This window comes from Eutrigla gurnardus, assembly GCF_963514095.1.
Source record: "Eutrigla gurnardus genome assembly, chromosome: 16".
Classification (NCBI taxonomy): Eukaryota; Metazoa; Chordata; class Actinopteri; order Perciformes; family Triglidae; genus Eutrigla; species Eutrigla gurnardus.
In genome coordinates this window covers 16,690,523-16,911,153 of record NC_139927.1, presented here as the reverse complement: position 1 = coordinate 16,911,153, position 220,631 = coordinate 16,690,523, and the positions used below count along the sequence as shown (strand labels likewise).

Here is a 220,631-nt window from a genome sequence, read left to right as displayed (position 1 = left end):
TGTTTTTCAGACCTGTTTGCTGGTCTGTGAAATGCGTGTGGTAGGCTAATCAGAGTGTTATGGTGGTATTTTATCAGTAACAACAGCAAAAGAAATAACTATTTCATAATTTTTCACATTTCAGTTGGCCGGAATTTACATCCCATCAGGTCATCATACATTCAAACATGTCCGTGACTCTGAAAGATAAGTTCTTTTGCCACAGAAGTACAAAATTACTGATGACTCTAGCACCTCATCTAATTGCTCTTTGCATGAAAAAAGAGATAAGGTTATATAAAAGGTTATATAATTCATGATTCATATTCTAAAAGTATGTTCTACCTTAAAACTGATGGAAAGGGAGACCAAAGCAGAGGTTCTTCAATGAGAATAAAACATAATATATCTAGCCAAACTAGTTTGAGCAGATAGGTAGAGAGTGACATACCTGTTAATATAAGCTAATGTTACAAAATAAATGTATTTAGATCTAAAGAGTATGTGTGCAAATCCAACTGCTTGAATCTGTGGCCCTTTGCTCGAAAATTATCTGCAAATATGGATTTTGTTAGAAGTATTTTAATACTGGACTTTTAATGGATCTTGAGTTTGAGTAACGTTTTAAAGTAATCATTTTATTCCCATGTCCTTTCCCTTAACCAAATCAGATGGAAGTTCTGAGACATTGTTATGTTTTCTTTCTGTGATGCTCCTACTTTCAGTGGTTTTGTCTGTGTTGAAGGTCAGTCTGAGACCACAACAACACTTCGCACAGGAGATGGGAGCGAGAAGTGTGGGTTCTGTGGCGTCCAAGGTTCGCTACTCGATCAATACCCCACTAACATGTGAAGAACAGCTGCTTTCTTTTGTGCGATCAAAAGAATCAATTTTACTTAATTTTTGTACTCGGTATATTACAGCTGGATGTGTTGAAATGTGTTTCTTTTTCCACTTTTACCGCCTATACCTGAATTGTTTGTGTACTTATGCCATTTTTGCCAGAAGTCCCTTGAAAAACAGTATCTTGATGTCCAGGATTTGTTTAAAGAAGTGTAAAAACAACTCATTATGTACAATTAATTGTAGTAATAAAGACTGCAGAATTATTAAACAGTGACTACGTATAAATACCCCACTATGCTTTTATTCATCAGTGGAATGAAGATCATTTGTATTGTATTCACTTCTGTCCTGCTTATTGGCAGAAATGGAAAATACATAAAAAAATCAGTCAAAGCATTTTACATTGGAATTTAGTGTGGAGGTGTGGAAAATAAGGCTAGCATGACAGATTGAAACCTTGTATTTTAAAAAGAAGTGGGATAATAGCAGAAAAAATAATCCGCCAAGGCCGCCAAATGTCCTATGAAGTCACAATAAGTCTTAACTGCAATTGAACACTGTCACATCTCACCTACGTCTCTACTGCTAAAACAAATTAGGAGAAGTTAATGATCGAGTTAATGATATGAATGCTCCATTTACAGTGCACAGTGCAGCATGTATAGATGTAACACATGTGTTTAGTGTGTGTAAAGACAATGAGGAGCAACAATACATATCGTCATACCTTTGCAACGAGCATGGACTGGAGATCCATGACCTTTGGAGCACATATCTTTGATGAAATCATCCAAAGCGATCATCATAACCCATAATACACAAAAGCTCAGTGTGATGTCACTCGTTGGATTTGTGGACTGTGGTTTCGAAGTCTCGAGTTTGGCAGAAGAAATGAAACTATGGCGATTGATAGGAACTCATCTGATAAAGCACTCATTCTTGAGATAAGGGACAAAACATGTCCCACATCAAAATGTTGCAATTTGTCTTAAAAAACAATTAATTATTATAAATAATTATATAATTAATAATAATTATTATAATTATAATAATTAATAATAAATTAAAGGCTTTAAAAGTTGGATTTGAAAGACTTTTGTATGTGTACACCCTTAGTTTTGTATATATTTATATTATTTCATAGTAATTTGATAAAATACCGGCACTGTACTATGAAAGCCCATGCAAATGAACTCGTCCTCTGTAGAGGTTACAGTATCAAACTGCCGAAAATAAGTGTTTTAAAATGCCCAAAATGTCCAAATATTAATATGAGGTTAATTGTATAGCTTAATAAAATACCACAAAACATTTAAAGTGGACATTACATTATTTTATACATTTACCACAGCCTCTCAAAGTTTGTCCTTAATTCATGTCAACTCCGTAAGATATTTTTCAAATTCTAAATAAATCAGGCATATTTTGGTCAGCCTTAACCCTGACGACCCCCTTTGACTCCTTCCTGCTGATGGATGCAGCAGTCCAACACGTGGTCTCTTAAGTTTTACATTTTTAAAAATATTCAGCAAACAAGTTGAAATCTCTGTGGTCACAGCTAGTGTGTGTCAACACTGTCTTCAAATTAGGGGTGATTTCAATCAATAATTTTGAAATAAAAGTTGGTATTTAGGTTTAGTTTAGTGGCAGCTGACAACTGAGAAAAATCAAAATGGCTACCATTCCGTCAGACGTCAACTCTGTCAGATATTTCGTCTGACGGTGTTGACATGTGAGCTGACGGAGTGGAAAAGTGCTCCCAAATCCTTATTAATTAATGCATAACAACTACATAACATGATAATATAATCTAAGTATACATTTTGATTGAATTAAAGGTGACATATGATGACAAAACCCACTTTTTCTGGGATTTGGGGTGTTGTTTGGGGTCTTTGGTGCTGCGACACACATTCAAACTGTGAAATAAGGCCGTGCATGCTTTTTTGAGTGAGAAACAGATTTCTGAAAATACTTTTTTTTTCACATGAGCCTGTCAATTTTGGCGCTTACTCTGATGTAGGAATAAGGCACATTTGAATATTCCCACCCATTCTAGGTCAGTGCCCACGACCCACCTCCCCATCCTCTGCTCATTAGAACATTCATAATGTCTTCTTGGGGATCCGCCCAGTATGTCTGCCCAGTATTTGTAAGCAGAAACACCAAAATCATATCAAATCGTTCGGGAAGTCCTTACAGCGATGATGCCCAAATGTGAGACCAGCGCAGAAGCAGAAAATGGCTCTTTTTCTCCACGTTTCTGTCTCCCTCAGCCTGGTGGGGACTTCAAGTTGCCACGGTAACCCTTTAACTGAGCCTCAGGCCACAGCTACAGTTAAAGGGATAGTTCACCGCCACGCAGGTGGTCTAGTGGTTAGAGCGCATGCCATGTACGCATGTACGCATATGCAGCCGACCCTGGTTCGAATCCTGACCGGAGGTCCTTTGCTGCATGTCACATCCCCCTCTCTCTCCCATGTTTCCTCTCTGACCACTGCTAAATAAAAGGCGTCTATGCCAGAAGAAAAATCTTAACAAAACAAAGGGACAGTTCAACATTTTGGCAAATTGGCCCATTGCCATAATCCCTATATTCACAGCAGTAGGTTCGTTACCTTTATTTGTCGGTGTAAACTATTTTTAGCTGCCCAGAGCTTTGCTACAGAGGCTAATGGGATTTCCTGGTTTCCCTCATCAAACTCATCAAATACACAATCCAACAACTCCAAAATGCTTTCGTGGACAAGTTGTGACCTGCACATTCACCACACTATGTGATGAAAATGTAACATTATGAGACGGAGCCGTTTTTGAGGTAAATTCATGTTTTTCAGCAAGCATTCTCTGTATTTGCCTCTAAAACACCTCTGTCTCGTTTGAAATCTCTGAAGAATCTCATCATAATGTACACACTCCGGCAGTAGCCCCTGTGGTCCGTTCAAAATTTCCCCAGGAACATTTTGACATTTTCATGTGTGCCTTAAAGATCCTGTGACCAGGTACTCCTTGTTTGAAGTTTGATACCCTTTCCCTTGATAGTCTCTCCCTTTGCCATGTTCAGAACATGCTACATATCCTTAATCAGTTTAAATGTCCATTAATTTGTCAACACCGTCAAATGTGTGTGGAGGTTTTTCATGTTTATACAAAAATGCATATTTCTGTTGTGCAATTGACTGGGTTCATACATTAAAACACCAACTTATTTACATGCATCAGTGTCTTTTGTGCACAAAACCAATGATTGTATATATAAAAATGAAAAAAATACTCAACGAAATGAAGGTAATTTATACAACGGCGTATTAGGGCCACTGTCGAAAAAAAAAAAAAAACAGAGCCGAGAGAGGTGGGCAATATTCTGAGATGAAAAGTCACAAATTTGCTAGTTTTAAAGTGGCAAATTTGCTAACAACCTGCATTTATGCTAGCTAACTTCGCTTCCGAATGTCACTTTTATCTTTCTAATTAATTCATCCCAACGTGTGACGCTTTGCTAAGGCCCTTAAGATAATGGCTGTTGATGGTTATTGTTGGTTAATTTTATATGGGCCAAATTGTCATCTTATTTGTGTTTATTGAGCAGGTAGTTTGCCTAAGCTAGCAGTAGCTTTCACTTGTTGTCATAGCAACGGCAAACATCCGGGTCAAGCTACGTGATTACTTCCTCTATGACCGCTAGCTTAGCCAAACCACCCGATCAACAAACACACATACCGTAAGATGACAATTTGGCCCATATAAAATTAACCAACACTAACCATCAAGAGCCATCACCCTAAGGACCTTAGCAAAGCATTGACACACAGGATGGATTAATTAGAAAGATAAAAGCTACATTCATGGGAAGTTAGCTAGCATAAATGCCGGTTGTTAGCATCGTAATAAACTAGCAAATTTGCCACTTTAAAACTCGCAAATTTGCTAGTTTTAAAGTCGCAAATTTGCCACTTTAAAACTAGCAAATTTGTGACTTTTAATCTCAGAATATTGCCCACCTCTCTCGGCTCCGTTTAAAAAAAAAAAAATTTGACAGTGGCCCTAATATGCCGTCGTAAATTTAAATTGGCTCATTTCAAAACAATGGAAAATAATATTAAAAGTGTATATAATGCAATTTATCACTTAAGCTCGTTAAGGCACACCATTTCTACACACTTAAAGATTTCACAGTGTTGGTGAATTGATCAAACACACAAAAAACATATTTTCATGTGTCAGATGGAGTTGACAAATGTCAAGTTACTCACTGAGTAAATGGCAATTTTTTATAAAAATTGGTTAAATAAATTGCCTGTTCCTTTTCATGGTAGATAGATGAGACCTGTGTTTATGAAGATATCCAATTCAAATTAATGTGGCATTGATTTTTTGTTTGTCACCTTTCAAAAGTAGTGCTTTTGTCCCTAATCTCAATAATCAGTGAAAGTCATGTGCACTATATTGCGTAGACTGGAGTATCTTCTCCAGAATAGCCTGCATCGCCTGTAGCCTCGCTTGATTGAAATAATGTAGATTCTGTTGAAACATCATCTCTCAGGGAGAAGCATCTGCTTTACATATCTACACCACTCATCGTCATCAAATGTAAACCTACATGCATCCATCTGTCACAACTAATAGAAAAACTGTCTTTCAAACATCTTCGACACATGGTGGACGTATTTGTCAGTTTTTAGTTTCTCTTGGAGAAGTCTGGATGTTTATGGTGTTGGATACATCTCTCTTTCTTTTTTATTTGCTTTTTTCACTTATTTGAAGGTTTTCATAATGCCCATGTGATGTCAAACTGGTAATGATCTTGCTTAATCTTTATTCATCGTCTCGCGCTTGTGTTTTCTTAAGTTGTGATGTGGCGGCTGCGTAATCACATTGAGTCTTTCTTCTGACCAACAACCCGATAAAATCCCAGAAAACGTGTCATGGTCATTTTGTATTATGGACAAAAAAAGAAAAAAATCACATTTATTTCTCACTCAGAATGTCAGCTCTTTGTGTGTTTTCAATTACGTGCTCATTGGGGAATGAGGTCCTGGCAGATGGACGCAAAATGATGGTACATGAGAGCCGGCTATAGTTAATCGTGCAAAACGTTTTTTAAAAATATTGTTCCTTAAATTGAATGCATTTTTTCTTTGATTAAAGCATTGCTTAAGTGACTTGCCCTTGACTGGACTGGACCATTCTATTGGTCTGGTTTTGAAGAATATGTGATTAAACACATGCCTCTAAAACCGCACACAGTATAGGTATTTTACCTTCTGTGTGCCCATGGACTTTTAAAACTGTTGCACGTGGATGTGTAAAAATATATGTGAAACCGTGTTTTCAATTCTCCACATCCCGCAGCCAGTTCGCGTATTCACTGCTTTGTCTGCTGGATGAAAAAAGTGGAAATGAATAAGTGAAAATGCTGAGCAGGTCAACATCATTGTGTCAAACTTACTTGTGTTATTACCAGATAAAATAGGCACTTAGTCCTCTTGATGGAGACAGAAACTATTTCCTCTTTGGGTGAGTGCTCGTTATACAAACTTCTTTGTCCGCCTTTGTCATTGCTTTGAACATCATGTCAGAGACGTACGAGACAAAATTACAGTTAAAAGGGAGCAGATTGATCTAAACCGATGTTCACCAAGGTTTTAGGCAAGGCAAGTTTATTGGCACAATATCTTCCAACAACAAGGAGAATTAAAGTGCTTTACGCAAGATGATATGAAAAACACTCTGTGTTTGGGATTTAAGAAAGTGTAAAACAAAAATAGAAGCTAAAAAAAATACTCAGAAGTTGAACTTTTTTATTTTCACGCATCAATGAGCATCAATCTATATACATTCATGGGTGGAGCTGGTAAAGTGTTCATACTGTTAGCCTAGTAAACGCTAAGTTACCAGCTAGCTCTAGCTAGGTTAGAAAGGTTCATCCGTAAATCACATTAACTGTGATATTAAAAGCTGCTTAAATTTTGGCTAGCGAAAAACAGGATTGTAACGTAAAAAACTAAGCAAAACTCTTATAGACTAATAAGTGCTAATGTAGATATAAAATCATACCATAATTTCACTCACCAAAAAAGTGGAGCACATACTTTGGATGGTCTGTTAGAACAGAATAATTGTAGCAAGCCGTATTATTTGTATGTATGTAATCAATTCATTAACACACAAGAAGCCAGTGCAAACATATCAGAACGGGACTCATGTGGTCTCTCCTCGTCTTAGTGAGCACTCTAGCAACACCGTTATGAATCAGATGCAGACGTTGTCTACATGTTGAACAGAAGAGGTCCCAGAATGGAGCCTTGGGGAACTCCAATTTATGTTTGTTTGCTCAGATGTGAAAATGTCGATCAACCATGTCGAACACACCACTGAGATCTAAGAATACCACGACCAAAACTTGTCTATGCCGTTGCTTCATATCCTCTTGTTGTTTCAGGAAGAACACAATGCATCTCCTTATAGACGAGCATGTATATATGGTGATGCACAAATATGCACACATGCACACACAGAGTCCAGTGTACACAGGCCAGCTGTCTCTGTCGCTGCCATTGCTGTAAGAGAATACCCCCGTCCGGCACTCTAACCCACTCCATCAATCTCTCTCTGTTTGACAGAAACTATGCCCACCTGTTCTCCCACAGGCCGAGACTCCGAGGCTGAAGATCTACGCTCTACTCCAGGCTTCAGGTTTGGGTTGATAGAGACAGAATGTGGTCAGTGTATTGTGTTCACCTACATGGCAAATAATTGTCATACTGTCGTCAGTGATTAAACCATCGACTGCAGGGTTTCAAGTCTTTTTTTACTTTAAACAGTAATTATGTTGTACTACTTTACATGGGTTTTTCAGTTGGAAGAACTTTATACTACTCCTCTTCTACTCTACATTCCTGGAGGAAAATATACTTTCCTGTTACGACTCCATATCTGACTTTTAAAGATTTTAATCCATTCATTCAATAGATATTTTACATTAAATATGGGACTAACATGGTTGTTGTGAGGTACAAATCTTTTCAGGGGCACTAAAGAAAGTTTTGTTTGAACTTGGTGATACAGTTCAATCCTTTAATTCTTTAGTTAGTCTTTAGTCTTTAGTTCTTCAACTTTGAGAAACTATTTTAAACAAAACATGTGTTTTTACTATTCATAACTGAGGTACATTTACTGCTACATTGTTAACATGAAGTTATGTGTCATAATATTATAATGTTATCAAAAATGTGTAGGTTTTGCATGCTTATCTGATATGTTAGCCACTTGGGGGCAGCATAAACAAGCTGTAAACTACATTTACACATTGTCCCTTTGTAAAGTGGATTTTGGAAACACGTTTGCAGCATTTAGGCATTTTGAATTGTCATAATAGGAGAAGCACATACTGTTTACCCAAAATGCCTCTGTTCTGGTTGTGAAAGTGAGCCAGCATGCACAACACCAGAACCCCAAAACTGAAGTAGCTAAATAAAACTCAAACAGTGTTCATATTAATATTTATCCTACAACTGCAGCCATTGTAGGTAAAACATAAATAAATGTATAAAAGATATTTACGGAGCCTAGATGGGGGTTGTCATATATGTATGGTTTTATACTTTCCCAAATGTGTGTGGTTTCTATCTTGTACATTTGCTACTTCAATCTCAGAGAATATAGTATAACCTTTATCAGGGAATATTTCCTCCTCTGACTTTTTAATACTTTATTGTTATTTATTTTATTTTTTTTACCTGCAAACAATTATTTGCTATCTAAAGATATAGTGGAGTAATGTCTACCTGAGCAGAGAATGAAGTCACCCTCCCTCTTTGTGTGTTGTAATCAGAGATTCTCTGTACTTGTTTATGCAGTCGGACCATGTTAGTGCATGTGAGTCCCTGTGAGCGTCCCCCACTGGCCAGCTCGTGCCTGCTGCTCTGCACTGCTGCAATATGATGTTTGCAGCTGATAATGGTACAGCATCGAGAGTGTATCAGCCACCCTCCAGTTCCCCCTCAGGTAAACACTGTCATCCCTGTCAGCACGGTTGCGGTTGTTCGTACTTTGTAAATTTTAAAATAACTTCTTAAAAAAGAAAAATGTATTCCCATAAGTGTAATGTGAATGTGAGCCGGGATTTAACCCTGATGATATGAGAGTAAAGATAACAGAGGAATAGATGGATAGGACAAGGTGGATCTAATGATTATTCAATAGCATTTGAAATGCATTACATCATATCAGTCACCACAAAAGACAAAAGGCTGAAACACTTTTTTCCCAATCTTCCTTCTTCTGCCCTGATGCAATACAACCTGGACTAGATCACCTTAAAACCTAGCATTTCCACAGCTGTCACTTCTTTTAAGATTATAGGTTTTTAATTCCTAACTCAAACATTCCTCACAGGTTGTGGGATTTGCAGGATTTGAACCGATGATCCTCTGATCTCCAACCTTTAGGCTACTGCTGCCCCCAGCGTCTACATTAAAAACACTTCAGACAAAAGAGAGGCCGAATACTTTTAAACTCCTTCTTTTACTAAACTTTTTTTTACTAAACCTTGTGACCCGAGATCACCTGTCCAACCAGATTTGCTCGTATTCACACCTCACCAATCACTCTTCATCCCCTCCTCTCTCCCCTCTCCTCCTGTTCTCTACCTGTTCGGTCCTCGGGTCCATCAGGAACACCCTGAGGCCCCATGGTGGTGCTTGCTAATGCTTGTGGGACTCAGGCAGGAAATGGTGTGGTGGTTGGTGGGGGAGGAGGGTTACGAAGGAAGGGGGTTCAAGGTAGGTCTCCTCTCAGGTTACCTGTCCAGGTAAGTCTGTGTTTGTTTAGTGCTACCTCCCAGTAGTTCGGAGGTCCAGGCTGAGACAAAGAGAGCTCTCTCTTCAAGTGTGTGCGGGGTTTTATTGTGCAAGGCAGTGTTGACGTTTGAAAGAAGTGATACTTAATCCGACTATTATGGGAGACTCTAGATCTCCCCCCCCTCTCTCTCTCTCTCTCTCTCTCTCTCTCTCTCTCTCTCTCTCTCCCTCTCCCTCTCACACATATGCAGCAGCAGTATGTCTTGTATCTATTATATCAGCTCAGAAAGACAGGACATCTTTCTTCTTAAGATCTCAAAATTATAGCAATTGATGGGATCCATCATCCCAGATGAGACAAGGCAGCGTTGCATCACAACAAATGAGTGTTTATGTGTGTTTTTTTTTGGTAATAAAAAGAGTAACTGGGATTAATGATGGGTCTGACATGACAAGATCCCTCAAAATACCAGTTTCTAAACTCAACTCAACTCAACTCAACTTTATTTATATAGCACTTTAAAACAACCATAGTTGAAAACAAAGTGCTGTACAGAGACATAAAATAATTAAAACACTAAAATAAATAAAACACAGTAAAACAGGTATTTCATTGTTTTTAAAAGCAATTAGAAACAATAAAACAATAAATCAAAGCAGGGCCATAAAAACACTAAAACAAGAGTAAAGTCTCATGTGGAGTTGAAAGCCAGGGAGTAAAAATGGGTTTTAAGACTGGTTTTAAAAATGGACAGTGGTAAACAACAACAAAAATCCAAATTCAATCCAAAAAAAGATGTTGCAGTCCACTTTGGCCTTTTATCCAGAGTATGTCCTTCATTCCTATAACGAGGTATAACACAGTGTGAAATTAAACTACATTGTACAGGGACAAAAACATCGGTTGAAGAACAGAAATGTCAGAAATCACCACTGCCTTTTCTGTTTAGTTTACAGATGTTTCTTTCAGCTCTATTAACAGCATGTCCTCTGCATACATTTACTGTAAATGGAGTGTAGCATTCAAATACACATTAAAAAATGATTCTATCAAACTTTCCTTAGAGTCTGCAAAATATTCCTGGCATATCTGGTAACGTAAACAGTGACACAGGTTGACAAAAGATGACTCTAACCAATTAAAACGATACTGAGCTAACGTTAACTCCTTCAACATAAATCATTTTAGATACACTTTTATTTATTATTTATTTTTTTACCACAGATGAGCAAGATTTCCAAAGATGGCCGCTGCCTCTGGCAACTTCTTTTTCAACGTGTGATTAAAAATATGAGTGAAACACGTGAAAAATCGACCCAGAAAAATTCCTTTGTGTGAAAGTGGTACATTGACCCATATTTTGTTTTTACAAACTTTTCTCAGAATATAATGCGTTACAGCACTACACTTTTTGTCCACAAGGATCTATTTTGGCATTTGTGAGTCTATCCACACGGTTACAGTTTCCACTTCTCCTACAGTTGAAATCGATGGAAATCAAGCATATGGGAGGTAAACAAACCTCAATAAATGTCAGTCAGTGTGTGTGTGCTGCACCAGGATTTGTTTTACCCCACAGCTGACAGTTCTGGCAGTCAGAGCCTGGATAACAAGAACCACAGCTGTGTTTCCACTCCACGCTGGCCCCTTCCACTTGAGTGGAGAACACATTCGGTCAGTTCATTGTGGGCTCATGACAAGCACATTGGTCGTTTGAAATGAGTTTTTAATGCAGCACATCGCCGTGTTTGTTGACGCGAGGTGTTTGTTTTGTCATCCGACATCCTGAGACTGAAAAAGACAAACTGAATGTCACTGACATTTGCTTAGTTTTGCGCCATAACGGCATTCCTACATGCACACAATCAAAACAAATGAATGCTGGTGTTGGACTGATGTATTGGATGTTTGACGGCTGATATATATTTGGAGTAAAGCTGCTGATGGATGAAGTTTTGCAATTTCCCTTAGTGTGAGTGTTTTCCCTCGAATTTTCCTCCGACTGTATTTTGTTGGGAAAATCTCTCAAAACTGTATTTGGACTTAAGTTAAATGATGTGTCAAATACACAGTCAAATCGGATCAATGGTCGCTAAATGAGATCTTCTTTTTAAAAGTCAGTTTTAACTTCATTCATCAAATTTTATTAAGTGTTTCTACAATATCAGTTAAAATAAAAATAAAAAAAACATTCTTGTAAACATCTGTTGCCATCTGTGGATTTAATGTGAACTCAATGTGCAGACACACAGTACACTCTCGCTGCTACTGGGGATTATCCTCATGACTGACAGTGTTTGAGAATACAGTGAAGGATGTATCCAATAATCGGTCACTGCTCTGTGCGAGTTGGAAGAAGAGCAATAATGTTTTTTTTTAATTGAGAATTCGATTTTTTGGCATCTAAAGCCAATGAAATCATCAAAAAGCCTGTGATATGAAATGATATGCCTCTAAGAAATTAGCAAAACAAAATCCAGCCATACCAAAGTCCCCAAATTTTTCCTGCTTTTTTTTAGCATTATAAGAATAGCACCAACAGTGCCGTCATACAAAATTAACAATGTAAACCCTGTTATTAATAATTATAATAATAATAATAATAACGTATAAAATGACAATGTGAAAGAGAATTTCAACCATAATCTGCAGCTTCACAGTGAGGTCATTGTTGATCTGTCCGGACCACAACTTTACTGTTTTGGTTCACTCTCACGGCTCTCGTCGCCTCCTTTTTTGCTGCAGCTGTTTTCACTGTTCAGTATATTCACAAGTGAGTAGCTGGTGAACATAGTAGCACATTTAGCAACTAAAGAGCCAGACATTTCCCTCAGGAGTTGGTAGAGACCAAAAACAGAGCAAACAGACAGAGAACATTGTACTTTCATCGAGTGGGCACAAACAGGACTCCAAACGGATCCTAAAGTTGCACCGTAATGGCTTGTTGTGTTCAAATGTGTGCCAACAAGCTCGCCGTATCTAATTATAAAGCGAGATATCTTGAGAACCGTCCATCTGCTCTGCCTCACACTTGGTGGGTGTATTCCTCGAGACCCGGTGTTGAAGGTGTTGCAATATGGGCATACGACATGTTCAATATTAACCAACTATGTAATGAAAAAGTGAAAGTGCTCTGTGTAGCCATGGTGGCAGCAGGGCTCTGTGGACTCAGTTGAGCACTGTCTGCAGCAGAGCCTTATAGGCTGCGGCTCATTGAGCTGACTTTTGCTGATGGATGCTGGATATGCTATGTAATATATGTTCAATAAAAAAAATTTCGAGCAATGAGCGGCTCTCGGCAACGCTGCAACGTCTTTGAGGGCCAAGACATCGTGGGCACTACAGTAGTCAACTTTAAAGGTCACGATATGTAATGTTTTGTTCATAACTTGCTACCAAGTGGCCAAAAACAATCTGTTACTGCTGGACCTGCTGCAAATTTGGCCAAAAGCTATTACTTTACTTGCAACTTTGAGATGGTAAGAAAACATAGTTTTACTGCTTGTCAAAAGTTTGATGGTGTAAATGGTCTCCACTCTCAGCGTGTCATGCTCTCTGCCTCCCTCTTTCCATGAGTTGTTTGCAACAAAATGTTCATCAGTCTTTCCCTCGCGTCTTTCTTCTTGTCTTCTTGCCACAAGAACTGTAGCAAAGACCCAAGGTAGAAATGTGGGGAATGTTGCAGAACAGAGCAGGAGGATTCACTCTGCATTGTTAAAGGGCTGTTCCGCTCCGTCTCTCCTGTAAACATTCGTCAAGGAAGGAGAAACCTGATAGCTTCACTTAGCTGTGATCTGCTCTAACGACAGAGATCATAGACCAAAGGATGGAGGGAGAGAGGTACAGGGTTAAACTGAAAAGCTTTTACCTTGAAGAGATGTTAGAGTTTATGTTATCCTGTTAATGCAAAATTAATGTCAGGCACATACCAGAAGTAGGCAACATATACTTTAAGTGCTCTGTAATAATGCAATACTGCACTTATACCCGTATGTTCAATACATTTCATACTATAGGCCTTCGTCCTTCATTTTCTTGAATAAAGTAGGAAGTGGAGGTGGAAGTGAGATCATCAACAGATGAAGAGTTTACTGGGATCAAATCTTTTTTTTTTTTATGAACAACTGTTTTTATTGGCATCATTTTCATATATCAAGGTCAAATATTATCAACAGTACAAACATTTTAATGGGATCAAATCTTGACAGTGGACTCCAGACTTTAATTTAATCCTTAAAAACGCTCTTTATGTCTTTCTCTCATACATTTTGACACTAGGAATATTGTTTTGTTTTATCTTAATGTAATAGCCTTGTAGTCATTTAAACCCATACAATTATTCTCTAACAAATGTTTATTACCAGCCAGTGATGATCAAAACATGTATCATGTCCTGATGAAACGTTGTAATTAGATTTTTTGGTATCCACTTTCCCTCCTCAGAAGTGACCACTGAACAAGCCTGAACTTGTTGCGTTGATCCACGTGGTTTTAACTACTAGAGCTGCTGCTGAAAACCGCTGCCTGCTGCTGGAAACACAGTTGGTGAGAGTGACGAGAGTTATATTATGAAGTAAATGAGGTGGTGTAAAACCAAAACAAGGAGCTAAAAGAAGCTTTGAAATGAAGAGCTGCAGGGTCGGTGACTGCTCTTGGCGGATCCGTCACTACGAGTGACCCTTTTCATGTTGCATGTAGTCATCTGATTGTTTATATGAAGACGTTGATTAATGCAGCTTCAAAATCCCAGAATTCCGCCTAATACACATTTCGTTTTGAAGCTATTCATACCAGTTGCAACACTTTTTTCAAAAAAAGGTTTGAATAGAACAGAGCTAGAGGATCAATTTCTGTGATCCTATTCTGTCGGAGCTAAATTGTTGTATAACCTAAGCTAATGTGAGCTATTCCATTGAGTTTGCGTCGAGCAAAATGCTCCGAGTGGATTTTAATTCATTCTGGTAAACAGTTACAAAGCGTATACGTCTAGGCCTTTCATTGTGAAAGGTAAGGACAAACGGAGTGGATCTGGTATGCATTTCAAGGTTGAGAGGAATAAAATGTTGATGATGACTCTGGACCCTTAAAGTTGTTGTAAAATATAGTGTATTTATTGGATATTCGTTCCACACAACTTGATTGGTTGATGCCTTTATTTGCAGTGCAAAAGCTCAGAAAAATGAACCTTGAAAAAATAAATGCAGCTGTTATGGGGTAATATTCGTGAAAATGTGAAAATTCTCTGGCTGGGGCGTTTTTTTGTCCATCTTGCCTTCTACTAATGGTAGAAAGTAACAATTCCTTTCTGTTTGCCAACATTGCTGAGGACATGGTTATCTTATTTGAATAGACTTTCCTGGACTTGTCAATAGTATAATCGATCGTTGGTTTGGTGTTTACATTCAAAAGAGCTATTGACCGATTTTATTTATTTATATTTCTTTAGTAGCTAACAATTTTGCTACATTAAAGACATAACGGGTGTGAACCTTTCGCAGAGTGGACTTGCTGTGTCTTTGTACAACTGGCTACAACAACAACGCACAAATGGCGTAGGGTTGTATAAGTCACAGGCAAAACTTTCATTTTGGGATTGTTTTCTTCTTTTATAATTTCCCTATCATTCAATCTGCTATTTCAATCTCTCTACCCAGCTTTTATTAAAGGACGCAGGTGACGGGGTGACGGGTAACAATAAATAATAATAGAAACCTTCAGAACTAAACAGTCAATGTTCTCTCTGGCAGTTAATTTATCAATTTTAGTTATTTCCAGTAGTTTTATTTCCTGTAGGTTCCTGTAGTAGTTTATTTCCCAAAAAATATAGATACTTTATGACCAATTTTTGTATAAAAGGCCTGCACACACTTGCAAAAAATAAAAATAGAAGACTGGCATATTTTTACGTATGTAGTGCGGATTTCCTTGGCTCTTCATGCTTAATTGATTAAAGTGGAAGCATATTGCACAGCGAATGGTCCACATACTGTACATTACATGTTCAATACAGCCTGCATGTAATGGTAAAAAAAAAAACTGTGAGCCCCTGCTTCAAAGTCAAGCATTCAGGTAATCTCCATTAAACATCCAAAATATCTGCATTGTTTTATTAACTCAGAACAAAACTCCAAACTCAGGCTTTTATAATATTTGTTGATGAAAAAAGAGCAATAAAATGAATAGTGAGTGATTATTTTAGGGTTTATGGTTGTGTGAAAATGCTCCAGAAACAGTAAAGGTAGTTAAGAAATAATAACAAAATGAATTAAGAATTAAAATACATTTAAAAAACAGTTGTTTACTCAGTTCTTTTGGATTGATCATAGTTGAAACAGCCACTGATTCCTGATTCCTCGAGGTAAAAACACCAAAATGCACAAAGACCAGTGCACTTCATGTATTAACATGTAACACTTTATTTTAGGAACAATTGACCAAAATATCTATCCTCTCTGTGCTATGATTAAAGGGCAGCTCTTGTCCATAACCTTGGCCTTGTGTTTCACACAATTAGCAGCTCCACGCCATCCTATTCTGCTGGAAAGCTGAATGAACTCTCACGTCTTTGTGAAAAGAGACATTTGTTGTTTTATTTTAATCCCTCCGGAGAGCTAAAAGAGAAAAGAAAGATTAGAAAGAAAAAGAAAAACTAAAAGGGTGTGTTTGTGAATATTGACAGCTATAGAGAGACAGCACTTCTCCATACTTCTCTTTTCTGTCATCACTCAAGTCAGAAGTTGATATTAATTTCACAGCTGTCTCGCTCTCAGCTGAAACAAATTCAAACACACGCCTTCAGCTTCTGAGAAACGGAACATATGGCTGAAATTGCGGCCTTTTGTTTGACTGTATCTCAAAGAAATGCTCTCTTAGCACCTTCTTTCCTTCCCCTTCCATCTATTCATCTATCTAATGATAAAAGGAACAATGAATCAGGTTGAAGCCTCGTGTTAGCTTTGTATAACGTTTTGAATACATTTTGGCACAAAGACTTGTGATTGCAAGGAAAACCATAATATCCATGTGGATAGGAGACACACATAAGTAATTGGCTAATTTTGATAACAAGCAAGACACTCAGCATCTCAGCCTTTCATTGTGTTTGTTGTGTGCTGATCCTCTCAAACGCACCTTCTCTCAGCTTCTGCACAATAGTCGTGTTTTCAAGAATTTTTTTTAGCAAACTTTTGAAATCTTGGAAAAAAGACTACTAATTTGGCCTGTTTCCACTCGACTACAGTTTCGTTTCATCAGAATTTTAAGGTAAGGCTACCCATGGCTGTAATCCACCAGTAAACACAGTAGAAAAAGAGGTTGTCAATTGGAATGCCATGGCCGACGTACCCACAATAGAATACATGGCGGGAAAAACAATAGAAACATAGAGAGAGGTCTTTAGGAGGAAAACAATTGATACAGCTGATCAGACATGGGAGTTAAATATTCACTAAATCTCCAATGGTACTTTCATAATTCATTTAGCACATTGATTATTTTTCTACAAAGGAAAAACACCTCTGGTGAGTGATTGTTTTTTTTTTTTATTGCACAGTTAAGGAAGTTTTATCGATAATTTGCATTTCTATACTGCTTTCCTAATGCACTACTTCAAAATGCACATAAAATTATGTGCACTGGAAACGTGGCTAACATTTGCAAAGTTTGTATTAGTCAAGTGTCACAGATTTAATCTGTCAAGAGGGGAAGGATTTATTTAATACTGCAAATATATTCAGTCCTTGTGTGCAGGGTTTTATTATAACTCACATAATCATTAAAAGTCTGTCCGTTAACAAGCAGCATTAATGTCAGTGACATACCCATGTATTTGCCTTGTGTAAGGAGAATGATCAAAAAAGGACCATGAGAGTGAAAAGTGATAATCTCTAGAGGGAAAAGGGCAAGTAGATGACTATCACTCAAAAGCCAAAGTGTCATGAATTCAAAAATCATCTACCAAATACAGGTCCTGTGGATGGTGTGCACGAGATGAGGAGAAACTAGAGTTTCACAAAGCGATAAAAACATACATGACCTCTAACGTTCACTGAATACTTTTTCTGCACAGGGTCAAAAGCTGTCAGACATCTGCCGTTAGACCTCGTGTATTATGAGGAATATGAATCTGACACTTGAACCTGAGGATGTTATACCTTGGATTCAATGCAACATCCATCCAACTGAAACTATTTTATCATGCCAAGGACAACCATTTAGGAGATTTGGGGCAAAACACTTTTTCCAAGACCATTTTGCAAGCTCTGCTCATGCCTGCTCATCAAGAACAATTTGAGGTTTGGTGTCTTGATTGAGGACACTTCCACATTCAGAAAGAAATGAACAGGACATAAACCAATCAACCTGCAAAATAATGAACAGCCTATTTTCTAATTTCAGCAGCACTATTTTATACCCTCATATCGGAGTTTGAACACACTCTGGACAGTAACAACAGCAGTGTAGCAGTGAGGGCATTACGAGTTAATTACCACCAGCTCCAAATTAAAGGGGCAATTATTATATATGTCCTTGTCTGGTTTTCCAGACTTGATTGAGGGCAAATTACCATAGTACTTTTATATCAGATATTAGATATTTTCTTCGAAACATGCATGGTATTATTGGCTGCCAGGGTTTCACATGCCTAACCCAAACCGTAAATAAATCTTTCTCATTTGAAATTTAAAATTATATCTGAAACTGAATGCAGAGTTGCCCTCGGATGGACACCAACAGGGAGGCGAAATAGGGGCTGACGTGGTGAAGAAAGGTTGGTGCTGATCTGAAGGTGATGAGTCTCTCATTGGACCCGGCCAAAGCTATGGCCGAAAGGCATAAGAAGATTGTTGAGGCCTTATGTCCAACCTCAGTTGAAGAGGATTTAATAAGCAAGTAAAGTAAAATTTAGTATGAAGTATCTGCTTTGTCTTCAGAAGTAGGAGCTGGACTCTGAAGAGGTTGAGGCCCCGTACACACGAAGCAAAACAAACTTTTTTTCTCCGTTTTGCCTCGGCGTCGTTTCAAGAAAATCCGCGTCCAGACGAATCCACTGAAAACGACTCAGCGTGCTGTAGTACATATTCCAGGCCTATATGTGGCGCTGTTTCTGCAACAAAAAACGCAGAAGAAGAGACGGAGCGTGACCGGATGTTTGCCGTTGCTGTGGCAACACGTGAGAGCTACGGCTAAATATCCACCCGATCAATAAACACCCATAAGATGACAATTTGGCCCGTATAAATAAAACCAACTATAAGCACCAACAGCAGTCACCCTAAGGTCCTTGACGAGGCGTTGTCACACGTTGGGATGGATTAATTAGACAAATAAATGCCTACATTCATGGGAAGTTAGCTAGCGGTTGTTTGTTAGCATCGTAATAAAGTAGCTTTTTCCCTGGAATATTGCCCCCCTCTCTCGGCTCCGTTTTTTTTTCATACAGTGGCCCTGATACGCCGACGTACAGATGAGCAGAATATCTGCTACGAGCACGGAGGCCGCCGTTGTTGTTGTTGTTAGGAGACGTAGCGGGGGAAGAAGTCAGGGTCGAGGGGCGGGCCGGTGACGTCAGCGTATTCGTTTTTGCCGTCTACACGAAAACGATCACGAAACGGAGGGGTGCTGTTTTTTTCTTTTCCAGCCTGAGAGCTGGTTTAAAAAAAGTGCGTTTTCACACAGCGAAAACGCCGGATTCGTATGGACGGCAGGGCGAAACGCACAAGATTTCTGCGTTTACGCACTGAAAACGTTTTCGTGTGGACAGGCCCTGAAACTCCAGCAACACTTGTAGTACAATACCTTAATTGAAAGGCCATCAGCGTCTGCCGGCCAGCTCATGGCTGTGAAAGTGAAAGTGCAGAGGTGTTCTGAGAAGACTTTGATGTTGTGAAGTTTTCTTGCCAGAGTGTTGTGACATGGAACATTAGCACTGTGGAAAACATGTATAGAAAGTCAAGTTCTCATCTTTCATAGACTGCAAAGGTGGGCAGAGTCGGCAAATACTGAAACCTAATATATATCATGGTAGGAAAAGCAAATCTCTCATCATTTGGTATTAGTGTATGACTGTGATATGTCCGTTTTTCTACTGTGGAAGAACCAGACATTACGAATCAAAAGACCTCCACTGAATGACCGTCGGTCGAGACAACAGGTAAACTCCTCTTCTGTCTGCTTATTTTTGTTTCCCTCCATTTGCTCCTGTGTAGTAACGAGAACTGTCATGTCTCTTGCTGTTTTTCTTTTCTTGAAGGGTCCTCCAAAGAGGCCAAATAGGGTTTTTGGTGCCAGTCAAAGATTCAGGTATGAGCATACCCTTGTTGCAGGAGCACTGTGATTTGGTATATGAGTGTAATCTGTCAGTATTGGATAATGGTGAGGTGACATGTTCTTTTTAGTACTGAAGAATAACCTGATATTATCTAAGAATAAAGCATGGAATCTCTGTCTGTGGGTATATCGTTCGCATATCTCACAAAATGCATCTGATCTACTTCACACTTTGGCGGATGTATTGCCAGGGTTGGGTCCCTGTGTTGAAATTCGAATACAAAAAATATTAATAAACTTTCACTCAGCTCACATTTGCTGCTGGATGCTGGACATACTAACGTGTTTATCTCCTGTACTGCCTAAATTACAGATATAAATAAACATAAGCATATGAGAAAAGACTAGAGGTGCCCAAGCCCATCTGGCAATGGATCTGTATCAGCTATAAAGCTCGATCCTTTCTACAATGTATTTTGTTTAATTAACACGGATTGCATCATTACAAGTATCACCTGCCAGTATTTGATTTACAGGATATTTGAATCAATGTGATGAAGTGCAGTGATTTGTTAAGTATCAATTTGATAATTCAGTCAGTAAATGGTTGCTTAATTGAATGTATCACTACCATGATGTATTTTTTTATTAAGCGATAGAATTGTGGAGAATAGATGAATAGACTCAGAATGTCAGGGTAATTCACAACACATTACAGGAAGGATAATTAGATTAATAGTTGCTCAGTTTTATAAAGATATTGCCTTTTTACAGCAGGTGTGTCAACCTCAAAGCTGCATCCATGTGCTTCAAAAATAAAATGATATCCACGTTACATGTAACTACATGGATTTCCAAAGGCGACGATGTGGCCTTTTATATTTGTAATTTATGTTTTGGGTATGGATCCACAATTGATCAGCCTAAAATTAAAGTCATAACGAACCACTCTGCAAAGATTTCCTGGTAGAGGACTATGCCTTGAGGCACTTGAAGCAGAAACCAGCACTCAGCGTCCATCATTGGAGAGATCTTGAAAACCAAGTCTACAGTTCTGTCATGTCATAGAAGAATACCGTTTATTTCCATGTATTATTATAATGAGGAAGTAGTGTGTTGTATAACTGTTTAAGGAAGTCCTTGATCCAACTTTAGTAGTTTGCAGTAATATAAACCAAAATCTCAAGGAACAAAATGTTCATGCATTGGTTCTTGTTATAACTGCAAGTGGATCCCCTGGCTGGACTGTTGAAAGCTGGCCTACTAAATTGTTGCATTTGATTGTACATGTATATCTAATAAAGTAGCAGCTTGAGTGTATTTTGTATTAGAACGGCTAAATAAATAGCGTTTGGTCAATTTAAGGCCCTGAGCAGAGCGCATGCTTTACAAGAGGAAAACACAAAGTGTACAGCACTGCCTTTTTGTTGCCAAGACATTTTTGCAATTGTTGCTAGGCAATTACCAAATGAGTGCTAATGTTACCTAAACACAAACCATGAACTGTACGCTATCTAATATTTAATGGTGATTAAAGGAAAAAAACTTACCAGAAATCTTAAGTACTGCTCAAATTTGCCTCTTGCCTTTTTTGTTCAGACCATGGTTACTATTGTTGCAAAGTCCTATAGGCCTGGGTATCCAACAAAGTCATTAAAATGAAAAAAAAAAGAAAAGAAAAACAACGAATGACGTAAGGCGGGTTGATTTTTTTTTTTTTTTCAACTCAAGGCGATCAGGGCAGAGTGGAAAAATTAATGCTTCACTTTAACTTGGTCCTTAGTAGTTGACAGTAACAAATATACAAGGTAATCTTTTTAGATGTCAAGCCCCTTAATACTCTTAATTAATTAGCTTGATTGCTTTATTTAATGCATGTTTGCACTTGTCTTGTTGAGGGCTGTCAATGCATTTGCTGTTAAGACAAAAGCAGCAACAAGCTGTTGTTAACATTTGCCTTTTAATTCTTGCCTGAAAAACATGCTTCCATGCTACTCATAAATTAATTCTAGCATTACCTCATGTGTTAAGTCTTATGACATTAATAAATACTTGTTTGTGTTTGAGGCAGTGTACAAGAAAGTCTTGAATTGATTTACAATGTATGGTGTTAAGAGGGTGGCTAAATTTGGATTCTTAATACACTTTTTTTTTTTTTTAAAGTGAATGTTAAGTTTATTGAACTTGCCAAACAATATATTTGATCTTGGTGGTATTAGGTGATAAAGCGTCGTGGGAGATTGAAATCGTAGTATTTTCAATGCAGTGTTTCAAAAAGAATGTCCTCAAATTAAAATACTTAAATTCAAAAGCCCCAAAGTTGCACTTGAGTTCAGCGAGCACACTTTCAAACATAATTGTTATGTTTATATTTTAACACATTGAAACTTTAATCATATCATATGCAAATAATATCAACACAGAAACGTGAGTTTAAAACTGGAGAAATAAAATGCAAAGAGCTCCCATCAACACTGTTTGATGCTGAGCCGGTTGGAGTTAACTGGAACTGATCCATTGTTTGATAGAGAAACCTAAAAAAAGAACCAAATCTGCCTAGCAACAGGGAACAGGGACAATGATTTTTTTAAATTTTTATTCTAGCTCTAGTGGAAGCAGTGGCCCTCACAAAGAACTCAAAGATCGTGGTCCTCACTAACGCATAAGGATGGGCGCGTGTGTGTGCATACGTGTTCACTGAGTTGAAGAGCAGTTGTCGTTGACAGCTGCATGGGAGCAGGGGAGAGAAAGAGTCAAGTGGCTTCAAATAGCCGTCGTTCTCCCCATTCATCAGACGACCCTTCCCCTCTTTCTCTCGCTCAGCTTCACTGGTGTGAGGTTTACATTTCTTTTGTTGACACGGTCATCGTGACGTTTTTTTAATCTCAGCTTTCGCTGTAAAATAAATGTCCAGTGTAGATGTAAGGGTGTTTGCTCCCATCAGTGTTGTTGTCAATCAAAACATCCATCAATTTTACATTGGATAGAAGAAGGAAATAGTCTTCAGCTGCTGCAGTGTTTTACAAATGTGCACAAAATCCAACCGCATACCGTTCTTAAAGCCTGAGATTATCTTAGATAGCCATCTTCATCTCATTTGTGACTCGAACTGCAAAAATAAGCAGATGTCACTATTTAGCAGTAAGCATGTTTGAATAACATTTAAATAAGGGCTGCCTGTAATCATAATTTTCATGATCTGTTCATCGATCCGTTATTTTTAAAGTGACACATTTTTAGTGTTTACACTGTAAAAGAAAAGGGGGGGAATGTCCTTAAATTGCTTGTTTTGTATCATCAACAGTGCAAACGTTTTAATCAAATGAAACAGAGAAAAGCAGCAGATCCTCCCGTTTGAGAAGCAAACAGAAACTTTGAGCAGCAAATGTCTGGTGTCTGATAATGAACTAAAATTAACTGATTAACAATTACTTTTCTTGCTATTTGACTTGCAAATCAACACTACTATACTAACATTATAGTCATTGTAGTGGTAAACAGTATCTGCATGCTCTACTCTATTGTGTATACAAATGAGTACACTGTGAAATAAGCGTACGAGAAATCACATTACTTAACTGTACTAACAAGAATGGAAGCAGTGTGCTCCAGTGGATGTTCGTCAAGCTGTGACTTTGCTAATTAACTCATACAAAAAGAAAAACAAAGATGTAATAATTGTTTTTATAAGATCTTCCCAGAGCTTTCTCGCGCTTGGATTACTTTTTTTTTCATCAGCAGCCCGCCTGTCTCCTTTGTGCATTGCATTGCATTGCAGGACAATAGTGTACATCACCTTCACACTTTAAACCAATCATTTTCTACGTAATTTCATATGCATACTGGATTTTTTGAGAAAACTCTGTTGTTACAACATGCGCAAAATTTGCTTCCAGTTCGTACACAGAATGTAATCGGGACGCAGCTTCAGTTGTTTGCAGCTGTTGCTTGAAACACTTTGTGAAATCATTCCTTAAATATCTTTTGTAATCAGTCAAAACTGTTTAATTAACTTAACGTTTACAGTTCCATAAAATACTGAGTGTTTTTTTTTTTAATTGACATTGAACCAATACTCCACGTAAACCAAGGTTTTTAGGACTCCTGCCTTCGCCAAATTCTTGCTCTGCGGCCTCCTCAACACCAACACAGCCTTTCCTCCAGCCACAACACTCCCAGTCTCTGCTGCCCAGTTGTCCCAGTGAGGCAAGTCCTGCCAAGTCTTCACGCGGTTGTCTTTGGAGTTTGACAACACATGTCTCCGTCCGTCTGTCCTCAGACTTTTCCAGTTTAGGAATGTTGTCCCTGCCTGTTACAGAAGCACAAAGAGTCTTGTCTTTATCCACATCCGTCAAGATCAGATTCTCTCTCTCTCTCTCTCTTCCACGAGTCCAATTTTGTTTCCACGCGTGTTTTGTATCCACACTGTCGGCATTCAGCTCAGCAGGGCTGCGCTGCTGCTGCTGCACAGTCCTCCGTAGCACCGAGCTGCAAGTAGACCAGAAGCGGTTACAGAACAAAACTGCCGTCTAACGGATTCTTTCAGTTTCTCTTGTCAGTCATCCCATAACAGCAGCAGAGCAACAGCGGGAGTGAAGGAAAGAGGCTAAAGCTGATGTAGGAGTGAAGTGGGAGAGTCTCAGCAGAGTCTAAAACCAATACAAATCCTTGCTCTTATCCTGTGCCTGCAGACCTGAGAGATGAGGAAAGAAAGGAGGAAAAGAAAAGGCAGTGGAAGAAAAGAAAAGCAAGAAAAGGGAGATTAGAAAAAGAAGCGCAAATGTCTTGTAGATAAAAGCGGGAGGAATTGCCCGAGGCAGAGAGGGGATGAAAGCAAGACAGCAACAGAAAAGGAAGTTGACAGCTCGTGTTAAGGTGCTGATTGACAGTCAGTTTGTTGGTTCAAACCACTTGTGGTAAGTTGATCTGAGGCAGGGGGGGAAAATGTTCATTTAAATCTGGTTTTAATGCTTTCAAGTTGTTACTTTGCTGCAGGGTCATACTGGATGTCGGTAATGCTGCTTTCATTTCAACACTTGAACAATGAGTTCTCTGAATGGTTTTGCGGTTAACAGACAGGTGCAGGACATTTTCAGTTCATCACAACGGAATCCTTCAAATGCAATAATGTTATCATTATTGACAGATGTCAGCTTGACGTCGATGTCGCTATTTACAAAGCGTTTGGCTGGTTTTAGTTGTGGTTTTCACATCTGTTGAAAATGAAAAGACCACACACGCTCCAATCATTTTAATATTTGACCACATTGGTTCGTTCTACCGAGAATGTACATTTTTGTTATTTTGTGTCACCACGCCACTCTTTTTGGTTTTGGTATCTAGCGACGGTTCAAGTGTGTGAAATATAACCAGTGTTGTGAAAAGTTTGCACCTTACACACGGATTAAAGCGAACTAGTTTACGTCCATTTCTTTCACTTTTTTAAAAAACAGCATTTTCATCAGCACAAAAATCCTTAGGTGCTAGAACATAAACTGTGCTTACGCTCATTAGTTGTAAAAAGATACTTTCATTTCACCCTTCACGGAAAACATGGTCGCATTCAAGACTGTGTATAACTACAATAAAATAGATTTTTAAATTTAACAACCTGGCAAAAGTGAGCCAGTACTTGAAAATACATAAAATCACTTGCTTTTTGTTCAACCTTTTGTCCAAAGCAAATCCAGTTGTTTCCAATAACATTCTTGTGGACGACAATTAATACATATTTTCAGTGGAATTGATCTCACCTGACCGAATTAAATAGACTACAACAGCAAATCCACAGTGATATTCACACACACAATTCTGTTAAACTGCTCCAAATGTTCTGTATGACCCCGAACACCATGAATAATTGGAAAGTGTTGCTAAAGGACATCGGCTTGGTGATTGTGGTGGATTTCATGGTCGAGAATAACTGAGAATGAAACTTTCTCAACTTGTTGGGCTTGTAACCCTTTAAAACAGAGGTCTTCACCGTTTTCAGGCCAAGGACCCCCTCGCTTACAGTGACACGGTGGAGGGACCAACTAATCGTATAAAATTGTGTTGCTTATTAAACCGATTCTATATTGGCATTTCTACATCACAATTCCACAACATAACATTTAACAAATAGGAAGATTTATATTGGCTTACTATAGGTTGTATTCATGTTAATGTGTATTTTTGGACATATTTAAATTTTGGAAGAAAATAAGTTTGGGATCAAATCATTTCGGGAACCCCCTGGACTAACTCTGAGGACCCCATAGGGGTCTCGGACCCCGTGTTGAAGATCTCTCCTTTAAAAGACTGTCAACTTGTTAACCCTTTGTAAATAGTTCCAGTACATGCTGAGCCAACCCTGTCTCCAAGAAATTAAATTTATATGTAAATAATTGGCCACTACATTTTGAAGAGAATATAATACTGACCAGTTGACGTTTTCTACATAACATAGACAGGAGAATAAATATGCATGGCAAGTTGCAAAAAATATACTTTTACGGTTATGTTCAGGCATTAACAGCAGTTTGTTAAGGTTGGGCAAAGATCATAGTCTCGTTAAATACAAAATAAGTTCACAGTGACTTAATTCATAAAAATAACATTTAACCGAAATCATAATTTTTCCTAACGTAGTTAGAGTGCGTTTGTTGCCTGAACCTTACCACACAGGGGACTGGATGTGAACTCCAGACTCTGGAATCATAGTCCTACAGTTTGTACGTTCGGTCTCCACATAGACCACCTCCCAGTGATCATGTTTGACAGCAGAACGTAATAGGAAAAACTATTTAGTTCTTTATAAATGTCATTTGTAGAAGACCGGGTAGGCTGAGTCGAGCAGAGAGCACTGTATAATTTCTCTACTAGTTTACCAACAAAACAAAAAAGAAGCATATAACCTCACTAAATTAGCAAAATAAGGTAAGGAATCACTGTCCTAGATCAACTTACAGTTCAAACATTTGGGTTTTAGGTTTTTGATTAGAACTGGCAGATGGCTTGTTAGCCCCCGACAGAGGACCACTCGATGTTTTGTCATACGTTGATGACAGATGGTGTCATTCTGCAACAATTTTAACATTTCTGTCTATTGCATCGATGTCCCACTGTTGATCATCCTGGAGTTTCCTTCATGTTTTACAATTCCTTATTTCATATTTCTTCAGATTGTAAATAACTTTGATTTAGATTTTCAGTTATGCTTGTGGTGAAACGTTGACAATACCTGTGTCCATGTTGAGTCCGATCTCTGCTCCAGGTCCGGTGAAGGTGCCGCTCCATGCTGAACCCGTCCCCGACTCCCCCTTCCCTCCCAGGTCACAGGGCGAGGCGCTGGGCCCCGGCACAGAGCTGCCGGACGTCAAGCGGTGATGTGGCCTCACTGATGGCACCAGCAGAGAGCCGTAACGTGGGTCGAACGCTGTGCCGTACATCTCATGAACCCCCGGACGTGGATATGCTGAGCCCTGGCTGCCTATAGCGCCCCCTAGTGAGTATGGATGGTGGTGGTGATGGTGGTGGTGACTGGATGGGTGCCAGGAGTCTGGGCTGGGCTGGTGGAAGTGGCTGTGCAGGGAGGCAGAGGAGTACGGGTCCCCAGTGAAAGAGAGCTCTGTGTGGGGAGCTGACAGAGCGCTGCCCAGCGTGGAGGAGACCGACGGCTGGTAGGAGCTGTTCCAGAAGGACGGAGGGAAACTTCTCTGGCTCATAGGGAATGATCCGTCTGGTGAGAAAGAAATCCAGACAGGTGTGTTATAAAGGAAGCTCATTTACCCAGGCGGAAGCTTCACTGACTTCAGAAATAGATTGACAAGTTATTCCAAGGTCCACTTTCAGCATATATTTTTGCCACAAAAGCTCATTTTAAAACTATTCCTCTTTAAATGTGCCTTTTGTTCATATCTTATTCAGCTCTTACTTTACACAATTGATAAGAGCTGAAATGATTAATCAACTGAAAAAAATAACTGATTGATAATTGATTTGAGTCACTTTCAAAGGAAAAATATGAGTGACAACTAAATGTGACTGCTTTGCTCTGTTATATTATTGTTAATTGATCATCTTTGGGAATTTCTGTTAAAAAAAAAGCTATTGTGAAAATTGTGATGGGCATGGACATTTTATAGACAAAACACTTAACCAAGAAAATAATCAATACATTCATTGTTTAGGAAAATAATTTTAAATGTTTGATGTCTGTAATTCCCACCATCTCACTATTTGATTTAATTCAAACACAAAGTGACAAACTGGCAACTGCATATCAGCCAGTATAATAAACAAAAGAGACAGTTTTATAGCAAATTTCTCTGGTTTCAGGGAATATTTAGTGTCCGAAAATATTCTGAAAGCCATTTATTTCAAGGTGAAATTAAATCGGACTGAATGTGAGAGTAAAACTCTGGATCAAATATGCAACGGCCATCAAAAGCCAACATCAGTGCAAATCTACACAGCAGGAAAATTAAGGTTTTGTAGTTGAGCAAAGAAAAACATCACCGGACAAAAGTTATCCTTCATCTTAGCATGACAATTGTTAATCAGATGTTACCGGCTGGAAATCCACGAGAATCCAAAACAAAGTGACTAAATCCTGAGAAATAATATCGGCTTTTAACAGCCTCAGTGCCACGACATAAAAAAACACAGCAGGAATCAAGTTTACATCACAAACACACCAAAAAACATAAAAGCATTTCAACAGTGAGTGTCCTGATGACACACACACACATGCACACACACACACACACACACACACACCTCTGACGGCCTTGTGGCTGCTTGCTGCAGGGTACACAGTTGTGTGGCTGAGGGCTCGGCTGAAGTGTTCGTCCACCACGGCACTGATGTCTCCCTGGAAGTAAGTGAAGAGGACGCAGCGGGAGCTCAGGTACTCGGCTCCCGGCGGGAGCTCCTTGTCCTCCTCTTTGATGGCCGGGGGCCCCGGGGGGCCGAGCCGGCTGCCGCTGTCCTGGGGGTCTTGCATTTTGGTATACAAGGCCAGTTTCTAAGAAGGACATGCAGATTTATATATGTGTGTGTTACCAAAGGTTTTGACCTCTTAATCTCATAAAGTGCCTTTTCTTTTTTCAAAATCCTCCACAAACTGACACAAATGATGATAAACTGACATGTTAACCGGAGGGTGTGAACAAATAATAGATTCATGTTGATATTGGTGGCTTTTAAAGAGTGCTTATTACACCCAGCAGTCCAACTGGCTTTTAATTTACCGCTGTAGCACACAGATTTACTATCACGTAAAATGCTATCAATAATACGTTTGCAACTCGTTGTTTCTGCACTGACTGAAAAACTCTTTTTCATAGTATTATTTTTGCTACTTAATTTGAAAAATAGAACAAAATAAAGTACAGCTTATGGTACAAAATCTATCTGCATATGAAATTATTTTTTTTAAGTACAGTAAGACATGGAACTTTTTAAAATAATGATAATATTACATGACAATAATTATTATTATTAAAAGCACAGTTAATAATAAATATAAATATTCAATAATACACGACAAATGTATTAGACAAACTAGACAAAATAACTGATAATTAAAATCTTAGCTAATAAACAGTGAACAAAATAAATCTATTTTAGAACTGTGATGTACACTGGCTGATCCTGAGTCTGTTTAAGTGGGACAAAGTGAGTTTTTGTAAAATATGCCTGGATGTTGACAGAGATTTTAAACGGTCTGGAAGGCCTCACAAAAAGCTGCTGCACTCAGTAAGTCTGCTTACAGAAACAAATGTGACATGAAAAAGAATTATACTGTGCCGCAAAAAATAAAAAAAAATAAAAAAAATAAAGGTATCAACAGGCAACACGTTATGACATATTCATTTTAATCGTATATTACGGGCTTTGCTCATTCAACATTGTAACATTTGGAAGGGGATCAGACTTAATTAGTTAGTCAATTAATGTGTTCGACTAATGGCCTCAAACCAAGAGCCAAGTTTGGATCTAAAATGTCTTTACGCAAAAACTCCACCAAACTATTTTATAACTTGTTAGGGAACTATATGATTCAGCTTGGACTTCAATAAAGTTATTTATTATTATTATTTTTAAAGTAGCAATTCAAAAAAAGATTTTGAAGTTTTTCTTTCTACCTTTTGCTCATTGAAATCAGAAAAGAAAAGCAACAAACAATCTGTCAACAAACTGCTGACCCGAAAGAAAGTTTAATATTTCGCTTCAAATGTGAAGCTTTGCGCAGTAGACCATGCCTCGCATTTCAGTGTTTCTACGCGCTGTTTAGCAATATTTACTAGCTATAATGTTACGTTAATGACCGTATAGAAGTTTGAATGGCTGCGGGTTTAAAATGTTCTCCGGGGTCGATATTTTAATCTCCTATATTTGCACGCAATTACAGTTTAATTGGCGGACTTCAAACCCTAAATATTAAAGTTGTCTGCACCCTACACTATAAACACATTTAAAGATAATTAGAGCTCTTTGAAACTGTATCTGATTATTACCTGGTGGTGATAGGGGCTGTAGGAGGAGAAGTAAGGCTGAGGACCAAACACTTTGTACATCACATCCAGGCAGCTCATGGCGAAGAAATCACGGAGAAGAACCAAGCTTCATTTAGAGAGCAGCTCTGCTCAGGCGGAGAGGAAATGGTAATCCCGGTGGCGGAGGACACGGTGGGCAGGGGAGAGGGTCTCTCTCTCTCTCTCTCTCTCTCTCTCTCTCTCTCTCTCTCTCTCTCTCTCTCTCTCTCTCTCTTTCTCTCTCTCTCTTTCTCTCTCTCTCGCTCTCTCTCTCTCTCTGCCTCGCTGCTGCTGCCGCGCTGCTCTGCGCTCTTTACGCACTGGACCGCGGCCGGGCGCACCGGGTGGGAAACCCCTCCGCCCTCCTCCCTCCCTCCATTCACCCAGCCCGACGCCTCCCTCCTGCCAATCAGAGGCCAGAGCTCCACCTCTGCCTTAATGGGCTTGTAATTACGGGAAACCGAAATCATGGCTTCTATAAAGCTATTTTAACTCAAAGATGTACAATGGTTGCTCCCGCAGCCTAAAATATTAAAGAAAATAATGTAACACACTTTACATTCACAGTTCTATGTAATTTCACATAAATGTTGCACATTTCATATTTCTGAGGTGGTGCAACCTGACAGTTATTATCCACATATGAATTAAATTTAAGTGTTGGTGTAAGCTTTATATAATCAAATCTGGGCTTTATTCATTTTATCGATATCTTATTCCTTTTCAGTGTCCTGAAACTAGTGCTGTCAATCGATAAAAAAAAAATTCACTAATTAATCGCACAATTTCCCGTAATTAATCGCAATTAATCGCTTTCTTTCTTCTTAAGAATAAAGTATGTTATAATGGATATTTACAGTTTTTCTCAGTCGCTTTGGTGCTTTTCTCAGATCAGAATGAAAATTATCATAACTATTAGTTCAACCTCCACAACATTTAGTCATTTGTGCACATCATAGTAGCAATTTCTCCTTCCTCTGAACACATGCAAATGCTTTTGGACATGTATCATTTGCTTTCATACAATTCTCTGCTGTTTTATAACATTATCATTTGCTTATGTCATGTCAGTCAAAATGAACTATACTTATGGATGCTGAATAGTCGTTCCCAATAAAACTAATAGTCTTCATTTCATTGCTTGAGTCATTACTCAAGCAATGAAATGTCTCAAATTGTTGAACTAGTTATCAAATTCATCGCGACCCTGAATACAGGATAAGTGGTAGACGATGGATGGATGGATGGAAAGTTATCAAAGCAAATTTTATACCTTTCTTTATCATTTTTTCCTGTAAATGTCTTCTAAATTGAACAATTGCTCTCAGGTGAACTTCAGCTTTCACTCACTCCAGGAGATACTTTCCTCGTTGCATTGCAAGGGATGATATCCGTTGTGATGTAGATGAAAATAAGTTCAAATGGCTGTACCAGTAGTGTATACTGCTGTCTTGAGCATTTTCAGGTCGTGTCACCGAGTTCTGACCTTTTTTTGCACTGAGAGAATAAACTGTCATAACGAAAACATGACAAAGCCATTTGACTATTTTGTTCATAAACGATGGTGTCAAGACTTCTCATTTTGATGACACTGGCAGTTTCATTGACATGAATACTTGCTTTGGAGGAATGGACTATCCATTTTGAGCAAGTGACGTGCTTTTGCAGGTTATCCACTAGGTTTTGCAGTTTGCACTAATTGTTTTGAGAAATGCACTCACTGCTGTGCAAATGTTAATAGAGATGTGAGAAAAGCAAACCAAAACCAAAGCGACTGAGAAAAACTGTAAATGTAAAATGATGGAATTTATGTAGAATCAACACAAAGGAAGTATTTAAATTCAAATACTATTGTTAAATAGCAGCTTTTTTATCTTTAACACAGATTCTCTCATGTGAACTACAGATTTCCAAAGAAACCATCAAGGCCATCAAAATTAACTGTCAGCTTGAAAAAGGCAGATTTCTTATATGCACTAACAGAACATTTCAAAAAGGTCCACAATAGAACATGCAAATATGGAAAAAAGGACAAGGAAATATTCTGCTGTAAAGTCAGAATGATAAATCCTTTTCACTCCATAGAACAAGTCAGCTTAGTCCTCCTTTACATTCAGCCCTACTGAGACAGACCAGTCTGTTTACATTGTCAGAGGACAAAGCAGCACACGCCACATCTAGTGTTTCTCACGCAGACAAATTACCGGGATAATTTTAAAAAACTGCTCGGCGATCGCTCGCCACAACCCCCTCCATGCCCCCCCCCCCCCACCCCCCCCCGCCGACGCCGCAGCCTCAGCCAAAATCTTACGCTGACCTCCGTTAAAAACGAATGGCTAACGGCTTTGCGGCACACGTCGTCATTCTTACGTCAGCCGCCACGGGAAGTAAACAAAACACAGCTGCGTTAATTTCGTTAAAAAAATTAACACGTTAAATATTTCATAATTAACGACTGACAGGTGTAGGAAAACTAGGCACTGGGGAGGAAACACATCATAGCTTACATGAACCGGAGCGGCGATGTAACTGGAGCACAGAGAAGCTCAAGGATCACAACATACATGACCCCTTCAGAAACATGGCCGCCAGAGGACCAGCTCCATAAGTAGCTCATTCTCAAGTGACGGAAACAGACATTATTATTATCATGTGACTAAATACTTGAAAAAACACACTTAATAATGCTGTTGATTTTGGCAGATACATCCCCTTAATGCTACACACTGTTCCTTTAATGCCCTGATATACTGTCAAATACAGACACTTTAAATTTAGCTTGAAAGAAATTAAGCTTCTCAGTTCGTTGTAGTCCTTTGTTCAAGGACGACATGTTATCTTACATCGCATTTAGGGCATTTAGCAGATGATGTTCACAATAAATGTTACAACCGGTTCAAAATTGTGATTTCCTGTAATACTTTTCTCTCACGTTTGAACCCAGAAATATTCATAGAATTTATACAGAATATATAGAAAATAGAATTTCACAACTGCCACTTACTGCTAATTGAAGTGAGTAAACAAATCAAGCCGACCAATGATTGGAATGTAATGCTATGAAGTCCCTCGATCCCTCAGTGGCCCCCCAAATTATGGCAGGGTCAAAGGTCAAATAGTTTGCTGCCAGTTTGGTGCTGTAACTAGAGGTCAGAGGTCTATCTATCTATCTAGCTGTAACTGGAGGTCAGAGGTCTATCTATCTATCTATCTATCTATCTATCTATCTATCTATCTATCTATCTATCTATCTATCTATCTATCTATCTATCTATCTATCTATCTATCTATCTATCTATCCATCCATCCATCCATCCATCCATCCATCAACTCTGTTGTCGAATATTGAGACGAGGTTTCTGTGAAACATTTTCACCTTTTGATGTCATGTTTGCGATTGTCGGTTGCTGACAGATCATTGTAATTTCTGACTGGGACTGAGCAAAAGTAGCTAATTTCACTTTCAAAATGATCCATTAAATAATCAATGTCACATTCTTAATGAGATCAAAATACATTACATTTTTACAGTTTTTCTCAGTCGCTTTGGTGCTTTTCTCACATCACTATTAAAATTTTCACAGCAGTGAGTGCATTTCTCAAAACAATTAGTGCAAACTGCAAAACCTAGTGGATAACCTGCAAAAGCACATCACTTGCTCAAAATGGATAGTCCATTCCTCAAAAGCAAGTATTCATGTCAATGAAACTGCCAGTGTCATCAAAATGAGAAGTCTTACACCATCGTTTATGAACAAGATATTCAAATGGCTTTGTCATGTTTTCATTATGAAAGTTTATTCTCTCAGATTTTTCCAATGCAAAAAAAAAGGTCAGAACTCGGTGACACTACCTGAAAATGCTTAAGACAGCAGTACACACTACTGGTACAGCCATTTGAAAACTACAGTAAAGTTACACATTGCTGCAGTTAGAGGAGTACGTGAGTACAAGCCATACGTTTCACATTTTTACTGTAGAATGCTCTTTGCAATTCTAGAGCATTGTGCAAAAGAAAAATACACTTCAGTCATTTATTTAGAACAAACATAAGAAACACCCTTTCGGTAGAGCTTCAATTCACAGTGGTTGTTCCAACATTTGGTTTACCCTCCAACCAGCCTCAGCCATCTTGAGGCCGTGACTGACAACATGGTCCACAACTGTAGCCCTAATTTCATTAGGAATCTGCCTATGTATTTGGCCTCTTCTCCCTCTTCCTCTGTTTTGTAGAAATGGTCCACACTATGTCCTGCTCGATTCATATACGCTTGCCAAGTGAGGGTTCATGGGATTCATCCCTGAGTGACTGTGAACTTGAAGTGGCTTGTCATTGGTTACAACTAATACTTCACACACCTGTGAGTGAAGCTGAAGTTCACCTGAGAGCAATTGTTCAATTTAGGAGACATACAAAAATTAATTAAATTTAAAAAATAAAATTTGCTTGACAGAATTTGATAACTATAGTTCAACAATTTTGTATGTAATGACTCAAGCAATGAAATGAAGACTATTAGTTTTATTGGGAACGACTATTCAGCATCCATAAGTATAGTTCATTTTGACTGACATGACATAAGCAAATGATAATGTTATAAAACAGCAGAGAATTGTATGAAAGCAACTGATACATGTCCAAAAGCATTTGCAATTTGTTCAAAGGAAGGAGACATTGCTACCCTAATGTGCACAAATGACTAAATGTTGTGGAGGTTGAACTTTTCTGAGAATTTTCCTTCTGATCTGAGAAAAGCACCAAAGCGACTGAGAAAAACAGTAATGCCACAGCATGGCTTCCTCAGTCTTTTGAGCTTATATGTGTTATTTTAATTGACTAATTTAATTTGCCTGCGCAGAAACAAAATGAGACGTGAGCATTCAGGTTAAATGCTGTCGAAACTTTTAATCAGTAATTACTTGTTACGGTGTGAGGAACTGCTGTAAAAGAGCAGTCAACCTGTTTTTCTTTTTAATAAACACTGAAAAAATAAGGTATTTGGACATTATTTTAACCATGGATTTTGCCCTTTTGTATTAATTCTAGCACTTGACCGTCCTTTTGGCTGATCCCTCCAACAACCAGCGCACCTTTTTCCCAACTACAATTGTGCAGGGAAGCTATTAAAACAAAAAATATCTCCCATTGAAGTGCAGTTTGCAGTTTCAAGTCACTTTCGAGTCTTTCACCTCTAAATGCTGATGATTACAATTATCAGGAATTATATTATTTCATATTAAACAAAACATAATATAAAAACCTGTTTCTACTCCCACCTCGTCAAATACAGATGCTTGGTCAGTGCCCCGTCTGCAGCAGTATTAGTCGGTCAGAGTAATGGACATAGGAAGATTGGATGGGTAAAACCAAACACAGGACTTTCACCCGTGAGATTGATGTTCGTGTCTTGTGTAAAACCAAGTCAACAGTTGATTTACTTTTCCAGATACATAACAAACTTATTTCAGGCAACAAACTTACTTATTTGAACCCAAACTGCAATATTTTCTCTAAATGTAAGCAAGCAGTTTTGTTGTAAACCTAAAAACAAAATAAAGCTACATTGAAAGTCTATTTTGAAAAGAGGCCGTATGCATGTAACGAGTGGAAACCGTAATGCTTGAGGGGGAATTTGTTGGTATTTAACAGGTTGGGAGTGAGAATGTACAAACAAGTCCTCCAAAATAAACCAAAAAAAAGCGTTGTTTGTCCATGACCATTTAAGGTCTAAACACACTGGGGCATTCATTCTCATTAAATATATGTCTTGAGTTTTTATTGTGGAAGGTAAGAATGGAAAGAGTGGATCTGGTCTGTGCTGCCTGCGTCAAGGTTGAAAGGATGATGATATTTGCCAGTTGAGCGTCCACATAATTGTTGCATAAATATGGGCGCAGCTCAACTTGTTCAGCACAGCTTGTTTGGTTGATGCTTTTATTTGCTGTGTGAAAGCTCAGAAAAATCAACCTTGTTCTGAAAAAAAAAAACACGTCACCCCATAACATTCCTGTTCGGTGTGAAAGTGACAAAATCAAGTGACATGAAACAGCATGTTGCTCTATAATACCACCGCCGAACTTCCTTTTTTGCCCCATGTAATAATGTCTTCGGCCTCTAGAGGGCTTTGCCATTTGAATTTAGTCAGATGTTTTTTTTAAAGGTTGTTGGGACCTCACCATTAGGACTACACAATGCGGCCTACAAACGCCCTCACATGCGGTCAGAACAAAGGAACAAAGGAGATAAAAAACTACAACCACCATTTTACACCTAGGTGCGAAGTGCAACGTCACACAACTGGTGCCCTATTGGCTGACAACCACAGGTACCCCAGGGGCTCCCCGGAGCAGCCGTGAGCTATATAAACCGGCGCCGCCTTAAGAACACGCTCTTCCATCGCAACACCACGTCGCAACAGGAGGCGAGTCCTCCACCACAACACACCGCTGCAACAGGAGGCCCACTTATAACGTCTGCAGCGTTTCCTTTGTCCTAGGCCACAGTCTTCTCCCCGATCTCGCTGGACGAGCGACAGACTGTTTTTCCCCGTTTTCCGCGACTCACCCCTTTTTCTTTTACTCGTTTTTGGATCCTGAGAAATCGCCACAACCGCGCAATTCTCCATGTTCGCCTGCAGAAGAGGAACAAAACCGGTTCCTGCATTCCAGCTACCAGCTCCTGTCTGAAGTCAGCTGACCAAATCGCCAAGCCGCGATTATATTGTTGCCCGCAGTAGGAAGAAACACGAACTGTTTTCTTTATTCAAGCTTGATCAACGAGAGGAAAACCGCCCCGCTCTCGTTTGGACTTAGCCGACTCATCTCGTCCCCCGCTGCCGCCGGGATCAAAAACTACCACCGCCGCCTGCCATCGCCGGGATGGACTCGCAGCCTACGCAACGACACCAGTAAGAGGCTATCAGTCTTGGCAGACACATAAGTTTGATAGTGTAGGATATGCTTGGAATTCTTGTTAACGTGTTTTAAGTTTTGATCACGGACCGCCGAGTCCGTTGCTTTCTGTGTTGTATTTGAATGCTGATGGTGTACCCACGCCGCTGGGTTTCATTTCGGTAACAATGCGTGTCCAACCACATTCACGAGCTCAGTAAGTGATCTACCATCAGTTAAAAGACCGGGGTCCCGCCGAACGAACGCCAGTTCATTCACAGGCTCCCGTGTGATGGTAATAGCTTACTGATCCTTTGTGTATTACGTGCGCATTCTCTCTCTCTTTGTTCTGACTAACACACATGTGCACACGCATACACCGCCCCCACACGTATCCTACGCCAGCTGTTTCCGTCTCCGGACGCTGTGAGGAATAGCTCCATCTCGTGGTCGCGCCCGACCATCTCTCTCTCTCTCTCTCTCCACACACACACGCACGCATACACACACACACACGCACGCACACACTCCCACACACACACACACACACACACACACACACACACACACACACTCCACGTGTGCCTCTTTCTTTGTTAGCTTAGCTTTGTGTGTTAGGTAGTTAGATAGTAAGGCTTTGTTATTTGCAGTGTTATTGATTGTGATCATTATTACTGATTTTAATCAATCTTATTATATTATAACTAGCGGTCTCTTGTGCTTGTTGTGTATATGTCACTGGATAACAGCAGGGGTCCGTTTCACAAAGCAGGTTTAGTGAAAACCTTGAGTTAGTTAACCCTGAGATGAGGGAAACTCTGGTTTTTCGGTTTCACAAAGCCAGTTCAGCATGAATCTGAGTCAGTTACCCGGGTAACATACTCCTTGAACCTAACCTGCTCGCTAGCAGGTTTGCTTCAACAAACCCTGAGTTTCTCCCTACATGTCTCCGCCTTTTTCCGGAATCTGAACCAACTCTGAAAATTGACAAATTATATTTACTGTTTAATATGTGAAATATGATTAAAATCATATGCCTTAGTCAACGTATTTGCGCAATATTCTTCTGCTTTCAACTGACACCACTTTCTTTCTGGGCATGGGGGGATTGCACCCAATGAAAATGATAATTCATTCAGTGCTCTACTTTGTGAACTACGGAACCCTGATCCCCTGCACCGTGGGCAGCGTTGCTAACCATTACACCACAGTGTCGCTCTGCAAGGCTGAAAATAAAGACTTATTACCTTTAGATCAATAGACTGTTTCATTCAGTTATACACATTACATCGGGCCGTAATTGTCTGCCACGCCAACTATCGCTACTTTGCCGCAGTTATGTTGCTCCACTTTCTAAGGATGAGCTCGTTTTCTACATAAACACTCAGTAATATCTAATAACGCTCTCCGAGTTGCCATGGTGAATCGTAGTATCGGAGCTCCATTGATGATGGCTTTGTAGAGTCGGCAGGCACGCACGTAACTCAGAGTTTACATACTCAGAGGTGACTGAACTAATTCAAAACCGTTGTTCTGAAACCGAAAACTCAGAGTTGCCCATCCCAGAGTTGGTCAACTCAGAGTTCAGGGTTAGGTTCAGAGTTTGTTGAACCTGCTTTGTGAAACGGGCCCCAGGTTGTGAAGGCTAGTGCTCGAATTTCACGCCTTTTTAATTGTTCAATTGTTTTTATGCTTCTATGCCAATGATCACGATGATTGGCATGCGAGTATAAGACCTTTATATTGAGACTGAATACAGTTTTTGGTTATCTTTTCCCTGATCCCAGGGTGGTGCCCTGTTTATTCATGATTATATCATGATAATATATTAAATACAATTATTAATATCGATATTCATATTGACATTAATAATTAGCTGTTGATAACCAAATCTGCTCCTGCTACTACCCCAACAAGGTCATATTGATAACATTTTTATGTAAACTAATAATTAAAAAAAATAATATACATCCACAGAGCTTTTAGAAAGGTGAAGGATCAAAAGTATCACTTCTCGTGAAAACATTTTTTTGATTGTGAATTAATAATTTAAAAAAATGTTGTCAGTCCATAATTAATGTTTTGTTTACCTCTGTGTAGATGTGTGACGTGTGGCTGAGGCTTCTAGCAAGGCTTGTGAGCCAATGGACAACGTTGGTATCACGTGGTATCTCTATGTAGTCAGGGGTCAAGAGTCTTTGGGGTTGCCAGTTAGTGAGGAAAAATACCAATGGAATAATGACTGAGTTTAACGGTAAGCGGGCAGCATTTCGGTTCCAGTCCCAAGTGCTAAGTGACAAAAGGAGGAGCAAGACCAGAGTGAACGTTGGTTCAGGGTTTGATCGTTGGAGTCAGCTGAAGGAGGTGGCCACTAACCCTAACCCAAGGTGGCCACTTTTCTTCTTGACTGGTAAGATATTGTTAAATCTAGCTTTTAGCTAACACGAACACTGGTAACCCATTGAGGGCGCATGCACTTTGAGCAACAGCTGTGTTGTGACGTGAATGCAATGGAAGGGGGAGTGCAAGGGGGACATCTAGCTGGCAGTTATCAATGTTGTCAATAGCACCTTTAATATAATATTAATTCATTTTGGACTCTCCCTTCCCTCAAAGTTCAGCAATGTTGGAACGGTTCTCTATTGATCAACAGCACAAATACCAGGTAAAAGTTTCTAAAAGTTGAACTTGATCTATCATAATAATAGTGTGGATTTTCTTCATCCTCCCCTCCACTGATCACAGCAGAAATGAACTGATTTTGCTGTTATTTAAATTTGTCCATCTCTTCTTCAAATTCACAGATTTCAGAGAAGATCGCCTCTGACCGCCTCAATAGAGCAGAAACCAGTGGAAGTTTGGGGGTAAAGTAAGTCAAGTCAAGACTCTTTATGTCCGATTCTGATCCAAGACGCAACTACAGGACCCTCATATATCGCATATACAGCGTAGACGCCACTTCCATGTTTACCTAGCCGATGCCGTGATGCGAGTTTCACGTGAGAGTATGAAAAAGTTTAGCTGAATTTTTTATAAATGCTTGTATTATCAGCTCAACACATTTGTATACATGCTTGTATTATCAGGTTAACAAGTGTTGACCTGATAATACAAGCATTTATAAAAATTCAGCGAAACTTTTTCATACTCTCGCGTGAATCTCGCGTCACGGCATCGGCTGGGTAAACACAGAAGTAGCGTCTACGCTGCGGTAGCGTTAGTAGCCGAGGATAGAAGCTATCAGGCAAGTGTTCTTTTAAATAAACTCCTGGTGTACTTACAAACTTTCAAATGCCTCGTTTTGTGAGTACAGACCCTATGTGTACTACTGCAGAAGTTTGGTAACATTCCATGCATTATTAGTGGGGTAATTTACGAGATAATCAAGATGTACCATCGCGCTAGTACTAAGCCATTCGGCTGATAGCCCTATCTTGACCAATGCTGACCATCGCTAAAAATGTGGCTGGATGTCTTGGTGGAAATGACCTAGGGTGCATTTTACTCCGAACCATTACTTTAAACAATCTCAACATCCACATATGTTTCGTATTGTTTTTATTAAAAATTACTCATACATGTAGCCTAGTTGGTGTCAAAATCTATAAAAGACTGTGTCAAGTATTTGAAAACGTAACATGGCTCATCTTGCATTACTGGAAGATTTAGTAAACAAAGTGTGTTTTCAGAGCGTTGATCTGTTTGGTGAGAGAAAAGAGTGGCTTCTGGGTAGGAACCGCTTCCCCAAACAGATACTGCTAGATGTATGCTGTGATTTGGGACCGATGTTAGCGAGAAAACGAAACAAACGAAAGCCATTCCTGTGCACATCCAAGTCCGGTCCATGCGCTTTTGGCCACTGGCACGTTCCAGCGCATCAATCCACCTCAAATACCCGAGATAGAAATTTCCCTGGAACCGAACTACTTCCAGTTCCCTTCTACGAACCCAAAATAGAGATCAAACAGGGATTTTACGCTGGATTTCCAAATATAATAGGAGCAATAGACTGCAACCACATAGCGATAAATACACCGTCACACAACGAATGTAATAATGTCAACAGAAAGGGGTTTCATTCCATCCATGTACTAATAATAACTAATAATACACATGCACCAAGTGAACTGTATAGCAGCACCTCCATTTCTGTTGCAGAAATGTTTCTTTTAGGGCCGGGACTCGATTAAAAAAATGTATCTAATTAATGCCATTAAGCCCTGGGCCCTCATTTATAAAACTGTGCGTAAGATCCTTACTAAAAGTGTACGCACGCCAAAACTTCAGCGAGACACAATTGCCGCCATCAACAACGTTGCAGATGAGCTACGGCAAACGCGCACTGTGATTAATAAAATAATACGTTTACAATGAACATTGATTGTTGTCTTCCTTATCTTACAAACGCATAAGATCCTCACGGATTCTTGCGCCCTGTTGATACCCCTCCAGTCGGGCAGGGGGCCGTGGCTCGGGGTCATCATGCTGGGGTCTCTACCACCTTTGCCGGGTGGAGTCTGCCTCCTGAAGTTCGGTAAAGTTGCGCTCTGGTGGTTTAAAAACGAGGATAAGTGTAACAAGTATACGATGGCTTAATGGCTGTATGTATGTGTGTTGATGATATATGCACATAAATAAGGAGAACATGTAGTTATTCCCGCTGTGTTCTGCAGTGATCTAATGGAAGGTATTTATTGTATACTGCATTACATGCATTTGGGCCGTCTCCTCCTCCTGCGGTGACAGCGCTGATTCAATATTTCAAAATGATTTTGATTTAAGATACAAGTCAGATTTTAAAAGAAGGTGTTAACATGAAAAAACTATCACTCATTAAAAGCGTCAAAAACATTGCTGGAGTTCATCATGATAACGCAGATCTAACGTATGATATGTAGTGTAATTAAATGTGTGCGAGTCATCAAAAATATTTAGTTCTTCTCACATTTACTGCTGATTCCCTTCCAGTCTCCAGAATGTGCGTACCGGTACGCATGCCTCAGAGTTTGCTTACGGGTACACACACTTTCCCGTCAAGTTTGGTTTTTATAGATCACAACATTTGCGTGGAAAGTGGCGTACGCACGTTTCCAGCCCCGTTTTGTGCGTACGCAAGCTTTATAAATGAGGCCCCTGGTCTGCTGTGACAGTGGGTCATGATAATTCCTTCCCGAAGAGTTAAAGAAAGATGCTTAAATTCACCTTCAGATATTCCTTTTTGCTGAGTTTAATCTTAGTTCAAAATAACAAGGTGTTAAATGTTCTGCTGCAGTATCATAAAATGGATCGTTGCGATGATTTGGCTGAGCCGCGTTCGAACCTGTCGTAAAAATCCAAACGGCTAAGGTTAGCCGCTGTAAAATCACTGAAAATCACAGCCTCTCAAGGCTTTTTGCTTTAATTAGCCCACAGTTTGGATGGCAAACCTGTTTTTAACTTTCCAGAAGGATTGACAAACTTAAAGCAGAGACGCTTTGTGCAGCCAAATTAACCTCACCAGCTGTTCCCCATACCATTCACGATCACCAACATGTCCTACACACACACACGCCGACACATCAGCGCTCTTTAGCACACAATTAACAGCTCGAGCATGAGTGGAATACTGACTCCGGTGTGCCTGAGACTTAACAAATGTGCAAAGACTCCACACACAGTGGTCATATTGGAGTGTGTCCAGATCCACATGCTTGTGGCTGATCCTCATGTTATGTCTACCCCAAAGAAAGACGGAGTACTGTTTCATTTTCCTCAACACAAGAGAGGGAAAAGCTTCTGTGACGCCTTTTTTCTGTCCAACAGAGAGTTATCTTAACAAGACTGAATGACTAAAGTCATTTGAACAGCCCCGTGAGGTTGTAATGTTATTTACATGACAGAGACAAATGTAGGATGGATGAAAAATGGACAAAGAACTTCTTAGATCCTTACCACCAGGGGCACCACCAGAAAAGCTATGTGAGTCAGGCTTGACCCAACTTTGGTTAGTCTCAGTTGTAATTTGTCAGCCTTAAGCTTTAAGCTTAATGCTGCTTTGAGTGCGTATGGTGCTGATTCTTTACTTGTGCATTTGCAGTGTGACGGTGCTTTAGCAGTGGTTGTAAGCGAGAACATCTACTTCAATCCTGAATATAATTAATTATCATATTAAATATTATTTCATTTTCATGGTCTTTTCTGCTATTGCTTCGGTAAATTTATCAATTTAAAAATACTGTGCTTTTTTATTCCACTACATTCATGTGAAAACTGCAGGTCTTTTCATACAGCCTTGTTTAGTTTGGTTGAACCAAATCCTGGAGCATTTCTGGCACCATTCATACCAATCATGGGAAGCGTACCATTTATGTGTCATTTTGTTGGTTAAATAAATGTTTTTAGTCTTGACTGTTGACTGGTGAACCCGTGGCCTATTTGCTGCCACCAAATTTGAATTAGCTGTTTATCGGATCACTAATGAGACGACCCCTCCGCTTCATCCCCCGACTATTGGATTGTTGGAGTTTTGTATTTGTGGGCACAAAGCAGAACAGTTGGGAATTAATACAATATAGTGTATCATCTACACATTGGTTGGATTTAAGAAACTGGAACTTTAGGTGTGTAAGATAATGATGATTATAGACCTATGATGAGCTGTAAATATGATTCGCTGGTAGCCTATAGTTTAAACCAGGGGTGTCCAATCTCATCCAAGAAGGGCCGGTGTGGGTGCAGGTTGCAATTACAGTGCATGAATAATCAATGCCTCTGGATTTTGACTAAAGTAAGAGTATTTTTACATTACCTGCACTCAAATAAAAAAGCCAGAATATTTATTCAACCACTGCACATTGGGGGAACACGTTCAGGTGATTAACACCTGTGCTCTTTTAGAACAAAAGTTACATACCTGTTTGAACAAAATGTAGATTCTGCATTTGCATTTATTGCTTACTTTTTTATATTAGATTCCATTCTCCTTGTCACGCAGAGTCCACAACATCTCAGGAACCAGTGGGATGTCTTTGGATGTTTGGTTTTGTGCAGACCAGCTGTCCAAAATAGAATAAATTAGGTTTAAAATAGGAATAAAAACAACACATCTTCACACAAAAGAAGCAAAAACCAGAGCAAGAATTCTTCCCTCGACATGACCTAAATGATTACCAAGTGTGATGTTGATTAATTATCTACCCATTGCTTGAACTCTAATACAATATGAAGTCTAAAGATTTGTATTATATGCTGAAGGCATACGTGTTGGAGAGGCTGAGCATGTGTGTGTGTGTGTGTGTGTGGTAGTTAGAGTGCATCCTGTTCCAGCTCATTCATCCTTCACCGTTTGCTCCCCATGGAGGAGTGTGCAGGTTTTGTTTGGCCGCATGATGAGGAAGACCTGAACATGACCCTCCATTTCCCACTAGTATACCAATGGCCCATCAAGGACAACACACTCTCTCTCTCTCTCTCTCTCTCTCTCTCTCTCTCTCTCTCTCTCTCTCTCTCTCTCTCTCTCTCTCTCTCTGTGTGTGTGTGTGTGTGTGTGCACCTGTTCATGTATACCTGTGAGCAACCAAATGCTAAGTGTGTACGTTTATGTGTAGGTGCGTATACAGGATGTGTGAGCGTTCACTTGTGTGTAGTTTCATAGTATTATTAATTACACACACACACCCACACACACACACACACCCACACACACACACACTAAATACAAACAAAAATGACATTTGGTTAAATGCTTTTAGATTTGTAATAATATGGATATTAAGGCAGCATATGTTGGTATCTACAGAAAAAACCTAATATAGTGATATTGAAAATGGAAACGTTTGTATAGGAAATAGAAAATACATTTGAAAAAAGCTAATTAAGTGACAATTCCTGCAATTGTGCGATGCTAAACTGCACCATTTATGTGAGCATGAGTTTATTTTTATTGCATAACATCTGTGTTTCTGTATTTCTGGTCACTGTGCGTAGTTTAAGCCGAGTCCACTTGTACACGTGTATTTTTGTAAACAGGTTTTTTTTTTAAATCTCAGTCCTGATAAAAACGCAAAAAACAATAATGTAAGTGCTGTCAAGGCCAGTGGGCAGGTTGGGACACACACACACACACACACACACATATGCACACACATACGCACACACAGTGACCTCTTCATATATCATGACACCTCTGCTCTAATGGTTGACTAATTACCATCATTGTCATATTAAGTATCATGTCCAACTTTCTGAACTGCACTACATTTACATTTACATTTACATTTAGGTAATTTAGCAGACGCTTTTGTCCAAAGCGACTTACAATAAGTACATTTGTCAAAAGAAGGAAACAAAGAAACCACAACGTATCATTGCTGATAAAGTAAGAGCTAAAAATAGAACAAGTGTTAGGTCCTCATCTGAGTAAACTAGTACTTGCACTATACTGAAACTTTTTCACACCAGCAGCTCTGAAACACAACTGTTGCATAGTGGTGTGACAAACACACATGCACACAAACACGCACGCACGCACACACACACACACACACACACACACACACCTGTCACACATATCAAGAAACAATGAGTGTGTGTGTGTGTGTGTGTGTGTGTGTGTGTGTGTGTGTGTGTGTGTGTGTGTGTGTGTGTGTGTGTGTGTGTGTGTGTGTGTGTGTGTGTGTGTGTGTGTGTGCGTGCGTGTGTGGACTCCATACTATTTCTTTACACTACTCCATTCATCCAACATGTCAGCTCTTTGGACACGCTTCACAGGATTTATTGGGAAAAAAAACACCAACATAAGTATGTTGCATTGTTTCTCTACATCTACATACTGTAGGTATAGATATCCTAAAATGTTCTACTCTATTACAAATAAACATATAAACAAACCATACCCTTTGATGTTAGTGTTATAATGTAGCAGCTCTAAAATACCCCCAAATGAGTTTGAATGAATCTAAAACTGTTTCTGTAATGTCCTTCTCCTTATATATGTAAATGATGATTAGGAATCATCCTAGACCAGCAAGTTAAGAGACGAGAAGACAATACAAGTGTGCGTTGGTTCTCAACCCTTTGGTGCAGGACACTGGGAACTCCCAACACCCCACTGCAAACTTATTAATCACGAGTGGAAATCGTGACACAAACCGGTAGATGCGCTGTGTGCTGGCAAGCAGCTTAATGGTTTTTGGTGTCTAAACATTTTGGCATATGATTACTGTAAGCCCCATGGCTATGGAAGGAGGTGTTTGTGCTGTGAAATGGCTAAAAGGGCTTGTATTGTTGTGGCGCTGTCCGTTGTACTTAACTTGAGCTGATGAAATCAATAGAAAGAGCATGTCACGGTTCCTTAGCCCGCTTTCTTATTGTGTGTATAAGTACAACTTCATTGAACAAGAAAAACAAAATCAAAGAAAAAAAGCAGGAAAAAGAATGTGAACAACATTGGGAGCAAAGAAGCACATGAACATGAAGAACACAAGCGAAAACTAAAAAAAAAAGAAACAAGAGGAGGAACAAGAGCAAAGAACACAAGGAAAACCACGAGCAAGAACAAGAGCAACGAAGCACATAAACATGAAGAACACCCGAAAAAAAGACAAAACAAAGCAAATAAAGAACAAATCAGAATAGGAACATGAGCACCAACAACAAAAATATGGTGCCATCAAAAACAAAGAAGATCATAAACAAGAAGTAGAACGTAAACAAAACATGAGCAGAGAACAAGAGGTGCATCACAAAATAAATCTTGTACAGTTATTTTGAACAAATCACTCAAGAGTTTAAAAGTTTACTGCAGACCTCCTCCTATTTTGGCATTTCATGTCTGAAAAATGTAATTTCATTCCACCATTTCAAAAAAAGTCAGAACACAAAGATATATATATATAAAAAAAAAAAAAATTTAATCAACTACCCCGATATTCATATTTATTAATTGATCAAAAATAAATTAAATACTGATTAAAATAGCTTATTTGCTAGATTTTGACACATGCACACACACACACACACACACACACACACAAAGAAAACATTTGCGGAACCATCCAAATAGTCTATTTTTAATTTTAGTACCACACAAAAGACTGGACAAAATCAATGGGTGACTATTTTTTTCACCTTTCACAATTTATAAGCATTTCATTTTGAATTAGTTTAAATTTAATATGACACTGGGTATAGCAAGGGCAATGTTTTGAAAGTGTGTCTGAATATCCAATTATTATCTTTTTTTTAATTCATCATGTGGTGGTTTTGAAAGAATAACTTCTGTGATGGCCTCCAAACAAAAAGCTTAGAAGGTTCAGGGTTTACATGCTTTTGTGTTTGTCATGGGGATAAAAATCCACTGGCTGAATTTATATTTAAGGTAAGTGCAGGAAATTTTATTTTAACATCCCAGTGAGCTGGAATATAGAGATATTTTTCCAAATATAAATTTGCAAATACATCAGACTTTTGTGTTTGCAAAGAAAGATGATGAAAAGATTAATGACTTAATCAAAGAAAGACAATATCAAAATGTATTCAACTTCCTAGGATGAGTTAAAATTCTGTGTTTCAGTAGAAGTATTTGTTTCCACATAACACAATATCAAAACAAAATAGTGTTTTGCACGTTTAAACAATTTACTAAAGTGTATACTTAACATTATATTCCAGCCAAACTTTTTCCATGATTGGATTTTGATTTGTGTCTGTAAGAGAATAAAAACAAAATAGTGCAACTTAGGAATCAGGAAATGAGAAGAATCCTTGGATGCACTGGCATATGTCTTAAAAAGTGGAATATCTTCCAGCAATTTTATTATTTTGTAGGCTTGTGAGCCATATGTGATGTGGAAAGTTTTGGGATCCTAAATATGATAATCGGTCTATTCTGATAGGCTGATCCATGATAAAGAATTTATTTGTGTTGAGTGGTTAACAAAGGGTCGTTTGCTCTGGCTGACACAGGCGTGTAAATGTGTTTTTAGAAATGTAGGGTTGCAGACAGAAAACCGAGGCACTCGTGAGGGTACGACCAATTAAAATGCCTTTATTGGTACATGGCTAATCTATTAAAAGCGAGTCAACGCGTTTCAGCCAAACTGGCCTTCGTCAGGACAAAAGTGAAATGTTTGTCAGTCTCAGTTCACAGTTAAGTAGGTAATTGCAGACAGCTGCTCAGTGTGAGCAGGTAGGAGGTCACATGACCTGAACAGCAAGACCTGCAAATGACAAGCAGACTCTGTACAAAAAGAAAAAAATAATAAAATCACAGAGTCAATAAATCAGCATTGCACATTACATAATCAATTAAACAAATCAGAAATGCATACAATATTAGTATTGAGCCTAATAAGAGACTGAGGAAGCGTCATCAGAGTCAATCTTAAAGGACAACAAAACACACCAATAGTCACAAAATACACTCACAGAAAAGGAGAAAAATCGAGTTCTCCATTCAACCCTGGATACTGAGTGGCCTTTAATGTATAAATCCAGAATGACTCTCTTTGCAGGAGTATTTTGAGTCTATCTCCTCCCCTGATAGAGTCTTTAATATGTTCTATGCCTGATATCTTTAAAGAGTCGCAACTACCATGACTTACATCTTTGTAATGGACAGTCATATGATATAGTCATTGTTGAATTCAACTTTTTGTGGCATTTTTTAAATTCACGTCCCTTCTATTGAATCTATTGAATCTTAATAAAGGGGATTTTGCATCACATTGTGTGTATGTTTGGGAATGAAACTGGTTCTGAATAAAAGCAGCATGTGAATGTTCATGTGTGTCTTTGAAGGTGTGATGTGTAAGATGAACATGAACCAACATTATCAGCAGAATGTGAGGATTAACAACATTGACGTTATGTGTTGCGTTGCAGAGATATCTACTAAACAACTGTTTCTTATTTAGGCTACCACTTGGTTCAACAATGGATGTCAATAATACATCCGTGGTCCTTGTGGGTTTTGATTCATTTGTTTAGTGGCAAAACGACAAAATGGCTTGTGTTTTCGTTTCATTGGTAAGTTACTTCAGCAGGAGGAGAGAAGGCAGCAGCAAGCAGTTAGCAGTTAGCTTAAATTCAGCTGCCGCAAACCTCAGCACCGTGGGGGTCTGATCCCGGATCAGCTGCTATGGCTGCTAACTGAACCTCCGCCAAACGTGAAGATTTTAAGTGTTATTTTGACCAAATTGTATGGACCCATTTAAAGAGGTGGGAGTGTTGAGCTGTATTTATTTGGAGAATGTGGCAAGGAATTACACATTGCACTTAAAGCATTATGTGAAGCCCAATTGACTTTAGAGTTAAATTCTGGAGGCAGCCAGAAATCTGTCCTGTGTGGCTTCAACGGTAGGATTGAATTGAGAGATAGCTAAGAGTTTGAGCTGACCATATTTATCTTTTTGCACATTGGTCATAAACGTAAGGACATGTAAATCACATTCTCCTCTGTCTGCTCTGTCTATATATATATATATATGTATATATGTATATGTATAAATTATCGGTAGAACAAAGATACAAATATATAAATGGAAAGTGTTAAGAAAATGAATGCAATTCAACATTATATGGGTTTGTGGGGTTTCACAATAAAAGCACCAGAGGCCACCGCCACACCCACTAAGATAAAATAATACATCTAAAAAAAAGGGAAACTACAAGAGTCTGGATGAAGTGAGTGGAAAAACTTCCACCAATCTTAAAGACAAAATTCTTTGAGGGACTTTTGACCCAGGTAGATCATGGCCGTCCTTGCTCCACTTGTAACCACTCTAAACTGTCCAGTGTTGCTTACTTCAACATGTCCTCTACGCGAAACCATTAGCAGCAACACAGTAACAGACACATACCTCAGCAGATCACGACTTGCATTTGTCTCTTTCTCTCCCGTACTTTTCTTTATTTTTCCCCTTTGTTCCTCACCTTTCCATTTAGTATCGCGTCTGCTCCTCGCTCTCCCCTTTACGTCTTTACAACTCAGTGCAGTTAACACTCAATAAAACTTTTAAAAAACACTTACTGAACCTTAAGGAGGGGAGAGAAAAACATCCTTCATAGAAACCATTATCAGCCATGAAAAAAAGAGCTCTCTCTTATCAATGTCATTTTGTTTATGATGCTTACAATATTGAATAACGACTTTTGTTTTCTTATATATAAGAAGCCTTGTCCTTGTTACTCCACCAAAAAGGATGCCGACAATTTTCATAGAGACCATGTCCTTGGCAATAATGCAAGAATGTTGTTTCATTTACCTCCATTTTAGCAGGGGGGGGGGGGGGGGGGGGGGTAATCTGTTTTGTTTGTATTTTGGGTGTGATGACCCTTTATTGATTTATTTATTCATATCAATACCATAAAAATATATTGTATTTTCTGATGTATTTCTTATCAATAATTAAAAATATATATATATTGATTCCCCCCAAAGATGAATACAGCTCATCTTATATCAACCACTCTCTGCATGTCTCCTTATGCTGGGGGTCCTCTCGCTCTGCTCCTTTGCCTCCTCGTCGGGCCCCTGGGTGCTTGCTGCTCCTGTTCTGGGTGCTGACAGGCCCAGCTGTCTCCTCTTTTTTGCCCTTGGCTGTCGCTCATTAATTTCCACCAAAGGCCCCTAAGCGACAGCTCTGCTTCATAGTGACCATACTTGGAAAAGAGGTGCTCAGCGGACAAACAGACGCACATGCATACCACACACACAAGTTTACACACACACACACGGAAAATAAGGGAACATATCAGTACTGCGGTTACAAATGGATACACAACATGTGCACACAGATGCAATTAAAATGAAGAAAACCTAGAAACAAAAGTAATTTTCTGTTGCTGCTCTAGTACGCATAAATTACTTATTTATGTCCGTTATTCGGACATAAACAATACCTGTATGCTGCACTTGCAGCACTGTTTTATGCTGCAGTACAAGATTTACCTTTGTGCACACATGTGGGACAAATTGTAAATGTACTGCTCAAAGTTTGCAGCTGTAAATTCCAGAAATAATGTTGTTAAGCTATCCGTAGAATTATGTGCTCGCAAAAGTCTTGAGGTCAGTAGTAGAAAGCGAGAGTATTGAGTCTTTCCAAATTATGGTTTCAAACTACTGTGTGTGTGTGTGTGTGTGTGTGTGTGTGTGTGCGTGTGCGTGTGCGTGTGTGTGTGTGTGTGTGTGTGTGTGTGTGTGTGTGTGTGTCTGTGTGTGTGTGTGTGTGTGTGTGTGTGTGTGTTGGTGTGTTGGTGTTAATCACTGACCCTCAGCGAAGCCACGCGCCCCCTTGACTGCCTCTCCCAGCAATGTAAATTAGATCTGTTAATGAATGTTTTCTTTCATCACATACAAGTGCAACGTAACTATGCCATCTATGCCCACCTTGCCTCTCCGTTTACCGCCCCAGTGTGCCAAGCATTCAGACTAAATGAAAATATACACAGGCACAACCATGCCTGGCATCCCCTCTTAACAAGCTGCAGAAACACTGCGAAGCATGACTGCTATGCTGCAAGGAATCTTGAGAATCCTCAAGCTCAGAGCGGGAAGCTTTTCTCCCAGCTTTCACTGTTATCACGCTGATCACCGGGTTTCTATCTGGCAGCAATTTAAGTAGAATGTCGGGGGGAAATCTGAAGTAAATTTCCTTTCCTATCAGCTTAATGAACAACAACATTTCTGAAATGATGATCATACAAATGTAAGAGCAACTTGAGACAATATTTCAAATTATGCAAAGAATATTCATGCATTGTTGCTCAGTTACAGTTTTCAGCACCGAACTGAGCAACATTTATTCCATAAATCTGTTTATGCGAAACAGTTTGTATTTGACAGGTAGCATTTTCATACATTGTTACACGAATTTAAATTTCCAAATCAGATACAAACAAAGTTTAAATCCCTGGAAATAAGTAATGTGGTTGATAACACAGCCAATGGGAACACTACAGTATTAGATTCAGGAGATTTTACATTGAGAAGAAGAGCAAACCTCCCCGGTGAACGCAGAAGCTTATATGTGTGTGTGTGTGTGTGTGTGTGTGTGTGTGTGTGTGTGTGTGTGTGTGTGTGTGTGTGTGTGTGTGTGTGTGTGTGTGTGTGTGTGTGTGTGTGTGCGTGTGTGTGTGTGTTTAAAGATAGGCTTATAATCATTTAAACATTATTGTTTTAAACAAAACCCCCAAAATTTGGATTCATTTTTTTTTAATTTTAGAAATTTACAACAATCATACAACAATATTTTGTTGTTTTATTTTTTGTACAATAACACAAAAATGAAAAAGAAAGCAGTCTTGTAATTGACTCACGTGACATTGTTATTATAGTTGATTAATATAATCCAGGTAATAAGTACAAACAGGACAATATAAAAACAATTAACAAAAAACAATACAAAAATGAAAATTACCAAATAATACAATAAAATAAAAATGAAAAAAAACAGCCAATAGTCTGACCCAAAGATCCTTATAACATAATGGATTAGAATTTAACATTTCTAATCAAGATGAGGCAGATGACACCAACACAAGTTAGCTTAGCTATAATATAGCTATAATAGCTACAATATATATAAATGTGTGTGTGTGTGTGTGTGTGTGTGTGTGTGTGTGTGTGTGTGTGTGTGTGTGTGTGTGTGTGTGTGTGTGTGTGTGTGTGTGTGTGTGTGTGTGTATAAAATCAGGAAAGACATAAATGCAAAAAAAGTGCTTGAAGGCCACACATTTAGCATGACATCAATGCAACATAAGGTGCTTATTTGCACTCGATTGTTGTCCTTAGTTGTCGTTTTGAAGCTTGCTGTTGTGTGCCGTCTCTCTCCCCTCAGCCTCTCACAGTCACACAGCGCGTCTATAACTGACACTGCGACGGCTTAACGTTGACTTAACAGCAGTTGGTGTAAACTGAATGTAACAGAATGCAGACGAGCCTGGAGACCGGAGACCAGAAACCCTAGCGGCGGTGTTAAAACTGTGCCGCATTCGTTGGATCGTGTCCTGCGTGACACAGATTCCTGAAACAAATCCTCCGTTGGTGTCTCCATAAAAAAAAAGAGAGGAAAAAAAAAGTGAACAGCGCAGGCATTCTGGTGTTGCACCGAGCGGGAGGAATTCACAGCTTGTCACAGTTCATTTCGGCAACGAGAATATGAGACACTGAATCCTCCACGCTCGCTTGTTCCAGATCAGTTTGATTGTGTGGAGAGATGCAGCAATTCTGTGTAAATACTCCCCCCTTGTACACGGATGAACTCTGTCAGCCGAGAATATTTGTATTACCTCATTATTGGCTACATCTTATGTTATTATGTTACTGCTTATTTAATACTGTCATTTATGCGTATGTTTTTCCTTATTTGAGTCTAGCAACAGTCTGATTTACTGATCAAAATTATTTTATTGTAATTAAGTTGTAATACAAACCATGAGATATAGGTAGTAAGTATATAAACAATACATCATATATACACATTTTAAATGCAAGCGGTGGGCAGTAACATACAAAACTAGCATGAGGTCAACTCAAGCTAGAAGTCCTGATGTATTTTGCAATAGCTAATATTAAGGGCTACTTCCTGTGTTCATTTAAGTATGTTGACTTAAATCCAAGTTAAATTGAGTCGAGTTAGTCACGTCTACCTTGTATAGAGCCCGAATGAATAAAAGGAAGAAAGTAAATGTTATATTTACCTTTGTTTTTATTTCAGCTAGTTTCTCTCCTCTCCTGTGTTTCACTGAGGGCGGAGCTTTGAACGCACCACGTGTTTGAGAAGCAGTGAGACGTTTACTAACAGTCGGCAGTCCTCTCACTCGTTGCCCCTCGCTAGCCTCGTTAGCTGTTCTGTTTCAAGAAAGTGAGCCTAAAAAAACGTACATGCAGGCTCATTTTTGCAGAGCTGTTACATTTCTACACTCCAGTTGTAGTTTTGCTGCGTAATGAGATTCTAGTCCTCCGCTTTGCTTTTAACAGTGATGTCCAGCATGATGTCATTTCATCATGTTCGTAATGTTTTAGAATCTTAAGAAATGTATGCTTTTATAACAAAAATCAGCCAGCATGATACCAATATCTGCAGTAGGCTAATATCGGCCGATTAAATCGGGCTCTACAGATGAAGGTGAACTAAATTTCTTTAAGTGTAAGTAAGTAGTTTTATCAATGTTAAATTGAGTTAGGTTTATTGGCCTTTAATTGAGTTAGGTTTATTGGCCTTTAATTGAGTTAGGTTTATTGGCCGTTAAGTTTACTTAGGTTGTCTACCATAAATTTAATGACGTTAACTGAGTTAAGTAAATTAAGTTAAGTAAATTAAGTTGAGTTAGATTTATTTAAGTCAAGTTCAATTGAGATGAGTTATTTATTTGTAAAGCAACTTCAAACACAGAAACCCATTTAAATAGCTTAACATAAAGCACAAAAACACACTTAACACACTAGTAAAAATGAATTCAAGTTGAAGACGAATTTACAAACATTACACATCATTCAGGAACCTGAACTTTGGGGGTCACCTGTCTCTGAACCGAGGGCTGCAGGATCCTCACGGCACCTTCTATTATTACCAACAGCCTCGTTTGTTGATGCGACCCAACCTCCAGCTCATCAAGACCAACAGCTTATAAATAATCTCCTCAACCACAGAATCCTGCAGAGACACAATCCCTCTGATGCTCTGGCATGCTTACAAAATCAAAGCGTAACAATGTAATCATTTTCTTCGATTTGCTTGTTTCCATTTCTTATAAAGCTGTTATTCCGTGTGTCTGCAGCGGTGAAAGCTGTCATGGCAAAAAGAAGCACCTATGGGCGCTGATGGGTGGAAATGGTGGCAACAGAGAAAACAGAGGAGGCATCCATCAGCAGGACAAGTCATAACTTATAATATGATAGTGTAGCTTCGCCAGCTTGATCAGGTTTCAACTCACTATTTAGATGAGACCTTCTACAACTGTGTGTGCGTGTGTGTGTGTGTGTGTGTGTGTGTGTGGTGTGTTGTGTGTTGTGTGTTGTGAGTGTGTGTGTGTATAAAGTTTAGGTCCTGTGACTGGCAACAAGTCTCTCCTGCCAGCCATCCGACCACCATCTTGCAGTGTTTAGGGATGAGGTCAGACTCCCTTTTTCTCTGTTTCAGTGTGTGCGTGCATGCTTGTGAGGGTGTGTGTGTGTGTGTGTGTGAGAGAGAGAGAGAGAGAGAGAGAGAGAGAGAGAGAGAGAGAGAGAGAGAGAGAGAGAGAGAGAGAGAGAGAGAGAGACACCTGCCTCCATGTGACAGCTCTATGAGCGTCCTCATGATTCACGAGTCATGTGGCTGCCCTCATCTCATGTAGCCGAGTTAGAAATGTCCCTGAAATCTGGCCCTGTGTGTGTGTGTGTGTGTGTGTGTGTGTGTGTGTGTGCGCGCACGTGCGTGTGTGTTAGAATGATAGTGCCTGTCTCCCTTTCTGTCTCTAAGTTAGAAGCATGACTGAAATCTTAGTAGGGCAGCCGAGGAACATGGGAGGAACAAGGAAGTGGAGGTTGAACGACTTGTGTTTTTGTGTGTGTGTGTGTGTGTGTGTGTGTGTGTGTGTGTGTGTGTGCGTGTGTGTGTGTGTGTGTGTGTGTGTGTGTGTGTGTGCGTGTGAAAATAGCTAAAATAAATCTACAGTATCTACACTTGGTGCATGCAAGAAAAATATCCTGAGGGACTGTGCAGATTCTGTATGTTCGTCCCCTGTACTGTACATCAGAGGTCTTCAAGGCTTTTCAGGACGAGGAGCCCTTGGTTTATAATGACAGTGGAGGGACCCCTTATTACATATCATACAATTGTGTTGCTTATTAAACTGGACAAAAAACAGTAGTAGTGCAGCCTATAGTGCCAAGTACTTTATTTATTTATTTATTTATTTATTTGTTTATTTCAGGCATGTCACTTTGTAATGATGTATGTATACAATGCTAGGCCATTAAAATAATACTTGTTGACTGATTCATATATTTATAGAACATATTTTAATTCTATATCCGCATATCTGCATGACATTTTCACATAACATAACATTGAACAAAAAGGAAGATTTATATTTGCTTATTAAAGGTTGTATTCATGTTAATGTGTATTTAAATGTTTTGGGGGGGAAAGTAACCCATCCTAAACTTGAAAAATGCCAGATAAAATTACTCACATTCCAAGCTGATGTTGTCACATCGCTCGTTTTATTTTGATATTGTGTTTGCTATCATTCACCACAAAGAGCTGCATGGAATTGTGACATTTGAGAAGCTGGAACCGGAGAATGTTTTGCTTGAGACAAAAAAAGCTGATGAGAATTGTTGTGGATTAATTCCCTGTCGATGGAATCATCTTTACAGCTCTAATTAAAACAGAGAATTAGTTGAGGTTTGCGGTACGGCTGCTGACTTGGCTGGACAAGACCATTCTTTTGAGTCATGGCCATGAAAACGGCTTGGTTGTTTGGGGATTATTTTCCTGCTTCCTTTCCTAAAAACACGCTACAGTAGACCTCGCAGTCGTTGCTTCTCTTGTCACTTTTAAGACTATATTATATACCAGACTATGTTTTAATCTTTCTTTTTTATTTCTTGAATTAATCTTCAGGTACAGCAAGAAGGAGACCAAATAAGACACTGTGAATACATTAACCAAACCAGGCTAATTAGGATGCTCTTTTTTTCCTGTAGATTCCTGATTGCATCAATGTTAAGTATTCATCCTGCTCTACAGTACCCCCCGTCTTTTCTTGCTTTCATACCTCTTCTACCTGTCGTTGGTAAGCTGAATGTGTCTCGAGGATAAAGGCAGAAGGGCCAGCAGCTACATTCTTGTTACCAGGTGCCGGGCTCTGGGGCTTTGGCGGGAGAAGAAACAGGCTCTGCACGTGTTGGGGGGGGGGGGGATATATTCCATCACCCAGGAGTCCAGCTCTGGCAGCCGGCGCTGAGAAATCACCCAGACCATTCAAACGACCCAAAAATATTTGTGATTATGCAAAGCATTTGTTGAACATTTCTCAGATTTTGGATGCTAAACTGAAAGCATTTTTTCTTTTTGTTTCTGTCGAGTCTCGTTTCTCAGCATTACCTTGTCACCTCCCAGGATGGCGTTAATTAGAACTGCCTTGTTGGCTATATCTGCCCCGCTCCCTTAATTAAGAAGAATCATCTTCACCCTCTTTTCATTGTCCAGCTTTGAAGAAAAGGATTGTTGCCTTTCTTGTCATTTACTCCTTTTTTTCCCCCTCGATGATAAGGGAAGGGTTTTTTTTCCTTCTCTCTTGAAGGTTTTCTTTGAATTGGCAGATAAAGAGTGAGAGGAAAAGAGGGAGAGGCTGGGTAATGAAAAGACCCACGTTCACCAAGGACCTAGGAGCCACCTGATAAATTGGCTTGTTAAGAGGAGAAAGATCACAATGTGGCATATTCCTCCCATTCACTCCCAGCAACACAGGTGCAAAACAGACAACAGACAAATGGGAATCAATCAAAACGCGTTCTAGCTGGTGTATTGGTTTGTAAGCGCTGACTCGGCTGGGGGTGGGGGGTGATGATCAATTAAATTTTTCGTTGTATAGAATCAATTTGAGTGATTGTTGGATGTGCATAAACACATGTAGGCAGAGGGCAGATGGTAGAAATCAAATGTTTTATAGGGCAATACGGCCTGACTCGCATCCATCCCAAGGCCGATGTCTCGCAGCGTGTGAATGAGAGAGTGGGGACAATGAAAAGCTGTGAATAAAGAGTGTGTGTATGTGTGCACACCCTATTACCCAGACACCACCAACATTGTATGGGAGAATGACTCGGTGCTGGGAATACGAGAGGATAGTGAGAGCATGTTTGATATCGGTAGGGAAAGATGGAAATAAAAAGGGACGGACAGACAGGAGGGGGTAGAGGGTTTGAGAAATGGAGGTAAATAGGGGTGAGGGATGATGGATGCATGGACAGGGGGGTAGATATAAAGGGTCGGATGGCGCTTCTTTTCTGTCAGTCTCCAAGCAACTCACAATAGAAGGTCAGAGAAGAAGGAGAGAAGGGAGACGACAATACGGAAATACAGAATACTGCTTTATTCAGCCGCAGACAGACGGGTAGGCACAACACGTACAGAAGGTGTGTGTGTGTGTGTGTGTGTGTGTCTGTGTGTGTGTGTGTCTGTGTGTATGTGTCTGTGTGTGTGTGTGTGTGTGCGTGCGTGCATTAGACTAGGCCTGGCATTACACAAAAAGTTAAATATAATATCCCGCAGTAGAAATGCGCATCCAGGATCTATACTTGTGTTTCTGTCCGTGAACATTTCACAAGACTGACACATACAGTAACAGTAACATACAGTTACCTTTAATAAAGAAAATAAGAAGAATGAACCTTCCAAGAAAAGAGAAGTAAAAACAATGTGATTCTGTCAAACCCCTTTAAAAGTATGCAACAACAAATTAGGCGTTCTTTTCACAGTAAATGCAAATTCACCGCCCTCGGTGGCGCTTGGTTTGATTCAGTTGGTCTGACTGGTTGGTAAGAAGATGCTGTGGGTCTTGAGATCCGCTGCATTTACCTTAAAGTCAACCTGAACTGAAAAACACCTTTTTAACCCTTTTAGATCACATCGCATTCATCAATATGTGCCAAAGTAAAGAAAAAGCTAATTATGTCCCACCTTCCTATCCTGTTTCATTAAGAAATGCAAAAGCTAGATACTCTTAAAACGCTGTTTTAGCTTGACGTTAAGTGCTGCACACATTTACTTTTCAATCTATGATTGATAACAAAAATAACATGCATGAAGGTTTCACACTCCTTTATAAGTCAAGCTGTATTATTTCATTTGTTCGCAGCAAACAGGGGGCGTTTAGTCAGTTTTAAGTGAAGCAGCTTTGAATTTTGTTTCCCAAAGAAGGTGACATTCATAAAGGACATTCATTAAAAAGACAAAATCTTTTCAAGTATTTCAAATGTGTAATTATGGAGATCAAGGAACCTTGAGCTTCTTTGGAAGAGGCTGAATAATGGTATTTGTAGAAATCTGGAATGAGCGTATTCAAAAATCAATTTAGACAGCGATATGGATTGACCAAAATACAGGTACATATATTTTATGTTCACTCAAGAATATTATGAATAGACGCTAATAAACACCCACTCAACAAAGTAATTAAAACAATGATAATCTTTAAAATCAAATCAGGGGTGTACAGTGGTGGAATGTCACTATACATTAACTTAAGTACTGTACATACATGCATGGTGGTGTAGTGGGTAGCACTGTCGCCTCACAGCGAGAGCAGTGGCGGCTCCAGAGATTTTCTGTTGCAGGTGCTATGGGGATGCTCAACACTTAAGAGAAGGTGCTTTGAATTTCGGGGCATTTCATTATGGCGGTCGCATCGGACCACCCTTGGTATATATAGCTACACACGCGTACACGCCCGCATTAACTATACTCGTTCCGCAACTATAAGCATATATGTAAAAGTATTCAACACAAGGGCTATAGATACAACATACATAAGCTTGCCAATGTAAACCTCTGAAAATAATATTAAAAAAATTACAGACATTTCTTGGGGATGCTGGGCAGGTGCTATGGCTATTATAGGGGGAGCTACAGCACCACCTAGCTCCTCCCTGTTGCCGCCACTGAGCGAGAGGGTTCCGGGTTCCTTCTCTGTGGAGTTTGCATGTTCTCTCCGGGTTCTCCGACTTCCTCCCACAGTCTGTCTCTACATGTTAGCCCCATGATCCTGTCCAGGGTGTGGACTGAACACAAAGGTTGTATATGATTCTAATTTTAATTCAGAGCATTAAAATGCTAGCAAAATCTGTTAAGATATCATGATCATAGAATGAGCATGAAGTCACTTTCCCTCTGTGTGTGTTGTGATCCGAGCTTCTCTGTGGTTGGTTGGTTTGTTTACCAGTGAACATGCCTTTTAGTGCATGTGAGTCTCTTTGTTGTGCCCCACTGGTTCACTCTGCACTGTACTCATGTGGCGGCTACAGCTTATTACGCACCTACCATAGACTGTTTATAAGAAGTGGACGTAGTCATTGGTCACCTGCTGGTTTGTGAACTACGGTTTTGAAACCTCGAGTTCGCCATCTTGAAATAAATCAAGTGAGAATTAAGGTAATTTTCTCATAGACTTCGATGCAATCGGACTTCTTTTTTGCAACCCCCTGGTGGCTAGTAGAGGCAATGCAAGTTTAAGGCACTTCGGTTTTACTTTACTATACAGTCGCTAAAAGTGCAGCTGAACTCTGAGTAGTTGACACACAGTGATTCCCTGGTTAAATTGTCGCTGTGAAGCAGACTTCTTTTTCTTTTCTTTTTTTTACATTAAAGCATTTAAACATGTGAATACAAGTACTGAAAATTAGCATATGCCCCTTTTTAGTATACATTTGAGGTACTTTCTTTACTTACTTTTACTTAACTGCACTACATTTCAGGGGAAATATTGTACATTTTACTTTGCATACCTGGGAGCTTTAGTTAATTTACTAATTATTAATATTATTATTTTTTGTTTGTTATAAATTAATCTACCTAATAGTGTGCACAAGAACAAGGAAGCATTTATCATTGATTCAAACATAGTTAATTGACAGAACATTTTATTTACAGCTGTTTTCAGTAATTTTTCTCGTAAAAGCATTTCATGGTTACAGCTTCACAAATGTAAAGATTTGCTGCTGAGCAGAACATATTTCATTTTTCTTATTGACTTCTTTTTAATCGAAATGATGGTTTTATAATACCATTATGCACTTGTCCCTGCTGCGACTGCAAAGCTGGTGGTTTTCAAATGTTTCTTCACTGAAAGCCCATGCTTCTTCCTTTAAGTGTCTGGTAACAAGTGCCCTTTCCTCTCCTCGGAGACACGAAGAAAAACATGGCTGTTGTTTGCTCAAGGACAAATGATGAAAAAAATAATAAGAAATCATATTTTCCCCCCTGGGTGACTGTGTTGTGTAAAAGGGAATCCTTTCTATGGTGGTATAGGTTTTTGTAAAAGTTACATTTTTCTAATTTTCAGCCAGTTCAATGTCCATTAGCAGGGCAAAGCTGAAATGTATTTCTAATGCATTTAGTGGCATTCAGAAATTGAAACAATTTGCTCAAGGTTCAAGGGACAAGGTTTCACAAAAAGGATTGTCTGCCATTCATGCGAAAGCCTAGTAAATAACAGGATCCTCTGTGCCCTTGACTGAATATTCACTTAAGTGAATTCACTCTCATTTTTCATTCTTTCATTCATATGATCATAGTGTTGTATAGTAAGTGTCACGTCCATCCTTCAGTTGCTTGTAGCTTTTGTGGTGGATCATCTTTAAAGAAAAACTATAATTTTCAGAGCCTGGCCCGGTTGACCTACCTGTTAGGTGATGTACGAAGCGAGACCCTTAATTCAAGTGGATTATAAAGAGGTCTTAAATGTATTTTATTTATTTTATTTGAAAATATGAACCAAATTTCAATGTATAAATCTTACACCACCTGTGACCACATGATCTTATCAAGCAACTGAGAAAATGAGAAGCTGCGTTCATCGTCCATTTTTTCAACGTTTTTTGTTGTTGAAATTAGGTTTGTTGCTTAAAGCTCTTGATTAATGTTTCAGTTTTGTTTAAATAAAAAACAACGTTGACTTGAAGCATAGTACAAGACATTCTTATTCCATGCTCATTTAAATGCTTTTGTATATAAGCATTTAAGTGCTTTTGTACATAAGCATTTAAGTGGTTTTGTATATAAGCATTTTAATGCTTTTGTATATAAGCATTTAAGTGCTTTTTTATATTAGCATTTCAGTGATTTTGTATATAATATTTTAGTGATTTTGTATATAAGCATTCAAGTGCTTTTTTATATTAGCATTTCAGTGATTTTGCATATAAGCATTTAAGTGATTTTGTATATAATTATTTAGGTGATTTTGTATACAAGCATTTAAATGATTTTAAGAATTTAAGTGCTTTTTTATATTAGCATTTCAGTGATTTTGTATATAAGCATTTAAGTGATTTTGTATATAAGCATTTAAATGATTTTAAATATTTAAGTGCTTTTTTATATTAGCATTTCAGTGATTTTGTATATAAGCATTTAAAGAGACAGTGTGTAGGAATTACTCCCATCTAGTGGTGAAATTGTATTTTGCATTCAAACGAATAGTGCTCTCTAGCGCGTTGCTTTGTTGCAACTACGGTAGCTGTTATGTACCAAGAAGCTATGACAACATGTCATCCAATACCACTTCACCAGTAAGTAATTACTTCTGGAGCAAGATAGTGATTTATGTTGCCATGTTGATATTGGTTTAGTTTTGGTAGCCTTCCATTAGTAGCCTATAGCAGAGGTTCCCAAACTGTGAGGCGCGCCTCCCCTGGGGGGCGCCAAATAATTTGAGGGGAGGCGCGGAAGGTTGATTCAAAAAAGAAGGAAAAACGTTTATTTCATTTTTATTTTCATTTATTTCACCAAACACTTTGGTTTCCCGGACGCTGCCCGGCGGGTCATGGGAATAACGCTGCCGGATCGCTAGTTGGCATCGTTTATGGTCGGAACTACGACGGTATCTGATCGACTTTGAACCTCCGACTTTCGTCCTTGATTAATGAAAACATTCTTGGCAAATGCTTTCACTTTCGTCCGTCTTGCGCCGGTCCAAGAATTTCACCTCTAGCGGCACAATACGAATGCCCCTGGCCGTCCCTCTTAATCATGGCCCCAGTTCAGAGAGAAAACCCACAAAATAGAACCGGAGTTCTATTCCATTATTCCTAGCTGCGGTATTCAGGCGACCGGGCCTGCTTTGAACAAAGTAAACGCTTCGGACCCCGCGGGACACTCAGTTATGAGCATCGAGGGGGCGCCGAGAGGCAGGGGCTGGGACAGACGGTAGCTCGCCTCGTGGCGGACCGTCAGCTCGATCCCGAGATCCAACTACGAGCTTTTTAACTGCAGCAACTTTAAGATACGCTATTGGAGCTGGAATTGCCACGGCTGCTGGCACCAGACTTGCCCTCCAATTGTGTGGAATATTTACATATCAATAAGTGCCAGATAAAGTGCTTCTTCTGAATGGATTCCGTTTTGCCGTCATTTTTATTGATAACTCATTGCATTGCATAGTATAGCACCGATTTAAGTGGCTTAACTGAAGTGAATATCATTATTTGAAAATGATTGTCATGGCGCGGAGGTGTCACTGTTTTCAGAGGGGAGGCCCACATTGATAGTTTGGGAAACCATGGCCTATAGCATCGGCTAACAACTAATCACACAACAAACACAAACAAATGTAACTAAAGCTCTTATATTGCTCTACAACACTGACTGTTAAAGGCAAGAGGTCGTCCACCACGGGCGAAAAACAAAGCTCGGTAAAAGTCGCTCTCTGGGAGCTCCAGGGGGAACAGCGGGACGTGGGTGCGGCAGTATCCGAGATCTGTACCCCACAGGCGAAAAAAAAAAGTCAGTCAAAGTCACTGTCCACTCCTGGAGGGGGAGAGCCGGTCCTGCGCACACACCCTACGTGTCTGGAAGCGCCTCTCGCTGTCGCTGATGTGATCTCCTTTTCATGTATTTTGTCCCTCTCCGGCGGTTATAGTCTTCAAAAACGACATGGAAGCCTGCTGAGGACTTACCCGTCCAATGTAAATACAAATAAGAAATTCTTTGTTTACGAGGATAAATCAAATTACGGTATTGGCAGAGGTAATTATACACTTATGAGGACCAGTGTTGGGCAAGTTACTTCAAAAGCGTAATGCATTATTTATTACTTGTTACTGTCATTTCAAAGTAATTAGTTACATTACAATATTACTGTCTTTGAATTGTAAGGCATTACACTACTTTTGCATTACTTTTCGCCAAAATAAAAGGAAATATGGATCCTGTGTTCTCAATAGATCTTCTTGTGTTCAATGCAGCTCATTACACAGAATGTGATGTTTTTGCTTCAAAATAAAAGAACGAAAAATGGAAAATGACTCGTAGCCTATCCCGTTATTCGTTTTAAAATCGGAAAACGAGAAACAGAAAATGACTTGTTAAAGGAGTCATCACCAGGAAATCGCAATTTCTCTTGTTAAAACATGCATATCTGTGTTTGACCTCAGTTGAAACTTGCCTGAAAGGCTGGAGTTTGAAAGTGGCGCCGTTTTTTCGCTTCTGCTCTTTTTCCGAACAGGAATAGCACACAAGGGTGTGCATTCCTAAAGCACGAGATTTTGATTCTGCGCCTTCGGTGACGTCACCGTGGCGGCTACTTGCATAAGCCCACCCCTCTTTCACCACCCAACCCCGCCCCGTCCGCTACCTGAAATCGCCGAAGCGCCGCCATTATGTTTTGGAGTCTGCATGCAGGCAAGCCCCCCCGGCTCTGTCCTTCCTGCGGCGAATCAACGCGCGCCTCATTACATATTATACAATGCACATCCGGACCAGTCAAAACCTCGCGCGTAATCTCGCGTGATTTTTTTTTTCTAATAAGTTTTACGAATTGATCCAAAGCGATCCAAGGGGGGCTGGATACGTATAAAACCAGGTGATGACTCCTTTAACTGATATTAGATATTGTGTTCATGAATGGGATTCGGGGATGAAATAACAGGGCCATTTTTCATTCCAGATTTGCCGTTTGTCTTTTTTAATGACCCGGAAGGTGCTGTGTTATGCTGCGAAATTACCTGAAAGCCTACCTGAGACATTTAGGGGGAGCTCTAAAACACTGTTCATAAACGCTCTGACAGCGTCTGACGCTCGCGTTTTGAAGTAAACCTACTGTTTTAAACACGCACCAAAAGCGTTATGACGCGGACATAAAATCGGTCCAAAACCGACGGGGAGAATCGGAGCCTCCGCCTCCTCGCCGCCGCCTCCTCGCCGCCGCCCCTCAGCTGTTGATCCTCGGTGTGACCGGCTTTCACACTTTTCCAAAAGTGGAGCGTATGCCCATCTCGCGATCGCGAATGTAGAGTGCTGCTGCCGTCATCTTCTCCTCAATCACTAGCAGTAAGAGGAAGTAAACATTTGCGCGGATTTATTTCTCCTCTGTGGATCTCGCAGTGATGGCGAATTTGTATAAAAATAACACACCAATTGATTTCGGGTTTAAAATGCATTGTAACGCGCGTTACTGAGATTTGTACCGAGTAAAATATTACCAATTTTTTTTTTGTAATGCCTTACATTACCGCGTTACAGCAAAACGTAATGCATTACAGTAATGCATTACAGTAATGCATTACTTTTGTAACGCGTTACTCCCAACACTGATGAGGACCTATTTATGAATGAAGATATTGATTTTAGCTAATAAATTACTTAAAATGTTACACACTGTCCCTTTAAGTGCTTTTGTATTTAAGCATTTAATTGCTTTTTTTATATTAGCATTTCAGTGATTTTGTATATAAGCATTTAAATAATTTTGTATATAAGCCTTTAAATGATTTTAAGCATTTAAGTGCTTTTGTATTTAAGCATTTAATTGCTTCTTTATATTAGCATTTCAGTGATTTTGTATATAAGCATTTAAGTGATTTTTTTATATAAGCATTTAAGTGATTTTGTATATAAGCATTTAAATGATTTTAAGCATTTAAGTGCTTTTGTATTTAAGCATTTAAGTGCTTTTGTATATAAGCATTTAAGTGATTTTGTATATAAGTATTTAAATGATTTTAAGCATTTAAGTGATTTTGTATTTAAGCATTTAAGTGCTTTTGTATATAAGCATTTAAGTGCTTTTGTATATAAGCATTTAAGTGATTTTGTATATAAGTATTTAAATGATTTTAAGCATTTAAGTGCTTTTGTATTTAAGCATTTAAGTGCTTTTGCCGCGTTATTAACCACCTTGGTGTATTATTGTCCTTTTCGCTGTTTAATTACCAAAATTTAATTTTAAATTTCTCTCTCCTTCCATTCAAGGAGACCTCAGAGCGCCATGACCTCAGAGCGCCATGACTGCAGCAGCGTAATTGGCATCAGCCTCTAAATGTTCATTAAAAGACAGGCAACTCCTTCACGGAGGAAAGAAGGGAAAAAATGCGTAAACTTGAAAGTGCCCGTGCATGAAAAGCGAAATGGTTGGGAATGTGCATGCTTAATGTACACGTTATGTCGCCACATCAAGGTTGTGAAGCACACAACAGCTGAATAGCTCGTGATTTGAAATTCCTCTCGTTCAATTCCACACCGAGTGTAAATAAAAAGGAGGACAAACTAGACAGGAAGCCAAACACATTTATACCACTTCAACTCAAAGCATAAACATGGCTGGTTGTTTTTAATTGCAGCGGAGGAATTTACTCTTGTGATGTATTAACGCCGACTCCACCGAGTTCCAGTTGAATGATTCACATGGCAGCGTTGTGAACTTTATCGGTTAAAAAGTCACCAATGACCAACCTTGTTAATTTGTCCGTCCCACACGAAAGAGGTAATTTTACGTGTTTCTGTGAGACCAGCTTGTCCTGTCCTCTCCCAGTCTATCCATCCTCCACCTCTGCCACCACCGTTCCATCAATAACCAGCTTCTTTAGCTGGACTTTTTCTTCATTGCAGTTTTGCATTTCATGTCGCCAGTTTCCATCCGGGTGCTTTGAACACTTGTGTTCGGGTCTCGTAAGTCCTTCAACATGTCGTCCGTTTGTTTCTAGAATACAGTATGATTTGAAGAAAACATGTAAAGCTCTTCTCTTGTTGTCGAATCATCTCATCCCTAGTACTTATTAAGTGAAGAAGCGTTAGCATTTAATGAAACTGAACTCTCAGGGCCACCGTAGAATTCACTGGCGTATCATATCAGATCTTGCCAGAGAAGTCAGACTTTCAGCCAGTAGTTTTGTGGTGTTTTATGTGAAGAGCTTTGCAACGTGGACACTTACTGACCCATGACCACACTGGTGGAACAAAGTTCTGGCAGATGCAGCAAAGACTTCCAGTGTCATTCAGGCGATGGAAGAAAAGATGCAGTTAAGTCCACAAAGAAAAGATGAAGTTTTTACCGAGGTTGTTTTGAGGGCTGAATACACACGGTGTCAATGGCACAAATAATAACTATTTTTCCTCTCTTTCTGTAACTTTGATTTTTCACCGTCTAAAAAAGTGTATTTTTTTTTTTTTTTTTACCTCAAGGTGGTAGGCTATTCATGTCCTTTTGTTAATGCCTTTTTTTGTTAATGTGAGAAAATGAAGACATCTACTCACATAAGAAAATTAATTAAACGAAGGACAAACTGTTGCAGTATTATATCTCTCCTGTCGGCTGCTTTGTGTCTGTACGGCACAATGTCTACGCTGTTTTAAAGTTTACAAGAACACCTCACTTCAACCGCAATTTAACGTCTTGTTGAGTAATAATATGCACACAGCTTCATCAATGGCAGTCATAAAGAAAGCGCTGATGCGCCACACACTTGAGAAAGCTGACAGACGCTTGTGGAAAAACAAAAAAAAATGACAAGGCCACAACCGAGAAATCAGAGTCCCACAATTTCATCTCGTAAACTTGAATTCAACTTGGATGTGATGAAGCAGCTATTCAGGTGCAGCTAAGAACCCAATTAGGCGTCTGTTGGTCTTGCCAAGGTGAGCCAATTCAGGCAAGAATCTTTTAATAGCAGAAGCCACTAAAGTCTTTTATGTAGCCTATTCTTTTCTATGAGGGACGGGCTTGACTCTGGTGAATATTTTGTTTCTTTTATACGCATCTCTCTCTCTCTCTATCTCTCCCTCTCTCTCTCTCTCTCTTTCAGACACAAGCCTTCATTACTTTCACTCAAACTGTGAAAATGTTTGTCAGACTGTTTGAGTGACAAGTTCCTTCATTAAACACACCATCTTTCTGCCCCCAAATACTCGCTAGAGCACCAAATGTGGATTAATCCATCTTTTAATAAACAAAGCCAAATGCAAAATTCAAAGGAAATCACAATTCCTCAAGAATGAAATTCAAATAGTAAGTATAAATAAACATAAATCCTTGTCTGAATGACATTTACATTTAAATTGTGTGCTATTACATATTTAATAAAAAAAAATAAGATATACATTTCTCAAATGTGGCAACACATGTTTTCTTTTTCTTTTGGAAAATCACTTGACTTTGCAATCAAAAGAAAAGCTTGTTGTTAACTATCAAGTGGCCACCATCGCATCAAAATGTGAGTAAAAAGCTTGTCTAAAAAACTTTTCAGTGGTGTTGCCCATGCTTTTTTTTTATTTTAAAGTGTGTTTTCATGAATGGGTGAAACCCGCCATTATGAAGAGATGCATGTTTGATAAAAGTTTTATGTGTGCTATTGAAAACACATACATGTGTTAATTACTTCATAAATGTCATCAAATGCTTTCAGATGGAACTAAGAGGTTGTCATTGTTTTTAATAATTTACACTAGCCTTTTCTATTAGGTTCGATGTTATAAGCAGGTTATAATTATCAGAACAATAAAATATTAAGGCCCCCTCGTGTGGCTCAAATGTGTACTGCAGATATAAATGTTTAATAAAAGTCTGTGGAAGAAATTCTACATATTTATGATGACCCTAATAAAATCTCCTGCGTCTTTGGGAATAACTGCTCTTGTGCAAATGGCAACGCACACTTTGGAGACACACAAACACGCACACACGCACACACACACACACACACACACATGCGTGACGAAGGTCCTCATATTTGTACAAAGTGAAGCACAGTTTTAAAAATTCAACAGTGTTAAATGGATCAGCGAAGGGTAAATATTCTGTTATTCTGTATTTTGTGTTAATCTGACAATACTCTCCAACCTCCCTGTTCTGTCTGCTTCTTATTCTTCGGAGAAAACGAACGGACAAGTGCTGCACTTAACCTCAATCAATGCTGCATTCTGGGAGATTATTTTACTGCGCTAAACTGTATCTCAACAACTCGCTTTGGGAATTTAAAGAAAAAGTTTAAATAGAGCTTTAATATCAGTGGTTACAATGCAGAGCATCCAAAATTACAGCGACATACAGAGAGGAGATGGCTAACTGATACTTCACTGCAATTTTTTGATTGCTTCTCATACACTGTTCATAGCTGTACCTATAAAAAATAATGCACCATAATTCATTACAGTTGAGGTGGCTCGGGCATCTGTATCGGATGCCCCCTGGACGCCTCCCTCGGGAGGTGTTCCAGGCATGCCCCACCGGGAGGAGACCCCGAGGAAGACCCAGGACATGCTGGAGTGACTATGTCACCCGGCTGGCCTGGGAACGCCTTGGGGTCCTTGCATAATCCGCAACCAGATTCTTTGCGGAGCTAGCGTTTTTGCGAACGGGAGATTTATGAAATGTTTAAGTAGGCCTACATTTCTGTGTTGAAATACCTGCTTATATTTACTGTTTAATATGTGAAATATGATTAAAATCATATGCCTTAGTTAACGTATTTGCGCAATATTCTTATGCTTAATTTTCAACTGACGCCATTTTCTTTCTGTGCCTGGGGGGATTACACCCAATGAAAATGATAATTAATTCAGTGCGCTAATTTGTGAACTACGGGAGCTGAACCCCTGTCGCCTGCGCCGTGCGCAGCGTTGCTAACCATTACCCCACAGTGTCGCTCTGCAAGGCTGAAAATAAAGACTTATTACCTTTAGATCAATAGACTGTTTCATTCAGTTATACACATTAGATCGGGCCGTAATTGTCTGCCACGCCCACTATCGCTACTTTGCTGCAGTTACGTTGCTCCGCTTTCTCAGGATGAGCTCATTTTCTACATAAACACTCGGTAATATCTAATGACGCTCTCCCCGTTGCCATGGTGAATCGTAGTATCGGAGCTCCATTGATGATGGCTTTGTAGAGTCGGCAGGCACGCGCGTAACTCAGAGTTTACATACTCAGAGTTGACTGAACTAATTCAAAACTGCTGTTCTGAAACCGAAAACTCAGAGTTGCCCATCTCAGAGTTGGTCAACTCAGAGTTCAGGGTTAGGTTCAGAGTTTGTTGAACCTGCTTTGTGAAACGGGCCCCAGATCCACCATCTTTTTTTTCTTGTGATGAAGACCTTGGATTTTCTACAATGAAAGACATTTCAGAGCCTTTTCTTAAAAGCAAATCAATGAACTTTTGTTTGAATCTGCTGCTCCCTCTTTCTCTACTGAGCAAACACTGGGCGTACTATGTGAGTTTGTTGCCCTCTATTGGACATTTGCAGAACTGCATTAATGCAATCACAGTAAAAAAAAAAAGAGAGCGAGAGAGACTGGAACCTCTTGTGTTGCATCAGTTAAATGAGCTAATCTTTTTTTCTTTATATATATATATATATATATATATATATATATATATATATATATATATAAACCATGTCTGTATATAATGTTAATTGTGTGGAGGTGTGAGACTTTAAAGAGGGGTTGGTTTGGCGGTTATAAATTTATAAATTTTAATGTTTTATGTGACAGAATTACACTAGAAGATGATACAAACACTTTATATACTACTTAAACCTAGTTTTTTTTTTAAATAATGCATCTATTGTTTTACATGTTAAATATTATTCCTGAACTCCTGAATGTTGTTAGTGTTATTACTGTATTCTGTTTTCATGAACCTGGGCATGCTGTGTTCACTGTAAATACAACACTGTTTATGAGTTTGTATCTTTGTATAACGTTTGATCACAATAAAATAAATAAAATGAATACAATACTGTCCGTTTATAGTAATGTTATAATAATAATAATAATAATAATAATAATAATAAGAAGAAGAAGAAGAAGAAGAAGAAGAAGAAGAAGAAGAAGAAGAAGAAGAAGAAGAAGAAGAAGAAGAAGAAGATATTTCTAATATAATTCTAATAGTGGTAATGTATTCAACCAAACAATTAATTTGTCCTAATGTTCAAATGTTAAAGCATTTAGTTTCCAAGATTTAATTTGCAAAAGAGACTTGTTCATTTGAGGCAAATAAAAATCTAACAAAACAAATCATAGTTTAAATATATAGAATTAATTTAATGTCACATGAGTCTCTTGGAACAGGAAAATGAAAAAATATTTTTGATTATACTTTTATTTCATTTATATTTTATTTTAATAGGATGGTCATAACATAAGAAATAATGTTATTTTTCATAGTAGATACAATCTGTAAGGAGCTTTTAGCTGCACCACGGTCTGTGTGAGAGAGACACACATAGGCTGTCTGGATCGGCTCTAATGCAAAGTTCTGGTTAAACATTGGCCCAAAGTTTGCCTTCTGCCTTCTGTTGTTTTTACACTAAAGGTCCAGCAATTGTTGCAGCCATTATTGACTTAGTAATTAAAGTATTTTAACGTGGGGATTCTGTAATCATTACATATGCCACCATCTGTCCCTGCGCCGCTGCATGAGCACCTGAAATGGATTTTTCCTCCTGAGTAGATAACGTATAAAAACCAATCAAGAAGGGAGGAGGGAGGGCGGCTGCATCACTGCCATTCATCTAAAACTGCCTGACTCATGCCAGTGTACATTTGTGTTTATCAAGTTTTTATTAAATATTCAACAGTGGGCTGTCAGTTTTCTCCCTGAACACACTAATATGTTAGTAAATATAATATCTTGCATTTTCTTATTTTGTATTTTCACTTTTGTATTTTAACAAAAAGTGTTTAAGTTTAAGTGGAAGTTTTAATAACTTCTTTTGTAAATGGGATAACATGACGCATAATTACTCTGCATATAACGGCGTCCAGCTGTTATTATTTATTTATTTATTTATTAAATAACCTATTTTTCAGGGCATGATATAACATAAAATACAAAGTGCATTTAACTTTCTATTTCTTTTAGATAACTGGTGAAACAATAAAGGTGGGGAACAAAGAGAGTAATGGAAAGTGAACAATGTATTTATTATTTTAATGGGTTTAAATTGAGCTTTTTGTTCAAGGAAATCCACATTTGCACTTAATATTAAATTACATTATTCTTTCCGCGAAACTTGTGAGGAAATTCCAGCCCCATTAAACAAAATGTTACCAAATCGGGTTTTCAGATGTTTAAATGGAACCTTTAAGTAACTAAATATACATTTTAAGTCAGTTTATTGGTCTGAATCATCATATTTTCACTGTCTTCAAACAGTTTAGTTCAATAACATTTCTTCTCCATTTAGTGACTTAGGTTATTCTGTTCAAAATAATTTTGTTCCAACCCGTCTTGTTTCAGCCTCCTTTGATCTCGTGGCTTTATGATGTCCCATCTGCTCCTAACACACGAGGAGACATGTTTCCATGTTTTCCTGAGGTCACCATGGTGTGACATTAACAGCTTTACTCTCATCCACTAGCCCTCCCCCCCTCCCCCTCTCTCTGTGTTGGTTCTTGTAACATTTTGGTAAACACTTTTATCTGACTCCTATCTCCCCTCTATTGTGCCGCAGTGAAAGGCAAATAATTACAAATAAAAAAGCTCCCAACTTTGATCCGCAGTCCCCAATTGTGATTCCATCCTGTAATCTCAGAGTTCGGCCATTAAAGAGTCGTGTGTTTGTGGCTTTGACACATGGTCTTTGAATCAGGGGAGATAAGGACTCTATTGGGGTCTATTATTGACTGGAAGTCAATCTGCTACGCATGCAGACAAAAGCAAGAAACCAGACTGTTCCCTGGTCCGTTCTTTTCAGTATCTGGACAAACATGAAGCAACGCGGTGATATTTCATGTGATCAGTAGAACTGCAGCTGTTCGTGGTGTCCGGATTGAAACATCTCAGCCATTTTTAATGGATTGTGTTGAAAGTCTTGTACTGACTTTGCTGACCCTCTGACTTTACTTCTAGCCCCACCTTGAGGTTTCTTGACTTTCCATCAAGCTGTAACACCACTGGGCAAATTTTAAAGGTGCATCAAGTATTTGTTTGTTGGTGGCTCCGCACGTAACTCCCATCCTGCAAGCAGCCTTTGATCCGCAGCCAAAGCACTGAATTTACCAATAATAATTTCCCTGCCTGCTCTGCCCTTGTAGCCAGAAGTTAACGCAGATAGGTGCCCACTTCGCCACATACAAGACACAACATTTTGCAATCTAAATTCAACTCCATAATAACAAAGAGAAACCTGTACTCACCCATTAGAAGTTCAATACGGGCCTTGCATTCAGCATTTAAACCCCGCTCAGTAACCACGTCCTCTTTTCTGTCAGCATTTTTTTTTGTTTTGAGATTTTGTCACACGCCCAGCTGTTGCTTTCTATTTCAGTGGATTGAGGAATGGCTTATTCATGAAGTTGAAAAAGAGGTTATCTCGACGATAACTCATTTCACTTCAAAAACCTAAATCATGTGGCAGCCAGTTGAAGAGTGATCGCCAGGGAGCTGAAAGTGTCTTACTTGCTGTTGGCTTTATTGTATAATTTCAAGTAAATTACACAATTTAAAACACGTGTTTTCTCATAATAAAAATAAAAAATATAATAAAAAGAACAGACGCCAGAAGATAATTGGTAAAATCTATATGTCAACGTGGAACAACCGTCTCTCCACAGAGGAGGAGGTTAAAGACCGAACCTATCAGCCACATGCAATACAGTCCTCAGCAACCATCTACAGTCGGACTCATGTGACCCTAATGTGATGGTGGCAGGACAGGACCCATCCAACACCCATTCACACCCACGTGAATAGTTCACTTGATGGCTCGGACATGCTTACCCCACCAAAGGGACAACTAGTCAAGTTTCACCTAAGGGCTGGTTTGGTCCACGAGTCACATGACTCTCACAGAATTAACGACCCTACAAGAGGTTTTTAAATACCTAAACTCACCATTAGTCAGTTAGAACTGAAGAAGCCTCTTGAGAGGAGAAACGTCTTCAACAAATACATTTTTTAAATTAAGTACACTTGCTGACGATAAAGCTTTCAAAGATTACCATGACCTGGATGACTGAATCTTCACAGAAATATTATCTTTTAGATATTAATTCAAGGCAGAGTTTCTAGAAGCCCTCAAAAATAAATATAAAAATATAAAAATATTTTAAACTGTTGTTTCAGATGCTCGAGCAAATCAGGAATTTGTATCTCTCTAAATAGATTATGATCTGATCTGAAACTGCTGTATTAAAAAACATTCAGCAGATATCCTGAACCATCAAATATCATCGCATAAAATAGCTGTGTCGCGTTCACTAAGAAATATAGAACACCATTTCTTGACTAATGATTTATTTACAACAATTTACACACTGACGAAGTGGAAGCCCTCAGGCGTCATTTAGCTGGGAACAAAAAAATGTAATTATGTCCAAGCTGGAAAAGAAATTACTGACACAGTTGTGTATAAGTATCTGTATTGGAGTGACTGTAGACGTATAATACTCCAAATCTTTCATGTCAGGTATATATTACATTAAAAATAATTGGCAGGTTTCATGTTGGACTTCTCACTCTTTCTATACAGTCTATATCTTTATGGGGAATCGGCTCCATGTTCATACTGTACCTTACACTTTGGATATTCTGGGTTGGTTTTTTTCCTGGGTGCTCTCATCACGTCACTTGATTCTATCCAAATCACCTCATGGCATTAGTGCACGTATTGATTCTGGATCTGGGCTGCTCTGGTAGACGCTGGACTCCAAACATCAGGACATTTCTCCAGTAGCAGTTTGTGTTTGTGTTTTTGTTTTGCATCATTGTACTCCTCCTCCTCCTCCTCCTCCTCCCATGAACACAGTGTTGATGGGGGGCAGCGAAGACACCAGGTCCTGCACCTCCGACGTCGACGGCACCCGCTGCTGAGAGAGCAGTGCATCCTGGGAAGCGAACGAAGAGGGAACTCCAAACATGCAGGGGGCAGATCCTGAAGAGGGGAGGGAATGATCTGAGGAGGAAACAACAGAAATGTATGAGATTTTTATTGGAATTTACATCCCTGGTCCTCTTAAGAACTTCTTACTCTTGCTCTTATTTATATGCTGAGAAATTTAAACTTGACCTGCTCCAGTTTCTGCCCCTGTGAAATACGCTCCTGTTGTTTTCCTTCCTGGTTCGTCCAGGATGTTGAGCGGATCGTGGACTTCAGAGTACGTTGAAGGGAACGGGCGCAGGCTGCCGATGGTGCTGATGACGGACACGTGCTGGTCAACCAGTGATGTCATGCGCTGACTGTCCAGGTAACTGCTGTTGCCATAGTAACCTGCCAAAGGAGGACATTTTGGCATTTTTTCCCATTAACTGTGTTAATAAGTTGGTGCCATTTGGTTAGAGCTCATAGTAACTTGAAGTTTCTGTAAAAAAAAAAAATGTCCAATCCCTAACACAACAAAACATAGAGTAACAATTCTGGTTCTTCTAACATCTCCCTGAGGCTACATGACAATAACACCTAATAAAATATTACTAAGACAACTTGGTGAAACTTTAACATCAAATGGAAATATTCACCCAATTTAACATTTACTTTCCTGTAATGAGGAAGTAGTGGGATCCACTAGACGAGCCACATGAATGCCAGAGAGAAAGTCGTCCTTACCGCTGTGTCCTGCAGCAGAGTACGTCTGTCCGTGGCAACCACCGCTGCTGGAGTTCAGTCCAGCCCCCGCAAAGCCAAAACCCTCCCCCGAGTCCAGAATCTGAGCTGCCGTCTGAGCATCTAGTCCCTGTTCAGTCTGGACTGGATCCGAGCCTGAAGTGTAGCTGGATGCAGGTCTGACTACGGAGCCGTAAGGTGTCAGGGAGCAGCTGGTGCTGTTAGACGGGTGATGGTGGCTGTAGAAGACGTCTTTAGTCAGGTGTTGGTCATTGAAGGAGGGGTACCGAGAGAGATGGTAGGCCAGCGATGAAGCCTGAGACTGAACAGAAGCCAGACACTGACTCTGAGGCCTGAAACACAGATTAAACTTTTTTTTAGCAACACACAATTTTTAATACTTTGCATTCCATGGTTGTAGTTTTCTCAGGCCAAATTCAGAAGACTCTAGGTTTTGTATAAATTGAGACTTCAGGCCTTTAAAAATGATTAAAGATTTTACATTTTATTTTAATGCCACCACGGTGTGAGGATAATAGTTTAATAAAACATAACAGCCCTGAATTGTCAGTAAGACACACTGTAGATGCACACTACTAAATTAAGCCGACCTGAGTGCAGACTGGTAGTTTGAGGCCGAGGAGCCGCCGGCAGGTGGGAAGTAACTTGCGCTGGTCTGAGGTAAGCAGTGGTACAGGGTCTCCGGGTATGAAGAGCAGGGGCTGGGCTGGGTCATGCCGCTGAGAGAGGACAGGCAGGAGGAAGAGGAGGGGGAGCAGGTGGAGGAAGAAGAAGTAGTTAAGGGTCTCCCCGTCATGGGCCCCTGGTTGATGACGGAGCCTCGGTGCACTAACGCCGCTGGAGAGATAGGGGGCGTCATGAGGGGGCCGCTGACCTGAGAAAAGTCCATCTGGCCACCTGTGAAGAGCGTAAACACACAGGGACAGGAAGTGTTCACATTTAAAGCTGCACTAATCCATATTCTCTGCCGCTCTACAGAACATATTTCTGCTCATTGTTTTGATTTCAAGGCCTGCAACTTAACTGCTTCTGTCCACGCTCAGCAGCCTCTTTAATATCGTAGGACAAAGCGTTAAATCTCTTAAGCTTGTGTTAACCATGGGACTTATTTCAGGCATCTACCAAAAAACATTCAGAAAAAACTGTTGACTTTGAGACGAGGGAGCAGGGATTGGAAAATACTGACTCATTTTCAGGTCTCATGCCTGCAGCACTCGATGTAACAGCTAAAGATTTCCCTCTGCAGTCGGTGGAGACCAAAAACAGAGCTTAAAGAGAGTGAATAACGTACTTACATTCGTTCACCTGTGTTGGTGTTTTAAGCTTGTTTTGCCGCAACCAAATAGCCAAAAACCAAAAAAAGGAAATTATTCAGCTGTTTTAAAAATGTTAAATAAGACTGTGCACCCACAAAAATGAAAGCATTAGTTGTTAATGTTTTTGTATATGGTGTTGTTTACTTTGAGGAACTTATTGGACCATCAGCTCTTCTTGACAACATGTCAAACTGCCAAATGTGTAAAGTTGCCCGGAGCTGTGTATAATGGCAATAATGAGACATAGCCTACCAAGCAGACTATTCATCTCTATGATGTCAAAACATTTTGATAAAATACCCACATCTAAGATGGCAACTGTGAGCCAGTTACCATGAGATGTTTTACCATCAGTTATCATATTCACATAGTTTAAATTAAATACATGACACAGTGCTTTACTTTTACCTGACACTGTGAACCCAGCAGACTCTGTCCCCTGGTAGATGGCAGTACTTGTTTCCAGACTTTGCTGCTGATTGGTGGACAGAGACATGTAGGCGTGTTCCCCCAGAGACTCATTCTTCACTGATTGGTCGATGGCAGCGCTGGCCTTGTTGCGATTGGCGAGGAAGCAGGAACTGGGTGAGGCCATCATCGCTGATTTACTCGCATCTAAAAGTAAGAAAATTATACATCTGGTGGATCTCAGTAAACCAGAGATTTTTTAAACATTTCCGTTCGATGTTTCTATAGTTTGTATTCAATGTGATGGCTAATTACAACTGTATTGTTAAAAAAAGATTGCTATTTCATCATTTTTATAATATGATATGTATTATAATTTATTGTTTTCCCCTTCCCACTGTGTTTTTAAATTATGTTTAAATTTTTTTGTGGTATTTGCTTTTTCCACAATACAGCATCTGCCCCGTATATAGTAATAACAAGACAAAAATATTTTTTTTACAATGTAAAAGAAGAATTTACATTCCTAAAAATGTTTATATTTTCTTGTATTACTATTTGATTTATAACTCATTTAATGATTTCTGGTCTTTTTGTAAAGCAGATTATGACATTTTGTCAAATTTAAAAGTGCTGTAAAAATATAATTTTTATCATCCTACAACCTTTGGTACATATTTAAACTAGTGTTTTCGTGGGTGTTACCAGGTCACTGATAACAAAAGAAAGATCTTAAACTGTAGACCTGCTGCTGACTTGAGTTCGTGCATGTCAGCAGCTGAACCACGGTGTCTGTTTAGATGCTTGATACCTGCATTTTTCATGTATTTGTCCAGCAGGTTCTGCAGGTCCTGCTCCTTGTCGTTGTTGAACTGAGTCTCCAGGGCCAAAAGGATGTATTCGTCTAACAGCATCCTGATCAGATGGAAGGAACCTGTCAATGTCAAAAATGCAAATGGAGAAAAAAAACAGAGAATTATGCCTAAAAATGTAATGGACTTTATTGTCACTATACGAGTACATATAGCGAAATTGTAAAAATAGGAGGTGACATTGAGTTAATCCACATATAAAATTTCCACATTTGAGTAGCATGATCTCTTTGTCTCCAGTTTGACCTTTAGGATCAAGCTGCTCTTTGTTTGACCTGCAGGGTCGCGACATTAAACCTCCGATGTGTGTTTGAGCTCCACTGGGACTCTACGGACCAAATGGTAAGTGTTTATTCACGTCCACGTAGACAGTGTGTGTGTGTGTGTGTGTGTGTGTGTGTGTGTGTGTGTGTGTGTGTGTGTGTGTGTGTGTGTGTGTGTGTGCATGTGTTTGAACAGAGAGCACGCAACCCGCAGATAAGACTTTGTTTAATCAAGGCGAGTCTGGCCATTACAATTTATGGCGCTATTGTAGCAATCTGCTCTGAGCTGGCTTGTACTGTATTAGCCGTGTGTGTGTGTGTGTGTGTGTGTGTGTGTGTGCGTGTGTGTGTGTGTGTGTGCGTGTGTGTGCGTGTGCGTGTGCTCGTGTTTGTGGATGGAATAAAGGAGAAGAAAGGAACACAAAATGAATAAGATGAGTGACAGTTAATAATTTAACAAACAACAATCACCATGTTGTCATGTTCATGCGTTGCTTTTATGAATTGCATCTTGATTAACAGTTTTGTTATCACTGGCACGACAACAAACTCTGTTGCTTCCTGTTGTCCAGTCTGGTCTCTTTAAGTTGTTGCACATTATTTCTTGATATTATGATTAGTCAGTTTTACTTCTGTATGCTCTGAACTCACACTTTTCTCTGTTTTGTGTTAACCAACCTCAGCCGATTGCTTTGAATCTGACCTGATCGCAATCAAGATGAAATACAAAAGAAAATGTTTGATCCCATCGGTCTTCTCAGTGATGGTCAATCTAGTTAGGTAACAGCAGTTATATTTTATAATGATAACAAACAAGGTAAATGTTAATTTGGTGGCGGAGGAAGTATATTCTTTACTTAAAAAGTAAAAGCAGTACCACCACACTGTGAACTAACTCCTCTACGAAGTCCTGCATATAAAATGTAAAGTAAAAGTACCTGAGTATTATCAACAAAATAAACATGCGATTTGGTAGTAGCTATAAGGAAATTTGTCACACTGTCATGTTATGGTAATTAAACATGAATAACTTTGTCCTTACTGCACTTTTCCACTGCTTCTTTTAACGATGATGCTGGTTAGTTTAATATATAACAATGTATTAAATTGTCATCGTGTCTTTTTATGACCAATCTTGGGAGTACCATCAGCATTTTGCATTGTATTGAATGTGTCTTGAAATCCATTAAATCAACAGGAGTAGCAGTTAGAGCCTCGTGTGTGGGGATCATATCACAACAGAGATGCCCTTGAGCAAGGCACTTATCCCCATCCGCTCCAGTGGGAGCTGCCTGCTGGCCAACAGATTAGACTCTCGACAACCTCTAGGCAGTGGTGGATACTACAATTAGCGCTGTGCTGAGGTACAATTTTGAGGTACTTTACTTTAATTGACTATGAATATATGTATTTTGTAGAACTTTCTAACTTTATACTGCTGTAGATTTAATCCAACAGTATATACTGTAAAGTAGTTAAAATGTGCTCCACCTCCACCAGATTTAGCATTAAAATGCTGCTCACGTGTTAAGGCATCAGATATATTATTGCAATAATTTGATATAAATAATAATATTACTCTCTGAGAGGGACCATTCTGCCAACAAGTACTTTTTCTTTAATACTTTAAAGCACATTCTGCGGTTAATACTTTTGTAGTTTTACTTCAATGAAAGCTTGAATGCACTGTTACGGTAAGCTAGATTAGACTTTTACATGCAGCAGAGTATTTTTAAACAGCAGTAGTTTTACTTTTACTTTAGTAAAAGGGTATTTCTTTCGCTACTCCTGCTTTTAATGATTTGTCACTTTTTAAATGTTCTTACCAAAGCTGGAGGCATTGTTGAGCGTGAGGTTGTGCATCACTCTGGCGCCAAAGAAGCTCCACCTGAGGAGGAAATCCTGAGCTCGCTTCTTCACTGATCGACCGCTCTGCTTACCAGGCTGATCGGAGATGACGAAGACACAAAAGAAAAGATTAGTTGGTTGCACAAAAGGTCATTTTACAGGACGTATACGAGTCCACGCAGCGCCAGGTGGAGCAGCTTTTACCTTGATGACTTTATGCTCCACGACAGAGTCCAGCCACTCGATGAAGGACTCCACTGTGGCGTTCTTTCTCAGCAGCTCCTTCAGCTCCTGGAAGACGGTGATAGAGTCATCTAGAAAAAACAAACAGGAAGAGTTGCTTCATTATCAATAGAACGGATTCTCATTTGTAAATTATTATTATTATCACTATTCTTATACTTTAATTAGAAATCTAATATAGATCAGATGATCAGCAGTGAAATGCAAAAAGCATATTTCCCCAAGTACAGTAATTGAGCACTGGAATTGGAAGCCAATATAAAACATTTTACTCCACTATGTTTATCTGACAGCATTACTGACTATTTTTTTTTTATTAATACAAAATATAAATGTATTATATCAATGTGGATGTATCTTTATGGATGAAGATAACCAGCAGTGAATAAAACATAAAAAAAACTCCACATTTACCAGCTACAACATTAAAGTGACAAACACATTAATACATCAATATTTATATACCAATAATATATTATACAGGATTCTAAAATGGACCATTCTGCATAATGAGATTTTTTGGTACATTAAGTATATCTTTTAATATTGTACTAACATTTTGAATGCAGGACTTCTACTTTAAGGTCTGAGTACTTCCTGCAACGCTTCTTCTTACACTCAGAGTAGATGTCTGGGTCCTGGTCCCCAGCCGAGTTTATGCTGAGCAGAGGCTGCGAGCTGATGCTGCTGAGATCCACGTTGTCGATATCCAGCACCATGCTGGTCACCACCTCCTGGTCGAACAGCGCCGGGCGGGCTATCTGGGGAACAAAACAAGACCTCAGAAATCATTATCATGTTCATGTTGATACACATGATGTTCTTTATTCTGTCCTCCAGTAAACGCTGTACCTGTGCCAGGTGTAAGAACGACGTCTGTCTGTTCAGGGAGGAAACAAAGTGCCTTGCTATGGGGAGCTTCTTGGCTGCCAGGCATTCTGGGAGGTTCTCTAGGGAGGAGGCTAACCAGTGCTCCCAGTGTTTGGCAAAGTTGCGGATATCTGCCAACAGACTGATGGACAACATTAATGAATGCATCGTTCAAGGTGAAGATTTGCTGTTTCTGATCATGGGTTAGTCAGGACGTTTAAAAACAACATCGTAAACGCTACAGTAAAGAAACAGGGTTAATTTGTAAAATGCACGATGGGAATCACAGCGAAAACGCCAACATTTAGATCCAGGCATCGTCAATTGGGCTAAAGCTTCTTGTGAAATCCTTCCAACATGCTTCTCTCATTCTCGGACAGGGACGGGTTTTATAGCTGTAACTTTAAAGCACTTTTGGGGTCATCTCAGCAACGTGGACAACTAATCTGACAATAACACATGAAAATAAAGTTACAAACCTTTCGGGCATTTCCTGCATTGTAGCAGGAATCAGAACATCTGTCAAAACCTGAGACAATAAGAAAAACATTATTAGAGTATACACCTTGAATTGAACCACGTATTAGGGCCACTGTAGGAAAAAGAAAAAAAATGGAGCCGAGAGACTCGGGCAATATTCTGAGAAAAAAAAAAGTATGCAAAATTGTGTTACTTTATAAAGTCGCAGATTTGCTAATTTATTATAGAGGTCATAGAGGAAATAAGCACGTTGCTTGATCTGATGTTTGCCATTGCTATGACAACAAGTGAAAGCTACCGCTAGCATCTTAGCCCAACCACTCGATCAATAGACACCCATAAGATGGCAAAAAAAACAACAATAACCATCAATAGCCATCACACTATAAGGACCTTAACGAGGCGTTGTCACACATTGTAATTTATTAATTAGAACAATAAATGTGACATTCATGGCAAGTTAGCTAGCATGTTGTTAGCATCGTAATAAAGTAGCAAATTTATTTAAATTAAGAAGCAAATTTAGCAAATTTGCTACATTATAAAGTAGCAAATTTACGCCTTTTTTTTTTCTCTGAATATTGCCCACCTCTCTCAGCTCCGTTTTAGCCCTACTATCCTGATTCATAATTTCATATATCAAAGCTGGAGCAGCAGTGTTTCAGCAGGGTAATACTCTCATTGACTGGTTACATTTAGGTGTATCATTGCCTGCCTAATGTAAGAGATTACAGAAGTTTGTGTGCTGGCAGGAATCATTTTTCTATATCTGTATATCTGTAATTTTAACGCCTTTGGGCTTAACAAAACAGGAACTCATGAGATAAAAGCCTGAGGAATTTTTTTTTTTGCTGTAGAAATTAAAATCCAATATTCCATAACTACCTTGTAGAGGATTGAGTCGCAGACGCAGAAGATGTCGACTATAATAGGGTTTTCCAGCAGCGGCAGCAAGTGGTCGGGCATTCCCTGCCAGAAATGGAGCAGAAAATTCTGGATCTGAAACAAAACATTGTCAGAGTTATATCTGGTTTCAGTGGATGGTAAACTGTTCGGGTTTTATTCCCTTCAGGGCTTTAAGAACAGTAAAAGGCTCTCGTGCGACAGTAATTATCACCTCCTCAAAGTTGACATTGATGGCATTGTCCAGGATGCACTGGCAATGTGTTTTATACATCATGATCAGAGTGTCCACCTGTTAAGAGACAGTGAAGATCTGACTTTAAATTAATGAAAAATAAAAAAACAATTATGAAACCAGTAACAGCCAGCCAGCCCATTAAACAATCACATTCAATGTCATATTGTTAGGTTTAAAATATTTTATATATGTCAGAATCAACAATACATGTTTACATTGGTTTAAATATGTATTTTTTTCACCATCTGTTCTCTTATGGATTTTTTTGGTTTGTTAACAGTGAAAATGAAATATGCTGTATATGTCAAAATACATGAAATTCTTCTGATTGACTAACCCTTTCCCTGGAGATGTTTCCCTGCAGCAGAAGATGCTGAGCGCTGGGGAAGTCGGGGAGCAACGTTCCAGTTTTAGAGCTCAAAGAATATTTCCTGGTGAAACCTCCCTGTAAAACAACATCAGGCCACATTTTCCTTTAGTTGATCTTCACACTATTGATTTTATTTAAAGATCAACTTAGCAACCACACAAAATCTTGTTTATGCTGTCCTCCAGTAGCTTAAATCACTGCAATGTAATAACTTCTTATGTAAAAACTCACTGCATTATGGGTGACAAAACACCTGCATTTTGTAATAATCTGCTGCAGTAAACAGTCTGAATGCAATATTTAATACATTCCCCACATTTTATAATACATTAATAAGTAAGTAAGTTACAAATCATGCATCAAGATGAAGAATTTGTTTATATGAAAATGTAATAATCAACCAAAATAGATGTCTTGAAAGATAAAGATAATTAAAGATAATCTACTAATCTATTGAATTATGTTTTAAATTTAAGTTATATGATTCATGTTTGAATGCATTAAATAAATGTGAAATTGTTTTTATGAATGAAGACACACATTTTTGGTTTGTTACATAATGCATTAATTATTATATTTTCATTAAAAAGTTGTAACGGCCACATTTTGTAATAACCACTGAAATATGTTATAATTCATTATAAAATGTAGCTAAATGTATTACATGTTGCATTCAGGCTGTTTATTACATAATGTGCTGTTACTGGCAGTGACATCACTCTTGGGGGTAATTACAGGTATATGTAATTACAGCATATTTATGAAACACCTAATATTATTTTGTGTAAAAGCATATTTTACAGCAGATCTATTATTTGGGAAAGATGTGTTAAAAAGATAGCATTTTCACAAACCTCATTCTTGAGTTTGCTTCCTGAAAATCTGCAATAGAGAAACAGATTTGATCTTTCAAATACAAATATGTCATGTTTTGACAGTGAAATGTTTAAACAGAACAGAACATGTGTTTAGATTATCAATATTATAGCAAACAGTGATAACAATACACATTCATTATAGAGAAAATGTTCATGTTAATATATGTCTAAACATGTGGGTTATACTCTCCAGATTTATTACAGATGGAATCAACAGGGAAAACAGAGCTTTTAACATTAGTTGTCAAACCTAAACTGCAAAGACTGCAACAAAAGAGAAAAAGGACATCCACTGTCTACTAATGGTAGCCACTCAAACAATTCAAACAATACCACATAATGATAAACAAGAAAAAAATCATGTTAAATGGTTTGTTACCTGGTCAAACCCTTCCCAGAATACACAGAGTGATAGTAGGCACTGCTCTCTTTGATGCCAATTCCATAGTAATGATATCTGCAAAGTGTCAAGATATTAATATCAAATACGTAAGGCAACATTTTTCCTGAGGTTACATGACAACTTTTTATTGTAAAAGTTCAAAACATGTTTGCATTTACTTGGAATGTCCTCTGGTGCCCAGTCTTCTTGTTGTTAGAAGAGGAAACTTCTGTCGAATCGTCTGATGAAGAAAAAGTGGTATAAAGGTGGTTCTGGTTCGATCAGTGGATCAATATTAGGAATCTACAGTACCCTCATAATGAGCAATATGTAATGTTTACAAAACAATTTTAAATAGAAAGAATAAAACTTTTTGAGACCACCGGAAATAAACTTTCATATTAATTTTAAGAAAGCACTGTATCCTTAACTGTGCAAGACAAGAAATTAGTAGGTCATGTTGTACGTTTGTCATACATTATTTTATTTAAGAGAATAAGAAGTCTGTGGATTTACACACGTTTCTGATTTTATTGAAGACATTTTCTGACTTTCTATTCAAGCACATTTCCGTTCACCTTTCCAAATGTAGCAGCACATGCCGGCTCTAGTTTCTCCTTCCTGCAGAAGTCCAGGTAGTGAGCGTAGAGGATACACCGAGGCAGACACACTCCTTCACACACAATATAATTCTCCTCGAGCCTGTTGAGGCATGTCAGCGAGAAAAACACGAATAAATGCAGTAAATATACTCACAATAAAGATAAAACTAATGGACGGACTCGCACACCAATAGATAATAATAATAATAATAATAATAATAATAATAATAATAATAATAATAATAATAATAATAGTAATAGTTAATTATTATTATTATTATTTTAATTATCATATTTACATAGTACTTATCAAAAGAAAGTGCTCAATATAAAAACACAGCAATAAGAAAATAATATTATTAAAAGTACAATCGAACTTACGTTGAATTTACTATTAAAATAATCAGACCCATAAAGCTGAATAAAAACTAGAAGCAGGTAAATCAGAGAAGGCAAAGCGGAAGTTTTGAGCTTAGATGTAAAAGAAGCCACAGACTCAGATGCACTGAAAAGACAATAATTCATGTTTTTGCCATGAATTGACAACAATCCTTAACATGTTTGCGACTAGAGCAGTCTAGAAGTGTGTTGATGTGAATTATCTGCAGGTTTTGTCAGACATTTTTATTTTTATGTCATAATGCATCCAAAAGTTGGAAGGTTTCTTTGATGCAAAACAATGCTGACAAGTCCATAAATATGGGTATTATAAGTAGCACATCTTGCAGTGGTCTTACCACTGCAGAGTGAGTAGTGTCTGTTTCTTCTTGTCCTTGATGATCTGACTGATGGTCTTCCGGGAGGACGAGATGCTCTGTTTGATGGTCAGGTCCGGGTTAAAGTCCACCAGGTCCTGGTCTTCCTCAGAGGACGGTGTCTCATTACTGTCCTCTGCTTCTGAGGAAACACACAGACAAATATATTACATACAGCTCACAAGAGAGGTTTTTTTTTCCAGTCCGTCAAGTATGTTTGACGTTGCCTTCTTCTCTGGCCTATTTTCAGCTAATACCTTCTTCTTTCTGCAATGCAGTGATCTTTCCTTACCCTTATGAATGGAACATTTTAGGCTTTAAATTTAACATTTATTTCAGTTACAGTACTTCAGTGTCTTTGCCTCCGCCGACTCCAGCAACCATCACATGCCTCAAGGGTAAGAAGATGGACAGCATGGAAGATCTGCAGCTTTAATGTTTTGATCCTAATATTACAGAGGAACTAGTTTGCATTTTGCACTTGCATTTAAACTTGTTTTCTCTACTTGATGAGCTTCCTGTGTTTGTGAGTAACTTTGAGAAAGTGATTCTAGCTTTCTTTGCTGGTCTGCACGCACAGTAAACAATAAAGTACACGATGAGAGAGAATGATAGATACGCTACTCAAAGTCATGTACTGTGTTTAAATTGTATTGTGTTGATAGAGAAACATGTATTCTCTTAATTTATATTTTTTTTGTGTCAAAAACGACAAACTAGAATAGGACACTCCACAGCAAGAAGTGAGAGAAACCTTAACATTAATGCAGTAATAAAAACTAAGAAAATTATAATGATCAAGCAGGCCAAATTAATTCGAATAAATTATTCATTAATAAATCATTTAAATAAGCACAGAAACACAAAGGTTATTATTGATATGGTAACATTTTGTGTTCAAGAGCTCATATGGATGATCGTCAGAATAATCTAAAATACAGCCACAGAAACCATGAATTAGTAGATGTGTGATTTAAAACTACAAACAAACTACAAAATAATGTGAGAATCAGGTGAGCTCGACAACAATCTTGTACAATTTTTGCATGTTGATTTCTCATGTTGTGAGAGAATTTCCAAATGTATCAGCATTAGGGGATTTTTAACAAACAATGAAAGATATCGTGTTTATAAAATGAGCACTTTGTGATAATCTTAAATTTAGCATATGATATTACAGGAGATGCTTGGACTGATTCAGATGAGATGATATTTTGTATATCATATATTTGTACATATGATATTCAATGACTTTAACATTTAGTATGTTGACTGTCTGATTGTGAAAACCAGAAGAAAAGTTCTTATTTGTTCTGTAAAAGCTTTTTTAAAAAATGTACAAAATAAATAAAAGACTTGCATAAAACTGAAAATAGTGCAAAACTGTTGATATAAGGTTAAATGTTGAGCTACAAAATATATGAAAAAAAAAAAACAGGTATCTATCTGAATGTAAAGTTACATTTCATAATACCACCATAATACTATCTGACTAAATTTCTTAATTTGTAGTTTGTAGTAATTTGTATCACATCCCTACTTAGTTCAGTTCTGTGTCTTCATCATCTTCCTTATTCTAATGTGTGGGGCCCAAAAAAGTTTGTGAAGAAAATGAATGGGATCCTGTTGTTGTAGCACCACCGTGTGGTCAGATTGTGTCACTTTCTTTCTTTTTTTTCTTTTTTTTTACCTGAGCAGAGTTGTAATGTAACCACAGAAAAACATTCAGATTTTAGATTGAGTGAAGATTTTTTTCAAGAAAAAGGAGATGATTATGATGATGATGATGAAGACATAAGAAGGATCTTAATATAAAACAGTTACATTTCAGTCTTATTGATCTGAACTCCCAGCTGTAATTATTGATAGAGAATGCTAATTGTTCATTACCTGATTTAATCCCAGAATCATCCTCCTGGTGAAAAGGTGTCTGTCCGTTAAAGTCACTTGTGCATGTTTCCTCTGGTGAGCTGCACAAAGTCTTGGTTAGAGAGTGAATAAGAAACACTCCATCTCTGGCTGAACTCTCACTGCTGCGTTTCATCGGCATAGTCACATAAATTATACGTTGAAAAACAAATCAACCAGAGGAAAAGAAGAAGAAAACTGAAGTCAACCTGCTTTGGAAAGAAGACAAAAACAGTCCACTGCAGCTCATTTGTCCTCAAGACTGAATATTTAGACGCTGTTTGTCAATCCCGTCTTCACACAAGTCCAGGAAAAGTTAAAAAAGATCACAAACACCATGTTCAGCATTTTTTGTCCAACCAACGGATCTGAAGATGGAAACAACTGCACTCTTGATAAACCTGATAGAGCAAGCTCAGACTAATAACGCTGTGCTGTGGGAAGGCAGAGCTAATGAAGCTGTGGATGCATTCATCATATTTACAGAAGACTGGGGCTAATCCAGGTTATTAATGATTAACAGAAAAACCCTCATCCATCTGTCCATCCATCCATTCATCCCTCCTCCAACACTCAGATGACCTTTTATACAAATATATATATATATATATGTATATATATTTGTTTGTACTGTTTATTGTTTTTTTCAGCCATTATTCACCAACTGCAACTAATGATTTTTTTAAAAACATTTTGGGGCAGTTTCGGGCATTTAGCAGATGGAGTTGTTTTTTCCAAAGCGATTTACAATAAGAACATTTGTTGGAAGATAGACAGTATATTGCTATCAGTATCCAATCATGTTATTGGATTCTAATTATTGATCAGTAAATGTCCTATCATCATTTTAATTTGAACTTAAATTGTATGAATATGCTTGTATCTATATGATGATTTATTGCAATACAGTGTAAGTGTATTTTACATTATTCAAAATTCTAAATTTCATCATAAGCAACATTTAAGGGGAATAGGACTTTAAATGGGCTAATCATAGAACTTGAGGAGAAGCCGGAAGTGGGATCGGCAGTATCGTGGAGGTTGACAAGTCGCAAGTCGCACACCTGAGGCCCGTATAAAAGGTAGGAAACAGTCACGAAGGTGATTAGGGTGACTTTGGTCAAAAATGTGTTGGCGTTAACAGTCACCGGAGGTCATTAAAAGTTAAAAAACGACCAAAGACGAAGGCTAACTGTTAGGCCGAAGTATGAAGTTAGCTGGAATAGCGTTTTGTATTAGCATAGCAATGTTAGCGCTTTGCTAGTTTTACCGCGGCGCTACCTGCTGAATGTAATTTTACATCACCATGAAAACCCCTGAGTCACTTTTGGTTAGTACAGACATCCCTGTGGATTTGATGAAATGTGAATGTGCCATGTTCTTACATTTTAAACTTGTATTTTCGTCTCTGCAACATTATTAAAATGAAGATAGCTATGTTAGCCACTAACGTTAGATTCCTCAAACCGAATAACGAAGCAGCAGCCCCGCACGTTGTTTTGCGGTGCGCGTATACAGTAGGCATTGCGGTAAGAGCGCCACTGAATAATGATTGGCGCTGCTGCATGGGGTCAGTTCAGTCTCATTAATAATGAATGCACAGAGAAGGATTCACAAATATATTTTGTGATTTATATATAAATGACTCTTCTCACAAATACATTTCGTTTTAAATAAATGTAATATAAATTTATAAATATATGAATTAAAAATATATTTGCAATTTACATCAAAAATGTATTTGTATGTTGTTACATTTATATACAAACTGTTAAACTTGAATTTACAAGATGCTTTTCATTTGTGAACTTGTTTGCATTTATTCGTGAACTGGTCTGCATTTATTTGTGGATTTTTGAGACTCTCATGTGATTGGCTGAAAACGAGGGAGACATCTGATTGGCTACAGAGAGTTCCAGAAAAAAATGCATTTGTGAATCCAGCCACATCAGGAGACTCTCAAAAATCCACAAATAAATGCAGACCAGTTCACGAATGAATGCAAACAAGTTCACAAATGAAAAGCGTCTTGTAAATTCAAGTTTAACAGTTTGTATATAAATGTAACAACATACAAATACATTTTTGATGAAAATTGCAAATATTTTTTTAATTCATATATTTATGGATTTATATTACATTTATTTAAAACGAAATGTATTTGTGAGAAGAGTCATTTATATATAAATCACAAAATACATTTGTGAATCCTTCTCTGTGCATTCATTATTAATGAGACTGAACTGACCCCATACTGCTGCTTCAGAATTTTATGAAATATCATTAAGTCGCAATTCCAAAACTCTGCGGGGACAGTGAAGACTTATTGACGGAGCTCTGGAATATTTGGGCAGCAGTCAAAACATAAAAGACAGTTCCGCACGTGTTGATGAAGTCTTATTTTGCTGTTACTACTAATAAAATGGGGTATTGTATGTTTTTAACGGCATGGTATCACAATACTTTTCTATATATCGTGCAACACTAATCAATAACTTCAATGGTGGATGTTCTTATAAACTATAAAATCTATCTAACTTAATGTTAGCTTGTTAAAACTACCTTTCTCTCGCTGTCATCCTCCAAACTCCCCTCTCCCCTGTCTCTCCTTAGGTGCGTGTTGGCCAAATATTCTAGAGCTCCTTCGATGTGTCTTCACTGTCGTGGCAAATTAAAAACATTTCACGAAGTTCTGAAGCAGCGGCGCCAGTCATTATTCAGCAGCGGGCCCTGACATACCACCTCAGATTGCCTCTCAAAGATATTTCAAAAGTAAAGCCGTTTAAAGTGTTATATATGAGTATCATATCTGTTAATTCTGATTAATATGAAAAGGAAATGTTTATTGCCATTCAAAGTTTTTTTTTTTTAACCTTACCTATTAATTTTGTTTTATTTACCTATTAAAACAAGTTTTCTGAGATGGAGTATATAATATGCTGGTTTCTTTCTTGTGTGTTTTTTAAATGATAGTGAGCAAATGTAGTTATCATCAACATTTATCTTTCAGGTTCACTTTAGGATGTGACCGTTGATGCTGCAGCCATGCAGTCAGCGCTGGACTCTGAACATCAAAAGTAAGTATATCACTGTGGCAAAAATATTGTGGTGCTGACAACTTCCTTCTTATGGTATAATTAAGTAATTCCCAAAGACTGGGTTGGGGTCCACAGGAGGGTCGCAGGAGATTTTATTAGGGTCACCATATATTTGCAGAATTTCTTCCAGACTTTTATTAAAGATTTCTATCTGCAGTACACTTCGAGCCACATGAGGGAGCCTGAATGTTTGTATTTTTCTGATAATTCTAACCTGCTTATAACTAGGAATGCCCTGATACCACTTTTTTCAGACCAAGTTCAAGTACTTACATTTGGGTACTTGCTGATACCGAGTACCGATATGAGAGAGAAAGAGAGCCCAACATTAGCAACAGAGAGTGTGTGACACATTACAGCTGTTATGATTACAAGTACACATGAACAAGGCTAGTCTACATTCTGTTTAAAAAAACAACAACCTCAACCTAAAAGCATTTATTTGATCTAATTAAGGTTGCACGGTATACTGGTACTAATTTGGTACCGGGGTACTGAGGCATTTAAAACGGTACTATATTGCATTTGGACAGGACCGGTACTTGCAGCGCCGCCGGCAGCGCCCGCAACAGCGCTGCGAACTCGCCACGTGACGTCACCGCGTTGTAACTACAGCTGAGAGGACGAGGAGCGAGCTGCAGCTTGGGGAAATAAAAACAAAAAGCAAGCAAGCCGGAGGAAACCGCTAGCAAGTTAGCGAGCAGCGTGGACTGGAGCAACAAATGGAGCAGGAGGAAAGCTTGGAGAGAGCGCGAGCGAGAGAAGCACGGAGAGGAGAATGACTGCTGCAACCGTCACCACGCCGCAACTTGCGGACAAACCAGTGCTGCGAAGTGCGATATGGCCGTACTTTAGCTAAAAACAAATGCGCAAAGCGAGGCAGTTAACGTCGATGCACCACTGTGTAAACGGTGTTTAAAACATGCATGGCTAACGGCGGAAACACCTCCGACTTAGCCAAACACTTAAAGGACAAGCCCCCAGACCTGCACACTGAGCTCAGGGAACGACAGGTCATTTACTCAGGAAGAAAAGCCACATTCAGTGCTAAAAGCAAGCGCCACCGCCCTTCACTCTTAACAAAAGTAGCTCTGGAAGAAAAAAAAAAGAGCTGGTTTATTTATATTATTATATTTTATATTATATTATTGTATTTATATTTTAAAATTTTTAAAATTGTGTGCATTAGAGAAGCTTGTCTTTGTGGTATTTTATTTTATTTGCTGATTAATATGTTATTGTTCTAAGATTTTCTATTAAAATAAAGTCAGTAATGACATTTTTTGCGTTCACTTTTTATTTGAAAAAGTATCGAAAAGTACCGAAACACATGTTGGTACCGGTTGAGATTTATGAAATGTATATCTCCAAATATAAGATTGGTCAGGAACATACATTTATAAACTCCTCAAAAAAAGTTTGGAAACGTTATTCCGGTCGATTATTCAATACCAATTGGTATTGCATTTTATATCGTTGGAAAGCCTGATTAGTCACCTTTGACAACGAGGTACAACTTCTAAGTATCATATTCATGGAATGAGCAACACGGCTAACCGTGTGGGTAGTGGCCCAAAAAATGTGTCAAAATCCCCTGCAATATTCTTCTGTACTCTCATTTAGAGCTTCAAGTGCTGGCAGGTGTATACCAGTCACGGGTGTGTGACTGGTACCTGATTGGCACCGAATTGACAGACAGCACTTGTGTGCATGGGTCCTGCAACTTATAACAGTACTTCCCACCAGTAAGATGGCAACATGCAACACAGGGCTCTCACACACGCATTTCAACCTGTTCACACGCCACATCTAGTATTTCTCAAGCAGACAAATTACCGGGATCATTAAAAAAAAACCTCTTATTTTACGAAAATAGTTCACCGAAAGGTGTTTCTGAGAACATTTTATGCGAGAAATAAGCTATGCTTTGCTGAATCTGTCTTTATTTTAGATCGAAAACTGTCAGTTTAAAAGATTTTCGAGAGCTTGCGGGAGGTGGCGCCGTTTCTCGAAACTCGCCGCATTGCACGGCTTCTTACATAGACAATGAGTGTGAAACGTAGGGATGGGTAAAAATATTGATTCAGCAATGCATTGCGATTCTTTTCCCCGCAATTCAATATCGATTCAGCAATCTTCTGAATCGATTCAAGCCCCTGGCCAGTGGGGGCGTTGTGACCAACACCCTCGTGTGATTCGCGCTGTACGGACGGGGGCCGCACTAGACCAAACCATAACAATATGGCGACCGGAGTGAGTAGCAGCAGCAGCGTTAAGCCACCGCCTTCAAACCTGAAAGCAGACGTGTGGATTAATTTTGTATTCCCATGTAAACCTGGAACACAGGAAAGAGATAAAAGTAAGGTGTTGTGCAAACTTTGCCAGGCGGTTCTTAAATACTGTAGCAACACGACAAACCTGCAAAACCACCTGAGCCGACACCATGCAGACGTTCTGCAGCAACCCATGGCTAAATCCGCGGATTCAAAACAAACGCAACTCGACAGATCCCTTATGTGCAAACTGGCACTAGTTTGTAACCAGTAATTAAGGCACCTGGGTCTTATGTGTTATTGTTTAAGGATGTCATGTGAGCTCAGAAGAAAGAAATGCTGTACATGATTTAAGTATAAATACATTACATTTAATACAGCACTGTCATATAAATATATATATATATTTTACTTTTGTATACCATACTGGTATTATTGTGCTGATGTTATATTTTCAGTTGTTTTTAACCAAAATGCTATGAGTTATTTATTTAGTTTCCAAGCGGAAAGAAATACATAATTTAAGTTACTTGCACTTTAGTTCAGTGTTAATACAGCACTGTCATTTTTTTTATACTTTTGTATGCACCATGTACTAGTATTATTGAACTGATGTTTTATTACTCAAAATGTTGTTATTTTACATATTTTATCATGCTATGAGTTATACCACGGCTGTTCATAAGGGAATGAAAATAAATAAATTATTTGAAAAAATGATCTGGTACTCTTACTTGTGTATTTCTACTTGATACTGAATCGATATCGAAGCATTTCAATCGATATCGAATCGATATCGAATCGTGAGATTCTTAACAATACCCAGCCCTAGTGAAGCGTGGAAATAACGATGCCTGTGGACACATACCTTCAGCCAAAATCTCACGCTGAACTAAGTTAAAATCTTGAGAGCCCTGTGCATGCATATGCAAAGACTCAATTTCGAGGGGTGGCACGAGTTTCGCAAATTTGCACTACTGTTTTATACTGTTCTATTTAAAAATAAATGGCTTCCATTTGCTGTATTCATTCATGTTTTACAAAGGGTTTAACCTGAGCCAGGCCTCACCACAATGATAATCATATCACAGTCATGCAGGCGTAGTATGATCTTTTTTTTTTCTTTTCTTTTTTTAAACACTGGTATCGGTACTCGGTATCGGTCGATACCCACAGCATGAGTATAGGAATCGGTATCGGGAGGGGGAAAATGGTATTGGAACATCTCTAATTACCTTGTCTTAAACAAAGTGATATCAGTGCATCCCTACAAAATATCCATTTTTGAAATCAATAATCATTTGCAGGAGCCTCTGCAAGGTTTCCCTTATTTTTATGCAATAAATGCATAAGCTTAATAAGTCACCCTCTCCTCCATGTTTAGTTTGCTTCAAGTCATTTATAAAAATTTGAATGCAAATATACATTGACTGCCTGCTGCGCCTCTGAATGAAGCTGACCGTGGCAATAAGCCATCGTAAGTTGGATGCACTGATACCACTTTTGTACATGCATACATTTCTGTATTTCCAGATACTGAGTACTTAATAATACCGTTACAGTTCTAACATTAACTTTTCATCAGATAATCCCTTTCTGACTGTAACATATTAAAAAAACAACATGATGCTGTTGCTGAAATTTTAACATTCAACTTGTTTTCCTGATGCAAGCAGAGTTTGCAGTAGGGATGTTAATAAAACATTTACATTAACCGGTTTACCACAGTGTATTGCTGGGCAGTTTATTAGGCTCCAATGGCGGGATGTTAATGTCATGTTGCCTTCGTGGTATCAGTTGTGGTTGTATCGGAGTAGTTTTAGGAGTACGAGTGAGTACATGAGTAGCCTATCGGACCTGATACTGATATCGCCGCATCACTAATATTTGGTTATTTGGGTAGTTTAAACATTTTGGTTTGGCCTTGCTTGGCCTGGTGGGGGGTTCCATTGAAAATGCCTATAATGAATTAGTTATTAGTTACCAAATGATTCACTCTTTTAAAAAGGTTAATAATACAAGTCACTTCATTTTGCAGGTCTGGCCCATCTGCACCATGTGCCCTTTGGCCAGTAGACATCAAGTTAACTCACTTGGACTGGAACCCAGAAGCAAGTCTTATACACTTCCAAGGACAGTACCTTTCCATATGTGATCTTGACTATAACATCTTGCAAGGGGAAATACAGAATATACCGAAGACTAAAGCTGCAGTAGATATTGGAGAGTTTTGCCTCGTGGAAGATTTGGTTTCAGGCCGCTGGTACAGAGGAAGAGTTCAAAATCGAAAAAAGGACTTATTTGATATTTTCCTCATAGATCATGGCAGTGTCTTGAGTGTCGACATCTGCCACATATCGTCCTGTTCAAACGACCTGTTCATCCTGCCTCCCAAGATAGTTTGCGGCTTTCTTGCAAATGTACTGCTGATTCAAGGTTGTTTGAATTCTGTGGAGGTGTACTTCTCAAACCTGATTGGAAGAAACGTCACAGGTTACATACAAGCCCTTCTGCCCCACAAAGTGCTTTTGTTGGAAGCCCCTGACATTAACGTTGACCTTGTTAGACATGGGCTTGGGAGGCATGTTGACACTGATACATTCCTCCTCTTGGTTGGTATGCTCACAGAGGTGCCGCTCAAACAAAACATAGAGCCAGTTCCTGATTTACTCATTGAAAAGCCAAGGGGACAAGAATTGTGCTTCAGAACATCTGGTTTGCAGGGATATGAAGAAATTCGTTCTCTGTGTGGGCCTAGATTGAGTTGTGGGACACGTGCTAAAGTGCGTGTAACTTCTGCTGTTAACCCTGGGCTGTTTTACTGTCAGATGACCAGTATGGAAACAGATCTTTGGGAAATGTCAAAGAAGCTGGCTGCAGTTAATGAGTGCCGAACCAAAGAACACAATCAGAAGACTCCAGAAAACCTGGGTTTACTGTGCTCAGTCAAAGGCAAAGATGGTAAATGGCACAGAGGCTTTGTTCAGTTTCTCCCTGTCAACTCTCAACTTCGAGTTTTGTTCATTGATTACGGATTCTTTGAATCAGTCAAAGTTGAGAATGTCCACAGGTTGCCACCTGACCTATTTTCAACACCGATCATTGCATTCCCATGCTCGCTCTCCTCACTGAGTGTGCAGGATGAGGCGGTCAAAACTCAGCAGTTGAGTTTTCTCAAGGCAGGCTTGCTTGGAAAAGTGTTAGAAGTGGAGATACAAGGTTTTGACGCAGAACAGCACCTGTACATTATCTCAATAATTAGTGCTGAAGATAATCATGTGATGGAACCAGGCCCTATTCAAGAGCTTCCTGGCATGAAGTTTGAGTCAGTTTTTGAGGAAGAAGAAATCTCACTCCAGTCTGGCCATTTATTCTATGAGAAAATCATGGGCGAAGCATTGTGTAAATCGCTGGAAGAAGAGGAGGTGCACGAAGACTCTGTCTTTGTAGGCTACGTCGAGCATGTCCAAGATCCAAGCCACTTCTGGATCAGAACACAAAAACGCAATGGCGAGTTTGAAGAAATGATGACAAAAATAGCAGATACCTTCAGTCAAGTGAAGCTGGATGAGGATGTGCTGTTGAATCCTGAGCTGGGGACACTGTGCTGTGCAGTCTATGAGGAGGACATGCATTTCTACAGGGGTGTAGTGACAGACACTCTTGAGCATGGATCTGAAGTTCTTTTTATTGATTTTGGGAACATTGAGAAAGTGCCACAAATGTTGATCAAGAAGATCCCGAAGACATTAGCCAGCAAATCAGCGTTTGCCTTCTGTTGTACTCTTGTTAATGTTTTTCCATTGGATGAAGTCTGGACCACCACTGCCTCTGACTTTTTTAGACGAGCTGTGTCAAACAAAGCCCTGCTAGTCCATGTTGTCCAAATGAGAAAAAACAAATTTGTTGTTGATCTTCGTGACATGGGGAGTGAGGACAATCGAAGTATCACCGAGCTCCTGATCGCTTCCAAACAAGCTGAATACTGGAACAACTTTGCCATACAGCATGTGGTGCAAAACCTCACAGATTTGACAGAAAAAGAAAAGTGCTCAAGATATACTGCAACATTAGATATCAGTGAGAAAACAGAGCCACTAAAGGATGATGAGGACGAAGAGAAAACATGCAAAAATCAAACTGAGAAGGCCCCTGCCAGCTTCAAAGCCTTAAGCTTCAAGCCTGGGTGTAATTTTGCTGTGCGTTGCTATTGCATCAAATCTCCATCAGATTTCTGGTGCCAGTGTCTAGATAAGCTTCCAGCTTTGGAGGAACTGATGGGTAAAGTAAATCAATATTACTCAACTCACACTGTTCCCCTCCAAACAGGGGATTCATGTTGTGTCGCCAAGTCACCTCAAGATGGGAGATGGTACAGGGCCTTCATCATTGAGAAAAAGAATGGTCATGCCAATGTGATACTTGTTGACTATGGATTTACCATGCAAGTCGACGAGCATAACCTTCAGGCAATATTGCCAGAATACATCTGTTTGGAGGGACAAGCTTTCAGGTGCGGCCTTTGGTACATGATCAAACCTGCTGACCCCAAGAACAGTGGGGACTGGAGTCCAGAGATGTGTAAATTGCTGAAAGAATTAATCCTCGCCAGCACCAGTAGTCTGATGTGTAAAGTTGTCTCACAGTTGACTGTGCAAAACAAATGGCTATGGTGTGTGGAACTCTACAACACTCAAACCCAACAGAGCATAACAAATATGCTTTCAGCAAAGGGCCTGACAAGGGAAATGACAATCTCAACAAAGCAACTGTTAACAGTGAGTCCTGAGTCTTTTGTCTACTCTTCCTATGATGTAAATCCTGGAAATGAAGAACAAGTGTTCATCACTCATGTAAGCAATCAGTGGGAGATCTATTTCCACCTTGAGAGGAACACTGAAATCATTGAAAAGCTTGAAAACAAAATCTCAGAAGAGAGTGAGAAAATTAAGCAGGCCAGTACAAGTGCAGTTGTGAGGAAGCTGTTACTGGCAAAATACTTGGATGGCAAATGGTACAGGGCCATGGCACATCCTGTTCAGTCCCCTCTGCATAACCGTGTTTTTTTTGTGGATTATGGAAACACAAACATATCTGAGAAAGCCCATGTCATGTGTATCAATAGAGACTGTGCTGATTTGTTATACACACCCATGCAGGCTGTGAAATGCCACCTTGCGTCAGTGGCCAAGGAAGAGCTCTATGCGGATGTCAAAGAGTGGCTGGATGGTGCAATCCTCAACAAGCAAATGAGAGCCGTCATAGTTGGAGTGAGAGATGATGGTTCATTCGATGTTGAACTGTTTGATGGAGATGTTAACATCAATGAGAAGGTAAAGGACCTCATTCGCAGTCTTTCCCCAAAACCAAAGACTGTTCTGAGTGTCGACATGAGCAGCACAAAGACAAAACAAAAAAAAATCCACACAGGAAACACAAAGACAAAAAGTCAACAAAAAGTGCAGTCTTCAAATTTCCCCTCATTGAATGCCTCCCGATGCAATCGGGTTGGGAGAGCATCTTGCAATAAGAAAAAAAACACAAAGAGATCAAATGAGAGAGCTCAGAACAAGAGCCCAAAGGAAAAACGGCAAAGAGAGTGCCGTGATACAAACATAAAGTCAGAACAACCAGGACATACAGAGGAAACTGAGACCCTTCAGCTCTCGTGTTTGCCGGACTTGAAAGTGAGCGCAGGTTTAAGGGCGGAGTGTTTCGTCTCGCACATCAACTCTGTCAGTAGTTTTTTCCTTCAGCTGTCGGAGGATGAACCTGCCATCTTGAAAATGGGAGAAGATCTCAACTCCAATATCTTGAGAGATTCTTTGAAGAGTACTCAATCTTTGAAAGTTAACGACCTTGTTCTTGCAGAGTATGAGGAAGACGGAGCTCTGTATCGCTCTGCTGTGAAGGACTGTGATGGAAGTTCCCATTTCAAAGTTGAGTTTGTGGACTATGGAAACTCTGCAGTCTTGGGGAAGGCGAATATTTACTCCATACCAAAGGAGTTTCTTTCTCAACCAAGATTCAGCATGTCATGCTCCCTGTTGGACACAAGCACGTACGAAGATGATGCTTCTTTCACTGATGCTGTAATGGAGAAGCCTTTAATGGTTTATTTTGTCTGTCATCGTGAAGATCGTTGGGAAGTCAAGATTGAGATTCTTGATGGAGCTGTTGGTCTTCCAGCAGCAGTCGAATTGGCTGTTGAAAGTAGCATTGAAAGTGAAAAGGAAGAAGGGTTTCATGCAGATTCATCTGAAATAGAAGAGAAGGTACAATCCTGTGAGCAGAAATACCTGAGAAAAGAAGCGAGTGCTAAATTAACAACAAAATCTGAAAGAATTGTTTTTGATGTTCAAAACTTCATGTTGAAACCAACGCCTGCCACACCATCGCCTAAACTAGAAGATCATGGGAGAACACCCACCAGAAATTCTCAGGAGAATCAAAGGAAAGGCTCAAAATCATCTGTCACAGTGCAACGTGATTGTACAGATGCAGTCACACTTCTGAGAATGCAACCTCAAGGATCAGAGACTGGTACAGTTCTTTCAGTCCTGAGCAACAGCAATTTTTACGCAAGACTAAATAAGACGGATGAACTGCTTCCTGCATTGGAAAGTCTTATTGCTGATAAGATATACAAGTGCAAGGTCGTGGCTGAGGAGGATCTCATACAAGGCCTTGAGTGCTTAGTTCAGGTAGACAGGGACAAGCAGTGGCACAGGGCTATAGTACAAGTTGCAGGCAGGGAAAAATGCCAGGTCCTCCTTGTGGATCATGGAATAACTGAAAAAATTCCCAGTGGCTTGATCCGACGACAGTGTAGCAAGCTCAAAAAATGGCCGCACCTTGCAGTTTTGTGCAAGGTGAACTGCCTCTGGTTCAGCGAGGGAGAAGGTACTCACAAATTGTGGTATGATATTCTCAAAGCAATAATTGGCAAAGAAGTCCAGTTGACATTTGTATGTTATTCAGAAGCTGATAAACTGTGGAAGGCTGAAGTAGTCATGAATGGACTATCCCTCGGCCGTCAAATCACAACCAACAAGCAGCAGAATGAAGAGATGGTCGCGTTGCCCATCGAAACCCAGGATGAGAAAGCGGAAAGAGAATTCAACTTAAACACAAGCCCTCCTCAGAAACTTATCTGTGCTCCTGTTGATATGGACAAAGCATATTCTGGCATTGCTGCTGCAGTGACCACTCCCTTTGAGTTTTGCATTGTTCTTGAGGACTTGCTTCTTGTTATGAACAAAGTGTCCATAATGTTGGACGACCTCCCTGGGCAGATGTGTCCTCTTCCAGAAGCCCAACTAATCCCTGGCACATGCTGCCTGTTGCAATCAGACACTAAGAATAAGTGGTGCCGGGCCGAAATCGTACACATTGACGCCACAGCAGTCATAAATCTGGTGGATTACGGCCATTACGAATCCATCTCGTACGAAGAATGCGCCAGGCTGAAGAGGATTCCTGAGGAGTTAACGAACCTCCCAAAGGTGACATACCCCTGCATTCTGAGAGGTGTGAAACCAGTTGGAGTGGATGGACAGTGGAGCGATGATGCAGCAGTCTTCTTCCAGCAGTGTTTGTACCAGAAGAACCTCAAGATCTTCTTCAGGGAGTTTGTGTCAAACACACACTGGAAGGTTGACATTCTGACACATGGCGTCCATGTTGCAAAGGAGCTGGTGGACGCTGGTCACGCCAGTTATATAGACATCATGCTCGGATTGAGGTAGGTACTAAGCACTTTGTATTTGTCTTTAACACACTATTATTGAAATTTTAGTCATGATTTAAGTTCTTTTTTTTTTTTAAATGTTTACAATTTTAATTTCATGCAAATCAATCAAAAGTGAAAATTAAGACAAATTGTATACATTTTTATACATTGCTTTGGCTATAAATATCAATTTTGGATGAAAAATTTGTATGGAATAGAACAAATTGCTTAAAATTCATGGGAAAAATCTGTAGTTTTCTACCATGTTACCCTCCATATTGATACTGTCAACTGTACATTTCAACAATCACTTCTTACATCAGGAATTTATTTTTTTTGCTTTGGAAATCAGTTTAAAAAGTCTATTTTCACACTAAATACATACAACTTGACCTTATTTCGGATGCCTTCAGGTTCCAGCAACCGAGCCCCTGTAAAGCAGCTCCGTGTAGCCCTGACAGTGGGGAAGAGTGTGGGCAGAAAGATGACGGCTCCAACAGGAAGTCTGGTCTCTTGGAGTTTACTGATGGAGTAGAGGGGAAGATGCCACTTGGTGTTGTTTCTGGATTTCGTCAATGTAAGGGAATATTTTAATATTTTACATTTTGATTGGCATCAATTGAATGTGTGTCATGTGTACTTTTAAGAACCGGTTGTTTGATCCGGTCTGCAGTTCGCCGCGGGCAGGCCGACATTGTACATTTAATGTAAAGAGTACAGCCAAAGCCAGGCTGGGAACTCTGCTTTTACTGTCAGAGCATCGTCGTTCAGAATCGTTAAAAAAGCACCAGAAACACTACCGGGACAGGTGCGTGGTGAGCCTAGCAGCCCCCCTCCCCTCACCGCAGCGTCTCGGCGTCAGGCAGCCACAAACCATAACAGTGAGGAGTCAGAAATTATAGTAACATTTAACAGTGCCTATAATATCACCAAAGACAGGCATTTTAAGTGTTTTTTTTTTTTTTTTTTTTTTTTGTTTTTTTTTAACTATTTGTTATTTTGATTTCTTGTTTGTGTTGAGATTTAAATAAAGAAAAAAACATTTATCTTTAGCTTTTTTTTTTTTCCTTTCTTTTTTTCCTCATCTTTATAACTGTTTATTGTCATTGACCGAATGTGTTAAGAAATGAACAGTGTATATGGGACCTATATACAATGTTGATATTTGTATCTGATTACTCGATTAATCAATGGAATAATTGGTAGATTACTCGATTACAAAAAGATTTGATGGCTGCAGCCCTAGACAAAAGACAGTGACCAAATTAATTGCAAACTAGTTTAATTGATTATTTGGTGGCATTACTGCTGGCCAATGCGATGGCACTGAGTGAAGAGAAGTGAAGCGCATAACGTGTGGGAGCATTTCACTAGGGATGTGACAATAAAAACACAATAAATTGATCATTAATAGATAAAAATAGAGCCAGATTTAAAAAATACAGTAGAAAAAAAAAGTTCAGTTATAGGCTATTGTAACTGTGTGTTGTTTTCTTCTATTACAGGTTTTCTGATGTGAATCCAGCCTGATTGGATCTTGTGCCTAACATTGAACAGCAATTTTATCGTGATTCCCAATCACTAAGTGATATTAATCCTAGTGAGATGCTACTTGTTTGGGTGATTTGACCTCAGCACTTTCAGAGACAATTACCTTACAATGTCGTTATGTGAACTTTTTTATGGTAAAAACACATTTGTTTTATTTCAGTTCAGTTTTTTGGTATCTTTATGGTGTTTAAAGAGTTTTTGTTTGATTTGGCACGGTGAACTAAATATGATGTAGCCAAGCAGACATTTTGCCTAGTAGATTTGAAAGTACATATTTTATAGGACATTTGTAAATAGTTGTACTTTGTTGATTTTCAGTTGTTGTGACCTTTGGCATGACTTTTTCCCACATTAAAAAAAACATTTAGTTGAGTTGAATGGAAAAACATTTTCCAGGTGCAACATTAAATCTTTTATTGATACTTTTGCTCCAACATACTTTTTTCTCTTAACTAGTATTAGGATAGAGGTCATTTAGGGGTGTGGGAAAACTGAGAAGTCCTGAAATTAGCCCTATAGATATTCCAGTTCATGGTCCACTATTAGATAGTGCTGTTAAACCTTGGTGGTTTGTTTGTTTGTTTTTCATCCATCAAACGAGAACGAGTTGCGCACAGAAACCTTGCACACTTTGTCTGATGGATTTTTTTTAATACATATTCGGTGCAAAGATTCACGAGTCATCCAGCAGTGAGGGGAATTTTGCACAACAGTTAAATCATGGAGGTTGGTGGTCTTCTTTCCACCTGAACCCGATTGGGATAGTTGCACAGCTCTCTCCTCTGAGTGGTCAAACAACTCTAAACCCTTTTTGGCTGATGCAAAAAATATCAGATTTCCATGTGTTGGCCATCATTGGAAAGCTTAGAAACTACACTTTCAGAATCTGTTAATAACTCAAAATGCCCCGAGGTCGACTTGTTACTGGTTTTGTCGTGGCTGGTCACATATCTTCCTAACCATTCAGCCAGTGTTAAACGCTGTCTATTTATTAGTTTTAGTGAATGGAAACAAACATTACAGTATATGGGGGTACAGTATAGTAATTTAAATTGTTTTTGAATTATATGCCTACATTAGCAAGTATATTAAGCATACACAAGCATGCAGAAAAGTAGTTGGACTAAACTATGGTATGTAACAAGGTAGATGGCTATACTAAAGAGGAATGTTTACAATTTTTGCTACCTAATCACCCATTGCACGGTTTGAAATTTAACCAGAAACCCTGGAAAGGTTAGAGAGCCTCCCCTCAACCCTGATCCACAGCTGGCACTACAATGTGGATACAAATTTTAATGTATTAACTGGATGGTTTAATAGTCTAAGACTAAACAGAGAGCAAGAAACAATGTCTCTGTACCTCTGTTCTTCATGATGTGTTCCTACAAGATCAATATCAGAAGTGGGATTCAAACCCACACCTCTTAATGCAGTGCGACAAAACGCTCGGCCATCCGAACTGATAAAAGTCACCACACAACTATAGTAAGTTAAAGTAACTGTAAAACTGAGGGGCGTTGGTTTGTTATGAAGTGAGTAAAGGAGACGCTGGCCCACTCTCAATGTCAACATAGATGGACTCACAGACTACGATGCACTTTCCCGTTAAGTCCCTAAGGTTTCAGAGTTTAACGCCTTAAGTGAGCTAAGGTACGTAAAAGGTAAAAGTCATAGTATAGTATAGTATGTTGAAGAAAATTACAGTATAGTATGTTGAAAAAGTCAGTATAGTATGTCAAATAATAGTATAGTATGTTGAAGAAAGTCACAAAAAGTCATAGTATAGTATGTCGAAAAAAGACAGAACTATAGTACCAGTATGTCAAAAAAAGTCATAGTATAGTATGTCGAAAAAAGTCACAAAAGAAAGTCATACTATAGTATGGGACAGACAACCATTCACATCTACGGGTAATTTAGAGTCATCAATGAACCTATCCCCATCCTGCATGTCTTTGGGAGGAAGCTGGAGAACCTGGAGAGAACCCACGCTCACACGGGGAAAACATGCAAACTCCACACAGAAGGAGCCCAAACCAGGAATCGGACCGGCAACCCTGTCGCCGTGAGGCTACAGTGCTACCCACTACACCACTGTGCAGGCAGTCATAACATAGTATGTCGGACAAGTCACGAAAGAAAGTCATGGTATAGTATGTTGTAAAGAGTCAAACTATAGTATGTTGAAAAAAGTTACGAAAGAAAGTCATACTATAGTATGTAAAAAAAAAAAAAAAAAAAAAGTCCTAGTATAGTATGTCGAAGGAAGTCGCAGTGTAGTATGTCGTAAAAAGTCAAACTATAGTATGTCAAAAAAAAAAGTCCTAGTATAGTATGTCGAAGGAAGTCACAGTGTAGTATGTCGTAAAAAGTCAAACTATAGTATGTCAAAAAAAAAAGTCCTAGTATAGTATGTCGAAGGAAGTCACAGTGTAGTATGTCGTAAAAAGTCAAACTATAGTATGTCAAAAAAAAAAGTCCTAGTATAGTATGTCGAAGGAAGTCACAGTGTAGTATGTTGTAAAAAGTCAAACTATAGTATGTAAAAAAAAAAAAAAAAAAAAAGTCCTAGTATAGTATGTCGAAGGAAGTCGCAGTGTAGTATGTCGTAAAAAGTCAAACTATAGTATGTCAAAAAAAAAAGTCCTAGTATAGTATGTCGAAGGAAGTCACAGTGTAGTATGTCGTAAAAAGTCAAACTATAGTATGTCAAAAAAAAAAGTCCTAGTATAGTATGTCGAAGGAAGTCACAGTGTAGTATGTTGTAAAAAGTCAAACTATAGTATGTAAAAAAAAAAAAAAAAAAGTCAGTGGGTCATGTTATTCAGAGTCGAGGTGAAGTCTGAACAGGTGAGTCTTGAGCCTTTTTCGGAAGATGGCAAATGACTCTGCTGTCCTGACATTGGTCAGGAGTTCGTTCCACCACTGAGGACCAGAACAGAGAAGAGTCTGGACTTTGCTGAGCGACATTTGTTTGATTTCAGCGATGGTGGTACCAGCCGGCCAGTAGAGGAGTGAAGTGCTCGCTTCGGGGCGTGTGGTACAAGTTTGTATGCTAGATCTTTTTTTTTGAGAGAGAGAAAAGTATAATTTGGTTTTGAAAAGCTATAATAAATTGCAGTCATTTATTTTTGGAAACTGGAGATTTCATGTGTTATTTAGTGGGAGCTCACCGTAGTGGTGGCATCTTTTTTAGAATGGCAAAAGGGATGGCGGTGGGTCACTACAAAGTATTATAAAATCGAAACACATGTACCAGTAACAACTAACATGTTAAATGAATCAGTTGTCACAAAACACCCTATTTGACAATAACAAAAGACCACACGTTCAGCCTGCACTGTTGAAAAAATCTGTATTTATTAATGATTTACAAAAGGCTAAACATGAGACCATTTAAATGATTCAGTTCATTTTTGAAACGCAAAAAGGACGAGGGAGTTGTGGAGGGGGGAGACAGTGTAGTGTTTTTACAAGTCGGTTATTATAACAGCATCTCATCGTGTAGAAGTGTAGCGTTTTAGTGGAGGCTCCTGGAGAGAAAAATGTCATTAATCCACACACATGACGGAGTCAAACTGCAAACCAATACATTTGAACCGAAGAATTGATCTTTTTGTTTGAAAACAGGCAGAGTTGATAAAAGTAGGATCCAGATGTATATGTATATATATATATATATATACATATATATGTGTGTGTATATATATATATATATATATATATATATATATAAATACACACACATACATATATATGTTGTGTATGTATATACGTCCCCGAACTACTACCTATAAAAACAAAAATAAATTCCTTTTCTGTCCCTAATGCAGAAAAACATAGATTACCACAGTATGAGAGGTCCCAAATGTAATCCACTTCTTAATACGTTTGCAGATCCATAGTTAATATCAAAAACAAGTTTTTGTGCAAGTATTTTTTTTCTTCCCCCCACAAGGTTTGAAATAAATATCTGTAAAGCAAACAAGGACTTAAGAGAGTATTTCATTTTTTTAAATTTTTTTTTTTATTGTGAAAACCAACAATCACATTGTGAGTGAAAGTGAAATCCTTTTTTTCTGGCTTGAATTTCAGGTACAATCAATCAAATTAATCTCACACAACTCTGCAAAAAAAAAAAGAAGACTAATAGATTTAAAATAAAATAAAATTAGAGTTACCTCAGATTGGGGTGGAACAATTAAAAAAGGGAACTCCACTGACCGTGAGGAGCAGCAAGGAGACAGTCCAGTTTTAGCAGTACTTCCTGTTGGGATTTTTTTCTGTTACCAAAAATGCTGTTAAATCACATTAATTTTGCAGTTTTAGTAGCCTGGCAGGTTTCTACAGTAGTAAAAGAGTGAGACAGTCGTGGACCCAAATATTTACAGTAATGTTGTGCACTTAAAGATCCTTCTCAGGGTTGTATGATCTTTCAGAGTTTATCTAAAACATAAAAAAAAAAAAAAATCCTAGCTTTCTTGCTACAGAATGAATCAACAGTGTTTCCAATCGCTAAGAATTTGACTTTTAAAAAAACAATAAAAACAAAGATTGGTCTGGAGCTCAAACAGGCATTTCTGTTGGCAATTCAAAGTGTGGAAAACAACACGATGCGGAAAAAGAGCATTAAAATAACGGCATAAAATTGTTCATATTTCAGTGAGTTATTTGAAGAAAAAAAATGTAAATGAGAATAATCCTTTCTCCATCCCACACCCCGAGAACCTTTTATAAACAAAAATATATCACCCTTTGTCGTGTGATTCTCAAATTCTCACTACATACAATTACAACTTTTTTACAGTGCTTTATCATTATATATCTTTGACAGACCTTAAACGAGGAGGGGAAGAAGAAGTTTTAAGCCATAACTGTTTCTCCTATTGCAACGATAATAGCTACGTCAAAAAAAACGGTCCAGTTATTGAATGATTAAAATGAAAATTAAAAGAGAGGGGGCGGGTAAACAACACGAAGGAGGAGGAGACAGTCAGTGTTGGGGGGCGGGTGGTGGTTTTGTCCCAGGAGCACCTTAATGTTACCGTGGAGACGACGTTGTTAAGGTGGCACCGGGAGGTGGAAGGCTCGGGTGGACTACTTGGTGTTGAGCTCGTTCTCCAGCTCCATGAGTTTACGTGAAGCCTTGACCTTGTTGGAAACCTCCTTCCCCTGAGAGAAGAGACGCTGGCGCTCCTTGAAGGTCAGACTCTCGGGGGGGGCGCCGCCGGGGTTCGAGTTCTCCTGCTCCTGACTGCAACGCACACAAACAGTCCGGGTGGTACCCGGTGGTGGGAATGGAACTCAGCCCATTTACTCGAGTCTCGTACTTAAGTTTACATTTGAGGTACTTTTTTCAACCTTTATTTCTTTGATTGATGATTTGATGATTTGATTTGAATCATTTTAAGGTTTGGACAAAAACTGAAATTTGTGAGGACTATTTTCTGAATTTTTACAAACTAAATCGATCAATTAATGGAGAAAATAATCAGCAGATGAAAGCATAATTCCCCTCATCATTAGCTAATAGTTATGGATGTGCAGGAAAGAGGAACAACATCTCAGTACAGTGCAAGTTATCGCAAAGCAGGCGGTTTGAAACTTTACAGGTCATCAAAGATCGTTTTGTTTCTTAGAGATCAGGCTTTTTTCCCCACATCTCAACCATGATACCGAGCCAGACGGCTTTTTTCAAGTCAATCAAATCAGTGAACAAAGAACAGGAAGAAGAAAAAAAAGAAAGTCTCACCTCTTCGTCCATTTGTCTCGTGGGTCGTTGTAGACTTCTCCCGATCCTACAACTCCTGCCGAGTTTCCAGTGTACGAGTTAAATCCTGTCAGACGTTCAGGAGTCACACAGCAGACAGACAAGAGCAGTGAGACAGGAGTCAGCATCGTTCATATTACAGCATTTTCATCCATAAACATCTGAGACAGAAGCTGCTGGCTGTCAACACCTCTGCTCTCCCCATTACTCCCAGCATTTAGAACCTACTAGAGGCATTTAGTTTAGTTACTCATTTCCCCACAACCAGCAGCTTCTCCAGTCGGCATCACTTCATTTCCCACAGACCAGCCTGAGCAGAAGGAAGGAAGAGAGGGAACGGCTTCCTGGAGAAGCGTTAAGGCAGAAACATCAGATATTGATAAAGAAGAGCAGTCGAGAGAAGAGGAAGCGTTAGAAAGCTGTTAAAAGCGCCATTCCAAAGCAGCGATAATGGTCTGTGGAAGCGTCAACGGGGTCTGAGGCCGAGGTCACCCTCAAACGTGTCTGATGGCTGCTGATGATCTGGAGCCACGTCGACCTGAATCATCTAACAAACACCTTTGTTCGTTCTATTCTTTCCATTCAAGATCCCATATTGAATAATACTAATTCAATTGATCACAGATTTGGATCATATTTAGACTGATATCCTGTAGATAACTAACACCAGGAGGATGACCCCATGACCTTTGACCCCAAAGGAGAAGTTAATCAGTTGGCTCACGTGTCCCTGTGTCTTTTCTCCAAACCCCATGTTCCTGCTTTCATGGGATTTGTTGACAGACAGAAAACATGAGGATACCAGAGAGTAGGAACTAATCAGAATTATGTGTTTAAATTGAAGGAACAGAGTCTGCAGAATAGGTTTTTTTAAAAACCACAGTCTGAGTGGAAAGACTGTAGAGTAGAGCTCTCTTCTTATCGTTGTGCTGATTAAACGGTGGCTGAATCCGACCAGATGACTGATGAATACTTTATACATCAAACATCTCAACTCTATAAGTTGGGAGTCCAAATACAAGTTGTTTCAGATGAAATGGAAGTCGGTACAGCTCAGATGCAGACACAGTGACAGGGTGTGAACCCAGATGGATCATCCAGCTGGCAGCTCCTAATCCCCTTCTTTTTTTCTTCTTTGGTTTTTATAACGTAAAAACAGAGAGAGAGATCTGAAGGGTAGTTTGGGACGGGATCAAGCCGGGTCCCACTTCAGCCCCAAAACCACACACACACAAACTGGCAGAGAACAAAGTAACCGCAGAGAAACAGCCCTCGTTCAAGGCGAGTAACATTCCTCTGTGGAGCCAAAAGAGATGGAAAATTATACTTCTGGCACTGCTTTTGAAAAATCTCTACACTCAAAAAAAAAAAAAAAAAAAAAAAAAAGAGTAATCCGCTGGCTTTTCACGGACTCTCAAAGGTTGTGAATGTTTTTCTTTCATTCTGGTTCAGTTATCTTGGAGTCTTTCTGTACCAACACACAGTTTTTGTTACAACATCCATCTCTGGGGTTAATTTGGAAAAAGCTACAAAGGAAGAACAAATTCAGTTCCTGCACCTTCTGAGGCAAACTGGCGTCCATATTGGTTTTTCTTTTTTGTGTGTGTGGTTTTATTCTGATTACAAAAATACTATTCAAGAAGAGGCCACATTTTTCAGTCAGCCAGACTCAGAGCTTTTGGAGCTGCCAGCCGATCAAATCACACTCATTTCAATACATTTTATAGATTGGTATGTCAGGGAAGCTAGAGACTCAGGTGCCCGGGTCACCTGAACCTGCCCGCAATGCCCTGTGGGAGTTGTAGTAGGGTTTTAGTAAAAGCTGCAGCGTTAGACAGCAGAGACACAGATCAAAGGACAAGCTGGATCAGCTGACAGAGCAGAGACAGGCAGACGACAAAAGCAGATTAACAGACAGACCAACGGAGACGGGCAAAGTGGGGGAAAGAAAGCAAATCGATAAAGAATAAATAATAAAGCCTGGTGGAAGCTACGCGCAGGCAGTAAAAAGCAATAGACATCAAGCCGGTTACTGGGGTGAGCTGCTGGCAGCCAGAGTGCAGCGCTGTGTGTTTATGATCCATGTGTGTGTGATGTGAGAGGGGGTGAGACATGCAGATTTTTATTTCTGAGGGAGGTGGGTGGGGGGTGGGGGGGTCGGTAGGTAGTGGGATATTAGTAAGATGGGGTTTTGTTTCTGATTAGAGTAAAAATGTTGAAAAGTTTTCCATGAGGTCTCGGATGTGTTTTAGTGTTGGATAAGCAGCAGGTGTGGAGGAGGTTTATTTTGAAGGAGCAGGCAGCTGTTTCCTGGACCTCAGGTAGTGAGGTCATTCAGGCTGTTTGTCTGTGGCTGTCTTCTATTTGATGCAACTGCCCTTCACGCGTTTAACCCCGAGGTTAAACAAATTAAACTCATTATTTGAAAAAATAAAACACAATGAACAATGTTTTTTTTGGCATGTAACTAAAACAAAATATGCCAGTTTGCACAAAAAGTGTGTTTGGGATAAAAGCTGCTTCATGACTGCAGCTTGACCTCTCTACTGTTAGATATGGCTTTCCAACCACGAGGCCTTTTAAACAAAAGCAACGATAGACATCTTGACATAACATTGGACACGGCTAAACCAAGAAAAACAGCCATTTAATATCTGGTCTATTATAAGAAATACTGGCTTGATAAATAATGGCCCGAGGCACGATTTCATATTGGATATAAGCAGCTGTAATGGATAGTTGCCACTAGGAGGCGCTGTGGTTTGAGCAGAATGAGGTACAGAGAAGCAGCCACAGACAAATAAGAGGCCTTCCACTCAACACACTGCTGCTGTGTGCATGTTGGCAGGTTTATGAAATGAGAACTGATTGGTTATAATTCTTATTATTTTCTTGTGAGTGATGGGTTGTGTGAAGCCAATGGTGTGTCTCCTTCCCTTTAAAGCCAACACCGCTAAGCAGAGCCACGGGGCACGAAAGGGGCGGGCAGGCAGACTTGACGGCTGGCCACGCCCCCTCGTCCCAAGCAGCGACAAACCAGACATAGAGGAGGCGGCGAGCGACAACACCAACAGTACTATGATTGGCTTTGATGGGTCCCAATCTGCAGCAAAAAGTGGTGGCATGATTATCGATTGCTTTTTCTGTTCACTAGTGCTGATCGGGGGAGGTGGGGGGGGGGGATCATGTGGAGGGGAAAATAATTACTGGGGGACTCGAAGAGAGGGAGGGAAATTTCCACAGATAAAACAACGAACATAAAGTGATGAACGGAGGGGACTGATTGACAACAACTAAAAAAAATTTGGACAAACACGTAAAGAAGGAAAAAGTAGACGGTTGAAATGAAAAAGGCAGAACACGGTTCTACTGAAGGTAAAAAATAAAGGCAAAGTTGTTCTACACTATGAAGGAGCGGGCAGTAAATGAAGAGATGAGTGAATGAGAGGGAGGTATGGGAGCTGTGGAGGTTGCCGTGGCGAGCCTGACTCCTCTCCTCTCTCTGGGTCTACCTTTAAAGCCTCCCGGGGGGGTGGAGCTGGGTTTGGCAGGAAGGGGGGGACCTGTACTGTTGGAGTTGTTGACTGGCGGCTGGAACGAGCGTGACAGGAAGATGCCGTCAGAAAGAGGGCGGGGCTTGCGCGCAGTGGGCGGCGGCTGAGGCCTGCTGTGTGAGACGGAGGCCGGGAGGTCGCCGTACGACTTCCTGGTCGCCGACAGCTTCACCTGACCTGATTGATTGCCGCCGCCGCCACTCCCTGCTTTGGTGGCTTCCTCCTCGTCTTCCTCATCGCCCGCGTAGGAGACAAACTTGGCGGTGTAGAGCGTGTCGGGGGAGGTGACCTGGGTTTTGAGGTAGGAGGTGTTTCTCTGTGGGGGGGGGCGGGGGGGTGTTAGTAGGGTTGTGGGGGGCGGGGGGTTGGTAATCCCGGGGCAGCGGGGGCCGATACAGACCGGCCGTCTCGTCAGGCGTCAGCAGCTTTCTCTCGGCCTCGTCGTGCTGCCGGCGCCGCTCGGCCTCCAGGCGAGTGTAGTACTCCTCCTCCTGTCTCCTCTAAGGGAGGGACAACCTGTTAGTAAGCTCCACTGTCATTGGCTCTCACCTCAGTATTGGACACTAATTGGCTAATCAGCTACAACAAATATTCAACTAGTGAAAAAGCACCACTACCCTGCTGCTACCACAGGTAAAACCACATCTGGCTACCATTCCAGATTCCTAAATACACCTGCTCTAATTACAATGTGACACAGTACAATCACCAAGTCCACCATGTCGGCCAGTTTGACAGCACTGAATCATAACTGATGCCTGTCCTAGATCAGGGGCCTCATTTATAAAAAGGTCTAACGAGCAAATTCCATCTTAAGCAACGACCTCAAGCTGAAATACGCTTTAAAGCAATGTTACTCATTTTTTATTTTGATGTGGAAATGACCTTGTGTTTTACAAAACATCTGCAGCACGGATGTCCCTCTTTCTTATGAAGGTTGGTAGTAACATTTTTGCATTTCACCCATTCTCAGCAAAGTATTCAGGGTTTTTAAATCTAAAAAGTTACAATCAAGTACCTTTATTCTGAAACTTACGTTTACAAAACGTGTGCAGAGGGTACGTGAATTTTCAATTTATTAGCTGATAAAAACAAGTTACAGCTGCTTGGGCGACATCGGTACATGTTGCTTAGGGCTGCATTCCTTCTTTTTAAACTGTAATCCGTAATTAATTATTCAAAATCAACTGAATTAGTTTGAATCAATTAATCATTTGGTCTGTATGGTGTATAAAAATCCTCAAACTATTGTAAAACAACATTCATTTAAAAGACGCCGTATGAAATAATTTGGAGATTATGTTTCAGAAGAAATTCCAGGACGAGTTTTTTTTTTTATATCTATAAATGTTGCCCCTGAACTGGATTTGACCGTACTGGTTTGCCACGGATACAATCTGGTCCTCCTGCACTCCTGACCTGAGCTCGTGTAAACACCGGGGCCAGCAACGTAAATAAGTCCAGGACTTTATCGTTTCATCCCCGACAAAATGTACATATAATAAGCACGCTGTCAATCAACCAAACCGCAAAATCTACTCTGACTGGTTGAGCGACGCCAACAACTCTGAAGAGATACCGGAAGAACAGCCTGTTTTAACTGGTCTACAATACCTAAAAACTGGATCTGACATTTGGCAACCATTCTGAACGCAGTTAACCTACTTCCTGGACCACCATGTGGACCACCATCTCCCCTTTCCCTCAACACTGGGGGAGTGTATGCATGTGTATCCTAAGTTTATACTAGTTTTTTTTTTTCTTTAATATTCCAGCCCACCCTGTCTCCACCGGCCTGTGATGATGTTACACATGGATGTACGTTGGAAGAATGTGTTTAGATTTCTGGGTTTGGAGCTCGACCAGCTGCTCCGGGTCACATGTGCTCAATCTCCATGCTTAAGTTCTGATGTCAGATTATCGGGGGTTTTTTGGTCCGTTTCATGTAGTCGAGATCATGTATTTTCCCCTCGAAAACATAACCTCTAGTGCTGTGGATGTATCCGAGCTGCTTTTGATGGTTGAATCAGCCCAGTTGGAATCTGAAGAAACTGGGAGGGATTAGTGGGTGTGTGGGTTTGAATGAGTGGGTGGCTTGGTTTCTGAATATGTGCAGTATGGATGGCTGAGGGCGGGAATGAGGCACATGGGTGGGTATAGATTTCTGTGTGTGTGTGTGTGTGTGTGAACTGAATATAAAAGCATATGGTTTTTGGGGAAAAGTGGGAGGGTGGGCGGCATTCCCTAAACAGTTTCTGAAGCGATGATGGATGGAAATGGTAACAAAATATTGAAATTAAAAGACTCACAAAATCACAACTGCTCCCCTGCCCAAACAAACTGAAATAACTGAACTTCCTGACACACACACCAACAACGAGATGGGAGTCCCATGCTTGAGGTGGTTGGGAGCACAAAACATGACAAAGCAACACGTCACATAGGGTGGGGGGTGCACAAGATGAGGACATGCATTTGGACATTTTCACAACAAACAACATCAGAATAGCAGTTATAACATCTTAATAAAAACAGTTTTCTCAAAGACCTTTAATATCTTAACCAATAACCTGACTTAACTCCAACATCTCTGAAGTCCTTTTCTTTTACCTCAGTGAGTCATGAAATAATGATGATATCAGAGCGTCACAAGCTGTTTAAACCACCAGTGGTGTGATCAGTGTTTCTACAGTTCACAGGACAAATGCACCAGAATAATGACACAGTGAAGTCAGAGGATGGTTGGAAAAACACTGAATATGTTTGATTTAACACACAGGACATGGATGGGTGGGACACCAGATCAGACTACTGGTGGTTAAAAGCATCCAAAGAACAAAATAATGTACATGTTTAAATATTGAACTATTTCTGCCTTATGCTCTGACAAACACAGATCAAGTCATTACAACATACGGTGGAAGAGAGTTTTAAGAACGCTAGCGTGGTTGCACACCTCACTGTGTGTTGTAGATTTGGTTTAAAATGGATTAAATGTCAAAGAAAAATTCCCCAAAAATCCAAAACCTAAATCTTTTTTATATGTAAATTAAGCAAAGTATGCTTTTGTTTGTAGATTATGTTGTGTAGAATTCATTGCCACAAAAGTAAATTGATTACCTTTTGTATTTTCATGAGCCAGTAAAGGCTGTTATGATACAGGTGAAATTGTAAAATAGGATTGTTTTCATACACTGATTGCACAATTCTCCTCATGACAAAGAATAATTAACACAATCTCCTAGATTACCTTTTGTTGGTTTCATCATACCTCTTTTCTTTTTTGTTATAATTTGTATTTAATATTCTGAAAAATATGCTAACTTTGCTTTCTAGCCGAGAGTCAAAGAAGATCGACACCACACTTCTGTTTCTAAAGAAAATATGAAGCTACAGCCAGCAGCCGGTTAGCTTAGCTTAGAAACTACTAGCCTGGCTGATGGTTAAAAAAAGCATCTCTGAAGCTCAACTATTATCATTATATTTATTTTTTTCATCTGTACAAAAAATATTTTAGGGAGGATTTCCCAAAACATCGGACTATTCCTTTAAACATTATTTCTTGGTAATTTGAACCTTGCATGGTTATCTACGGTTGGACTCAGTATCACAAAGTTAATTAACTCTCATAGTGTCACAGATAAACAAACAGACCTTCTCCCCGGCCTCTCGTTTGGCTTCCTCCCTCCACCTCCTCTCCTCCTCCTGCTTTGCTCGCTCCTCCGCCTCCCGCTTACGAATCTCCTCCAGCTGCTGCTTACGCCGTCGCTCTTCGTCCTGCAGCTGATCACACACACACAAACACACACGCAAACAGCAACATGCCCAGAAGGCACGCATGCAAACAAGGAAACAATTAGTACAACACGAATGGTGTGTCATTCATACACAAACTCAGAAAACATTTCCACATCCAATCTCTGTTTAACTGCTCGCTAATGTACACTAACACGTGGTGAGAGGTAGGTTGGATTTTTCTCATGGGACTGCTCCAGAGGGGAGGAGCAGTGTGCACTGCAAACACACAGCACAGGCAGGCAGACGCACACACACACACACACACACACACACACACACACACACACACACACACACACACACACACACACACACACACACACACACACACACACACACACACACACACACACACACACACACACACACACACACACACACACACACACTGCTGAACATGCAGACAAACAACAACAACATGCAACAAAAACAAAAAACACCTCCTCTTTCAGCTACCTGAGGTGTGTTGATTTTGTTTCACTAAACAATACAAGGTTCCCGCTGAACAGGAAGGAGCAATAAATCAAAAGTAACTGCAGAAGCGTTCTGATAACCATCCCAACACAAACCCACTGGGATACGATGACACACAAAACAAACAGACCCTTTCTCTGGGCTGGATGGTGGTTAAAGGGTCAGTTCAACCAAATTAGAAATTAACATATTTTTTATACTTATCCCTGGAGTTATCTATCTAAGATATATCATAGTAGTACATATTAGCTTTTATTTACTTATATTTTGATTTATTTGTATGTATTTTTGTAATTGCAGTTTCACTTTTTCAGTATTTTTAATTTGTTATCATTTATTTTATTACATTTTTTCAGAAATTGGATATTTGCCATCGTCATTATGATTGATTTTGTTATTAATATTATGATGATATTATTGTTATTCTTGTATTATTATTATAAAATGTAAAATAATCATTTATTATTCATAACAAAACGAATAATGTAAGAAGAAAATTTAAAATGTGTGAAATCTGTGGACTGGATGGTACCAATCTAAAATGTCGTAAGATTTAACATAAAGAGTACAGCTCGTTCCTTTCTCTGTTTTGCTTGCATTATTTTCCTTTAATATCATTTTTCCATTCAGCTCTGCTGTATCATTGTACAATACATAAAAACACTGAAATTGCAGAGTTACCAGAAACAAAATCAACTCCATCGGGCGGATAGCGAACACAAAGGCCTTTTTGTTTTGGTTGAACAGACCCTTAAAAAAAAGAAAGAGTACATGAAGAGGCTCAGCTGGTCAGTGGTCACACACAGATGGATTGATGAATGGCTTGATGGACACCACAACACCATGATGTGGTTCCCGAGCAGGCAGTGCAGAGGGCTTACAGGACTATCATGCATGGATCTCCACCTGGACGCCCCCCTGTGATGCATTCAGCCATGCAGGCGCCACCTCAATATGCACTCAAAACGTCACTGCTGACAAGAACTACAACTACCTCGGTTCTACTACTCAAGGTTAGGTTTAATCATTTGTAAACACCAGTATTTCATCACTGGTAAACAGCAGCTTCACTCCCCCCCCCCCCCCCCCCCCCCAGCAGTTGTTTTGAGTGGACAAAGAGATGGACAGCTTCCCCCAGCCAACATCAAGCGTCCCAGCACGCAAGACCTGTCTTATCATGGCACAAGACCTGCCTCCAACCCCCGACCGCCCCCAAATGACATAACGACAGTAGTCCAGATGGTTGGGGAGAGACAGATAAGAAACACGGGCAGGTGGGCAGCCCAGACAGGAAACAGGAAGTGATGTAAGGGCAGGGAGAGGATACTCGTCATTAACAGGAAGAACATACCAAGTCTAGAACAGAGATAGCTGGGACAGCATTCTGCTGCTGAAGAAGAAGAAGACAATAGAGTGTGAGAGGGGGGGCAGATAGGGAGGGAGGGAGGGAGGGAGGAAAAGGAAAACACCCAAATACTAAAAGGAAAGGAGTGGAGGAGATATCAATAAAACTAAAGTTAGAAAAAAAAGTGGAGAAAATAAACGGAGGGAGGGGGAGGACATACAGTAAAGTGAGAACATTGTTTTTCTCCACTGTGCTAATTAGTGGCAGTTCAAGAGCTCCTTCATCCACCACGATCCAATCCACATCGGAACACCTAACAACATATACAATTCAAGAGTATTGCCGTTTACCATTTACTCTTCCTAAAATGTCTTGCTTTGGTTTCCAAATTTAGTGCCATTCTTGCACTCTGCACATCTTGGGTTGTTTTTTTTTGCACCTTAATAATCTTTCATTTTTGAATTATATTTGCACGGTAATAATTTCCTTTGGTATAAATACTTTGATATTATCTTATAATAATGATGATGGGTCTTTGGCCCCTTTTCAATATGAACCAAACTACTTCAAATAAATTGATATGAATCCAATCACGAAGCCAAATTACTCTTTCAAGCACTGTGTGATGTACAGATATTGGAGCCCTCTGGGAAAAAGTTGGGACTTTTTTCATTACCATGTTTACTGTGCACTGCTGAATGTATGGAAGCCCTGAGAGGCGAGTGAGAAAAAAAAAATCTGTTAATTTTTCTAGGTTTAATCTTAGTTTTGTCTCCTGTGTTTATAACTTTGGAACCATTAAAAAAAAAAAAAAAAAAATGATCTCTCCAAGTTACATTTATTTTATATCTAAGCACACGAAATCCAGAAGATCAGTTTAAAAGTTCTTCATTACAGAAAACAGAAAGTCACACTCGGCCCCCTCAAGAGATGCAACTCCCTTAGCCACACAGACAGCTGCATCCTCCAGCAACCTCCCACATTCACCACGGCCTATCACACAAAGAAATGAAAAAATAATGCTGCACAAGAATTCAAAAGGTAAGTTGACCTGTTTCAGGAAGCACCTGAAATATTTCTGGCAGCCATTTTAGTGCTGCAACAGTGAGCATCAAGGCCACCATCAGGAAACGCAAATTAGAGTATATTCAGCCTGAGTACAGTAGATGCCCCCCCCCCCCCCTCCCCCTCCTCCCCAGCCCCCATCCACCCCTCCAGCCAATCAGATTTAAGCAGCTCAGCATGGCAAAGCGATGACAGAAGCATGTTGCAGATGCACACTGCCGGACATTCATAGTGGGAGCCACAAAGGAATCCATTTCCGCTTCTAGCATTTGAAACCCCCCCTCCCCCGTCTGCCTGACTTCCTGTAGCTCGCCCTTCTTTGTGTGCTGAAGATTTGTTTCTAAACTGGGAGCTGATTATTCCTTGAAGTCAGAATGTTTTGTTTCTGCCAAAACAGCCATTGCACATGATACAATGTCCTGTCCTTCCCTCTTTTTTTAATTCTTACCTCTACTACTTCCTGCAGCGATTCTTGTAAATCGTTAATTAACGCTTCTTTGCTGCATCCTTGGTCTCTAAGCTTCATCTCTTCTCTCCTTCATTCAGCACTTTCTTTTTAGCTCTCTATCCTTTCCCATCCCTCCACCACCACGACCCCTTCTCACCCTGGCTCTCTTCTCGGCCTCCAGCCTCTGCATGATCATCATGGTGTCCACGTCCTCGTCATCCTCCTCCTCCTCGTCCTCGTCGCTGTGCTTGGACTCCTGCAGTCGTTTCTGGAACTGCCACTCCAGCATGAGTTTCCTCAAGCGGTCGCCTTCCTCTGCTGTCCGCTCCGGCTTTGACTACAAAACAAAGTGTGCACCAGCTGTTTGTAGATCCATCGCTAAGTGTGTGTGTATTTTAAGTCCTCCCTCCCACTGAATGTAAAATTGAATTGTGCTTACCTGGAGATCCTGGATCTCTTTGTCCAGCAGGTCAACGATGTGAAGCTGCTGCTGTTTCTCGGCCTTCTCGCGGGCGTCTCGTTTCCAGGGGTCTGGGGACAGGCTGTCGCTGGACGTTAGCTCCTCCTTGCTGATGGTGATGTACTGCAGGTCTCGCCTCTCGATGGTTCGTGGCTGCTGCTGCGGTAACAGATCCCTGATCACCGTGTCCATGCCTACAACATGAAATTTGATTGATTATTTAAATATGGTTCATTATTATTTCACCAGTCACCATTTTTGAGAGAACACATTTCATGTAAGAGCAGTTTGGACTTGAGTGTGTTACCAGGATTGGAGGCACTAGCAGGTGGAGGAACAGCTGATCGCTGCAGGGTGGCCAGCTTCTCCGGTCTGGGTGGGGGAGGCTGGGGCTGAGGCTGTGGGGGGATGTAGGGCTGGGGCGGGGTCACGGAGGGCAAAGGGGGCTGGTGGGGAGGAGGCATGGTTCCTCCGTTGTTGTGAGGTTGGACGGGCATGACAGGGTTGGCCCGGATCTGACCCAGCTTCCTCTCCTGCTCTCTCCTCTTCCTCTCCCTGGGAAATCATCATCATCATCATCAGCAGCAATTATCATCATCATCACCGTCAATTTTAGCATGCGCACATCCTTCTTGTTCCGGTGTATATATTGTCTATAACTTGTTCTAAATTCACAGCCTACAGTCAGATGTTCCTTTGTCTCTAACATTAATCATTTTAAGAACTAAATGATAAAAAAAGAAAAAGATCCTGACCTCTCTTCCTCCAGCCGAGCTTTCTCCTTCTCATACCAGCGTTGCTGCTCCTCGCGTTTCTTGCGGTCCGCAGCCTGCTGGGCTGCTACCGGTGTGACGGCAGTGGGAGGCGGCGGGAGTGGAAGCTCAGGTTGGACTTCATAGGTGTCGTAGGCGTCAGGGTAAGGGGCCGGTGGTGGGGGCGGAGGAGGGGGCAGGTCAGAGCGGGATGGCGTCTGGGCCGGATGCTGTGGTGCAGCATGGGGGGCGTTGGGCGTCTTCCATCGGCCCGGCCCTGTCTTCTGGTTGGCGGACTTGTTGGAGGAGGTTGAGAAGTTGAGGTGCTCCTGGCTGGACGTGGATGACTCCAAAGACGAGGACACCTGTGGCTGTGGAGCCCAATGGTCAGGACCCCCTACTCCTGCAGACACAGAAACACAGGCAGTGATCATACGTAGATGCAGAAGGTCAGTTCTTCTTTGTTCGTTGGGGTCTGTTGCCCCACTGGTGACTCAGCACTGTACCTAAATCTGTGATTTGATCACATACGGTTCCTGTTATACAGCAGAAAGTTGTGTCATAAAGAATTTTGGTGATGCTACAAATATCTGAAACTATCCAATGTTGAAATCCAATTTCCACAGACTGCGACTGGCCCTGCCATGGTCTGTACAGGCCTGCACGGAAGGGAAATTGAAGATCATGTGTGGAAACTGGATTCAAACATTTAACCCTTCTGTGCAGACAAAAGATTTTTGTGGGTATCACACAATAACTTTGAAGACGCCACCTGTTGCTGGAAAACAGGCAATTAAGTTTGTTTCTGAATCATGGAGTCAGTTACAGGGTGCTATGATCATGTATGGGGTTAGGTTGATGAAGGAAGACAGCGGTTTGAAGGTAATATATATCCCATCATAGCTGGAGGGTTTGTGATTGTTTGTCAGTGTGCTTCTCAAGGTTTCCATAAAGTGTTTCATTTGGTGCAACTTAACCCACGAGATAATCAGAGAGTTCAGGTCAAATATTTGATGAAGTGTCAATCCAAACTGATGAAGGTCAACTGACTGCAACATTGTAACTAACTGATTAATGAACATTTATGTGGGCTAAATGTATCATGTGACAGACTGATGAGAAATTAAATCTCCTTAGTATTACATAAGTGTAAACAATAATATCAAATTTGATTACATTTCAGAGGAACATTTGGATGCTGAAAACCACTAAGCTGTTACATAATCTGGCTGTCGTTGCACTACCAGGTGCTACAGTCCTTTTTGTCATCCTCTCTGGTTTTCATTAGTCTCACCCCTCTGGTAGTCGAGTTCTCTGTGTTGGTAGTCCAGGTCCCGGTGCTGGTAGTCCGGCTGGTAGTGCTGCTGCATGCGCTCGTCTGGCCTCAGACCACCTGGTGGGGGGTACAACTCCTCCTGGGAGTGGTTAATCCGCTGGGAAGAGAAACAAAAATGTCCAGTAAGAGATGAGAGAAAGTGGGCAGACAATGAGAGGAAAGAACAAGAGATTGAGAGATTAGTGCAACAGAAAAAGGAGAAAGAGAAAGGGACAAGACATCTGGACCGTCTACCATATTTAAGGAAGTTGAAGGATTCAAACATTCCCTGACTTTTCCAAAACCATTTTTGTCATGTTTTACAGCGAAATACACTTGATTTCTACCAATTTCCAGAGGAAAAACTAAATCTCTTTCAGATAGTACATTTAAGTTACTGAATTGGTAATCAACTAAAACCTTTATGATGATATTTTAGGTATTCTCTGATCATAAAGTCGTTGTCTGATGCTGTCCCCACCTGCATGCTATTGTTGTGGATGTTGTCGACTATAGGGATGTGTTCTCTGTCCTCCATGTCCTGCCAGTGCAGTGAGGGCCCCTGCCCTGGAACGACGACCCGATCCTGGCTCTTTGAGGCCGGGATGGTGAAGTACTCCCTGGGGTAGGTCTGGGTGGGGATAGGGTAGGCCTCTGGATGGGGAGGGGAAGGCTCCTCCTGATAGTTACCATGAAGAAAGAAAAAACATGAGACACCTTCACAATACTAAATAATTCCTCATCTCTGTATTAGATACTGCATGTCCTCGAGTCTCATCTAGTCTGGTGAAACATTCCACATAAAGACGCCACCGGCTTCATCCCTACAGTTACTCACGTCCGCACACAGGTTGCCAGTGGAGACGGAGGTGATCTTAGTGCCGGGTCCTCCAGGGTACACAGCTTTTCCTGCAGGACTCTGACCCTGATCTGATAGCATGGCAGGAGAGACAGGGGTGTTGATGATTAAATGTTAAAATGTTAACCAACAAGAATTTTGACTGATTCACACTACCAGTTAAAAAGTCAAAAGAATTATTATTAGAATTTCAAAGGCTGTTGCATTGTAAAAGAAAAACAACATCTAAGCAGGTACTGTCCTCACAGCGTGTCTATATGTTGCTATTTTGGAATAAAAACCAAATAGTAGGCCTACATTTTAACAGTTAACGATCGGTTAACAGGGTTCACCGGTCAAAAGAAATAAATCTTAATCATCATCCCTAGTTAGAAGAACACTTCAATCCAATTGAGCAATTAATTAGCAGAGCAAAGGAGCATCAACTAATCCCAAATTACCCAAAAATGGCGAGGTAGTATTTTAAGCCCTTTGCAGGCACAGTGTTATGCCACAGTGTTTCCATATCAGGGGCGAGTACTTTAATAATACCACAAGTACTTTTCCCCTATTTTCTTTAATGGTAAATGCCAAATCTAAACCCACTGACTTTTCTTTTTTAACTACAGATACTTTCCAGTTTTATACAATGAAGTTAACTGGAGTCATTTAGATTCATATTTATTTTTTTTCCTGCTAAAATGAGTGCCAAACTTAGTGGAAATAACATGCAATGTGTTATCAAACTCAGGACGCCGACCTTGTGATCAACAACAAAGTCCCATTTTATTAAACGGGTTTAGTTTGGTCACACAGCAGTTAGAAATAAATCAGAAAAAAATATATATTTTCAAAAACACTCATTTGACATTCAAATTGTTAAGAATATAATAAGGAAACAATCATAAGGGTTAACTGGGTACAACAATAGAAGCTTGATGTAAAGCAGTTTAATGCTCAGAGCACTGTAGAGAGAAGTAGAAGATAGACTAGAAATCTTCCATTGTAAGATGAAACCTTGTAAAGTCGGGGGACTTACTGGCTACGTTGGGGCTGGAGCGGTGGTCGGCGCGGTTCTTGAGAAGTCGATCTTCGCCGCTCATCTTCTTTGGTTCGGGGTAAGAATCCCAGCCTGCCTGCGGACTCTCTGGAGAGCCGTTCTGCACCGAGTTGTTGTATAACTCAAAGCCTTCGCTCTTTGGTCGCAGTTTCCCGTTCTTGTCCCGTCCTCGGTCCGCTGCTGAAGAGGTGAAGGAGAAAGAATGAACGGATGACATGTTTAAACTTTTTTTTTATTTGTTGTTTCAGTAGGTGGGCTTTTCTATCACATACTACTCCAGAGATTCCTTTATGGTTATTTTGAAAATATGACAACTGTTATTTTTTGTCAGTTTGTCTGCAACAGAGGGATTGACCAACCGATCAAGGCAGCGGTAGACCAACAACTGCCTCAATCTGCAAGGTAAAATGACTGTTTTTATCATTGGAGTCTGGTGGGCTTTGAAGAGAGCAGAACTGCTGTTTTATGGCAAACCCCTGTTGAAGATCTCTGTTCTGGGGAATACAATGACTATGGAAATGTACCTCATATAGTCCTACTTAAAAAAATGCAGACTATCCCCTAAAGTGCACAATTTCCATTCTGTGCATCCAGTTTTGATTCCTGAGTTTGTGAGTGAAAATCTACACTTTGACTTGTCCAGAACAACCAGCGTCCTTCACAGCTCGGCGGTTGAATTTCACTGTCGGCATTGGAAAACACACTGTGGTCGAGGGAATTCGGGAGGAGAAACACCCGTTCAGCGTCATTCTGGTCCGGTGGCCAGCCGGCCCGGCCAGTAGACTTCCTTAATGAATCTTGGGTCACATTCCAACACACAAAGACCAGCACTCAGCCAGACAACCCGTGTCTGTGTGTGTGTGTGTGTGTGTGTGTGTGTGTGTGTGTGTGTGTGTGTGTGTGTGTGTGTGTGTGTGTGTGTGTGTGGACACACATGCAGCCTGTCTCAGACACTCACACATATCTGGCTGTGGCCACAAACACTCATTATATCCTTCAGTCTGCAAGCTGGTTTTTTACAGGGCTTTAGAGAAGACAACAAGGACACACTGTCTGGACAAGTCTGCTTCTCCTCTTTCATCCACAGCAGCAAATCACTGCTATTAACTAATGGTGAAACTGACAATAGTCCATTCATTACAACTATCAAACAACCGCCTTAAGGATGTCAAACTTATGACTATATGGGATTTTTTTCATTTAATACCTGGACCTGCAGATAGTTGTATTACTTATTATTATTATTATTATTATTCAGTTAATTGTTTGGCCTTAAATAGTCCATAAAAAGAAAAATCGGCAGATCCTCACACCGGAGATGCTGAATCAATTGTTTGACTATCACAATTTTGCATATGAAGGTTTTGAAGGTTTTGAGCATTGAAAATTATCATTGAGCATAATTCACATGAAAAAGAATGCAATAACAAATAAATGCAGATTTAATGTAATCATTTGGTTGGTTCCTAAATTAAGGCCTTCTAATGTATTTTTAGCAGGTACTAAAGCAAAGTCAACTCTTTTGTAGATAGGTGTGTGGATAGGTGCTCACCTCTTGGCATCATGGGGCTGGGCTGGTTTAGGAGAGTAGCCAGTCCGTGGTAAATGGCTCCCTGCTTGGCGACCTCCAGAGTCACAACTGAGCCCGTCCTCGTCATCAGCTCTGCTGCCCTGAACACACAGAGAGAGGGTGAGAGAGAGAGGGGGGGGGGGGAGAGAGAGAGAGGGAGCATGAATATGAAACTTGCAACACAACTTCAAGGGACGCATTCAAGCTGTTCTGTGTTGAGGGCATAAAATCGATGTAACACACCATCAACATTTAAATCTCCCGTTTAGCTGCAATTAGCTTTTTTTTAAGCTCCATCGAAGTGATCTGAACGTCACGTGACTTCATCTGAAAACGTACACCGTGCCCGGCGCCCGTTTATAACATCACGCTGTCGTATCATATCCAGAGTTGGAAGGGGAACAAAAGGCAGCAGTGTAAAATACTGACGAGTAAAAGTCCTGTATTCAAAATTGGACTTACTGTAAAAAGTACAAGGTTTTAGAATCAAAATAATTAAAGTGCCAAAAGTAAAAGTACTCATTATGCAGAATGGTTCATTCATTAACCAGAATATGGATAAATCAAGTACAACAAAAATACACAGTTATTTATGTCTAAGGATGGTTATTTAGGGCACAAGTGTGTATATTTGAAGGGAAAGAAGACAAGGAAACCTGAGCAATAATAATAATAATAATAATAATAATAATAATAATAATAATAATAATAATAATAATAATAATAATAATACATTTGTTTTTGTTTTCTAAATCAAGTTATCACCTCCGGTCACTTTCATAGAATTATTATTTTTTATATGTTCATGTGTTCATCCCTTTAATGTTCCAGCTGGTAAAGGTGGAGCCCGTTTTAATAACAATATATTACCTGCTGGAAAGTGTAGTATAGTACAGTATGACATGAATATCAATATATTTATTCACACAGTGGACTATCCTAAGTACAACACTGAAAGATGAGTAACTGTTGGTGAAATTATGAATGAAGTCAGTTATTTGCTGGCCTTCAACACATTGCTTCTGCTCTGCTATAGAAATGTGGCGTGAGTGCACTACAAACAAAACATTTTATTTTTAGTTGCTATGGGAGGACAGCAGTAAAGAGTCTTTATAAATATGAACCGGACGAGTCGGGGAATATATCCGTCATTATATAGATAGCAGATATACTAATTTGGGAACAATCCTGCTGTGTCACTCACTCAAAACCCAGAAAATAAAATGGATACGATAACAGCCACATGTGCTTATACCAAATCCTATAAATAGTTGAAGGACAGATCCACAAGATAATGTGTTTGATTGGATGGAACTCAGGGAATGTAACTCAATCGCTTGATGTCGAGCAGGAAAAAAGGCACTAAACCCATGTTTGGAAACGTGACAGGATTTGACAAAAACCAGAACGAAAAGCTGAAAATGACTTTTATTTTCGTCTTAACCTGCAGGGGAGGAGATGACCACAGGATGACACTAACTAAAAAGCTCAGCGACTTCCAGGAAAATCCTCAGATTGCCCCTCGGTCGACCTGAAACAGCCTCGTGAAATACATCCCTCCCACCTGCGACCTGCACACTAAAGCAATCAAGCAAATGATTTGTAAATCCAGTTTGACTCAGAGTTTGACACGCCAAGCTGGTACATGACGAGGGAGAGAGAAATAACTGGATTAATCTGAGTGGGGCGTTAGCCACCGAGTGCTTCACTGCCGTTTCCAAAACATACACACCCTCATTCTGCTTGTGTTCCAGAAATGTGTTTTTTTAAAGGAGGTCTAAATGGGATGCAAATGCTTCAATGCCAGAACCTCAAGATGTCTCAAGCCTGAGGTTTCCCCCAAGATGTGGTTATAATCTGACGTCACTTTAACAGGATATTTTACTGAAAAAAACAAAAAAAAATTTTCAATTCTCAAAATAGAATTAAAATCGAGTTCATATGTCAATACTGTGTGCGGTAGGTGATTGAGCATATGCCGGGGAAAAAACCCACATGCACCCACTTCTCCTCCCTCGTGTTTGATTATTATTAAAGCATGTCAGCTGGGATTTTACCCATTTCTAATCGTGCAAATGAAAAAAATCAGCCTAAGAGGTCAATTTAGTAGCATTACATGACACTAAAGAAAAGAAGTCAGTACTAATTGGACAACTGTCTTTACCTCTCTTGTGATAGGCCGACCAGGCTGCGCCCATCCACGCTCAGCAACTGGTCACCTGCAGCCAAACGACCGTCCTGTACACACACACACACACGTACACACACACACGTACACACACACACACACGTACACACACACACACACACACACACACACACACACACACACACACACACACACACACACACACACACACACACACACACACACACACACACACACACACACACACACACACACACACACACACACACACACACACACACACACACACACACACAAACATAACGTAGAATGAGTCACTGTGTATGTTTTCCCTCATGCGTTTCTGTAATGTTCCAGTTTCTGGGTGTACACTCACCACATCAGCTGCTCCTCCTTTGACAACTGACTTGATGTAGATGCCCAGTTTCTCCTGACCAGCACCCTGCAGAGAGAAAGACAGATTTATTATTATTTAAACAAGGACTTCACTAGCATCTTAAGAAAACAGGTATATAAATAAAACGGGAGAATGAACAGGTCTGAGGTCAGTTTGAGTCTCATAGATCATAAAGATGAACAACATGACATTTCTCCAGAAGAAAAGCCAAAATATTTAGAGCGCCCCCGGTGGCTGGCAATAGTACATGTCATAAACCCCACCCCCAATCAACAGATAATGTAGTGTGCATTATTGAGGAATTCAATCATTTCTGTTTATTTCACCTGCAAAGATTAATCGATTGTCAACTATTAATTAGCTATTTTGATAATCGATCAATGGGTTATTTTTTTTTACAACGGTCTAAATTCTCTGCTCCAGCATCTTTAATGTTAGTATTTTATTAGTCCAGTAAACTGTGGAGAAAACAAGACATTTGAGGGACGCCATCTTGGGCTTTGGGAAACACTGATCCACACCTTTCACCTTTTTGTGACATTTACATGACAAGTAATCGGTCAATTAATAAAATAATCAACAGATTAATCCACAATGAAAGTAATCAGTACTCCAAAACTTTAACGCAAGAATCTTTTTGCCGACTTTTTCCATCTCTCTCCTAATGTTTACACTATCCTACGTACTGTTTTGGACCATGGATCCACGTGATCCCAAATGTCCATCTTCTCCATCCTGACAGATTAAAATCGCCTAATTGGACTCTCAAGACTGGTTGATACAGAAACACCAATAACATCCAGCACCACTAGGAATTTTAAAAAAGCACATTATATACACAGCCATTCAAGATTGCTGACATTGAACAGAACAGTATTCTAGTGGTGCTGAAACAATCAAATCTCCCCACAGGAATCTGTTTTGTTTGCATCAGAATGTTTTCAAATCCTTAGAAGCAACAGAGAACTGAGATACAGATACATAAGAGTGGAGTGAGTGTGTGTGTGGTTTTCTTGTGAAGTGGGGAGGTGGTTTACAGTGCTGGCATTTTATCTAACATATCACATGCTTTCTTTGCAATCTTGACATGTTTATCCACAGTTTGTGCAACAGTAGAACCAGACAGCATAAAAATGTTTTCTTTATAAACACACTGCTGTGGTGAATATAAAACGACTACCTCCAACACTTTACACATTATTGGGTTCATCTAAAGTGAAGATGCATTTATTAAATTATCTTTGCTTCTTCTTAGGAAGCTGGTTTTAAACGTGTAAAAGTCTGAACAGAAGACACCACAGGATCAGGTTCAGATGACGCGTGACACACCACACACACAGAGAGAGAGAGAGAGAGAGAGAGAGACTACACTGACATTAAGAGTCACAGCATGTCTATAAACTCGCTCATAAAACTGTGGAGTGGATTAAAAACACTCCTAAATGCTGCCATTCGTCAGACCTGGCAACGTGGCACAGAGTATGTTGCCACATCTCGTAAAGCAGAAACCGGGTTACACTCAGGTTAATAGCTCTTACTGTTTGCAGGTCACATATATTAACCGTTTCATCAGCTGTAGTGCAGACTAAAGATGCTAGGCACAAAATGCTGGGTTTCTGTCATGTTCACTTAATGAAATTCTACACTTTTTGAAAGACCTTTAAGATCACATATTGACAGCTCACATGTTAATACCTTTTTCCAATCAAACACCAGGAAAAGAATAAGGAAAATAAGGTAATATCAAATGTTTGCCAGTTCTTCTCAGCTGTATATATATAACAATAATACTTAATAATTATTTTTTATTTATATATGTATAAGCCATGCCACATGGACCCAGAAAGGTGACAGAACTATTTAGAATTAAAAGTGTTGCAATTTTATTTTAAATACACATCTGGTTAAAATCGATCCATTTAGTAACTTTTTGAAGCGTTTGATCAATTCACATGATGTTCGTCAGCAGATGGAGATGGACTTTCATAAAATAAAATGGAAATTTCAACTTTGACAAGCATGCAATACAATCAAAAGCTCCAGAACAGTTACCTAAATGACAATGTGGTGACATTTTCTCAAATCAAATCAGATTTTAGTGGAAAATTTGGTGTTCAAAATAAAATATCAAGCTAAAAAACACTGAGCAGTTTAACTATTACTTGTTTTAAATTAGCCTAATTACTCTGAAACATGATTAGAAGCTAATTTGTGCTTCTCAATATTTTTCAATAATCATCCACACTGCTGATTACTGGTCCGCTGCATGATAACCTTGTTTGCTTTCCTGAAGCAGGAAACGACTTTTGAATATGTGAGGGCATAAAAATGGGTTCAAAAAGGTTCAAATCAATCAGTTTGTTTAAAAATAACAATGAGCTTTGTATTGCCTTCATCTAGAGCAATAACACATTCCTGAGCTTTCACATTGTGGCACATTGTTCTGCCAAATGAGTGTGGATGAAATTATTAGAATTATTTATAATCACTCACAATTCAAGTCAAAATTACATCCAGACAAGGATCACTGATTTGTGTTGACTTCTCCTGGAGTTTATTCTCCAAATAGAGCATTGTAGCTATGTGAACTCAGTGAATAGATACATTATGCGTTTGTCACGTCCTCCATCATCCGCAGATCTGTGTCCCAGTTTCACCAGTACAAAAAGACAGCAGAGAAGCCAGGCCATCAGACTATTTGACCCACAATGTTAGAACCCTCTGTCTGTCTGAGTGTGTGTACATGTTATAATGAGGCTGGATTCATGCAGGCACGAATTTCCTGCGAGTGACATTTAGATGAGAGAATACGAGTGAATCATTCCGACTGTTTTGTGTCTGTTGTACATTAAAGAAGACATTAAAGAGCATCTTGTTTCAGATGGAGCCAAAGCTTAATGCACTTATCCCGAACGTGGGATCAGGGCGCCAAATCAAGCTCCAGAGATGCTAGTGGGAATGCTCTGAATCCCCCTGAGGATGCTCAGAGGGGCTTTTAGCAAGTTTAAGGGGTCCCAGAGGGAGTTCAGAGGGGCCACGTGCACATATGAGCAAGTCTGCAGCATCTGTTTGAATTTACCTGAGTTTGGGAAGCCCCAGACTCATGTAACACACATCAGACAGAGTAAGGAGTTAAATTACAGTAGCGGTCAACAGATTTTTTTAATGCAGTTTCAAAAAGCCCAATTGAAAACTGTTATGAGATGGGATTCTATGTCCATATGTGGTATGACCATTTATTTTAAAAGAAAATTCAAAAACAAAAAAAATAGTATCATTGCTTTTTCAGTTGGAAAAACAACCTGAATACAGGATAAGCGGTAGACGATGGATGGATGAACAATGGGAAGGGCATAAAGTTACAGTGACCTTGACCTTTTACCACCAAAATCTCCTCAGTTCAACCTTGATTCCAGGTGGATGTTTATGCTAGATGTAATGAAAAAAGAGACGTACATACTAGACGGAAAGACAACCTGGAAACGTAATGTCTCCCATCAGGTTTATTGCCGGCTTTGAGGAATTAAAAAAAAAGAATATCTTGTATTTAGAGATCCTGTTGAAGAATGAAATCTAGTTCTCACTGCTTCACCAAGTTCTTACGTAACAAAACTACAGATGTGACGTAGACTACAGTGTGTGAAGTGAGGGGATGCTGGCTGCAACACTACCAGCCAATGAGTATTGTTGATCAGGAATACAGCTACCGTTATGTCAACGTTTCAGTAGAAATGGGTGCAGAGCTCTGGAAATCATACAGTACAACAGTTACGATACCAATGTGTCACAAAAGTTAAATTAAAAGAAAATGTTTTATGTAAGGATTGTTTTTTTACATTTTCTTTCTGCATATCACCCTGATTAGCAGTGACAGCAAAACAAAATTATCTGCATGGACAGTGAAATGTACAGACAAACGGCAAAGAGGGGCACGTTCAAATGTGTGCACATGTAGACACACAGTAGTGAAGCTTTAAAACTAGTAGCTGATGTCGGGCTGTGGGTCAGAGTGAAACCAGCTGTGCGTCAACTGGCCAACAAAGCTTCAATGGGACAAAAATATTTCCTGTGAATGTGTCCTCTGTTTATAGAAATAAGTTAAATCTATTAGAATAGCTGGAATGCCTTAGGGGCAGCTTTAGTGGTAGACTTACTATGTTTTAATGGACTGCTCTGGCACTTTAAAAAGTGCCCTGACACAACAAATCAAGCGCACCTTAAAGCTGCCAGGTCTGTATTAAGAGGGATGGCCTGAAGGAGTCGGCTACTTTCAAACTAGCTCCCCACCGAAGTCTTGGCTCCAGGACTTTTAATAACAAATTCAGAACGCCTCCTCTTATGTCGGCATGCATGAACGGTCAACACCTCTCGGATTAAATCTTGGTAGTGCTTGAATTATATCCGGATACAACTTTGACGTGGACACAATGCTACCAATTTCCTGAGGTAAATCTTGCTGGTTGCACGCTCAAGAGCGCCCTCTGAGCACAAAACTGAAAAAGAACTAAAGAGATCACTGAATACACTTCATGAAGTGTATTACACTCCCTTTGACACACCTGTACAATAAAAGCAAAATATCAAGAAGAGAAAGCTCTTGCTTGGCCAATTGAAAAAGGCTTACTGGGAAAAAATAAGTATGACTCTGAATTATGTTATTCCCTCTTTGTTGATGTTTTCCAGCTCAGGAACATTCCAACTAATTTAACAGGACAAATTATTTCCAGCGACCCTGATAGGACATTTTTCAAGCCAGTTAAATGAAAATGGGCCAAACCTAACAACCAGATTGCATTAAGAAGCATATATTCCAGATATTTACAAAATGTTCAGTCAGGAGAAAGTAAATGTATTCAAACGTATTCCTGCAACTACCTGCACATTTGCGACGTTGATATTCTGTAATGTGCTGCAACTAAATGCCTATTCTATTCTTTCATTAGTCTGCAGAATGTTTTCTTGATTGTTTGATCAAAAGTCAGAAAAATGGTGAAAAACTTCCAGGTGGCATCTTCAATGTCTTTAGTCTGATCAACAAACCAAAAACCCAAAATATTCAGTGTGCAATGTTCCAAAATATGGAAAAAGCACATTTTTAAATAATTGACACCCCCAAAAGATTTGCCACTGAACTTAGTGTTGATCAATGTATCGACAGATTATTTTCAGTGTTTGTATCAAATAATTATCACAAATTATCTCTAGTGAGAAAAACGACGAGTCGTTGAGACCCTTTCCAAGTAAATAAATGAACTAGAATTTCAAAAAAGAAATGTGAATTATGCAAAAGGTCTTCTCTGAGTGCTTCTGTCTGGACAGCAAAGTCAGAGTGATGTGACATTTTTCTTTTGAGCCGTTCTGCTGCCGACTCACGCCGAGGGTCTGACCTCTACAACGCAGAGAAACCGCCGCCAACGACAGCTGGTGACGCACTGCGATGTTAATACATGTCAACATGCTTATTATGTTAACCACTTATCCGTAAAGAGCCTGTTTAGAAGCTGCGGAACAGATCTTACATTTAAAAAAAATAACCTCAGAAACCAATCAGATTGCAGAGCTGACAGCCAGAGATCAGTTAAAAAATAGACACACACGTTGACGCGGAAGTCGCTGTGTTGAGGCAGCAACTGATTCGGCTAGTAAGCAAATCGTGCATACTTCCTGCAAGTATGTCCCAATTTGTTTCCCTTACAATCAGGCTGGATTGTGATCCTACCACAAGAGAAAACGGTGGCTTTTGTGGCAAATGTTTTTTTCTACGCACCTCGTAAAGAGCTCTTGTCTGCAGCTTTACAGGAAAGTGAATGCATGCATGTATGTGTGCGGTACATCCTTCCATTGTGTCAGCCGTCACAGGGGGTAACCCTCTCATACTATTGTTCCACTTCTAGTACAATTCACTCAGCCAACACACAAGCACAAAGTCACTACTTCAAACACACTGTGGAAACAAACACAAGAACAACAACATTCCCAAGTCATTCATGTCTTGGTGCTTCAGTTCAAGACTCTGCAGTCATGATGGCATGAGTAAAATGTTTCTTTAAAAAGTGTAGTGACTATGAATGCACACAGAAAGCCCAACAATTACTCCAGAGCTTAACAAATGTTTTATTTATAATCCTTTATCCACAAGGGAAAACTTTTTGGTGAAATGTATTGTTGAAAAAGTCATGTTAATCAATTGAGTGCTTCTTGTTGAACAGTCCGTATAAATCCTATATATCCTCTCTACTTGTTTTAAATCTGTGCAGAGGGAATAGCGGTACAATACCGCGAAACACGTGGGTTTGACCATTTGATTTGCTAAGCCAACAAATCTGTTTGACTCGCAGCAATCTCCTCTATTCATTTGTTCGAGAGAGGCAGACAAAAGGGGCTTAAAACAGCTTGGATATAATGCATCAAGTGTTTGTCATGTTTGATGTGACGTTACAGACCGATCACTGCAACACATGCTTGACAGACTGGATTTACTGCTGTGTTTTAAATTAATGCTGTGCGTGCTCAGCAAAAAACAGCTTCACCTTTGTTGGTGCTCGATTATGAAAACAGTAGTCAGGTGTCAAAACGAAGAAACCCAGAATAAAGACACAAATAACTATAAAATACTATTTATGCGCATTTCTAATTCAAGTGTCTCATTAGATCACATTTGCATAAAAGGGCTTAAACCATACAAATGAAAAATAACGACTGGTGAGGAAATAGCTTAACCTAACTGAGTATACTGCCCCAAAATGCCCGTGAGTTTGAACCATCTGTGCCTCTTGTGTGTACCTTAGTTTAACTATTAGCAGAACAGTCCTGAAAGCAAACAGTGACAAACCAGAAGGCTGCATGATAAATCCACACTGGTCTGCTGCTATTCACAGTGTGTTTTTGAACAAATAGAGTCAGTGTGTTAAGGAGCCAACAACCAACAGACAGAGAATCACAATATGAAGATGATAGAAAGGAATCTGGTCTTTCGAGAAATCAGTGAACTGAATTATCTGACTTGCATGCACACAAACGTATGCCCTCATTTCAATCAGTCTTTGTATTTAGCTCATTCAAAAATAACACCAAAGGAAGGTTAACGAAAATGTACAACAATAATTCTTCATCTTTAGGGGACACACACACAATCATTAAAGCGTAGTTACCTGGTCTCTCCTGCCCACCACAGAAAACCACATGTTCCAGTCCAGACTACTCCACACTGGGACGTCCTGAGCGCGAGACAAACTCACACACAAATGAGCTCACACACCTCCTTTTATCCCGGAGAGCGCTGCGACCTGCTAACGTGCACCGACACGTCCAAAAACTCTCAATTACACCGGCTGGGAATAATCCATTCAGCCGAACACTTAAAATCACTATTTATGGCTTGGAATGTGGGCTAAAAAAAGAACCCTGATTTCCTACGTGTGTGGCAAAAAGCAGTAGTAGAAGTTTAGTGCAGGTCATTTTCTATAAAAAAAGGATTTAAAAACAGGTCATGTCAATTTAAAAAGCTGTATAAATTCCAGTATATGTTGTTAAACCACAAAATGTGCAGAAAAATTCCTCCACGAGTTCCTAATTGCAGCGTGTTTGTCAAGAAATATTAAATCCAGGTGGTGATCCAGAGGCAGTGTCGGCTGGGACTCCGACTGGTCGGAGTGAGGTGGAGCTCTGCTGCAGCTCCAGCAGGCAAATACCACACACACACACACAGACAGACTGACACACACACACACACACACACACAGAGACACACACAGGCGCAGTTATATAACAGGACGTAGATCAGCCCAGTTTACCGAGAATTCAAGCAGCTGTTTGATAAAATTCTTTCTACCTGCCTTTCCCATCCCACAGAATTCTCTTCCTTCTATGTCCACAGCTTTGAAAATAAACAGAGCAAGGTTTCCTCAGTACATCACACACACACACACACACACACACACACACACACACACACACACACACACACACACACACACACACACACACACACACACACACACACACACACACACACACACACACACACACACACACACACACACGCTCTCTCTCTCTCTCGCCTTTAGCAGGAAACTCATTCTACTCCACAGAAAGAGAGTCTCCTTATGTTTTCTCACAGAGACCAAATACTATCGGACCGACCGACTCACGCACTTTTATCAATTGCATCGTTAAAACAAAGGCACAAAAAGCAAAGAAACAGGACGTAACACAAGGAAACTATGCATCAGCCTCAACTATGCCGGCTGGCAACAAATCCTAACACCCCAGATCTATTTGTCCACTGATCAAGAGCCGGAGGACGCAGAGGTTTTACATCACAGACCTCTACGTGATAAAATCAGATTTCTACACACTTTTCCAAAGTAAAATTGAAGAAATTTCAAGCATTTTCAAAGTGCCTTACCAAGCTTTTCCAGCAACTCACAGCTGTGGTAAGTTATGTATTAATATACATTACAAAAAGTATCCCTATTATTTCACTTCATCACATCAAACTGATGTTATTGAACAAAAATATGTTTTGTGCCAGCGTTCTACAGAAGGGCAATGGAAAAGTTTTAAAATGTGTCGCCTGTCTAAAAGAAGTCGACTTGATATCCTATGTAACCTGTCAATATAAAACAATCACTAAACAATCATAGACAAATAGTTTCCACTTCAATTAAATCTTGAACATCTGAGAATGTGCAAAATAGGAGAAGGGTAGTCTTTGAGGGAAGGCAGTAAATCAGCACCTTGAGTCTTTTGCGACAAATCAATGAATAGAGTTGTAGGAAAAATGCATTTATGCATTGAACAACATAAAAAAAAGTGCGGAAAAAACCCCAAGATATCTTTTAGTGAGCCCTTAGCACAGAATTACGTAAACCGTCTGGCTTGTTAGTTCAGCGTTTTCCCCCCAAAGGAAATTTGTTAGTCAAAGTGGACTTCCAACTGTGATACATGGCTCTTTGTCATTTTAAATTCAAATCCAAGCAATAGGGACGTAGTGGTGGCTCTGAGGTACATGCAGTACCATGCGCTGTAGTAACTCCACACAGAGTGCTCCCAAAAAAATAAATGTTAAACCATGCATCAAACAGCAGGTGGTCTGCATCGGCGAGTGGAGCTTTAATGAATAGAATCATGTCCTTAACGATGCCGTCAAACTGTTAAATGCTCAGGATGAGTCAGCAGATGACCGTTCTTTCACATAACACTGCAAGGTGATGATGGTGAGCTTTGTTTTAGCCAATGGGTTGGATAGTGACAGCTAGATTTATCCAGATGTTATGCTCTCTCACTTGGTGGAGGACGTATTAACTCACTCTTGTCACTACTGAGAAATTAAAATACAAGAATGTTGGACTGCGGGTAATTAAACTGACATTACAGAGATTGCCCTCTATCATCTGTCAATCTTTGTCCAGCGATATAGATTTTCTCCAGCAGATGCCGCCACTGTGCGCAATTTAGAGACTAATAATCATTATTTGTATTATATTTGTCTCATTAACATGTTTTGAATCATGAATCAAAGTGGACCTTCTTGAGTGTTGTGAATTAAATATGGGTAAATTGTAACGCTTACAGCTAACAGAGAATGTGAGAATTGTGGAATCACATATCACACACACACACCATCTGGCAGGTTAGTCCTTCTGGTGAATCCAGAGCTTTCTTTTAACATTAAAACATTTTGGTGGTTGGTGATTTTGTATAATTTCCCCAGGATGTGTCAATTCATCAAAAAGGTGTGTGAACAAATAAAGAACGCAGAAAGACAGTGACACAACGTTCAGCCCTCCAAACCCACTGCCTTACAACAGCAAACGAAAGTCCAGGATTTATCCAGAACTTTCTTTGCATTGTCACTGTTTAGTCTCTGCACTGTCAGACTCAACAATGAAAGCGGTCTATTTAAAACAGCACACACACAGACACACACAGACAGACACACACACCTCAGCAACCAGGACAAAAACATTATTGACGTTATTTTTAGATTCCTTGTCAAATGTGTGCCAATCTTCACACTTCTGCTTCAGAAAATATTTGGAGGATATATGACTTCTGCCTAAAAAGCAAAGTTTTCTTACCCAATAAAAAAGTTGAAAAGCTCAGACAAAACTTAGATCGGCTGTGGTTTGGATTTAACACACAGTAGGTTCGAAAATTAACAAACTTCCAGGCGGTGCTTCCTACCTTGGCAGCCACGATGCTGAGGCCCATGCCGTTGTGCTTCTTCAGGGTTACCGTGACAACCTCCGGGTCTTTCCTCATTGGCTGAAAAGAGAGCAACAGGAAGGACAAACTGTGAGTGAGGATGAAACCTCTTTCGATGTTTCTGCAACAGTCAACGGGGAGAGTTTTCAGCGAATGTCCACTAGTGTTGCGTTCCCCCCTCTGAAACCAGACTGTGGAGTAAAAAGAGGGAGGGATGAGAAAAGGGAGGGAAGGAATGAAGGAGGGATGAAAAAGGGGGGAAAGGGGAAGACCACAGAGGAACCTGTGGTTGCTGGAATCAAGTCAAGAATGAAAACCACATCATGGCTACCCACACACACACACATACACACACACAGCAGGGCTCATTTGAGGAAGCAGGGCTGGGTGACTGGGTGGGAAGACAGACGGAAACAAAGAAAGAGAGAGAGCTACAGAGGTTTCCCACATCGTGAAAATATATTCTGACAAAGGACACTCCAAAATAAATAAGGCCATGTCAGACTTATACAAGTCTATATGCGTATTCTGCATCATAGTGTGTATTTTTGCCAGTCTGTTATTGTGCATTCTGCAGGAACACCCAAACAAGAGAACAACTACTGCTGCTGCGACACTGAATCTACACCAAGCAGCAAACCAGACTACAATAAAACCAGACTGCACCGGTAGCACAGCTACATCTACCATACCATGACATTCTAGCTTTAACTACGACACCCAGAATATAAACCTTGTATAGCTCTTGATAAAGTTAAAGAAGTATGTAAGTAAAGGTGGGGCAAAATTCACAGTCCTCTTTAGACAGAGATAAGGGAGATAGGAGTTGGAAAAGCTACTTTTTACTACTAAATTCCCCTTTCGCTGCTTCTGGCGCAGAAAGCACAAAAGGGAAAAACATACAAAAGGAGTCTGTTACACAGGGAGCTAACCACTTGATTCATCCAACTCAGACTGTAGAAGGGATGTCTTTACGGCCAGTTTGGACGGGAGGGGCAATTACAGGAATGCACAATGCACATATGGGCATGTCAGTACAGTTTTCAAAAATGTGAACTCATCCTTAAAGTTTCTTTTAAGGCTTTCTACAGACTTATGTAAGGTTTTTATCGTTGAGCAGGTTCAGCTTCATGCCTGCAGCAACAACATCAGCAGCAACTTCCAAACTCTCTGCTGTGTAAAAGTGAGTCTACATAAAGATGTGGACTCTTTTAGACCTTCTTTTTGTGCGTTTTAAATGGTAAAATAAGGCCCCTGTGAGCTGGTTCGCTGGACTCGTTTGTGTAAAGATCGATCCTCTGACATATCGCCACAAGCGACACCCCACCTACCCAAATGAAGCCAATATATAATATTGCTAGTAAGTGGTCCAAGAAGTGAAAAACTTCCCATCTCTCTCTTAAATGGTAGATAACCAAATCAGTACTGGGATGCACTGTTCAGTTAACACAGTGAGAAAGATGGATTGTAGAAGTACACCCAGTCAGTCGTTAAGGGTGTCCCTTAACGACTGACTGGGTGTACTTCTACAATCAATCAATGCAGAAAGGAAATCAATGAAAACAGTAAGTTACCGGTCTACGACTGTTGCTCTGCAACACTTTGCTCCAATCTTTGTTAACTGGCTTTCAGCTCACACGACGCATGCGGTGATCTTAAAGATAATTCTAAAAGAAGATTTTTCTCATCTATGTTTGGACTAGAGAGACTAAACCGCTAATCGGATCAGGACATTTGTTGTTTTTATTACATGTATTTTAATGAAAACAAATCCATTCCTGCACAAACACAACTCATATTCTTAATCTTCTGCACGTCACATTGATCACATCTTAAATACGTAAACCGCAAAGTATCACATCCGTCACCTGAAACACGCCCCGCCCCCTCCAGCCTGCATGGACACCATTAATCAAAGCGTGTGTGAGTTTGTGAGAGACGCCTGCCTAATGTCGAGACTACAGTCATGAAATAGTAGAGCTGGGATAAACAGACCGATTACAGAGGAAGTGGCTCTGTGTGTGTTTGCTGTGCGTCTGTGAAGGTTGTTATGAAAAGTAAATTGCCCCTTTTAAGTCACTCTAATCACTGCCTTCAAATTGGGAGACCACACACACACACACACACACACACACACACACACACACACACTAACACACGCACGCACACACACACACACAAACCTCTGGATCGGAATCAAAGCAACTTCCAGGTTTAAACTTTTCTAAAAATAGTCAAACTATGTCAGTGGTGTTGTCCCATCATCTACAGCTCGGGTTCTGTTCAGGAATTTTACCTTTTTTAGTCTTCACCTGGAAACTGATGCATGTTTTCATTTTGTCATGTCTTGACTACACAAACCCCCTCAATCTCCTTAAACCCAGTAAATCCAGCATAATTTACACTTGAGTAATCCATTGGTATGGAAAGAGCCGGAGAGCTTAGTCAGAAAAGGTCAACTAGAGCAACTGAGGGCAGCTTATATAATGTTGGTGCAAGCCATAAATTTGTGTTTTCCATTTTAGCCAATAGAGGAGGTATTTTGACTTCAAATCAACCATGTCAAATGCCAGTACCATTTGTCTTTAACATACTAATAATAAGGGGCTGTACGGTGGTGGTATTAGGATTAGGAATTAGGATTAGCGGTAGAAAATGGATGGATGGATACTAATAATAAGGCTGTACCAACATTAGACAGTTAGGATACTTAGATCAGTTAAACAGATTGGCGGTGTTCCGTTTCATTCATTGATTAAAAGCATCCATCCCAAAAAACAGCAGAATAAACCACATTTAGATTTGGTCTACATTCATCTCGATCACCCAGGTGAAAATATTTCTTAACAGTTGGAACACAAGCACAGACACACGCACACACAGTGATATGACAGAGAGTGTGTGTGTGAGTGTGTGAGTCGGTTACCTACCATCTCAGAACTGTCAGCAGCAGAGAAGTGGCTGTCACAGTCAGCTCCTTCAAAGTGGACGGTCCAGGTACCAGGTGAACGGGGGTGGGGTACTAGTCTACAGAAGCCTGGTAGAGGAAACACACATTTTACAGTTCAGTTTCACGGAGTCATACAGTACATCTAAATTCTGTTCATAAAAAATGAATCATTACTGTGGTAGGAACACAAAGCAGTTGACAGTTAAGTCAATAAAACAAGTTGTCTTTTCTGTTATAAAGTGGCAGATTGAGGCCAAGTTACACAAACCATGAAATCCTGAATCATTTCAAACCGTTTTGCTTCATTATTCCCAACAGACGTGAAAATAATCCATCCATCCATCATCAACCGCTTATCCTGTATTCAGGGTGACATGTGAAAATACTTTGCACCAATTTTTTTTAATTGGTCCAGTATTGAGGAAGCACACTGTAGATGGCATAGTTCTTCGCCTTCGATCCAAGTCCACTGAAAGAGCTTGTTTTTGCCACAGACAGGTTCAGATTGTTATTATAAGTGTCTGACAACAATATGGAGTGGATCCTACAGAGGATTAAAAATGTTTTCTTCACCTTTGGCTTTCTGCATGCTATTGCGTCATGTGAGTCAGCGGTGGTAACGTGACAGAGTTGGTGAGAGGAGTGCTGGTGTTGTCAGAGTGTGTTTTGTGTTGGAGTACACAAAGCGTAGCTTAGAGTCATCTAAAAGGTTTTCAATGCCATGGCTGAATATTTAGTTGACCGCAAGATTTCAGAAGGAGACTTGATTGGACAGAATAACGCTGGGTACACACTGAACCATTCACCAGTCTCAGAGAAGGACTGTCCTCGTCCCTTTGGCACCCATGTAAACTAATTGGACATGGAGTGGGCTTGGGCTGGTTAAAACATTTTCAAACCGGTTTGATATTAAGCCAAACACCGGACCGGTATACCCACTTTAACCACTAGATGTCTCACTTGCCACAGCAGCCCAGAGGTACCAACTCGTTCTTGTTATTTTTTAACATTGGTCCCAGTGACTTTACCTCTCTGCAGCAGCGGCTCCAGGAAGTCCTGGAGGCCGTTGGGGAGGCTGCGCACCACATCGCAGGAATAGCCGTCCTCAGGAAGGAGGAAGGGAAGCTGGAGGTCCGGATCTTCCTCCAGCTGAACCTCTCTCCCATCACTCCTCGCCAGCTCGTCTGCAGTGTTCTCTGCCACTGCCACTACGTGGTCTATCAGCTCCTGGTCACAAACACACGAACAACCAGGTTTAACAGGCTGCTACATTACATCTCAAGCTCCAGAAAATATCGTATAGAATAACAGCTTTTTAAAAACATCTATGCAAATCAGCTGACTTACGTTACATAAAGCTGACATTATTAACAGAAAACTATGTGTGCATCATGATTGTTCTGATGCACATTTAGAAATGGGTTCATAAGTTCAACATTCTCTATGTTGAGTGTTTCTGTGCCTGCGTCTTACAGGCAGGATGTAAGGCTCATCTGGAGCACAATGGTAGTTGGTCATGAGGGCATGGAGCTGCAGAGAGTTGAGCTTAAAGCAGGTGTTGTGGATGTTCTGCACATCCTGCATGGAGTATTTGTCCATGGTCAGCAGCGTGGTGGCCTGGAGGACGCACAGAAAAGAACATGTCAATGAGCTGCATGTTTTATCTTGTGTACATACAGATTTATGTAACTCAGACAGACTTCGTTCTCCTCAGTGGTTTGAAAAGGCGACGCTGTGCTGTGATGTCAGTCGTTTCCACGCATCATTTGAAGTTGAACAATACGATAATCAGAATCTGACGACAGCAGTTGGGATGTTTTCTTATATTGCCAGGGAGACGCCCATATCACCCCAAACTGATCAAACAACACTCACACAGTCCTGAAGAAGCACATGAGCTGAGATTTTGAATCTTAAACTTTATACCTTTTTACTAACTTAATTTTTAGTGTTTAATGTTATGGAGAAATACAGTGCGGTACCATTAACAACTTTCTGGTGCTTTTTAAGGCAATAATGTAAATTGTATACACTGTACATGTGTGTACATTTGGATGAAATGCAGATGACCTGCATACTACTGTAGGTCTGTATGGCCAATTTCCTCTCTTCACTAACATCTTCATGCTTTATTTTGGTGAATTCTCGGTTCTTACAAGTAAATTATCTTATAATATCCTTCCTCTTTTAGCTTTTCAAAATTGTTTAAAGTGCCCAAAGCTCTTAGTCTCTGCATCCGCTCGTCTTGGCACACACTTGGCTTGCCCCCCCTCTGTCCTCTTACCTGTACAATTCGACTGAGGTGGCAGTCCGCGGCGAGCTCCAGACCCTGTTTCTCTGCCCAGGCCTCAATGTGGCTGAGCTGCTGCCGGAGGATGGCCCCCCAGTAGTGACAGCACAGCCCCGACTCGGTGTCCGTCACCAGCTTGTTGAACAGCCACATGTTGATGAAGTGGAAGAGCTGAGAGAAGAGCTGGATGGTCAGGGCGGCGTTGACTCGACACCGCCGCAGCAACGACATCGCGCCCGTCAGCGTGTGCAGGACATCCTCTAGAAAGAGAAGGAGCAGGACACATCAGACGTAAGCTCAATGGCAGCCAAGCATTCATTTCACATTTCGAGGCTTCGGACGGCTGAGATAAGCTGTGACTCTTTCTTATGTTACTGACATGAGGTTGCTTCACAATAAAAAACATTTGAAACAAAGAGAAATATAGGAAAATAATCTCATCCTCCTCTGAGTATGCAGACGTCTGGGTTATTGTCATTTCTCAATGCAGGATTCTTCACTCAAGTGTCTGTGTATAGCCACTGATTTGGGTCTTTTAGGCCAAAACTAATAAAAAAAAGTTGGTCAGATTAGAAGTTATAAATATTGCACTGCCTGAAAAAAGAAACGGGAGGTGCTGCATGTCTAGAACAGTTTCCCACCATGAGGGTTGGGAAGTCACAAGGCAGCAGCATCAGACTTTTCTCTAATCTTAATTTATATTCTTTGTGACCCCTAAAGACCCTTAAAAAATGTTCACGCACAGATATGACAGACATGTTCAACCTGATGAGGGTTCATGAGTGGACACAGGTGGTCAAAAAACAAAATTGGTTCGGAAACACTGATGGGTATTACCGATCTTGGGTCTCTGGGGATTATGTTCCTCGGGGTCGTCCAGGAAAGCAGGCATGTAGTTGTTCAGATCAGCTTGGAGACAGTGGACCAAGTACCTGCACCCACATGTTACAGCTTGTTAAAGACATCAATACTTCACCATCAAACAACAGAGACGGTCTTCCTCAATCGAATCTCTCGCTGTCAGGTAACAAAATCGATTTATCTTGAAAAATAACCTTTTGCTTTCGGATGAGAAGGGAAGATACCTAAACACTTGTGTGGTTATTGTACGACTGCCTGGGCATACTGTATGGATTTTCCAGATTCACATATGATCATCTACTGTAAATATAAAGGCATGTTCACAGCCTCACCTTTACCAGTAATAGTTGAAAGAAGAACAAGCAACGAGAGCAACGTGCAGGTTTTTGAACACATTCTGGTTGAGGGGCTCATTCATTAACTTTCCTAATATTCCTTGACCTCCACAGAGGACTGACCAAACTCCCTGCCTCCCCACCCCACATCCAATCACACAACACACAGACTGACTTGAAAGCCATCTGGACCAGATGGGCGAGGATGTCCTGGGCGTCCAGCGTGACGCGACTCAGGTCTCGGTCCTGCTTGATGAAGTTGAGCAGCTCTGAGGCGTTGGCCATCCAGAAAGCCAGTGCTCCAGCAATGTTCTTCTGCTTCTGTAACGTACCAATCACAGACACACAAAGGGAAAAAAAACATATTGAGGAATTTGTTAGAGCAGCAGGATGAAGAAGAGACTGGAGAGTTAAAATAGAAGGTGGGAGAGGGGTTTCTGTTTGAGTGGCAGCCAGAAGGAGCAGGTGTTACTTCAGGGATAGGCTCATGCCCCGCCCACCCCTCCCCCTCTAAGCCAACCCTGTGCCGAGTGGAAGAGTGGTCATCATTGTCACTCAAGAGATGACGCTCAATGAAAGTGTTCATTTCTTTGAGAATGTGAGCCCGAAAAGATTTCCCTTTATGAGAGACATCAGTGACCACTCCTTTTACCTCCCAGACACCAACTCCATTGACCAGGTCACCAGACACCGGCCTCCTCCACTAACCAGACGGTTGTGCCAATTTCTTTGACAAAACGAGACAATGTTTGAACTGTAGACTTGACCTATGGAACACATGGATTCGTACTGCGAGCAACGGGATCAACAAGTGTTAACAACCATTCATTTCCAACAGATGAGAATGACGTGGTCAGATTTACTTTTTGTATTCAGTGTGACTAATTGCACAAGGAAAGTGCAAATTGCATTGATTTAACATTTCTGTATTTATTGTTACAAAAAATAGTGAAGCTAAACTAACCAGCCTAGCTTAGCCAGAACGGCTGACAAAAACAATTAGACACGTTGTGTGTTTTGTAAGGCTGTAGCTGTATATCTCTGCATAAATGTCATCATAGCCCCTTGTGAGATAAATGGGCCATCAACCAAGTAGCTTGTAGCAGCAGCCTGTTAAACAAGGAATAATATAAGAGAATAATATGACATTATCTGAAATGGCCAACGCTGAGTGGATGAAATCAGGTTTTTAATAATGCTCCATATGTCAGTCTACAGTCCAAAGCACAGTTGTTCTGGTCCTGAGGTCAAAAGGGAGGACAGAGCTCAGTGTGTGAGGAGCTGATTGGTCAATATCCTCACAGAAAGGGAGGAATGTGCGAAGCTCGCTCCCCTGCTCTCATCTATCCGCGCCTTGAAAAAAACATAACACAAATCGAACAAAATCCCTTCATTCAGAACAGCCAGAGAATGAGAAGGTGGAGCCAAGCGCATCCAGAACAAAACGTGACGACAAAACATTTAGGAAACACTGAAAAACACGGACAGATGGTTGAACATGTTAAATGAACTCTCAAAGAGACAAATGAAGCAGAGGTGGTGGAGGAGGTCGGAGGGACGCGACTCGTCTCTCATCCACACTGTTGAGTAGGAGAAGCAAGACGTGATGCCACACAACATGGATGCCAGAATTAAAGACGGAGCGATGGTGGAAAAAAGGTTGCTTTGGTTTCGCTTGGGTTTTTTTTTTTTTTTTCTCTCTCGTTTTTTGGTTTTAGTACCAGGCAGGTCCAGGAAGCTGAATGGAATTAGTTGGGTGGATGTTGCTGTTGTTGCTTAGTTGTCCAGCTGTGGGAGGACGCATTATTATGGCTTTATTTTACATTTCTGTTAGAGTGGAGAAAAAGAAGCAGCAGCAACAATGAAGGGCTGGTAAAAAAAAAGCAGACAGAGCAGAAAAGGGAGAAAAGTAGAGGTTTACCAGAGAGACAGAGATTCAAGGAAGAGCCAAGAGGTTGATGAGGTTGGGCGACATGATTTTACATTATAAATCATTAATATTGTATCTGGTTTGCCTTCAAGGGAATGTCAGACATGGTGACTGATTACAACCATTTTCTTGTGACCAGAAATCTTAGCGTAGGTCAAAGTGTTCAGCTGAAGAGAAAATATTTATTCTGCCTTCAAGTGCTGCTGCAAATATCCAAAATAAAAGCAAACATGCGCCATGAATTGGCTGCACTTAATATAATAATACACAAAGACAGCAGAAATATCATCAGCAACAATGGTGATGTAGAAAATATATTTTCTATGTGCCTCTCAAATATTTTTGTAAAGTCTATGACTGTACATTTAGATTTATTTTTATTTAACAAAACTACACTGCTTCAGAATACAAGAGTTGTCAAATTTGAATTTCCAGCTAGCATTCTGTAATGTATTCTATATGTAAGCCTGCCACTAACATTTATTTTCATTATCAATTAATCCACTTATTATGTATTTTCTGTATCAATTAACTGTTAACTTTATAAAATGCCAGAACTTTTTTTTGTTTACAAAATTGTGCATCTTAATTTCCCAGGCCCCGAGGGAACAACTATAAATTGCTTGGTTTGTTTTGAACTTTCTGCCAATCTAATCAATTAATCGAGCCGTGTGCATTTTTTTTTTTTGTCATTCATTCTAAAATCCAAACTATACAAGGTTCACATTCAAAAAGTATTCTCATTTCTTACAGTTGATTTCCTTTGTGACTGCTGTCTATAAATACAATTCCTTTAAGAAGACATAACCACTTTTAAAGTTTAAGTTTCTTTTAAGGCAGAAAATTGAATCCCAACATCTACCAGCCGTGTTACAGATCTGAAGTAACATTAAAGATATTGAGATGCTTCACTGAACTTGAGATACTTTTTCCATGTCGCACACACCGAGAGAAAAGAGAGAGCGAGAAAGAGAGAATGAAAGAGTGAGTGAGGGAGGTAGACGAGTCTGTAGCAGCCGTATCATGGTGTGCTATTGTGCTATCCTACCTGATCCCCTTCAGGAATCTCCTGGATGGAAGGAAGAGGAAGAGGAAGAGGAGGACACGTTCACAGGACAGAAAGAAAACGCGTCAACAGCTACAGTATGGACACGGCCATGTAACACACACACACACACACACACACACACACACACACACACAATCACACACACACACACACACACACACTTTGACACTGACATGGGCATGGTTTACAACGTGAAGACATCTGGATTCAGTTAAAGAAGACAACTGAAGGAGGTCAGCTGAAAACCACATCTGGTCAAGAAAATATCACAGGGTGAGTGGAATTTATCGAGTTTGGATTAAGGCTATTAGAGAGCTGTCCACTTAAATGGATACTTGGGATGTTTCTTTGAGGTGGGGTAGTATGAGGTTCTTATTCATAGAGACTTTGGTGAATCCACTTTAAAGCATCAAAGTCTAAAACAGTATGGAGAAGAACATCATACATCCTCACCTTAAAAAGGTAACGTATCATTAAAATAACCAACTGATTACCTCAAATCTAACTGTATTCAAGTCCTTCATATTACATTTTTGTGCATTTTACAGGTTTAGACTTGACTTACAGCGATTTCAGTTGTGTATACCAGTTGGAAATTAAAATGTTGTAAATGAGCGTAGTGTGTAAAAAGGAACTTAACGAGTGTGTATAAACATGAGCAGTGCGTCATAAAAAAAAGCAAAAAATAAACTTTATTCAGGGTCAATTTTAAGTCATTAACATTTTAAAATTATACATTTTGAGACAGCTGTGTAATTACCACAAACTGTGACCAGTCACAAAAATAAATTCAGGCTCTGCAGTCCATTACACACTGGGAAGTCTGCAGGATTGTTAAACAGCACAGAACAGGAATGTAATGGGGGGGATTTTGCTTAAAACTTCCAGTTTCTGCGTTAGACTGGGGTAAGATGAGCCATTTTTCATATTTAGGATCACTACATCAAGGCAATCATAGTTTTGTTGCTAACTAATATATCTGCATATATTTCAGGATGTTGTGCATCCTTTCAAACAAACAGAATGAGTGTAAACATAACTGTTTCGATAATATAGCATGTCCAAAAAAAGTGGTCTCGTGGCACAACTTACCCCGTGTATGGGGTAAGTTGAGCATAGGAGCGGGGTAAGTTGAGCCGTATCCCTACTCCCCCCCACCCTCCTCCCCACCTCCACCCCACCCCTCCCTCACCTTCTCCATCCCTAAATAACAGTCACTTCTTCACATTCATGTGTATTTTTATTTATTATACATAATTCAACAGGCACAATAACTTTTTTTGCATATTACTGCTAAACAGCTGTTTTGTAACAAAAACATTTTAACATGAGAATGCCTTAAAGTGCGCTTAGGAAGAGAACAAGTGAGAATGCCTTAAAGTGCGCTTAGGAAGAGAACAAGTGAGAATGCCTTAAAGTGCGCTTGGGAAGAGAACATTAACAGCTGTGTTTTTGGAAAGAAAACACTAGAACTGAATCCTTGGTCCAGAATCATAGTTTCTTGGTGTCCTTGGTGGCTCAACTTACCCCTGGCCAAATGGCTCAACATACCCCAGAGCTACCATTTTGACTTTATTAGTCCCCACAGCTAAAATGGTGCACTGTTATGCTAGGTTTATGACCTCATGTTGTAGCTCATAGATACCAGGATGTATAAAACAAATTTAAAATTATCTATTTTGGTCTAAACACAATTCTCATGAAACTTATGATAGACTCAATTCACTTTCAAGAGTGAAAAATGTGTTTCTGGGAATAAATGTCTAACCACTTTACCCATGTGGTTCTTACCTTCACAGACTCCATGAAATGATGCCTCCCTCCTAAATATTTGGTCACATGATCAAAGTTTTTTACCGTTTCCTAGCAACAAGGGGTGGCTCAACTTACCCTTTGGCTCAACTTACCCCAGTCTCCCCCTAACCTCTTTGCAGAAACAAGCTATGGCGTTATGGGAATTGGGTGTCAATATAAATCAGAAGATAATATTGACCTCATTCTCTGTGATGAAACAAAGGTAAAACACTTCATCTGCCCCTCATGCAGAAAAGGCTGATCACAATCAATCCACTATGAAAGATCTAGTTCTCCAAGTTGTCAACATCCCAGAGATGCTCCAAAAATACCCAGATTTTAAGCCCATTACAAGCCTATCTGAAGCAGAAAAATTTGAACATTCCTCAGAAGCTAAAAGTATTTCCCCTGAAACTCTATAAAACTGAAATCCTGCTACATAGAGACTGAAATAGATTAAGTCCGACTGTCCATTCTGTGTGTGCTTTCTTTCATGACTTCACTGCATGACAACGGCAATGAATAGCTGACCAATACCACTAATAAAAATAATAAATGTCTTAAATGTATGGACTGTGTTTTTTCCAATAATCCTCCAAACTACAAACACCCTGTGTTTGTTTACTTTGCATAACATATGTTAAAGCAGCCTTTAAGTTGATATTTTTATCTAAAAGGTGTATGCAATTTGTTGCCTTAAACTAAAAACATCATATTAGCAACAGGATTTACAGCTCTAATGATCAGAGACTGCAGTGAGGTTTAGCATATGCTATGTAGCGTCACTGCAGCCTTCACACAGCATTTAACACTGAAGACGAAAGCACAGACTGGTGCAACAGACGTAACTGTGGAGAGAAAGCTGGAAGAAACACACATACAGACACTTACGCACAGCTTACACAACTACAAGTGGAGTAGTTTGTAAGAAAACGGTAAGATAGAGAGAATTTAGTATGAAACAATTCGAAAATTCCAACAAAAAAGCGAGTGTGAAATAAATAAGGGACAGCATTTGTGTGATAGCAGTACACACTGAGATAATGCACAAAATAATGAGATTATGTTCAAATATCACAGCAGCAAACACACAAAAAGTTTCTTAAAAAAGTGTTACTGACCTGGATGACTCCCTCCATCATGCTCACCATCTTGTTGACGATGGCAATAACCTTGTGCGTCCTCTCAGAGGGCGACATGTCGGGCCGGTAAGAAGGTGACAGGACGTAGCGACAGGCCATGTACAGGACGTAAGTGGGTGACAGTTTGAAGTGGACCGTGGAGCTGTTAGTGTAGTTAATGATGGCTGACAGGAAGGTGTCTTCAGCTGAATGGAGAAACACACACACACACACACACACACACAATAATCATTTGTGTCAAAACGATGTCTTTTCATTCGTCTATCTTTGAAATGGCTTTCTTTCTCTGCGATGCTAAAACATTTTATCTTTACCTGGATTCTGTTGAATTAAATAAGCAGTTGTTTGTTTTCTAAATGTAAAGCACCTTGAGCTCAATGTCTTGTATAAAAGGTGCTATACCAATAAAGTTACAATGATTATTGCTATAACAGGGAGCAATGTAAATACAATCTCTTCAGTTGATGCTGAAAGGTCATACTTTGATCATGTTGGCTCAAAGGAATTCAGGGGACAGCAGGGTTTCCCCAAACAAGCAGATTCTTGTGCAAATGGAAAAGGTTCTAAGACAATAACTGAATGATAAACCACCTCCACCACGCGGCCCCTCCTCAGTAAGCTACCGCATGCTTCCATAACTGCTGCTCTATTACTTTTACTACTAATATCACACTACTCCTGCATTATCATTGCTATGTGTGCTGATAATAATGAAGCATTCATGCATAATGCTGCCGAATCTGAATACATTAATGTTGAGGATGTCTTACAGACATTACGCAATAATATTCCATAAATGAAATCAGACTGCATTATACTTTATTTATCGTAAAACAGTTGTATAAGTCTCTTTGGTGGTCGGTTGGTCACGGAACTTGGCTGCACATGTGTCATGTGGGACGCACCAATAAAACCTCTTTGACTGTGGCGTCAGTTTTTTCACTTTAGCTTGGTTGGTTACGCGTTTCATGTCAAACTGGTTGCAGCTGCACGACAAGTCTCCTCATGAAAAACCTGAAGACGAGACTCGCACAGTAAGGGTCCAGACAATTTCACGAGTGCGTCATTGTCCCCGGAGCATATGGGCTCTCCCGGTGCATTGTGGGTATGGGAGTCACCACCACTCTATGTCCAGTCAAAACCTTCCAAAAATAAATGATCTCACGCTACACCATATATATATACACTCAGCGCACAAACAGCCACACTGAGGCCCAGTGAGCAACGAAAAGTCAATAAACAGAAGTGTTTAAAAAGACAAAGCAAATAGCAGGCAGAGCTGAGAGCTGCAGAGTGAGTCTGGGAAACATCAGGTTTTAGGTAAACAAGACTTATAAGTCTTTTAAAGATATTTTAATAATACCTGGAACTAATTAAAGACCACTCTAACAACAGAAACAGACACTTTTCTGATTAAATCAATCTAATAAAACAAACATTAAAAAGGAAAAGACATTCTAAAATTATATGTTTAAGGTTGGAAGTGGAACAGGTTTGTTTCACAGCAATGTTTACCCCCTACCTGTATTAATAAACAGCAGGAACACAAATGTTTGTCGAACTCAATGAGATCAAATCAACCTACTGGCTGCCACGTTGTTTTACTCCCCTCTCTTCCATGTAGTCAGACAGGAAGAGATGACATTTCTTTCTTTTTCCATTATGTGGTTAACAAAAGAACGTAGAGTACGGACACAGCCTGGGTTAATTGGCTGATCTTTGTGTGAGCAAGAAAGGCTGAGGGCCAGGATGGTTATAATGGACAACAATGTATTTTGATGGATGATGCTCCCAGAAACTAAACAACCCTTCGGCTGCTCCTGCTCCTTTAGCAGTTTAACAAGCAAACGTCAAGAATGGCAGACTATTCAAATATTTAACTACCCTATAATAGAAAAAAAAGTAGACCCTTATTCTAAGCGCTCAATTAATGATCTTAGAACATAACAATATTGACTGTTATCTTGGTGCAATTACAGGAAAAAAAGCTTTTAGGTTGCAAAGTAATCCAGCTGACTTCCTGCCAAGCACATGGCACGAGCAAAATGGAAAATGGAAATAATAGTTGCTGTAACAAGGCACAATAGACTAACTCGACATTGAAAATGCATACAGTCAACAGGATGAGGGCGGAAATGTGACCCACATTTACTATAATCTTACATTTACGGTACTTATGGTATGATACAGCTGCTAGAGCAGTTAGGTCAGCTGAACCAGTCCAATGCATTGTTAGTAGGGTTCAATAGTTTCCAGCTATTGACTCTTTTCACTCACATAGTGAGGGGAATAGAGAGAGAGAGAAATTGGCACACTAATACTTACAGTTGTCTCTGAACTCGATGCCGGCAGGCAGAGTCAACTCTGTCCTGTCTGCTGAAATGTCCTGAGACCTGATGAGATAAATAACCCCATGAGAAGAGAACATGACAGTAAATACGGAGAGAAGACTGAGGAGACGAGGACTGGAGGAGGGAGATTATAGACGGAGGATGAAGAAGAGGGAGGAAGAAGAGTGGGTGTCTCACCTGCTGTCCTGCTGCTCTCCTCTCATCATGGGTTTGACCATCCCTCTCTCCATCTCCAACTTCCCTGAGCTCTGAACACACAGCAACAGCTTCAACCATTTCATTTCAGTGACATTAAATTAACGATGATCCAAATTTATAGAATATACAGTCACACTCTCAGAACTACTACGAAGCCGCTAACACGACGCTAAAGGATGCCGTTTTTACAGTTTCCTGGTTCTCCAATGGATTAAATATCTGTATTTGTTTAATAAAAAAAATAGAATGTATAAACATTTTGCAAACATAAATAGAAGCACTGCAAATTGCTATTTATTGTATGCGTCCTCAAAACATTTTGTTCAACATAAATGTGCCTTGAGCTGCTACAATTAATCAACTTATCGATAATATTAATCTGCAGCAATTTTGACATTCTCTAGTTCCAGCTACACAAACGCAAGGATATGCTGCTCTTATTGGTTTGACTGTTGACTGGATAAAATGAGCTTTTGATAGACAAACTTTTAACGGCTTAATCAAGAAAGTAGTCAGCGGATTAGTCAATATGGTAATTAACGGTTAACAGCGATAGCACAGAAGTATGCAAGGTCTCGATTTTTCTTTATTTGGAAACAAAACAGTATTTTTACAACCAGTTTGAGGTGCCACTTTGCATCGTTTGCTCTCCTGATTTTGATACTTCGACTTGTGCGACTTACAAATCCAATACCAGTGCCCTCATTTCCCCCAAAATGCTAAATCTCTAAACGTCTGGCTAATACCTGGTCCACTTAATGAGATTAGTATAGACACTAATACAGATCCAGCAGATTGGGTCGCTGCATCCCAACCTCACGTCGTTGCACTGAACAGGAAGCGACACATACAGTAATTTTTTTTTTCTTTTCTTTTTACCTTGCTGGTGGGCAGAGGAGCTCCACTGTGGACGTCTCCGTGAAGGTCGAAGGTGGTTTCTGGTACGCTGCTGCAGCAGAGACACAGACATGCAGCGGTTTAGTCAAGGAGCTGTGATCTCCACAGCTGACTTTTCATTACTGACAACGACAAGAGCTCAGACTAAATCCAGACACACACACACACACACACACACACACACACACTTATCCAACTCTTCGTCGGGGAGGAGGGAGCTGGATCAGAGATGCAGTAGATGAATTCATACAGAGAGATACATGCTTTACACATACGCACACACACACTTTTAACAAAACAGTCTAATTAGATAAAGACAAGCCACGCCAGGAGTCCCGACTCTGCACTGTTCACAGCAAAGTGCGTACACCGAGTGTGTGCGTTTAAGTGACAGTAATTGAGGGTGACAGTAGGCGGGTTTGAAAGATAGGCTTCTGCTTTTCACGCCCCACATGACATGAGGGCATCAATGTCAAATAAACAGTACAACACAAACACAGACACACAAACACAGTGTTTGCCCTCAGTGCCTTTTTGTCACATCCACAGTCACCACGAGCAGCAATTAGGTTAAACCATTAACAGCATGACTACGCTTACGGTTGGATGGAGAAATTACACAGATCGTCTATTTTTAAACCACATTTCCAGAATTGATTTATTTGCTATGTTTGTAACCTTTTCCATCACTTACAATGTTAAGAAAATATTTAACTTCAATAACATCCAAGATTACGGGATGCTAGAAACACAAAAACAAAAACAGGGTGGGAGATTCTGTTTCCTTCCAGACTTCTAGTACATTGAAGTTCTGAACACTCATATGCTAACAAGATCATTTGATCAACTGCCAGCACCTGGTGCCAAATCTTAACCAATTTTTTTTTTATTTTATTTTTTTATTTTCTAAAATCGGCCGTCACACTTAACTCTAATCGTCCCAAACTTCACATACGTCTCAGGCTCAAATTAACTAGGTATCCTTGCAAGTGTGTACAGCAGAACATTGGAAAGCAGCCCAGACAACCACCGGGATCCACATCCACCACATCAGGCTTTTATTCCAGACTGAGGTGACTTTGAGCCGCGCAAAATGACAGCTGGTGTGAATGTGAGTCGCCAGGAATTGTATAGTTCCTCCAACTTAATAGTAAGAAAAACTCCTCAAAGTTCATGGAGGTCTACGGCAGCACGAGCAGCTCCTTTCTGAAGATTCTCGTTGTTTGACCTCTATAAAGACAGATTGCCGTTTTAATAAACTTATTATTTGACAATTTGACATTATTGACAAATGAGATCCAATTCTTGTTCGTGTAAAAACAGCAATAATGTTTTGCATCCCACCAACTCCTGAAGGAAGTAGCTGGTTCTTTGGCTGCCAAATCCTCCACAACATCCAGCAGATACTAACTTTGTCTGTGTACAGTGGTTCTGTTAGAAAGGGGATCTAGCTTCCGTATGGTGACGTATTTCCTGAGTGCGAAAGGATAGATGGGTGGGACATAATGTTGGGAGGACTTGGATTTGATCACACAGAAGATTAGCTCATGACCTTCTATAGCGCTTTGCAGAGCCAAAGTTGCAGATTGATTGGTGGATGTCATGATATTATTGGTTGAAAGTGGTTAGTACTAGCTGACGTAAGCAAGCATCATCATTTGTTTTCCAGGAAGGAAAGGATTTGATTGGATTTTGATGGATGTGAATAGATATTGGCCGCGTTTCCCAGATTCGTTAAGAAGCTGAAGAAGTGCTAAGATCGTCTTTGGAGCGCTCTTAAGAACGCTGTGAAAGAAGGATGAGTTTCCCAGAGTCGCTCTTAGCCTAAGAAGATCTTTCACTAAGAAGGAAACGCAAGATCGAGCTGACCCACTCTTAACAGCCTTCTTAGCGACGAAATGCTCAGTGATCAAGCCGCGTCAGGGAAATTTATATTCTCCACTTTTCCAAATAATAAACAAACAATGCTCAATGTTGTAATGCGCTAAAAAAAAAAAAAAAAAAAAAACTTTTCATTGAATTACACGTTTAAGTTTTCCACACACATCTGCATATATGAGTTTATAGTACTACACATAAAAACACATCAACAACCCTGTGGCATATCACAGATATCAAGGAAACAGATGAACCTCATCCAGAGAGGCTCCACCTGCTACTCTATATAGATAAAGAGGTGGGTGATCGATTTACCTGGCATCCATTGATTCAGTTTCAGCAACACCGCGGTGGACAGCTCCCACTAAAGGCGAGTCCAGACCGGAAGAACTGCCCGACTCGCGTCGGTAAATGAAGTCCGGCTACTTAATATGGCCGACTCGAACAACGACATGAATTACAGGAATTACAGCCGACGCCATACGTTCCGCGCTTGCGCGAGATGTAATGTCTCCAAAACAACAGGTGGCGCTAATCTGTATTGTGGGCCAAAAAACACGAAAACCGGAAGTAGCCGAGAGAGTGTGTCGACACCTTCTTCGATTCCACTGCTTATCTGGTATGTTTACCATCGTCACTTCGGGGCTTCACTGATTCGCTAGTCAAGCTGCTAGCCTCCACCAATCAGAATGGTAAAAGAATGGCCGACTCGAATGGCGGATTATACATTTGAGTCGGCTGAAATGAACGCCGACGTGGCCGATTCGATCGACCACACCAAGTAGACTCATGTCACGGACGCCGACTCTCTCAAAGACGCCGATTTTCGGTCCGGTGTGGACCCGCCTTAAGAGCTTCTTAAGAAGCTTCTTTGGCTTGATCTTAAGGTTCTCCTAAGAAGGCAGTTAAGAACGCGTCTGGGAAACACCCGTCTCTTAGCGCTCCTTCTTAGCCGAACCCTTCTTAAGTCCTTAAGAACGATCGAATCTGGGAAACGCGGCCATTGTTTGTATGTATTGTAAATAGGTGCACAATATGACCTGGGCATTTTTCATTTCAGCTGGAATTTAAGAGCAAACTATTTAACCTGACACTTCCTGTCACTAGGGAACAAACCATCCACACAGCTCCCTGTAAGCCCATCATAGATTTCTCCTTTATCCCTCTCTCCCTGGTATAATTAGAGTCTGGAAGGTAGTATTAACTGTGGATTAAAGCTTAACAATAAATAAATTAACCAGAGTAGACTGCCAGCCTCCAAGAGCCTCATGGGCCAATCAGCACCAACAGTTGATGAACTGAATACAAATTATAAGTTAAAAAGAAAAAAACCAAGACCAAACTCAAAGAATAAGTTCACAGTACACCCTGCAGATTTTAATTCTTGATTACTTCCTACTACCTCCTGGTTGAAGGTGTTAATCAAATTCACATGATAGGGTTTTTGGCTGGAATGCAAACCTGTACAAGAGACTCTCAAACCCTCTGGGGGACACGCTGTGAAAGGCCTGTTACAGACCACACATCTAAATATAGTTAACTTCATGTCATTATTCAATTTATGGTTTTAAAAATAAGTAAAACACTATTAGAGCGCTACGTGTCATTTTGTGTCCATCCAAACAGCATTCAAGTCTAACAAACTCACTACTGAACACACAAACAGCCACCTACCCAGTACCTATGATTTTACAGTTACGTATTTATTTTGTCTTCAGAATAATAATACATGATAAACCACAAACTACTTAAAAACTACACAGGACAAGCAATACAAGAGAAACCAAAATACTTCAGGTCATTTGAAAGATTTGATTCATGCACACACGATTTACGGCGTCAGTTACTTACAGCACACACACACCTCTCTTTGTTGTGGTGTTTGTCATCCATTCAGTCATTAAAGGGCCATTCAAGTCAAATTCAAAACCTCTTTTTCTTGTCCTTCACTCATCCATAACCATCTCACACACTCCCTTCTCCTCATATCTGGTGCACTCCCTCTGTCTTTCTCCTGTTAAGTGTGTGAAACGACAGCGAGCAGGAGGCCACACCCAACACCATGTTGATCAGATTAGAGGGCAGCCCGCCTGCCATAACCCTAGACCTCCGCTCTTCCTCTCCTTTCATTTCCTCATTCTCCTCGTCAGTCCAACCCCAAGACTTCCCTCCTCCCTCTTTTCCTTCCCTTCATCTCTTGCTCTGCCCGCCAACTCCAAACCTCATCCTCTCCTCCATTCATCTACGACAACACCCTCTTCTTTTTTTTCTGTTCCCAAACTTCAGAAAACAGTGTGTGGAAAGAGAATAAAGAGGAAGAATAGGAAGAAGAAAGCAAAGTACAGTGACTATCAGTGAGTTAGAGGTGAAGGCCGTCTCCTTTCCCTCACCCAGACTTGTGTCGGCTCCTCATCAGCGAGGCTGGTTCTCTCTTCCCTCCCTGGTCGAACATCGGGTCCACAAACTTAAAGACGTGCGCAGAACCAAACTGGAGGGTGGAGCCTGAACGCAGCACGGTTGTCTCGGTAACACGTTGCCCGTCAACAAAGGTGTCGGCGTCCGGTCCGTGCGGCGTCACGGTCACCATGCCTTCACTGTGCATGAGGTTGCAGTGGTGGGGCAGAATCCCCGGACCGAGCAGCTGGAGACAAACAACGGTACGTCAGCACAAAGAAACTCACCAGTACAGCACAACAACAGGAGCTCTACTTTGAATTCAAACTGAAATTTAAAGTTTAGTTTTTACAAAGAAATACGTTTCCTTGGATTTCCTTATGATTACCAAAAATGCATTCAAGTTGTGTTGTCAGGCAGATGATGACTGTCATAATATACATGGATAAACAAGAATGTTTGTGTACTTATGTTAATATAGAAGTTTGTAAATGCTGATGAATTTTTGTTATACTCAATATTACCTCCTGTTATATTTTTTTTGATTAGTAAAACAAAATGAACGGGAAAATAAATTATTTAATGTTCAAGTCCCAGCTTTATGACAGTGTGGTCATTGGCCACCACCAATGAAAGAGAGGCAGCCAACACCTGTTAGACCCCACCCCACCCAACAAACACAATACTAAGAGGCAAATTCAAAAAAGAAACACTGCCTCTCGAAGCAGCCACAAGTTATGGGCTTGTTTACACTGTGATATAATTAACGTAGTATCTTTTGTGAATGGGACCTTGAGACGAGGCAGATAGTGGTCTCAATGATGCACAAATCATGGTGCTGTCACTGGCTGCAATCCAATCTTTGTGAATTCGCCCCTCAGTGTGTCGGAGCTGTCGAGTAACACGAGCAATAGGTAATCAAGTGGAAACATCTGGAAAGCTTCTGTGCCAACTCAGAGAAATTAATGTTGTTTCCACAAATATGTCCAAAATTAATTTTAATGGCAATTTAGAAAGTTGATATTTCCCCACAGAAAAAGTGAAGTAAATGCAGGTTTCAGACTTGAAAAAACTGAGTGAGTGTTTTCATGATGTAGTTACCTGGATGGCTCCGTCCTCTGTGCAGTCTGAGCCGACCTCAGTGATGCTGTGCTGAAGCCGGTACAGCTTTGGTTTGTCCCGTGAGTCAGACCCATCTAGTCACACACACACACACGCACACACACAAACGCATACCAACACACACATTTAGCACTGGGCATGACGGTCGTCACATCTCGATTAGTACTGTGGTATACACGTTCGACCGCACACGCTCACATCGACTGTCCACACACAGATGGCAAGAAAGAGTCAATACAGATTGGATTTACTGACATATACACTACCAATGTGGCAGAAATAAAATATGGGTGACTGGTGGGGCTGCAGAGCAATTATTGATTATTAGTAAACAGGAGTTTAGTAATAAGCCAAGCGGCATATTAGTTCACCAAAGAAAAAAGGAGAAAAATTGGCAGCACTGGTGAAAAAGAAAAGAACATGGGGGGGGGGGGGGGGCATTTACAGTCTTTTAGTGATATTTAGGAAGAAACTGGCAACTTTGTAATGTTATGAGATCATGGATGCCATGTTTCTACGAGAGATCGTTGTTGAATCAAGTTCAATAATATGCTTTATGCAAAAGGTTTTTATATCTCAATACTCCTCTCTTGATTTGTAGTCTTCCTAAATCACACCTTGTGGCCTTGTTTAGAAATTATCTTTACAGCGTAACTACAACCAAAGACATCCTATCCTCGTATCATCAAGTGTAAGGTATTTAATGTTAATTACAGAAAATGCTATGTAATATGTCTCTGTATAATTAAAAACCAGCAATTAAAAAAATATATATATGAAGTTATCGTTTTTCTTTCAAAAAACAACTTTAGAATGTCTTTGACACAATGATAAATGATTAAAAGAAATATATTCATAAGGATTGTTTAAAAAATTGGGAAATTCAGATAATTGCTTTCTCATAATAAAGGAATTGACGTCTTAAATCTAAATAATTCAAGGTTGTCCCTACAGAGTGCTGCACGAATGAATCCTAAAACACAGAAATCAGTTAGCATTTTTGTACTTCCGGTTCACTTGTCTTGAAGTCAATATATTTGTATGTTTTTTTGGTGGAAAAATGCCTGAATACGGTCTGTGATAAACACAAGCTTAAGAATGAAACAGACGTTTTTTTCTACAATATAACATACGTAGTGACCCTACTTGTGAGGCTTGAACATGTATAATGAAGCCGGTTGCTAACAAATGAAGCCATTAGCTTAGCGGTGGTGAAGTGAAGTCATGCGACCATGGTTAGTGCTCGTCTTCCAGTGATTGTATTTATCCTTGAAAAACATCATCTTGCAGAACGAAAAACGTATTAAATTCATAAACATTTGTTTGCCAGAGAGCTTAATTTCTGCAAAATCACATGGAAAAATCCCATTTGCTTTTTAATCAAGGGAACGAATGCGATGCTAACTTCCAAACGGGGAGTGGGGGATCACTGCACCCTCTCCCAACAATCCCATCAGCCATTGCAACAGACACAGAGGAGGTGTGGTGGATATCTTTTACCTTCGTGGTGCCGATAGGCGTAGTAGGCATAGTGATTCCCTCGCCCTAGTCAAACAGGCAGGCAGGTGCAGAGGTAGAAGGACACATGCACAAGACCCCACACACACACACACACACACACACACACAAACAAACAAACAAAACGCAAACACCCCATGCCATAAGAAGTTGGGAAAGAAAACAGACACATAGCAGAGGGTGAAAATGCAGCAAGGAGGAAAAATGCAGCATTACCTTGTTAAACGATTAATTGCATAGAGACACACACACACACACACACACACACACACACACACACACACACACACACACACACACACACACACACACACACACACACACACACACACACACACACACACACACACACACACACACACACACACACACACACACACACACACAGCATTTACCCCCATACGTTCTGTCCTCATCCTTAATGAACTGTAAGGAATAATAATTCACGTGCTGCAACATGGCGCCTCAGATTTGCTCAAGAGTTAAGCCAAAATAAATACGAGCACAGTGGATTGAGCCGTAGGTAACCAAAGCTGCAATCATTCCTTTCATCTTAAGCTTTGTACACACTCATCTCAGCCACAGCAATGATCTAAATTGGTTATTAAGGATGCAGGAACGCACACTCACACAGTCTCAGCAACCATTATTTAACAGGGCCACCAAATCAATTTCCCACCCGACAGTAGATGTGTTAGTATATTCTTGGACCAGACCCAGTGATTTCCCCGTATGCCATCTCAGCACTTCAGTTTACTGCTGAGAAGCGTTTGGGTCACCATCAGGTCAGATAAGTTAATGACATGAGGTGTATGACGGACAAAGAGCAAGATAAAGAGAGAGGGATCAGTAGCAAGAAAAAAAGCTGTTAGCTGCTGGTCACATTTAGCAAGACTCAGGTGTTGTTTTCCAAAATGCTCCTGTAGGTTTGGATGTATCACATAAATGTCTCCATACTGGCAATCTTTACCGCATTCCAGGAGTTCAGTTGTAGCAACTTACCTTTTGTTGTCCTTCCAAGTGTCTCAGCCTGCCTAATCTACTTCTAATCCAGTCATTTCCCTCCATTTCTCACCGAACGTAGACATTTTTTATTCAACCCAATACTATGCTGTTTCTGTTTCATAAATATTGCAGTGAAAAATGAGGCCACAGTGAGTAAAATGTGACGGGAGCAAAAGATGCCTTGAAACTGCTTGGGAATCAGAAGGTTAAAGCATTTACTTAGACAATTTTCATAAAACAGTTTGATGTCTGCAACTGTACCTCCAGGATTCTGGCATGTTCCCTCTGTTAAACTGGGTCACAACAGTTACACTTATTCTCGTGCGGGATTTGTTGCAGAGATGTCTGAGTCAGTTGAACTCTGCATTGGACCATTATTATACAGCTCTATTCTTCTGGATTTCAAGCATTTAACTGATCCATATCATGCATATCACCCTCCTTAAATTACTTGACTTTAACCTTGAACCGTCAATTATTCCCCTCAAAATCAATTAATTGATGTTAGCCAATAACACTAGTGTGTTAGAGTAAAAAGACACTGCCGTGAATACAAATAGTTTGAGCTTAAAAAGGCAAATGATTAAGTGCTTTTTCTTTGGCTTGTAATACTGCAATGACATCTGGTGTGAAAGCTTCAAGGTTTCAGAATTAAACTGCAGCTGCTGTGGTATGAATGGAAGTGAAGCAGATGTAACAAACACTCATACACAGGTAAGTGCAGCTAATGCTAAGAGCTACTTCCAGTATAGACTGCAGTGACTCCTGACCTCCTGCTGTGTTTTTTATATAGTGAGGAAATCCTGTGCCGGAGGAACAGAAACCACAGAACACATGTAATTCCCACTTTAGCCCGAGTGACCTTTGAGTAACCCTAAGTGTTTTTTTTACTGCTGCTACAGTGCAGCCTGCTGGCCACTACCTGTCATACTAGCATCGCTCAATAGAGCAGCCATCGCTACTACTTGTATTACTGTTAAGAGTACTGATAGAGCTGACACAGTCAACAAGATATAGGTGCTGGGTGTTGTGGTTCTACCTGGGCTCAGCTCCACCAGGTAAGGCAGTTTCTCAGGCGGCAGGGAGCTGCTGCTGCCGTCCTTCCCTCGCAGGCCTTTGTCGTCAACTTTCCTTCCCTTCCTCCCCTGGTAGTCGGGGGGTCTCTTCTTCAGCTGGAACACCAGCGCTCCTGATGCGTGACATAATAAAATCTTTAGCATGTTACGTTGAGGAACATATGTCTCACCAACAAGATTGAGGTGACGTGAAGAGCTTCCAATACAGTTGTAATGACTGTAATGCAGCAGGAGAGGGCAGTAGCAACCAAGAGAAAAGCAACACAGTTTGAGAGAAGCACTCTAAATGCATTGTGAGGGATTGTGAGTGTGCGATTGTTTGCATGTGTGTGTTACCTCTGTCAGCAGGCCAGTCCCTGAAGATCTGCAGTGGGCACTCAGCGTCATCCAGTATCGCCTCCTTGCCCGACTTATCATCTTGCTACAAATAAGACAGAAAACAAATTGATCACCTCAGCAAATACCTAAACCATAATCTACCTGTGATCGGGGCTAATGGCACATTCAAGTTATTTGTCCCATAAAAACAATTAACCACAATTTGTGTAATTATCTATGAAAATGCCTCCACAGTTCAGGGAAGAAACCGGGACCAAATTTGCGCCATGATCAAATATTTTACTGGTTTCAACTTTTTTCAAAGCATCAACCAATTGCATATTTGTGGTGTTCACCAGTTAAGAGTTACTACTCAATGCCGCAACTACGTCAATGAGCGCTTGAGCACTCGACAACAATATAGCTGGCCATGGCTGTTTTACTGCTTTTTGACTGTGAACATACCTTTAGGTTAAATAATGTGTCTCAAGATTATATGACTCAGAGATAAAGATTATTAGTCTGATGAGTCCTGAAAAGAAAAAAAATGTGACTTAACTTAATTTACCTGAGTAGATTGCCTGAGATATACAGTATTTACTTGATTTAAATGGAGATTAGTTTCTATAAGTCATTACATACGCTACAAACTGGTTTTGAGTATAAAAACCAGTGATGGAGGTTTGCTCTTCCTAATGAAATTATGGTGTTACAGGCTTCATAAATATTGCAATTTTGCTGCATTTCTTTACAGAGCTGACTATATTCTACAGCCGTCGTATAGCTCTTTTTCTCTTCAGTCTCACTTAAGCTAACATCCCCCTCCCCCCCAAAAACATACACACACGAGCTGACATGCTACCAGCTAGAACACTAGTGCTTATTCCTCATGTTCACTAACCTAATGGACATTCCCTGTGCTTTAGTCTCATCAGCAAATTGCTCCTGACTATCAACAGTGTGTGTGTGTGTGTGTGTGTGTGTGTGTGTGTGTGTGTGTGTGTTTGAATGTGAAATCTATGTGTGTGTGTGTGTGTGTGTGTGAGGTCCCCTGGAGGTTCTTCCACTGTATTGGCCGTGGGAGCAGTAGATATTTCATACAATCGGCAATAGCCAGAGTCCATCTGAGAGGATGGATATGGGAGAGGCTGTGGGGAGGGCAGCCAAGTTCACCATCACACACACACATACACACACACATATACACACACACTAACACACAGCAAAACACGCACACGTAAACATGAACACATGCAGGCATAGAGCATCTGCTGCTGCTATAGCACTCAGTCTGAGAGCAATTGCATTCCTCCCAGAGGTTTTAGTGCCAAGTAGCATTCAGTTTCAGTCTACCCGTCTGGTGTAGAGCATGAGTTTATTCATGCGCGTGTGTGTGTGTGTGTGTGTGTGTTGTTGTGCACTGTGATCTTGGCTGTTCTCTGCACCTCACAGAAGGATCGACAGAGGTGTGTTTATTGATGGAATGGGAAGACAGAGGTTGTGGTCAGTGGAGTACAGGAGGATGTCAGTGTTAAGCAGTGGACAGTGGTCAGCACGAGTCTCAAAAAGAAATTCACTTTTGAATTGTGTGCCAAATCATTTCAAATCATGACATTTAAAAGGTGCTTCAATAATTTATGTACACTCAATGTTCTGTTTCGTGGTATCTACTGCAGTCGGAGGGGTTTTGCAAGAAAAAAAAATAAAACAAAAAGGGGACAAAATAAAACAAAAAGGGGACAAAACCCTAAAAGTAATTTTACCTGTACGAAAACAAAATAAGTTTGATTGTTTTTCTGTGTGGAGGAGGTGCGTTTTAGTCAATGAGGTCCTCATGAGTTGTAGTAAGATGAGTTACCCGGGCGATGCAGTACTCTCTGGGGTTCTCCTTCTCCAGCCCGTACTTCTCCAGCGCCTCCACCACTGCAAAGTCAGCCGTGTCTCTTGTGGATAGCAGGATGGTCTTATATGGGATGTTGGGCTTAAGACTGTCGGCGTATATCCGCAAAGTTCCTCCTGCATTGAAGGACAACACAGATATTTTGTTAGCCACTCCAGGCCGCTAACAAATAAAGAGGCCAGGGCATTATTTGTCCCAACACTTGCAGCAAAATTGCAATTCAGTATCTTAAAAATGACCCAAAAATGAAGCAAGCATAACGGCACCACATCGGAAAGGGCTGTCTGACAGCAAGTAATGCTGTGAAAATATTCTATTCAACCCGATAGAACACCTTTAGGATGAATTAGAGCAGAGACTGAGAGCCAGGCCTTCCCGTCAGACATCAGTGTGTGACCTAAAAAAAAAATATATATATACACATATACATACACATATACATAAATTCACACACCAACGCGATGTTACATTGTTAAGATTGGTATTAGGCTAGGTGATGTGTGCTACTTGTTTTTGCCAGGTTCAGCGTTCTCTTGTTTAGAGGCTACAGTAAACGATTTTATGTATCCTGATGCAGTGGCCATTCAAAGTGTGCTGATTGCTTGTCCTCCGGTATTGCTGCTCGCAGTGACTTCACTTCCTTGAGCAATGTACTAGAGCCCGACTGATTTATCTGCAAATCTAGCCAATTCAAATCGGCCGATATTAGGCTATCGCAGATATATAGGTATCGCTGCATATACTGGCTGATATGCGCTGAAATAAAACCAGAATTTTTGAATGAATCTAACAGGGTAAGTGCTGCTAGAACAATTAAAAAATGTATTCCATACTATGGCCAGGAGAGACAAAATAAAATAGGTGAATAATACAAACGGCAAGATTAAAATAATGACAAATTAAAAGCTCAGATAAAATCAGGCCTTACTTTCTGATGAAAGCATGTTTTTTGAAGAGACTTGAAAGAAGACTCAGACAGCCATGTTTGTGTGTACATGAAATAAATGAAATGATATATTAATTTGAACGGTTGTCGGAAAATGTGTCTACCTCCGATCTGTCTCTTTATCCGTCCTTGAATGTCCTGTAGCAAGCAACACTAATATTGCAGTGAGTGGCGAAGAGCAAGCACTACCCAGCATGCTGTTCAGTGGTCTGCTTACAAAAGCTTGTACAACTGCATCAATCTCATCCACGCTTCTCTGCATTTTTCTGTTGCTACTTTCAATAATGTATCCGTGGAGAAAGTTTAAAAGATGACATCCCAACTCTTCATGTCATCTAATAAACTTTGATTGGTCAACAGTTTCTCAGGCTCCTGGACATAAACATCCAAGTGAGCACAACACCAAATCTGTTTGAACAAATCAGAGCTGTGGGCAGCGATTCAAAAGATCTGGAAGCATGCCAAGAGTTACATTTTAGCCTCATCCAACAAAATAGTTTTACTCCTATTTGTTACTATATTATATATATATATATATATATATTAGGGCTGTCAAAAGGTTGATTTTTTTAATCGCGATTAATCGCATTTTGTCCATAGTTAACTCGCGATTAATCGCAAATTAATCGCATTTTTTGGCACATTTTTTTTTCTTCTTCTAAATGTACCTTAATGTATTTTTTTCATATTCTTAATACTTTTAACAACATAAGGGCAAATATACTCGATTTATGAAAATGTTTATTTAACACTTCAAATATCCCCTTACCAAAACATGGGATCAAAACAGGGTTATAAGAATATATCACAAACAATTAAAGTGAACATGTCACAGGAGATAGTGTAACAGGAGATAAGTACAGTTAGGATATAAGTGCATTGGCTTGCAAGTGATATCTCAGACTGGACGTATTTCTATGGTAGCTCATTTCATACCCACAGTACGCGCAGATGACTTTGGTCTTATCGACTGAACCATCTGGCAATCTTTTGAAGGTGAATTTGCCGTTCACAAATCGATTTTAAACGCGTGTGGACGCGCCGCTTCCCAGTATTGCACGCTTGCTGGGCTGCCACTAGAGGATGATTGACAGGCGCTCTCCTTTAAACAACAACTTTTTGCGAGCGTTCGCGAGCGTTCGCGAGCATTCCCGAGGCGGCGAGTCGAGCCCGGCGCCTCTGATTAGCATAAAGTAGATTCGACTTCAACTTTAGGCAAATGAGGAGCGGCCAACTCGCGCGCCGTCTCTCGACATTCGCCGCGACGCTACCAGAATGCATTGCACGGCTTTTCACATAGACAATGAATGGGACGCGGGGAAACACCGCTGCCTGTTGACAGGCACCTTCCCTCTGGATCAAGACTACAGGTGCCACCGACGGCCATAAATCATACAATCGATTTTTTTTTTTTTAAATACCGAGCGTTAATCGCGCGTTAAAAAAATTAACGTCGTTAAGAGGATGTTGCGTTAACGCGTTATTAACGCGTTAACTTTGACAGCCCTAATATATATATATTATACTGAAAAGTGCTACAAGAGATGGTTGTCCTTATAACAAGTTCACCAACTTCAGCAGAGAAGCTCTGGAGTTCTTACAAAGAAATCATCAGGCTTTTCACTGCTTCCTCGACTTCGGCCCACTTGCCGAGGTGCTGCATCTGGGCACACAGCCAGCTGTAGGAAAGGTCTTGGTGGTTTAAAACGTCCTCTATTTCATAATAATGAATACCATTAAGCTCCAGGGAATGTTCCTTCACACCGTTATCTGGATCTGTGCCTCGGCACTGTTCTATCTCAACAGCTTATGGAAGGAAATGGTCTGAGTGCACTGGTGTATGATGTGTCAAATATTCTTTCAAAGGGGTCGTTAGAAGCTCCACAAACAGTTCAAATACCTGAGTCGGGCCTCCCATCACTGCTCATGAACTCCTGCATGCGTTTCTCCAGTTTCTGCTGGCGTCTCCTCTTCATCACCACCTCTGGGTTGGAGATTGTCCTGGTGAAGCTGGTCTCTGGCATGTCCTTGTAAACCTCTGCTGCCAGACGACTGTTTTCCCTAAGCCGCAAGATGAGAGAGATGAATGATGGGCGAGAGGATAGAATAAGTGAGAGAAAAAAATCAAGACGATAGACGGAGGAACAGTAAGGGGCAAAGTTTAAATCACAAATTCGTTCCCCTTTTGGAGCCTTCTGTGCTTTTCTTGGCATCATAAAAAAAACAAGATCCTCTCAAAGGACTGAGAGGATGTAAGAGCAGGACGGTAAGATGGATGAGAATGTGTTTCTTACCCATCCTCCCGGCTAAGCGCCTGCTCGTCTCCGTCGGGGATGCGTGCAAACTCCTTCTCCCTCTTCTTTTCCTTCTTCTTCTCCTTCTTGGATAGAGTCCTCTTGAAGTTTTGGATCACGCCGTCCTTCTCCTTCTCCGGACCATTACTCTGACTCTTCTGGTAGAGAGGGGAAGAAGAGTTAATGAGGTGCTCGTAAGAGTCTACGAGGAGAAGCTTACTTCATTTTGTAATGATGTTCTATCATCTTACAAAGTTGCATCTGATATAGTCAAGTGTGATGAAGGGTTTTAATTTAGTTTTAAACTTTATTCATTTCCGTCTACTTCAGACAGTCATGAATCATGATAATAGAAGACATTTCAAAAACCTAAAGTAAACTTTGATGAAGATATCAAAGATTACCAAAAGAAGACTTTTTGACACACACATGATCAAAATAATGACAAAATATGATCAAATAAGGGAATTTGTATTCTAGAAATACATAGCTTATATAGCTTTTATAATAGATTTCTCACTCTATAACTGAATTGCAAAATGGTCTCATCTGAAACGTAAGGGTGCTTTTTTGATCGACTGCATTGCAGGAAATATCTCAACATGATGTCACAATGTCTGCATTTGATCAGTGACACAAAAATGTCTCTGTGTACCGATATGTATCCAGATATGCCAGATAAGGTACGTTGGCATCAGTTTTAGTTTTGTTCTTAGGAGATTTAGTTTCCTGATGATTGAATGATGGATGCATGAGTCAACTCACTAGTAACAGTCAAACAGGTTAACAAACAACAGAGAGCAGCCGACCTTGAGAAGGATGTCATTCTCGTTCTTCAGGACAAAGCGTCCTTCTCTGTCGTCTTTGTTCCAGTTCAGTTGTACAACAAGAGGCTTCTCGTCCAGGTCCAGCTGACGCTCTTCTAACACATACACACACACACACATACAAGGACATCTGAAAGTCAGCTACATCAAAGTATTATTATTCCTAACATTGAAATATTTAATTGTTTAGCTCGGTCCTCCTTTTCCCCAGTTTATGAGACTCACCGCCACTGACGTGGACCTCATACAGGGAGTACTTTGGCGAGGAGAGCATCCTCATATCGGGTCTGAACTTCTCAGCTAGCGTCTCGATGACGTCCTGTGTTGTCGCTGTGCTGGACACTCTGATGCACTTGGTGGCAAAGTTACCGGCAACTCGGTCCTGGAAGTAGAAGCGCATCACGCCGTGGAACTCCAAGTCCTGTTCAAGAGACACAGCGAGAATGCAAGTCAATAACTGCAGTACCAGAGTCTACAGTCAGCAGGTTAATGTTTACATGCATACTGTGAATATGCTGAGCAATTAAAGAAGGCATTGTGCATTTCAAACTGACCGATTCAAATCCTCCTTGTTCTTAAACTTTGATGAAAGCAGTCATTATCAACGCAGGACTGTGCTGTAAGGTGACTGTTCAGCAGCCTTGACTGTCACGAGAGGACAGAAGCACCACTGGCTGAGAGCCAGAAAGTGCAGTGTGTCAGCAGGTTGTGTGACGACAAGAAAAGAGGCTTGTTTCATCATTGTACCTCATCTGGCTGTCAAACCACATGTTTTTTTGCACTGCTATTGACTTCAATAACACTAATTCAAAGAACTCTGCCATAAAATAATAAGAACATTTAAGTGGTACCCTTCCAATTGATTACCTTCATTTATTTGGTTTTAAATTAAACTTAGTTTCAAGGAAATTCCCTATAATTAGTACCAAATGACATAACTTCTTTCCTGGAAACGTCCCAACTTCCTAGCTCATAAATAAAGCTTTACCATGGATTATGTTTTAGACTTTTCCTATCCATTTTATCTCACTGTAGAAGTCTAAGGAAACAGGTTTCTCTTACACAAACACACATTGCAGGCTCAAACACAGCCAGTGCCAATGCTGGATGTGAGAGCAGCAAGCTGAAATAGGCACCCGGGGCTATCGACATTGTATACGTGTATAGGTGCAAATATATTGCCTACATGTTGACATTTTCTGCACAGAGTCCACTGTAGAACAAGAATGTCTAAAGAATATACACACCCAGCCCTCATATAATCGTATGTAACACAGTGCTGACAAAGCATATGTGCGTGTGCATTTGTTCAGGATTAGCCATTAAAAACTGGCCTCATACATTTCTCACTTTCACCCTAATGGTCTAAATAAGTTGCTGCGCCACATTGTTTGATCTAAGATTGGAGTTTTTAACTTTATGTATTTGAAAACAGAACTGATCAGCTTGAATGGCTGGTGGGAGTTGGCCCACCAGTTGAATAGGCCAGCCTTAGATCTTCAAGGGAGCTTGTAGACATTAAAAGGCGAGTATGTGCTCAAAACTAATAAAGGATATCATCTTGGTCTCAGCAAAAACAACCACACTAAAGCAGGACAGAAACGATGCTGGAGCACTCCAGTAAAATCAAACTGGATGCTTAACTGTCGCAATAATATGGAAGCAACCATGTACTAAATAACTGAAACCCTGGAACAATATGAGGCAACATAGCATAATATATAACTCATCTTACATATCTCTAAAATAACCTCAACAAAACTGAACAGTGCAAGCTTTAAAATAGCATGCATAGCAGGGTTATTGTGCTAGCTGTATGATACAATATGCAATGAAACACTTAAAATCCCTCAGGATTGAGTTCCTTTCATTCTTTTGAATAATTTCCAAGTAGAACTCTGACCGTCACTGGTTTTCCAAAGAAAGTATGCACTTTTCCCTTTAAGTTCTCTAAGGGATAAAAACCTATTCATGATGTTAGAAGACATCGCTGTGCCTTCAGAAGTGGCTGCAGGAAAACCCCGACTGTGGTGCTTCTACAACGTAGGTATCCTTCCTGTCATCGTGCCAACAAAGCAATTTTGAATTTGAATTTTAAAGAGAGTCCTTGACAGCATTTCAGCAGAGTAGACAACTAGACAAACAACTTCTAAAGTGACGGGTTGAATGTGTGTGTGCGTGCGTGCGTGCGTGCGTGCGTGCGTGCGTGCGTGCGTGCGTGCGTGCGTGCGTGCGTGCGTGCGTGCGTGCGTGCGTGCGTGCGTGCGTGTGTGTGTGAGTGAGAGAAGGCCATTCGAGGCAAAGGATGTGAGGTCTGACTGATTCATAAATGTGGACAGAAAGAGGAAGGAGAAAAAAAGAGAGGGATAAGAGTCCTGATTCAAATATTTTCCTTCTTTTCTCTTAAAACAAAAGACAAAAACTTTGTTCTCTCTCACCATCTCTTTCTCACCCAGTACCTCCCCCCTTTCTCTCCCACTTCCCACGTTTGGTAGAAGCACAGTCAGACAGAGTGGAAACACTGAACATAGTTTCGATAGGCAAGGGTGGAGCTGGGAATGTGTGCGAGTTGTGATTTACTGCTGGAATGTGGGTCATTGAGGGTTGCCGTTGTCAAGCTTGTGTAACCGGTGGTAACTGTTGCTGTGGAGACACTAGTCCACTCGGGTTCAAACAAAGCCCAGCTAAGGGCCAGCAGTGGATAATTAACACAATGCCCAGTACGACAATGTTTTGGCCACTGGGAATGGACAAGTACAACCACATGTAGTTCAAGTCCAGTGCAGCAGTGCTACTCCCCCATTCTTCCAGGAGGTGGTACATTCCGACCCATGCCTCCAGGGTATTGTCTAGAACCACTCCCCCACGTGCATGGCAATGGTTCAGTCTTAGACGCACATATTTGCAGACCATTGCAGGCCAGCTCCTAAAACTCCACACATCAGCACACTGGTCCGGTCCTACACTCCTATACCTCCAGAACATGGTCTAGTCCAGGGCTAACCCACCATGTATCAATGCCATAGTTTAATCTTGCATTCCCATACCTCCAGACGTCAACGCAATTGTTATTTCCACAATTGCAACAAACTTACTGGAGCTCAACAGCCAAATTCCCCCAAACCTCATGGAACACTCCTACAACCCCCCATCTATTTCTAGGCCAAAGACATGCAGGCCATATAATCAGACCTACAAACCCATACATTAAAGTCATTGTTAAGTTCTGAATTTTGTATTATTTATTTTTAAGTTACATGAGCCGTGACATGAAATGGTCAATAATAATACAATTCCAGTCTACTACTAACCAGGGATGAATGTCTCTCTAAAATGTAGCTTTCTCAAAGTAGAGTAGCCTTCCTTAAGAATGACAATAGACTTCAGTGTTTCCCATCCATAGACCAATGTGTATATGTGGATTTATTTGGGGTGGCCTGCCAGAGTATCAACATTGACCGCCACATATTGATTTAATTTTTTTCTAACTATTTAAAATGGGTTAAATTGTATTTGATTGTAGCACATCGGCCCCTCCCCCACTTTAGCTCCGTCTCGCTCTCTCTCGGACCTGTGAATAGCCTCTCCTCTCCGTGCAGACTCAATGCTCATGCGCAGGAAGGATTGTTTTCCCCGCAAAGAAGACGGCTGGCTGAATTCCCAAATAAAATGAAACTTTGCTACAAGTATGCTGTGGAGCAGTCACTGAAAGTGTAGCAATGGAGCACTCACTGTATATATTTTTTTCAGTTATTTGACACAAAGTGTTGGCAATGGAGCACTGTATATTTTTCAGTTATTTGAAAAAAGTGTAGCAATCTAGCACTCACTGTATGTTTTTCACTTATGACACAAAGTGAAGCAATGGAGCTGTATATATTAAGTTATTTGTCACAAAGTACTTGCCGATTAAAATATACAGCGGAGCAACTTATATACAGTGGTATTGTCTAATAATTGATTTAAGAAAGTGTGTGCCCCTCCCCCCCCAAAAAAAACTCATTATTTCTGTGGCCTTTTGCTAACATTTCTCATGCACACTATTTATTCAAGTTTGCCGTGTTTATTTAAAACTAATTTAAGTGAGTCAGCCAAATGTTCAAAATTGCAAACTTTAAAAATATGATGGGGCAAAAGAAACAAGAACAAACAGTTCAGTGTATCCTATCTGCAGCTTTCAGTCTTATAATCCCCAACAGCTTTTTTTTTATTTATTATTTTGCATCAGCACACAGGCTGACAGTAAACGCTAATGCAGCAATATGTAACAAACACAACAGCAGCAGACAAGACCTGCATCAAGCCACCTGTCAAATGCACACTCAGGCACAGCGGGAGGGAAGTATTTGAAGTCGGACTACTTAGAAGTGGGAATATGTTTATGCAGAGGGTTAACGTATGTTGCATGTAAACACCCTTACGTCTAAGGCTCATTAACTAATGTGTAATTATGGCATGCAGTAGACCTATACGGTAGTGTGTGTGTAGGAGTAAAAATATGGGAGTGATACCTGTGACTAAACTTGTGAGACAGGACTATTTATCTCACACACACACACACACACACACACACACACACACACACACACACACACACACACACACACACACACACACACACACACACACACACACACACACACACACACACACACACACACACACACACACACACACTGAAGGTAAATCGATGTCAAAACACTTAGAAAGATGCGCAGCAGTGTGTGTGTGAACGCATGGTTATTTGTTATGCGTGCGTGCGTGCGTGCGTGCGTTGTCGTGCGCAGGTTGTATGTCACGCGTAACAAGAAGCTGCGTACATATGAAGCAGCGTGCGCACGTCTGTCTGTCACTGTTTGACAAATGTTGTTACGCGTTCACACGCACGTGCGGTCGCAGATTCTGATGCTGCGCGGCCGGAATTGATCTGCTGTGCGCAACTACTCCGCGTAACTTGAACGCGTAATGTAGTTGGCCTGTTCATTTCAGTCAACCAGGGGAGGCAACTACATTACGCGTTCAAGTTACGCGGAGTAGGTGCGCACAGCAGATCAATTCCGGCCGCGCAGCATCAGAATCTGCGACCGCACGTGCGTGTGAACGCGTAACAACATTTGTCAAACAGTGAGAGACAGACGTGCGCACGCTGCTTCATATGTACGCAGCTTCTTGTTACGCGTGACAGAGTCTGCGCACGTCGTTTCCGCGTACATGTGAGCGCCTGACAAAAATGTTCAATTATCTTCATGCGAGCGTTAATGCGTGCGTTCGCTAAAAAACGCATGAATGTTACGCGTAGTTACTCCGCGTAATGTGATCACAGGCGTGCAGCAGCCATCACGCGTGAACGTGCGCGTGAACGCGTGACCATTATAAGTCAATGAGGAAACTACATTACACGTCAGGCGCTGTGTGCTGCACAGGCGTCAAAGCACGCGGGTGTGACGCGTTCAGTTGATAGTTGCGCAAGTAATATGAAACGATTCTGACGCCACACACACACACACACACACACACACACACACACACACACACACACACACACACACACACACACACACACACACACACACACACACACACACACACACACACACACACACACACACACACACACACACACACACACACACACACACACACACACACACACACAATGGGCGTAAATGGTAAATAATAAGTAATTGCATTATAGATGTCAAAAATGTACATATAAATTGTACATAAAAAAACACAAGCAGCTCATCTGTAAAAGTGCACGTGAATGTGTGTCTCAGTGTAGAGAAAGCACGCTGCGTGAGAGATAACCCTGGCTTCAAAAATCTACCCATCATGCTCTCTGACTAACACCTCAGGGTCAAAGGTCTCCCAAAGGAGAGGTCGAAGGCCACATCTGTGTTCGTATGAGAAAGTGAGTCGACTTTACTCTCTGGCTGTAAAAAACAGATCCCACCTGGTGCATGTCTCTCATGTGTGTGTGTGTGTGTGTGTGTGTGTGTGTGTGTGTGTGTGTGTGTGTGTGTGTGTGTGTGTGTGTGTGTGTGTGTGTTTTACAGGAAGGTGTAAGCACCAACACAGAAGGTTACAGTTACAAAGTTGGCAGATAAAACCTGCTACGAAACAAACAAAAATGTAAGGAGGACTTCTACAGAGGAATGGATTGAGGAATTCCCATCTACAGAAAGAAATGACAATCTGCTAAACCATATGTAGCACTACAACAATAACGTTGCCTTGAATATGCAAGCAAGCAGCCGAAATTCATGAGTCAGAAACTGAAATCACAAATGTGAAACCTCTCTAGAGGGAATCGCAATCAAAAGTCCAGGATCAGGAAAGGTGGAGCAAGAAATTCACCACCATTCACACCCCCACTTTACAAAAAAGGCCTCCTACAAGTAGTAATCACAGTCATCCTCCTGATGATGGACAGTTGCTCGATGGTTGCAATAGCCAAGTGATGAAATCAATAAAACGCTGGATCGCCTTTGATGAAAAAAAAATATGCCAGCTGTTAGTGTAAGCTCCTTAGCAAATGCCTCGGGATGTGCAGCCAGTCAGTCCAAGACTGCTTGTTTTATTGATTGACATGATTACTTATTCATGAGAAGACAACTATTTAAATTGGAATGTGTGTATAAGTATCATATTACCACGCTTGATGACAGTTTTATAGAAGCAAAACTTCAGACTATTTCTACTACAACTTAATTGAAGGTTTTATTCATACGCCTTAAACTGTGCATTACTTCACTTGAATACAGATGCTGCAATTCATTAGCAGAAGTCACTATTTGGTAATGTTGAGTCCAGAGAGCTAAATGCACAAAAGCAGAATTTAGATATCCAGGATAAATGACTAAGCTGGTTGGGTTCAACATATCTGAGTGAGAGCAGCCAGGTGCAACTAATCCTGGAGAGTGTGCAGCCTCCTCAACTAGACCCCGAGATTGATCACCGATTCATTGATGCAATCCCAAATTCACCATTACAACGACGATGCGTGCAGCGTTTTTTTTCCACAAACTGAGCACAAGCTTTTGATGGAAGCGTATGAGGGCAAGATCCTTCCATAAAAAGAAGTACTGTGGCTTTTAGGGGTGTGAATCTTTGGCTTCACAGCGATTCGATTAACGATACACTAGTTGGCGATTCGATTCAAGGACGATTTTTTTTTTTTAAACGATTCGATTCGATTCTGTAAACCACGATTCCATTCAGTAACTTGTAACCAAAATTCTATATCCATTAAATAAACATGCAATAATGCAAGTGAGACTATCTGTATTCTTCTGAAAGGTGAAAAATAACAACAGTCCTGCATAATATTTTATGCTGAATACAAAAATGTAATTAAACATTGCTGAAGAGGAACATACAAGGTGAACTCGCACTTTACAACAGCGCCAGTCGTTTATTTACAGCGAGGGGGGCGAACAGTCTGGACCCGACGGTCTTAAACTAATGTGCGGTGGAAACCTTTACTGAACAATATGATCAGTAGGGGTGGGTAAAAATATCGATTCAGCAATGCATTGCGATTCTTTTCCCCACAATTCAATATCGATTCAGCAATCTTCTGAATCGATTCAAGCCCCTGGCCAGTGGGGGCGCTGTGACCGACACCCTCGTGTGATTCGCGCTGTATGGACGGGGGCCGCATAAGACCAAACCATTACAATATGGCGACCGGAGTGAGTACACACCGGCCGTGGAAGCGCCGCGAATAGGCGCGTAGCGGAGCCCGCTTCCTTTCGGCGCCCCTGTTAAGCTATGGTGTCGTTCACACCAGACACGGAGCGCCGCGAATAGGCGCGGCCGTCCCGCGCCGTGAAGCGATCGTTCCGGCGTCTGCTCTATTTTTTGCGCGTCCCGCGAGCGAACGCGTCAGTTCTGGCAGTAAATCACACAGTAGCTGTGTCCCAATTATGGGTCTGCAGCCACAGCTAAAGAAACACGAGACAATCTGGCCAATTTTCAAAATAAAAGCAATTTTCAAAATAAAATACCGCGATTGACAAATGCGATCATAGTTGTGTATCTCAACTCGCACTGGGAAACAGGAAGAGAAAATACATTTAATAAATGAGTGAAGAGTAGATAAACAAATATGTGCATTTCAACGGTATATCTGCACTACTACTGTCTACTACCATAGCTTCCGCGGCGGTTACATGCACTGTAGTTCAGTGTTTAAGTAGTGTCCTGTTTTATCATGCTATGAGTTATACCACGGCTGTTCATAAGGCATGAAACTAAATAAATTATTTGAAAAAATGATCTGGTACTCTTACTTGTGTATTTCTACTTGAAACTGAATCGATATCAAAGCATTTCAATCAATATCGAATCGAATCGATATTGAATCGAATCGTGACCCAACGAATCGAAATCGAATCGAATCGTGAGATTCTAAACAATACCCAGCCCTAATGATCAGCATCATGAACACAATTATAACTGTGACAATGACGATCTGTAGAATTTCATAAAAATGTATGAATATAGGCTGATTGAATGTAAAATAATGGTCACAGTGTTTAAATAATGACAGCAGGCTACTCCACTGGATGGTAATATGTAACAAGCAGTGGAATAACTGTAATGAACACGTTGGTTTCCCAACCAAGTGACTGAGATACGGGATAAGATTGATATATCCTGGCTGTTAGCCTGGTCTGGAGCAGGCTAGCTCCACAGGATAAATCTCCATAGAACTTAACCATTACATATGCAACATGCTTTCGTGCAACCGGGTCACAGATAACTTCTTAACTTTCTTCGTCTTCATCCCTTATCTAGGTTTTGTGCAATAGCCCTCAGGTATCTATGTCAAAAACAGTGAGGAAAAAGGCTAACCCTAGGAAGCTGCTTGCTTGCAAAAAGGGACAATATTTATTCAAGCTTCAGATGTACACACAAGAGAAAAACAATTCTGCCTGAGGAGAAAAAAATGAGCACAAAACACCCTATTATCAGCATGTTGTGTTACAGCCTTTCTCACGTTCTTTTTTTTTTTACTCTGTGTACACTTTGGTTGAGGCATCGGCATCTGAAGCTTTGAAAAATGGTTTCACTTTAGCGAGTGAGGAGTTTCCAATTGTGTTGTTTTGGAAGTTGGTATTTATGACTGTTCCAAGGCGATTACAAAATGCAGAGGCATAATTAACTACAGAAAACCCTCAGAGCAAAGAGACAAAGTTGTTGTCCCCGCAGCACCACATTCACTGACCGCCACATTTTCAACTTTTGCCTGAAATCTCTGTTTTTGAACTGAACAACCACAAACAACTCCATTCTTCTGATTTACAAACTTCATTTAACATTGATATAATAATGTTTACGATAAACCTTGCTTGTAAAGAGCCCACTTGACTAGCATTTCATCACGTACAGTTAACACTTCGCATTTATCAGTCGGCATTTACATACTCCCACAAGTCGTTTTAAGTGAAAGCAGCCAGACGCTGCAGCTGCGCCGCGAGAGAGAAAGTGAGTGAGTGCTGCGTAGGGGGGTTATCAGGTGTTCAGGAAAATAACCAGACCTCCACTTCCGAGCATGTAAACCACTTTTAGCCTCCAGTGCGTCGCTTCTGTGTGGAGACTGTGCATAGCTGCATGTCTGAGTGGATTCTGGTACAAAAGTAAGATATCACTCTGTATTTAGGATGAGGTGAGCACAACTGGGCTGACGATAATTCAAGCAGCTTTGAATACTGTGATGAATCGATCTTTACACACTGGCAGTCTTGTGGATACAAACAATAATATCTAAATCTGAAACACACACACACACACATCAATTTTACAAAATGTCTCAATCTAGTGTTGTTACTCAAAATAAAATGTGCGATGCAGAATAACAAATGCCTTAATATATCTTAATGTGGCTTTAAATACACGTGCCATATGTGCAGCACCTGAAAAGTCTGTGTGCATAATGAAATCATATTGGATTCCTTAATGTGGGAGATAAACAGTATTTCTGCTCCTGTAGAGAAGAAAAATACAGTTTATTAATATGCTCCTGAAATACAACTTATATAAAGCCTCGTTTTGACAAACATCATGTCAATACTCCCATTTTTGTCCAATAAATGTCACCCCCCCAAAAAACAGTTGATGGTTAAGAGCTTGACAGGAAGTGAAGGAATAGTTGTAACCATGTTACAAAGATCTCCGTCTGGCATAAAAACATGGATGTTCACCATTAGGCCTCTAGGACACCATTGACATGTCATCAGTTGTTCATGCCGTTAGTTTCCACCTGAGCAACTTTTTAAACCACTTTTTTACATGAAAGATAGGCGTGTCCTTGATTTCAGATAACAAGAGCTGTACATAGAAACACTAGTGGTTCTTCATAACACGTCACACATCACCGTCCTGTTTGTTATATCTCCTTCAATAGATGGTGACATGACATTCATTTAAATAAATGATTGCCATTTTAAGTGTAAACCACCCGTTTGTTTTTCTTTACCAACAATGTGATTTCACCGATAGTGGGTTCCTGTGTTTGATTGAAGACAAACACTGGCAATCCAAAAGAAGGTTAAACCCTAGTTTCCATGGAGACACTGGATACTTGAATTTTGATTTTTTTTTGGCATTGAAAATATGAATTTAGGGAGGAGAAGGGCTTTCTGGATGATTGCTATTTGAAAATGAGAATAGATTCCAGCTGCTGTGCGTCATCTCGGACACACACGCACACACACACACACACACACATGGGGACACACACACACACACACAAAATGAACTGAGTTCCTGAGTCAATATTGTTGCGGCCCCACCTGCAGTAACATGGGGGGATTCCTCCCAAAGCCTTTGTCTGAGGTCAGTTGGACCGAGGTTTTAAAATCCGATGTGGGGAGGGGAAACTCATCCCACATCAGATCCCAGCAGAGCCATTTCAAAGACATCAGACACACCGACAGACGGAGGAAAAGAGAGGAGGAGGAGGAGGAGGAGGAGAAGAAACAAAGAATCCCATTGCATGAGGCAGGAGAATTACTTTACCTCTTGCTTTAAATAGCCAAACGATGCCAGGCTTACAGCAAATTATCCACAGTATTAAATATCTTGGTGGTAGGATCGCACATGTATCATCAGAAATTCAAGTCCTCCTCCTCTCTTACTTTGTTTCAGATATATAAAAATAGGTTGAAAAAAACATTACACATTTAACATCCATGTTATCCACTTAAGTTCTATTCAAATATTGTATTTACAATAAAGCAAATTTATTAACAACAGGATATAAATGATTATGACACACTAGTTTGTTCAGGTGATTTGTTGAGGCAACGCAGGCTGTGCACAAAGGAATCTTTATATGATGAAGTTATGAGGAATCAAGGCATGTTATGCTAAAGCTGATCTTCAGAAGACCTTGAGTTTTAATAAGACTGTTTTGTAATGCTCTACACCTGAACAACATAATGGGCTACAACATGTAAGATGTACTATATTTCCAATAATGCGCTTTCATGTCATGAATGATTAAATGGATCCATATCAGAGCACAGACCACCGCCATTTGACCAGTTATTGTCAGGGGAACCGATGGAGGAAACCTTGAGCTCTTGTTGATTTATTGCTGACCTTTCTATCTATGGGGTTAACTGGTACAGTTAGGTTGAAAACTACAATCATACTATTGCCGCTCCCAGTCAGCACAGACTTTGGGACCAAAGAAAGAAGTCGGATTTTGAAATATTCCAGCAGAGCAGTCCTATCTTATAATGACATCTTAAAGTTACTACTCATTATAGTGACGGTGCCAGTCAGGAATGATTGAATTTCCTGCAGAACAACAACAACCTGAACCACCAGGAAAAACAAAGGGAGGCAGCGGAGGCCTGTTGTCCTGAATGAATGAAATGACTAAATGCTTGCATTTCCTCTGTGGCTGCAAAGAAAAGCCTCTTTGTTTCAGGTGAGTTTCTGCTTTGGTATCGGGCTGTCCAGCCTCTAACCCCCCCTCCATCCAGCTCACCTCGTCCTGACAGAGCAAGGCATTGTGGGAAGGCATGGCATAAATCGTCTGGACCCAGTGGTGACGCCTGGCCACAAATCAGACCTGCACACTGCTTCAACGCCTCCATTAGCAACCCACAGGGATCAAGGCTGGCAGGTAACTGCACAGAAGGCAATCGCTGTGTGCGAGTGGGTGTGTCTGTCCGTGTGTGTGCATGTGTGTGTTTGTGTGCGTGTGTGTGTGTGTGTGTGTGTGTGTGTGTGTGTGTGTGTGCGTGTGTGTGTGTGGTGACTGCCCACCACAAGGCTGTTAAATGCTGATGTTGTGTCCTACATTTCTTGCCTATTCATTTGTACACACACATACAGAGTAAAGCCGACAGGGTACATGAGACATGATGCATGGCCGACACTGTTGCCAGCTTCACCAACAGTGACATTCAAGATATTTAGACATACCTAAAACTATGTCTCCATAACACACACCTTGTCTCCTGTTAATTTGAGCACTCCGACGTTGTATACATTTCAAGAATATTGAAATAATACCCACATTTTCATTGGAAAGTCTAAGTGGCCACATAGGTGACGTCTTAAAATCGACCCTTGTCCAACCAAAGAGAATTATGTGACCATGACGGAGAAAAAGAGCAAAGCATTATTGCTGTTTTGCATTTTTGCTTGATAACTGACTTTAACATCCAATCAATAATCTATATTTTTGTCAATTCATTTCAACTAGGGAGGCCCGATACCATATCAAGTACAAGTACTTACATTTGGGTACTTGCCGATCGGTTACCGATATGAGTACTTAATAATGCCATTAAAGTTCTTATAATTTATTTGGTCGAACGAGAAAGAGAGAGAGCATGACGGCGAGTATGAAGTCAGCAGCTCCAGTGCAGTTAAGGAAAGAGTGTGAGACACATTCCAGCTGTGAATGTAGCCGCTAGCCCCGACATTAGCAACATAGAGCGTCAGACGGCATTACAGCTGGGAATCACGTCATGGCTGACATTACTCCTGCTCCGCCGCCTACCTGATGTCGCTGTCGCAAGTATCGGTGGTGGCAGTATCCTTCATGATTACAAGTACACATTAGGGGTGTAACGGTACACAAAAATCTCGGTTCGGTACGTACCTCGGTTTTGAGGTCACGGTTCGGTTCATTTTCGGTACAGTAAGAAAACAAAATGCAAAATATAAATGTGCTAGTTGTTTATTACTTTTGTGCTTTTAACAGTAGGAACATGCACTGGAGCTAGAATGCTGCTCAAAAATATAAATACAAGTATTTAAAATATTTATTTAAAAAATAAAAATAACAGACTGTTTCTTTAAAAAAATGTCTCCATCTGATGTGCAAAATTGAACAGTTGCAACACTAAATAGTTTCAAGTTGTTGCTCAGATTAAATAACATGAATAAGGCTCAGACTGTTTTTTTAAAAACAAATCTTTTCTCCATCTGATGTGCAAAATTGAACAGGGCAGGGAGAGGCTGTTTAAATGCGGTGGGGAGCTGTGTTTGCACTAACGTTACGCTCGTCTTTCTCCTCGTTGTAGCGATGTTCACGTGGGGGTGGTGCCGTTTCAAATGCGTCAACAGGTTTGACGTGTTGCCAGAAACATACCCGACCTCACATGAACAATGTCGGCAAACCGCTTTGCAATGCCGAAGTGTTCCCAAACGGGAGACCTTAATGTCGCGGGAGGGTCCTCCAACTCTGGCTTGTTGCCAACGCTAGCGGCATTAGCCATGACGTCCGCTACTACTGCTGTTTATTGTGTCGCGGTGTGCGCAACTGCGCATGTGCGGCTGCAGCACGCTCCACAAATGCGGTCCTCTACTTAATATGTCCGTATGGAAACTCGTTCGGTACGCCTCCGTTCCGAACCGAGCACCCCGTACCGAAACGGTTCAATACAAATACATGTACCGTTACACCCCTAGTACACATGCAGAGTATCGGACCGATACCATATGCTGGTATCAGTGCATCTCTAATTTCAACTGGTCCTTTCAGATATAAACAGTATTCAAACTACTGATGGGGGGGAGCTTCCCACATATTTAACAACCTTTACAGTTCACCTGTGGAGGAATTTATTCATTTGTGTAGTTTCTAAACATTAACTGCACATGAAGGAGCTGATTGATGCCTTCAGGTTTGACATTGTTTTCATGAGAATGTGATGGAGTTTTGGAGCTGCAAAAAAGTGAAGCAAAAATGAACAGAAAATATACACTTGACATGACTGTACCCGAAATTGTACTTTAATTTTTTCATTTTATGTTTGAATGAATAAATGTAACGGCTACATTTTATTTAAGAGATGCACTGAAACAAATTCCTATCAACCATGCTGTAATGACGCACGCACACACACACGCACGCGACTCAACAGTTAATAAGTAGAGGCCCAGGCTGCTGACCATCACAGAGCAGCCATTGTTCTCCAATGAACATCACTGGTTCGCCTAAAAATGAAGACACAAAAACAACACAGCATGGTTCTGCTATTCCAAGTTGGACTGTGCAGAAACACAGAATGTGCTGGTGCCTTCAAAGTTCTTTGTTTCCCCCCAAAAATGTGAGCAATTTACAGGCCCAGTTAGTAGAATCTAGACTTCCAATGATACAACCGCAGACATACTGCAGGTAAAAGAAGTTGATGTAGTCACAGTGACGATGATTTACTATCATGCTCTATTGCAGAAGACTTGAAGCTAGCGATTGAGACCATAAAATCATGTGTGCAATGTTTACCGAGATAATACATCATGTACCGATGGAAATAGAGCCGACGTGTTTCTGATAAAAAAAGGCCATTTCAAATCCAGATTTATTCTACAGTCGTAAATGTAGAGATCACAGCACTTTCATTTCCTTTTAACATTAAATTGGTCAGATCTAAATATAGAGAATGCTGGTCATTATTTGTGTATGCAATCCAAACGTATCAGCATAGGTATTCATAGCAGTCATAAAGTCATATCGGTTTAATGCTGGTGGAAACGTTCAAAGCGAGAGTCAGAAACTAACTGGATAATGAGGGGAAGCATTCACTTCTGCTCCATTTACTGATATTTTCGCTCTCATTCTCAGTAACTATAAAAGGAAGGGGAGAGAAAGTGGGAAAAAAATAGACTTCAGAAAAGCCAGAAAGGTCACACATGCTTCTGGGCGTGTTTGTGTGTGTCTGTATGTGTGTGTGTGTGTGTGTATGTACAAGAAAGATCAATAACAGTCTGCAGTGGTTTACGGGGGGGCTGGTTAAACACAGCACCTTGTGATCAAGGCTATGGAGTTACACACAACACATGCGTGCACACGCACGAACGTGAGCACAACTGTGACCTTAACAGGCATTTTTCAAGGTCTTAACTAACGTGCAGAGAATAGAGAAGGAATAGGGAGGCAACGTGCACACATGCGTGAACACACCCCAGGACGAGGCGTTGAATTATGCAGGTCCGCCCACATCTCTCTCCCACTCTCTCTCAGCCTTGGAGTGACTTTGGTGCAAACAGGGGGGGTGGGGGGGTAGTGACAACCTATGAGACTGACCTACTGTATATACAAGTCCTCAACAGTAATTAACTGCAGTGTAATGTCGCCATTAAAGCCCTATTCACATAGGATCAGCATTATCCGAGGTCCTCTTAAGATTTTTAATAACCGCAGAGGTCGTCTGCGTGCTTAATCCTCTGTGAATCTGCCATGTGGGTAATAATCCACAGAGTAAAAATTCCACTACAAATTAGCTCAAATTCGAAAGGTCATCTGATATTAGTCCCGTACGACATCACAGCTCAGTAAATGGGTCCTTCTATTTTTTAAAGGATTTTTCTGTGGTTATTGGGAATATTAAGATAACACAAGTGGGATCAATTCAGCCATCACTGGAGTCTACAAAGCGTATAATATACTAATAATAGCCTCTTATTTATCTACAACTGGGCAGAAATACAGAATAGGTATTTGGATGAGATAAGATTTAAATGTGGATCGTAATGAAGACACAAGTTGATCGAAGACATTTCCATTAATCGGGATGAGCGCAAATGTGGTCAAGAGTTAATTGAGAAGGCTTTTTTTTAAATAAACATCAGACAGAGAGAGAGAGAGAGAGAGAGAGAGAGAGAGAGAGAGAGAGAGAGAGAGAGAGAGAGAGAGAGAGAGAGAGAGAGAGAGAGAGAGAGAGAGAGAGAGGGTTGTGAATGTAGCAGTTAGCCCTGACAGTAGTAACTGGCTCAGGGATAAAGTTTTAAAAAATAAATAAAAAGTAGTAACTGGCTCTGTCACACTTAAGGTGACCTTTTAAGCTGGGCTGATGTTTAAGGTGGACAAGCACTATTCTCCTTTCAGTGACAAGCTGCTCCTCTGAGTCTCTGAGCGTTTTATTTTAACTGTGTAACTGAGAACAGATTAAACAGTTCATTATTATTAATATCTCTACTGCAAACTCTAATGTTTGTATCAGGAAAACACAAGTTGAACTGTAACAGTACTTTTAAGTAGCAGTACTCTGTATCTGCAAGTGTTGACATTTAAATAATTGTACTCAGTCTGATAAAAAGTGGTATTCTGATGCATATACACCTTCCATCTGTATGTCAATTGTATATATTTACGAATGGTGATTAATGATGATTAATCCACAGCTACCTTGTGATTAATCTGATTCAAATGTTTATTCGATTGACAGCCCTACTATGTTACTATTTCACAACCCCGCCGTTTTCTCTATGACAAAACCTCTAGACCAGCCATCTCCAATTAGTGGCTCGAGGGCCAAATCCAGCCCGCAAGAGCAAAGTGTCACTAGTGTCCCAGTGACACTATGCAATAACCTGCCATATAAGGTGAAATAAAGAGTTTGGTAAAGTTGGAAATATATTCACAAATTCGAAATTCCAGGATCAATAAATCTGAAGTGAAACGTTTTTCAAACACAAACAATGCCTCTGACCCACCGTAATATCTACGAGCTACAAGGACCAAAAAAATGTTTTTTTACAGAAATAAGCCGTTCTCCGAGCTGGACGGAGAACATTGATCTCTATGCGCAGCCGGCAGCCAAGCGAGTGCGCAGGGACCGTCTGCAAATTGCAAGACAAAAGCAAGACGCTGCAAACAAAAATCATTAACTCCACTGGTATACAATCTTTTTTTCCTCTTGTGAACCACTTGCTGTATTGCTGTTGTTTTTTGTTGTTGATCAAACTGGTCATATTTTGTTGATCAAAATATTCTCCAGGGGCATTCAAATAAATAAATCGTTGATATTGGACTTATTTTCTTTCAAGTGTGCATTTTTTATCTGTCCCTAACAGGCTATGACTACTACTATATCTGCTACTACAACCAACAACCACTGGTAGTACTAATGATTAGAATAATGATACTTCTAATAATAGCAGCAGCAATAATAACATTTGCACATAAAACAATGTTTAGTGGTCCAATGAAAAAAACAGACAATTTGGCCCTCGACTTGGCAACCTGATAACCACAACCACATAATTTGGCCCTCAGTGAAAACTAATTGGGGAACCCTTCTCTAGACAAACACATAGAGAGAAATTGGGCTTGACACTTTGCTGATTGTGAGTAGTGGGCATGCACCCGTCAATAATAGAAAGACTGGTTCACTGATGGAACAAAATTGGCCAGTAATTTGCATGTGCACTTATTTTGCATGCAAAGTAAGAAGACTTCTCTGCACATACAGTACGTCACATTTGAGTTTTAGTCCTCGAGTGTAATGTAGACACAAGCCTGAGGTACAAATCCTGTTACACCAACAGGTGCTTGTCCAGAAAGAATAAACACTCGTGGCCACCGAAGGAACCCAACACCGACAAGCTACTGAACGCTGCCATGGCAACCACTTCACAGCTGGGTGTCATGTTGCCATGGCGCTGGGATGTGGGCCATGCCCAGTTCTCAGGTGTCAGGTGGACAAACAAAGAAAGGAGGGAGAAAAATATGCTGCTGCAGCAACTGACTTTTAATAGCAGAAATATGCTACAATTTCAGTTCTGTACATAAAGACTGAAGTTCCACGCTAATACTGGAAAACATTTCAAACTGCATCTCTGGGATAGAAGCAGAGTGAGTCTGGCAGACCTCAAAGCCTCTTTTTCTCCTCCTCATCCTCCCGACTGTCCTTCCTCCTTCTCCTGGCTGACCTGAATCTCACAGCCGTGATGATAAAAATCGGATCTGAACGAGGATCTCAAAACCTCTACAGTGACTAGCTCCGTTATCACACCCTCACTGTATCACTGATGAGCTTCAACATGAGTTCAACACAATTGGCAATGTCTCCCTTTACGCCCCATTTGAAATTCATAATTACAGAGCTTTTGGTTTCAAGGAAATATTAAGTATGACAGTGGAAGTAACGAACACCGGACCGAGCGTGTAAAAGTGCCGTTTGACCAGCAATTCTTACAACTAAATGTTATTGCTTAACAGAGGAAAGTTAGTCAATAAAAATGGAGAACATCTGCAAATACTCAGTTTAATGAGCTGGAAACTGTTTGATACGTGATCGATCAAAACAGTTGGCCGTTTATGTTCCGTTAATTGATTGGCTGACTAAACGTTTAAGCACTAGCCTCATCATTTGTGTGGGCAGGTCTGCACTGATGCCTACATTCATCCATGTCAACGGACCTAGAAACTTTATTACACTTTCTAGAACAACCTTGCACTATATTACAACATGTAGCAACACCTATGTTCAGATAAAAGGGTGTTCATGGGGTCTGGGGCAGATTTGTAGCTGGCAAGTGTCTTGATGAAAGTTACAGATGTGCTGAAACTGATGCAACTGATGCCACAAGTGTTCAAATTAGCAGAGGAAATCATCCAGCCTTCACCAGAGAACCAGGAGAAGCCCTGGTCTGAGCTTAATTTCCCCATATGTGCAGGATTTACCGCACCAGGACAGTCTAGCAGTCCGTTGCAGAAAAGTTTCAAATACTTTCCACCGGTCGGTTAAATAAATTGCCTTGTATCAACCGTAGCTTTGTGACAAACTGCTACTTACAGCACTGATGGATGATGTAGCACATTTGCATCAGGCTCTGCCTCCTTCGACAAACAACTGACAAGGAACAGTAACTTGGACTGCAGCCTCTCCCCTTCTACATGCACACACTATACGGATATAACAACATCCAGGCAGACCTGCACATTAGTACAAGAGACATACTGAGAAGTTAATTACAGATGAATTATTTTGTTCTCTTTCTTTCTCCCCCCGGTCATGCTGTCCTACTGCGCTGCTGAGCATTTTGGTCAAATGTGTGAGCGGCGGAGTCATTCTAATGAAACTGGGTGGACAGCTAAGATCAACAAATATGAGCGGGTGGAGCAGTGCTAAGGGAAGTTCCCGGCACACACGGAGGTCACCCACACAATATGATGATATTTTTTTCTTGTTCAAATTCTCCAGCAGACGGGTGGGGCTGAGCTGAGACAGGGGCGAGGATGGGGTGCAGCCCCATTGGGGGGCCTTATGACAACCAGCAGATGAGAGGAGTTAGGACAAACATGGGTCTTTGATTCACTTGGCATGTAACGTAAGCTGCAGCACCTGCTTGCGTTTGCTGGCCGCTCGCTGAGCAGTGACAACATCTCAACAGTATGTTGCAGCCGATTTTGCTGCCAAACAGTCAATAACAGTTATATTCTCTCAGCAATGGATGTGTATGTTGGCTCTGAATGAGTCTGACATTCAGATGTACGGTCGTCATGCATTCACTAACTTAATACGAGCTGTGCTTTCATTTAGCCAGAGGGATTTATGTTCCTATTGAGTAAGTGATATATGAAATGCATGTCAAAAAATAAAACTTGCTGTCATCTGATGAGACACTAAACCTCGAGAAAAAAATGATAGGTAACAGTAGCTTCTAAGTTAAAGTAGCATTAGTTGTTTTCTACAGCCCCTTGAGGATGGACAAAACAAACTGAAAAAAAATATCTAATATACAGTCGAAAAGGCTTATACTGATCATAAGTTATGGATCAACCACTTAGATGGATCTAAAAGCTTGATACAGAATCATTCCTATAAAATACGTTGCTTGAATTTGACAACAACAGACGTGATCACGATGTGAACTTGTGATGACTGACCGCAAATTATTTAACACGTCTAGCAGACACCTAAAGTCCAATATGCTCAATATTTTTAGCTTTGTCACGGTCTCCACAATTTCCTGGCATTTCAGCAAGAAAACGCTCCAGCATGTCACTAACGTTATCCGTCTGATTTGGTGCTGCACAGAAAGCTGAAAGCTACGCTGATGACAGCGATGAGACTGAACCGTGAACATTAAAATTGCATGCCCTGTAGAGCTGTGGAAACTGCCAAAAGCATAAGCAAATGATGATGTGAACACATTTCATTTCAGCTTCATCAAATTCCTTTTCCCCCCACAAAGAATTCATGAAAAGGTCCATCTGCACTCTCTACTGTCACAAGTTTGTTGTGCTGATACTTTTTAACCCCAAACCAGCAAACATTTCAACACACAGACAGCGCCAAAAATACTGTGGTCCCCTTCTTTTAACTTGTGGAATGTTGCTTGTGTGCCATGTAGTGTGTCTGGTTTGAGAATGGGTCGAAATTGTCAAGATAATCAGCAAAATATGCTTAAAACTCTTATGGCACTAAAAACACTGGAATCACTTAACGTGTTGTTAAAAAACAATGGGTTTTGTGCATCACAGGTAAGATATATAAAATCTTACATCATCCCATCACCAATCAAGCTTATCATGATTTTTAACATGAGATTTGTCTTATTTTTTCGATATATATAACTGCAATTGATATTCATCCATTAAGAAATGTGCTGACTGCAGTTAGCCGATTCTGATTTCTTCCAGTATCCATTTACTTCTCATATTATTTCCGGATATCGATACTTTGGGAATCACCTAATAGTACCAATATGTTACAAATGTCACAACAATACATAGAAATAAATGTACGGAATTGTTCATTAAAATAATGGTATACGGTACCAGATCGACCCATTGTCACCGATATCTGATCCAGCTTTTTTCCCCCACCACTGTCCCAAAACGTCTGGAAAATTAAATCCAACCGCTCTAAAGCCAATGTAAACCATGAAATCATGTTGTCATCTGTACTGGTTATTAGCACGGCAGATCAGTTTGAAACGGGCTGGTTTCGATTGGTGAGTCTCTAAACAAGTAATTTTCTCAAAGTTGAAAATTGATACTGATTACTGAGATTACTGTCACATTTAGCCAAGAAATACAGCCAATCATCATAAATGAGAAGATAAACCAGATAATGTTTGACATTTCTGCTAGTATTTCTGGGGGGAAATAACAGCTTTAATACTCCTATAACATTAATACTCCTTACATTCAAATTCCAGATGGTTCAATTCAGGAGATCTTACTTTTTTAAAAGATCTCGTCTAATTTGACTTATTCCTACTGTTTCCAGAATGTCCTCAGATGAGAAAAGTTAAATGTGAGTAATTCAGAAGGTATGTATACACTTTCCCCATCTCCTGTGATGGATCATGATGGACCAAAACCTGATAAATCTACTACTGGCTTGGTCCTCATCCTCATCTTGGATTCCTGCTCACTGTCTCTTTAAAAAAAAAAATACAAAATAAGCAAATAAACCCAGCAATGTACATTTGTTTTATTGGCCTTTGTTTTTGTGACCCAGCCTAATCCCATATTTTGGATGTCCCTCTGACCACAAGTAAACTGCTAACATGTGGCAAACAATAGGTTTTACTCCCAGTCATGACACAGGCCGTTCCCCCTTGTTTTCCCTCCTTGTGGGCCACGACTAAGACATTGATCTGCTGCAAAGCACCACAGGAGCTGGTGGAGAGCGGCGCTGCTAAACACTCGCAATCATTGGTCCCTCGTTTGCTGTCTGATCCTGTGAGGTCAACGGGGGGTTACCTCCTTCGTGATTGGCCCGCGGGGATGCGAGCGGGCTCTGACTGACAGGTAGGAGAGCATATCAGCTGGCTGAGAGGGCATCACAAACCAATGGAGGCCAAGAGCAGAGTTTAAAAAAGGGAGGGGGGGACAAGGTGGAGAGGAGGTGAACCAGGCCTCTGAGGGGATTAACACGGTCTGACAGGCTGGCCGGGACAAACACACACACACATGCAGCTTTTAGGGCGGGCTGCTCTGCTGAGCACACACAATACACTGCTTGTTTTAGAACAAGGGGAAAGAGAGAAAAGATAGATAAGAGAGAGGCCAAATCACAAAGAAGGAATGTGCGTTTCACAGAGGGAGAGAGGGCAGAGAGAGTGAGATTATGAACCACAGGTGCTTCCAGGTAGAGAGAGAGATTATGAACCACAGGTGCTTCCAAGGAGAGAAAGAGAAAGAGAGAGAGAGAGAGAGAGAGAGAGAGAGAGAGAGAGAGAGAGAGAGTGAAAGTGAGAGCGAGAGAGAGAAAGAGAGAGAGAGACTGGCTCCCACTGTGGTTTCTTTACTGGTTCATTTGGGACTGAAACGTCCGAGGTCAACCCAACCGTCTAATGCAATATATGTATTTTACTTTGTAAAATTCCCCTCGCATTCCCCAATCTCCACAGAGAGTCTATCCTCCTTTACCTGACCTTCCTGGTCTGGAATTCACCACTCAAAAACTCAATTTGCATTCCAGGAATTCCATGAGCAGCAGGATCCCAGAAAACTATGACACATTGGCCGTTTGGCTCCTCTCACATCTCCTCAAACACTCACAGAGGCCATGCCGATGTGTTATTCCAGACTGCTTAGGGAGGCTTCTTTACAGAGCGCTTTTAATTGTATTGATTCCTGAGTCCGGCAGCCCATCTGGGAAAATGAACTGCCTCCAAAATAGAGCAAGGTTTCTGCAAGATTGACCACGTTTAGTTTACAGCTTAAAGAACCTGTACATTACAGTAAGAATGGATTATTTGATCATTTCTGCAACCTAAACAAACGTGGAAATAAGAAATACTGTGGAATGTAACCTCTGAGTTTTTCAGGAGCATTGGCTGCCATCTGAATGTTGTTTTCTCTGATCTGTGTCTAAATACTAAGTTACTATGGTAGCTAATGTTGGGCTTGATGGCACATGCTGGAAAATGAAAACTACTACTAATCTTAAACAAGCCTCATCACATTACGCCAGGAAGCACAGACTTCAGTCTTTCAGTAAAGACTGAAATTATTAAGTCAAATCATGGTAAATATGATTATGTATGAACATTTTGTCCACTATAAATTTACTAACAGAAAGACTGTTTCACCTACAACGCTGAGACAGCCTGAATCACTCCACAGGATGCTGAAATGGACTTCCTAGCATGCTGAAAAGAACAGTGGTGATAAATATCCTGGTTGTCCAGCGTGACCCCCATCCTTCTCTTTAACAGGCAGCAGCCAATAGACCGAGGTCAGCTGCTAAATTACAGCTGCTACAGTGAGCAGCGTGGCTGGACAAACTAAAACAAACTGGAATCACTTTACGTTTCCTTTTGTTTAAAAACTATTATTTTTGCTGCATCACACATAGAAACGGTGAATATGACAACTTGCTAGCAGTGAATTTACAGTCAACACAATGTTAAAACAGCAAAACACCCAACCAGTGAGAAACACTGTTGAGCGCGTGCTCAATACTCCGCTGGACAGGCTAGAAGACTTGTGGTCGTGATCTTTTGCCCCTGCTTTATAATGAACCGCTGTGGGGCGATTACTCTCAGACATGCACAACACACTCACACCGCTTGGCCATGAAATGTGGCACATTTAAAGCTGCAACTGGTTTGGCTGGTAAGAAGACACTTGGGGACATGGACTCTCAGACACACATATGGAATTATCTCAAGAAAACTAAGGATAATTTGCAACATGCATTCATGTAAATAGCTAGTTGTTGCTGGATGTTTCACAGTAAATCAAACAAAATATATTTAGAAATGTATAATCACAATTTTTCACTTTCTTGCAAACAAATTTGGATTCTGTGCACTAATATAGTTCCATCACATCTAGAAGTTATTTGGACCTGCACAAATATTGAGTGCTGCAGATCTTACTAAATACAGCTTCAGAGCTGAAAATCCCCACTTGAAAGATAAGATATGTACACTGTATATTTTCCAAAGACTATTCACAGGGACGTGTTAATATTCATTGCATGTATAGAAAAAGATTATATGAATGTGTAAATGTAATTATTGTCTGTGTGGGTTTTCACTCATCCAGACAACTGATGAGACTCTGTGCTCCTTTTCATTAGCATCCTACTAAGCCTGCACCCATTTTCACTCAGCAAGTTATTTTCCGACTACGTTTATCAGTCCAGAGATTCTGTTCCCTCTTGTTTTCTACCAGCAAACGTGATAAACAAGAAAAAACAATGCTGCACTAGCAGATTAATCGTAATGTTTCTGGTCTAAAAAATAAACGTTTTAGACACCGTTTGCAGTTGTTGCAGCCCGGGAGGTGATTTAAGAGATGTTCTAGCGACCTGTTGAAAAGATGTGAATGCATCTTTGTCTCCAAGATACATATGTAATCTTTACGGCTCCCAAGTGGAACTTTATCAGTAAGCAGTCTGCAAAAATGTCTGCTCGCTGAAGTGATCCATCTTTCTAGGACTGAGCTGTTACGTTGTTCATCTGATCTCTGATCAGTTTAAGCTGAATCTTGTGTACAGGTGAGGGAGTGATGTGAGTGAGAGCCCATGAAGTTGTCTTGCTCGTATTGTGTCATTGTTCGTTTATGGGACAGTTATACACAGCTAGTAGAGGTGTATCGATTAATTCGATTAATCGATGAATCGATTGTCAGTCCTATCGATTCAACGGAATCGATCTGCTAAAATAAATAAATAGAATGAATCCTTTTGGCTTCGACAATAATCGATATAAATGCATTTAATCGTATGAATCGTGATTCTTAATTATGATTAATGTTTTAATACGTTTAAGACACTCTCTCCCCTGCCAGCATGTAGTCTATTGAAAAATGTTAAAAATCGGTATCGATATCGGTATATCGTGCATCCCTAATCACAAATCACAATTATTTTGGCCAGTTATAATCACGATAGGAAATGTTTGTATCATCCCGAGCATAATGCACTTTGTATTAAGAATACCTTCAACCATAACTAAATAATCTCCCACAAACACACACTTCTTTTGCAAGCCTGTCAACTACGGAATGTGTGTGTGTGTGTGTGTGTGTGTGTGTGTGTGTGTGTGTGTGTGTGTGTGTGTGTGTGTGTGTGTGTGTGAGAAAGACAGAGAGGACTCTTTCGATGAGCTCATCACTCAGCCACTGCGTTACCATAGTGACACAGCCTGCTAGCAGCTACATGACATGATGAGAGCGAGGGAGGGTGAGCACGACCGATGAACACACAGAGGGACAATGCAAACAGAGATAGATGGTTGGAGTGGTCAGCTAGTGTGTGTGTGTGTGTGTGTGTGTGTGTGTGTGTGTGTGTGTGTGTGTGTGTGTGTGTGTGTGTGTGTGTGTGTGTGCGTGCGTGCGTGCGTGCGTGACCTCATGGTATTGTAGTTATGGCTGAGGCCAGCAGATCTGTTAACCAGGCCTCCACTGTGCTGCTGCCAAACATGCTGCAGGTACACAATTGGCTGACACTGACCTCTCAGTCAAAGTCAAACACCAGCCAGTCAACAGTCTTTTCTAATGGTCGACCAATATGGGGTTTTCAATGGCCGACGGCGATATTTAGAGAGCAGGGCGGCCGATGGCCTATCTATAATGCCGATATCATGTTTTACGTTGCATCTCCATGCACGTGATCAAAAGTTGCTCTCCGGGAACTCCAGGGGGACAGCGGGACGTGGGTGCACCAGTGTCCGGGATTAATGCATCATGGGCAGATGAAAAAGTCTGTAAAAGTCGCTGTCCGCCCCAGGGGAGAGCCGGTCCTGTGCACGCACCTGTGGTGGGAAGCGCCTCTTGCTGATGTAATCTCCTTCATGCTGGCTCTGAATGAAATCACGTTTAGGTGTTTATGTCCCTCCTCTGCAGTTATAGTTTTCAAAATGGTGGAACGACATGGAAGTTATCGCTTATGAGGATGAATCAGATTATTGGCATATGTAATTTTACACTTATGAGGAGGACCTATTTATGAAAGAGGGTATTGATTTTGGCTAATACATTATTTAAAACGTTACACACCGTCCCTTTAAGGTCTTTCTAGGTAAAGCTCCAATGACATACCCTAAGCTTAAGGATGATCTATGGCCTATGTCAATAAACCAAAACTAGAACAAAACCTAATCAAAAATGTTAATAAATAGTTAGAAACATGACAGGTTCGTCTGGAGCACCGACATCTGGAAATAGCTGGTAAAATAAAATAAAATCTGATCATGCATCCCTCCGAAAACAACCAAGTCATTCTACCCAGACCGCAGGAAACCCACTATCTCCACACAGCACACACTTCCTGTCAGCTTCCTGCTTCCTGGACTACACGGAAAAGGAGGGAGTGGCCGCTTATGTCATAGAGAGTCTGCTTACAAGCTGCACTCACATCCCAAAGGAAAAGAAGGTGGATATGAGCCCGTTAGTAAATGCCTTTCACCTCAAAATTCAGCAAAAGCAACAATGCAGTGCTACTTGACTACATGGGCAAGTTTTTCCAATCAAGCTGTGAGGAAACCATTGTCCAGATGTGTGGTCACTTCCTTTAGTGTTCTACATCGCTCAATTCTCAGGCTTTACTCCTTGGGCCACAGTGAGGGTGCAATCCTGGATATGTCACAGAATATCAACACATTGTCAGCCTACACGGAGCTAAATAACGATGAGACATGCTGATTGTATTTTTCACCACAGTTTCCCCATCTAATTTATTGACAGGTGCCTAATTCTGCAGCTACAAATGATGCCCTTTTAAATTTTCCTTAAATTCACTCCTCCCGTTACATGAATAGTCCATCAAACTAAGTGCAAATGCATGAAACATTGTCCTCCACACCTCTTCAGGCTGTTGTGCGGCAAAGTCACATCCGGCGGACGTTTCAAAAGCAATTACACTCAACTCTCCCATGTGACTTGTGTCGTGTTTTCATCATCTGCAGGTTTCAGGGAGACACATTAATGGCATTTTAAAAGCAGACTAACAGTAACAACAACTAGCACAAAGAGAAGCCAGCACATTTCTGACTATTAAAAGTTGTGAATCTATAAGTCAACAATATGAAGTTATGGAAATATATGTGGACAGTGTACATTTAAATACAACATTTTGATCTCTTCCGCCGAGCAAACTTGATAAACTAAAAAGCTCTATAAAGTATATTTAAAACTTTTAAAATGATTTTAAAAGTCTTAAATGTATTTTATATTATATGTATTTTATCTAATACTTTCTCTAAGTCAATGGTCTCCAGGCTGATATGCGATCAAGCCACAGTGTGAATGTAGGCAAAGTTAATTAAGTTAATGCATGATATTACAGAATATTTGGCAGCCTACAGAGATTTTGACAGGACAGTGTTCCTGGAGTTGATTTGGTGGTGAAAAAAGCCTAGTTTCCAGACAGGATCAATAGAGAACTGGACAGACAAAAAAAGCTGCTTTTGCCATTTCAAACCATAAGCTTATCTTGAGTTGCAGAGAAAATAAAGTGAAACGATTCCTTAGGTCAGCACTCAGGACTAGTTCAGGAGCTTTAAAACAATCTTACCCGTATCACCCAAATACAGGAATGGGTCAACGATCTCAAACCTTGAGAAACGGACAAGTTTACATGATTCAGCACTTGAGCAAGATACATCTTCCACTTTTACACAGGAAGCACCCTCTTCATTTAACTACAATGCCATACTGCCACGGCTAAGAAAGATGTCAACATAATATATGTCAGATCTGCCTGATTAACGACAATGTTATCTAATATCTGGCTTATATTGTTCTGCCTGCTAATTACAACACTGTCAACCTCTTCCTTATACCCAATTAATTTCTTCTGTGGTTAAATAGTGTCCGGGTACACTGCACAGCAAGTACATGTGATATGAAATATCTACTCTATCATTTTCCTTTCACTGTCCCTTGCACTGTAAATAAGATATGTTTGTCCAGTACAATGTGTGTACGCTTAAAGTTTTAGATATGCCCCCCCCCCCCCCCACACACACACACACACTTTAATTTATGGCATGTTTAGGCTCACGCCACCAGTGTACCGGAGTGCAAATCTGCAGTGGGGTATCAAGAACTTGTTCCAAATATATGAAGACCAAGATTTACTTTTCATTTCTGTGCTCTAGTTCACAAGTTATATTTGGGACAATCTTGACAACAACCTTTCCAAGCACAAAGAAGTGCTGGGTATCAGATCACAACATACACACTCTTACACACATGAAACACATGAAAACGTGTTTCTGGGGGAGGATTGCTACAGACTGTGCTCACATATCTAAAAACAACAACACACAAAAAACAGCACTTCTCCTCAAAGTAGATTGTCTGACTGACTAACATGTCATGCAATGGCACAATACTGTGGATCGCAAAGGCGTGACATGGATGAAGAAATTAAACCAGAGGGAACGTTCACAAGTGCAAAAATATATGAGGCCACTAATAACAGACAGAACATGGTCCGTCCCAACCACACGCAACCAAAATCTATGTTGACCTAATACTGCAGTGTGAACCTGAACAGCCTAAATACAAAAGTGAACCAAAGTAAGTAAACACTCCCACAATCTTTTTATCCAAATAAAAAAAAAAACAGTTGGTGTGATAAGTGATTGCATCTGAATTCAGTATGTATTGTGCTATATTCTTAAACCTAGCGTTTATTTAATTCTGCAACAACAAGCACCATGTCTCCGTCTATGGCGAGTCCCCATGTGACACGAGTAGCTGTTATGTTATAATGAGCCCCGCGGCCCCACCATAAGTCCCACAGCAGGACTCATTCAGTTTGGGTTGCAAGATTAAAAAGTTTGAGAACCTTTGCTCCAGACTAATCACCCATCCGTGGCTAATCTAATCACACGAATGATCTCACCGCTCTCCATGGCAGTTAGGTCTTAAATTCAGGAATTACAGATTGTCAATTATCAGATACTCTGATTGTGTGCAGTAAATCCAAAAATCAATGTCAATCACAGATTTTACTTTAAATTATTATTAGAAACGCAGCAAAGTTCATGCACACCGCATCCAGGAGCAGTCTAGACAGTGTGAAGGACATTTGTGCAGCTTGGGGGCTCCACCAGCTGACATATGGGTAGGGTGTGGCGTGGCAAAGAAGGCCATGCATCTGCTTACATTTAATCATGTACTGCTGGACTCTACTCCAAGAAGCAATACTCCTTGTACAGTGAGAGAATTACTGCCCTGAGTACTTCTGGACTGGGTTAATCATTCCTCACAGAATGGAGACGCTGTGTTTGCAGTACACAACGTTGGCCAACGGCTGGCCAGCTTCAATCCTGATAAATTAATCGGCTCAAGAAGAGGAGAGGGGACCCTGTGGCCCCCCTACACCCTTATCCAAGGAAAGGTGGGGGTGGTCTGCCCACCTAAAAAAAAACCTGCAGCTTACGCAATAGGAGTCATAGCTATAAATCAAAACTAATTAGGCATGAGATGCACCAGTTAAAGAGTAAGGATGGATGGTTATTGACTAACTCCTTAAGAACTAGAAACATCGCCATGCCCTTGCTGTACTCTGGTACCCAGCTATATCTGAATCCTACAGGAAGCAGTTTCTTATCCTGCCATGTTATTAGTAAACAACAAGAACCTGAATCTAGACGGGCCAATTAATTACAGCGCAGCTCCCTCAATGTGTTGCGGGGTCAGATGATTATTGGTGGTCAAACAAGCAGCTCGCATCAAGCTAGCTAAAGTGAGGACAATGCAGGGCGACGTGACACAATCTCTGTATTGCACCGGCAGGGAGACTGTGTTATGGATCCGTGCTTCGGGTTCCCTACCTGGTGTAAGCATTTACGCCCAGACTGTTGCTAATACTTTAAGCTTTTATCTATTTGCCCTGCGTATCAAACAACCTCACCGCGTTACTGGGTTCGTCAGCCATTGCGGGCACCGCTGCAAGCCCGCTTCGCGAGCAATACACACAGCTAACACCGGCATAGCTGGAGATATTACTACTTTGGCTTCTTGTTTAAATATACTCCAACAAGCAAAATACTGGCCAATACAGGCTGCAAGTGTCGCCTGTTTCAGACAATGGCAGGGTTTGTGTTTGCTCGACCGGTAACGTGGTTGCTAACTAGCTAGCTAGCCCCGATACGTGCCGTTCCCTCTCGGACTGGAGATAACAACACACCAAACTCCGTTCAAAATCTGGCAATTCAGTGCTGCCTCTCGTTACCACACGAGCGGACATATCAGAGAATATGCCTGAATGTGTTAAAAAAAAAAAACGTTGAAATGAACTTCAAATTGGGCGCATTTATAGTGCACAAAGCATAAGATGGCTCTGTAAACGGTCAACTTTGATACATATTCCTACTAAACAGCCCAATGTAGCTACGTTACTAGCTACAAATACACTCTTGTGGGCGGTAGGTAGCTAACGTTACGTTAGTGGGGAAGGTTTCCCAAAGGAGGAATTTTACCTAAATACGGCGCTGATCTATAGATAGATATTTAATTTGTCCGTTTAGTCGTAGTGGCAGTTCAAATAAATATTCAATGTCAAAGGCCGTATGTTGTGTTTATGACGACACCGTAAATCGCCTGATTTTTCAATGGAGTTTGGCGTTCATTCTCTCCGTGCACGTACTGGGACTTACCGCCGAGTAAACCACGCTGCCCACAGCAGCTTGGCTTTCAACATTTTTCAAGCCAAGTGTCAAGACAGCGGTAGCTTTACGGTCTCCCATTCACCCCAAGAGACGGCCCGCGGGTCCACGGCCTCCCCTTCTACTTCGCGGTGGTCCCCTACCTCCGTGGGCCGGCTGATCTCGAACAGGTCGAGCCGGTTGGCGTTCCAGTGGTTGATGATGTCGGCCAGTTTCCTCCTCTCCTCCTCCCTGCTCCCCGACATGGTGGACAGCTTTCCTGACCCGCTCCGTCCGTCCGAACTGTGGAATAAAAACTTCCTGTAACGTTAGTCCACAGGAGGGGAAGCCGCCGCCACCGCCGAAGAAACCAAAAGGCTCAGGTCTGCCGTTTTATCGCCGGTACACTTCGAGCGTTCCGCCTCTCTGCTCACCGACCGACCTGCTGTCTGATCTGTTTCTGCTCTTCGCGCGTTCCCGATACGGCTCTGCGCGCTCTCGACAAACTGGACGCACGTCCGCGCACGCGCAAACCTGTTAACTATTTGAGGCCCGAAAAACGTTTCATGACTCTGCGATACGAAACACACTGGTATATTGGGTTAATAAGACATACTTATTTTTATTTAAGCTTCTCCGATACATTTGACTAATTTTACCAAATTAATTCTCAGTAAACCAATGACTTGAGTCTAAGAAAATCAAGAGATAAACCATATGCCTTTATTTATTTCATTTATTTATTTGGACATTATGAATACATTATACATTCACATATACAAACACACTTTCACCAAAATTTACAAATTTCAGTTAAAAAGCTTGTGCAGGACATAAAAACGAGACACAATTATGCTAAAGAAGTTCATTTAGTCCTAGCCAGCAGGTGCTAAATGCCACACAGCACTGCCAAGACTCTCTGCATGACAAAACAAACAAACACACACACACACACACACACACACACACAGAGAGAGAGGCATCCATACAATAGTCTTTCCGTCTACAATCTAGAATTGTAATCATCATTTTTCTGTCTATTACAATTCGTCTGTGATTTGGGTTTCGGCACCCAAAATGCACAAATTAGTCAAATAAATCTGCTGATGGGATTATATTCAAAAACCTCTTTTTCCCCCTGACATGAATCAACTTATATGAAGAGGTTTCCAAAAACTCATTAAAGTATCACTTTTCATGATACAAATCAGCAGTCCACATACAATATTGATTTAGTTTTAATTGATTTACTGTACTTTTTTGAGATAAGAATGTTAATTTCTTGAACATTTTGTAAAACATGGGAAATTCTGCTGTGAGCAAGAGAAGGTTTCTCACCCACAATGAAAGAAAAATAGGGCAATATCTGAAACTAAATTACAGCAATGACCATTTAAGGCAGTATTTTGTCACCCAACCTCAGTTCAAAGACACACAAACACACATATCCTATCTATGTGTATAGGATGGACGAGCCATTGTCTGCAGTCCACCTTACTGATAACATGTGGCTCTGCTCTGATTTCTTCCTTCCTGTGAACACACCATAACATAATCAGCAAATACTGGTTTCCTGTCTGTGGCTGTGTGCGTGTGTGTGTGTGTGTGTGTGTGTGTGTGTGTGTGTGTGTGTGTGTGTGTGTGTGTGTGTGTGTGTGTGTGTGTGTCTGTGTGTGTCTGTGTGTGTAAATGAGCGACAGACTGCTCCATCTATGCAAACAACCCAGTTCTTTATTAACACACGAGCGTCAGTGACTCTGAAAGGTCACCAAATATCAGGCAGATACATGTGAAATGTCAGGAATACAGTAGCGATGGCTTCTGCAGAAATAGCCGTGATACAGCGCTGTGGTTAGTCATGTAGCAGACAGGGTGAAAAACAGTAGCCCCGGCTTCTTATAAACACATTAGTCACCCTGACTGAATTTGCGGGTATGGGTGTATAGTGGATGAGTGCAACGCTGACATCACCTGTGAGTAATGTATAAAAATAGGCTTTTATCAGAGCAGCTGATCTAATGGCGGATTAAAGACAAAAAGAAAACAATGAAAAAAATCTTAATTTGTTTTATGGCCCCTCTAAAACATCAAACATCAAGTAAAAGTAAAATGCTATTTACACATGAAAGCATGATGGTGTACTTTTACTGGAGTAAAAATCCTTCTTCCACCAGCGAACTCAGAACGCAGAAGTGAGTAACCCACAACAGGAAACCAACTTCACCAGATAACCTCGCCACTTCCTGTATCTGTGATGTTGTCACTGCTTCAGTCACCACACACACACACACACACACACACATACATACACACACACACACACACACACTCAGAAAGGTCACAGACAGGATTCACACTGATTATTGATGAAAAGCGCACCGATATTCCTTCTGCTCGTGTCTGAATTTAAACATTTTCACGTACCGAGTTGTGTTGCTGCTTTCATCACTTTGCATTTCACACACTCACATATGAGAATCACACGCTGGTTTGATGTCCTCGTTGCCTGAAATACTTATTTTGTCTTCTATTCTGACTACAATGTCCCTCTTCTTATCAGTTAGTTTTTTTAAATAAACAATGATAACGATTGGGAATGCAATGCAGTTACTTGCTCTTTATCTAACTAACAGTCACAGTTACAAGCAACTCTTTGGGGTTGCAGGAAAAAAGCGCAAGTTAGGTTGAGGTTGATGTAAACAAAGTCTAAAGACGAAACAGTGAGTGCTTTCAACTCAAGCAAACATTTGATAAAGGACTTATAAAGAAGCAATTCGGCACTTAATCACAGAGATATCTTTAGTACAAGCAAACCTACATGGAACAAAACAACGCGATATGAAAAGAGGATGTTGGCTGTAAAACGAGGAAGCTGCGAGGTGATCCGAAAGCAGTGTGGTAGTCTGGAAATATGTGGTGGGAAAGGATTTGTTAAAAATAACTCAATAATCAGAAAGTCAACTTGGGGTAACTTTTAAGTGACTTTATCTTTATACGCTTGACTTTAACATCCAACATTGCAGCTATTTAGCCAGGCAAGCATCGAGCCAACTGTTAACTAACCGGACTGAAGTATTACAACTATTAAACAGACATGTTCCCCAGAGGAAGAACCCTAAAGGTAAATGGTAAATGAACCTGCATTTATAAAGCACTTTTTGTGTTAAATACATATTCTCACACACAGCATATCTTCTGGTGGGAGGATGACACGCTCCTCGCCGCCTAATGATTTTGAAGATCCCCTGACTTTTACTCTAGAGCCACCACAGCAGTGGTATTTGTGATTACGAGTGAAATGTCACCCCTGGATAGACAGACGTTCATGGTCACCTGAGGATGTAATATAATTGCTTGGGTGATTTTTAACTTTTCGTCTAGCGCCATCAGCAGGTCAATCTTTAAGTTCCCCCAATGTGTCGGTTTGTTACCAAATACCTGAAAAACTAACAACATTCCCATCATCCCGAGTGGCACTTTGTGTTTCATGCTTATAAGCGAATGTTAGCATGCTAACACACTAAGATGGTGAAGATGGGAGACAGAATCTAGAGGGGGTCTTTTGCTCTTTTTTAAATGGATAAATACTCTCCAGCACGTATATGGCTGATGCATTTGCAGGATCTACACTCACCTCTTCAGGAGCCACCATTGTTCAGAAAGAACACAAACCACAGCCGAGCCGAGCAGAATGAGACCCGACCTCTTCACATTGTATCATGTGCTCACAAACAGAGGCACCGCTCAGTCAGGCCACTCACCATAATTTATTTTATAATGCCGTTTTAAGTACATTTATTTATTAAATCACCAAATCTTTACTCTTCTGTGGAGCCAGTATTAAAGACACTGTTTGGTCAGAAGAGCCAGATAATAACATGGATGGACAAAGATGGAGAAGAAGTAAAGTAGAGAGATAATAATCTCATCGGAGAAGCCGAGGAAAAAGTCAATGGCTGAAAGTGTCTTTTTTGTGAATGATTGACTGTATGTCTGACCTGCAGCTGAAGGTCAGCACCAACTGTTAATCTCAAACAAAAAAGCACAGATTAAACTGCAAAAATTCAGACTGAAAATGTCACCATATCAGACGGTCGTGGCTTTAACAACCAGACATAATCTTTATCCCACTGATTCCTCAGGCAAGTGAGGACAGCTTCAAGTGAAGGAGATTTAATAGCCCAGGTTATTATGAGCAGACCACACTTCCTAGAAAGATAAGAAAGAAAACCTTAACATCAGAAGTGCTCAGACAGTTACTACATACAAAATTTCTTTACTGTGGTTAATCCATCCCTAGCTGCTTAAAGATGACAACGATACATTAAACAAAACACATAAAATGTAGTTCAATGTTTTGAACTACAATTTCAAAACAAAAGGAAAAGTTTGACGATATAAGCTTATTTGCTTTTTGAGAATTAAATGAAGAATTCTGTACAGTAAAGAATTATTTAGATCTTTTTTAAGTAAAAGTAACAATACTTGTTCAAAAGAATTATGTTACAAGTAAAAGTCCTGCATTCAAAATCCGTACAAAAACTATTAGCATCAAATCTATTTAAAGTACAAAAATGAAAAGTACTCACTATGAGAATGAATAACTAAAGCGAATAAACGATGTGGAGTAAAAAGCACAATATTTCTCTTTGGGATGTTGTGCATTAAGCCACGCCCCTTCCAGTGGACCTTGTTATTTTAAAAATATGTATGAAATCAATGGCAAAATACAAATATATTTATTTGATCCCGTGTGAACTGTGACATAATTTGCACATATGATGTTTGTACAATGTGCAGTAACAGTAAAGGCATTCTATTCCACTACAATGAAAATATGTAATGAGAAAGACAAACCGAAAAATTCTCTTTTAACAAACATCAACAAATATCGTATGTGTAGTTCATGGTACAATTCAACAAAAAAAAAATATATATATATATATATCTCTGAATACATTACATATTTTTTCCAAAATAAGGTCCCATGTGACTCCCAAAGGGGTGTGTCTCTCTACTGTATATAATATATATTATATCACTATGAAACTTCCCCAGCTGCTTACATACATTAATTACTATATATATTACAATTTGTCTAAAATGCTATGTTTAAATATGCAAATGTGCATTTTGGATGTTTTCTTTCCAAAAGAAGATGTTATGAAAGCAAAACGTTTGTGTCTGTTGTGCCTTAATATCTAAAGCACACGTATAGGCAGCCAGACTTTTTTTGTTGTTTTCAAAGTTATCATTGTTCATGTTTGGGAACAACATGTTCTCTGTATTAGATTGTATATTTATTGAACAAGCTAAAAGTATAAAAGTATCAACATTACAGTAAGCGTTCAATCACTCAAACCACTGAAAAACCTCCCAAAAAACCCATTTGCTCTGTTAAGTCTGGTGTCAGAGTGGGCGATCCCTTTATATCTTAGGTAACAAAGACATGTGATCAAACAGGCAGCCAAAAAATGTTGATTCAGTGTGTTATCTCTCAACACACCTTTTCCCTGTTCTGTTTCTCATATTCCAAGAACAGGCATTTCTCCCACGCAAAAATCTCAAAATAGTAGGCTACACAAAAAACAATGTTGTTGCCCCTTAATAGTTAGTGCTTTTTAACAAATTGACAGTTGCCCAGTTGACAGCAGCATGAGGAAATCAGCCTAAACTCTTTGTGAAGGTGAATGGGAGACTCATGTCTGTAAATAAGAAATGGAGAATAAGCCCTCGTACTGCTGCATGCAAGATGATGATGAAGATGTTGGATGATGGATGATATGACCAACCTTTAAAAGCACACATCTTGACCATGCGTATCTCTCAACACACCTTTCTTTTTTTCCCTTTCTCCCGTTCTCACCATCTGTTGCTCATATTCAAAGAAAAACATGTATTTCTACCACACAGTGCAACAGGAAACATCTGCTGTAGTGTGAAACGTGGCCGTGCAGGATACATGAAGAGGCGGAGAGAGGATTGTATGAATTTAAAAGGTGTGACCAAACCAGTGTACGCTCTTTATACCAGAAATAAGACCGTGTGCGGTCCGCCCTCCTGGTTTATGTAAACTGCTCATTTCTATAGACACAAATACTATAGTATATATAGTAAAAATACTATATTGGTATGCTCAGCAAACATTCCAGGTCAAATGGGATAATACTGTTTCTGATCCTTTTCATGTGGCGAATGGGGTCCGTCAAGGAGGAATATTATCCCCTATTCTTTTTAATGTATATATTGATGACCTTTCAAGACAGCTAAATGAATGTACAACAGGATGTATTGTGGGAGGTCAAGTTGTGAATCATCTCATGTATGCTGATGACCTGGTTTTACATTGTCCATATTCTGCTGGGTTACAAGAGCTGTTGAGGATATGCACACAATATGGAAGAGAATTTGACATCAACTATAATTCCAAAAAGAGTAAGGTTGTTGTTGTGAGATCTAGAGAGGACAAAAAATCCTCTTTTCCTGCTTTCCACCTCGCAGATGGCCTCTTAGAAATATGCAGGGAATTAAAATATCTAGGACATGTCTTCTCAGATGATCTCATGGATGACGGTGACATTCGTCGTCAATGGTGTAAAATATATGCACAGGCCAACGTGATGTTGAGGAAATTTTCCATGTGTTCCACAGATGTTAAGTGTGCTTTGTTTAGGGCTTATGTCACGCCGCTGTATACAGCTCATCCCTGGTCCTCTTACAGAGTGAGAACTATGCAGAGGCTTAGAGTGGCATATAATGATGCCATGAGGTTGTTGCTCCGTGTTCCTAGGTGGCACAGTGCTAGCCAGCTATTTGTGTCCTCTAATGTACCTACATGTCAGGCACTGTTACGAAAGCTAATGTTCAATTTCATGTGTCGATTGGATTTATCAGAAAATAGCATCATTATAGCCTTAACCAACCCTATGATGGGCTATCGGTTCACATCCAGGCTTCGAAAGCATTGGCATGATAGCTTGCACCTATTTTAGTACAGTATTTTTGAGTATGTATTTTAATGTGTCATATGTGTGTGTGTATGTTGGATGTGAGTGGACCATCTGAGTCCATAATAAAGATTTATATAGTACTACTGGATCGATACCAAGTCTGCTCACACCATCAGCACCAATGTGATCAATGCAACGCTTTGGTTTTCTTGCAATCTACAATTATTTTGGTTTCATTTGTGAAAATAAACATAAAAGTCTCTGAATGATCAAGAGGTAACACATTTTCTCCATTTGAATTCACACACCATGGGCTTTTGGAATTCATGTATACATTGAAAGCAAGCAAAGTCATTGCATGCTGACAAAACTGGCCCCAAATCAGCCATATGAAGGCCAACGTGAAAGGCCACGAGATGTTCTCATGCTGCCATCTTCATCATGTTTGTTTTTCAGAAGCCGAGTACGTGCTCACCAGATTATTCCAACCCAGTTATAACGTTAACATGCGTCAACCCGAAACAGCCCCGCAGCTGTTTTAGAAACCACGTCCAGAAGAGAATTCTCCACCACAGCCGCTGATGGCTTTCCCAGATCGCCTGTCGACGGTCCCAACGTGACCTCCACAAACATCTGTGACGCTCGCCTCCTTCTCCGCGGGTTTCTCACCTCCTTCCTTTACTCTCACATCTCTGCGAGTCTAGCGTGTAGAGGGTGCATCAACAGAAACGTAATAAGTCACGGTGGATTGCAGATGGTCTGTGCAGTGAGACGAAAAACAAAGATGTTCACTCCGTTGCTGCTTTATTGGTTGTTCAACGGAGAGGAAGCTAACGAGCGTGTCGGTTACGTTGCACCGTGAAACTGGCTCCCACATCCAGACTCATACTGAAGAAAAACATAGATCAGAATAGAGCAACATGCTCTCCGGACAGAGTTTCGGCAAAACAAGGCTCAACAGCAAAAGTTTGCAGGTTGCCATTGGCAACAATTTTGAGAAAATGAAAATTCTTGGCCTCAGTGGCTACTATTTTAAAATAGAAAAAATATTGACCGCAAACAGCAAAATGTGCACAAAGAAATCAATTCACCTTTGAACATGTTGCATTAGTGATATTGAAATGTTATATAAATATAGTTTGTCGAAACAGTCATCTGTTTTAGAGATGGAAACAAATAAAGTTGTTTGACTGGAGGGTGAAAAGTTTGACCAACCATCCACATCACAAACTAATGTGCAAATCGATTCAACTGACAAAGAATCAGACAAACCTGACCGACAAACAAAATTGTTATATCACTACAACATAACTGCATTTTCACATTTTGGTGGTGGAATCTGACTAGCAACACGTTTCACAGCTTATTTCCATAGATTAGTCAAAGTGAGAAGATATATGCTGATGATTCCCACAGTACAGTGTTTGGTTCACAGACATTAAATGACTTTAAATGACATTAATATATGCAAATATAAAGTAACTCAACTCAACTCGACTTTATTTATAAAGCGCTTTAAGCAGCCGTAGCTGAGACAAAATGCTGTACATGAAAATAAATAAAACATAAATCATAAAAAGATAGGAGACAAAATAAAAACAATAAAAATGTTAAAACAATAAAAACAGTGCAGATGTTAAAACAATAAAAACAATAAAACACTAGAACACTATAAACCAGAGCAGAGTCTGACTAAAGCTGTCAGCTATTTGGGGCGCATTAAAAAACGTACGATATTTCCCTCTGAAATGAGGAGCAAAAGTAAAAAGTGGCATGAAAAGAAAAGACTTGTGTAAAGTATAAGTACCTCAAATTTGTACTTGAGTAAATGCACTTTGTTAAAATCCACCACTACATTTTAATGACATCTTGTCAGAGTTAAAGAGCAACAAAAGGAGGTGGAGAGACAAAGCTCAGCTAGAGATAACAAAGACCCATCCTCATTCCCTGGAACCTCGTATGAACCAGATGCAGCCGTTACTTCAGCCAGCAGCAGACTGCAGGCCCTCCTCTGGTCTCTGGCTCAGAGCCTGATGGGGACTGATGGGGTCCAGCCAGACCATGGTCAAAATACTCTTTTTAAATGAAGATTTTTGCTCATATCCCTCTCCTTGTTAACCCATAACAACCCAGACACATCCTTATATATATATATATATATATATATATAAATACAATTCATATTAAAAATGTAATTCATTTTACATTATTTATTTACTTTTAAATGTTTTTAAGCATGTTCTGAATTCAACAATGGAAAATATAATTTTAATAATACTATTTAAAGTGTTTGTGAAAACTGTGTTGCCGTGGGGTTCTTAAGGGTTAAAAGAAGTGAACTCTGATAAATAACATCTCCTTGCGTGCCCTATCAACACTAAGGTTAACAATGACACTGCATCCAAATTTACATCTGTGGATCTGAAATTCCATTCCAATCAAACACACTTTTATCCACATTTTAATTATATACAGAGCCATCCTTATGAAAACATCTACATCTGAGTTGAAATCCCATTCTAACTTCCACCGATCTCCGTCAACGATAAACGTATCAAATTAGGTGTCGAAGGCAACGAAAGCTGGCCAATCAGAGGCCGGGTAGAGCAGGGGGGAAACTACTGTAAAAAACAGGCCACTTAACTGCCAACGGCTGTATAGGAGGTAATCTTGCACCGTTATTGCTCCAATGGTTGTCTACTGCTGCTGCATAAATTCATAATAAAGTTTACAAATGTCATTGCTCTGTTAAACCAATAAGCAGACCACCCAGAGTAACAAGCTAATTCACATTTAAGAGGGCAAACGGGAATAAGACAGGTCACATCACTCAAAGGCCTCGTGTGGTTGTAAAGGTCATTTTATTGAATGGACCACGGCGACATGCAGACACAGTTCCCACAGCGCTGCTGCTTCCACACATGCTCAGACGCTCAGCACCGACGCCGATGTTTGCACATGTTTGACAGGAGCGAAGGGAGGATTTGTTGGGCGTAGATTTGTATTGAAAAATATGTACACAAAAAATGTCAGCGCTACGAACTTCAACACTGTAGGTGTCTCTATAGAGTGTGTGTGTGTGTGTGTGTGTCAGCCTCCACTCAGCACCACTCCATTAAATCAGCTTTTGTCATCAGCAGACTGTGAACGAAACACACAAAGACCCCTATAGAAACCCCCTTGTATTAAACCAGTCATGGAGTCCACACACACACACACAGAGAGAGAGAGAGAGAGAGAGAGAGGCCTCGACTGTACTGATGAGGTAACTGATATCAGTGACCCTGTCCTCCTGTTATATTCATATATATATTCTTTTTTTTGGGTGTGTATTTGTTTTGTCTTGCAGCCTATTTGTATATTGCCCACTCGCTAATTGTACTTTAATTTGAAACAGTCTCTATTTAATATGGATGCCACCATATGAACTATTTAGGTAAACAATAGCATTATACTGTATATATAGCTTTCTGAAAAAGCCCCCCCTGAACAATAAAGTGGAATAGCCCCGATCTACAGCATCATCGATGGGGCTTCATGGTAACCTAATCTCTAATCCAACAGAATACAGTAAACTGACTAAATGCTCCTTGGTTGTGTAAGTATGCTAACGCTGGGTTTGTGTTACTACGGTACGTAGCAGGCTAGTTAGTTAGCCGGACTCGGCTAACATTTGCGGCTTGTTGGATCAGATAAACACCCTGATAAATCATTCTTTACACTTTTGTTCCTGCGTTTTTGCTCTTCCAAATGCTGAAAGAAAATGACATCACTATTTAGATATTGTTGGAGATATGTTGATCCAGCTGACTGAGGCAAACCCTGTGTTTGCGTATTAGAGGTGAGACAGGATGGAGGGCTGCACTGCCGGTCCGACCGGTTTCAAATATTAAAACTATAAACAAGTCACAGAGCATGAATGCTGCTACACCTGTCTGCATGGAATCTGCTTACCTGTGTGTGTGTGTGTGTGTGTGTGTGTGTGTGTGAGAGAGAGAGAGAGAGAGAGAGAGAGACAGGGACAGAGTAAACTGCAGAAACCAGTTTGTGCAGAGTCAGGCGGTCGGCTCGTTGGGAACAATGCGATTAATGACTATCTGGCATCCCGTTTGTCGAAGCAATTAACACGCGCTGAATTAAAATAAATTGCAAGTAAAACCGGTGTAAGTCTGTTCTCTTCTTGACGAACGTCAATTCAGAAAACATCTTGTCGGTTCAACTTGGAAACAATGGCATAGAAATGACCCTCCTCAATATTGTAATGCAGATGCTGGTATTACATTGTACATTTTATTCTTGTACAGCTAGTGTGTGTCCTTAATGCCCCCCCCCCCCCCCCCCCCCCCCCTCCACACACATTTTTTTTTTTCAACATATTATAAAGATTAACATTAACAAAGGGGGTCTTTATACTTCTGTGCCCTTTGGCAACCCCAGCGTCCACTACAAAAATCACCTTCCCATACAGTTAAACTGCATTTTCAATGATGTATCTTTTTCCTGGATTAACGTTGGAAATTTAAATGAATCAAAAGCAACAAAACTTCTTGATTAGGTTTTTCTGGTTTCTTTTTCCCAATCACTCATTCACCATCGTCACCAAATTTGGCACGTCAAATATTAGGATGTTTTGATTCATTATTGAGGTAGAATTTTGCACAATTCATCCTTATTTCCAGGCAGGTGTCAAAATAAGTTGCAGTCTCTACGTCCTTGCAAGAACTGAAACTAAAGGACTTTTCACCCGGGCCTCATATGTTGAAGTAACACACAAGAGCTGTATCGGAGATAAATGATTGCTAGCAGTGATAATGATGAAGTAAGCTTGGTGAAAAAATTTGAATGTGATCAGATAACACATGTAGGAAACAAACCCGGGGCTGAAGTATAACAGGATTGAGCAAGAAGTCTCCTTGGAAATTAGTTGATTTAAATCAACGTCATCAGCCACATCGGCAAGAATATGTGTGTAATTTGATGCAGATCTAGATCCAGACTATTAAACACACGCCTTCTATTAAAATCCTATTGTGTTCAGAGGTTTGGAGCCCTGGCAGAGATACATGCACTCTTGATGCTTTTAACAGTAAATCACTGAAAAGTATTTGTTTTTCCCTCGCGCCTCTTCTACTTGCTTTCTGTTTTCTCATCCCTCAGAAATGTCCCCCCCCCCCCTCCATCCCCCGCTCCAATGACGCCTCCTGTTTCTGCGGGTGCGTCCACACCATTTAAAAAAAAAAAACACACAATTAATCATCAAGTATTTCTTCTCCTTCTCCTCCCATCCAAAAGTGTGATGAACTTTGGATCCACTGATAATGACACTAACTCTGCCTCCTTTCTGTCTTTAGAAAGAAAGAAAAAAAAAAAAGAAACCCCTCCTGGTGCCTCTGCCATCCCTGCAATAAAAGGAAACACTTAAGCTGCCTACGTTTCCCACAGTCCTCAGCTGCAGGCTGCCAGAAAGGACTGTAATTTGCCTGTCTAATTAGCAGGCTATTTAAAGTGGTGCGCTTGTCTGTGTGTGTATGTGTGTGTGTGTGTGTGTGTAGTTTTGGCAGGTGGACATATGCACCATCACACTTTATACTTTATGCACACACACACACACACACACACACACACACACAGCAAACGCCCTGAGCTTCACACACACACACACACACACACACACAGCAAACGCCCTGAGCTTCACACACACACACACACACACACTCACACACACACACAGTGGAGCTCCCAGCAGCTACAATAAAGCTGTCAGAGTCTGTAGCAGCTCTGGGAAGAGAGCAGAAATAGAGAGGATTGAGAGATAAATGGAGAGCGAACAAAAAGGAGAGTTGAATTATTCATGGTATTATTCATCAAGTTGTTTTTTTCTTCTTCCCTCTCCTCTTTGTCATCATCTCTCTCTGGGTATCTCCGGCTCGCGGCGGCGCTGAGCGAGGAGAGGATGTGCTTGCACTAAACCTTGATAACAGTTTCTATTTGCTTAACACAGTGTGAAAGAAACACAAGGATGTTTGAACTGCGTGTTCTGTGAGCTCACGTGATACGCTGCACTTTTAATGAGGCCGTATCAGAAACAGCAGCAGAAATGAACGTGTTTGTTCTTCTCTGTTTCTTCCTGGAACGTGCAGAAATATGTTTGTTTACGGATTCACGACATCTGTGAATTAACCCATAAGAGCCCAGAATTGTCGTAACAATTTAATTAATGAGGTATTCTTTTAAATCATTGTTTAAATGGTCTGTGAAGTCTGGTATCAGAGTGGGAGATCCCTTTATATCTTAGGTAACAAAGACTCAGACAAGCTGCTAAAAAATGTTGATCCAGTGTGTTATCTCTCAACACACCTTTCTTATTCCCTGTTCTGCTGCTCATATTCCAAGAAAAACAGGCATTTCTCCCACGCAAAAATCTCAAGATTTACCAGTAGGCGTTGCTCCTTAATGGCCTCAGTTAGTGCTAATTAACAAATTCCGGTGGATTCAGTGCCACGATGGCACATATTCTAGTCTTGACATAATGTGCACAATATGAATATACAATTGATAGACCTCATTTATAGACCTGACCTGAATGCTAACATAATTATCAGATCATCATGTGCTCTATATCTACACATTTACTAGTCGTCGAGTCTTACAAGCTCTTTTGTTGTGTTTAAGTCTTAAACTTCACTTGTATGGTGCTGGAGGCTGCATTAGCAGATATGAAACCATGAAGCTTTCATAATCGTGCACATTTCTCATCTCATTTTCTACATTTAGCTTTTTAAATGAGCCTGAAAGCAACGTAGAGCAAGGAGAAAAACAAGCCGTTTTTAATCAGATCAAATCAGATTTCATGCTGCCTTCACTGGTATCAGAATTATGGTAAATACAAGTTAAAGTGGGGAGACTCTGAGAGAATTTTGATATGCGAGTTTTAACAGTGCAACAACTATTAGCTGTTGTTGTGTACATCATTTTAATCTGTAAATGATATAGACCAACGCTATGTATCGTTCTATCCATAACAAATGGACTAAAGTCCGCTAGCGTGGTGCAAAGTTCTTACATTAGCAGACGTTAGCTCGTCCACAGTTGCGTTCCTTCTGTGATAACATTTTATTTGTATCATAATGGAATAAAAAATAGGATTTTCCCAGTGAGCAGGTAACAGCAAAGCACTTGAACGTGACATTCTTGTTATTCTCGACTTCACAAGTGGGAAGCAGGATCTTCCTACTTGCATGTGAACGCAGCATTAAATAGCTCATTTATGCCTAAAAGTATTTATATAAAAAAGGATATTTTATGCCATGGATGAAGAAAATGATTTGCTTTACAAAATGATTGCCCTCTCACACACACATTTCTCTCTCTCTCTCTCTCTCTCTCTCTCTCTCTCTCTCTCTCTCTCTCTCTCTCTCTCTCTCTCTCTCTCTCTCTCTTTGTCTGCTCTGTGTGTGTGTGTGTGTGTGTGTGTGTGTGTGTGTGTGTGTCATTCAGCTAAATAAAGCCACGGAGTGTCAGGCTCAGCATCTCTGCATTGCCTGTTCATTGTGCAGCTGGGAAAGCAACAGTAGCAACCCCGCGGATGATGCACCATGTCAGCAAACACATAACAATGGATTGTCTGGTGTCTCTCTCTCTCTCTCTCTCTCTCTCTCTCACGCACACACACGCACACACACACACACACGCACACACTCCCGGCTGTCACCAATGTAGAACAAACACAGTAATGCTGCTAGGGATACACTTTTTCTTTTTTTTTATGTCAAAAAACTTTGGAAACAACATTCTGGTTATTTAAATGAGCTGGGAACAAGTAAAGGATGACACTGTAATGCTGCATTCAGTCTACAACCATCTCAGATTCAAGGCATCGTATCTGGACCAACCGGCTCGACGTTGATTGGGCGAGAGGGATAACACCAATCATGATGCTTGAAGAGACTCACAGCTCTGAAGAAGTGTTTTGACTTAAGTTGCTAAAGCTATTGACAGCGGGAAAAGTGAGCAACTACCTGGTGAAACTTAGCGTTTTGATTGAATATAAAACATTAGGGATGAAGTCGTGAGGAAGGCTAACATGCTAGCTGTACTGTATCGGCAAAAACAGCAAGCAGGTATATTTAAGTGAATATCAAAGCTAAATTTCAATCTTTCCTGTTAACATTTCCTCCATTGCTTTGGTCCAGATACAACATCAATAGTCTTTGATTTATCGTTAATGAGTAGAATAATTGATGACATATGATGAATTACTGTCACTTATCAAGAGAAAATGCCAAACATTTGCTCATTCTGACTTCTCAAGATATGAGATGATTTGCTGCGTATAAACATTCAATATCACTGTATATTCAATATTTTGTGTGACTTGTGTTGGAACAAAGCAAGCAACTTCTTTTTTTCTTACTTTTTTCTGATCAAAGTTGAATCTATTATTCTGAAAAGAAAAGATTCATTGTGACAGTGACAATAACCCTAGTTGCTCTTACAAGTGATGCGATATTTCTGTCAAAACTGAAGTAAAGAAGAAGAAAACACAGACAGAGACAGAACAGCGGCAAAAGAAGATGAGCTCATCTCTGGTTAAACTGCAGAAAGCAGTGACACCGCTAACGACTGGCTAACCGGCTGGAATAAACCACACACGTGTCACTAAATACAGTGTGAGAGGCTGGAAGCTAAAAGTGAAGCTTGCCACATTTTCCAGCTGCTAAAAAGCAAAAGGCTGCCGTCTCCGCCTGCTGTGGTCGTTAAGCCAGAGGCGGCTGCTGCGTGTGGTTAGCGTGGACCTGATATGTGTTCCTCAACCCGACATATATTTTTAAAAGGTTACCGTTTATGCCAGTATTTGGTTGTTGTTCTAAATCAGTGCACTGCTCTTAATAACAATCTGTGTGCACGTTTTTGCATTGACATTGAATGTGTAATTGATCGTGTTTAGCGAGCGTTTAATTAATCAAACTGGACCATCAGAGCAAATCCATACTGACTGTTCAGCACACAAACAACAGCCAGAGCCAACAACTGGCCACGGATAGCTGACCTGTGGTAGCGACCTGTCAATCACAACGACGGATCAATATTTGAGTCTAAATGGACCATAATTTACTAAATGAACATAATGCTGTATTGAAGAAGACTTGAAACTAGAGATTGAGACCATTAACTGTTTTCAATGATTACTGAGATAATAAATCAAAAAAATAAATAAAGTAGGGTCATTTTCTCATAAACGTCTTTGCAATCTGACTTCTTTTTTCAACCAGAGGAGTCGCCCCCTGATGGCCAGTAGAGAGAATGCACGTTTTGTAGACAAACCTAATATAGTATTCTGACGTACTGAATCAATATCCTCCAGAAGGACACAAACGCAGGTTAAACATTGTTGGAGTTCCTCTCCTGTCACTGGAGGACACCCAGAAAGGCCCCACCCGTCCCCATCACCACCTTCTACTACAGAGCGCTACAGGCCAGCACTTCAGGCTAAAGAACCGTTTACTTGAAACTGTTTACTTGTTTTAAGCAAACCTCCTACTGCACAAACTGTTTTACCTTTTTACTCTGTGCTTATCATTATCAGCTTTAACTTGCACACATCACTGTCTTTGTCTATTTTTATTTTCTATCAATACACAAATAAAACATTTGAAACAAGTGTGTATGAGTACACGTTTTGGAGATCAGCAATTGGCAATAGCCTTGGCAATAAACTGTTGCTCTTCAGCACGACAACACTCACTTACTTATACTCTTATACGGGAACCAAAAATGTTATACAAAGTAAATAAATCGGATTGTTCCTCAGCTCATTTTACCTCTTTTTTTCCTGCTCCATTGTTGTAATAGGAAGGAAATCAGTGACTTCTGAACGGCCCGTTTCTCTGCCAGTTTCCTTTCCCCACCTCCTCCCTAAACCTCAATCTCTCACCTTTGCCTTCACCTCAGGCCTCTCGTCATCCTTCCCTTTGCAAGGAATGCACACTTTTAAACATGATGTGGTACAACAGACAGAAAACGAATACTTCCATGCCGGCAGCATTAGCCACACCTGGTCATGTTAAACACGTTTTTTTCTCTGAGAGAAAAGCCCGAAGCAGTAAAAACTACACATTCCTTCTCGCCACAAATGTATATTTTTTTAGTTAAACTGCATCAAATTTCAGCTCATTTGGTTGTCATTTGTTTTCAGATAATCTTTTTCCCCCTTAAAACGTGGATTCAGTTTTGTTTTACAGTTTTGCTGTCTAAGCTAATGTAAAATAGCTACATATAATATTTGGGGTTGTGTTTGTTACTGAAACAATGAAAAATAGTCATGTTTGTCACAGTAGTTTAGTATAAAGTACAGTTTATAATGTGAAGAAATGTTTATTTTTATATGGACAAGTTAAGCTTGTGTTTAACATGAAGGTTTTCATGACACAACAAGTTAAACACGTCGTTATAACAAGAAAAATGTCTTGTACGAAGCAGATGGTTTGGTGTTTGACTATAATATATAAAAATATTACAATGATATGATATATATCATTCAACATGAAAGTATATCAACAAGGACAGTTTGATTTATTTCTATAACAAGAAACTAAGCATTTTTTTGGGCATGCTGCGATATACATCTTTAAATGACTTTATTTCTGCAGAATTAAATTAAAATTCTTCCCTATGGTGACGTATTTCCAAGTGAAACAGGACAGGCAGTAATTTGATTCGATGGTCAGAAAGGTCACGACCTCCTCTGGATGTGAAGCCTAAGCTGCAGATTGATTGACGGATGATATTATCGGTTGAAATATGTCGGTACTGATGTGAAGTCATATTTTGTTTTCCAGGAAGGAATAGATTTTGATCTAAAAATACAAAGAATTCGATTTTTCCTTTTTTTTTCATGTGATCTAAAAGGGTGAAAAAGGCATTTTTCATTTCAACTCAACTTTAATGACTGCAGCTGTAAATACTATGCCACTGAACTGTCCGGTAGAGAGAGAGACAAGGACGGACTTACTAATGAGTTAAACATTAGACAGTATGTGTGGATGTAAATGGATTAATCTGCATTCAGTTTAAACTGACTCAAACGATGTCGTCAGATCAGCGAACTAAAATCAGGAAATGACGCAGCCACTCAGCACCTGCTAATCAAATAAATAATCACTGATTACACAGTGTTTTTTTCTCTCTGGTCCGCTGGATCTCTTTATCATTTATGACTTTGTTATTTATAATTTATGCAACTGTGTTTGTTAAAAATCAGATGTGGTCTAACTGCGATTCACAGACTCATAAAATGGCAGCAAAATGTTTACTGGAATCATTGCATTTACATTATTGTATTGCAGTTTTTTTTTTAGGTGAAGATCATAAAGGAAAAATAAAAGATCAGCTTTGAATAAAACGTAAACAATAGCAACATTTTGTGATTCTGTTCTTATGCTCTCATAATTCCTGGAGGCCTATTTTTTTCACTTCTCTACCATGAAGGCACACATGACGATCATGAAAATTCACAATTTATTGTGTTTTATCCATGATAAAAATTTAAAAAAAAACGAGATTGTCCCATCAGATTTTAAAGTTTCTTTAAATTCTGATCATTATTAGTACTCATATTAGTACACGAGATCTTTGATGCAGATAAAAGTTGAAGATTTCCATTCCAGAGTCAGTCACAGTCTTTAAAAACATATCAGTCAGATTGTTCAGTCTGGTTCACACACAGGTCTGAATTCCAGGAGGGATTTGGGCGGGGAGAGCTGGAGGACGGGCTGAGAAAAGAGAGGTTTTTTTCTTCACATGATTCTGGAGGAGTCAGACAGGTCGGGGTCTGGGATTAGAGAGGGTGATCCAGCTCGATCTGGAGTAATGAATTCTTCCTTCACGGCTCTTGCTGGCCGTCATGGAGACACTTATCAGATCACCATCAAAAAGAAAAGATGAAAAGCCCCAAATCTTCTCCTCGTTTGGCAATTTCCACATCATAATCTACAACATTTTCCTTTTTTTTAGCAGATAAATGTGTGTTATGATTATCTTTACCTGCGAGGCTGTAACACAGCAGGGATCTCACATAAGTCCTGTGCATTTACTGCAAATCTAGATCACATTTCCAGTTCATTCAGAGGAAACTAAAGAACTGTGATGACCAGTGAGCACTACATCAACAGAACAGACATGGCTGAGAGAAGAGCGCCACCTGCAGCAAGTACAAATAATTCACAATAACAAAAGGTTTTGTGTTTGTATTTATTCTCACTGTCAACTTGTTATTCTTGAACTATTTTTGCATTTACATTTCATTTAGATGATCTGATTTTGCCGTATAATATTATTTGATATGGGATTTGTACGCATGTTAAAATTGGAAATTGTAATAAACTGAAAAATATTTTTGTATTAGCTGTGTAAAATCACTGTTCAGTTAAAGAAATCCATTCACTTACATTGAATTGAATACAGATGTGGATATATTCTAAAAACCTAACTTGAACATTACACATACTTAACAAAAATATGATCCCTATATGCAAAGTTCTAAAAATGTACATTTTTATTTTTCATACAGCATACCAGCCTAACGCACACACAGGGCGCATCATTAAAGTGTCCTAAGCTGGTGGGCTCACAGAGATTTCAGCTCATATCTGAAGCAGAACAGACATACCTGTCTGTCTGCCACTCTAATACCTGTAATTCTCTACCTCAGGCTCTCTCTGTGTGTGTGTGTGTGTGTGTGTGTGTGTGTGTGTGTGTGTGTGTGTGTGTGTGCATGCGTGTAGAAAACAGTAGCTCTTACTCCCCATGGGTCCATATTCAGCCCATAAACCAGCCGCTGTAGTTCAAATCAAACCAACCAATCAGACGCCTGCTTGGCTGTATGACTGTTCAGTCAGCTGACTTTGTATTTCTGTCATTCAAAAGGAATGTTAAACACTCAGACAGAACATCATGTCTCTGAATGGTTGAGTTGAGTGTGTGGGGCTTGAAGCATTGATGATGTATCACTGCGTTTAACTGGAATCACACACTTTGGTTGATGAAAACAACAGACTTTCACTCAGGAGGCAGCTTCATGTCCCGCTTGAAACCAGGCAGCAACGTCCGGTTTCTGAAAAGCGGAGCCAAAGCTGACGTGCCTTCATTCTCTCTGATGGCCATCAGGGGGCGACTCCTCCGATTTAAAAAAGAACATGGAAGTCGATGAGAAAATGATCCTGCTTCTCACTTCTTCAGCACCAAGTCATACGGAGGACGGACACGTTGGACATCGCCACGCTGGTGGTCAAACATTAATAATGGATTGGATTTGTATGGCGCTTTTCTAGACACTCAAAGCACTCTGACAGGGTTCCAGGTTCCATTCATTCACACACAGTCATACCGGTGGTGGTAAACTACGATAGTAGCCACAGCTGCCCTGGGGCAGACTGACGGAAGCGTGGCTGCCATTCTGCGCCTACGGCCCCTCCCTCTCTGTGGATGGATAAGTTGGAGTTCTTAGTGAGCAGACCAAGAATGGCCGTGTCATCCGAAAACTTCACAACATATTGGTTAGGCCCAGAACTAACACAGTCATTTGTATACAGAATAAACAAGAATGGTGAACTGACACACCCCTGGGGGGCACCAGTGCTGCTTAATTCTGTGTTTGATAGGGAAGAGTTAAACTTGACCTGCTGTGGCCTCTTGGTGAGGAAAGAATGGTTCCACCTGATTAAAA

At 40.2% G+C, this 220,631-nt stretch overlaps 4 protein-coding genes across 5 annotated transcripts; 1 reads left to right on the top strand and 3 right to left on the bottom strand.

The window, feature by feature from the left end:
- Positions 1 to 23,292: 23,292 nt before the first annotated feature.
- Positions 23,293 to 30,648, bottom strand: vgll2a (vestigial-like family member 2a). 2 transcript variants are annotated; one of them, XM_084030330.1, is made up of 4 exons: positions 30,399 to 30,648; positions 28,657 to 28,903; positions 27,119 to 27,616; positions 23,293 to 24,589 (listed from the first exon to the last, which is right to left on the bottom strand). In XM_084030330.1, the coding sequence occupies exons 1-4, from the start codon at positions 30,474 to 30,476 to the stop codon at positions 24,546 to 24,548; spliced, it is 867 nt and encodes a 288-aa protein (XP_083886456.1). In that variant the 5' UTR covers positions 30,477 to 30,648; the 3' UTR covers positions 23,293 to 24,545. The 2 variants fall into 2 exon arrangements, with proteins under 2 accessions (XP_083886456.1, XP_083886455.1); XM_084030329.1 differs by having other exon boundaries at positions 23,293 to 24,384.
- A 44,333-nt stretch (positions 30,649 to 74,981) lies between these two features.
- Positions 74,982 to 88,319, bottom strand: rfx6 (regulatory factor X, 6; the record flags this gene model as incomplete). Its single annotated transcript, XM_084030444.1, has 20 exons — positions 74,982 to 75,172; positions 75,287 to 75,487; positions 75,824 to 76,173; positions 76,432 to 76,738; positions 77,566 to 77,772; positions 78,377 to 78,499; positions 80,527 to 80,644; positions 80,753 to 80,862; positions 81,408 to 81,552; positions 81,644 to 81,803; positions 82,141 to 82,190; positions 83,027 to 83,140; positions 83,259 to 83,336; positions 83,620 to 83,727; positions 84,507 to 84,534; positions 84,910 to 84,987; positions 85,092 to 85,153; positions 85,491 to 85,614; positions 86,252 to 86,411; positions 88,160 to 88,319. 20 exons carry the CDS (start codon positions 88,317 to 88,319, stop codon positions 74,982 to 74,984), a joined length of 2,874 nt encoding a protein of 957 aa, XP_083886570.1.
- Positions 88,320 to 91,222: 2,903 nt separating this feature from the next.
- Positions 91,223 to 102,881, top strand: tdrd15 (tudor domain containing 15; the record flags this gene model as incomplete). Its single annotated transcript, XM_084030443.1, has 4 exons — positions 91,223 to 91,254; positions 95,587 to 101,292; positions 101,694 to 101,857; positions 102,786 to 102,881. 4 exons carry the CDS (start codon positions 91,223 to 91,225, stop codon positions 102,797 to 102,799), a joined length of 5,916 nt encoding a protein of 1,971 aa, XP_083886569.1. The 3' UTR covers positions 102,800 to 102,881.
- Positions 102,882 to 106,842: 3,961 nt separating this feature from the next.
- Positions 106,843 to 200,413, bottom strand: LOC311026928 (afadin-like). The gene is given in 40 exon segments (XM_084030649.1): positions 106,843 to 108,088; positions 108,587 to 108,671; positions 112,117 to 112,484; positions 112,486 to 112,658; positions 115,813 to 115,941; positions 117,782 to 117,820; positions 119,446 to 119,625; positions 119,728 to 119,942; positions 120,056 to 120,303; positions 120,504 to 120,903; positions 121,795 to 121,933; positions 122,297 to 122,494; positions 122,654 to 122,745; positions 123,693 to 123,893; positions 125,266 to 125,384; positions 127,448 to 127,521; positions 127,809 to 127,874; positions 138,018 to 138,098; positions 140,969 to 141,075; positions 142,017 to 142,215; positions 142,462 to 142,605; positions 143,273 to 143,538; positions 144,116 to 144,210; positions 144,650 to 144,795; positions 147,453 to 147,473; positions 150,389 to 150,594; positions 152,735 to 152,802; positions 152,938 to 153,008; positions 153,838 to 153,907; positions 158,124 to 158,374; positions 159,229 to 159,323; positions 160,750 to 160,794; positions 162,812 to 162,961; positions 163,185 to 163,269; positions 165,025 to 165,182; positions 167,913 to 168,073; positions 168,307 to 168,464; positions 169,116 to 169,228; positions 169,359 to 169,554; positions 200,123 to 200,413. Coding segments are annotated over 40 exon segments (5,871 nt in total). The 5' UTR covers positions 200,225 to 200,413; the 3' UTR covers positions 106,843 to 107,931.
- Between the last annotated feature and the right edge of the window lie 20,218 nt (positions 200,414 to 220,631).

What these genes read in the sequence shown, in the direction of transcription:
- vgll2a (XM_084030329.1), bottom strand. Translation starts at nt 30,476, where the DNA reads ATGAGCTGCCTGGATGTGATGTACAAAGTGTTTGGTCCTCAGCCTTAC. An exon ending in ACAGCCCCTATCACCACCAG is followed by an intron (nt 28,904 to 30,398) that starts GTAATAATCAGA and finishes TGTCCTTCTTAG; the next exon opens with AAACTGGCCTTGTATACCAA. An exon ending in CAGCCACAAGGCCGTCAGAG is followed by an intron (nt 27,617 to 28,656) that starts GTGTGTGTGTGT and finishes CTTTCTCACCAG; the next exon opens with ACGGATCATTCCCTATGAGC.